The sequence below is a fragment of the Ochotona curzoniae genome, unplaced genomic scaffold (assembly GCF_017591425.1).
Source record: "Ochotona curzoniae isolate NIBS_2020 unplaced genomic scaffold, NIBS_Ocur_1.0 contig_2305, whole genome shotgun sequence".
NCBI classification, from domain to species: Eukaryota; Metazoa; Chordata; class Mammalia; order Lagomorpha; family Ochotonidae; genus Ochotona; species Ochotona curzoniae.
This window is the reverse complement of record NW_024465411.1, coordinates 81,230-369,587: the sequence shown is the minus strand read 5'-3', so window position 1 is coordinate 369,587 and position 288,358 is coordinate 81,230. Positions and strand designations below refer to the sequence as shown.

Sequence of the window (288,358 nt, the reverse complement as noted above, 5' to 3'; positions counted from 1 at the left end):
AACAGCTGTTGCTATGCTGATCTGAAGACAGGAGCCAGGAACTCTTCCAGGTCTCCCACACGGGTGCAGGGTCTTAAGGCTTTGGGCCATAATCAACTGCTTTAGCAGGCCACAAGCCAGCAGCTGGATGGAAATTGGAGCTGCCAGGATTAGAACTGGTGCCCATATGGGGTCTTGGCATGTTCAAGCTGAGGACTTTTAGCCATTAGGCCATGCCCCCATCCTGCCTTTGATCCCTTTTACCCGAATTAACTATGTAAAGATTGTCAAATCATAATTTTAAAAAGTTAGAAAGATGTGGTTCTTCCAAATCTGTCCTACAAATAATACTTACTGATATTCTCTTGACAGAGCAAAGGAATAGTGCCCACCAAAACTAAAGGCAAATGTGAAGAACATTCCAGTGAAATAACAACAGAAGAATAAATCAATTAACAGCCCATTGCTATAATGATAGGACCAAATTTTCACCATTTCATATTAACAGTGAATGTAGACAGCTTAAATTCATGAAGGAATAACATAAATTAGTAGACTGTTAAAAAATAAAGCTCATTTTTTTGTTTCCTATAGGAGAAACTTCTCACCAACAAGGAACTGTAGAATATATGTTATAGATTTTGATATTTTTAGTTTCATCTCTTCAAAATTTTCTTCTGATCAAATTTTTCAATGATTCAAGGTTCTTGATTCTCTTTTCATTTCTTCAGCAACACATTCATTCAGCATATGTCATTTAACATAATGGCATTGTAAGTTTCTATTTTTTCTTCCTGTTGATTTTATTTTGTGGCTTTTCATTTAAAGGCATATGTAGTAAGTGTGTAATGGAGACTGTCGTTCCAGTGATATGTTGTTTAACTTCATGGCATTGTAATTTCTGCTTTTCTTCCTGTTCCTGGTTTTGTTTTGTAGCTTTCACTTGGTGGGGTGGAATGTATAGTGACTGTGTAGTGGAGCCTGACATGTCCAGATGTGAGGATATGGTGCAGTGTGCATCTCTACATCTATATCAAGGGTGGACTCCCAGGAAAGCTGTTGGATGTGATTTGACATTAGGAAACTGGGACTCTGCCATTGTCCATGCCACAATAATGAACTTGTTACTTTTTATGAGGAACTATGCTGATGTAATCATTTGGGGAACTCAGTAGAAGAGGGAGGATTCAGGAGATGGTACGAAGATCCCAGTTTTATGGAACTATATCTTAAAATGATAATAATATGATAATAGTAAAAAGGTCAACTTTCAAAAATATTTATTTATTTGTTTGTTTGTTTGTTTTAAAATACTCTTACTTAGTTGATTAGGGTATAAATGGTAAAGAGATACAGGAAAATGGGTAAGAGCATTGTTTCCACACTAATATCATTTAGGGTCAGGGGAGAAACAAAGGGAAAAAATCCCACCTAGCCTCCCACCCATCCCAGGTCCCTGATGTGAGGCATGCTCTGAGGGTCCTACTCTAGCAGTTTGGATAGTTCAATACGTCTGAATTGCTGAGAATCTCATTGTTCCAATTGTGATGAAACCTATTCAGAATCCACTGGCAATTTAGTTGGAGGGATTTCCAAAGAAACTTCATCTGACATGATCCCAAACCTGATTCTTGTGTGAGTTTGCCAATACTGGGTCTGGCACAGTCCACCTCCCCAGTCAGCTTATGCACATGCTGGTCATTGCAACTGCTGTGTCAGTTCTATTTCTAGTCCTGTCTTTCATTTGAACCAATGGGTATTGTAGTCCAGCTTGATCCTACCCACTCCACACTCAGTCCTCATGCAAACCAGTGGGAGCTGCAGCCTAGTTGGGTTGATTCCCCAGAACCCCCACCAAGCCTGCTCCCTATCCTGGTTCCTATGCTTGCCAGTATGTAATGCAGACTATGTCAGTCTGTTCCACATCCCATGTAGCTCTCATACTTGTCAATGGTCATTGAAGCCTAGTTCAACACAACCAACACCACTATCCAGCCCACCCACCTATTGGCAGATGCCTTTTTGTCTAACCACCCCTGCCCCATCCTAGTTTTTGTGCTCTCCAGTGGGAGTGGTTACCCACAAGGGAGGTACCTACCATCCCTGCTAGTCCACTCCAATTTATGGATTATGCGCTCTCCATGTGGTTCTGTAGTTTGACTTCACAGAATTAGTCTGCAATGCCAGCCTCTGTCATCTGGTGATGGGGCAGCACCCAATCAATCAACCCACAACCACTCTAATTTGACATACACCAGTGGGAATAGTTAGCTCAATCTGACCCTTCACCAGTCTAGCTCACTTGAAAAAAAAATAAAGGCAAACCTTTAAAAAAAGGATCTAAAGAATTTATTTGAAAAAAATTTTAAATAATTTTAACGAATTAACCTTTTATTATGCAATTCCATAGGCTTTGGAATTTCCCTTATCCCCTCTCCAAATCCCCCTCACTGAGTTACCATATGCTATTCCTGTGGTATAGTTCTTTTTTTATTTTTTTATTTTTTATTTTATTTTTTTATTTTTTATTTTATTTTTGACAATCTTTATATAGGTAATTAGGGTAAAAAAAATTCAAGGGCTATAGGAACGTGGGTATGGCTATCATTTCCATATTGTTTCCTTCATGTTTAAAGTGGGGTATTAAGGCAGAAGGCTCACCCAGTTTCCCTCCCACCCCAGGCCACGGATGTGGAGCATACTCCGAGGTTCTTGCTCAAGTGGTTTTGATGATTCACCAGTTATGAATCATTGACAATCTGGCCACTCCAAGCATGAGAAGGTCTTTGAAGAATCCACTGATTGACATATTCCATTATAGTCTTTGTGATTGAAATATTCCATTATAGTCTTTGTTTGCCCAGTATTTCACTGCCCACGTATACCTGAGGTGGTTGATTCACATTTTGTGCCTTCTGTCTTTTCTTGGTAAGGATTCTGAGTCAGGTATTTTGATTGGGGAGATCACCAAAAAACTTTGAGGTGTTTCCAGACCAGATTCTTGCATGCACTAGCAAGCACATGGCCTGGCACAGTCCATCGCCCTGAGTATCTGGTGGTTGCAATCACTGGGTTGGTTCTGTTTTCAGCCCCAACTTCCACTGGAACAAATGGGTTTGCAGTCCAGCCTGGTTTTGCCAAGCACATACTTGGCCCTCACATAAATCATTGTGAGCTTCAGCCTAGTTGGAGCAACACACAGTAACCCCCATGAAGTCAGCCCCATCTGTGTTTGCCAGTATGTGCAGCAGACTAGCCTAGTTTGTCCCACACCGCATTCGGCTCTCATACATGTCAATGGGTACTAAAGCTTAGTTCCAACTAATCAGCTCAACTATTCAACCCTCACTAATATTGTTGGGTGCCTCTCTGTGTAGCCACCCCAGCCCCGTCCTAGGTTTTGTGCTTTCCCATGGAATGGTAACCCCAGAGGGAGGAGACCACCATTTCCCTCCCAGGCCTCTCCCATTACTGGATTGTGTACTCTCCAGGTAGTTCTGTGGTTTGACTCGACAGAATTAGGTCCCAGTGCCAGCTTCTGCCAGCTGATGCCGTGCCTAAATCCCAACAACCCTCACCCACTCTAATTTTGTTTGCACCAATAGGAATAATCAGCCCAGCCTGGCTTTTCCCTGATCTAGTCCACATGAGGTGCACTAAGCCCTGCTTAGTCTGGTCTGCCCCCATCTCAGCCCACACTCTCCAGCGGGAGTAGCTGTCCAGCAAAGGAACCACTCCTTATTCCCCTGCCCACTCTGCCCCCTCCCTTCCTGGTTCTCACACATGCTGCTTGGGCTCTGTGGTCACAACCGGGACAGGCAATCTCACCTTGCCATTCTGTATTGCGCACCAGTCTTTGTCACGAGCCAACCAGGCTCGACCCACACTGTTCTGGTGCTTGGATTTGCCAGTGGATGATGTGAACTGATTCAGCCTGGTCTTCCCCCGACCCATGCCAGATGTATGCCAGTGAGAAACTTTCCATGGCCTGTTCTGGGCTGTTTCCTATCATGTTTCTTGCGCTTACCTGCCGGGGCTGTGTCCTGCCAGAGGAGTTGCCCAGGCTCCTCCATCAGGACCTCTCCCCAGGCCAGATTTTTCACGTAGCAGGGCATTCATGGGCCAGCCCTACTCAGTTCACCTCCTGTCCTAGCAGGAACAGTGGCTTTTCCTGGCTGGCCTTCAACCCAAACTGGTTCTTTCTGTTGGATATTTCAGCCAAGCCATGACTCACCCATACGCACACAGAGCTCACACATGGTTCAGTAGGGGCTGAGACGTAGCCTAGTCCATCCCACAACTGCTCTGTTCCTCCAGAACACCAGAGGGCATTGGAGTCTGGCCTGGCTCAGTGCATCCAATCCCAGTCCACACTTGGGCCAATGGTACTACAACCATTTCCTGATCAGGATGCAGCCCCATTCCAGGTCACACGCCCCTTGGTGGGAACTTCAACCCAGCTAGGGTTGTCCCCTTAGCTCCTCATTGGGCCTGTTCCCAGCCATAGATCACGCGCATGCCAGTAGTTGCTCTGACTCAGCTTGGCACAGTCCCTCACCTGTCCTGACCTCTGCCTTAGACACTGTGGCTTATCATTCCTAAGCCACATGCAGACCAGTAGGTGCAGGAGCCTAGCTTGGCATGACCTGTGCTCCATCCTCATTTCTAGTTTCACTTGTGGGCTAAGGTTTGCTCAGTCCTGCGCAGTACACCTTGTTCCATTGCCAATTGACACATTACTCAGATGTTGGAGCTACTTTCCCCAGCTTGTCTGACCCCTAAGTCTGGACTACATGTTCTCCAGTGGGAGCTATGACTCGTCAAGGAAGTTTCTCATGTTCTTCCACTCCCAGACCCAGTTTTCATACATGCCATGGGGTTTAGGCCAGGTTACGGCAAAGTCCGGCCTTCCATTTGGCTTTGCATGAGCTCCTGGATGTTGCAGTCCCACCCACCTCACACCCTATTTAAAATGCGCATTTGGGTGCTACTTCCCTGACCAGTCCAGACTATTGTCAGTTCCTTTATCTGTGATTCATGGCAGATTCCTTGGTCACACCTAGCTTAGTCTGTTTCCACTCCTACTCTTGGGCTAACCAGGGGCTAAAATTTTCACAGGGTTTGGCAACCCCCCCCCCCCCCAGAATATTCCTGCGGATATGGTTCTTGAGTGCTAGTTATTGTCATGCTCCTGTCTAATGTGACCCTTCTCCTGATCCATCATCATGTCGGGTAAGTGGATATGATTCTGCTAGACAAGCCCTGAGCCTTAGTTTTTGCATGGACTGGTGTTCAGTGGTCAGCATTGTACAGTGATTACAAGTTCTTCAAAGGAAAGTTTACTATCATTGGGAACCTTTATGATTGCTTCATGTCCTAGAAGCACAATGGGTTCAACCTGGAGCTACCTAGGCAGCAATTCAAAGAACCAAAACCCCAGAAGTTTCAGCCAGGTGGCTAGTGTACATTTGGTGCCAGGTACTACCTGGCTGTGACATCTGGAATTTTGGGTTTTTCAATTGCTGTTTAGGTAGTACGTGTGTCTTGCATCTGGGATCCAGGCATGAGATGCCCTGACCTGAGACCCACCAGCAGCTATGAGTCTGTTGGAAGTTTCAACTTCTAGGCCCAAGGTCATGCCCCTCCCCACCCCATTCACCACCGAATGAGGGCGACAGGTGGGCCCTGGACCTGCCCAGTAACTAAGACTTCCCCCCTCAGTTGGTGTACTCATCCAGAATGCAGTTCCAGGAGCCCATGCTGGCCCAGGGACAGCTCACCATGTGCACGTGGTGGCTGGCCTTTGGGATTCAGGCATGAGACACCCTGATCTGAGACCCACTTGTAGTATAGTTCTTCATAACCAGTCATATATCCATCTTTGTAGGCATGGACACTAGCAAGAATCCAACATCCTATTGTCATAATGTATTTCACAATTTAATTGGTAGCCCATCTTTAGTGTGGCAGTATAGATGCATACTGCATTGTATCCTCACATCTGGATATGATAGTCTCCATTACACAGCAATTATTCATCTCCCTAAATGAAAAGCCACAATACAAAATCAGGAAAAAAAGAAAAATAGAAATTCACAAAGCCACGAAGTTCTCAAGATGTTTTGATAGTTCAACAGCTCTTTATTGTCAATATGCCACTCCAATTGTGATGAAATCTCTCCATAATCTATTTGCTTCTATGGTCCAATGCATAATTTCCAACTGCCCTGATATTCACTCCCAACTCTTTGCTGCACTAGTTGAATGATTTGTTTTGTTCTCTGTCTTCTATTATTGTGCTTGGTGTCCTCTGCAGGTTCCAATATTCACTTGAATATGCTGTCCACTGTTCCATCTAATCCACTGAGGGGGCCCAGCTTTGGCACATGCACTCCATGGTGAGGCCATAGAACTTACATTTCTCTTCATAATTGGAATTCTGAGTCCAGCTTCAGTTAGAGGGATATCCAAAGACTGCAAGGCTTTTGACAAAAAATAAATAAATAAAAAGAAAGAAAGAAAGAGAGAGAGGAAGAGAAAGAAAGAAAGAAAGAAAGAACGAAATAGAGAGAGAAAGAAAGAAAGAGAGAGAAAGACAGAAAGAAAGAAAGAAAGAAAGAGAAGGAGGAAGGGAAGGAGGGAGGGAGGGAGGGAGAGAGAGAGAGAGAGAAAGAAAAGAAAGAAAGAAAGAAAGAAAGAAAGAAAGAAAGAAAGAAAGAAAGAAAGAAAGAAAGAAAGAGAGACAGAGAGACAGAGAAAGATACAAGCAGGAATCATTAACCATAGATGTTCTTGTTATGTTAATCCTGGAAAAGACATACTTAACAATGTACAAGTATTGTTGAAGATATTAACTTTCAAGAATCTCATAGTGCTAAGATGTTACATGTATACAGGACAGTTTTACCAGGAACTGGAGACCCTAAGTGCCTCTCATCCCATCTTGCTCCTACATTTTCAGAGAAATGGACCCCAACTGCTTTTAGGAAAAAGGGGCATCATCACCCACTCTTAGCTATTTCCTGCTGAGAGGGGGAGATGTTGGGTAACAGCAGCAGTAGGAGTCCATCTAGTGGTTTCTGATAGAAGATAGAAGTCATCATGTGTTTGATGTACATCCTGGCACTTGAAAGACTTCTCTTTTTTGAAGTCTAGATAACAAAAGATAACACAGTTATACCTCTTCCCAGCGTAGCAGATTGTGAGTTCGGTTAGTAGTTTGAATATTTGAGCTCCAGAGCTTAGATGCAAAAGAATTGTTAGGGTTCAACCTTAAATATTAATTTAAGACTTTGAACTAGATTTGTATCAGTCTAAATTAACTCCTTTAAGTCTCAAATTTTGGCTCCGGCTCTGGGTCCCCACCCTCCCTCACAATGTCCAATAGGATCGCTCCAGTAACCCCTCAAAACAAATGAACAAACATACAAACGAACAAAAAATCTAGAATGGACAGACAACAACAAGGAAAGCGTAGAATCAGACAGGAAATGGCCAGTGTGGATTCAAACATGCCTTACTATGTGGGACACAAAGATTAGTTACGCCTCACTGGGGTATTGAGGATTTCTCTGCACACCCCTCCTAAAAATAAATAATGTTCTGTACTTAAACTGATGACACATGTCTTACTAGAGTTATAAGCCAGTTCAGACCATCCAAAAAACAACCAAGTTCAGCAAAATCATGCTTCAACACTATAAACAGCTAAATAATAAAATGAAAATAGACATAGGACAGCTGGATAGTAATCTATACCCATTTTGAGGTGTATAGAACCCAGTTGAATATAAATCAAAATTGAAATGTCTATGAAGAAGTCACAGGATGTAGTTAAGACCCGCATTTTCCTATTAACATATTGGTTAATCAATACGATGTCAATTAATGCCATAATGTTGTAAATTGTTGTTGATGTTATATTGGGGCTTTTAATTGATTGGGACAATACTTTACTGGCTTTACTTCAGACCAGAGATGGTCTCACCAAGAAATTGTTAAACCCACTAGGATAATAAGACACTGGTCTTTATGCTTGGTAAATACTTCCAATGAAAGAATCTCAACTGAATTTGAACTGTGGTAATGCAACAAGGTGGAGAAGTCCACCATGGGGAGGGGGTTTGAGGAGGGGTGGGGGAAATCCCAGGGCCTATAACACTGTATCACATAATGCAATAAAATTTTTTTTAAAAGTAAGCAGTGTGTGAAGAGGATTGGTGTGTTTTATTCCAGAGGATTCAATTCCACAAAAGAATTTGGATGAGTTGCTCCTGGGAAGAATTCTGCCCAATATGTACCTGTCTGAGATCAATATATTGTTTCGCTGCTGGGGTCCGTGTGGTAGGTGTGGATGGCACGAAAGTGAAGAGAACAGCTCCCCTGTTTGGCAGGGCCCGGGGGAGCTTCCAGCTGTTTGGCAGGGCCCGGCATATTTCTCTCTGACCACCCTGACGCTGTTTCATCCCCTGGCTGCATGGACACTCAAGCACCCCACTAAGAATTCTGTATTCTTTTGAGGCATTGTTGTTTGCCATTGTTTCCAGCAATGTGAACTTGAGAATTAACGTCATGGATAGTGTTTTGGTGAATGGGCCTTTGACAATTTACACACAGGAGCACAATTAAGCCCATGCCATTTTTGGACACCTTATTGGGTACTTAACCAATGTCTTAGAATTTGGCCCAGACATGTAGCACACCTTCTGGGAAGGGGCTTGAAAATATCCTAAATATTAATGGAAGTGATGAGAGTGAGAGCTGAAACTGCTATGGCAATAAATATAGTTATTATTATCTCAAAGGTTAGCCTGCCTTTGCAATTTTTGGGAGCCTAGAAAATGTAATTTTTTAGCCACTTTTATAATTTTTAACTAGCAGAATTAAGGATGTTTATTAACAAAAAAAGCTTTTGATTATTGCTTTATTGTTTATGGGGTTGTAGGAGTTTATAGTTGTAGGGGGATTCAACATTTGAAGTTTCTGTTTTAAATTTTAGGTTTTTCCCTCATAACCTATTTTCCCATTAAGTGATGGGAAAATTGTAGAAGCAGAAATGTGGTGGAAAAGTACCACTAATTAGCAGGTAATTGCATGTGTCTTGGCCTTGGAGTCCTGGCTGTTGCTCCATGGCTGCTGTTGTAGAATAAACAATAGCTTGCTTTGAAGAATATGAACACAGCATTTTGCAAAATTATCTTTAGGAACACCTGCCTAACCTTGAAGTGCAGACGGAGTGACCAAATATCTGTACATGCCCCCTTAATTTTGAAAAGAAAAAAAATAGAATAGTTACTTGTGCAGAAACTTGAGAAGGGTTTTGAGTAAATAAAAAGGACAGCTTCTTCCTGAGCTGTTGTGAGAATGCACCAAACATCTGTGTCTGTGTCTTTCTTTATCATTGACTCCATGCACCCTTCCTGAGCTCTGAACTCGGTTGGAGCTGAACTCAGGCATTTCACCATGCTTTTTTGTCCTCCTCTGACTGATTTTTGGTAGGTGTTGTATGAAATCATAAACATGTTTGAAGGTAGTATTTCATACATGCTAGACTCTAGAATGGAAAGAATCTGACAATGTTTAGTACATATTTAGTACATGTCTCTGTTGTGACATTTGAATTCATTACCATTCCTTAGCCTTTGTCCATCAAATCTCCCTGAGATGTTGTATATAATTGGAAACCTGGATGCTTTTTCTTGATTGGCACTTCACCTTCATGGGAGGTAAAAGGTGTGTAAATAGTTTGACACACTAATTATATACACACACTGAGTATTCTTATGTTTATAGTGCTTAATCCAATCCTCTTCGTAAAGGTGCTGTTTATTCTAGTGACACAAGACTATAAGTTGTAAGAGTCAGTCTATGATATAACACGATTAGCCTCCAGTATTTCCAGAATCTCATATGGGCAACAGCATAAGTACCTGCTGTTCCACTTTTGATCCATTTCTCTGCAAATGGAAAAGCAGTGGAAGATGGCTCAAGTATTCATAGCCCAGATTCATGTGGGAAATCGAAAGGATACCGCTTACTATCTTTAGTGTGGCCCAATTATGGATATTACAACCATTTGGGGAGTGAGCCAGTAGGTGGAAGATTCTGTGTGTCTTTCCTCCTGTCTATCCTAACTCTATTAAATGTTCTAAATCTTGATATATTTTAAGCATTGTTTTTATGCAAGGTTTGAATATTGCTTTCATGTTTTAAGTACAAATATAGTAATTTGAAAGTCATGGTTTATGATAGAAGAAGCAAGTTATTCAAAATTACTTACAGTAATTTCAGACTACTCCACAAGATACAGGAAGCAGGAAGTTAGAAGGCAAATAAAGTAGCCAGGACACAAACCAGCACCCAAATAAGATTCTAGTGCATGGAAGATGAGAACTTTAGCCATCAGGCTACTGTGCCAGAATATAATAGTTGATTTTTTTTAAGGATTTGTTTATTTTTATTTGAAAGGCAGGTATACAAAGAGGAGGAGACTTAGAGAATCTTACATCTGATAATTCACTCCTAACAGGGTACAACAGCCAGAGTTGCACCAATCCAAAGTCAGGAGCTTAGAACCTTTTCTGGGTCTCCCACGTGGGTGTAGGATCCCAAGGCTTTGGGACATCCTCCACTGTTTTCCCAGGCCCCTGTAACTAAATTCTGTGTTCATATGGGATCCTGGTACATGCAAGGCAAGGACTTTAGCTGCTGGCTACCATGCCAGGCTCTAGTTGAATTTTTTTTTTTAAAAATACATCTATTATTTGAAAAGTAGGGATCAAGTTACAGGGGAAATATCTCTCTCACACACATACACAGAGACAGAAAGAGAAAGAAAAAGAGGGAGGTAATTATTTCCATTGATTTATTTCCACAGTAGCCACACAGCCATGACTATGCCAGGCTGAAATTAACAACCCAGGCTCCATCAAATGTGCAGTATATCTTCTGTACATTTCTTCCAGAAATCCATGCATGTTGGTCATCTTAAATTATTTTCCCAGGTATATTAACAGGGGGTTTAGTCTGTTAGGAAAAATCAGTACTTGAAGAGGTGCTCATATAAGACACCAGCATTGTGGCAAGCTGGTTATTTTTATTCATTGTTTTTCCCAAAGATCCATTTTTATTTACTTGAAAGGCATCTATTTGGAATGGGAAAGACAGAGATCCCTGTTCCACAGTTCCTTCCCACTTGAGCTGGGCTGAAGCCAGAAGCCAGTGAATTTATTTGGGTCTTTCATGTGAGTGCAGACTTAAACACTTGGTACATCTGTGTAGACTTCCCTGATGTATTTACAGCTGGATCCTGAAGGAATTAGCTAGGACCCAAAGCAGTTGTCCACACAAGATACAAACACCATAGGCTGTGGGCTCTACTTACTAATTTGTAGTGCTGGCCCTCAATTTTGAATCTGTTGTAGGTAATACTTTTACCTTGTTTGCGAATTGATTAGATTTTAACCTATGTAATTTCAAATCCCTGAAGAAAAGGATTGTAACTGTGGAATTTTTCTGTCATTTGGAAATGACAGGACAATGGGGCCAGTGAATATTAACAGGAACTGCTAATCAGAATACGTGATACTCAAAGCTAAAGTTCCATTTACTGCTTTTAAGATTTTTATTCATGTATTTTGCATATTTATTCAAAAAGAAGAGTGACAGAATCTGAAAGAGTTGAGTTTTCACATAGTAGTTCACTACTCAAATGCTTTTAAAAACCAGGGCCAGACCAAGATGAAACCCAGAGCCAGAAACTCCAGCTGGGACTCCCAAGTGAGTGGCAGGAAACCAGGTACTTAAACTGGATCAGAAGTAGAAATGGAACCTTGTCCTAAATAGTACATACGGCATGTGGACATCCCAGTGACTTAGCCTGTTACACAACAATACTACCCTTGATTTTAGAGTTTTGAAAGTTATTTCATAGGATCTCTCTTTGTTGCTATTGAATCTGCCTTCCTATCTTTATCAATATATCTTCTGCACAGAATTTTAACACAATAAAAATTTAATGTAGTCACATTTATCATTACATATTGTGTTAAAGGGATATAGTATGAATTAACAACCTCTGTACTCTCAAATATATCTATTTTATTTACTTTTTATCTTTTGCCCATCCAGTTCACATCATCTGCTGGCAATTGTGGTCCTGAGTCCTGGCTGTTCAGAGGAAAAGAGTGGTATGTGGGTCGGGCTGGCTACAGATGCAACCCAGCAACACTCATGGATACTAGGGCTGGTAACAGTCTGGGCAGGCCCAGGCTTTTGCACCCAAATATGCATCCTAAAACAGGGTGTGGGGCAAGCTGGGCTACAATGTGCATTAGCTCATACAATGCCAAGATAGAAGAGTTGATTATGCCAGACAATAGTCTAACACCCATTGAAATCTATGAGCTCTGGGACTGGGGGTGGATCAGTTAGGGGAACTTGGAAAACTCCCTTAGTGGGGTACAACTCTCACTGATGATCACATGGTTCAGGCCTGGGGATTGGACAAGCTGGGCAAAGTAGTTCCAACTGTTGGCTGATGTTGGTTGGATATGGAAGGGGGCAGACAGGGCAGGGCTGAGCAAACCTTAGCTCACCACAAGAACAGAAATCAGGCTGGAATATATGTCATGCTGATGTAGGCTCTTCACTGACTGATCTGTAAGGATTCTAGGCCTCAGCATCGAAGGCAAAAGCTAAGACAGATGAGGGGCTATGCTAAGCTGGATCAGAACAACCACTGGCATGCACACGATCTATGCCTAAGAGTGGGCCTGGTTGGGGAGCTAGGGTGATGTCCTTGCAGGGTAGCAGTTCCCACTGGTGAGTATGGGGGCCAGAGTGTGGGCTGGATTCTGATCTGGATATGGCTGCAGTCTCCCTTAACACAAGTGTGAACTGGGACTGGATGCACCAAGCCAGGCTAGACTCCGGCACCATCTGTGTCCTAAAGAACAGGGTAAATGTAAGATGGACTAGGCTAGGTCTTTGCCCTAGCTGAGCCATGTGTGAGCTGTATCTGGATATGGATGGGCCTTGGGTGGGCTGAAAGATCCAATAGTAAGAACCAGAATGGGGTGGATGCCAGTCAGGAAAGGTCATTGTTCCTGTCACAACAGGAGGAGGACTGAGTAGGGCTTGCCCATGGAGCCACCAGTGTGAGTATAAGATCTGGTATTGGGAGAGGTTCTGGTGGAGGAGTCTTTGGAACTCTTCTGTCAGGACACAGTACTTGCAGGTGAGCATAACAACCATAATAGGGAGCAGCCTAGACCAGGCCAGGGAATTGTACCCACCAGCATACATTTGGCATAGGTTGGGGGCAGACCAGGCTGAACCAGTTCACATCACCCACTGGTGAATCCAAGCACCAGAACAGTGTGGATCAGACCAGGTTTTGTTGCAACAAATATCAGTACACATTATGGCTGGGATTGGGTGCCTACTGGACTGGAGTAGGCTGTAACACCCACCCGTGGTGGCAGGAATTGGGTGTGGGCTGGGCTGAGTCAGACTACAACACCCACTGCCAACAACCAAGTTGAGGGGGGCCATGCCAGACTGAGCTGCAGCACCTAACCAGCACATGTGAAAACCAGGGGGAAGGGGCAAAGCTGGAAGGGGACTGTCAGGGAATACCATGCCAAATAATCAACCTACTGAAGAGCATGAGTCAGGATTTGGGCAGACCAGACTGGAATGGCTACAACATCTGTGAGCCTCATGTGAGTTAGACCAGGAAGAAGGCAGGCTGGGCTGACTGTTCTTACTGGTGCAAACATAAATCAGAGTGGGTGAGGGTTTGTTAGGTGTTGCTGCAGCATCAGCTGGAAGATGCTGGCAAAGGGACCTAATTCTGTCAAAACTGCAAAACCACCTGGAGAATGCATTATCTTGCAGTTGGAGTGGCCCAGTAGGGAAACAGTGGGCACTTGCCTCTGGAGTTATTACTCCCACTGGAGAGCATTAAAGCCAGGACTGGGACAGGGATGGCTAGACAGCACGGCACTTGACAGCATGTGTGTGGACAGGATAGTGGTGTAGGTTGTGCTGAACTAGGCTTCAATGCCCATTGACATGTATGAGAGCTGAATGGGATGTGGGACAGGCTAAACTACTATTTTGTTGCACATACTGGCAATCATGGGAGCCAGGGTAGGAGGCAGTCCTGGTGGGGATTATTGAGAGTAGCCCTGACTAGACTACACCTCCCACTGGTTTGCCTGAAAGCCAAGTGTGAAGTAGACAGAATCAAGCTTGACTAACACCCATCAGTTCATGTGGAAGACAGGGCTGGAAACAGAACTGACCCAGCTTTTGCAACTACTAGCATGTGCATAAACCATTTGGGGTGAAGGACTGTGCTGGCCCTTGTACTGGCAAGCACACACAAGAATCAGGTCTGAGATCATCCCAGACAAAGTTTCTTTTGGGATTCCTTCAACTCAACTGCTGATCTCCAAACTCCAACCATCAAGAGACTATGTCAGCCAGTGGATTCTGAAGAGATTTCATTATGCTTGCCGTTTATCTCTCCCCTTACTCTAGATACAGAAAAAATAAAAATATTAATGTAGAAACAATGGTCTTACCCAATTTCCTGTGGCCCTGGACTTTTTGTGTCCTAATTGACTAGTAAAGATTAACAAAATAAAAGAATTAATTAAAAAAAAGTGAACTATTGTAGCCAGTGGATTCTGGAGAGATTTCATCATGCTTGGAATGACAAGATTGGCAACAATTCAGAACTGTTGAACTACCAAAACCACTTGAGTAGGACCCTGGGAGCATTCCCCCATTGGGGTCCTGGCATGGGCGGGAGGCTGGGTGGGACTTTTCCCTTTATCTTTCTCCTTACCCTAGATTCTGAAAATAATAATAACAATAATAATAATAATAATAATGTTGAAACAAGGTCTTACCCACTTTCCTGTAGTCCTTGACCCTTTGTGCCCTCATCAACTATGTGAAGACTATCAGACGAGATCGGGCGTGTTCAGGGCGGTATGGCCATAGACCATGAAGACTATCAAATGAAATAATTAAAAAGAATAAAACTTTAAAACCTAAAGATGATTATAGTATTTTATATGTGGGTGTATAAATAAATATATACTTTGAAATCTGTGATTTGATTGTGAAAATTAACCCAATGATACAGAATACAAGGAATCATATCTTTTCTGAAAAATTACAAGTAAATATGTATAGTTTTATTTACAGAAAAGGTAATAACATTTCCAATATCATGTCATTTTTGTCTTAAAGCATAAAGAAATTAAGTTAGACAAAGTTGCCAACAGCAATAGAAGAAAGGTAACTAAGCACTTGGCTAAGAAACTAGTTGAATATGCATTAATTACAATGTCTGAGAATGCATTTTCATATTTGGTTAAAATCACCTTTACTACACCTATCTGTCATGAGTTCAACATTTGACTTAAAGAGTATCTATGTATGCAGGAAGAAGTATACAACAACTGGTTTTGCATAAGTTTACATAGAGAATGTAGTAAGATTATCCACCGTACAAATCATGAATCCAAGCCTTTGGCCTCAGGTTTTCAAAAAAAATACTAGTTATTACTACATCATGATTGTCAAATATTTTGAGTATATGCAATCATGCTTATCTTTAAATCTATCTACCAAGTATGGACATGTTTATTACCTATTGTAACCACACTGTTGAATTACTGTTAGTAAAAGAATGCAGGCTTAACATCAAGATTTAAAGGATTTCTCTACCATTTTCCTTGCAGAAGTTGCAAACTAAAAACAATTCAAGTGCAAATAATTTTATTGCATTAACCAAATATTTAAAGTGTTAGTGAAGAGAGCAAACACCCATGGCCAAGAGTATAATCAATCTAAAAAACAGTCAAATCAAGAGATAAAGATCCATAAATAACTGGAGGAAAAACAACAATGAAGACTTTCTGAATCTTAGATAACGGTTATAACTGCTTGTATCATGTTATGATAATTTACTGTAAATAACCTTAACCATAGGCTAAAATAGATTTAAGTTTTGGCTCTGTAATTTGGTGTTAATTTGTACATATTTTTATTTGTACTAAAATGAGGCTTACCAGTTTTTCATTTTTATTCAGATGTATAACATATTCTTATATGTAATATTATACAATTATAAATGTTTAATTATTGGCTGTAGGTTTTAAAAAATAATGCCAGTTATATATTATTTGCATAACAATATTATTACAATATAACTAAAAACATTTCCAAGCTCTTTCACTCCCAAAACAGGTGACAGTTATTCATTGCAAGGATACCAGTCCTCAACAGACCCGGTGGTGAGGGCTAACAACAAAGCAGATCAGACTGTAAGACAACTGGCCACCTAGGCAGCTGTGGCCACACTGATGTTACTCTCCTCCTCTCTTAAACCTGCCTATTTGCTACAAGATTGACAGAACCTGCTTGCTGCAGCAGGCCAGTAGCACCCAGATGGGTGGATTTTCTTGGAGAGGACAAAATACCCTTGAGCTCTCACATAGTATTCCTACTTACATTTATTCACAATTCTTTGCATGTGGGATCTGATTCATTACTCAAGTTCTTATCACTTCTCAGCCTTTTGGCTAAGAACAAGTGCATTACTCAGGTTCCTGACACCTCTATTTTCCTGCCCATTACGCTCCCTGTCCCACCTGCTCCACTCAAAACAAAGATGCCTACTCATCAAGTTAGAGAACACCAACCAGGAGAAAACTTTAGATTTTATTCATATGCCCACTCACAAAAAAATTCTGTTATTTATTCGCCAACTCCCTACAAACTCTCCTCCCCTTGCTGACTATCTGCCTTATCTGATTCCTGTTTGCAAGCTGCTCTGGGAGCATGTGGACTGGTATCTTCCACATTCCAATCTAACCTTTTCAGTGGATTCAGACACGCTTCCTCTCTAACCAGGAGATTCGGTTCTGACTCTTCACCTGGTCTCACTTCAGCCACGGAGGACTGGACCTCAGATAGTGCTTGTCACCACACCCAGTGCAGCCAAATTTCTTGACCACACCTCAAACCTTTCCAGCCATTACCTCATCTTACTGGGAGGTTCAACAGACAGGGCCTACTATACTAACCTTTAAACACTAAGATGCCTCCCCTGCCTCTTGAACATACTAGTAATCCTACTCTACCTTCTGATAACTGAGCAGATCCCTACATATGACAGATCACATCACTGGCAGAAATAGCTTTACAAACTGCCAAGCACTGAATCTTCCAAAAACAAGTAGAGGGAAAACCTATATATTCCTAAAAAAGAAAAAACAAGTGTGTTACTACTATCAATAAATCAGGCATAGTGAACAAAACCCAGGTAACAACTCTAATCTTGATATTTAGAAATCCACACTCATGTCATTGTTCATTCTGATACTCACTCCACTGATAATTATAGGTCCCTTACTAACTATTGCCCCTTGCCTCCTGAGGTTTATCCAAGAAAAATTTTGTGTGGCCTAATGAGTTACTTTCTATTTTAAAGATTTATGTATTTTCATTGCAAAGTCAGATATACAGAGAGGTGGAGAGACAGAAAGGAAGATCTTCCATCTGATGATTTACTCCCCAAGTGAATGTAACAGCCGGTTCTACACCAATCTGAAGCCAGGAGCCAGGACCATCTTCTGGTTCTCCCACATGAGCACAGGTTCCCAAGGCTTTGGACTATCCTTGACTGCTGTCCCAGGCTACAAGCAGGGAGTTGGATGAAAAGTGGGGCTGCAGGGACCAGAACCGATGCCCATTTGGAATTTCAGAACATTCAAGACATTAGTCACTAGGCCATGGCAACAGGCCCTAACAAGTTAGTTCCAAGCAGATGTTACTGCACACCTACATTCCAGTACCTGTGGTGCTACCTCCAGACCTCAATTAGGGACAATACCGCCTTCCAGCAGGAAGTACCCAGATTTACTTTGTCCCCCATTTTTTTATTATCAAGAGGCTGGAATAATGGTTATCAAAGTTACGGGAAGTGGATGGACACCACAGTGACCTCAAGCAGAGATCTGGGATGCTGCAAAGGTAGCTAAAGCCAGGTATGGGCCAATGATGGACAAAGACCACATTCCTTGTACTAGCAGGATTCAGGCAGGACTGATGCCAGCACCAGAGGGGTTGTAAAACCTTTATTTCTGCTATCCTACTTGTCTTTCCCACTTGCAGTCCTCTCCTCTCCTGTACATTCCTCCACCTCACGGGAAAGGTTCAGTAATGGACTTCTCTTTGATTACAAAGGTCTGTTTGTACTTGGATGGCATTTTCTTTCTTGCGTGGTGGGCAGATCTATCAGTGGATAATATGTATTGATTAGTAAAAGCAAATAAGAACTTTTTCAGTGAAAGCAGTTATTCCACAAATGTTCTGGGTGGTATCTGGTTTAGTGTCCTGCAGGCAAAGAGGAATGATGATACTGATGCACAAGTAAGGGAAGGAATAAGCTTTTATAAGGCAGCTAATAAAACATTCCTCATAGTGGAAGGGGCTGTGGAAAGAGACTCTTTCCATAAGTTGAAATTCCTATTTTGGGGTTATTTATATAATTCAAATGAACCTATCTTTAAATGCCTACAGGACGATTATTGCCCCTTACTTTTAGTACGCAAAGGGTAAATTTTGTGTATCTAAGAAAAAAATCTCTTTTTCTAGTTTTGTTGAAATGACCTGGAGTGATTTGTTGCAATTAGATCTTAATACTGTTTTTGCATTGTGCTTGAGTCACCACATTTCATATACATAGTCTATGGATTGTAAGACGGAGATCTAGTCTAAGAAGGCATCTTGCTTCTTTTTGCTTTCGTATCGCTGAGATCTATTTAAAAATAAAAATACAGTACAGTCAAGAAGTGTTTAAAGAATGCATCAATAGACATGAGTTGGGGCAAGGCTATGTAAAATAATGTTCACTACATCCAATACCTTATGTAGTAATAAAAAGCCACTGAATGTTTTGAAACATACTGCTGGTTGTAATGCAATTTGGATAATTTAGGCCTGTTTCAGAGATCTTCATCCTGCTCTTTTATTAAGCTATTTTCTTTTTTTATTATTTATTTTATTTTCATTTAAAAGTCAGATATACAGAGAGGAGGAGAGACAGAGAGAAAGATCTTCCGTCCAATGATTCACTCCCCAAGTGAATACAATGGCCAGTGCTGCACCAATCTGAAGCCAGGAGACAGGAACTTCTTCCAGGTCTCCCACATGGGCACAAGTTCCCAAGGCTTTGGACTATCCTTGACTGCTTTCCCAGGGTACCAGCAGGGAGCTGGATGGGAAGTAGAGCTGCTGGGATTACAACCAGCACCCATATGGGATCCTGCCATGTTCAAGATGAGGACTTTAGCCACTAGGCCATGGTGTCGTGCACTAAGCTGTTTTCAGCAATCCACTTTCAACTTCATGCTGACTTTTCACAGCTGAGAGCCTCAGCAATTAGGAAATAGACTTTGGCATTCAATGGACTAGGAAATTCAAGCACCGCTTTCATTTGGTCTTATTAAAATCCTTTAATGTACAGTCTTCAATTTTCTTTACAATAGCAATGTTATTTCCCATTTCAAAACTTATGTTAACATAACACATGGTATGAGGTTATTATAATTATCAGTGGTATGAATCCTTGCAATCTTGATGCAGATATTATGCAGCAGCAGCTTAACTGCTTCTTAGGATACCTGCCTTTCTTATTAAAGTACCCAGTTATGAAGTTCATCTGATTCTCTGAAACAGCTTCCTGCTAATGTACATTTTGTGAGGCCACAAATGATATGATCAAATTCTTGGATTTATATAACCCATCTAGGACACTTAGGAGCTCTTGGAGCCCTTAGGATCTGAGTTTTAGTTTAACCCAATTCTATCTGTTGCAATTATTTGGAGCATGAATCAGCAAATGGAAAATCCCAGACTGTTTTTTTCCTGTCACTGTGCTTTTCAAACAAACAAATATTGTTGGTGGCCCCTATAAATGATCATGATTGGCTGCTCCCCATTCTAATAACTTAAAGCAAACTGTTGACTGTTAGGAGCAACAGACTTACGGGCCTTAGATTTGGACTGCCTCACAACCTGCTGCATTGCAAAGCCTGCCTTGGGCAAGCAGGGCCACAGCAAGCAGGATATTAGGCCAGAGCATCCTGTGTAGAGCAAGTGAGATAGACCCTCCACCCTGTTCCTGTTCAAATAATTAATTCCTCCCCTGTTTCAATATGGATGATTAGTTCCTTCCCTGCCTCAAGGAAAAAAAATTAGTTCCAGGAAACCTCTCTCCTTTTCCTCCTCTTTAGAGAAGCAGGTATATGTATGAGGAGTAAAATAAAGAGCATTGGGCATTCTTTTGTGTTGATTTACTTATTTTATTTTTATTGGAAAGGTGGATATACAGAGAGGAGAGACAGAGAGGAAGATCTTCCATTTGATGATTCACTTCCCAAGTGACCATAATGGCTGGAGCTGAGCCAATCTGAAGCCAGGAGCTCTTCTGGGTCTCCTGCTTGGGTGCAGGTTCCCAAAGCTTTGGGCCGTTCTTGACTGCTTTCCCAGGCCACAAACAGAGAGCTGAATGAGAAGTGGAGTTGCTGGGATTAGAACCAGCGCCCATATGGGATCCTGGCACGTGCAAGGCAAGGACCTTAACCACTAGGCCATTCTGTCAGGTCCTGGGCACTCTTTTCTACCAAGTACATGTGTGATGTGTTTCTTGGGACAGCAACTCAGTGGCTAGCAGCCCAGGATTCCCAGTCCACCCTCAGGGCTTGAGCATCATGTCCTGCTGGTCAGGACAGTTGACTTTTCAAAATTTCATTTTCAAGTTTCATATTGGATCAAGATTCTATCATAATCTGACATCTTTTAGCATTAATCAGACAACATGACTTGGGAGTTAAAAAGATTTGCATGCATTTGGGAAGCTAAATTTTGTTTAGTACATAAGATTCTTGCCTTCCCAATTTTCACATATTCCTTATAATATATTATGGGGAGCCGTGCAGTTGGGTCGGATGGCATGGGTGTGTGATGAACACCGCTCCTCAGTTAGCAAGGCTGCGAGGAGTTTCTGGCTGCGTGGCAAGGCCCGGCAGAATGTCTCTGGTCACCTCATTGCTGCCTCACCCATTGTATGGAATTCAGTCACCTCTCTGATGTTTCATAGAATCCTTCTGAGGGTGTTGCTGTTGCTTTTCTGCTAATGTGAAGTGATTCCTGTAACTGGTATGACACCTCAAATTGATCTATCATGTTATGATAAAAACACCTGTAGTAACGTAAGGCTATGACACACAGTTAAAAGTGTACAATAATACAATTGAACTCACTATGTTTCCAAACTTCCTGTTATGTGCCCACTTTTGTCCTAAAGTTTGCCCTAGTATAAGTAATGCTTTCCTTAAGAAATGGCTTGATAATATCTTGCATCAGATGGCAATCATGGAGGTACAAAGAGTTTGTTTACCATGCGTCTCCAACTGTTACAACACATGATATGATGCATTTTAGTTTCTTAGCACAAGAAAGCAAAATATGTGGGGCATCTTCTAAAAGGAAACAAAACAAAACCCCCTCAAAATAGCTTAAATCTCAACCTTATACTGGCACTTATATTTAGGGAAAGAAAAACAATTTATAAGAATTTCTATCTTATATTGGTATTTATATTTAGGGAAAGAAAATAGTTTATATAGATGAAAGGAAGTTTCTTGTAAGAGGCCCTCTGTTTGTAGATTAGCTGAATTGCCTTGGTCCCTTTCACTGCCCTTTAACAAAAGAATGAAAAACAATTGAATCAGCACTAGGTGATGGTGACTGTAATTAATGATTTGATTATAAAATTTAGCAAAGAATCTATGTTATATGCTTTTATAAAATCCTTCTACTTATGATCTTTTAATTATGTATTCTTAATATTTTAGCAATATTAGTTTGATTGTGTTTAGTAAAAGTTGATTTTGAGTATAAGTAAACTACTTGTCACTATGTAACTGCATGCGCTGCCAACCGTGGAGTTCCTGGTTTCAGCCAGGTGATTGCAGGTTTCAATGAGTAATGGTTTGTTAAGAATGTTTTCTTTGAAATAGAAAAATATTTTTTAGGATTGCTTCTTGCATTTTCATAACCATGATGTAATGAAAAATGAAACAACTGGATGTTGTGAAAAAAACTTGTGATGATTTATGTATAAATAAAGAAGGCAACTTTTCTGAGTTGTCCATTATGAGCATCATGCCATAGTGGTCCATGTCTTATCTCTTCCTATCATCTCGCCGATCCACGCATCCTTTGCAAGCTCTCAGTCAGCCAGAGCTGGTCCCCGGCAATATATTGTGCGCAGTCCCTTCTCTAAAATCCAGTCTCAACTAAGTCTAAATTTAATTCAAAAGTTTATAGGTTTACTTGAATTTCAAGACAAACATTAATTATGAGTTATATATTTGCAATGTTCAATGATAGGACAAGCACAGGGTGTATCTTTGCAGTCTAAAAAATAGCATGGTGATTATAAAGGATTAGTAAAGCAGACCATACTGAACATTATCAAGATGGCATTAAATACTAATGTTCCAGGACTTGCATCATTGGCAAGATGTGGCAGAGTGTTACTGTTTATTGCACATGCCTCAGTTCTCATAGACTCATACCTTGTCTCTATGGTTCCCCTAGGCAATGTACTGATAGGATAATCTTTTAGCAACCCTGATTCTATATTTCTGTTTGAGTACATCCTAGTGAAGGCTCTTTGAAATGACTCTTCCTGAAAGTGATCTTGCAACTTCCAGTTTTCCCAAATTATCTGTTAAAATATAGATGAACAAGATGGACTATGTCCACATGGCTGCCATCTGAGGCAGAATGCTTACTTTTTAGCCACATTTGCCTGAAACACAGCTTACTACTTCCTTGTCTTCCTCATATTTCTTTTTTTTTTAAGATTTATTTATTTATTGGAAAGTCGGGAATACGGAGAGGAGGAGAGAGAGAGAGGAAGATCTTCCATCCGATGACTCACTCTTCAATTGAGGGCAACATCCAATGCTATGGCAATCCGAAGCCAGGATCCAGCAACTTCTTCCATGTCTCCCACATGGGTGCAGGATCCCAAAGCTTTGGGCCATCCTTGACTGCTTTCCCAGGCCACAGGCAGGGAGCTGGATGGAAACTGGAGCTGCTGGGATTAGAACCAGAGCCCATATGGGATCACGGTGTGTTCAAGTCGAGGATCTTAGCCGCTAGGCCATGCCGCTGGACCCTCTTCCTCATATTTCTGACAACCACCTTCATTGGAATGTTTTCTGCAGTTCTGTTCTCATGATTTCACTGTGCTTCATTCCATGTAGGGGCTTCAGCACTACAATTCTGCCAAATCTTCTAAGTTACTTCTTTGAGATTGTTTTAACAGTTGCAATGACCTAATTGTTTCTAAATCTGTGGAAGGCTAACAACTTCTGGAGTGCATCAAGGAATACCATCATAAGTAGCATTAACTTGCCTTAACTTGTCAAGGGAAAACCTAAAACTAGTCCTAGCAGCAGGTCCATACTCCTGTTGCCTTTCTTAGTGGTTTTATCAGGGAGCCAGTATTTCTCCTTCACCTTGCAGTTCCTCTGCAAAGTATTTTTTTTCTGATGTTTTTCATTTGTACCAATGTCTTAGATTTTGAAAAAACTAGAGTTATTGTGTATTAAGCTATGGCATAAACTTTGAATAGATAGTTTGATTAATCCTGGAAACTAGATCTTTCTCCATATCAGCAACAAGAGTATTTTAATTTTCATCATTTTTGCGTTTATTCTGGTAGTATTTTAATGTATTTCAATCATTTTTATTCGCACCTCACTTCAGTTAGTTACACAAGATGCCTTTTAAGCCTCTTCTAGCATCTGATAAGCCTTTCTTCCATTAAGCTTAACCTTGTCTAATTATTGGCTTACAAAAAGAACTATAGCACCTGCTGCTGTGCATGAGAGATAGGGTAGCAGGGGTCTGAGTCAGGCAAGACCATGAAATTCATTGATACACAGAGAGCCAGGGCTTAGAGAACTTTAGCCTAGCCAGGCTGCTGTAAGAACTGGGTCTGGGGACGGGCCAGGATGGGCTATGCCATAGTATCTGCCTGCTCATGCAAAGGCTATAACTGGGTGTAGATTATGCCAGGTTGAACTGAAGCACCTATCAGCACACATGAGATCTAGGCTGGGAGTGGCCCTGACAGGAGAACCTTGGGGACCTTCCTGCGAGGGTACAGTTCCTTGGTGAGCACGAGACCTAGTCTGGGGGTGTGACAGGCCAGGCTCAGGTGTGACAGCACCTATTGGTATGCATATGAAATAGGTCTTGGGGTGGTGCAAGCTTGGCTAGGCCACACAGTACCTGCTGAGATGTGTGAGAACCAAAGTGGATGCAGAATGCAACAGAATGGGTAGGCTGCAGCAAGCACTGGTTTACATGAGAACTAGGTTTGGGGTTGGCTCAGGTTTGTTTACATTGTTTTACCCACTGATTGGATCCAGGAATGGGTGTGGGCAGCTGGTTAGGCTGCAACACCTAACAGCAAGTGTCCAGACTCAGGACAGGCCAAAGCAGGCTGGGTCAAAGTTCCCAATAGGCACATGCAATAACCAGGCCTGGAAGCAAGCCTTGGAGGCACACTTTGAGAATTCCCCTGCTAAGCTATAGCTCCTGCTATTGAGCATGAGAGTCAGGGCTGGGAAGCAGGCCAGGATGGGCAGGGTATTTGTTAGCCTGCATGCGTATTAGGCCTATGGTGGGCTAGGCTAGTCTAGGCTTCAGCACTCACTAACATGTGCAAGAGCCAGAATTGGTGTGGGTTGGACTGGGCTAGGTTGTGGTACCTGCCATTCACTTAAAATCTGGGTCTGGGTTTGGGTCAAGGTGAGCTAGATATAGAATATGTGAGTGACAGCCGAGAATGGGGGTAGGCCATATTCTGAGTTGGACAAAAGATCTGACAACCTAAAAAAAGACTATGTGTGACAATTTCATGGCAGCATTTTAAATGAAGAAAGTGAAAGTATTTCATCTAAAATCTAGAGCCAAGGATGTTCATTCTCACCATCCCTATTTAATTTATTTGGAAAGCTTAATCACAATTAGGCAATAGGAAACATATAACATACAACAGGAGAGAAAGAAATCAAATGCTCATTTTAGGAGTTGATAATTCTATTTATAGGAGCATCTAAAGACATTACAAAGACTATTATAACTCATGGATTCAATAATGTTTCAGAATGCAAATTAACAGAGAAAAATCAATTCTTTTTTGTACCAGTAATGTTTCTGAGAAACAACCCTAAACTAGTTGAAAGCATTGTTGTAGAATCCCATACTGGGTCTGCTCACCCAACATACAGAAAGCTTTTTACTAGGTATTGAAAGAAAGCAGGTATTTATTGTAATGTGCACAGAAAATAGCCAGGCAACTGTTGCTTAATTCCATATCTATGTAAAAAGTTTTGGGTAGAGGTTTTCGAAGATTAACATTGTGGCTAACATGTACATTAGTAGTTCACCATCCAAAGTATTGCTTGTTATTCATACTCACTGACCTTCCCTTAATGATCAGATATGCCATACCATTTAGAGAATTTATTGTTGCCATGTGAGCTCCATTTGTTGTAGGGTTTATCTGAAGGGTGGTCATTGTATTTGCCCAGATCTTGGACTGCCATTAACAAAATTTGCAGGCAATATTGGCCACTGATATTCTTAAATGTTTATGAAGCAAATGACTAGTTGAATCTGATGATGTTTTTCTTTATTAAGTGAGCTGTATCACTCCCAAAAGATAGGGAATTTGTTTTGGTAAAGGACAAAGACTACTTTGGGTACGGATTTTACATTGTAGGAGTTACAATTTAGTTTCCCCCTACTTCTTATTATCCTAAATGGTGAGAGAATAGGGTGATGGCTGCTGACAGCTTCATGCACTTTGTTGGGATGAAATGGGGGTATTTTTAGGATCAGATGTGTGGAGGTTATTAACAGACTTAACAGTCACATATTTACCTGTGATGATTCTCTGAATCAAGATAATATCTGGCCACTAATGTTCTATACAGCTTTATCTTACAAGTATATCATCATTCCACAGCATCAATAAAAGCAAAAATACATTAGTATTTCTAAACCTGTAAGGAAAGCTGAAGATGTTAGAATTTTTTCCACCAGAGAATATTTAGACTTATACCAGGGGTAGTTTCTAAGATTTGTGTGCAATATTATGTCATTTCAAGACAGATTAAATATTATTTGTAAGTTTTTAATGATCAAAATAACACTTTCAAGGATTAATTATAGAGCTAAGACAGTCATTATCTCAATGGTAGACAGACCTGCTCTACCTACAAAGCATCTTTGGGAAACTGTAAAACTAATGTATATTTTTTCTGTTGTCTTTGAACCCAGCCCAAAGTACATCTTTTATCTATATTCCAGAGAACTAAGGCCATAAACTTTTAAGTTAGAGATAGTACGGATGTTTACTGTCTTACTTTTTCTAAGGCATAAGGAGTGGGTGAGTACCTGAGTTCAGCTTTCTGGGTTAAAATACCAGTAGTAAAGCTTATTTTTTTTCCAGAGTTTCCTGGGGAAGCTACCTCTGTAATATGCAACGCTTGATGTTTTTGTGCATTAAGCTGCTTTCATTTAAGAATGTCTCCAAATTTGTAATTCCAAAATCCATTAAAGCCAGTTTGCTAGCACCTACCTAGAGTATAGAAATCTTTTTTTTTTTTACAGTAATATTTCTATTTTGGATTCCCATTCAGAAAACCTCTATGAAATTTAAACAATAGGGAAATCAAAATACAGACCACATGAAGACCATTGCGTTTTATTTTAGAGATACATGCTAGAATGATTTTGGAAATTTATTTTTTTGATATTTCAACAGAACTGAAATGTTTGGAGATTGGCAAGACAGTAGAACAATTTATTTTATGAGAAGCTCTGAGAATTCAACCCGTGGAATGATAGGAATTTTAAACATGCCTTTGTGGTTCCTCACCCAATTCCTAGATCCCAGCCTGTGAGAAAACCCAGGTGGATCTGATAGGAATAATTCGGAAGACAGAAAAGCTTTGGTGATGATCATCAGAGTCCTTGTGTTCCAATGAGGGCTGATGGGGTAAGAAGAGCAAAGACAGTGGTGAGCTTTTTGTCTGGTACGATGGGACTAGCACAGGTTTCTTCAATGTATTTTAGTTTCCATGGGCAGTATTCTTTTTTTTGTTTTATTAAGTTCCTTTCTGGAATTTAGAGTATCTTTGGTACAGAGTTACAAAATGCCATTCCTTGATTGTTTTGTTTTTTTGGAGAGTCTCTGTAGCTTTAGAGTATAGAAATCTAAGATTCCTTGAGATCTGGAAACATGGTGGCAATAATGTAATCAGTTTCAGAGTATCAGTTCAGTTACCAAATAATATGGCTTAGTATAACCCTAAAGTATAACCAGTAATCTCATCTTTGTCTTGATAGTGATAGTGTACAGTGGCATTTATACATTGTGGTGAGCTCGTAAAATGAACCACACTTTCATTTGCATAAATCAAAAGTGACTGCTACTCTCAGACAAATAGGCAGATTATTTTCAAATCAGCATAAAGGGTCTAGACTTTAAAAATTTTTCTTAATTTGTTTATTGCTCCTAATCTTAACTGTTTTCACATAAAAAAAATATGTTATGGAACTTATCCATAACCTCACCATGGCTGTTGTGTAGATTCTAAAATGAGGTATGAAAATATCAAGTATCATATCTAGTTCCCATGTCTCAGACTACATATGAATGAAATCATAACTGTCTGTCTTTTTGAGTCTGACTTTTTTATTTTGAAAGATTTTCTAGTATTTTTGGCAAGGCAGATTTGCAGGAAGAAGGAGATAGAAAGAAAGATCTCCCATCCACTGATTCACTCCCCAAGTGGCAGGAGCTGATCCAATTCAAAGTCAGGAGCCAGAAGCCTCTTCCAGGTCTCTTGTGTGGGTATAGGGTCCCAAGGCTATGAAGTCTCCTCAATCTGCTTTTCCCAGGCTAAAGGGAGGGTGTGCATAAGAAGTTGGGTGGCTAATTTCTAATCTAATGATCTCACTTGTTGTTTCACCTTTTGGCTATTGTAAGTAGTGCTGTAATAACAGAAAAATGCATATGTTTTTCAGATTGATTGCATGATTTTTAGAAATACATACGTGTATATCCCCAAAAACATATCAGAGTATCACTTTAATAAATGGTAGTCTAATCTTACCCCAGGCGTTTTGAGGCTTTTATAGTATGTGCAAGTAGAGAATTTAGCTACTGAGTCATTGCTCTGGCCCCAAAACTAAAGATACCTTGAAAGAGTGCACATATGCAATGCTGATATTGCATGGGGGGTACTTGGCCTACTAATTTTAGTGCACCGTTCATTATTTTATTTTTTTAAATTTATATTACTTACAAATTTTATTTTAAATACATGTTTATCATCACTTTATTTTGTTATTTTTTGTCTGATTAATTATACAAATGAGGTACTTCATACTTCCTGCTTTCTACTCAGATTTTGAGTGGATCAACTTGAGTTTATCTGTGCTTTGAGCTTCATTTTATGTGTCTGTCCTTTTTCTAATAAGTTTAAAAAATTGTGAAGTCTCACATTGACTGTCATGAAGGTAAATACCTCAAGGAATATTTCTATATTCTTTTTGTGGATACATAAAAGTTCTTTAAGTATGAGAATTCTCTAAACTTTAATATTAGAAAGGACATTAAATAAGCTAAAGCACACCAATAGAATTTGATAAAATTAAAATGTTTCAACAATAATTCTCATTCTTCCAAATGAATCAAATGTGAGATTTCATCAAATTGTGGGAAATTTCTAAAATATTGATTATTAAAACCCAAGAAAGTAAATGTAATTCGCAAATGAGATGAATAGTTCCCATGAAATAATAACCAGAACTAAAAGGGATTTTACTAAGATACTCTTTAATAGTAACAAAATGCTAATCTTGTTTAATCTACCACCAAAGTTTGCAAATAAACTTATTTATTTAAATATTAACCATTGCACATTTACAGTTTATTTGTACTTTAACAGGGATAATACAACAGATAATGAATCCACAAAGAGAGAAATAAGAACTACTATAACTCAGGAGTAAGGATAAAAACTGCAAGCAATAATCATCCTGTAAAATCTTAATTTTGCTCCTAGGCATTGCATTTTTCATATTTTGCTTATTAGTTCCACAGACCAGGGAAAATATATGATATTTGTTATCAGAGATCCTCCCGTCCCACGGAAGAAATCACCCGACACTTGAGAGAGTCTCCAAGGCGCTTTATTCCTATCTTCCGTTGTGACTGTTATATCCATTATAACCGTTACACTCCTGCCCCTCCCCCGCCAAGCCCCTGGCTTATATGTCAAACTTGTCCAATCAGCTTAAAGATACCAAGGCAGACCAATCAGGGCAAAAGACCAATCACAGGGCAGGAAATGATCAGTGCCCCCTACAATTTGTGCTTTGGAGATTGGCTTATGTCACTAAAGCATTACTGTTTTGACTTGCATCCATTTTGTTACAAAAGACAGGATATAATTTTATTTAATCTTAGTTATTTTTTATTAACAAGTCAGATTTACAGAGAGAAGGAGAACACATAGAGAAAGATCTTCCATCCTCTGGTTTTCTCCTCAAGTGGATGCTATGACTGCAAGCAAAGCCATTTCTGAAGCCAGGAGCTAAGAGCTTCTTCCAGGTCTGCATGTGGGTATATGGTGCCAAGGTTTGTTCATCCTTTACTGCTTTCCAAGGCCAATTTCACAAGCAGGGAGCTGGATGGTGTCAGAGTCCAGCCCCAGCTGAGTTTGGAGCTTGAGAAGGGTGTGGTGAAATAGGCATAGAAAAAAAGAAAAGAGACGGACCACTAGGATTCCATGATCATTGTGGACCATGTGAGAAAGTTGTCCACTTTATTTATACAGAAGCAGTACACAGTTTTCTTTCACAGCAATTTGACATAGTTTCAATGGGGGCACATTTTACAATAGCTTGAGAAGGAGTGAGGAAGGATTCCACATTCCTTGCAACCACCTGCTCTCCTCAAGTCTGGGCTCTATCCTTGCACACCTGTGACAGCCAAACCTCTACCTTGAATTATGTATGGGCTAGTAAGTCTGGGGCCCTGGTTTATGGGGATTAGGGACCATTGGCACTAAAGTCCATTAGGCCTACAAGCTCACACAGTTTGTTAAACTAAGCAAGTAAAGCAAGAGTTATGATGGCGGAAAGAATTGCAATTAGCAATGAGCCATGTTCACTCCATTTAAGTTTCAACTCTACAATGGGCAAGTGAATGTTTCCAAAGATAATTCTACAAATTGTTTCACCTTAAGACGGGGCATTATCCATTCTGATGTTGCAGCTAAGAATTTCTCAGTAGACCACACATCTTATTCAGTAATGCATTCCTACTACCATTCTTATTCTACAACTTATCCATCAATAATGAGAGAAATACATCAAAAGAGAAAAAATACAAAAATCTAAGACAAAAAGTTTCAAACATTAAATCCCTCTACAACTGCAGGTTCTACAACCTCATAAATGATCAAACAATAATCAAAAGTATATCTTAATGATGTTAGCAAAATCACCATATATTTCCTCGAGTTAAAAAATTATGAAGGCGGGCTCGGCGCGGTGGCGCAAGTGGTTAAGGTCCTCGCCTTGCACGCCCGGGATCCCATATAGGCGCTGGTTCTATCCCGGCAGCCCCCCTTCTCTTCCAGCTCCCTGCCTGTGGCCTGGGAAAGCAGTCGAGGACGGCCCAAAGCTTTGGGAACCTGCACCCGCGTGGGAGACCCAGATGAGGCTCCTGGCTTCGGATGGGCATAGTATCGGCCCGTTGCGCTCACTTGGGGAGTGAATCATTGGACAAGAAGATCTTCCTCTCTGTCTCTCCTCTCTGTATGTCTGCCTTTCCAATAAAAAATAATAAACATAAATTTTAAAAATTTTGAAGGCAGCTAAAGCAACTACATTTTCTATGTTCTAAAGAGTTGCAAGGACAGGCTAACCTTTAAGGTCACAGTAACTATATTTTTGCCATAGCAGGATAGCCTTTATGGTCACAGTAGCTATGTTCTTTTTCATAGCAGAATGGCCTTTAGGGTCACAGTAGCTATATTTTTTGTCATAGCAGTTTCGCCCATACTCTCATCACTTCCATTAATTTGTAAAATTCTTATCATGCCATTTCTCAAAAGGCATGCTATATGTCTGGGCCAGATTTCAGGACAAAGGGTAGACACACACAATAAGATGTCTGCAAACAACATGGGTTTAATTGTACTCCTGTGTGTAGTCAAAGGCCCACTCACCAGAACATTATCAATAACATTAACTCTCAGTATCATGTTGGTTGCAGAAGCCATCTCACAGGGGCAAACAATTCCTCAATAAATTTCAGAATTCTTATTGGGGTGGTTGAGTGTCCAAGTGAAAGGGGGTGAAACTGTGTCAAGGTGGTCAGAGAAATCCGCCAGGCCCTGCCAAACAGATGGAAGCTCCCCTGGGTCCTGCCAAGCAGGGGAGCTGTTCTCTTCACACCTTCGTATTATCCACACCTACTGCACGGACACCAGTAGGATGGGAAGTCAAACAGCCAGGACATGAACTTCCCCCCATGGGATCCTGCTGCTACGATGTAGATGATCAGTCAATTGAGCCATCATGTTAAGTCATAATTTATAAACATGTTTAAAAATTTTTAACTTCTTTTTATTATTGTCATTTTATGATTCAGTTCCATAGACCCTGGGATTTTATTTATCCCCTCCGCAATTCCCTTCCCCCTCACTGAGTTCCCCAATATCCTAGTATAGTTCTGCCTACACAGTCATATGTTCATCATTGTGGGCATGGACAATGGCAGAGAGTCCATCATCCTGTTGTCAAGACGTAGTAAACAGTTTCACTGGGAGTCCATCTTTGATCTGGAAGTACAGATGCATACTACATTGTATCCTGACATCTGGATGTGATAGTCTCCATTACACAGTAACTATATATCCCCTTAAATGAAAAGCCACAAAACAAAATCAACAATGAGCAGAAAAAAAGAAATTAACAATGTCATGAAGTTAAATAACATGCTACTATATGATTGATGTGTCATTGAAGAAATTTTTAAAAAATCAAGAACCTTCTTGAAGAAAATAATGCTTCTGTATGACATACGAGTCACTAAAAATTTGATCAGGAGAAAGTTTTGAAGAGATGAAACTAACAAGATCAAAATCAAAATCCAGGAGATATAGTTTCCACTGATCTTTCTTGATGAAAAGTGTCTCCTGTAAGGCATCAAATAGATAGGTTTTGTTTTTAAATCCAGTACTTGTCTATGATGTTTCATTGATGAGTGTATGCCATTTACAGTCAAGGTTAATATGAATGGGTGATAATTTGGTCCTAGCATTTCAGCTACAGATTATTCATTCATTCATTCATTCTGTTGTTATTTACTGGGATGCTCTTTGCCTTTGCTTTTGGTTTTGGTGGGCGCTATTCCTTTTCTCTAGCAAGAGAACATCTTTAAATCTCATTTGTAGGACAGGTTTGTAAGAGCCATATTCTGACTTTTCATTACCAGGGAAGAATTTTATTTCATTTTCATAGTCAAAAGAAAGTTTTGCTGGATATGTAATCCTGAGCTGACAATTTTTTTTCCTTTTAGAATTTGCAGTATGTTGCTCCATTCTCTTCTGGTCTGTAGAGTTTCCTGTGAAAGATCTCCTGTGAGTTTAATTGGCATTCCTTTATATTTCACTTGCACATTTAAGGATCTTTTCCTTATGTTCAATTGAAGAGAGCTTGATGGTCATGTGTCTTGGTGAAGATTGCTTTTGATCAAGCTTGTTGGGAGTTCTGTGCCCCTCCTAGATGCTGTTTCCCAATTCTTTCTCCAGATTAGGAGAAATTTCCCTTATTACTTCATTAGATACATTTTTAAACTGAGATTCTCTTTTTGCACCTTTTGGGACTCTCATAATTGTTATGTTTGGTTATGTTTGGCCTCTTAATAGTGTCTTTCAATTCTTGAATTTTTTTTTGGCCTGATCCAGCTCTGCTTCCAGCTTTTTATTTGTTTCCACATGGTGACAGAAAATAAATGCTAATTTTGGGATGCTTTCTTCTACCTCCTTCATTCTATTTTGGAGACTCTGCACTGTAGTTTTAATTTGCTCTACTGTGTTCTTAATTTCTGATATATTTGCTTTCATTTGATTCACTTCCTGTGTGACATGTTCCTTAAACTCAATGAATGTCTGCTTTATGCACTTCTCATATTGATCATAAGCTCTATAACAAGTGTTTCAAGTTCTGTATCCCTCCCTCATTTTCTCGATGTTTTCCTAAGTTAACTCTGAGACTGGCAAAGAGTTTTGGTCATTTGCAACAGAGTCTTCTGTAATATCCATTGTATCTCTACCTCCTCTTTTGTGCTTCATCATTGTACTTCTGTTATCAGATTCTTTCCCTTGTGAATGTTTTTTTTTTTTTAGCTGTATCACCCAAAGACTTATGCTGGGGTCCATGCAGTAGGTATGGATAATACGAAGGTGTGAAGAGAACAGCTCCCCTGCTTGGCAGGACCCAGGGGAGCTTCCATCTGTTTGGCAGGGCCTGGCGGATTTCTCTGACCACCTTGACACAGTTTCACCCCCTTTCACTTGGACACTCAACCACCCCAATAAGAATTCTGAAATTTATTGAGGAATTGTTTGCCCCTGTGAGATGGCTTCTGCAACCAACATGATACTGAGAGTTAATGTTATTGATAATGTTCTGGTGAGTGGGCCTTTGACTACACACAGGAGTACAATTAAACCCATGCTGTTGGGCCCGGCGCGGTGGCACAAGTGGTTAAGGTCCTCGCCTTGCATGCCCGGGATCCCATATGGACACCAGTTCTATCCCAGCAGCCCCGCTTCCCTTCCAGCTCCCTGCCTGTGGCCCGGGAGAGCAGTAGAGGATGGCTTAAAGCTTTGGGACCCTGCACCTGCGTGGGAGACCCGGAAGAGGCTCCTGGCTTTGGACCAACATAGCATTGGCCGTTGGGCTCACTTGGGGAGTGAATCATCGGACGGAAGATCTTCCTCTCTGTCTCTCCTCTCTGTATATCTGCCTTTCCAATAAAAAAATAAAAATAAATCTTAAAAAAACACCCATGCTGTTTGCAGACATCTTATTGTTTGTGTCTACCCATTGTCCTGAAATCTGGCCCAGACATATAGCATGCCTTTTGAGAAATGGCATGATAAGAATTTTACACATTAATGGACGTGATGAGAGTATGGGCTGAAACTGCTATGACAAAAAATATAGCAACCTTAAATATTAGCCTGTCCTTGCAACTCTTTAGAGCATAGATAATGCAGTTGTTTTAGCTGCTTTCATAATTATTTAACTAGAAGAAAGATAGGGCAATTTGATTAACATCATAGAGATATACTTAGGATTATTGTTTGATTATGAAGTTATAGAACCTAGTTATAGGGGGATTTAATGTTTGAAACTTTTTGTCTTGGATCTTTTTTTCTCTTTTGATGTATTTCTCCCACTAAGTGATAGATAAATTGTGAAAATAAAACGTGGTAGGAATGTTTTACTGATTAGTAGGCAACCATCTGTGCTTTGGCCTTGGAGTTCTGGCTGTCACCTAATGGTTACTTCTGAAGATTGAATCACGGCTTGCTTTAAAGAAACTGATTATAGTAACTTACAAAATTATCTTTAAAAGCACCTGGTTTGTTGGCAATGCCTGCGTCGCCACGTACCCCGAGCTCCAAGTCGAGCGGAGGGACTAGGGTTATGAGACAGACAAGACAGACAACACACAGACACAGTGGGTCATTCCTGTGAGGAGAATGCCGAATGCCGTTTATTTGAAGTCAAGCTGCATCTTTTATAGTCTGCTTGGCCCCTCCCAGGATCCTCCCAATGGTTAAGCCACACCTAAGCTCCCCCAAGGACATGCAACAAGGGGAAGCAGGAAGGAAGGAGATTGCAGTCAAGCCACAGGCTAAATGTATCAGGCCATGATTGCCTTTCCTGTTACACCCTTGAGAAACAAGCTGTGCTGTGGAATTAATCCTTGGGAGACTGGGGCCTACACTGGTTGACCATGAAATAAAAAATAAAATAATCAAACAGCTGTGCATACCACTTAGTCATGAATTAAAAAATAGAACAATCAAACTAGTGTGCAGAGGCTTGTAATGTGTTTAAGTAAATAAAAAAGAAAGCTTCTTCTTGAGCTGTAGCAACAAATGACAGTGTCTGTGTCTTTATCACCAAGTCCACACACCCTTCTCGAGCTCCAAATTCAGCTGGAACTGGACTCCAGCAGGTTACAGTTCAATTTTACATATTGTGGTTGGTAAAGAGCTCTTTGTTTGCAGTCATTTGTGTCACTTCCTCTAGCGAGTTCCAGGTCTGGGTTCTTATGTTGGATTCCCATCATGGTCTCTGTAGGCCCAGTTTTAGCTCACCAGTTTCCACCTCCTGTGATCTTTGTTGAGGCTGCACCATTGTCTGTTCAAGCTTTCTTCCACTTTCATTTGGACTACGTCCCAGGCTTAGGGAGACACCAGTTGTCCTATCTAGTAGCTAGATTGTTGTTAGTGCTGATCTTGCTGGAATCTGTTGGCTATTAGGTATGAGGGCCACACGGACCTGTTCTGACCACTACAATTCAATAGCACATATTATTTCCCTGTGGGACCAATGCACTCTGCTGAGCTAAGCACATGAGCAACTCACTGCTGTCCCTGAAGTTTTCAATTCTTTGCCATGCTGCAAGAAATGGCACCTGATATGCCAGTACTAGAGTTCTTGATCTGCTGGCCATCAGGTCTGAAAGCTACCGGGTCCTCTCTTGGTTGCTTTGATGTTGCAGTTCCTTGAGCCAGAAATGAGTTCACTTCCAGCTCAGTACATGCATAGTCCTGTCACTGTCCTACAGTGATGGACTTGGTATACACAGAGCTGATAATAACACGTGTGGACTACTGACTGATGATCAATAGCCAAAATTTGTTAGGGGCATCAGACTATACACTGAGGGTCATGTAAAATTAGGGTGGAGGTATTGAGCTCATCAACAAACCCATCAACTGTTTCTATATTTATGTTTGGAAGTCCTTTTGTCTTGTATATTCCAGCAAGTGTTCTCACACACATACTGTCCACTCAACTGTTCTTATACAAATGATACCCTATCAGGTATACAAAAGGTAACCATTTGGTTGTTCTCATGCAAAGTATATTCAATCAGTCACACAAAAGGCACCCATCCAGTTGTTTATCATACAAATATTGTCCAACCAACTGTAATCCTGTGCTCGTTGACCTTCTAGGGTCACAATGTCCTTCTACAAACCCCCCTTCTGTGTTTTGTAAAATTAGGTCTGAAAGATGTAGCCATGGGAGACCTGCTCTTGGAAGAGCAGAAACATGGGAAGAAACAATATTATATATTATACAAAGATGACTTCACCAGCGACCACACACCCTATGTGCCTATCATCCCATCTAGCTCCTCAATACTTTTTTCCCCAGGAGAATTACCCTCAGTTGCTGGCAGGGATAGGGGCCGGCAATCATTCTGGCTACTTCCTGCTGAACAAGAGGCAAGAAAGGGGGCCACAACAGCTAGGCATTCTCCAGGAATGCATCTAGGGGTCCCTGGTAGAAGGTAGAAAAATAACAACTTATAATTTCTCCTAAGGTAATGTTTTTGAATTTAACCTAAATCAGAATGGCACAGGAATAGTGAAAGGATCAACATTAACATCCATCATGTAACAGCTGAGTATAAATTTAACATCAAAGTTTTTATGCAGTTACATCTTGTTTAGCATTAACAATTGATGAAAGTTTTGAGGAGAATCTTAACTTACAATTTAAACTTTGCCACATATATCATTCAAGTATGATTTTACAGATTTCCATGCATTTTAGGATAATCAAAACAGTGTTACAATTCTAACAAATCATAGGAAAGTCTTAGGCAGGTGAGCAGGGACATCTCCAACAACCTAGTGAATGAGGAAGAATTTAATTCTACAGCCTATCTAATAAAATCCAGGGAAAACAAATAAAGAGCCTGACCAGTAAGTGCAGGCTGAGTGATTATAGGTTAATTGGCCTTTGTTCTAGCTGTTCAAAATGTTCTATATCTGCATCTCTCTGTCTATCTGAAAAGCCAAATAGGAAACCTGATCAGTAGGATACAAGCTGAGTGATTATCAGTTGCTGACCTTTATTAGCCTCTGTCTATCTGAACTCATTTTGGGGCTCACAAACAACTCTGATGATTGATGTAAGAGAGGGTTGGGAGCCAAGGCTAGAACTAGATAAGAACTAGAGAAAGCCTACAACTAAATAAGGGCTAGAGAGAGCTTCTCCTCTGAATCCAGAAGGAAATTTACAATCATTTTATCTCTAAATACCACCAGGGGCTCCTGGCTGAAGTTCCAATGTTACCAGAACCTATGAGCAGGGTACGGGGCTGCTTCAATGCTGTGGGAGAAATCCAACAGGAAATGACTGAAGTGAGCGTTTTTAGCCTTTGAGTGCACTTGCCTTCCTTGTGATCTTCTTGGCAGTCAGGATATACTTCTTGATGTTCTTGATGAGGTAGTTATCCATGGCTTCTGCAGCAAAAGCACATGGGAAAGCACTGGGATCTCCAGGACTAGGATAGAAGCTCCTCTTATTCTCCTGTTCCACCCTGAAATCCCCTCTTGCTCTGTACACACAACCTCCTTGAAGAGAGTGTCAGAGGTGTCCTTGGATCCCACTGCAAATTTCTATGTTTTTTCTAATGTTTAAGACCATTAATAATTTATCCATAAATAAAAAGTTACACTTAAAGTCTTCCTCAAACATTCTAAGAAGGTGGAGAATATCTCTGTACTCCTGACCTGCAGTGGAACAAGAGGAATATTAAACAATTTTAGCTTTTTCAGTTCTTAGTGGCAGTTCCACTGGGGGTTCCATCTTCTCCAGGGGCAGCATTGTGTTCAAGGGTGTTGCTGCATCGTCAAGGCCAGAAGAGCCGTAAGGGAACCCACAGTTTTTCAGAAGATCCATAGGAGATTCTAAAGAGACAAGAGCATAACCTTTGTGAAGGGTTATTGTTGCTCCAGAATACCAATTATTCAGTTGTTTTACCCATACAGGGTTTTGTAAAGTCTTATCAGAGAATGTAGAAAAATGTTTGTCAGCAGGAGTATTAATGTCCCCTGAGGCAACTTTAAAAATTAAATGTTAAGAGTGTTAGAGACAGAATATCTCTGGATGACATCCCCCCTTTTTGGTTTTTTAATAATTGATTTTTTAGGGTGTAGTGTGCACATTCAATAATAGCTTGATCTTGAGAATTATGGGAAATACCTGTAACATGTTGGATAGACCACTGTAAGCAAAATGCTTTGTGACTTTTACTAGTATATACAAGTCCATTGTCTGTTTTGATAGAAGAGGGAATTTTCATAATTGAGAAACATGTGAGCAAAAAGGATTTAACAGCTGAAGTGGTTTCAGAACTCACAGGTTATGCCAAAGAAACTTAGAAAAAGTGTCTGCAACTACATGTAAGAATGATTGTTTTGGAAAGAATGGTATATGAGTAACATCTATTTTCCATAACTGTTGGAACTTAGCCCTCAAGGATTTGCACCTGCAGGGTGAGGAATACAATGTAAAAAGGGCACAAGTAGGGCAAGTTGCTAAAATGTAATGAACAGTTTGGAGAGGAATATGATATTTCACATGCAAATGATTGGCATTAGTGTGTAGAACACAACGTTCATGTTGGGCACTAAGAAATACAGTCAGTCTACCAGCATGAGAATTGCCAAGAGTCATAGGTCCAGGAAGAGAAGAATGAGCCCATATATGTGTAATAAAAAACGGTGAGTTGCGCTGGTGTAGCAGTTGTTGCAATTGTAAAAGTAAATGAGAAATACAAGCATTATTAGAAGATATTAAAGCAGTTACAATAGCCAAAAATAGACCAACTACATAAGCCAAATCAGAAACAACATTAAGAGGTTAATTAAATACTTGTAATGATGTGCTAAGGTTGCCAATTCCACTTTTAGCTGAGGAAATGGAGTTAGTATTGTAGTATATAAATGAGGTCCATGAATTCCTCCCTGGCTGGAGGAAGAGCCATCAATATAATATGTATCAGTACCAGGAATTGGTAATAGAAGAGATTATGAAAGGAGTTCGCTGTAAAAACTTCCAAATCTTACTGGTTGTGTAGTGGTTTTCTATTTCTCCATAATAATCAGCCAAGGCTACTTGTAATGAAGTAGAAAAAATTAAGGCCTGTTGAAGTTGTTTGGCTGTTAAAGGCAATGCAATTCAAGGTGGATTGTGTACTATGAAAGAGAGGGCTTTCAGCCATCCCTAGATAATGAGGGAGGCAACCATATCAATATAAGAGAGAGTTTGTTTATTTATGATGCAAATAACTCCACTCTAGGGAACCAGAATGCTGTGCTAAGGCTCCAGTGGGGGAATCAGGGATAGGAAAAACCAAAACCAAAACAGATTCTTCAGGAACAAAGCAAGTGAGAAATGAACCTTGAAGTTTCTTTTCAAAGAATTGTATCTCCTGTTCTGCTTCTTTAGTTAGCATCCAAGGGCTATCAAGGGCCAGATCTCCTTCAAGTACTGAAAAAAGGTGAGACAGCTGGTGAGTTGGGACGCCTAGAGAAGGTTGTAACCAATTAATGTCACCTAGCAATTTTTGAAAGTCATCAAGGGTTAAAAGATGTTTTTTATGAACAGAGAACATTTGTGGATGTATAGTAGTATAATCTAGAATATGACCAAGATATTCATTAGGAGCTATACTCTGGACCTTTTCAGGAGCAATCACAAGCTGGGCAAAAGAACCCTTTGTGCCTCTTCATGTAAATACTGTAACTGGCCATTACTGGAAGCAGCAAGAAGAATGTCATCCATGTAACAAATAATATAAGCATCTGGAAAAGTATCACGAAGTGGCTGTAACACTTTTCCTATAAAATATTGGCACATAGTAGCAGAATTGGTCATACCTTGTGGTAAAACTTTCCATTGATAATGCTTAACAGGAGCCTGATGATTTAAGGAAGGAACCAAAAAAAGCAAATCGGGGGCTGTCATCTGGACAGATAGCAATAGAATAAAAACAATCTCTTAATTCTGACACAGTTAATGGCCAATGTGTAGGAATCATAGCAAGATTAGGAAGTCCAGGCTGAAAGGCACCCATAGAGATCATAGCAGCATTTGCATTTCAGAGATCAATTAATAATTGGCATGTGCCTGACCTCTTTTTAATCACAAAAAAACAGAGAATTTCTCAGGGAGAAAGATTCTTCTATATGGTTCCTTTGTAATTGTTCCTCAACTAAGGATTCTAATGCCTGTAATTTTTCTTGGTTAAGGGACCATTGAGGCATCCACACAGGTAAATCAGATTTCCATTGACTAGGTATCAGTTTGGGTTTAATAAACCCAGTGGCCCCTAAGAAAAACCCAGCCCATATTGGCCATAAGTTTGTGCTATAGGAACTGTCCCAACCTGCAGGACATGATGCTCAAACCCTGAGGGTGGACTGGGAATGCCAGGCTGCTAACCTCTGGACTGCTGGCCCAAGACACATGGACACATATACTTGGTGGAAAAGAGTGCCTCATACTCTTTATTTTACTCCTCATATATTTACCTTCTAAGGGAGAAGGGGGAAGGGAGGGGTTTTCTGGAACTAAATATCTTCATTGAAACAGGGAAGGAACTAATTATCTATTGAAACAGGAGGAACTACTCATCTATATTGAATCAGGGGAGGAATTAATTATTTGAACAGAAACAAGGGAGGAAGTTCTATTCTGCTTGTTTTACACAGAATTTTCTGGCCTAATATCTTGCTTGCTGTGGACCTGCTTGCCCAAGGTAGGTTTTGATATGCAACAGATTGTCAGGTAGTCCAACTCTAAGGCCCATAAGCCTGTGGCTCCTAACAGCTCCCCCTTCTATTTCTTCTGTGATACAGTATGGGTATGGCTCAGTCACTGTGCCTTTCTTAGGTCATCTGACCTCCTGTCAGGCCCTTACCCGTCATGGGCAGCTCAGGCAGATAGTGAAGCCTAATTCCTGTCTTAGGTTGGTACCTGACAGGGTCAGAGGTTCGCTGGGCTACTGTATAGGTGAGAGCCAGAATTGAGGGTCTTACCCTCCTTTTAGGGCTGCAAAGTCTTGTCTTATGACCATAACCTGAGTCTGTGCTTGCTGTTTTTGGGCTTAAGCTGAAGGCACAGCAAAAGGAGGCCTATGAATAAGAGTTATCTATCATAGGGATGACCCCTACCCAGTTCCTGAACAAACAGAAACCCTGCGCTATAATATCTACAAGATAATTCCAGGAAATGGGATCGACATGGGTAGAATCAATGGCAAAGGTATGTGAAAGCATGCTGGTCAAGCTTTCAAAGTCTGTATTCCATCAACCATTCAATGTGTAAGAGAGCTCACAAGAGTAATTAGCAAGTGTAGAGAAACATTCCCACTTTACTAAAGTGACATACATTGCATTGAACCAGAGTAATAAATCAACTCAGCATTAGTATTTCTGAAAAAGCTTCAGAAGGACTCTAGTCATAGGTCCCAATGTCAGTTATAGTGGGATTGCTCTCATTATTCCCTGGTGTATCTCCATTCTTCTGGGTGGTGGGTTCCATAGGAGTAGAAGTAATGAGACTGAGAGAATGCTGTTTAACCAGCCTTTGGGGAACCCATCTGGGACTGTCTTCATCCTGTGGGCAAACACAAACACTTCTTCTTTCCCAAATAAGAACAGGATCTGGCCCTCGCCATTGTCCAGTCAAAATATTTTTCCAAAGACACTGGTTTTTTCTCTGAATGTGGGTTCCAATGATGATATGCTGCAGAGTTACTCTCAAGGTCAATATTTTAAAAGTTAAGGGTAAAAAGGGCTAAATGTAATTGTTCCCTAGGTGAGGAGAACTCTCCCCCTTTTAGTTTGAAAAACGTGTTTTAAGGGTGTGGTTGGCATGTTCAATAATAGCTTGACCTTGAGGGTTGTAAGGAATTCCAGAAACATGGGCAATGGAAAACTGGGCACAAAGGACTTGAAAGAAGAAGTGCATGCAGGGCCATTGTCAGTTTTTAGTAGGCGAGGTTGGCCCATGGTGGCAAAAGCTGCTAGACAATGATTAATGACATGACAAATTTTTTCACCTGATTGAAGGGTAGCAAAACTAAAACCAGAACTAGTAGCTACAGAAACCTGAATAAACTTTAAAGTACCAAAGGGCAAGTGATGGGTGATGCCCATTTGCCAAATGTGATTGGGAAGTAGACCTGGTGGATTAACTCCATTGCTTGTTGTTGGCAATAAGACAGAACAATTGGAACACTGGGTGACAATAATATGGACTTGTTCACAGGTAAGCCTAAAGCAATCTTGTAATGCCTTGGTATTACAATGAAAAAAGTATGGAATTTGATGGCTTGACTGACCTTAGAAGTTAATATAGGTAAAATAGTTCAAGTAGCTGAGTCTGCATCACGATTACCTTGTGCTAGTGGCCCAGGTAAAGAAGTGTGGCCATTAATATGCATAATAAAAATGGGATCTCTACGTGACCATAATAATTGCTGTTTCTGAGTAAACAAGGAAAAGGCTGTTGTGGTGGGTACTAAAGCTGTAGCCATCTCTAATAGGGACAGAGATTGAGCAACATAGGCACTATCTGAATCCCCAAATTCTTTTGTTATTAGAAAAACTAGTCATATAATATGGCAGAAGTAAAAGCTGTGCAATTTTTTCTCCTGCCTTAAAGGTCTAGAAACATGGAGTTGTAATCATCATAAAATTTCTCCTTTAAAATCAGGATCAACCCCTAAATATACTTTAATATTTTTCAAAGTGAGACCACCACATCTGATTATTAAGCCAACCATTAATTCAGGGATGGGTCCAAAAATTCCAATGGACACTTTACAAGGACATTGAGATGGTGTAATAGTGAAATCCTAGGAGATAACAATGTCTAAGGCAGCACTTCCAGCAGTTGCAGGTTTTAAATCTGTTATGGCTCTATGGGTGCGAATTGAACAGGATACTGGTGTGCTGCAAACCCCTGATTGTTCGGGGCCTGGGGTTGGCCCCGCCGGGAGTTTCCCGGCTGTGGGAGTTGGCCATCACGATCTGTTCTAAATCTACAGTCTTTTGCCCAGTGCCGTCCTCTGTGGCACCTGGGACATATGCCGGGGGAAGTATTGTAGCCAGCATTAGCACTATCTGTTAAAGGAGGTGCTGTATCACTCCTCCATATTTTCCATTGTAGATATTGCAAAGGAGAAAGCCCTAATTTTGCTATTACTTCAAAATCATAAGGAATTCAGTTTGCTTCTCTGCTCCAACTATTTAAATATTCCAGTGCATATGTGGAAGTGGGCCTTTTTAAAAGCTGTTATGGCATTGAAATCTAGGCTTTCATATGTAGGTTGATTAATCTCTTGTCTAAGTATAATTGGGAAAAGCGATCAGAATTCATGAGGTCTGTGGGGAATATCAGACCTTTGAGAATGTCTTTGATCAGATTTAAGAGGTAGTGTAAGACAGTATAAGTCATCTTCCCCACTGGAACAATCCTGTGATTTAACACTGGAAGTTTTCTGCTTTTTCTTAGTTCCAATTTCATTTTCTTTTTTATCTGTGCTTTGAGGAGTTTCCTTTCTGGCCATGTAATGGAGGTCTCCCTGGTGAAGGGGGTCTATCATGGATTCCCCTTCATCCTCCTTATCTGTACTGTGAGTTAGTGGGGGTGAAGAAGTGAGTCAGAAAGTGCAGGTGCAGAGGGAATAGTAATAGGAAATATTTTCTTATTTTTCTTTTTAGGCTTTTTCTTCATTTCCCCTTCTAACTCACAGTCATCAAAGGACTCCGTGAGAGCCTGTTGGAGGTTCTCCTCCCTATCTTGCCCTTCTGTAATTGCAATAACTGCTTTAATTAAAGACTATGTACTCCACAAACTGGCAGGAATATCTTCTCCTGCCATTCAGGCCTCTTCTACATGTTTACGGGGATAATCCCAGACTTCGGTTTCTAGTGTCCCTTTATCCAAAAACCAAGGGTTATATTTACAAATGACCTCTAAACAAAAACGCAATTGTTGCCTAATTATATTTATTCTGGTGCTCTTTAAGAGGTTACGCATAAGAGGTATAAAAGGCTGCACTCTACATTGATTCTGGCCCATTGTTCCCACTCACCTCTTTCTGTGGGGGTCTCCATCACACTTTCATTTCTTTATGCAAGTTCTTGTTCATGGCCACCACTTGTTGCTAATCTGAGCTGAAAACACCAGATGCAATGAAGTATCTTCACTCCAGTTTACCCCAGTGCCATAGGCAAGGAGGATAGGGGAGGGGGCAGTGGTGGAGATCAGTGGGAAAAGGGGAAGGGGAAGGGAGGCTGGAAGAGAAGAGAGAGACAGAGCCACACCTGGGGGCCTTTTTGTCTGCCAGGTGTGGGAGGTGGGGTTTGGGAGGGATTGAGGGCAGGACCCAGGGGATTGCTGCCTGCAGGTGAATGCCTAAGGATGATTGGTGAGTGGGCAGGGTTGGGGAAGGGGCTGGAAGATTGGGGGTGGGATTCTCAGATGGAATGTTGGGTTACATCTGATTGATGGATGGCTAGACCAGCACAAATTTTTTGAGCTGTGAGGAAGAGGAAATGGCATGGGGGTCCAGGGTGGGATGTTCAAATAACCCCTTACAATTTGTGTTTTCTGTGTTTCCACATTGAGTTCATTTTTTTAGTGGAGAACATTCCAGGTGCTTTGAATTAATTCACATTGATTTTTCTAAAAAATTGCTTTTTGATTTTTTGGCTAAGATCAAAAGATTTTCTATAAATTGCTTTTGTTAGACTGGACATTTTGATTATATTATCTTTGCACTCTACAAACAAAAAAGCATTTTAAGGCCAATGCTTTATGAATCCTTCAGGCTTACTACATATAACCATCTAAGCATGACAGGAATTCAAGCTATCTGTACTGTAGATAGTCTAGTGTATGCTCTGGCTATCAGTACCTGCTCACAGGATTTTACAGACAGTAATTCTCCAACTAAACCATTCTTCATGAATCAAATAAAGATTATACTTATTTGGTAATAGACATGGTGGCCAAAGTTACCACATGAATACCCTTATTGGCTGAAACTTTGGTCTTCTAGAATAATAGAGCTTCTGGTAGCCATTTGCGCAATACAAAACAACAGGCACTTGTTTGTGACTATTGATATAGGTTTTAATAATGCCTTTGGGGCCCGGCGCGGTGGCGGAAGTGGTTAAAGGTCCTCGCCTTGCACGCCCGGGATCCCATATGGGCGCCAGTTCTAATCCCGGCAGCCCCGCTTCCCTTCCAGCTCCCTGCCTGTGGCCTGGGAAAGCAGTCGAGGACGGCCCAAAGCTTTGGGAGCTTGCACCCATGTGGGAGACCCGGAAGAGGCTCCTGGCTTCGGATCGGCATAGCATCGGCCCGTTGCGCTCACTTGGGGAGTGAATCATCGGATGGAAGATCTTCCTCTCTGTCTCTCCTCTCTGTATATCCGCCTTTCCAATAAAAAAATAATAAAAATAAATCTTTAAAAAAAAAATAATGCCTTTGAATGTAATAACCTAATAAGAATAAAGTAATCCAGAGATAAGCATGTGATGGAATGTTATTTAATGATTATATGATTGGGGGGGTAGCAAAGACTCATTTTGAAAATTTTCTTTGGAAATATTTGGAACACCATATTTGACCATGACTTCTCTTCAAATATCTCCAAGAGGCATAGACCTGATAAGGAAGGATGAGAAAAATTCTGGGATGCCTGTCAAACAAGAGTAGATCAAAGGGAATGTATACACAATGAGGTGTATTTATGGAAAGTCACCTATGTCTGCAAATTGAAATGTGAGTTTTGACCCCCAGACTGCACAGGCACAGAGTCCAGAGCCATAATGTGTTGCATAAGGCAGAACCAATAGCGTTATAGCACCTGGAGATGAAAGGAGAGGGCTATGGGCATCCAAATTTGGAGATTAAGTAGAAAGTCATTGGAGGTCTTATGAAATAGAACCAATAGCCTCAATTCAATCTCTGTCCTTCCTCAACACTGCCACTCCCTTCATGAAATGAGCTTTCCATCCATGTACTCTTCTGGAGTCTTCAGTCTAGCCAAAATAATTAATGAAATATCAAACTGTAGCATCCAGGCAGTTTGTCAATCCTTTAAGGGACTTAGTCACAATGTAACAATACATAGAGTAGAGAAGTAAATTAGCAGACAGAGTCATGACTTTCAGCAGTTTCACCTGGCCTACCTCAGTGAGACTGATATGTTAATATTCAGGTCAGTAACTACAATAATCACATTAGGTTACTATGAAGACACTTTGATATCTTTTTAAAAATCAACTTATTTATTTTTTATTGAAAAGGCAAATTTACAGAGAGAATGAGAGACAGAGAAAGATCCTCTATCCACCCAAAATGGCCACAATGGTTGGAGATGAGCTGATACATAGTCAGAACCCAGGAGTTCCCTCCTAGTCTCCCACATGGGTGCAGGGTTGTCTAAGATCCTACTCTATAGGAGCAATAAATATAATGCTTGAGGTAAGGCGGATTTATGCCTCTTAAGGGAAAAGCATAAACTCTCCAGTATTTGATCCTGAACTGAAGGAAAGCTATGAAATGGCATGTATAGAATTCACAATAATGACTGTAAGGAACTCAAAGAGATAAAAAAGAACACATATAGATAGATGTAAAAATTAAGAAAAGCAAGTGGTAACATGGAGCAAAATATTACCAAGGAAGTAGAACTAATTAAGAAGACTAAAGTAGAAGTTTTAGAGATGAAAACTTTAACCAATGAAATAAAAAAAGAATTCAAAACCTTAACAAAACAGAAGAAATTGAAGAAGTTGCAACCTAAAGAAAAAAAAAATGATTAAAAAAACAAACTAGGTCTCGGTGTGGTGGCCTATGGCTCAAGTCCTCACCTTAAACACACCAGGATCTCACATGGTTGCTGGTTCTAGTCCTGGCAGCTCCACTTCCCATTCAGCTTCCTGCTTGTGGCCTGGGAAAGCAGTTGAGGACTACTTTGGGACCCTGCACTCATGTGGAGAACCCAGAGGAAGTTCCTGTCTCCTGAATTTGGATCGGCACAGCACTGGCCATTTCCGTCACTTAGGGAGTGAAGCATCGGACGGAAAATCTTCCTCTTTGTCTCTTCTCCTCTGTGGATCTGACTGCAATAAAAACAAATCTTAAAAAAAAAAACTATACATGAAATATGAGATTCCATTAAATGGCAAAATGCTCATATAATAAGTATTCGAGAAAGAAATAACCTGCCAAATAAAACAATGGTTGAAAATTTCCCAGGTCTTGAAGGAGACAGATTCTCAAATAAGAAGCTCAAAGAACTTGAAACTAATTCATTTGAAAAAGATGTTACCTAAGATGTTTTTAAGAGACCCCTGAATACAGAGGGAAGAATCAATTCATCTACAAAGGAAAACTAATTACATTAACACCAGTACTCTCTGTAGAAACCCTACAAATAAGAAAAGTATCTTTAAAAAATATCTTGAGGGGATTCCAAGATGGCTGAATGGGGACAATAAATACTGATACTGAGCCAAGGAACTCAGTAGAAAAGTTTCAGTGGAATTGCACTCTCAGGAGGAACTGGACTGAAGTATGTAGGATAAACACTAAATCATGGAGGCACATGATTGAGTAGTGCAGTAGACACAATTATTAAGTCATTAGCAGGAATACCTCTGGATTAAAGACACTGCAGCTTTCAGAGAGTGAAGTGGGCTAGTGTCAAAAGCAAACTGGCTGGAAGTATTGTGGGACATAGAAGCATGCAGGCTGTACTTGGTGTTTAAAAATCTGTTACAGTGGGGATAGAATATCCCCAGACCTTTATGGTGGAGGATCACATCTCTTTCTGCCCCTCTTAAAGTTTGGGTGCCCAGATCAATGATAACGCCATTTTGACATCAATGGAGGTTGCTGAAATTTCTATCTTCAATGACTGCAAAACAGTGACACTGGCAGCATTGCCAGAAATACAATCTTGCAGACCACAATAATTTTGGAGATTGGAACCAAGGCAGGGGTTGGATAGCCTCAATTCATCATCAAGAAAGAATCCACCTCTCCTCCCTCACCTGTGCTCTCACATGCTGTCCATGCCAATGGAGGTACAACACCATGATCAATGAAGGTGGTGGTGGTAGTGGTATGTTCCTCAAGTATTTGCACAGAGTTGGGTGATTCTGAAAGAGAGCTAAATCCAGGTGACTTGGAGCCAATGAAAGACCTTAGCATGGAGCTGTGACTTCTCACTCACACTGCTACAGGCTTCAGTGTGCAGTGTCCAAACTACCAAAATATAGAGCACTCAGAGGTATTGAGAATGCCTCTGCTGTTTCCATGAAGAAGTAGACTCATGGAGCTGAGGGGATCTTGCTTATATAGGTACTGAAGGACTCTTGAGCATAGATTGAAACTTTTGTGAGTGCACAATAAGTGTAATGTATGGCAAATTTCTCTGACATCAAAGAAACAACCCAAACTGGAAAAGACATAAAATAGATTCCAAAAACATAAGACTAGTAAATGAAGAAATAATATCTCAAGAAATCAAGATTTCCCAAGAAAGTCAACAACATTGATATACCGTGGGCTGAAAAAACACATCTTTTTTAAAACAAGACCCAAATGTATAACTTAAGGGGTAAAAAGAAGATATTAAACAGATGCCAAAAATATACACAAATCATCAGTAATTGCCAAATTATGTCTACTGCAGATGACATAATTCTGCATAATAATGGCAACAAATATAGTAATATGAAACTATACCATTCAAAAGAAAACGATAAAGTTGCAAAACATGAAATCAACGCACAAAAATGAATAATCTTTGAATGCACATTCCTTGGCTGAGAACCATAAATATAAACACAACATAATTTTACTTTACCCAGCTAGAATGCATATTATGCAGAAATCAAAAGCAATCAGTACCAGCAAGGCTATGGTGGGAGAGTTTCCCTAATATATTGTTGCTGGAAATGTAAACCAATACAACTCTTATGCAAGACAAATTGGAGGCGTCCTCAGAAACCTAAAGGGAGATCTAGCATATGACTCAGGTATTGAACTCTTTTAGGCAGTTTCTCACCTAAAAATTAAAGCAGCATAGGAGAGTTATTTCTTCGCAAGTATTTATTCCTGCTCAATTAGCAATCATTTAGGCATGGAATCAACTCATATGAAAATTAACAGATGAATTGACAAAGAAAATGTGGCACAGATAATCTAACGCTATGGAATATCACTCAGGCATTAAAGAAAGGATAAAATTCTGCCTTTTGCAAAAAATGGATACAAGACAAAATTATTATCATTATGTGAAAGGCCAGAATCAAAAAGACATACATCACACTTAAACTGGGCCTGACGTGGTAGCATGGCCTAGCTGCTAAAGTCCTCACCTTGAATGCACCAGGATCCCATATAGGCACCAGTTCTAATCCCAGCAGCCCCACTTCCCATCCAGCTCCCTGCTTGTGGCCTGGGAGGGCAGTTGAGGATGGTCTAAAGCTTTGGGACCCTGCACCCATGTGGGAGACATGGAGGAATTTCCTGGCTCCTGGCATTTTGAATCAGCTCAGTTCCAGCCATTTTTGTCACTTGGGGAGTGAATCATCAGATAGAAGATCTTTCTCTCTTTCTCCTCCTCCTTCTCTCTCCTCTTATAATTTTTAAATAAATAAATAAAATAAAAATTTTTAAATAAAGCACAGAGAAAAGAACTATTTCTATGTGAATGAAATGTGCTTCATGAGAACTGACTATTAATTAGTATTTGTCAATACTCTTAAAAAGGTTTTTATTTGTTTTGTTTGCTTTTTATCCTAGTCATTAATACCTTCTTTATTTACCTGAATGAGGGTTCAGCATACAAATGTTGAGAGAATTGAAGGCATATCATTGTAAAAAAAAAAAAAAGGAGAAGAGTTGCTCAGAATGAGCTTGGAGGGAGCAGATGGTTTCACATTGCTCTTAGAGCTGTACTGTGAACTACATGAAATATGTTCACTCAACTAAGAATAAAATTTTGGGCCAGGTGCAATGGCCTAAGAGCTAAGATCCTCTTCTTGCATGTGCTGGGATCCCATGTGGAAGCGGTTTTCATGTCCCAACTGTTCCATTTCCCATCCAGTTCCCTGCCTGTGGTGTGGGAAAGCAGTTGAGGATGACTGAAAGCCTTGGAACTCTGCACCTGTTTAGGAGACCTGGAAGAGGCTCCTGGCTCCTGGCTCCTGGTTTCAAATAGACTCAGCTTTGGCCATTGTGGCCATTTGAGGATTGAACAATCAGACAAAAAGATTTATCTCTCTGTCTCTCACTCTCTCTTTGAATAAAAATAAATACATCCTTAAAAAGAGAAATGAAATCTTAGCAATGCCCAGCTGATAATATCCAGTATAACTTTCCACTAAGGATTATCTATATTTTTCAGATGAGTGAAAAAAGAGAATTTATCACTACCAGAAGAGTCTTACAATCAATTCTGAAGGGTGTCTTGCCTTAGAAGTAGTATAAAACATATGTCGCCAATAAAATTCATTGAGAGAATAGATAGAATAACAAAATGGCAGGCATGACTTCCTATATATCAATGTTAATCTTGAATGTAAATGGATTAAATTTACCAACTAACAGAATTCGTTTGGCTGAACAGGCCATGATGACCATCAGAGTAAATCCTGAAAAGACCAGGTCTGGATTGGTACCTCCAAGGTTTTAGATCATTCAGAACTGGGGAGGAAGTATCCATCCTGGTTGCATCACAGCCATGCTTCTATTTATTAGACACCCTGCAGGACATATTTGGCAAAAAAGTCTCTGATTTCCTTTTGCACATTCAGTTAACATCCTTGCTGCTCAAAGCAGGTCCATCAAATAATCATTGTTATCACTCTTGTTATAAATGCAAGTTATCAAGATATACCAAGAATATGTTTTCTTAATAGGATTATCCCTGGTGATCCACAGGTTACATGTTGATAGGATATTGTTCTTGACTGAGATCCCACACCAATTCTGCTCTTATGAGCACCAGTGGTGCTGGAGCCTAGCTCCAATTGGCTTGCCCCCAGAGTCAACTCACATACAAACCAATGGCTACTGCACCCTGCCCTGGTCTGGGCTGATCCCTATTGTTCTTACACTCACCTGCAGGGACTGTGTTCTGACAGAAGAATTCTCCTAGCTCCTCCATCAGAACCTCTCCCAGTGCCAGATCTCACATACCCACTGGTGGTCTATGGGCCTGCACTACTTAATCCACCTGCTGTCCTAGGAGGAACAGTGGCCTTTTCTGACTGACCTTCACCCATTTTGGTTTTTAGTTTTGGATACAGCCAAGCCTACTCCACTCCCAGGCACACCTCATGCATAGCTTAGTAGAAGCAGAGACCTATCCCAGCTTGGTCTCCAGCTGACTGAGAGCTTGCAAAGGATGCGTGGATCGGCGAGATGATAGGAAGAGATGAGACACGGACCACTATGACTTGATGCTCATAATGGACAACTCAGAAAAGTTGCCTTCTTTATTTATACACAAATCATCACAAGCTTTTGCACAACATCCAGTTGTTTCATTTTCACTTCATGGTTAAGAGAATACAAAAAACAATCCTAAGGAAAATATTTTCAACAAACCATTACTCATTGAAACCTGCAGTCACCTGGCTGAAGCCAGGAACTCCACGGTTGGCAGCGCATGTGGTTACATAGTGACAAGCAGTTTACTTATACTCAAAATCAATTTTTACTAAACACAATCAAACTAATATTGCTAAAATATTAAGAGTACAGAATTAAAAGATCACAAGTGAAAGGATTTTATAAAAGCATATAACATAGATTCTTTGCTAAACGTTATAATCAAATCATGCATTAATTACGGTCACCTTCACCTAGTGCTGATTCAATTGTTTTTCATTCTTTTGTTAAAGGGCAGTGAAAGGGATCAAGGCAGCTCAGCCAATCTACAAACAAAGGGTCTTTACAAGAAACTTCCTTTCATCTATATAAACTATTTTCTTTCCCTAAATATAAGTGCCAATGTAAGATTGAGATTTTAAGCCATTTTGAGGGGGTTCACATCTATTTCCTTATAAAAGATGCCTCATATACTTTTGCTTTCCGTGGTAAAAAAAAATATATGCATCATATCATGTGTTGTAACAGTTGGAGGTGCATGGTAAGCAAACTCTTTGTACCTCCACGATTGCCATCTGATGCAAGATATTATCAAGCCATTTCTTAAGGAAAGCATTACTTACACTAGGGCAAACTTTAGGACAAAAGTGGGCACATAACAGGAAGTTTGGAAACATAGTGGGTTCAATTGTATTATTGTACACTTTTAACTGCGTGTCATAGCCTTACGTTACTACAGGTGTTTTTATCATAACATGATAGATCAATTTGAGGTGTCATACCAGTTACAGGAATCACTTCACATTAGCAGAAAAGCAACAGCAACACCCTCAGAAGGATTCTATGAAACATCAGAGAGGTGATTGAGTTCCATACAATGGGTGAGGCAGCAATGAGGTGACCAGAGACATTCTGCCGGGCCTTGCCATGCAGCCAGAATGCCTCACAAACTCCTCGCAGCCTTGCTAACTGAGGAGCGGTGTTCATCACACTCCCATGCCATCTGACCCAACTGCACGTTTCCCCACACCAGCTTGTTCTACACCCAACCTGATTCTCATGAGCACCTGTGAGTGATGGAGTCTAGCCCAGTCTGGTGTATCCAGACACAGTCTACATCCCTGCCAAGGGATGTAGCAGCCATGTCCAGACTAGATCACAGCACCACTTTGACCCTCATACTCACCAGTGGGAACCAAAACCCAGGCAGGGTGTCTCATCTACTCCCCAAGCTGGCCTATTCCCCAGTCTCAGTTCTCATACATTTCAGTGGTTTCTCTGACCCAGTTTGGCATAGTCTCTCAACTGTCTTGGCCTTTGCCTTTGGATGATGTAGATTGGCCTTATCTGGCCTGTCCATAGTCCCAACTCTTGTTAGTAGTGTTGCAACCTGGCCCTGCTCAGTATATTCCCATCCCTGGCTCATGTAAACTGGTATGTGTGTTAGCCTAGCATGGCATGACCTGTGTTGCCACATGGTTTCTGCACTTGCCAGTGAGCTAAGGTTTGCTTGGTCCTGACCGATCCACCCTCTTTTAAAATCAATCCACACATTTGTCATCAGTTGGGACTACCTTGCCCAGCTTGCTGGACCACAAGGCCTGGACCATGTGCTCAGCAGTGGGTCTTATGACCCAATAAGGGATTTTCCCAGGATCCCCCACTAGGCCCAGTGCCAGACCAGATCTCACGTATGTTACTGGGTACTAGGCCCTTGCCCAGAATAGCCTGCCACTCCTTCTTGGCGTTTGAATGAGCTGATGTATCTTACATACTGGCCTGCCCCATAGCCTATTTTATGATATATGTGCAGGGGTAGCTACCTGGACCTGCCCAGCCAATTCTCAGTCTGGCCTGAGTGTTGGTCAGTTCCCTGGTCACATCTAGCTCAGCCCATCATCACTCCAACTTTTGAGCCAAGTAGGACTTGTATTTTCCTCAGGGTTGGGTCCACATACCTTCTACATAATCTACCCCCATACCTGGTTCTCTCATGTTCTCTTATGTTTAGTGACATGACCCTGCCTAATCTGACCCATCAGCATGCTGACAGAAAGACAGTTCACCAGCTATGACTTTCATTGTGGACTGGTGTATGATTGACAGCACTGTTCCATGCTAACAAGCCCTAGTCAGGATTCCCATGTGGTCTGGTGCACTGGTCTGACCTATACAGATTTTCTGGTCTCTGCCCTCTAAACCAAGCCTACTCCAAGTTCTCAGTCCCCTTGCTTACCTGCAAGTTCAGTGGACCTGCTGTTGGAAGTCCTGCAGGATTCACTCCTGAACTACATGTACGGTAGCTTTATCCATGGATATCACTAGGCTGTAATTCCATTTCCTCAAGAACCCAGAGCTCACTGCTGGGTGGCAATGTATTTATCCACCGCTTGGCAAGGGTGGCTGGGGTTAGAGGCTAGGGCTCCAAGTATTGAGTCTGATCTGGCTCAGAGTCCCCCATGCTGCCAGGAAGTCTATCCATCCAAACCCCAAGGACAAACTCATATGACCACCTCAAGATGGTGGAAGTGGGTGGGGCCAGGAATCTGGGCTGTGAAGATCCCCTTGTAGTGTATTTGCTGTGAAAGGAGAACATTCTTGGACCCAGGCAAGCCCGAGAGTCACCCACCATTTGCTACTGTGACTCAGTGCTCCCAGCAGCTGCCACAATACTGGGAAGTATGTATATTCAAGCCCCAAGGACAAACTCTATTCCACTTTTTTTTTCTAAGAGGAAAAGTCAAAAGATTGTGAAAGGTTGACAGGGGGAATGGTTTTGTGGTCTGTTGTGTAAAGCAACTGACCGCATCTGTTGTTACCATTTTATATGGACACCAATTCATGTACTGGCTGCTCCACCTCCAGTACATGAGCCAGCTTCCTACTAAGGTCTTTGAGAAAAGTAACAAAATGCTCCAGCCAGCAGGGATGAAGCACCAACAGGAAACCAGTGATGGTGGAAGTTTCTCCCTCAGCTCTCTCTGAAGCCTCCTTTTATTGCCTCCTCTCATGACTTTCACCTACTTTTTTTTTTTTTTACTTTTTTAAATTGCATTTCATTTTATAACGTTTCATAGGCTCTGATGTTCCCCCTTCTTCTCCCCTCTCCCTCCCACTATGGTGGATTGCTCCACCTTATTTCAGTGTTACAGTTCAAATCCAGTCATATTTCTTTCAATGCAAGCATGTGCCTTGCATAGTGTCCAGTATCTTATTGCCCAGCTGAATTCAACAGGTTCTTGGGGAGACCAACTCTGGTCTGGAGACACAGCTGGCAGATTATCATTCCAACTAATCAAATCCCATAACATAACATCAACAACAGTTTCCAACATAATGGGGTTAATTAACATTGTATTGACTGATATGTTAGAGAATGTGAGTTCTTAACTGCAACCTGAGACTACTTTATTAACATTTCAATTGTAGCTTGTATACAACTGGCTTCTATCTACCTTAAATTGGCTATAAGATACCATTCAGCTATCTCATGTCTATTTTCATTTTTTACCAGTTTATTGTGTTGAAGCATAATTTTACTGAACTTGGCAGATTTTAGGATAGTCTATACTGGCTTATACCTTTAGCAAGACATGTGACACCCGTTGAGGCATAGAACACTGTTGGGAGGGGTGTGCAGAGGAATCCTCCATACCCTAGTTAGGGGTTGTATATTTTCATGTCCTACCAAATAAGGTATGTGTGAATCCCTACTGATAGATTTCTGTCTAATTCTAAGCTTTCCTTGTTCTCCATTTTAATTAATGTTTTGTTGTTGGTGGTGGTGTTTGTTTTGTTTTGTGGGGCTCCAGGGCAGCCCTGATGGTCACTGCAAGAGAGGGTGGGGATCCAGCACTGGAACTAAACAAGGACCAGAGAAAGCTCTTCTCCCTGGTCTTGGAGGAAGCTTATGGTTCTTCTGTTTCTGTAGACCGCTCAGGGCTCCTGGCTGTTGTTCTGGTGACATCGGGCTCTGCGATGAGGGATTTGGACTTCATCTATCCCATGCGGGAGATTCAAGTGGGAGGGGATGACCTCAGAGTAATTAGCCTCCGAAGGCACTCCAATTGCCGGTTCACCAACTTCTTCTTTATTCTTTCCCCCACACCCTCATTAGTGCATATTGGGTACAGCTGAGTCTAATTAGACCAGGTGCTTTCAGCCACAAGCCCATTTCCTGTAGGTGCTCAGCTTAACAAGTGCTAATCAACTCCTTAGCACACAGTAACAAAAGGAAATTCAGGTACTTCAGCTTCTCCCACCCATATGGGAGATGCAGATCATACCCCTAGCTTTAGCCTTCTCTTTTAGTCATCTGAAGAATCAAACATTAGATGTATGATTTCTCTCTCTCTCTTTTTGTCTGTAACTCTAATATTCAAATAAATACATCTGAGAGTTCACAGAAAACTTATTCAGTTGAATAGTTATCCTAATAGCAGGACAGGGAACCTAATATTTTCAACAGAATAACAACAACAAAAATCCACCATATACTGACTTCATAAAAGATACATTCAAAATAAAAAGTGGAACCTGGCACAGTAGCATAGAAGCTAAGTTCCTTACCTTCCATGTGCCAGGATCCCCTATAGGTACTGGTTCTAGTACTGGCAGCTATGCTTCCCATCCAGCTCCCTGCCTGTGGTCTGGGAAAGCAGTTGAGCATGGGCCAAAGCCTTGAAACCCTGTACCCACACGGGAGACCCAGAAGAGTTTCCTGGCTCCTGGCTTCAGATCAGCTCCAGTTGTTGCTTGGAGAGTGAATCAGTAGACAGAACAGCGTCCTCTCTGTCTCTCCTCTTTCCGATAAAAATAAATAAATCTTTAAAAATAAAAATAAATTTATTCATTTTTTAAAGATTTATTTATTTTTATTACAAAGTCAGATATACAGAGAGAAGATATAGAGAGAAAGATCTTCCATCTCATGATTTACTCCCCAAGTGAGTGCAAGGGCTGGTGCTGTGCTGATCTGAAGCCAGGAGCCAGGAAATTCTTCTAGGTCTCTCACACGAGTGCAGGATCCCAAAGCATCAGGCCATCCTTAACTGCTTTCCCAGGCCACAGACAGGGAGCTGGATGGGAAGTAGGGCTGTCGGGACCAGAACCGACACCCATATGGGATCCCGTTATGTTCAGGGCGAGGACTTTAGCCGCTAGGCCATGACACCAGGCCCAAACATTAAAAAAATTTAAAATAAATAAAAAGTGACAGATTGGAAAAAGATACACCCAGCAAATGGAAGCCAAAATTAATCAGGCTTAGCTATACTAATTTCAAATAGATTAAATTAAAATGGTAATAAGATAAAGAAAGAGTCTAGATTAATAAGGTGTCCAATTAATAAGAGAACATAATAATTATAAACATATATCCACTCAATATTAGTGTATATATGCACCAAATACTATTATACACATGGAAGAATAAACTATATTATGTAAAAGGAAATTTCTTCTTGTGTCATAACCTATCTTCAAAATCTCTCTATTTTTCCCACATTAGCACAATAAGTATATACATTTGCTTCACAGTAAAAGCTTAGCTTTGCAATGCATATAAAACATTCATGCTATGGAAAGTAGAGGAAAGAGAAAAAACTAAAACAGCACAAATTGCAACAAACTAAAACAAAAATAGAAATTATACCACTACTCTTAAGTATAGACATCTACAGTTGAAAGTAGTTAATTCCGGGCCCGGCGCGGTGGCGCAAGTGGGTCCTCACCTTGCACGCCTGGGATCCCATATGGACAGCGGTTCTATCCCAGCAGCCCCGCTTCCCTTCCAGCTCCCTGCCTGTGGCCTGGGAAAGCAGTCGAGGACGGCCCAAAGCTTTGGGACCCTGCACCCGCGTGGGAGACCTGGAAGAGGCTCCTGACTTCGGATCGGCATAGCATCGGCGGGCCCGTTGCGCTCACTTAGGGAGTGAATCATCGGATGGAAGATCTTCCTCTCTGTCTCTCCTCTTTGTATATCTGCCTTTCCAATAAAAAAAAAAATAAAAATAAATCTTTTAAAAAGAAGAAAAAAAGTAGTTAGTTCCAAAGATACTAATCTCACTTATGGAGTTAATATATTTTGTGTTCTGTTGTCACAGATCGGAAAGAAACATAACATCCTTTGATATAACACCAAAATGCAGTAGGTCAGTCTCACAAAGTTTCTTTGACATATCCATCTAGCTGCTAAAATCGGAGGGGCAAGCAAATATCGTGGGTCAATAGGTTAAAGCCACAACCATTAAAGCTGACATCACTTAGTTGTCCCACTTTAAGCACTTCATGCTCCACTTCAGAATTACTTCCCTGATATTGCACTTGGAAAAACAATGAAGGCCCAAGTAAATGGACCTTTGCCACCATGGTGGAAGACAGATGATGCTAGTGCCTACTTGTTTTGGCCTGGCCTACAACAATTTAAGAGAAGATCAAAATACAGAATTTATCTTTTTTGTGTCTCCCTCGATAACTCTTTCAAATAAATAACCACATCATTTGAAAAATATTCACAGAAAAACCCTCAGTCAAATTTTTAATAAAAATCATCTTTTGTGTGAAAAAACAGAGAATTTGTCATAAAAAGTTATGAGAAAATTAGAAGATTTCAAACAGTGCATTCTTTGTTAACTAAAGATTTAGGGTTTTCTTGCTGTGGTTCTTGTATCATTACAAAAAGATAATAATTAAATCTACTCAAAGTGCTTATGAGAATGTTTTTATGTTTATATTATATTTTATTCCCAAATCTATCTCTCTCTTTTGTCTGTTATTATGTGATTAAAGAAGATCTCCAATATGACATCCAAGTTTTCATGCTTTAAATTGATGTATAATTTGCCATATGCTACATAATCATTGACTTGTTAATAGAGTGAGTGAGTGATGTTACATATGAAAGAAACTTAAGTAATGTTTTTCCAAGTCTCTACTTTTAGCTGGTTGGATTAGAACAGCACTGTTCATCAGAAGTTCTTTATCTACCTTATACCATGGAGACCGCATTAATGATAATTTTTCTTGAACAAATAATTCACAGCTAAATTTAAGGTAAAAAGATTGGTTATATTGGCCAAGTAAGAGAATCCTGGAACACTGAAGTCTTGAGTTATCTATCAGGACTTAAAATAAGAAATTATTAGTGGAAAATGAAAATAATTTTAAAAGAATTATTCATTTTAAGATTAAATTTACAATGAAAGGGGGAAGGAGAAGGAGACAGAGAAAGGGAATAGTCTTTCCACTGGTTCATTCACCAGATGGCTACAATAGCTTCCACTGAGCCAGGCGTTTTATCCAGGTACCCCTTATGCATGGTAGATATCCAAATTCTTGAGTCATTTCCGATGCTTTGCCCAGGCCATTGTCAAGGACTTGGATTTGGCATTCTAAACATGAACCACTGCTCATACAAGACAGTAGTGTGGCAGGATATGACTTACCAACTAGCATCATAACACTAATACCAAGAAACATCTTTTAAAAATCCACACATTTTCATTAGAGTACTCAATGAATTGTTAAACCGTTTTCAGATTTATTAAATAAAGTTACCTCATAGCTGGACTTGATGCAACCCAGGTGCCCAGGAAGAGGTGATAGCTTTGATATGGAAAGTAGAATAAAAATAGAGTGGAAAATATGTGGACGATAGGAAGAGACAAAAAATAAAAGGAGACATTAGCATAGGAAGAAATTAACATTGCTTGTCCTCTTTCAGAAATACTAGAGGCAGTTGTTTTAAAAATAATATGTATAGGGCAGAATATTCTCACAATATTCTTTTTTTTTTTTTTTAAAGATTTATTTTTATTGGAAAGGCAGACATACAGAGAGGAGAGACAGAGAGGAAGATCTTCCGTCCGATGATTCACTCCCCAAGTGATCTCAACGGGTCGATACTACGCCGATCCGAAGCCAGGAGCCTCCTCCAGGTCTCCCACGCAGGTGCAGGTTCCCAAAGCTTTGGGCCGTCCTCGACTGCTTTCCCAGGCCACAGGCAGGGAGCTGGAAGGGAAGCGGGGCTGCCGGGATTAGAACCGGCGCCCATATGGGATCCCGGGCGTGCAAGACGAGGACTTAACCACTTGCGCCACCGCGCCGGGCCCACAACATTCTTTTAATGAGGAATACAGTTTCACATATACATAATGCAACAGAGAACTTATCTAGGTTTAGAGAGGTTTAGTATAGCCAAATGACATTTCTGACAGTATAATTTTATGGTGTGAAACCTAGAAACAGAAACAAAAGTATATTTATTCTCCATTTATATTTTTATATCTTCACACATATAATCAATGAATAATGTTACTCTGGCCTACTCAGAAGTTTATGCATCAGTGAAATGTGCTTTATGTTAGGAACAGAAGTATGTTTCCATTATAGAAACAAGAAACACCAACAAAAAAGTATTCCTCCAAAACTCCCTTACTTAAGCAAGAAAGGGTTAAATGCTTACAGACTAAAGTCATTCCTCATGTTTGCCATTAAAACAAAGAACAAAGAAACAACTAGGTGTGAATTATTGTTATATGTGGGGACAAAATGAATTAATAAAATAAATGTGTTATAAATCCATTTTTTTTTTCTAAAAAGATGTATTCATTTTTGTTTGAAAGCCAGATCCTTAGAGAGAAGGAAAGACAGAAAGATTTTTCATCTCCTGGTTTACTCCCTGAGTCTCAACAATAGCCAGGCCTGAACTGATTCAAAGTCAGGAGTCAGAATTTCTTCTAGGTCTTTACACCAGTGCAGGGCCCCAAGGTTTTGAGCCATCTTCTACTGCTTTTCCAGGCCTCAAGCAGGGAGCTGGATGGGAAGTAAAGCATCTAAGACATGAATCAGTACCCATATGAGATCTGGCACATGCAAGGTGAGGATTTAGCCACTAGACTATTGTGCTAGATCAAAAATACCTCCTATGAAAAAATGACAATCCATTTTATTCTGTGAATATTTTATAGCAGAAAAATATGTAAACTAACAATTAAGTACACCATGAATTTATCTCCCTTTAAAAATGTTGACATAGTGACTAGTGAATGTGTTTTGAAATTTGCTTTGTCCTGGAATATAAAAGGAAAGAACATTATTTTAAAAAATTAGTCTTAAGGAAGAAAGGGAGGTGGAGAGGAGAATATATTACGTACAAAACCTGTACCATGGAAAATTACAACAACAAAAAACAAAAAAAGATAAAAATCTCTCTTAAAGATTAACGGAAGAAAGCTTTATTACGTACTTCAAAACAGAATTGTGTAACATGCTCATTAAATCATCTAAGTGTGATATCTTCCTATATATTTTTAATAGAAACAAATATTAAGTGTTAAATGAGCAATGTATGGGCCACTAAGGAAAACTGAAATCGTGATATGGTTACGAATCAGATAATGTTGGTCCCATGAACACAAGATAGGAAAAATAAAAGCTAATGCCTCCAAGTTGTACCAATTTCTTCTTAAAAAAAGGCTTACTTTTTTACTTACTTGCTTGTTTACACTGGAAAGTCAGATTACAGAGTAGCAGACACACTGAGAAAGATCTTTTGTCCACTAGCTCACTCCCCAAGCGGCCCCAAGCGGCCCCAAGTGCTGGTGCTGCACTGACCCGAAGCCAGGAGCCTCTTCTGGGTCTCCCACGCGGGTGCAGGGTCCCAAAGCCTTGGGCCGTCCTCAACTGCTTTCCCAGGCCACAGGCAGGGAGCTGGATGGAAGTGGAGCTGCCGGGATTAGAACTGGTGTCCATATGGGATCCCAGGTGTGTTCAAGACAAAGACTTAACCCACTAGGCCACGCCGCCAGACCTGTTGGCTCACTTTCAAAGTGGCCACAATGGCCAGAGCTATGTTGATGAAGCCAGGAGGCAGAAGCCTCTTCCAGGTCTCCCACATGGGTGCAGGGTCCTAAGGTTTTGGGCCATCCTCCACTGCTTTCCCAGGTCACAGGCAGGGAGCTGGATGGGAAGTGGAGCTGCCAGGATTAGAACCGGCGCCCATATGGGATCCTGGTGTGTTCAGAGTGAGGATTTTAGCTACTAGGCTCAGCAGTATTCAATCTGTACTAGAAGCATTTCTGTAATTACACAGACACCAGCATAGGCATAGGATTGCTGGAAAATTGTACTATTTGGTTGGCTCAAGCCAATGCACTTTTTCTGGGTCTTCACTCAGGCTTTTTCAAAGACTCAAGCGACTGGGCAGAACACTACGATATCCGACCTGGGGGGTTTCCGGGCTCAGGCGTAAGTAAAAACAGGATGGAAAAGGGAAGGAGAAAAAGAAGGGAGGAGGAGAATTTAAGAGCAAAAGACACAGAGGGTAGAGGCGGGGCTTGGAGGCTTTAACGGAAGATTTCCTGATTCCAGTGTCGCGGGGGCTGACGGGAGTTTAGGCCGCTAAGGTCACCGAGTAGTTGCCGTTTTTTGTTTTTCTTTTGGCAGAGTCAGCCATATTAGATTCTTAACGGCTCCTTTGTTTTCCCAAATTACACCAGTCTGGATTGTGTAATGCAGGTACATTGATAGATATATCCATACAGAACTCTGTCCTGAGGGAGTTTCTCTTCCCAGCTGCCCCTCTAACCGGTGGCAGCCATCTAACCGCCTCGTGTAGGAGTCAGTAACGGGCTAGGTCCAAGACGACGAGAGGAGCTGTGAGGTTGAGTGCCACACCACAAGAAAGAAGGGAAAAAGTGAGCGGGTCGCTGTATGCCAAGGACCGGGAGGTAAAGTGGTAAGCTCAATCTCCTGTCTAATTCTGGTTAGATTTGCCTGTTTTGTAGTCGCACTAGCGACTGGTAAAGCAACCAGTAGCAATGTGTGATCGCATTTTTTTTTTTTTTTTGCCGGTGAGTCATAGTAGTATCTGTGGACTAAACATTGCAGAGAGAAAAATGGCTCTTTTTCTGACTCCTTTCCCCAAATCCGTCTTATTTGTCTATTTCATATAATGTCAGGTGGAATACTATTGAGTAACTGCCCGTTGCCCTCTTCCTGTATTTTATCAGCCGTATTGCTGACTCTAAACGCTATTACGCAGATGGGGTGATTTAACTCAAAGCTAAGCCCGACTGTATTCCTTTTCCCTACCTTCTAAAAATTTCCCACTTTTAAACCTAGTTTTTGCCTTCCTGCATCTCCTACCGTTTATTTAATGGTGACATGAAGTAAATTCCAAACTTACCTTGACTATATCATCTTTTTCGTTTTCTTTATACAAAATAGTGGTAATAAACTCTAATTCTGGTGATGATGCAATAATTTTTTATCCTATGTGATATAACTTGGAAATAAACCATTAATATTTTCTATAATGTTCTTATTATTCTATAATTATTATTCTATAATCATTATAATAATACTATAATTATTATAATTATAGAATACTTATATTCTATAATTATAATAATTCTATAATTATTTCTATAATGTTCTTATTATTCAGACAGAACTTAGTATCAATTTGCAGGAAACTTCAGAAATTGTGATACCATTTTGTCATATATCATGGACAGTGAAATTTTTAAAAAGAGTATTGTATCAAAGGTTCTGTGTGATTAATTTTATCATGATGTTCCTTGTTTGTTTCTTTGTTTTTCCACTGTTGAGGATTCTTCTGTAGATGTTAATTGGTTCAGAGGGATGGCTTAAAGGTACAGATTCGTAAACCATAAATATTTAGAAGCATTCTTTTACTGGAAAAAAATATTCATCTTCTAAATCCATATAAGGCTTGTGTATCTTCTCTTTTAAGGAAAATGAATTATGTTGATTAGCAAACATTATGATTCTCTTTTTGGCTTGTGAATGTTGGCCTGTAGTTACCCATAAACTCATGCAAAAGTAGAGGTGCTGTATTCTTAAAAACTTTCAAAACAGACCATACTGTTCTATACCATTGAACTTTACAAAACTATAGTATTGACCTCTTACGAATGGTTGATTCAAAGAGGATTTAGTGTTCTTTTATCAAATATAATTTTAACATTCATAATTTAAACTTTCTTGCTGCAGTGTTTGGAAAGAATGAAAACATAAAGTGTTTTCAGTTTATGTTTCAAGGGTAGGATTACAATGTCTATTTTAGGCCTGAAAATTAAAATTGATGTGTTTTACACTTTTTTCCAAAACTGTGTAATATTTGCATGGAGTTGTATTTGTCATCTTGTTTCTACTTTGTTTTGTACTAAACCTTAATGAACTTTAGCTAAATTTCAAGGAAATGTTACTTGGGAATCTTACAGTACACAAAAATGTGTACTTTGAGAGTATATTTTGTCTTTGTTATTATTGGAATGTATTTTGTTGTCTTAAATGATTGCTTCTTATTAGTGGCAATGGTGAAGGAAAATTTCTGTGGATCCTTTTCATTCTAGGATCTTTAAATTCATTTTCTGTATCTTAATAAATATTTCTTGTGAATATTGGTTATTAGGCATTTTAATGAGATATTTGTAATAGGAGTTTTGATTTTTGAAAATGGCTATCAGTGAAGTTCAACTTTTAGTTTTGCTTACTTCACAAATACATTTTATAGCTTTTTAAAAATCCATTTTTATTTTGAGTTTTGAATTATGTGTTACAATTTCATAAAGGTTGAGATTCCCTCCTAAATTCCCACCCCTCAACAGATTAAATTTTATAGTTTTTTGTTATTACTGTAGAAGGTATATTGTGGTTGATTTTTAAGATTTGTTATTTGCAAGTCATAGCTGCACAGAGACAGTGAAATTTTCAATCTGCTGGTTCACTCTGCTGATGGCTCCCAATTGCTAGGGCAGACTCAGGTGGAAACTGCAAGCCAGGACTGTCATTCATTTTTTTCACATTTGTGCCAGAATCCAAATATCTGGGTTGTTTTGTGTTGCTTTTTCCCAGGCCATTAACATGGAGCTGAGAGGGAAGTTGAGCAGTCAGGGCAGGAACTAGCCTGCTCCACAGGTTGTGGCTTTACTCATTTGGCCATGATAGCAGCCATCACTATAATTATTTCAAAATATATATGTATTTCAAGATATATTTCAAATATGTATAAATATATATTTCAAGATATATATATCCTTTCAAGGCCATATACATTTTAAAAGTCTATAATATATAAAAATATATGTAAAGTTATTATACATAAAAGCAGTACATTCTATATAAAAATAAATCATATATATGATATATATGTATTTTTTATTAATTACATTGCATTATGTGACATAGTTTCATAGGCTCTAGGATTCCCCTAACCCTTCCCCGTACCTTCCTCCCTATGGTGGATTCATCCATGTTGTTGCAGTATTACAGTTGAAATTCAGTCAAAATTCTTTCTTTATAAACATATACCAAACAAAGAGTCTAGCATCATATTGTCCAGATCAGTTCAGCAGTTTCTTGGGGAGACCATCTCTGGTCTGAAGGTAGAGCTGGCAGGATATCATCCCAATCAATTGAAAGTCACAACACAACATCAACAACAGTTTACAACATTATGCAATTAACTAACATGATATTGAGTAACCAGTATGTTAAAAAAAAAAAAAAACCCACAAGTTCTTAACCCCATCCTGTGACTTCTTCATTGACATTTCAATTTTAGTTTATATGCAACTGGCTGCTATACTCCTTAAAATGGCTATAGGGTACTATTGAGCAGTCTTGTGTCTATTTTCAATTTTTTTTAAAGATTTATTTTTTTATTATTTTTTCATTGGAAAGGCATCCGCAGAGATGGATGAGGAGGAGAGACAGAGAGGAAGATCTTCCGTCCGATGATTCACTCCCCAAGTGAGCGCAATGGCCAATGCTATGTTGATCCGAAGCCAGGAGCCTCTTCCGAGTCTCCCACGCGGGTGCAGGTTCCCAAAGCTTTGGGCTGTCCTCGACTGCTTTCCCAGGCCACAAGCAGGGAGCTGGAAGGGAAGTGGGGCTGCCGGGATAGAACCGGCACCCATATGGGATCCCGGGCGTGCAAGGAGAGGACCTTAACCACTTGTGTCACCGCGCTGGGCCCTATTTTCATTTTTGTATTTAGCAGTTTATAGTGTTGAAGCATAATTTTTATTGAACAGATTTAGGATAGTCTAAACTGGCTTATAACTCTAACCAGGCATTTGTCAACAGTTGAGGTGCAGAACAGTTTTAGGAGGGGTATGCAGAGAAATTTCGATAGCCTAGTGAGAAGTAACTAATCTTTGTGTCCCACCTAGTAAGGTATATGTGGATCCACGCTGACCGTTTCCTGTCTGCTTCTAAGCTTTCCTTGTTGTTCTCTGTCTATGTATTCTAATTTTTTTTGTTTGTTTGCTTTTTTTTTGGAAGTGGGGCTCTGGAGCGACCCTGATGGTCATCTTGAAATAAATGTATATGGCCTTTAAAGGATTAATCCTCTGTTATTTCTTTGAGTATTAAACTATAAAGGAATTTCTCACTTGGATACCTTGACATCTTTACTAATGTTAATATACATATTAGATTCATTTTTATATAATATATACTGCTTTTATGTGTACAATGTAATAATTTTTTTATGAATTCAGAAATTGTAAAATGTTAAATCTTACAGTATTTTCATTCCTTTACCAGATAGATGCCTGTTATTTACTTTCAGTCAAATCTTATATTTAGCCCTAGACAGTCTCTAATCTTTCCCTCCTAACAGTGTAGAATCTTTTTGGGGTTTGCATTTTTTGGATATCTTACATAAAATTACATATATAGGTTTTTGTCTAGCTTCTTCAGTTCTTTGGTTTTATGATTCATTCATGTTGTAATATGGACCTTTTTAGGCTAGTAAGATTCATTTATGAATGTACCACATTTTGATTATTCATTCCTTAATTGGGTATTTGAATTATTTTGGGTAGGAGATTATTAGCAAAAAAAAAAAAAAAAGCTAAGAACATTAATGTGCCAGTTTTTTTTGAATATTTTGTACAAGCTAAGAGCATGCACAGTGTACTTTTCTTTGGGTGGATATCTACCTGAAAAATCCTTGTTATGGCATGCATATAACTTAAGCAGTTTACAAATGACTGTTGTAAGTAACTGTCCTTATTACATTCCTACTAGCAATTTATGAGAGCTATAACATGTCTTTAGACTGTATCCATCTTAGCAACTATAACTTTTGGTTTTAATTTATATTTCCCTAATAACTAATGATTCAGAGTCTAATGATGTAGAGATTATTCTCATGTTCTTTTCTCCTAATTCTGTATCCTTTTTGAGAATACTCATCTTTATTATGCCTATGTAAAAACTGTGTTTCCTTTATGTTCCAGCTACTGTTTTTATTTGTTGTCTCTCTGGTACATTAAAATTTTTGACAAGGTTCAATAACTTCGTTTTTTGTGTTGTGCTGTAGAAACCTAGAAGATTACTAAATAACAGAAATGAGAATTTTTAAAAAATTTATTTATTTATTGGAAAGTCAGATATACAGAGAGGAGAGACAGAGAGGAAGATCTTCGGTCCGATGATTCACTCCCCAAGTGAGCGCAACGGCCAATGCTATGCTGATCCGAAGCCAGGAGCCTCTTCCGGGTCTCCCACGCGGGTGCAGGGTCCCAAAGCCTTGGGCCGTCCTCGACTGCTTTCCTGGGCTACAAGCAGGGAGCTGGATGGGAAGTGCAGCTGCCGGGATCAGAACCAACGCCCATATGGGATCCTGGTGTGTTCAAGACGAGGACTTTAGCCACTAGGCCACGCTGCCGGGCCCAAGAAAGAAGAATGTTTGAACTGATTTTCACTACCTAGAAGTCATTGGAGATGCTTATTTGTGGTACTTTAAAATTAATTTTTTAAAATTGAGAAAACATGTTAGAAAACAAAGTTAGAGGAATTGTTTCTCTATTTTTGAGATGATAATTTGAGAGTTCATGTACTAGAAGTTATAATGACAAGAAAATATAACAGGAAGTTTCTCTTTTTCTATTCCCGCCAAATTATAACCAACAAAATGTTATGTGTATTTGTGGTGAGCCAGGTGATAGCTTTAATATTAGCATATTAAAATAAACATCCATCTGTTCAAACATTTAACAATTCTTTATGGTGCAAATAGTAACTTTGCTTTTTTTTCTTTTTAGCAAAAAGACACATTTTCATTAAAAGGATTTATTTCTATTGAAAAAGCTGAATTACACAGAGTAGAGAGAATATCTTGTATTTGCTACTTTACTCCCCAAATGGCTGCAATGGTTAGAACTGAGCTGATTCAAAATGCCAGGAGCCAGGAGCCTCCTCTCAGTCTCCCATATAGGTGCAGGGTCCCAAGTCTTTGCTTTCCCAACTTTCCCAAGCCACAGGTAGGGAGCTGGATGGGAAGGAAGTATATCAGCCAAGAGAGGTACAGGTACACATATAGGATCCTGATGGGTCATCATATTGGACCCTGTAGATTGCATTAGTTCTGTAGCCAGCTTTTTGTACAGGACCTAATGTGGCACTTGTCTTTCTGTGCTTGGCTTATGTTGTTTAATACGTTGTGTTCATCTGTGTTGTTACAGATGAAAAGATTTTCTCTCTTTTTAAATTGTTGAATAGTATTCCATTATATGTTATGCAAGCATACTTTGTCTATTCATCAGCTGATGGACACTTAAGTTTCCATTGCTAGGCATGAAATATTTCTGCAATAAATATGAAAGCACAAATTTGTCTGACAAATCAGTTAAGTTTTCTTTGGAAGAAGAGCAAATAGTAGGATTGCTGAGGATCTTTGGTCATGATGACTGTACTAGTTTTCATTTCTGTCACCCACGCGGGTGCAGGGTCCCAAGGCCTTGGGCCGTCCTCGACTGCTTTCCCGGGCCACAGGCAGGGAGCTGGAAGGGAAGCGGGGCTGCTGGGATTAGAACCGGCGCCCATATGGGATCCCGGGCGTGCAAGGCGAGGACCTTTAACCACTTGCGCCACCGCGCAGGACCCATAAATTATTTTTTATTAACAACAGAATTAAAATGAAAAAGTAATAGGAAATATCTCAAAATCAAGATTACACAGTGTACAACAAATATGAAAGATAACAATTTAGGTGAAGAACATACATTTTTTGTGCATTGTCTATCGGAATGGAAATTTAACTCATATTGCGATATTTAATTTTATTTCTTAAAGAGAATAGGTTTGCTCTGAGTTATTTGGTAATTTACTTCACTAGCATTACTAATGATATTACAAGAGTATCTATAGTTGGTAAATCATTGTCTGGAGGTGAACAATCTAAAATTTGAATTACATTTTTCCATTTACTGTTGATTTGGATAATATATCTCTTTGCTTTCTATGCCTTTATTTGCGTTTTCTGCCTCCATTTACTTGCCTGTAAAGATGGAAAATGATTTCATGTTGAAATTTGTTGGCAGAGGCCCCAGCATGGTAGTCTACTGGCTGAAGTCCTAATCTTGAGCTTCATATTCCAGCAGCCCTGCTTCCCATCCAGCTCCCTGCTTGTGGCTTGGGAAAGCAGTGGAACGTGGCCCAAAGGCTTGGGACCCTGCACCCACGTGGGAGACACAGAAGAGGCTCCTGGCTTTCGATTGACTCAGCTCCAGCTGTTGTGGCCACTTGGGGAGTGAATCATGGTTGGAAAACTTCTGTCTCTCTTTCTGCATATCTGACCTTCCAATAAAAATATAAATCTTTACAAAATTTTTTGGGCAGAAATGAAAAACAACAGTGCTTGGGCTCCTAAAAAGCACTGTTGTTACTTGGTTGTTTCATATGTATTATAATAAGATTTTTTTTTAAGATTTATTTATTGTGTTGGAAAGGCAGATGTACAGAGAGAAGAGACAGAGAAGAAGATCTTCCTTCTTGTGATTCACTCCCCAAGTTACTGCTGGTATGTGTGAGAATTGGGGCTGGGATCAGGAATTGTAGAGCCATAGCACCACAGGTGCACAGGAGACCAGGAGCTGGGGAGTGGGGTGGGTGGGGCTTATATAAAGCATGACACCTGCTGGCTTGAGAGAAGGCCCTGGTTGGGGCTAGGCCAGGTAAGGATTCTTTAGCGTTTAGTGACTAGGCTGTAGCACACACCAGTACACATGTGAACTGGGTTGGGGACAGGCTGGGTTGGGTTAGGTGGCTGTATCCACCAGTTTGCTGAGAGTCGGGGCTGACAGGTTGAATGACCAGGCAGCTGTACCCAGTGGTACATGCATTGGCTGATGTAGAGGATGTAGACTGAGCCTAACCCTGTACCAGCTAGCTCCCCGGTATGTAAAGATCTCCCAGGTTCAATTTCTTTCTTTCTTTCTTCTTCTTCTTTTTTTTAAATTACATTTCATTTTATGACATAGTATTATGGGCTTTGGGATTCCCCCAGCCCCTTCCCATACTCCCATAGTGGATTCCTCCACCTTGATGCAGTATTACAGTTCAAATCCAGTCATACTTCTTTCAATGCAAGCATGTGCTTTGCATAGTGTCCAGCATCTTATGGTCCAGATCAATTTACCAGTTTCTTGAGGAGACCATCTCTGGTCTAAAAGCAGAGATGGTAGGATATCACCCCGATCAATTAAAAGCCACAACATAACATCAACAACAGTTTACAACATTATGGAGATAATTGGCTTGGTATTTAGTGACTGATATGTTAGAAAATGCAAGTTCTTAACCACATCCTATGACTACTTCATTGACATTTCAATTTTAATTTATACACAGAATCGGCTGCTATGCACCTTAAAATGGCTATAGGATACTATTCAGCTGTCTTGTGTCTATTTTCATTTTTGTTTAGTAGTTTATAGTGTTGAAGCATAATTTTGCTGAACTTGGCAGATTTTGGCTTATAAGTGCAACCAGGCATATGTCAACAGTTGAGGTTCAGAACAGTTTTAGGAAGGGTGTGCAGAGAAATCGTCAATACCTTTGAATCTTTGTGTCCTACATAGTAAGGTATATGTGAGTCCAGGCTAACCATTTCCTGTTTGGTTCTAAGCTTTCCTTGTTGTTCTCTGTTTATCTAATTAATTCTTTGGGAGGGGTTGGCTTTGGGGTAACCCTGATGGTCATTGCTAGAGAAGGTGGGGATCCAAAGTTAGAACTAAATAAGGACCAGAGAAAGCTCCTCTCATTAGTCCTGAACGAAGTTTACTGTTCTTCTTTTTCTGAGGCCTGCTCAGTGCTTCCGGCTGTTATTCCAATGACCTTGGATCCTGCAAGGAAGGATTTGGGCTTCTTGCATCCCATGTGGTGGATCCGAAAGGGGTGGATGACCTCAGAGTTCTCGGGCTCCAAAGGCATTCCAATTCCTTGTGGTTTCCTTGGCAGTTGGGATATACACCTTGGTGCTCATATTTATAGTCCTTGGTGAGGATCAGGGAGTCTCCAGGGTTGGGATACAAGCCTCCTCCTGTCCAGGTGCTCCACTCTGCCCCGCCTCCGCACTCTGTGCACATGACCTTCTGTTAAGAGGTTGTTAGGATCACTCTTGATTCCCACTGTATGACTTTATAGTTTTGCTATGTCTAGTGCTGATTCAAATCTGTTGTCTATAAGTTACCTGTTATCTTCTTGATAGGTTATACTTCACATCTTCCTCACACATTCTAGCAAGATGGAAGATTTCTCTGCTCTCCTGCCTCATTACCAAAGAGCCTAGGGTCTTCAAAGTGCATTAAGGTTTTACAATTCTTTGATGTAGATCATAAGCCATCTGATTCACATTGATTGTTAGTTTATTGGTTACATCACAATATCTTATTGCATGTGAGATAGGCTGTTTGAGGTTGAAATAATATTACAATTTACAGGTACTATTTTTCAGATTGACATCATTTCATCTTAAATTAAGACATGCGTGGTATCTAACCTTTTAGGATTGGCTCATTTCCCTTAGCATAATGATTTTCAGTTGGGCCCATTTGGCCACAAAGAACTGCAATTCAATTTTTTTTTTTTTTTAACAGCTGAGTAGTATTCCATGGAGTAGATGAACCATAGCTTTCTTATCCAGTCCTCTGTTGATGGGCATTTCGGTTGCTTCCAGGTTTTTGCAATTATTGATTGTGCTGCTATAAACATGGGGTGCATGTTGGTTTCTCGTAAAACAGGTGTTTTGGATATATTCCTAGGAGCGCTATTGCTGGGTCGTATGGTATGCTGATTTTCAATTGATTTAGTATCCTCCATACTGATTTCCATAGAGGCTGTACAAGTTTGCAGCTCCACCAGCAGTGGAGTAGGGTTCTCTTTTCCCCGCATCTTCGCCAGCAAGTGTTGTTGGTGGTTTTTTGTATGTGAGCCATCCTTGCTGGCGTTAGGTGGTACCTCATTGATGTGTTAATTTGCATTTTCCTTATTGCCAGGGAACTTGAGCATTTTTTCATGTTTGTTTACTATTTGGGTTTGTTCCTTTTTGAATTGTTTGCTCATTTCCCGTGACAGTTTCTTGAATGGTTTGTTTTGGTGTTTTGATTTCTCTGGAGATCTTTGTATATCCTGGAGATTAGCCCTCTGCCACCTATGTAGTGTGCAAAGATCTTCTCCCATTCTGTGGGTTGCTTTTTTACTTTGTCGATTGTTTCCCTTGCTGTGCAGAAGCTTCTTAGTTTGATGAAGTCCCATTTTGTTGTTGCTTTTAGAGTTCTTTTTAGAAAGTCAGGGTCTACACTCAAATCTTGCAGAGTGTTTCCAACACTTTCTTCCAAAAGTTTAAAGGTTTCTGAATGTAGGTTTAGGTCTTTTATCCGTTTAGATTTGATCTTAGTGTGTGGTGAGAGATGTGGATCTATTTTGTTGTTTCTAGAGGTTATCGACCAGTTGTCCCAACAGCATTTATTGAACAGACCTTCCCATTTGCCTGGATTGTTGTTTGTTTTTTTGTTAAAGATTAATTGGCTGTGTCTATGTGGGTTTCCTTTCTGTTGTTGCTATTCCGCTCCATTGATCCTCCTTTCTATCTTTGTGCCAGTACCAGGCTGTTTTGATAACCACTGCCCAACAGTATGTCTAAAGGTCTGGAAGTACGATACACCCTGTTACCAGGCTCGATTTCTTAGGTGCTCCCCAATTAGACAACTTTGCTTAATTCCTAACCCTGGGGAAAAAATCATAGAGAGAGGTGTTGTCTGATACTAAAGCACATTTTGCAGGACTGTGCCACCTTAGTTGCAAGAATGAAGAGCAAACCCAAATGCACATGAAGACAAGGCAACCAGCACATTTAGGCTGGCAGAATTCAAATACTTGAAAGAATGTGAAAAAGAACAGTTTGAATAACACTCCAGGCCAGGCTCTATAACAACCACCTAGGTCTGTTGGCATACTAAGGTAATCATAGACAGCCATCAGTCGTTGGAATTTCTTACCTCTGGTACAAGGAAGTTCACTGTTGTCTAAGCAGTTGAACCCACTCAAATAACACCCTCAGAACATTCTTACTTACATTGGGCTTCAAAGTGTGAGAGCAAGGAAAAGGGGCATTTCTCTGGTCACTCTTATCCCATTGAGGATACTGGACAGAAAACTGAACTGTTCACCTCACCTACCTTCCCCAGTCTCTTGCCCAGCCCAACCCTCTCAATTGTAATCATAGGTTCACATTTTTAAATTATTTGTACCAAATATTAAAATAAAAATTAATCATAATAATAAAGAAGATTTTTTTTAAATGATTAGCCTACTGATATGACTTAAAATTTTTTTCCAGACATCTGTTCTTTTTTCTTTGTCAGAATGTCATGGAAGTTGGTCATATAATATATAGCTTTTTCATACAATATATAGTATTCACTTCTTTCAATGTTAGTTTTTTAAGGTTCTTTCATAATTTCTGTGGCTTAATAGCTATTGTGTTTTTTTGGTTAATGCTGTCTCTGTCATAGTTGTCTCTTTTTTGTTTTTTAAGATTTATTTATATATTTGAAATGCAGAGTTAAATTAAAGAGAAGGAAAAATAGGGACCAGAAATCTTTCTTCTGCTGGTTTATTTCCCAAATGCTTACCAGGGCTGGAGCTGGGCATCTGTGAAGCTAGATGTTCTGGGTTAACCGCAAGAGTATAACAGCCCAAGAATTAGTGCCATCCTCCACTGCTTTTCTATTAGCCTGGAGCTGGATCGATAGTGGAGTAGTCTTGATTTGAATGGGTGCCTCTATGGGTTGCTGCAGCTGTAGGTAGAAGCTTAGCCATGAGCCAGTCCTCATGTATAATACATTTTAGGGTTAATAGCAAAGTCAAAGAGAGAGTATGATTTTAAGCATCTTTTCATTTACATTTCTTTTTTCAAAAGATTTTTCAAATCTTTTACATTTGCTATCTATGTATCTTCTATGGTTGGGTTTTCAAATATCTTGAGAACTTTTAAACTTGGTTAATCTCATGTGTGGTTGAGTTTATGTATTTTATATTTGATTTTATGGCATCTTAATCATTCGTTTTTAGTTTTCTTATTCTCTTTAACAGTATCGTTCATGGAGCTAAGTTTTTTTTTTTAATTTAATTGTAGAAAAATATTTAATTGAAGCCAATCAGTTATTCTCTGGATCTGTGATTCTTGTAGATTCTTGTACATTGTCTACTGTTATTTTCTAAAATATTTTAATTTTTTGTGCAGTGTTGTGTTTTTATGAAGTACTTAAATGCCCCTTCTTGTAAATCCTTTTTGTGTTTTTATAATATCCAGTTGTTCCAGTAGTTTTATTGAGATGAATTTCTTTGCCTCAGTTTTATCTTGCTTCTTTAGTAGATTAGTTGTTTTTATTGCTGTTGATTTCCTTCTGGTTCTATTCTGTCCCATTGACCTTCTTCTTTTAATCCAGTACAACCATACTGTTTTAGTAAGTGTAATTATTTATTGTGGATTTGAAGTTGGAGTGTAGAACTGATTTTATTTTCTTCCAGGATTGTGTTAGCTTTTGGTGTATATGTAGGTTACATGGTTCCTACGAATGTTGCAAATACTTTTCTAATAACTAGTAATTAATCTTTTGAAGTGATCATATAAGTAATACTTAATGTTCTTTATTATTCCTAAGAGGGGGTAGTTTGATATTATGTATGAATGTGCATCTTGTAATCTTTTAGTCTTGTATTAGGTTCAGGAGTTATTTGTTAGTTTCTGTATATCACAGTCATTTCATGCACAAACATCTTTCTCAGCTTTTTCCTCTTTTCTAGTCCTTTTATGCTTCATTTTCTTTTTTGGGGTGTGGGGCTTTTGTTATTACCTTAGACTTTCAAGACAGTGCTATAAAGATTGGCCAAAGGGATCATCGTTAATTTGTCCTGGTCTCAGCAGAAGTTTTTGCTCTCTCAGTCTTAAATCTCAGTTTCCCTATGGTTCTTGTAGATGTGCTTTACCGTGTTGAAGATGGTGTTTTCCTATTGTACAGATAGTGTTTGTCATAAAGGATATGGATTTGTTTATCTTTTTCCTATATTTGTAATGTTGATGTAAATTTTCTTTAGCTGATTGAATGAGAAGTTGCATTAATTGATTTTTTTAAAAATTAAGTTCCAAATGATTCAGAAAAAAATTGGTTCTCTATTCATTTCCTGTATTCCAGCAACAGCCTTGATTAGAGCAGGTTGAAGTCATGATCCAGATATTCTGTCTGGTCTCCCTCCTGCATGACAGTATCCAAATACTTAAGTTATCAACTCTTGCCTCTCAGAAAACACATCAAAAAAACTGGAGGGCTCGGTGCAGTGGCACAGTGGTTAAGGTCCTCGCCTAGCATGCCCGGGATCCCATATGGGCGCCGGTTCTGATCCCGGCAGCCCCGCTTCCCTTCCAGCTCCCTGCCTGTGGCCTGGGAAAGCAGTCAAGGACAGCCCAAAGCTTTGGGACCCTGCACCCGCGTGAGAGACCCGGAAGAGGCTCCTGGCTTCGGATCAGCATAGCATCGGCTGTTGCGCTCACTTGGGGAGTGAATCATCGGACGGAAGATCTTCCTCTCTGTCTCTCCTCTCTGTATATCTGCCTTTCCAATAAAAAAAATAAAAATAAATCTTTAAAAAAAAAAGAAACTGGAAGGGAGAGAGACATTGTAGTATGAATCAGACATTGTAATCAGACATTGTAGTATGACATGTGGCCTAAAGGGTATACCAAAATATGGCTATATGCTTTTTGGTACTTTTGAAATTTTGCTTCTTTTCCAATCTAGTTAAAGTCAACAGAAATTATGAACTCATTTTCCCAAGTGCCTACAAAATTTAGGAAGGAACAAAACCAAGGTCTAGAGACCAGAACTCCTTTCCAGTCTCTTCACAAACGTAGTAGTCCCAAGGATGTCTCTCTGCCAGCATCTGCTATCTTCCAGAGTGCATTAGCTGAAACTCGGTTTGAAATGGGATTGCACGCGCACGTATGTGTGTGTGTGTGTGTGTGTGAAGATTTCTTTTTTTTTTTTTATGGTAAGGCAGATTTACAGAGAGAAGAAAAGATAGAAAGGTCATTTGTCTGTTGCTTCACTTCTGAAATAGCATCTAAGGCTAGAGCTGAGCTAGTCCAAAGCCAGGAGTTTCCTCCAGGTCTTCCTTGCGGGTGCAGGGTCCCTTTATGCCATCCTCGTTGCTTTCCCAGGTCACAGGCAGGGAGCTGGATGGGAAGTGGAGCAGCTAGGATTTGAACCAGCACTCACATAGTGCTTAAAGGGGTGGGTGTATTAGCCAGTTGATACAAGGTGCTGGGACCAAACTTTGTTTTTAGAACATTTTCTCTTTTTGCTAACATATAAAGCGTACATTAAAAGAAATTTAATTAGTGTTATTACAGTGTGTAATATTTATTCATAATTAATCTGAAAATGCTTTTATTTAGGTAGTTGCTTGAAAATCAGAGGGACAGGAAATAAAATAGTGCAGAATTTCTTATTGATTTCACTTCACATTCCACTAAAATTGGATCTGGGCCAGGCAGAAGCTGAGAAATTGGTACCCAAATTCAGATTTTCCACATGATTCCACAGGATTTTTTTTTTTTTTTACTAATTCTAACTGCTTAAGCCATTTCTAGCTGTCTGTTAAAGATTGTATTAACAGGTAGCTAGACTTGTGGGTGGAGCCAGGTCTCTTCATGTTCTTTGAAGTGAAATAATAGCAATTTTACCAATCAACTCGATTAAGTTCACTTTGGTAATAGTATATGGCTTTATGACAGTACATGTACTTTTTATTTGTATTTCTTTCCTTTTGTCCTTTTTATCTTTGTTACTCATTTCCCTTAAACATAATGTACTGATATTATTTTAATGGATTGTTAGATCAATTAAAAATAAAATCTGTTTTTCTTTATTCTATCTGTAATGTGCTTTTGTGTATAAATCTACATGTTTAACTTATATATCATTTTCCTTCTTACCACACAGGTCTTCTAGCAAACCTCCCCTAGATTTTTCTTTTTGTTTTGTTTTGTCTTCATTTCTTCTTCATAATGTATAGTTTTGGAGGCATTTAAATTTAGCATGTGTCTTCATGTATTCTTGATAACAGTAATGTCTGAAGAAAAAGAAAATATAATTATGTTTGCTTCTTGTAGATGTGCTTTTCTTTCTGGGGCTTCTTCAAACGTTTTTTCCTGATTTTTCATTTTTTTGCAGCTGAAATATGACGCATATTTATTTTGTATTTGCTATATTTCATCATTACCATAAGGAATATATTCCTGAACCCATAAATGATGAACTGTGATACCAAGACAGATGATCTAAAAACTGAGATTAAAACTAATAAATGATGTGGGCCCAGAGTGATAGTGTAGCAGTTAAAGTCCCTACCTTGAATGCACTGGGATCCCATATGGACACCAGTTCTAACCCCGGCAGCTCCATTCCATTCTAGCTCCCTGCATGTGGCCTGGGAATGCGGTCTAAGATGACCCATAGCCTTGGGACCTTTTACGCATGTGGGGGACCTGGAAGAGCTCCTGGTTCCTGGCTTCCACTTGGGGAGTGAATCATTGGATGGAAGATCTTCCTCTCTGTCCTCTCTGTATATCCACCTTTCCAATATAAATAAATAAGTCTTACAAAAAATGAACAAATGAACAATAGCATGCACAGTTAAATGTGTTTTGATTTTTAGGTTTCCTAAATCTCTCTTTTGTTATATGACATTATTCTGTGAAAAAGAGCTGTAACTTTTTAAATAATATTGCTTCTATTTAATTTTTTCTTTGATGCTCTGCTATAAGCATTTAATGCCTGTGATAGTTATGCTATGTTTCTTTTTTGTTGGAACTTTTCCCTGAATTTCAGTGTTGAAGTCTTCCTGTTAATAGCCTCCAGTGATATTCTGTTAAAATATTTTTAATTTCCAGCATCTCAGTTCTTTAAAATTTATATTTTTCTGCTGTTAGCATTCATTCTCTGTTTCTGTTTTATCCTAGTCTGATAAAAACTAATATCCCATTCCAAAGCTAGATCTGGTTTTAAATTCTATTCTATCTGTTTTAACCCAATTTTGCCTTTTGTTATGGCTAAAAATTTGACATAGCATACTATGTAAATTACCATGAAATAGTTACTAGGTATAGGCTTTTTAATTAGTGTAGGTGATCTGACATTTCAAAGTGACTGTTTTGTACCTTCCTCTCTGGTGATTTTTTCTGATATTAACTTAATAGCACCTTGTTAGAGTTGTTGAAAATAAAACTCAAGAACTATATGAATCTTTCCTGTTGGGACACTCTTTGCCCTGTAAAACAGTTTGTAAGTTTTATACGTTGTACACTGAAGCATTAGTAGTTTTCCAGTCACAGTTCTAGTTTTCTTACACTGGATCTTTTTTTCTTTGTTTTCTTGTCAAAGATTAGTTTAATATGCATGTGTGGCTCTCTTCTGGGAGTTTCTGTACTGTTTCATTGATTTTCTTCTGTTTCTGTACTAGTACCAAACTGTTTCCATGACCACTTCTCTGTATGTCTTATGGTCTGAAATTGTGATTCCTCTAGCTTGACTTTTATTCTTCAAGGTAGCTTTGACTGTGTGATCTCTTGTGGTTTAGATGAACATTGTACTTTTTCTATTTTTGAGGAGAATGTGGTTGGAATTTTGATTGGGATCATGTTGAAACTCTATTTTACTTTTGGTAATATGAACATTTTGATGATGTTGATCTGCTGACCTAGGAAAATGTCTATACAATCTTTTATTGTATTTTTCTATTTCTTTTTTAATCTTTACAATTTTATCATAGAGGTCTTCCATATATTTGGTTATATTTATTCCTAAATTTTTAAGGTTGCTATCCACTATTTTAAAAGGGACTGTACTTAACAATTTCTTTCTCAGCCATGAAATTATTTGTGAATAGTAGTGCCATTGATTTCTGATCATTAATTTTGTATACTGCTACTCTGCAGTCTCTTATTTGAGTCTCTGTTCTCCTATGTCTAGAATGATGTCATATGCAAATAGTGATAATTTCAATCCTCATTTTCAATTAGAATTCCTTTAGTTTGTTCTTCTCCACTAGAAGCTCTGGCAAGGACTTCCAATACTATAATAAATAGCAGCAGTGAAAGAGGTCATCCTTGCATAGTTTTAGATTTTAGTGGATAGCTTGCAGTCTTTCCCCATTTAGTGTGATGCTAACATTGTTTTTTTCATGAATTACTTTGATTGTGTTGTAGAATGTTCCTTCTGTGCCCTGCTTGCTTAAGGATTTTAGCAGGAAGTAGTTTTGGATTTTTGTCAAATGCCTTCTCTGCATCTATTGAGATTATCATATGGTTTTTATTTTCCAATGTGTTGATGTGGTGTAACACATATATTGATTTGCAAATGTTAAGCCATCACTGAATGCCAGGGATAAATCAAACCTGGTGTGGGTGAATGATCAGCCTGCCAACTCCTGTTGGCTAGTATGTTATTGAGTATCTATGCATAAATGTTCATCGAGATCAGTCTGTAGTTATGTTTTTCTGTTGTGTCTGTCTGGCCTTGGTGTTTAGGCAATATTGGCTTCACAGAAAAAGTTTGGAGGCGTTGCCTATCTTTCTGTTGCTTAGAGTAGCTTGTTTTAAATTGGGGTAAGTTATTGAAACATTTGGTAGAGTTTAGCATAATGAAATATTTGGTAGAAAAGATGTTTGGTCCAGGTCTTCTCTTGGTTGGGAGGGATTTAACTACCAATTCAATCTCAGTACTGGTTCTAGGTTCATTTAGCTTGTTAAATGTGGGTATGGCACAGTAACCTGGTAGTTTAAGTACTCACCTTGTACATGCCAGAATTCCATATGGACACTGGTTCATATCCTGGCACCACACTTCACATTTAGCTCCTTGCTTGTGGCCAGGGAAAGCAACTGAGGACCCTACACCCATGTGGGAGACCTGGAAGAAAGCTCCAGGCTCCTGGCTTTGAATCAACTCAGCTCCAGCCGTCGTGGCCACTTGGGGAGTGAATCAGCAGATGGAAGGTTTTCCTCTCTATCTCTCCCCTCTGTATCTCTGACCTTCCAATTATTAAAAAATGCATTTAAAAAAGAAAAAAAGATAGATTATGAATTGCATTATAATTCAATTTTGGTAAATTGTATGTGTTGAAAATCTATCCATCCTTCTGTGTCTTCTGATGTTTTGACTTACAGTTGCTTGTAATAGTTCCTATATGATTTTGTGTATATCTGAGGCTGAGGTACCTTTTATTTCCTTTTCATCTCCAATGTTATTGATTTGATTCTTTTCCCTTCTTTTTTTTTTTTTTTGATTGGTTGATCTAGTATGGATTCTGTTTTATTGATTTTTCTATAAGAACAGATCTCAGATTCATTCATCTTATGTTGTTCAATTCTTTGGCCTCTATTTGGTGTATTTTCTGCTTTATTTTAGTCAGTTAATTTTTTGTGTTGATCTTGGGATTGCTTTGCTATTGTTTTCCTAGCTCCTTCAGCTTTAAGATTAACTCACTGAACTTTTCTAAAATTTTAAAGGTAGGCATTAGCTGAGATTAACTTCCCTCAAGCTAGTGCTTGGTCATGTCCTGTAAGTTTTGATATGTTGTGTTGGTTTCATTTGTTTCAAGTAATTTTTTATTACCCATTTAATTTCCTCACTGCTCATTTAGTAGAATATTATCCAGTCTCCATGTATTTGCATGTTATTTTTGATATTTTGACTTACTGGTCTCTAGCTTGATGATCAGGAAAGATGCATGGTATAATTTTGATTTTTTAAATTTGCTGAGGCTTGTTTTGTGGCCTGTAATGTGGTCAGTCCTGGAGAAAGATTCATGTACTGATTTTTTTTTAAAGTATTCTGTGTCTGGGGGTTGTGGGAAAAATTTGGTAGATATCAATTAAGTCCATTTGCTCTAGTGTCTAAGTAAGCTCTTGTTTTCTGTATTGTCAAACTGTCCATTTATGTTAATGGTGTATTACTATTCCCCACTATTATTATATTGGAATCTATTTCTCCTATTAAATACATATGTATTTGTTTCAAGAAGCTAGGTGCATGGACATTTGGTGTATGCACATTTGTTAGGGTAATCTCTTCGTGATCCTTTGATTATTATGTGATATTCTTTTTTATAATTATTTTTTGATGTTTTCACATAAAAGTTTATGTTATCTGATATGCCAGCTTATTTTTTCCTTTCTACTAGCCTGGAATATCCTTTTCCATACTTTCACTTTTTCCTTTTTCCCCTGATCTTTTTGGTGAGATGTGGTTTTTGTTTTTTGATCTAGTCCACTAATCTATGCTGTTGATGAGTTTATCCATTTGTGTTGAGGGTTAATATGGATAGGTAGCAGTTTGGTCCTATCATTTTAGCAATACGTTGGTTATAGCTTTATTTAATCTTTTGTCATTTTATTGGGATGACTCTGCACATTTGCCTTTTGTTTTGGTAGATGCTATTTCTTTTGTCAGTAGGACATCTTTTAACAACATTTATAGGACAGGTCCAATAGAGGTGATGCTTTTGAGTTTTTGTTTGCCGTGGTAGTAGTTTCTCATCTTTAAGAACAAGGGAAAGCTTACTAGATACATTATGTTGGGCAAATAATGTTTTCCTTTTAGAATCTGGAGCATGTCACTCCATTCTCCTCTGGTCTATTGAGTTTCTTCTGAGGGGGTCAGTTCTAAGTCTGCTTAGGGTTCCTTTATAGGTAAATTGTTTTTCTTATGTGCTGTTGTATCTTATTGCTGAATTTTTATGAAAATGTGATTTGCTTCTCTTTTGCAAAATATGTTATTTTCTTTTTCCATTCCAGTTTTGACAGTAGTTTATCCTGCCTATCTGATTCTCAAATTGTTATAGGAAGTTTTGTTGTTTATTTGGCCTTTTCTACTTTGTTAGGATGAAGTGAACATTAATTTCCAAGTGTACTTGCATGCTTCTCTGGTAAATAGAATCTCTTTTTATTTTCCTACTAGTTTATTTTTTCTCCCATCATACTTGTTAAGAGAAATTAAGTAATTATTCTTTCTGGTTTTATTGCTTGTAATGACAAAAGATATTGATTGACTCTCAATCTCTTAGAATTTGAAGTTGAAGATAGATACATAGTTATTTTGCTATTGAATTTCCTACAAAGTTGCTGTGCCAGCTACATTATCTGAAAGGTTAACCACAATTAAAGGGGACATTCATTTCCCAGTAACTTTTTTATCAGTTACTAGAAAGTACTTCTAAACATATGTGTCTACCCAAAGGAATTTTTGTCTTTATGATTTATAGTTCCAGAACATTTCAAAGAAGGAGGATGAAAGACCTCTGAAGTAACACATTCTATAGGTCCAGTATCCTAATGTTAACAGTGGTTTGCTTATGTTCATTGTGAGAAGATTGAAATATAAAAGGGAAAAACAAAGAGGTGGAAATAATTCTGTTATCTTGGAGGCTTTTTTTTCCAATTGCAGATAAAATTAAAATATCTGAGCATAGCAAAACATAGGTGGATTCTTTATAATCTTTAACTAGTCTAGAAGTAAAAATAGAAAATAGTCATCAGCTTGACGTGTGTGTGTACATAAATATACATCTACGTGTGTACATGCAGAGACATGTACACACTGTTAATCTTTTAAGTTTTTAAGGATTGTGGTTATTTTATTTTGCTTTCGTTTCCCTTGTGATAGAATTCATTATAGGATATTTGAACTTCAGTGATTACTTATTGCTTTTTGTTCTATCGATTTTAATTCAATGTATATTATACTCAAGGCAGAGAGATAAAGATATTACATCCAGTGCTTCATTCTGTCTGTTGCTTCATGCTTCTTGTTTTCCAAGGCTGAAGCCAGGAGCCTAAGTATTTAAATGTGGTTGTTTTTATCCGCTAAATAGATCACTTACCCTTTTCCTGTTCCATTTTTGAATTTTTAACGTTTTTCCCTCTAGTAGCTGTATCAAATATAGTACATTGAATATAAAAAGTTGAATAAGCTCCAGATTCTCTTCCTCTATAAAAAACATAAAACTTCTGTTTTAAGTATGCTGTTTTAGAAGCTCCAATTTAGATTTTAATGATTTTCAACTGTCACAACTGAGCATTAAAGTATATCAAGTTGGCCAAACACTTATTCCCCAGTGATATATAATACCTGGGTGCCTACTTCAAATTCATGATACACTAAATGAGTTTTTTGGGAACTTGCGGATCTGTATAAATGAAGGGAAAAAGTCCTATATAGTACAGACTTGTGTAAACTGAAATAAAAATTCCGTATGGGTCTGGAATGATAATGTAGTGGTTAAGGTCCTTGCCTTGAATACGCCAGGATCCCATATGGCCACTGGTTTTAATCCTGGCAGCTCCACTTCCCATCCAGCTTGTGCCCTGGGAGGGCAGCTGGGGACGGCCCAAAGCCTTGGGACCCTGCCCCCGTGTGGGAGATCTGGAAAGAAGTACCTGGCTCCTGGCTTCGGATCGGCACAGTACCAGCTGTTGCGGCCACTTGGGGAGTGAACCATCAGATGGAAGATCTTCTTTGTCTCTCCTCCTCTCTGGCCTTCTAATAAGAATACATCTGCCCTTCTAATAAGAATACATCTACCCTTCTAATAAGAATAAGTCAATCTTAAAAAAAATTTCATGCCAAATGAGCCAAGTTAAGAAGAATACTTGAAATAAACTCCACTGGGTACTAACTTTTTGGACTTGAATTTACTAATATATTTGTAAACAGCTGTAAGAAAAATTATCCTTGTGATGTCATAATTTTATTTTTTAAATTTTATTGTGGGGTAATATAATTGATTATCCTTAATAATTTATAATTTAAAGCTTAAATCTATTTATGTTAGCTGAAAATGTTGTAGAAGCATATTCCTTAGTTATAACTTCATTAATTGATACTGTACTGTGGTACTACCAATATAAATGCTTTTATAGTCTGCAATATATGAAAAATATCCTTTTAGCACATAAGATTTGTTTAATACCATATTTTCCCAAATGTTTAATAATTATTATTTAAAAGATTATTCAAATTGGTATGTAAATAGAGATCATTTATTGGATTTGCTTGATATTTCTTTATTGCTTATTTATTCTTTTTCTCTTGATACAGATTTATATGCATAGAACATTATCCCTTATCTCTCTCTTGCTTTTCTCCCTTTTTTTGTTTCCCTCTTATTATTTATCCCCGAAGTTATTGTCATTGTAATCATGGAGTTTTCTTAAGATAACTCCCCTAAATAACAAAATGATAACCCTTGTAGTTCCATTTTGCTAAATTTATTATGTGTAAACTTCATGTTTACAACAATTAAAACATTTTGCTTTGTGCTGATGTCTAAAGTTCTAAATGTAGAGTGCCTTTTACACAGATTTAAATCTGGAATGTTTGTATTTTATTGGAGACCTCATCAACTGATTCCATGAATGAAAATTCAACAACACCCCCAGATGAACATGGTCAGGGTGATGCCCCACCACAGCAAGATGAGGAACCTGCCTTTCCACATACTGACCTGGTCAAGTTGGATGACATGATCAACAGGTATGTTTATTTTTAATTTTCTGTTAATGAATATAGTAAACAAGGAAAGCAAACTACTTATCATGAAACTTGCTTAAAAGATGTCTCACAAAAGTATCTTATTATCTTCATTATTTTCTTTTTTTTTTAAAGATTTTATTTTTATTAATTTTTCATTGGAAAGGCGGATATACAGAGAGGAGAGACAGAGAGGAAGATCTTCCGTCCGATGATTCACTCCCCAAGTAAGCCACAACGGCCGATGCTATGCCAATCCGAAGCCAGGAGCCTCTTCCAGGTCTCCCACGCAGGCACAGGGTCCCAAAGCCTTGGGCCGTCCTCGACTGCTTTCCCAGGCCACAGGCAGGGAGCTGGAAGGGAAGCAGGGCTGCCGGGATTAGAACCGGCGCCCATATGGGATCCCGGGCGTGCAAGGGGAGGACCTTAACCACTGCGCCACCGCGCCGGGCCCATCTTCATTATTTTCTAAAAGATTTATGGCCTGGTGTAGTAGCCTAGTGGCTAAAGTACTCATTTTGCATGCCCCAGGATCACAGATGGGTGCTGATTTGTAATCCCGGCAGTCCTGATTCCTATCCAGCTCCCTGCTTGAGGTCTGGGGAGGCAGGTGAGGACACCCAAAACTTTGGGACCTTTTGTTGGGGAGACCTGGAAGATGCTTTTCATTGCAGGGTTTGGTCAGCTCAGCTTTGGCTTTTGGAGCCACTTGGGAAGTGAATCAACAGATGGAAGATCTTCTTGTCTGTTTAAAAAGAAATCAGTTATTACTTGAAAATCAGTTGAACACAAGAGAGAGAGAGATCTTTCATCTGCTGTTTCTCTCCACAAATGGTTATAGCAGCCATGACCGAACCAGGCTGAACCCAGGAGCCAGGACTTCATCTGGATCTCTTACCATGGGTCTAGAAAATTGGACTCTTACATTGCTTTTCCTGAGGAACTAGCAGAGAACTGTATTTAAATTTGAATATAAACTGACATTTCTTTGGATTTTAGCGTTGCAGGAGGCAGCTTTATGTGATCTTACAATACTTGTCTTTGCGTTAAAAAAATTTTTTAATTTGCTTTTATTTGAAAAGATTTTACAGAGACAAAAGGAGAGACAAAGGGGATCTTTCACTCACTGGTTCACTTCCCAGTGAATGGTGTGACAGGGGTCGCTGAAACTGAGCCAGTCCAAAGGCAGGAGCTTCTTCCTGATCTCCCCTTGAATGCAGAGGCTTTAGAACTTGAGCCATCCTCTGCTGCTTTCACAAGTCATAAGCAAGGAGCTGGATCAGAGGTAGAACATGTACAACTTGAACTGGCACTACAAACAGATAATCAGCTTGCTGACTACCTGGCCTGTTGCTTTTGCCTTCAGTTTGAAGTAGCTTATTAACATTGTACTCATAGCCTTACTTTGTTACTCATTGTTTATATTTAGTTATTGTTACAGTTTCAAAAACAAATGACATATTAAAGATACTGTTTGATTCTTTGGAATTCTGCCATGAAATTTTTTTTTAGTAACAGTTTCATTTTTTAGGTTTTTTCCATGCTTGAGAAGGGTATATGTCCATGTGGACCACCAATGAGGGAGGGAAGGGTCAAGAAATGGGGAAAGGTGGTTAAGACAACTATCTTCTGTCCAATACTTCCTATATCTGGAGGAAAGGAGAAGAGTGAAAGAGAGGTCTTCTCCCAGCAGCCAAACCACACCAGAGTCCAGGGATATGAGATGAACACTGGATGTCATTCTAGGATCCCTGATGTGGAGTATGTTGCAGAGTTGCTGCGTTAAGTGGTATTAAAATTCTAAAATGCTGGTAATTGTGTTGCTGCAATGGTAAGGAAATCTTCCAAAGTCTACTGGCTGACATAGTCCACATAGGATCTGCACTCACTCAGCTACTGTCAAAGCATGGTTGTGAGAGTTATCCAGTTTGTTCTGGTCTCCATGGTTTGCAGGCTGAAGCCTAACCTGTTACGCATCAGTGCCAACCCATTTGTTTATTTTAGTATACATTTTTAGGGGTTTTACTACTAGGTAGTAAATTCTTTTTGTATAAACAAAAGAGAGAAGAAGAAGAGAGAGAAGTGAGAAGTGTGGGTATTAGTAAATTCTAAGTATCTGATGGAGTTTATTGTCTCATTACAAGGATTAAGGGAGGAATTTTTTTTCTGGGATTTATTAGGCTGATCAGTCAGTTTGGACCTACATGCCTGAGAGAGAAACAGAGATAGGAAGGAAGGAGGAGAGAGAGATGGCTCTCCATGTCGTTTTTTTCTTCCAGAATTAGTTTTTTTTGTTTTGTTTTGTTTTTTTTGAAAGGCAGTTGTAGTGGTAGAGAAAGTATAGTGATCTTATTGCCTGTCTTTCCGGGTATCTACAATGGCTATGATTAGTCCATGAAACTTTCAGAGCCAAAAGGCTTGGACCGTCATCCTGCTTTTTCCATTACTAATGCAAGGTTTGATCAGAAATTGAACCACCAAGTCTTGAATTGGTTCTCATGTTCAAGCAACAGTTCTACTACTATACCACAACTGTCCTTCATTGGTCTTTAATGTAGCTTAAAGGCTTTCTCCATTGCATCACTATTATTTAAATTATTTTTACATGAAACACAGATTTACAGAGAGAAGAGAAGGAAAGATTTTGCATCTGCTGTTTCATTTTGGTGCAACGGCTGGAGCAGAGCTCACCTAAAGCCAGGATCCAGGATCCAGGAGCTTCTTCCAAGATTCCCTCTTGGGTTCAGGCCCAAGGATTTGGGCCATTCTCTGCTACTTTTTCAGGTCATAGGCAGAAGTTGGATTAAAAGTGCAGTAGCCAGGACATGAACCAGCTCCCATACGGGACATCTGCACTTGAAGGTGGAGGGTTAGTCTGTTGAGCCATGATACAGACCCTGCTTTATTGGCTTTTATTTTAGGCTTAAACATTTTTATTAAAATATACTAAGAAAATAATTTTTGTTGGAAAGTCAGATTTACAGAGAAAAAAAGGTACAGAGAGGTCTTCCTTCCACTGATTCACTTAAAGCATTGTGTCAGGTCCCAGTAAAATAGGGTTCTTGATGTGTTCTTTTGTAAGGTTAGAATGCAGTATTTTAGTACACAATCATCCAGGCAATTAAACTATGAATTCCTTATCTTTATTTGGAGCCTATCAGCTCTTCTTTTGAAGTAATTTGTATGTATCAGTTACTGTGGACTGTAGCTATCATGCTGTACTTTGGAAGACCAGAACTTGTTGTTTTTTAAGTTTATGGTGATTTTATAAGGAACTTGCACATGTGAGACATATATGTACATTTGACTCACCTTAATTGCATACAGTTCTATTTCTCCTGCATCCTGACCAGTAGATGGATTATCTTTCCTTTCCTCTCCTTTTGAAATCTGTGTTTTGAGTAGAGCAAAATTCAGGCATTTGTCTGAAAATATTATTTACTTTATTTTTACTTGTGTGATCATATATTTTACTGTTGTTCAGAAGTGTTTTCACTCATGTTTACTGATCCAAACCAAACCTCGTTTTCCTATTAACAATAGTTAATAGTCCTTGAAAGTATAATAAATTTAATGGATAAGCCAAGATTATTTTTTAAAGTCTTTTCATACAGTTAACTGTCATTGCTTTATTTAATTTGACAGTTGCTAAAAATTGTGTATTCAGGTAACATAAATGTGTCTTCATTTCATAATGAAAATATTTACCAGTTTTTAAAATGTTTCTGAATGTAGTTGTCATGTTTATTCACTTTAATAGTACTAATTATAGTAGATGACTTTGTCAAACTCATTAGCATGAAAAAAGTAAACCATCTTTTTTTATCATAATTGTTAGGCCTCGATGGGTGGTTCCTGTTTTACCAAAAGGAGAATTAGAAGTGCTTTTAGAAGCTGCCATTGATCTTAGTAAAAAAGGTATGTTTTAGTGTGTACTGCAATATTTGTTTACTCTTATGAACACTTTTTCTTCTAAATTACTTATTTCTAACGTATATTATATCATTTATAATATTTATGGTAAGGATAGTTGTGTATGCATACACGTACATGTGTACATGAACACATGTACACTCAGTAGAGGTTCATTAAAATGTTCAGACAGCCTATAAGTGTATGTAAACCTTTCACATTGTATGCAGTTTTAAATTTACATGTGAACTTCAACAGTTCATGAAAACTGAATGAAAGAGTATTTTGTTGCAAAAGATATTTCAAATCATGGACATTTTATTGTTTTGTTTCTATTTTTTTTTATTAATTACATTGCGTTATGTGACACATTTTCATAGGCTCTGGGATTCCCCCAACCCCTCCCCATACCCTACCTTCATGGTGGATTCCTCCACCTTGTTGCAGTATTACAGTTCAAATTCAGTTGAGATTCTTTCATTGCAAGCATTTACCAAGCATAGAGTCAGCACAAATCTGCATTAGACAATGGTAAAACTGCAAAGTCATATGGGGGACTCAAGAGCAATCCTGTGATAGCCTCTTAACAGAAGGTCATATGCACAGAGCAGGGGATGGACCCCAAAGAGGAGCAGGAGGACAGGAGGAGGCTTGTATCCCAACTCTGAAGACTCTCAGATCCTCACCAAGGACTATCAGTACGGGCACCAAGGACTACATCCCACTGCCAGGAGACAATGGGGAATTGGAGTGCCTTTGGAGCCCGAGAACTCTGAGGTCACCCACCCCCATCTGGATCTACCACATGGGAAGGAAGAAGCCCAAATCCTTCCTCGCAGGATCCAAGGTCATCAGAATAACAGCCAGGAGCCCTGAGTGGTCTGCAGAAACAGAAGAACAGTAAACTTCCTTCGGGGCTAGGGAGAGGAGCTTTCTCTGATCCTTGCTTAGTTCCAACTCTGGATCTCCTCCCTCTCTTGCAATGACCATCAGGGTTGCCCCAAGCCCCCCACTAAAAACAAAACAAAACAAGAAAATTAGATCAGATAGACAGAGAACAACAAGGAAAGCTTAGAAGCAGACAGGAAACGGTCAGCGTGGATCCACATATACCTTACTAGGTGGGACACAAAGATTAGTTACTCCTCACTGTGGTACTGAAATTTCTCTGCATACCCCTCCTAAAACTGTTCTGCACCTCAACTGTTGACAAATGCCTGGTTAGAGTTATAAGCCAGTTTAGACTATCCAAAAATCTGCCAAGTTTAGCAAAATTATGCTTCAACACTATAAACTACTAAATGCTAAAAAAAGGATAGACACAAGACAGCTGAATAGTACCCTATAACCATTTTAAGGTGTATAGCAGCCAGTTTTATGTAAACTAACATTGAAATGTCAATGAAGTAGTCATAGGATGTGGTTAAGAACTTGCAAGTTTTAACATGTTGGTGACTCAATTCCGTGCCAATTAACTCCATAATGTTGTAAGTTGTTGCTTATGTTATGTTGGGGCTTTTAATTGATCAAGATGCTATTTTGCCATCTCTGCCTTCAGACCAGAGATGATCTCCTCAAGAAACCATTGAATGTATCTGGACAATTTGTTTCTATTTTTAATACTTATTTCTTTTATTTTGAGCCAGTGTGACAGATGGAGACACAGAGAGATATCCATCCTCTAGTTCATTCCTCAAATGGTCAAATGGTCAAAGTGGCCAAAGCTGCCCTAGTCTGAAGCTCCCGATATGTGTGCAGAGTCCCAAGGCCTTGAATCATCCTCTGCTGCTTTCCCAGGCCATTATTAGGAAGCTGAATTAGAAAACAGGTGTTGCAGGCAGAATATTTGTATGCTTTGTCACGTCACATGCATTTAACTGTGAAATTGCTGATGACTTTTCTCAAACTCCAGTTTCTAAGGAGAATGTTGTTCTCATCAGATTTTTTGGTTTTTGTTAATCAGAAATTAAAATATTTGTTTTTAAATTTTTAGATGACATGAATAGGAGCTAAAGATTACTTTACAAATTATGGTATAGGACATAGCTTTGAATTCCCATGTGTTTTTAAAATTTTACATTTAACTGAAAAATATGTTTGCAAATACTATGGAGAGTTCAGCTTCTCATTAGGTTTATTTGTTGATAACACTGTTCAAAGACAGTGGCTAATTAATAGAATTCTCTGACTTATTCAGTGGCAATTTGTGTTTCATTATGGTTATATATGTTTTATCTACCTGCTTTTCATGTATGCTTTTTTTAAATATGGAGAATTTTTCCTTTCTCATGATAGAACTCTTTCATATTTAAAGTCTTTAATCTTTAAAAAGCAGTCAGTGAAGAAAGTGTATCTAGTATCAAGACCTTGAAAGCTAGAAGAAAGTGTAGTAAGTATCATTTTTCATACAATTTAGTACAGATTTGAAATTTGGTCACATTTGTTCTACCTGTACATGTTTGTTTTTAATTTCTTGTAAAATCTAAATGTTTTTAGCCTAACTTTGTGGCAAGATAATAACATAATTTACTGTCCTATAATCATTTAGAATCTATTGTTTTATTTTTGATTTTACAAAAATAATCCACTCCTCTATGAAAATATTTTGACAGATTACGAATGTTTCTGGGCATTCAGATTACATTTGTTAATGGAATAAATGTTCTCTTTTATTCAGTAGTTTAGTAAATATCAACTACGTCTTACTATTACAAATGGACAAACCCAGAAAAATAGTATTTCATTGGAATTGGCATTCAGTAGTTGTATATAATTTGTAAGGACTTATGGTCAGATTTTCTGGGAATCTTTGTGAATCAGTCTGTGAGTTCTTGAAGACCTTAAGGTTTCTACTAGTATATAATTTTAAATAACCATATCTCAGGATATTAATTTAATATTGTTTGAATTTTCTCATTAAGAATTAGAGGTTTTTCTTTTCAACAAAAAATATAATTTGCTGTGTCTTAGAAAGTGAAAATGTTAGGATGCATCTATAAAATTGAATGATAAATCTAATTTATGACCACATAGAATTTTATATTTGACTTTTTTTAAGTTTTAGTATGTAAGTTAAATATCACTTTGGAACTTTTATTTAAATGGTATTAATAATACTTGATATGATTTTTTACAGATGATTATTTCTAAAATTCAGGATTTCAATTTTTTTCTGAATAATGTTTCCCAACATCTCATATCTTAATAAAAATGCTGTTACTGATTTCAGACCACTAAAGCAAATTTTCTGAGTTGAAAATTAATTTTATTAGTAGTTTGTTTTGTGTTACATAATTGGCCTGAGAATTATTTTCTTTACATAAATGACTTCTTCATTTATTTTTTCTGTATTGAAAATTTTTTTCTATAGCTCCAGTCAACTTCAAGACTGTTTTTCACTCAAGGCAAATGATTTATGGCTCTCTTTTGCATATTCACAGTGCCAAAAATCACTATTCTAGTATTTTGAAGTAATTGTTGAGCAAAGCTAGTGATTTTTAAATATTAAATTTATTTATTTTATGATTCAGTTCCAAGACTGTTGGGATTTCCTTTCCCCATCCCTAAATCTCCGCCTCTCCAGTGATTTCCCATTTATCATTATAGTAGTATATAGTCCTTCATAAACAGCCAAGTCCATCATTCTGCTATTTAAGTGTATTAAATGACACTATAGGTATGGATAGAGTCGAACATCCTATTGATTTTGGCTTTTGTAACTTTTCCTTAGGCCTTGATGTTAAAAGTGATGCATGTCAACGTTTTTTTCGAGATGGGCTAACAGTATCTTTCACTAAAATCCTTATGGATGAGGCAGTGAGTGGATGGAAGTTTGAAATTCAGGTGAGTCATGTGTATATTTTGAGGGCTGAAATTTACTTGACAGTCTTTGTGACTTTATCTTTGGAAAATACTAAGATGAAAATATATTGTGTCTGCCGATATGTATGACAGAACTGAAAGTTAGCATATTCTTTTAGAGTGAGCTTCAAATTTTGAGTTATGAAACCTTTATCACCTGCAATTCCAAATGCCTTGTAGCATTATATGGAATATGATGCATTTCATTATTTGTTATAGGAGTATTGACAAAGAAAAATATTCAAGATGGGAGAACTTTGAATCAGACTAAATATGAATTTGAGGTTCAGTGTACATGAAAATGATAAATTCACAATGTAGAAATGTCAGGCAAGGAAGTGTGGACATATGGTACTTAGTAAACAGAAAAAATACTGTCCTCTTGGATTTTAGATCAGAAAGTAGTCCTTAAACAAGTTGTGATGTATATTCAAATTTCAAACTTGATATAATTTTAAAGTATGTTCAAAGTAATAGTTGCTTCAAATGACTAACAAAGGGAAACAAAAATGTTCTCAGGTATTATGTCAAAGATAGATAATATAAGATACTTTTGATTCCAATTTAATTTTGTATTCTGGAGAATATTTTTATAAATTGGAAATATGGTTTTTTGGGTTTTTGTTTTTGTTTTTGCTGAGTTACTGCTGTTGCCAGAAACTAGTTTCTTATTTATAAAATGTAACAAATTTATAAAATATAACTAATTAAGAGAAACAAATATGTATTTCAAAAAAGTGCTTTTACCATATATTAGTGCCAGGAAATTCTGTATTGAAATTCAACTTAGTAGGTGTAGAAATAAATTATGTTATTTTCGTGGTCTATGACATTTAAGTTTTGCCTTAGAATTAAGGATAATTTAATTAACTTTAAATGTTTAGAATTAGTGCCACTAGAAAACAGATTTGAGTTACAAAAGAATGTTAATGTGTACATATCCTATAAAGACTGTACAGTATTTGATGCCAACTTTAAATGTAATCCTTCTCAAATAGCTTTTGATATAATACAAAATAATGATATAATATTTGATCACAGTATTACTGAAATTAAGCTTGTGTGTATATTGCAAAATTGGAGTATTATGATTAACAAAAATAGGTGATTGAAAGTTGAAATTTTACCATTATAAACCATCTCTCATCTTCATTTCCTTACATGCAGAGATGCATTATTAATAACACTCACCGCCTTGTGGAGCTTTGTGTAGCCAAGTTGTCCCAAGATTGCTTTCCACTTCTAGAATTGTTGGCCATGGCCTTTAATCCTCATTGCAAATTTCATATCTACAATGGTACACGTCCTTGTGAATCAGTTCCCACAAACACTCCGTTACCAGAAGATGAACTATTTGCTCTTTCTTCAGATCATCGATCACCAAAAGTGTGTTGGTTTCATATTTTTTTCAACTAAGTATATTTTCAACTAAGATATTTTTGTTTGTACATTGAGTAGTTTCGAACTTCAGTTGAACATAGAGTCATAACCTTTATGTTTCTACTTATTTACATTGAACTCATATCACTAGGCTTCTAACCAAACCTGAAATAACAGATTGATAAATACATTTACTAGAACTTAACCTGTGTTATATGTGATGCAGTTATTAATTAATTAGTTGTTTTTAGAGAATTTACCTACCACAAATAATAAGCACTAGCTGTGCTCTGCTTTTGTTTTGCTTGTTTTCCATTTTTATTTACTTGTATTGTTTGAAATATAAAGAGAGATCTCCCATTCACTTATTCATTCCCCCAGTGTCTACAGTAGCAAGCACTGAAGCCACTTCCAAATTGGCAGTTTAAAACAATATGAGCTTTTATGAAGGAGTAGAGACCAACCACTTGAGTATTAGCGGGAAGCTAGATCAGGACTGGAGTCCAGAAACAAACCAGGACATTTTTTAAATTGGAATATGATTGTCTCAAACAACTTCCTCATTCTGGCCTGGTTATATATATACTCTATGGGTATTTTTTGTTTGTTTTATCATTTTTGTTTGTAGTCGCTACTATCAGCTTCCCCTTTTCAAGAAGTTAAAGAAACAATAATAATTACAACACATGAGAAGAAATGCAAGCTAAAGATTGGTATAGTAGCTTAATATGTTAATCTTGCATCTGCAGTGCCTGCATTCTCAAAGTATGCCTATTCATATTCCAGTTGTCCTATCTGCAGTCCAGCTCACTGCTTACAAACTGGGAAAGCATTAGAGAATGGATCTGTCATCCATTGCTCCATTCCAAATAGTCCCAGCAAGTGTTCCTGAACCAAGCAGCTTCTTCTGGATCTCTAGCATGGGTGCAGGATCCCAAGACTTTAGGCCATGCTCTACTGTTTTCCCAGGCCACAGGCAGGAGCTGAATGGGAAGTGGGGCAAGTTGGAAACAACCCAGCACCCACAGGGGACCCTTGTGCATGCAAGGCGAGGACTTAACCACTAGGCCATCAGGCCAGGCCCCAACAGATTCAGAATTTAAGCACCACCAGTTTGACCACAAGGACTTTGTTAACAAAGAGCACAGGATTCTCACTTAGCTGTTAATAAATACAAAATAGAATTATAAAAACTAACAGAAGATTGTTCACAGTGTATGTTATTTATTGTATAAAATGCTTAATACTTTGCATTCTTTAGTACCATTTCTATGAAAATATGTTGTTTATGCCAAAAAGAAATTTTTATTCAGTTTTACACTAGATATGTCTCTGAAATAGAATTAAATGATCTGTGTATTCACATATTCATTGATACTTTTTAAATTGAATTGATAAAATATTTCATGTTCCGCATAAACTTGTTTTGAACATGAATACATTATAAACTGGATGCTTGGAGCAGGTTATGTATTATTATTTTTGTGATAAGAATCCTTGAAAATCTACTCTTAGGTTTTTTAAAGAACACAATGTAACTAACTCTAGTCATCATAATTGAGCATGGGCTTCTTTTCAAAAGAAAAAGACACATCTATTTCAAAGCAGAGGGAGAGTGACGGATGCGGATCAGAAGAGACAGAGGATGAGGATCAGGAGAGACTAGCAGAGGAAGAGTGAAAGAAGGGAAAACTAGGGGAGCCAAGTAAAAAAAGAGTAAGTGAAACAAGGCGGAGGAGAAGTGATAAGGGAGAAAAGAAGGGGAGAGGAGAGAGTAGGAAGGGAAAGATTGAAACCAGGAGTCCAGAACTGAATCCAGTTCTACTATCTGAATGGAACTAAGGCACTTGAACCATCCTTGCTTTCTCCTGAGATTAAGATCAGTAGGAAGCTGGAATGTAGCCACCATGCGAGATGCTTACTCTTTTCCCTATATTATCTTTTAATTTTTCTTTAAAATTTGCTCTTTCGAAGATTAGATTTCAAATTTTTCTTTGTTGCTGTTTAATAGTTGACTCATTTTATTCTTAACAAATTCTTAAGAATTTATATATTGCATGTTAAATCTAGATATGTTATTTGTACAATCTTTTTCTATTAGCAAGATACATGAAATAGATTCAGATATAATTCACAACCCTCTTAGTAGTTGTAATTCTTGCCATTGCTACTTTAGGCTTTAAGAATATTTCATATAGATAAATATAGGTAATATAGGTAATATTATCTAATTGTAAATAATAACACATGATACATTTTGCCCTTGAATTATGTCAGATACAGTTCATAGTGCTTTTATTCAATTACACTTCATGTATTTCAGGGTTGGCTTGTGGATCTCATCAATAAATTTGGCAGTTTAAATGGGTTTCAGATTTTGCTTGATCGTTTCATAAATGGATCAGCATTAAATGTTCAAATAATTGCAGCTTTTATTAAGTAAGTTATTTTAAAGTTGATTTTGTTTATAATAAATAGCTGTTCTTTTCTAAAAGTTCTTCAGTTTTTTTAATATGGTTTCTTCTCATTTGGAAATAATTTGCTTTTGAATTGATTGTTGAGATTGGTTTGCTTAATACTAATTTTTAAAAGTTGAATATTATAGTTTTCTTTCCTGTTTCAGACCATTTGGACAGTGCTATGAATTTCTTTGTCCACACACAGTAAAGAAATACTTTCTCCCAGTTATCAATATAATTCCACACTTAGTGGAAAATTTAACTGATGAAGAATTGAAAAAAGAAGCAAAGAATGAGGCCAAAAATGATGCACTTTCAATGGTTATTAAATCTCTGAAGAATTTAGTTTCAAGAATTCCAGAACAAGAAGCAACTGTAAAAGTTATAGAAAATTTTAGGTTGAAAGTGATACTTAGGTAAGATGTTTCTCACTTTGTTACTATATTTGAAGTATTACAATGGTATTAACTCCAGATTTTATTTTCAGATTATTACAGATTTCTTCTTTTAGTGGAAAAATGAATGCACTAAATGAAATAAATAAGGTAATATCTAACGTATCTTATTATACTCATCGACATGGTAATACTAAGGAAGAAGAGTGGCTAACAGCTGAGCGAATGGCAGTAAGTTTGCTTTAATTCTTGTTTTATTTTGTATATTGAAAGCTAGATTTAGTCAAAAGAAACTAAAGTCAGAATAATGTAATTGATTACTAATACTAAAACATCATCATTATACTGAAAATAAATGAGTGTTTAGTAGTTAGGGCAACATAACTGTTTAAGTAAAATTATCAATGCCAGAAGAAGGTGTTTCTGATACTCTTATTGCTGCTTGAAGTTTGATTAAATTGAAATAGATGCAGATAATCTTTAAAACAATTGAACAAGTATGGTGTCTATTTAATCAGTTATGGTGATGGTCATTTCCCAATTAAGTTTAGGGTTTAAATATAAGATTACTGCTAATAGAATGAGCTCTTGAATAGGATTTATTTTCTTTTTACATTACATATTATTGTCAGTTTTACATATGTTTTCATTGTGAGATAAAAAATAGACCATTTATGAAATTCCAATTTTCTTTGTATATTGCAGGTTGATATAGTGTAGAAATATATTTCTCTCTGCCCTGAATAAATCTTCAGTTCAGTATTGCAAATGATTAGAATGTGATTAAAAAGTTGTTTAATTAGGACCTGGCATGATAGCATAGTGGTTAAGGTCCTCGGCCTTGTAAATGTTGGGATCCCATATGGGTGCCAGTTCTAATCCCGGCAGCCCTGCTTCCCTTCCAGCTCCCTGCCTGTGGCCTGGGAAAGCATTCGAGGACGGCCCAGAGCCTTGGGACTCTGTACCAGTGTGGGAGACCCGGAAGAGGCTCCTGGCTTCAGATTGGCTCAGTTCCAGCCATGGCAGCAGCTTGGGGAATGAACCATTGGAAGGAAAATCTTTCTCTCTGTCTCTCCTCCTTTCTGTATAGTCTCCTTTCAAATAAAAATAAATAAATCTTTTAAAAAAAATATTGTTTAATTAGAATCATTATGTGGCCCAGAATTTAGAGTCAGAATTTTGTATTCAATCTGTGTGCTTTATAAGATATCAAACAGAAAACATGACTTTTCACTATTGCTTTTGCAAACAAGTGTTCAATAGCTGTACAGTGTAAGAATTATGAAAGTGTGAAGCTATTTTACATTACTGTGATATTTTTGTGGTAATTTTATTGTAGCTTGTAACACACTTGTGCGTAAATTCTATTACAAATGGAAGACTTGTTATTCTCAATATTGTGTCAGTATATAACGCAGTTTTTTGACCCATTTTCTATATGCATAGAATAGATTTTATATAATTGTATATTTCAGAGTTCACATTGGTGTGTTATCTGTAGGTTACTTCATCTGTGGATGTGTGTTGTGTATGCATAATTGAGTTATGTGTAGAATTATTTAATCTAAAGTATTTAATAACTTTCATGTAAACAATTCAAAGTTAGTATTTTAGTATATTATTATGAATATATGTAGTTTGAACCTTTAGATTTTCATATTGCTTAGAAGTACAAAATGTAAAATATTTTGTGTTATTTTTAGGAATGGATACAGCAAAACAATATTTTGTCTATAATCTTACGAGATAGTCTTCATCAACCACAGTATGTGGAAAAGCTGGAGAAGATTCTTCGTTTTGTGCTTAAAGAAAAAGCTCTTACATTACAGGATCTTAATAATATTTGGGCAGCACAGGTAAAATATTTAAAATGGCAACTCTTTATAATATTAAACTATTAACAGATTTTTTCTGGTTCCTATTTTTTTTTCCTGAGGATTTGTAAGTTTTCATTGAAAGTCAGATTTTGCAGAGAGGGAAAGATCTTTACTTTCCGAAAGGCTGCAATAGTCTGGGGTGAATTGATCAGAAGCTTGGAGCTAGTAGCTTCTTCCAGATCTTCCACATGGGTGCAAGAGCCCCAAAATTTGGGCATCCTTTAGTGCTAAAGAGAGATCCATAAAAATTAGAGCAGCTGGGACACAAACTGACAGCCAGATGGGATGCCAGTGCCACAGACACAGGATTAAACCATTGTACCAGTTAAAGTTGAGAATTCTTCCTCCTTTCTCCCATATTGTGCCTGATCTTCATGGCTTTCTTCAGCACCCTACTTAAGCTTCCTGCTAACCCAGATTGTGTAATGCAGTAGTAATATCTTAAATGTGATGTTCCTGCCAACCACAGTGGAGATCAAAGTGGTGTTTGGGTCCTCTCTTGGCTTTAGACCTACTTATTTGTAAATAATTGCTCTGATTTTTGGAAACATGAACAATTTTGCAGCATGTGAATTTTTATTAACTGCTTTTGCATGTAAGTACCTGTACAAATATACCTTCAAGAATTTTTGAAAAAACATTTGTTTTTATTGCAAAGCCAGATATACAGAGTGGAGGAGAGACAGAGAGGAAGATCTTCCATCTGCTGATTCACTCCCCTAGTGACCAGAATGGCTGGTACTGTGCTCATTTAAAGCCAAGAGTCAGGAGATTCCTCCAGGTCTTTTATGTGGGTGTAGAGTCCCAAAGCTTTGGGCCGACCTCGACTGCATTCCCAGGCCACAAATAGGGAGCTGGATGGGAAATGGGACCGTCGGGATTAGAACCAGTAATTATATGCGTAATACTTGTGCGTTCAAAGTGAGGACTTCAACCACTATGCTATCGCGCTGGGCCCAAGAATTTTTTTTTTCTTATTTGTTTATTTAGGAGGAAAAAATAGAGTAAGGGAGGAAGTGACACAAGCACTCCAGTAAAGTATGTGAACATCATAATTGTAGTCTAAAGTGCTATGCCTCATAACATCTCCTGTTATGAATATTTAATAAAAAAACATTAAATATTCCATCATTTAAAATTTTTATTTTATTTATTAGAAAGAGAGGGAGAGTATCTCTGTCGGTTGTCTCACTCCCAGAAAACCTTGCAGCAGACAGGGAAAGGTCAGAGTGAAATTAGAAGTCTGGAGCTTTGTAAGAGTCTCTCAAATGGGTACAGTAGCCCATACATTTGGGCATCTTCCACTGCTTTCTCAGGCACATAAGCAGGGAGCTGGATCAGAAGTGGAGCAGGTAGGAGTGCAGCTGATTTGTTGGCTTTGCAGGTAATAGTTTCACCCTCTGTGGCTCAGTGCCAGCTCTTCATGTCTATACACTGAAGTTTAGAAAAGTGTGAAGCAATTTAACATAAATTTCTGTGGTAGAATAATGCATCTAAAGACATTATTTTATCCTTTCTTGAATGCAGGCCTCTGCCACATGGCAGGAGCCCTTAACCCTTTTTCCCTTTGCTTTACAAACTGGAAAAAGAAAACAGTTTATTATTTTTAGCATTCTATCCATAGTTAGAAATCTTCCTATAAAATGGGGAAATGTACCACAAGAATTAATTACTGTATTGCCTTTTTTTAAAAAAGGAACTTTTATTCAGATAAAAAAAACTTACATATTTCTGATCTATTTGAAAAGTATTTTGACAAACACAAAAGGAGAAACATAGAATTGTTGCATCCACTTGTTCACTCTCCAAATGGCTGCCATCACTGAATTGTTTCACAACAAACGTAAGAGCCAGAAATTACATCCTGGTTTCCTACGTTGATGGCAAGGACCCACATTCTATGTCTTTTCCAGGTATATTAGCAGGGAGCTGAATCAGAAATGGGATAACCAGCACTTAGAGCATCCTGACAAGGAATCACGCTTGATTTTATTCAAAATTAGTAGTCTTGGAAGTATTAGTGCATGATTTTTTATAATATCTGAATGCAGATTGCTATTCCTGCATTCCTTGAGAAGTATTGTTAATAGAAATAACTAGCATGTATTTTGATTTTTTTTTTCTTGTAAAAGAAACACTAGGGCCTGGTGTGATAGCATAGGGGCTAGTCCTCACCTTAAACATACAGGATCCTATATGGGCGCTAGCCCCATGTCCCATCCAGCTCTCTGCCTGTGGCCTGGGAAAGCAGTCAAGGACCCTGCACCCACATGGGAGACCCAGAAGAGGCTCCTGGCTCCTGGCTTCAGATTGGCTCAGCTCTAGCCATTGCGGCCACTTGGGGAGTCAAACATCAGATGGAATAATCTTCCTCTCAATCTCTCCTCCTCTCTGTATATCTGCCTTTCCAATAAAAATAAATAAATCTTAAAGTATTCAATATTGTCTTCATTGACATGTTTTAATTATTTCTATTTTAATGTTATTGGCGAATATTAAATGCTTCATTTTCAAATTAATTCCCTGAAATTGTTGTACAAAAAAAAAAGTGGAATTGTCAAGTTTTATGTAATAGATCTGAAACATTAAAATATTTAAATTGTCAGGTAGTAGATTAAATATCACCTTGGCATGCTCACATCCTGTATTGTGTCAAGGTTCAAGTTTCAACTCTACTTGCAATTCAGCTTCTTGCTGATAGTTATTCCTAGAGGCAATAATAGCAATCAGCAGGTAATCATCTAACTTCATGAGTTAGAGTTGAGTTTCTGAAACCCACATACCTACCAGAGTAAGTTTCAGATTTCAGGTTTAAGCCTGTTGCAGGTGTTTGGAAAATGAACCAGCAGACAGAATGAGGGTCTCAAAATCTTTCTCATTCTTTCTCTGGTTTTCAAATAAATAAAAAAAAATTGAAATTCAAGTTCAGATGATAGAAACTTTAATTAATTCCTCTTGTTAAAACTTAAGTATGCTATTTTTTTGTTGTTATTATTAATAGGCAGGGAAACATGAAGCCATTGTGAAGAATGTGCATGATTTGCTGGCAAAATTGGCTTGGGATTTTTCTTCTGAACAAATGGATCATCTTTTTGATTGCTTTAAGGTAATAGCTGGAATTAGAGGTTGTTTGTTCATTTTAAAAGTATTAATTGACTCTCATTTAAATCAATCGTGCCTCTTATAATCTCATCAGAACATCAGGGTAACTCGCCCATTTCTTGATTGGTTGGTTGGTTGATTGACTTGGTGATGTCTTTTTCCTCTGGGCTATTCCTGTGAATTAGTTTCTTCATTTTATTTAGGTTAAAACCAACTGAAGAATGCAGGGAGGTATTAGAAAAACATGAAGAATGCCTAAAGAAAGCACTGATTTTTAGGGGTTGTAGACATAGAAGTAGGTTTCGTTACTACTTTGTATTACTGGTATTATATTGTCTTGATTTTATTGTGATACAGGCTTGGCACTCTTTGCTAAGTTATTCATATAAATCAAAAACTGGAAATAATTCAGAAGCCTGTGAATCAATGGTAAAAGTCTCTAATGTGGATAGAAAATTTGTGAATCAAGAATATGAAGACTGTATCATTGTTCATACAGTTATTTCAAAAGCTGCTGGTATTAGTGTCAAAATTCTTGTTTAGAACCATGGTTATGCATTTTGTGCAAACAAACTGTATTTAGTTGACACTAAACATGTTAATCAGCCTATTGATATTCAATCTTCAAATATAGGTTCCTAGTCCCAAGAACTTTAGGAGACCTGGATGGTTTCTTGTTCAGTATGGTGTAGTGGGTGTTTGAAAAATCACTCATCATATAGAAGATCTCTGTTTCTGTCTCTCATAGTCATTCAGATAAATTATTTCTGTTAAAAATGGGTATTTTGGAGAAGCTCACAGATATGTCTAGTAGAATAAATGTCCAACAGTATTATTATAAAGGCAAAACTGGAAATAATTCCAAAGGTTTAGGAAGAATTGCCAACCTCAGAATTGACTGAGGAAGACATTGAGAAAATGAGAGAGGGATACAGAATTCAAAACACTTATTATAAAGCTTCCTATCAACAAAAAAAGCATGTAAAACAGGCATTCAAGGAATTTAAGGAATATGTCACGCAAAAAATGAGTCAGACAAAAGCTGATATGTCAGAAATTAAGAGTACAGTGGAAGAAATTGAAAGTACAGTGGAGAGTCTCCAAAATAGAATGAAGGAGGCAGAAGAAAGAATCTCAAAATTAGGATCTATTTCCTGTCACCAGGGCAAAATAAACAAAAGGCTAGAAGGAGATCTGGGTCAAGCTAAACAAACAAAAAAAAAAGCATTCACGAATTAAGAGACACTATTAAAAGGCCAGTTGTAAGAGTTATGGGAGATCCAGAAATAGCAGCAAGAGAAGCCTGGTATAAAAAATGTGTTTGATGAAACAATAAAGAAAAATTTTCCTAATATGGAGAAAGAATTGGGAAACAACACCCCAGAGGGGCACAGAACAGTAGAGTTGACCAAAAATGATCTTCACCATGATGCATAATAATCACACTTTCTACAATCAAACATAAGAAAAAGATCCTTAAATGTGCACGTGAAAAAAAAATCAATTGACCTAAAGAGTAATACCAGTTAGACTCACAGCAGATTTCTCAGAAAATGCTATAAGGCCAGAAGAGAATGGAATGATATTTTCCAGATTCTAAAAGCTAAACATTGTCAGCCCAGGATAATGTACCCAGCAAAGCTTTCCTTTTCTTTGAAAATGAAATAAAATTCTTCCACAGTCAAGAAAAGCTAAAAGAATATGCCTCTCCTAAACCTGCCCTACCAATGACAATTCAAGATGTTCTCTTGACAGAGAAGAGGAATAGAACCCACCAAAACCAAAGGCAAATGGAAATATGAATCCCTATATGTAAAAAACTAATATCATTAATAACTTATAAAAATTCTGCTGGTAATAGTTTGTTAAGGAACAAAAGTGCATTGTCAATTTCTATTTTTCTCTTTTGATTTTATATTGTGTACTTTTGTATTCATTTAAGGGAATGTATAGTAACTGATTAAAGGAGACTATCATGTCCAGATGTGAAGATACAATGCAATATGCGTTTCTACTTCCAAATCAAAGATGGACTCCTTATGAAACTGGTTACTATATCTTGACAATAGGATGCTGGATTCTGCCATTGTCCATGCCCACAATGATGGACATATAATTGTTTATGAAGAGTTATACTATGGTAGTAATGTAAGGGAACTCTGTGAACAAAGGGAGAGGACTTGAGGAGAGAGAAAAGGGAAATCCCAGGGCCCATGGAATTGTATCACAAAATGATAGTAAGAAGAAGAAGAAAAAGAAATAAAAAAAAAACAGACACACAATTGGTAGTAATTCTTTATGAAGTTATTTTTTCCCTAAAGCCAATCTATGAATTCAGTTTCCTTTAAAATGACTCCTCTACCCAAGTTTTCTAAGTTATATTGCTTGACTTAAAAAATTTTTTTTCAAAGAATATGATTCATTTGATCATAGAATATTAAATTATGTTTATTTTTAGTATTTCCTGTTCTTATTGATATCTAAAGCATATAGTAACAACTATGTGATAACAATAACAAATAATAATAACAATAAAATAATAACTTCAGTAAACTCTATTTGTGCAAAGTTTGTTTTGCTAAGAGTTTTTCTGATTATCCTTTTATAAAAACCACATTTTTCACTTTATTAATTTTTTGTGGTATTCTTTTTCAGTTCTGTCTTTGTAGTTCTTCTGCTTGCTTCAGGATTATTTCACATTTTTTGAGTTCCTGTAGTAAAGTTTAAAGTGCTTGAACATTTCCCTTTTCTTGACTACATTTCACTTCTGTTACTCTGCTGCTTACGTGTTATGTATTTACATGTCAATATTTATTTTCATTTCTATTGAATAAGAAAAACCTTAAGTTGCTGCATTTTTCACAGATTGATTTATTTGCTTGAAATGCAGAATTGGAGGGAGAAACAGAGATCTTCTATCTACTGATTATTCCCAAATAATTTCAGTGGCCCAAAATGGTCTTGGCTGAACCCAGGAACGTTTGATTTCCAACCCTGATTATAGAACCCCAAGTACTAAGTTTTTTCTGCGGCTCTCCCACACTCATCTGCAACCATATAAAATGCCTGCACCATACAGGTGGAAGCTTAACAAGCTACACTGCACTGCTGGTTACAGTTAATTTATTTTCTTCTAAGATACTTCATCATGTAATTAAGACTTCAGTAAGTCATTCTAGAGAATTTTCTTGGTTGCTGCTTTTGAACTTGAATCCTATCAATAGGCTTTGGTATTTTACAATGAATGATATGTACATCAGTATTTTCTCATATTTTCTTACCATTTTGAGAAGAAACTTTGCTGCAGTAGTTAAATGGAGCTCTTGTGACTACCAGCAAAATTGTCTTGGTTGATGTTGTTGAATTCTATATTCTGTTTCATTTATCCTGTCGTTTTTGAAAGCGATAGATACTGCTTGATACTGTCTCATTTTATTTTTTTCACAGATGAATTGTGTTTGTGCTTTACATTTAACATGTTTACACATCAGATTCCTGTAATTTTTGGATTGTTATGTTCTTCATGCTTCTTTTTTCTTATATTTGTTAAATAATCATTATTAATTTTTGCCTTTTAACTATTATAGTTAAAACAACTACAGTTATGTAATTATTGGCTTAGACTTGCTATTTTGTGTTTGTGTTTTATTCTGTTTTTATTCTCCTCCTGAGTGAATCATGAAGTTTCATATCCTGAGAGAATGAGAAGTTTCACATTATGTTGAATTTTTTTCTGATAGTTGAAGGCTTGTATTCCTGCTTCAAAAGATTGTATGGTAACATCTTCTGGTTTGGGTGGTTAAACAATTTTTTTTTAAGATCATTTGTTTTAATGTTGCATGTCAGGTAATTATTCATTGAAACCTAAAGGTTTGAACATGTTAAGAACACTGCAGAAATTAACATAATTTTATTTTAATTTATGGTTGGCAGTTTTGAGACAAGGGATAACAATGTGCTTGACTACCACCTTTTAGAACACGATTCAGGCATCTCTGATTCCTGCTTTGTAAGAACAAAATTCCACCTCTTTGTGTAATCCATATTTCCGTAATATCTAGTAGTCTTTAACTGATGAAAACTAGGGAAAGTTCTGAGTTCTGTACTTCCTCTGGTTCTACATTAGCAGCAATGCATGTATACGTATATACAAAGACATAATTAATGCAACTAAAAATTACATTAACTAAAAAATTACATTAACTAAAAATTTTTGTAGGCAAGTTGGACAAGTGCAAGCAATAAACAGCGTGAAAAGCTACTTGAACTGATATGTCGTCTTGCAGAAGATGATAAAGATGGTGTGATGGCACATAAAGTATTAAACCTTCTTTGGAATCTGGCACACAGTGATGATGTACCTATAGACATCATGGACCTAGCTCTCAATGCCCACGTAAAAATACTAGATTATAGTTGTTCCCAGGTATGGGGTTGTTTCTTTGACCAATTTCTGTCTTTTCCCTTTCATAATCAGTGTAGTTTAAGTGACCGAAGGTTGAAGCTAATACATTGTTGTTTTTTAAGTGATTTTGAGAAATTTATTTATTTTCGTCATATGTCTTTTTAGCTGTAGTTTTAGCAAGGTTTAGTTATATTTCACTTTGCATTTTGCATTCCTTGAAATCAGTTTGCATCCTTCAAAATAAAAAGTTGTAAGTAAAGCTGCAAACTGTGTTATAGTTAAACTAGGAGTGATTTGGGGGTATTCACATTTTATTTACTCATAAGCAATCCATAAAATGAACAGTTTAATATTGCCTCTTCCAGAAACAAGTATGTTTCTGTGCATTTAAATGAATCTCATCTGTTTTTGCTGATTTTGTTTTCAACTATAAGTTTACATCAGTTAATGGATTGGTTTGTCATGATAACCATGAGATAGTTCAAATTTCATTTACTGAAACAAGCTCAAAATAATGTTTTTAGATTTTGAAAATCTTATAAATTGTGATGTTTCAAAGAATTTACTGAAGTGACTTTTATGAAAAACTGTTATTGGTTACATTTATAAAGATTAGATAAATAGAACATTAACATGGAGACAAATTTCAAAGATTAGGCATTCTATGGACTTTGATCTTAGCCAATTTATTTTTTTTAAGTTTGAAGAACATACTACTAAGTTTATTATAATTATTATCCTGACCAGATACAAAAAGGGAAAGGAGAATCCTTTAACTTCAATAATAAGTAATACTTGTGATTTTTGTGTGTAATGGGAGAAAATAAACTTCACTGGCTTCATGTGAACCATATAGCTCTATTTTTATTAATTCTGATTGTTGGGCAACTTTTTGCTTAGCATCTGAAATGATTATAAGAGTTTTAAGTTCAAATTTTTTTTATTAAATGGGGAAGTATTAGGGAAAATCAAAAGTGTGCCTGTTATAAATGCTCAGTTTTTGTTTTATAACTTGGCATATTTTTCCATATGCTACTATGCAAGAGCTGAGATTCCCTAGTATCTGTTTTGCCTTTTTGAAATGCCTTAGTGAAAACGAATAGGTCTAACACTGTTAACCTTAAAGAATTTAAGAAGCATTGCTAATTTTAAGTTTCATAAACAAACATTTCTAAACAGTCCTAAACGTAAATGTTATTCAATGTAGAGATTGTATATTTTGGAGTTTTCTCAGGAAATTGTATGAAAACAATACTATAGGTACAGAAAAATTGTTGTTTATATAGTGAAACTTTGTGTAATAATGAATAGTCTATATTATGTATAATTGTTAAAACAGCTTTTTGGCCTATAAAGAATGTCCACAATTTTAATGAAATTCACTAAAGATATCAAATTTATTTTTCTAAAACAGATTTGATTAAGTTTGTCAAAATATTCTAACAAATCTGTGTGAGACAAATATAGTTCTTGTGTATAAAAATTGAATCACTCAAAATATATACCCAAATCTGACAGAATTTTGAATTTGTCTTTCTATTTAGAAGATTGAAGGAGCTGAACCCTTGAGAGTACTTAATGTAAAGTTACTCTCTCAATGGTCTTGATTCTTTTAGTTAGTAACTAGTTTTCTGTAAATTTCTCTTTAGTTTTTGACATGCATAATTACTGTTGTTTGACTACTTATAATTTCCACTATTTTTGTGCTAATTAGAAAGCATAAAGATAAAACGTATAAATTCTAATGTTGGGATATGTTTTTATTAAATCTTATACAATATTTTATTGAGACAGATGTTTCTAAAATTTTGCTTTTTTAGAAGTGCTTATACTTAATATATTTGGGTATTGTTCTAAGTATGTCTGTATCCATGTAACAATAGTGCTTCACAAAATTTTAGAGTTTTATATTCAAGATAAACTAGTGAAGTAATATATCAAATCTGGTACAACTGCATTGTGTTTTTGTTAAACTGAAGTTAGAATCTTCTGTACTTTGAAAATCTAAATTTTAAGACAAAAAATAATGTAGAATGCTTTTCCAATTTTTCTCATCCTAAGGATCGAGATACATTAAAGATCCAGTGGATAGATCGTCTTATAGAAGAACTTTGCAGAAATAACAAGTGGGCAATTCCTGCACTGAAACAAATAAGAGAAATTTGTACTTTATTTGGTGAAGCACCACAAAATATCAGGTAAGATTTTTGGTACAAGTAATTTTGTTATTTGTATTTATGCTTACCATTGGAAAAAAAAACATTAACTTAGAACAAATTTTAGAGAAAACTAATGTGAATAAATGGCATTGTGAATGGAGAAAATTAAGTATCCTTGATACTATCCAACTTCTTTGTATTTTGTTTTTATTCTGCATTACTTTTATTATTATTCTGTATTACGTTTATCATAGTGAAGATACTACACTGGACTTCAAGCAAAAAAAATTCTCTTTGCTTTCTAACAGTTGCTCTGGATGGTCCCTGGCTTTTTTTTTTTTTTTTCTAATCCAAAGGTTTTATTTTATTTTCACTCTCCCACTTTTTAAAATTTTATTTTTTCATGTTGCAGTCCAATAGATTCAAGGATTTCCCCTCCAGTCTCCCATTGTCTTCCTCCTACAACTGTTTTCTCCTGTATCATTGCGAAATATAGTTCTTCAGAAATAGTCACAATTCCATCTTTCTGCTGTTTAAGTATATCATGATATTGTATCATGGGAGACCAGTCTCCGATGGTCAAGATTTATTTAATGGTTTTTATTGGGAGTCCATCTTTTATTCAGAAGTAGAGATGCATACTGTATTGTATATTCACAGCTGGATTTGATAGTCTCTATTATAATACAAATTATTCTAGATGAATATATGTATATAAATGTTTACCTATATGTTGATCTTGTGGTTTTCATGAAAGTGTCCTCAGAGGGAATATATGATGTTTGTCCTTTTGGGATTGATTTATTTCACTATGGAAAATGGTCTCTAATTGGAATCTTTTGTTGCAAATGATAGAATTTTGTTCTTTTTAGTGGCAGAGTAGTATTCCATAATGTAGATGTACCATATTTTCTCTATCCATTCTTCTGTTGATCGGCGTCTTGATTATTTCCATGTCTTTGATAATAGTTGATGCTATTCCTTTTCTCTGCCAGCAGGACATCTTTAGCATTTGTAGGGCAGGCCTAATAAAAGCAATGTCTAAATTTTTGTTTGCTGTAGAAGTGATTGGGGTTCCTATATAAGTTAATTGTTTTTTAATGTGCAGATTTAAGCCTCTCTTTTTTTTTTAATATTTATTTATTTATCTTTATTGCAAAATCAGATACACAGAGAGGCAGAGAGACAGAGAGGAAGATCTTCTGTCCGATCATTCACTCCCCAAGTGAGCTCAACAGCCAGTGCTCTGCCAGTTCGAAGCCAGGATCCAGGAGCCTCTTCCAGGTCTCCCGCACAGGGGTACAGGGTCCCAAGGCTTTGGGCCGTCCTCGAGTGCTTTCTCAGGCCAAAGGCAGGGAGCTGGAAGGGAAGTGGAGTGGCCGGGATTAGAACCAGTGTCCATATGGGATCCCAGCGTACCCAAGGGGAGAACCTTAGCCACCAGGCCACACTGCTGGGCCCTAAGTGTCTTTGTTTCTAAAAATGGGAACTTGATTATGATGTATTATGGTAAGGATTTGTTTTGGTCAGCCCTGTAGTTTCCCAGGTGTTTAAATATTTTAGGGAAGTTCTCAATTATTATTTCATTAAAAACATCTTTGATCCAACTTCTGTTACTGCACCTTCTGGGGCTCCCACAACTCCTGCATTTGGCCTTTTGATTGTGTCCCATAATTCCTGAATAATTTTTTTTTAGCTTGATTCAGATCCTCCTCCAGTTTTTATATTATTTTAGTGTTATTGAAGGCGGTATCTTCCAATTCTGAGAATCTTTCTTTTTGAAAAGAAAATTTTCATTTGATGATATTTACATATTTAAGAAGGATGCATGCCCATGTGGACCTCTGATTACAATGGGGAGGATAGAGGAATGGGGGAAAGTAAATGAGACAACCACTTCTGATCCCCCTCGTTTTTTTTTTCTTTCTTTCTGTATTTGGGGAGTGTGGGGACAGAAGTGGAGACAGCCATTCTCAGCAATAATTATGCTGTTGTGAATGGGCCATGGCCACCTGAAAACATCCTAGGGTTCCCTATGTGGAACATGTTCCAAGAAGACTGCCTAAGTGGTTTTGATACTTCTGACATGCTATTGAGTTCATTGCTCCGAAGATGAGGAAATTCTTCCAAGGTCCATTGGCTGACATAGCCCACCTCAGAGTCTACACTCACCTAGATACTCACTGTCAAAGCATAACCTTTAGAACTGCCTAATATGTTCTGCCCTCCATGGTACTAGATATCCTCTACAAGCATCAATGAACTGGTTGTTCTGCTCCCATGTGCATCTGGACATGCCATCTAGTGCCCCAGGTGCCTGTGGGCATGCCATCCACTGTACAGATTTCAACAATCAAGAGACCAGGTTTAAGATAAGCGCTCCATGGTCTGACCACAGATCCTTTTACTTTGCTCATGGTTGGAGTTCTTAGTCCAGTGCTCAAGATGGGGAGGTCCTCAAAGAAACCTCACCAGAGGTGACCCTATACCTGGTTTCAGTGTGTACCAGCCAGTGCAAGGTCTGGCTCAGTCCATGCCCAGTACCAACATGCAAACACACTGGTGGTTGCAGTTGCCTCATCAGTTTTATTCCTAACTCCACCTCATACACAACCCAGTGAATGCTGTGACCCAGCACAACACTGCCCACCAACACAGTTGGCACACCACTGGGAACTACACCGTAGTCAGTACTAGACTCCCAATAACCACCAATTGGCCCACCCCTAACCTCAGTTCTTGTGTTTGCCAGTGTGTGCAGCAGACAGTCCACATCCTATTTTGCTCTCATATACATCTCTAGGTATTGGAACCCAGCTCAGCCCTGACAACCCCCCTATCCAGCCCACACTCATGCAGATGGGTGCCATTGCCTCCAGCCAGGCCAACCTGCCAATAAGAGCTGCAGCTCCTCAGAGGGTTGCTCACAGTTTCCCTACTAAGCCCGCTCACAGTTTCCCTACTAAGCCCATTCTCAACCCCAGTTCTTCCACTTTTCAGGTAGTTCTGAGGTCTGGCCTGGCAATATTTGTCCCCAATCCCCAGACCCGTTAGCCAGTGCTGTGGCAAAACATGACCAATTAGCATTGACTTTGACTCATGCATGAACAAATGAATGTGGTCATTTAGCCCAACCTGGCTCTCACAACTGGGTCATCAGGTTGTATGGCCCTGCCCAGCCTGGTCTGCACCATACTAGCTCTCAGGCTCACTAGTGGGAGCAGCAGCCTATCAGGGGAACTCCTACAGGCCCCTACTGGTCTCACCCCTTGCCCAATATTACTATTATTATTTTTTTTTTAAAAAAAGATTTATTTATCTTTATTGGAAATTCAGAAAGGAGAAGGAGAGAGAAAGCTCTTCTGTCCACTGATTCACTCCCCAAATGTCTGCAGTGGCTGCAGCTAAGCTGATCCGAAGCCAGGAGCAAGGAACTTCTGGGTCTCCCACGCGGGTGCAGGGTCACAAGGCCTTGGGCCATCTCAACTGCTTTCCCAGGCCACAGGCAGGGAGCTGTATGGGAAGCAGGGACACCAGGAATTAGAACTGGCACCCATATGGAATCCTATCATGTGCAAGGTGAGGACTTTAGCCACGAGGCTACCATACCAGGCCCTCCTACCTTACATTACATGAAACTGTGGATGCTGCAGTGCAGTCTGGGTTAGTCCATCTCAACTCAGCATTCACCAGCAGTGCAGGTGCTGCACCTTGGCTCATCCCAACCGAAGCCAGTTCTAACTTATGCTGATAGATACTACAGCCTAGCCCACCTCCTGCCCCAACACTGAATGGCTGATACTATGTTCAAGCCCTACCTGGCAGGCCCCCACGTTTGGTATCCACATGAACTGGTAAACATTGGTTGATATTAGCAGACCAGCTCAGTCTTCCACATGGGCAGGTATATTATTTGTCCCTAAAAGGCCTTCCACTTTTGCTCTACTGAACAATCTGATCAAAATCCCCTCATTTACTACTGTAAGTGTGGTAACTTGTTTGGTAGAAGTCACCCAGATGTCACTCCTCGCCTATCATGTTCTCCCTCAGCAGTCCTCTTTCCCATACATCCCCAGAACCTCTTCACTAAGCAATCCACAATCTCTCATGCTCGATCCTCTGATAGTGTGCCAAGCCATCCTCCCCATGCAGAGACCACGCATACTTACACCTAAGTCTCCAGAACCAGTCTGCCAGTGGGTTGGCATCTGTCCCAAACATATCTCTTTAAAAAAGAAGGGGGGAACCTGTCCTGGCATACTGCTATAATTAGCATGAATTTGGCATTCTCCAGGCCCGAAATGCCCTAAAGCAGTGTCACTTACCCAGGTACAATACTTCTGCCTCTTTTACTCTGAGTTTTTAAATTTGTGTATTGTTTTCTTCATTTCTAATAATTCAGCTTGGTTTTTGTTTCAGTGTTGTTACTTCCTATGTAGTATTTCTTTTCTTAATTCTTATTTTCTGTTTTAAAATTTTGAGGAGTAGGGCTTCCTCCCTTTTTCTCTCATTGTCCCCTGTGTTTTATAAAAGGCAAAACATTTATATGATCTGAAGAGAAACCAGAGTATGTTTTTTTTTTTAAAGATTTATTTTTATTATTTTTTTTTATTGGAAAGGCGGGTGTACAGAGAGGAGAGACAGAGAGGAAGATCTTCTGTCCGATGATTCACTCCCCAAGTGAGCGCAACGGGTCGGTACTATGCCAATCCGAAGCCAGGAGCCTCTTCCAGGTCTCCCACGCGGGTGCAGGGTCCCAAAGCCTTGGCCCGTCCTCGACTGCTTTCCCAGGCCACAGGCAGGGAGCTGGAAGGGAAGCAGGGCTGCCGGGATTAGAACTGGCGCCCATATGGGATCCTGGGCGTGCAAGGCGAGGACCTTTAACCACTTGCGCCACCGTGCCGGGCCCCAGAGTATGTGTTTTGAAATAATCTATTAGGTAGTCTTGACTCCAACTTTCTGCTTTTTATATGGATCGTAACACTTTTGGTATAGGCAACCTGTAGATCATACTGGTTATTTTTAGTAAACTTCCTAACAATCTAGTAAATTCTTTATCCCTGATTCGTTGATGTCTTCCTCATTTATCTCTGAGGTTGATGAGGATTAATTTCCTTTGTTGGGGGGATCAGTAAGCTCATTCATTCTCTCTCTCTTTTTTTCTTCTCTCTTCTTTTTTTGGCCTTAATCACCAGAACCCTAATTAGCAGATTCTTCTCCTTGAGGCAGATTTTTAAGCTGTGTTGTCTGCAGATCTACAAGATAAGTTTACTGATCCTCTTCAGCACCCAGTTCTTTTGCCCTTGCTTATGCTTCTTCCTCTGGAGCTCGAGGTTCCGAGCTATATTTCTACCACAATCTGCACAGACCCAGCTCACCACTCTCTACCCACTGTGATCGTATGCTGTGGACATACTGTTATGTGCACAACCTTTGCCAGTTCTTAGTTCCATCAATACCATGAATTAAGGGAGACACCATCTGAAACTTTAACCTGCATAACAGGACTGTCAGAGGGGCTTATCACCCTGACTTTTTGTTGTTGTTGTTGTTTTCTTGTCAGACCTACTATTAATTAAATCTGGGTGCAACCTGGACCTATTTTGAATGTAATCCATGGGATGTTAGGTCAGTGTTGTTTTACTGTTGGGCCAGTGCGAGTGCATTTAGCTGGAAATGAGTTCTTTCCTAGCAGAGCACATGTGCAGCTCACTGTTGTCCTTCTCTTGAGCCTTTTCCTCAATACACAAAACAGCACCTGATGTGCCATTGGTGGGGATCTGGGCATGAAATTCACCCTGTTTTCATTGCTTAGACTGGCACTCTGCTCTGCTTGTGTTCATATTAAGTCAGCAGGACCTACAGTTCTACAGCTAGGTCCATCTGAGTTCCTGCTGAACTCCACTTCTCACCTGTTGAGCCTATGGAGCTTGCCAGTATTTGCCGGACCCTAGACCTATTTTGGATGCAACCCCTGGGATGCCAAATCGGTATTGTTTTCCTGGTGGGACCAGTGCAGTGCTTGAGCCAAAAGTGAATTATCTTCTGGCTGAGCACTTTCATAGCTCAGTACATAAAAAGGCACCTAATGTGGCACTGGTAGGGGTATGGCTCATGAAATCTGCCCTGTTGCTGTATCTGTCTGCTTGGGTTTTGCCAGTATGCTTCTGCTCTTGGTTCAATCAAGCAAATCTGCAGCATGGGCAATTCTATGCCTGGGTTCACCTCCTGAGCTCCAGAGAGCTTCTTTCCACCTGCCATTGTTGGAGCTCTGATGGCCAATCACTGACTGCTATTGCGCTATCTGATTACGGCAGCATTGCTCTGCTGTCTCTGCTGCTTGCCTATGTTGACAGGTGTCCGTCTGCTAGTGGCCTGACCTCTCCTGCTTCCCAGGATCATACTCTCTGTACTTCACTTTAACTAAGTCTTCCCTCTTTAAGCCTGTTCTCACCCTATTCCATCATCTTGGAATCCCTTGTATTCAGTGTTTTTGTAGCAATTACCACCTCCTTAAGTGAAACATTTTTTTTCAAAATTTTTAGCTGAGATTTTAAAAAATCAATCTACTGTCATACAGTTTATTTATTATAAAAACGTTGGACACTTTATCTAGATTTTTCTTAATTTTAACTCTAGTGCTAAATTGTCATTGCTCACATAATTATTGTTTTCTTGTGTAAAATTTTTACAATTATAACAAAAGGAAGGTGAGCAAGGAGGAAACCACTTACTGTCATTAAAATTATAATGTAGTTAAGATTCCAAGTTAATAATTAAGCCCTGCATTTATCTAAGTTTAGTTACATCTATAATAATAGATTCTCTGAGTCATAGATATTGTGAACTTGTAGAAAAGTTTCCATCTCTAAAGTCCATATAGGTCTATGGAGAATTATGTTTATAAAACAACTTTAAGATGTCATTTCCACTTTTTTAGTGACTTTTAATTGTTTATTTCTAATGACAGTAAAATTAAGCAACCTAGGAAATTTCAGGGGGACTCCACCATGCATGTTGTATGTTTTTAGGAAATTTATCCCTTTTTTGTTAACACACACATACACACCACACACACACACACACACACATATATGTATATATACACACACATACATATATATATATGTATATATTCCCTCCTAAGGTTGGTAACTTCATCATTAGTAGGTTAATATAATTCTAAGGAGTTTCTTTCATTAAAGAAAAAGAGAGGGAAAAGGATTACGTATATTTCTTATAATATCTTTGTTTAGATTTGGTTGCAAGTGGAGAATTTGTATGCTTGGATTTTGACAACAAATAAGAATATTACAGCCTGTTTTGAGACACAAATTGTTCTCTATGCTGCTAAATATTTTGTTATGTAATAGACTATTTGCCACACTGCTACACATGTGTGTTCCATCTTTAACTTAGTAGCTATTATTTCCTCTTAATAGATCTTACAATTGCAATGTTTTCCTGTTGCTTAATGATGCTGTTAAGTTCTTCTTGTTACAGTCAAATTCAGCGAAGCCACCAGATTGCTTATCGTCATGATTTAATCAACCAGCTTCAGCGGGATCATGCTTTAGTTACTTTGGTAGCAGAAAACCTTGCAGAGTATATGAATAGCATCAGATTGTATGCTAGAGGTATGTGTGATGAGTTAAAATTAACTTAAAATTACCATGCCTGTGGAAGAAATTTCAGGGCTCTGTGATATCAAAATCCTTATATTTCAAGTTCCATTTTTAATTTTTTTTCCCAAGAAAACATTTTTTTATTTAACAGACTTAATAGAGATAGAGATACTCCATTTGCTGATCCACTCACCAAATGGCTGCAATGACAAGAGCTAAGCCAATCACCCATTACTGTAACCTACTTTTTCTGGAATAACCATTGTCCTAACTAGCACATTAAGCTGCTATATGTGGCTTGGGCTATATGAGCAGTATTTCAAGTCTCAGCTGCTCCACTTTAAGTGTGGGCTCCTGCTAATGTTCTTGGGAAAGTAGAGAAGAAAGCAGAAAAGAGGTCAAATGACAGGGCCCCTGCAACCACTTGAGACACTTAAAGTAAACTTGTGATTCCTGCCTCCTGGGTTTGAACAAGCCATGCTTCAGCCATTGAGACCTTTGGAGGAATAAAACAGTGGTAGGATGGATTTTTCTCTTTTCTCTTTGTAACTGTGCCTTTGAAATAAAAAGTCTTTTGAAAATAGGGATTTCAATGGTTGTCTATAATCAGTGTATCTTATGCTGATAATAGGTGGTCAGTTTTGGATTGTTTCTTCAGTATATGAACATTTGCAACCATCATGTCCAGGATGAAGATATTTTTAATGACTTCTTAAATTCCAAATGTGTTTTTATCACCTCAGTATATGAATGAATAACAGAGACTGTTCTTTAATACTAAAATACTTACAATACATGTTAGAATTTAGTATAACCCAAAAAGCCTTAGCATTATAACCAGTACTTACAAATTGCTTCAATGTGTGAATAATGTAGAAGGCAGTTATTCTAAAAAACTGTCAATAAGATTCTCATATAATATTTGTCTTGCCTGTGTAAAAAATACATAGCTTATTTTTTGTGGTAAATACAAGGTTTATGAAGATACCTTTATTGCTGGCTGGTTATACTGAAACTTATTATTGATTTTATGATATCCATTGGCTCAAATTAACATGCTCTTACGCATGTGTATAAAACATTGACTTTTCTTCATTTCCAGATAATGAAGACTATGACCCACAAACTGTGAGGCTTGGAAATAGATACAGTCATGTTCAGGAAGTTCAAGAACGACTTTACTTCCTCAGGTTTGTTTTAAATCTGATTATATAGTTTAAAACTGTTTTTAAACAATTTGTGTCATTCTTTTTAAGGCAAAAATAAGAAATGAAGACCAGTAGTACTTGGTGGCCATTCCATTTTGATTTTGTTTTGTTCTGTTTTGTTTTTTTTGTTTCCACACAGTAATCATTGTTTTGATGTCCAAAATGGAGTATTTAGTTATTAGAGTATGTTTACTGGAAAGAACTTTTTGCATGTGACCTTCAGAATGTGAGATAATCATCTGGGGGACCACATTGATTAGTTTTGCCAGAGATAATGACTTGCACATCAAAGTTGTTGCTGTTGAAGCTATGCATAATAACATATTAGACAACATACGCACAAAATTTTTGAGTAAAAAAAATATTTAAATGAAAAATAAGGTGGTATTTTATTTCCCTGTAATGTTAGAATTAAATGTTATGTATTACAAATATGCATTGCTTTAACTCTGAGATTTCTTGAGAGTGCAATGGCCATATTGTAGGAAAACAATTGGAAAACAAATTTGAGTTACAAACTAAGGAAAAATGCTAAAACCGTGTTTCGTTTGTTTGAATGAAAACAAAAGCTTTTAGGGTTTTGGCTTTAAAAAATCTTAGTACTTGTGTTTAACAACCTAGATAAAAAAAGAGATCTGTCTCTCTACAAAGTCTTTTCCCAATATGTCTATGTCCCTTAGGCTTATTGTGTAACAGGAAAGTAAGTAGAATTTATTTATTAATAGATTTAGAAACAGAAGATCTTTCAATGTAATTAGTAAAAGGAAAAGGCACTAAGAGTGAATGCCTGATGTATCATTTGGCTGTTTCTAGTAACTTTAAGCATCCTGGCAAACTCGTGAATGAGGAGTTCCTTCCATTTACTTAGTAAGAAAACTGAGGTTCAAATTGAGGATAACTTGTTGATAATCACACAGTTCATATGTGTGTCACATTATTGTATAATACCAAGAAAGTTTCAAGCACTTAAAATATTTTGCTTTCAAACTCTTCCATTTAGTTGCATTGATAGTGGGCAACGTTGTAGCAAAGTGGAGTAAGCCACTACCTGTGACACCAGCATTCCATATGTAGTATCAGTACAAGTCCTGCTGCTCCACTTTCAATCCTACTCTGCTAAAATGTATGAGAAAGAGGGCCCGGCAGTGTGGCCTAGTGGCTAAAGTTCTCTCCTTGAACCCGCTGGGATCCCATATGGGTGCCAGTTCTAGACCTGCGGCCCTGCTTCCCACCCAGCTCCCTGCTTGTACCCTGGGAAAGCAGTCGAGGACAGCCCAAAGCTTTGGGACCCTGCACCCGCGTGGGAGACCCGGAAGAGGCTCCTGGCTTCGGATCGGCATAGCATTGGCCATTGCGCTCAATTGGGGAGTGAATCATCGGACGGAAGATCTTCCTCTCTGTCTCTCCTCTCTGTATATCTGACTTTGTAATACAAATAAATACATCTTTTTTAAAAATGAAAAAAGAAAGTATGGGAAAGCAACTAAAGATGGCCTAAGATTCAGGTCCCTACAAGCCATATAGGAGGTCCAAATGAAGCTCTTGGCTCCTATTTTCAGCTTGGCCCCTCCTTGATACCTCTGTAGCAAATGAAAACTGAAAAAGCAGTTGGAAAATTTCTCACTTTCCTCTTTCTTCTCACTTTTGCTGTCTCATACACAAACTTACTCTCTTTCTCCCTCTTTGTTTTCTTTGTAATACTGCATTTCAAACAAGTGAACAAACCTCCTGAAAATAAGTAGTAGTAGCTCTTGCTTTGCATAAATATCACTGGGCTTAGGAATTAGGAATGATAGTTAGGTTATTTCAGATACAGCACAATTACAAATGAAACAACAGAACTTTACAATTAAGACCACGAAGAAGGAAAGGTAGAACTGCTGTAAATTAAATAGGTTGAGGGATTCTGGAAGAAAGTTATAAAGTCTCAGGCTATATCAATAAATATTCAGAAGAGACTAATGATTACTGACATAGAAGTAAGTTTGAATTGTGTTAAGATGATTTAATATGAAAGAGGATAATAAAGAATTTTTTAAATATTGAAATGTCCAAGGAGTTTTAATTTGTAAAAACTGAGTTATCTTCAATTATCTCTCACTATCTAGTGAATCCGTGTTAATAAAGAGACACTTTAGTTCATGGTTTTAAAGATTTATTGTCTTGAAAAACAGAAGTTTTCATCACTATCCATTGTAAAATTAGAGAGGAAATCAGTGGGGAGTGGAGGGATATTGGGATAGTGGAAACTCAGTGCCTATTAAACTGTGTAATAAAGCAAAATAATAGTAATTATAATAATAATAATAAAAAGAAGTCTCCATTACTTAGGTCACATCACCAACAATTTGTTGACAAAATTTAGTTCTTTACGCTTTTAAAATAGCATATAATTCCAGTTAGATGGTTAAGAAATGTGCTCTTTTTGAATTAGTACTTTCAGGAATAAAATTAAAGTTATATAGTAAAGTATTTATTTCATGCATTTAAGATAATTGGCTTTTGAGGATAAATTTATATAGGCCCTAATTACTGACTTACGTGTTTCCAAGGTTCTTATTGAAGGATGGCCAACTCTGGCTATGTGCTCCGCAAGCCAAACAAATATGGAAGTGCTTAGCAGAGAATGCAGTTTATCATTGTGATCGTGAAGCCTGTTTTAAATGGTATTCCAAGTTAATGGGAAATAAACCTGACTTAGATCCTGATATTAATAAGGATTTCTTTGAAAGTAATGTGCTTCAGCTTGATCCTTGCTTGTTAACTGAAAGTGGAATGAAGTGTTTTGAAAGATTCTTCAAAGCAGTTAATCATCGAGAAGGGAAGCTAGTAGCAAAAAGGAGAGTCTATATGATGGATGATTTGGAGTTAATAGGATTAGACTACCTTTGGCGGGTGAGAACTAACTTTTTTTTTGCAAATACTGATGTTTACAAATATTTTTAAATAGTCATAGAATCATATTTTTGCCTGAATGTTCTGTTTATATGATTCTTGCTTGACCTAGAAATTATCTTTTCCTTTGTAGTTTCTTGTTTGTTGTTTCTATTTTTCTTAACATTTTTGTGTGTATGTTATCTTTTTGTTTGCCTTAGGTGAATTTTTTTGTTTTTGCTGTTTGCCACTGATGTTCCTTTGTATTAATTCCCACAATTACACTCATTTCTGATGAATAAAAGTATAATAACCATTGTTTACCCTGTTTATAAATATACATATATATATATATATATACATATATATATCTTTCTCCCTTTCCTCTGTGAAAGTTATTGTCTCTTTCATATGGTTAGTTTTTATACCTTTATGTTATAATGAATAAAATATGGAAGAAAATACTATTAGAAAATTGTGAATTAATACTCTGACCTCTATATATATTGTCACGTATTAAATGCATAGAGAACAAAGGTTATGTAATAATTTTTCCTTGATTACAACATGATTTAACAGTGGATTAAGCCATTACCTATGAAACTAGGATCCGATATGGGCATCTCTTTAAAACTCAGCAGTTCTATTTCCCTTGCTGCACACTGCTGATCCTTCGAGGAAACAGCAGATGATGGCTCAAGTGTTTGTGCCCTTGACGTCTAGAAGGGATGTCAAGGGCACAAGCACTGTTTGTATTTCAGATGTATTCATAATAGCTTAAATCTTCCTATATGGTGCCTGATAGATCAATTTCAAAAAGATAATTTTAAAATGTGGAGGATACAAATTGAATTTGAGTGCTAAATTGAAATTTACGTTCAGTGGTGTTAATCACATAATCTTTTGTAACCAGGTTGTGATTCAGAGTAGTGATGATATTGCCAGCAGAGCTATAGATCTTCTTAAAGAGATATATACAAACCTTGGTCCCAGGCTGCAGATGAATCAGGTAAGAATTGAAGTGTGTAAAATTAGGCTCAGGTAATATTGTGCTGATTATCGTAACTTTGAAATTTAGGATGAAGTAGAGTTTAATTTAACTCTTCAAAACATTTTGTCTGAATATTTCTTTCTGGTTATTTTTCCAATATCGAGGCAGTGGCACTTTGATAGTTTTTCTTAAATACTTAGGAGTTGTATTAGTATTGCATTACCCTAAATTTTTTAGGGGAGCCAATTTGGTGGGAAGCAAGTGTATTTCAGCAAATGCTTCAGAGATCTGTAGTCCAATATTGGTAATTGTGGAGGCTAGCAATGGTGCAATTTGTGCAAAGGAATAATCACATAATAAGCCAGGAAACTGGAAGCATTCTTCCTTTTATGTATTGTCTCTTCAGAAAATGTCATCAGAATTTGGTCATAGACTCCAGCAACCTAATAAAGGTCCCAATTAGAGATACCATATTTGAAGCATGTCTCATTTTTTTATGTCAATCTTTAGTGTTCCCAGTTAACCAGCTAACGTGAAACTTTGAGGTTGGGAGGTTTTCTTGAGTTTGGGGAGTCAAGTGCTGTACAGTCTATAGCATGTTGCTCCTGGATCCCTGGATCTTACATCCTCTTCTGAAACATTAATTCAGTCCATTTGCTGAAGTCCATTCTTAATTTTCTCCAACAAAAATTTAAAATTTCCAAATCCAACACACATTTGAGATTACATGCAAAAACTCTTAAATTTTAACTCCTGCACATTTAAAGTAAAATTTTATATTTCCCAGATAAAGTAACAATAGGTACAATATACATAAGATTACTTTGAATTCAGTGTTGAGATTTTTTTAAAATTTTGAATTAAATGCTATATCCATCCACTAAAATATAATCAATTTATACTTACATATCTTCTTCTTGTCAGATTTGTTTTATTTTTCTTTTTATTTCATAAAACTTTATTATTCTCATTATAGTTGAATTACTTTAAATTAAAATTTTGTTTCCTATATTGGTTTAGTGGCATATTTGACTGTTAAATTTATAATCACTTTAACTCTGTTTATTTAACCTTTTGTCTAGGTGGTTATCCATGAAGACTTTATTCAGTCTTGCTTTGATCGTCTGAAAGCATCATATGACACATTGTATATCTTGGATAGCGAAAACAACAATATTAGTTGTGTGAGACAAGAAGTCATCCGAATGGTCCGAGTGCTAACTGTTCTGAGGGAGTACATAAATGAATGTGATAGTGATTATCATGAAGAAAGAATGATTTTACCCATGTCCAGGTTTGCAAAAAATATCTAAAGTTCAGATTTTTTAAGGTTTATTTATTTATTTAATTAATTAATTTTGGAAAGCCTAATTTACAGAGTGAAGGTGTGATAGAAAGATTTTTTTGTTACTGATTCACTTCTCCAGTGGCCGCAAAGGTCAGATCTGACACAATCCAGGTGAGGACCCAGGAACTACTTTTGGGTCTTCCGTATGGATACAGGGTCCCAAGGCTTTGGGCTGTCCTTAACTGCTTTCCCGGGGACAAGCAGGGAGCTGGATGGGAAGTGGGACTGTGAGGATAGGTATTGGATTCTGGCACATGCAAGGCAAGGACTTTACTAGGTTAGTAAGACAGGCCCTAAACTTTAATTTTTTAGTTATTTGAAAACATACAGATTTAAATGAGAAAAAATTATTTTTATTTGTAGATTTTGATGTTGTGCCCTTTGAAAACATACATCTGTTAGAAACTACGCAATCAATGACACAACAGTTTATGTTCCAGTAATATTCCTACTTTTTAGTTGTAGTTTTATCTTTGATTTTTCAAAATTGTTACCACCATTGCTAAATTTTTTCACATAGGTTTTGGATTTTCCTTTGTTTTATTTTAAGATTTATGTACTGAAAGGCCCAGTGACAGAAACAGAGAGAGAGATATTTGTCCCTCAGTTGACCTCCCAAAATTGGTCAGCTGTGAAATTTGGATGAAATTTGGATGAACCTAAAGGAAGGAGACTCTATTGTTTTCTCCTAAATAGATATCAGGCTTCAAGTTATTCAGTGTTTTCCCAGGCTCATTGACAAGAACCAGATTCAGAAGCAGAGTAGTTTTTGTTGTTGTTATCCTATAATGGGATGTCAGCATTTCTTGAGGCAATTCAACCTTTTGTTATGTCTTCTTTTTCATCTTGATGTGTGATATATTTATATTGTTACTAATAGATTCTTGGGATCAGCATTGTGGCTCTGTAGGTTACACCACATACCTTCAGTGTCACCATACCTTGTTTGCTGGTTCAGGTCCCAGTTTCTCTGCTTCCAATCTGGTTACCTGCTGTTGTGCCTGAGACAGTAGCACTTAGTAATGACTCCATTGTATTTTTTTTGTAACAGATCAGTTTTTTAAGTTAACTGAAAAGGAACTGGCATTGTAGCATAATGAATAAAGCTGCCAATTTTTTTTTTCAGATTTCTTTCTTTATTTATTTGAAAGTCAGATATACAGAGAGAGGAGGAGAGACAGGGAGAAAGATTTTCCGTCTGAAAATTCAATCCCCAAGTCACTACAATGGCCGCAGCTGTGCTGAGCTGAAAGCCAGGAGCCAGGATCCAGGAGCCAGGAACCAGGAGCCAGGTCTCCCACGTGGGTGCAGGGTCCCAAAGCCTTGGGCCGTCCTTGACTGCTTTCCTGGGCCACAGGCAGGGAGCTGGATGGGAAGTGCTGTTGCCAGGACTAGAACCAGCCCATATGGGATCCCGGCGTTCAAAGCAAGATCTTTAGCCGTTAGGCCACCGCGCTGGGCCCAAGCTGCCACTTTCATTGTTGGTACACCATTCAGTGTACAATTTCGTGTCTTGTTTGCTACATTTTTCATATGTCTTCCTGAATTGGCTTGATAAAACTAGCAGAATGTTGTCTGAGTGTTTAGAACTCTGCACCCATGAATCTCCTTGCTCTGGCATGGCCTAACAACCTTTGCAGATATCTGCAAAGTGACCCAGTGAATGGAAGCACCCTCTCTTTTTGGTCCTTTGTCTTACTTTCTCTCTCTTTCAAAAAACAAACATTTAAGCAACAAAATTATTCACTCATTCATGCATTGTGAGATTTTATGTAGATAGAAGACTTTTGTTCATAAAGATACCACATCAATATGATCTATTGCATTTTGTATAAATTACAGTGCTGCTGTTTAAAAGATGCATAATGTTTCCCTCAAGAGCATAAAAGCAAACCGCATTTTTAAATTATTGAACTTTAGTTACAAAATATTTATTTCCAACATTATTTTGTTAACGTGCTTAATGTGATTTAACTTTTTTCAGTCTTTTCGTTTTCTTTTTCTTTCTTTTTCAGATCCTTCCGCGGCAAACACCTGTCTCTTAGAGTTCGATTTACAAATCAGGGCAGACAAGTTGATGACTTGAACATATTATCTCATACAAATGATACAATTGGTTCAATTCGTCATTGTATTCTTAACCGTGTTAAAGCCAATGTAGCCCATACAAAAGTTGAACTTTTTGTGGGTGGTGAATTGATAGGTTCTGAAGATGACAGAAAGCCAATTGAACAATTAAATTTGAAAGACAAATCTGTGAGTACACAGAATTTTCAAATATTTAGAATTTTCACTGAGTCAGCTATTTTGTATTATCTGTTATGATCTTCTGTGTTAGATTTGAATTATTAGAATTGCAGTAACGTGCTTTATTAGAACTTTAAATACAGCATAGGAAATACACTTTAATTTTATTCCTCAGAATCAACCAACTAGAGTCAATAGTAGAAAACTTGTGTTCCTATTGAGCCTTTTTTTCTCTCATAATTCCTTCACCACAACAGTTTAACAACTGGTTATGTAGGACAATATATTAGATATTATAGACAATCTACATATGACTTGAAGTATACATGATTTTCTGTAAAATCTACTAAACAATTTTATGTAAGCAACTATGTCATTCATGCAAATTTAACTGTCTGAAGAGTTTCCTGAAACAGTTTTCCCGCGTGTCCTTAAGAAAACACCAAATGATTATGTTAGACAGTAATTCTGGAGGTAAAGTATTTTAAACTTTTGCTATGTCTTGTTTCTGTATTTTGAACAAGTGTTTTTCCTTTTCTTTACTGCCAAAATCATCATTTTCAGCTAATAACAGCCAGGCTTACACAAAAAAATTCAAACATATCTTCAAGTCCATATAGCTCTTCTGATTCATCATCTGGATCCCCTGAAAACCATTGTAATCAGAGCACTGATGGTCACGGTTCAGGAGTAGAAAGTTGTTTGCCTGGTGTTGTAAGTAACTTCTTTGTTCTAGCTTTATAATCCTTAAGAATATGATGAAATTATTGTTTCTGGGACCTGTTGTCGTGGCCTAGTAGATAAGGTCTTCGCCTTGCACACACGCCCAGGATCCCTACGGGTGCTGGTTCACACATCTGCTTCCCATCCAGCTCCCTGCCTGTGGCTTGGGAAAGCAGTCAAGGATGGCCCAAAGCCTTGGGACCCTGTACCCGTGTGGGAGACCTGGAAGAGCTCTTGGCTCCTAGCTTCGGATTGGCTCAGCTCCAGCCATTGCAGCTACTTGGGGAGTTAACCAATGAACAGATCTTCTTCTCTGTGTTTCTGACTTTTCAATAAGAATTAATAAATCTTTAGCAACAACAACAACAAAAAGAAATGATTGCTTTTTCCTGTGACACAATTTTTGAGATAAGACAGAATGTCTGGTAACTATGCAATTATGTATTGACCTGAATTGGATTAACTGGCCACAGCACTCCAGATGGCTGCATCTGTGTCAGTACCTGGAAAACTAGCCACTGGAAAACTAGGAAACAGCAAATGGTAACTTAAGTAACTAGATTCCTGTCATCTCTGTGGAAGAGCTGGAGTTTAGTTGCTGACTCTAGCTTTGGCCTTTTCACTCCCAGACCTAACCAGTCTGTTTTATCACAGGCTCAGTCAGTTAGTAAACACAAGATGGAAGTTTAATTATAACAATGCTTTTTTGAAGGTAATTTACAGGTAAATGTTTTCTACGTTCTATATTCCAGATAATGTCACTGCATCCAAGATATATCTGTTTCCTTTGGCAACTTGCAGATTTAGGTAGCAGCCTAAATATGCCGCCTCTTAGAGATGAAGCAAGACTGCTTATGGAACTTATGCCACCAGGTAAGACAATTATTCATCTGCTCCCATAACTTACTTGAGCAAAATTCTTTTTTTTATTATTTTTATTATTTTTTTAGTTGGAAAGGTGGATATACAGAGAGGAGAGACAGAGAGGAAGATCTTCCATCCAATGATTCACTTCCCAAGTGAGCACAACAGCCGATGCTATGCCAATCCGAAGCCAGGAGCCTCTTCCGGGTCTCCCACGCGGGTGCAGGGTCCCAAAGCTTTGGGCCGTCCTCGACTGCCTTCCCGGGCCACAGGCAGGGAGCTGGAAGGGAAGCGGGGCTGCTGGGATAGAACCGGGGCCCATATGGGATCCCGGGCGTGCAATGCGAGGACCTTAACCACTGCGCCACCGCGCCGGGCCCAGCAAAATTCTTTAAACATTCTGTTTTTGAACCAAAAAACCCTTTTGGAATTCTCTGTCCTTTCAGAATATTGCTGATGAAAAATTCTCCATGGAAGAGAAAAACAAATACATATATATACATAAATATATGTGTAAGTTATTTAAATGAATAAATGTAAATAGTTATAAGGCAGTTGCTTGTCACATCTAGCTTCCTCTTGCTTTTCTATTTGAAAGAAGATCCACCTTGTATGCTTATTTTTTATTACTGGATATGCCATTTTGTGTGTGCTACATTGTTTATAGATGAAAATGTGTAAATTGCAGACTCATCCTGGTCAGTTTTAATTTTCAGTTCTATTGCTAATCACTTTTCATATTTTTAAGACTGAATGCATTCTGATCTGAATTACATCTGAATATATTAAATTTTTAAAAAGATTTATTTATTTTTATTACAAAGTCAGATATACAGAGAGGAGGAGAGGAGAGGAAGGTCTTCTGTCTGATGATTCACTTCCCAAGTGATCACAACAGCCAGAGCTGAGCTGTTCCAAAGCCAGGAGCCAGCAGCCTCTTCCAGGTCTCCCACACGGGTGCAGGGTCCCAAGGCTTTGGGCTGTCCTCGACTGCTTTCCCAGGCCACAGGCAGGGAGCTGGAAGGGAAGCCTTGGGTTTAGAACCGATGCCGACATGGGATCCTGGAGCATTCAAAGTGAAGACTTTAGCCACTAGGCCACGACATCAGGCCCTATTAAATTTTTTTAAGTTTTTAAAAAATTTAAGTTTTAAAATTTTTTTTAAGTTTCCCATTCCACATGCTTGATTTCTGCAGTACTACTAAGTCTTCTCGCATGCATCAGTAGCATCTTACTATAGTTTTTACCTGGTCAGATGCTTGTATTTTATTCTTTTTTATGTGTTCTTCTCCTACTCCAGCTTGGTTGTTTTCTTTTAACAAAGTTTATGTCTGGGACCTGTTGATTTTCTGTTGTAGATCTTCTGGTGCTAATTATTCGGGGACTTCCATAAACAACTCCTCATCTTCTGAGCCACATCTTACCAAAAAATAGATATAAAGAAAACAAGATTTTCATTATTTTTTCATTATTGTTATCTGAAAGGCAGATTATATGGATTGATGTGAAGAGAAGGATCTTTGATCAATAGTATACTCCGCAAATAGTTGTAACAGATAGGACAGTATGATCTAGGCCAAAGCTGGAAGTTTTTTCCAAGTCTCTTTTCTGGGAGCATGTACCCAAGTACTTGAGCCACTCTATTTCTTTCCTAGATACGTTAGCAGGAAGCTGGATCTGAAGTGAAGAAGATAGTCCTAGAACTGATATCCATTTAGGGTTGATTGTCTGTGTGTGTTTTTTTTTATTGTTGCTTACATTGTATTATGTGGTACAGTTTTATAGGCACTGGGGATTCCCCCCACCTCTCCCATATCCCTCCCCCCATGGTGGATTCCTCCACCTTGATGCATAACCACAGTTCAAGTTCAGTTGAGATTCATTCCTTGCAAACACATACCTAGCATAAAGTCCAGCGTCTTATTGTCCAGATAAGTTCAGTGGCCTCTTGGGGAGACCTTCTCTGGTCTGAAGATAGGGCTAACAGAGTAAAGATCCGGTCAGTTAAAAGCCCCAACAAAACCTCAGTATCAATATACAACATTATGGAATTAATTGACATAGTATTGGGTAAACAATATGTTAAAAATAATGCAAGTTCCATTCTTCGAAACATCTGGGTTGAGACAGTATCAATGACAGGTTCAAAAAAATAACCAACAACCAAACAAAAAATTACAAGTTAAATCAAGGCAAACGTGGTATCTAACCTTTTGGGATTCGCTCATTTCCCTTAGCATTATAGTTTCCAGTTGGTCCCATTTAGCCACAAAGAACTGCATTTTGTTTTTTTTAATAGCTGAGTAGTATTCCATGGAGTAGATGAACCAAAGATTTCTTATCCAATCTTCTGCTGATGGGCATTTCGGTTGCTTCCATGTTTTTGCAATTACTGATTGTGCTGCAATGAACATAGGGATGCATGTTGGTTTGTCGTAAAACAGGTGTTTTGGATGTATTCCTAGGAGTGCTATTGCTGGGTCATATGGTATGCAGATTTTGAGTTGTTTGAGTGTTCTTCAGACTGATTTCCATAAAGGCTGTACCAATTTGCAGCTCCACCAGCAGTGGAGTAGGGTTCCCTTTTCCCCGCATCCTCGCCAACAAATGCCGTTGGTGTTCTTGTTTATGTGGGCCAATCTAACTGGTGTTAGGTGGTACCTCATCGATGTTTTAATTTGGATTTCCCTTATTGCTAGGGAGCTGGAACATTTTTTCATATGTTTGTTTGCCATTTGGACTTGTTCCTTTGTGAAATGTTTGCCCATTTCCCAGGTCCCATTTCTTGAGTGGCTTGTTTGTTTTGGTTTTTTGGTTGTTTTGAAGTTCTTTGTATATCCTGGAAATTAGCCCCCTATCGGCTATATAGTGTGCAAAGATCATCTCCCATTCTGTGGGTTGCTTTTTTACTTTGCTGGTTGTTTCCCTTGCTGTGCAGAAGCTTCTTAGTTTGATGAGGTCCCATTTGTTTATTCTGTTCTCAACACCTATTGCTTTTGGTGTCCTTCTTAGAAAGTCGGGACCTACTCCTAGGTCTTGCAGGGTATTTCCTACATTTTCTTGCAAGAGTCTGAAGGTTTCTGGATGTAGGTTTAGGTCTTTTATCCATGTAGATTGGATCTTAGTGTATGGTGATAGATGTGTGTGTATCTTTTTGTTTCTACAGGCTATCAGCCAGTTGTCCCAACAACATTTACTAAAGAGGCCTTCACACTTGCTTTAGCTGTCATTGGTCTTTTTGTCAAAGATTAATTGGCTGTATCTGTGTGGGTTCCCTTTTGGTGCTTCTATTCTATTCCATTGATCTTCCTTCCTGTCTTTGTGCCAGTGTGTTTTAAAATTTTTGTTTATTTTAATGTTTGCTTGTTTTTTGTTGTTGTTTTGTTTTTTTAAAGTTTTTGGCAGTGTTATTGATCAGACTGTACTACATTTGTATTGTAACCTCTTTAGAACTTACTCTGATGTTTCTCAGAGTTCTGGATTTTTACTTTATAAATTTACAGAATTTTTCTGTTATTTGTGTCTTGTAAGCTAAATCAGAGAAGTAATCGATAATATTCTTTTTGTTAACCATGTCCAAGTTTCAACTCTATTCAAGTTGCAAGTTGTACCAGTCACTCAATGATAGGTTACTCAAATGTAGGTAAAATACTTTGTTCTCTGAAAGAAAACATTTCTATAGTATTTTATTAGTAAAGTTAAGACACTAAAAACTATAGTAGGGTGTATTTTCTTAAAAATATAACCTGCGGGCCCGGCGCGGTGACGCAAGTGGTTGGGGTCCTCGCCTTGCATGCCCCGGGATCCCATATGGGCTCCGGTTCTAATCCCGGCAGCTCCACTTCCCTTCCAGCTCCCTGCCTGTGGCCTGGGAAAGTAGTCGAGGACGGCCCAAAGCTTTGGGAACCTGCACCCGCGTGGGAGACCCGGAAGAGGCTCCTGGCTTCGGATTGGCATAGTATCTGCCCATTGCGCTCACTTGGGGAGTGAATCATTGGACGGAAGATCTTCCTCTCTGTCTCTCCTCTCTGTATATCTGCCTTTCCAATAACAAAATAATAATAATAATAATAAATCTTTAAAAAATATATATATAAGCCTGCAAATGTAAGAATTCGGTGTTTTGTGAGAATGGTATTTGCCTAGTAAGAAATTAAGAGTTGTTTTTTTTGTTTGTTTTTTTTTTTTTAGCTTCATAGCAAATATGTATTGGTAAATGTTGATCTTAAAATATCCACATTTAGTTTTTTCATTTGTTAGGCAGTGGGCCCAGCATGATGACTCAGCAGTCTGGTCCTACATGTCCAGCACCAGTATTCCATACAGGTGCCAGTTTCTGTCCCAGCTGCTTCACTGCCTTGCAACTGCCTAGAGGTACAGCAAGGGGTGGCCTAAAGCATTGGGAACCTGGGCCGGCATCATCCTCCATATAAAATTTTCAATATAAAGAACATATATATTAATATGTAATATATAGATTTTTAAAAATTGCAGTCAGATATACAGAGAGGAGGAGAGACCGAGAGGAAGATCTTCTCTCTGATGATTCACTCCTCAAGCAGCCACAACAGCCAGAGCTCAGCCGATCCAAAGCCAGGAACCTCAGGAACCTACTTCGGGTCCCCCATGTGGGTGCAGGATCCCACAGGCCAGAAAGAGGGAACTGGATGGGAAGTAAGGCCACTGCGATTAGAACTGGTGACCATATGGGATCCTGGCATGTGCAAGGAGAGGACCTTAGCCACCAGAACACTGTGCCACACAACCCCCACCAAAAAAAAAAAAAGGTGTCTTAAAAGAAACAAACCAACCAAAAAAAAAGATTTAGGCTGTAAATGTTTTAGTTGCAAAGTAAGTGAATTCTGCAAAACAGAGATGTTTGCAAATAAAAAAAATTTTGGAAAATGCTCTTGGTCCTAAGTTTGAGTTTAGAAAATGCTATATGTTGTGTAACTGTAGAAATGAATAATGGCATCTCTTGTTTTCACTTATTACAGCAATAGGAATGTTTAAATTTAATTGTAACATTTTTATTACAAAGTTGTGTGGGTTGTAGACCTGTGTGGGTAATTGATTAGCATAGAGAGGAAAGCAGAAGGGGAAAGATGAGTGAGAGAAAAGCCTCCACCTTCCTTCCTTCTGTCCACAGCAAGGGGAGATTGTACATGTCAGTTTACAACACTCTAAAGGAACAGAGATGGTCTTTGAATGTCACTTTAAGGACCCTGTTTTAGGAAAGAGTGTTCTGAGAAGTTGTTGACAGCATTGTACCAGAGACAAGAAATTGCTTGTTAGGTTTGTTGGCTGTCCAACATTTCTCAGAATATTCACAGACTTGGGGGTTGCTATGGAAGTTGGCCTCAAGTGTTGTTCATTCCACTTTTTTTCTTCCCTCCACTTTTTGATGAAGTACCTGAAGTCTTCTATTGAATTAGAGGAGCCAACTGTGTTGTCTTTCTTGTACTTCTGGTTATGTTCTTAATCCTTGCACGGAAGTCAGTAATGGAAGTGACCCATGCTGCCACATCTGGCAGTGTCCTTTCCTGTTAGCTTTAATAGTCATAACTAAAGATGAAATTTATGAAGAAATATTATAAAACTTGTTACAAAAGATAAATTCCAAGTAAAATCAGCATTTGATCACAACAGAACTGTTGTTCTTATTTCTGAAATTTTTCATTGTTGATCAGAAGCTTATTAAATTACAACAAAACTTTAGTGCTGCTGGATGCTTAATTTCTCTGTGAGGTAATAATCATGTATCTGGAGAAACCTAGATTCTGATTGAAACCAAGATTCAAAACACCAAAGATTACTTAAATGAACAGCTTCTTGCTGATACAAACTAGGCACAAGTAAATTATGTTATATACCTGTCAATAAATAATGTAAGTGGAATTAATATGATACAATGAGTTAAGCTACAGCTTAGAATTTCAGTGTCCCAATTTTTTGCCAATTCAAGTTTGGCTACAGCATTTGCAATCCATATGCCTACAAATGCAACCAGAAAAGAAGCATAATAAAATCATGTCCCTGGAACCCTGCTGCTCTTCTAAAAACCTGAATGGAGTTACTGTGCTCTCTCTTTGGCCTGGCACACCATTAGCCCTTGCAGACATTTAGAATGTAAATCAGTAGGTGAAATATCTTTTCCTTTGTTTCTCCCTTTCTTTGACATTTTTTCTGTACTGATGCCTTTTTTAATGAGTATTTTTTGTTTTGTTCTGTTTTGTTTTTTACTTATTTGAAAGTCAGAAACACAGAGTTAGAGCAGACAAAGCACCTCTCAAGTGGTACCAACAGTCAGAACGCATCATCCGGGAGCCAGGGGACCACTTATTTATACTTTCACTGACTCCAGCGTTACACATTAACAGGGATGGTAAATTGAGAACAGAGGTGGGCTTTGAACCCAGATTCTCTATTATGCAGAGTGGATATCCCAAATAGAGTCTTAGCCATTATGTCAAATTACAAACACTTGTCTTTTTTTTTTTTTTTTGGCTATTGTATTCCCTGTGTACCTATTACGTTGCAACTTTTCTAGCAAACTTTAAAAAAAAAAGTAATACTCTTAGCCTGTTTCCTCGGTATTAGAATAAAATATGATCACTCACAGAACATTAAATGGGTTTAATTATATGTCAGTGATGAACAAGTTTTCTTCCTTCCTTCCTTTCTTCATCCCTCCATCCTCCCTCCCTCCATCCCTCCTTTCATCCCTGCATCCCTCCCTCTCTCCCTCTGTCCTTTCCTTCCTTCCTCTCTCCCTCCATCCCTCCCTCCCTTCCTCCCTCCCTCCCTTTCTTCTTTCCTCCCTTCATTCCTCCCTCCTTTCCTCCCTTCCTCGCTCCCTCACTGCCTCCATCCCTCCCTCCATTCATCCCTTCTTCCCTTCTTCTCTCCCTCTATCCTTCCCTCTTTACCTCCCTCCCTTCCTCCATGCCATCTTCCTTCCCTCCCTCCTTTCATCCCTGCATCCCTCCCTCTCTCCCTCTGTCCTTTCCCTCCTTCCCTCCCTCCCTCCGTTTCTTCCTTCATCCCTCCATCGTTCCCTCCCTTCACCCCTTCATCCCTCCCTCCCTTTCTCCCTCCCTCCCTTCCTCCATCCCTCGCTCCCTCCCTTCCTCCATTCCTTTCTCCCTCCCTCCCTCCTTCCCTCCCTTCTATTCTTGCATCCTCCCTCCCTGCTTTCTTTCATCTCTCCCTCCCTCTCTCCCTTCTTTCCTTCCACCCTCCCTTCCTCCGTCCTTTCATCCCTTCATCCCTCCCTTTCTTCCTTCATCCCTCCCTCCCTCCCTCTCTCCCTCCCTGCTCCCTTCTTTCCTTTTCCCTGTTGCGGACAGAAACGTTTATGTGCACGGCGACCAGGTGAACAGGGAAGGGAGAGGAAAGGCAAAGCACCTCCAGAGAGAAAGCAAGGAGGCAGGCTGCCTCTCGAAAGCGGAGGGAGAGAGAGACACCATGAACCAATTTTCTAACCCAACTCTGAATTTGACATCTTCCCATGCTCTGTTTCTTTTACTTTAAAATAGTGTAGAAGTTCAGGATATGAGTTCCAATGAATAAGTTGTTTTAGGTGTGTTGGTTCTACTGTCTCATGATGAAAGCAGGAATTTGATCGTAGACACACGTACTAGAACTAATATTAACTTATCCATGAAAATTCATCCTTTTAAAAGTTCAAATCACATGAAAATCTCTGGTTGTAATCCACTTTTTTTAATACATATGTTTATTTTTATTGAAAAGTCAGATTTACAGAGTGAAAGAGAGACAGAGAGAAAGATCTTCTGTACACTGGTTCACTCCCCAATCGGCCGCAGTAGTCAGTGCTGACCTGAGCCAAAACCGGGAGCCTCGTCTGGGTCTTCCACACAGGTGCAGGGTCCAAAAACTTTTGGCCATCCTCAGCTGCTTTCCCAGTGCACAAGTAGGGATCTGGATGGGAAATGGGGCTGCTAGGGCACACACCACATGAAATCCTAGTGTATTCCAGGCAAGGATGTTAGCTACTAGGCTACTGTGACAGACCCTGCAATCTGCTTTTTTACAGACTTATTTTTGTTTTCATCCGTCATTTGAAATTCCCTTCTCCATTAACATGGAAGCTGTGTGTGTATTATCCTGAACTGTGTTTACATACTTGATAAACTCTATAGTTATTAGTTTCTGGATTGTGCTACCACTCACTCCTCTGCCAAGTTATCTTCCTGTTTATTTATTTGGCCTCCTCTGAAAGGCATACCCCAAGCTAGATGCTCTTTTGAAAGGTAGTAATATGCAAATGTTAGAAATGGCTGTAAAACAGGAATATTGCCTTTACTCAGAATTGTTAGTATTGTAGTGTTTATTGTGTCACTGTAATATTTCTGATGTTTGCAAAATCGTTGAGATGTGTGTCTTTTAACATTTTGTTACCTTGGGCCTGGAGCAGTGGCCTAGCAGCTGAAGTCCTCGCCTTGAATGCGCAGGGATCCCAGATGGTCATCGGTTCTAATCCCAGCTGCTCCACTTCCCATCCAGCTCCCTGCCTGTGGCCTGGAAAGCAGTCGAGGACGGCCCAAAGGCTTGGGACCCTGCACCTGTGTGGGAGACCCCGAAGAGGTTCCTGGCTCCTGGCTCGTGGCTTCAGATCGGCACAGCTCCAGCCATTATGGTCACTTAGGGAATGAGTCATCAGGCAGAGGATCTTTCTCTCTTTCTTTCCTTATCTGTGTATATCTGACTTTGCAATAAAAATTAAAAATGAACCTTTAAAAAAATTAGATGTACAGGTAAAAGTGGTAGGTACATCCAAAACTGTTTTATAGCTTATCTCCTGAGTTTTTTCCTCATTTCAAAACTGAAAGTCTAAACAACTGGTCCTGTTTCTTTTTCTAGGTGGGGTGACTATATTTGTTCTTTCTGTGTCTGAATTTGATTCCTTTACATAGCTTTATGTGAAAGAAATCATGTACTCTTCTGCGTTTTGTGAGTTGCTCATTTTCACTTGTAAAATGTTCCCCAGGATACATCCATGCTGTAGAATATGGCAGAATTTTTTTCCTTTTAAAAAGCAAAATAGGGCCCGGCGCAGTGGCGCAAGTGGTTAAAGGTCCTCCCCTTGCACGCCCCGGGATCCCATATGGGCGCCGGTTCTAATCCCGGCAGCCCCGCTTCCCTTCCAGCTCCCTGCTTGTGGCCTGGGAAAGCAGTCCAGGACGGCCCAAAGCTTTGGGACCCTGCACCTGTGTGGGAGACCTGGAAGAGGCTCCTGGCTTCTGGCTTCGGATCGGCATAGTATCGGCCCGTTGCGCTCACTTGGGGAGTGAATCATCGGATGGAAGATCTTCCTCTCTGTCTCTCCTCTCTGTATATCAGCCTTTCCAATAAAAAAATAATAAAAATAAATCTTTAAAAAAAAAAAAAAGCAAAATAGTATTTCATCATTAGTTAACACAGTTTGTTTTTTCTTTTAATCAATTGATGAACATGTAGGCTTTATTCTCCTTGCAATGTTGTTACCTTATATTGCTGTGAAAATCTCTGTAATTTTGGCATGGAGTTGTTCTCTCTTGAATATGTACAGGAAATGATAGATGGCTTATTAGTTAACATCAATTCATTTCTCAGGATTATGCTTTTTCTTCTGTCCATGAAAGATGACAATGGATGTGCATTTTAGATCTCTGAATATGAAATTATATCCTCATATTTTGCATTGGTCATTAACCAGTTCTTTTTGTCATGTACTATTTGATCTTAATAGGCCCTTGATATTTATTGATGTTATTTTACTCTTAGAATAATCCTCTTTGTAATATCATTTGAAATACTAAGAATGGTACCAGCACCGTAGCCTGATAGTCTAAGCTTCCACCAGTGACACTTATATCCCACCCATATGGGCACAGATTATTGTCCTGGCTGTTAAACTTCTTACCCAGCTTTATGCTTACTGCCTGGTAAAGTAGAGGAGGATGACTCACGTTTTTGTGCACCTGCACTTATGTACAGGAACTTTTGACTCCTGGCCTTAGGTTTACTCGGCTCACTGTTGTGTCCATTTGAAGGGTAAACCCACAGATGGAAGATCTCTTTTTTCTCCCTTTCCCTTTTACTGTGTCTCCTGTCTGTAACCTCACCTTTAAAATAGAAATAAATACTTTTAAAAGGATTTATTAAGAGCATATTAATCCTATTTTACTTTAGTCTGTGTTTTTCCTTTTCAGATAACACAACTATAGAAAAGTTAAGAATGATATGTGTGGGACAGTCAAAACTTGAAAAAAGTAATTGTGATCTATCTCTTGAATCACTTTTCTTTGGTTCTTCTGCCTCGCAAGTTCTATACCTAACAAAGGTTTGTTTGTTTTTTTATTATTTCTTTGAAAAAAATTTTTATTTTACTGTGTTTAAAACCTATGTATGTTTTTAAGGAATGTTTTGAAACATTGAAAATTTTCTTAACATTTCTGAGACATGAAATAGGAATCGCAAGAAATGATTATCTTCAATTACACTGTTTTCTCTCTTTTTTTTTAGGTAATCTATGTGTTGTTGATGCCTGCTGATACATCTCTGGCTGACAATTCCTTAGAGTTTCAATTCCATTTCCTGAAAAGTGGTGGCTTGTCCCTTGTATTGAGTATGCTAATAAAAAATAACTTTTTACCAAATATAGATACAGAAACTCAAAGGGGCATATACTTTAATGCTCTTAAAATCGCAAAATTGTTACTAACTGCTATTGGTTATGGCCATGTTCGTGCTGTGGCAGAAGCTTGTCAGTCAGTGCTCGATGGTACAGATCCTGTAACAAAGGTAATACCTATAAGTTGTTTTGAAAGATTTAATTCTATTTTTATTTATTTAATTTATAAGATTTTAGAATTGGAAAGGCAATTATAGGCAAGAAGAGACATATTATTCATCCAGTTTTTCACTCTAAATGGCTGCAGTGGCTGGAGTTTCATCTGTCTAAATCTAGGAACCAGAGGCTTCCTCTGGCTCTTTGGCCTGGTACAGGATCTATAAGGCTTTGGGCCAGTTTATGCTACTTTCCCAGGCCACACAGGCAAAGAGTTGGATGAAAGTAAAACAGCTGGAACTTAAACCAGTGCATTTAGTGCTTAGAACTTCAGCAGTTTAAGATAAGTTTAGTTTTAACTCACAACGTTACCTCCTGATTTTAGCTTCTTATTATTATTGTCCTGTAAGGCAACAATGATAACTCCCAGTAGTGTGGTTTCTGCCACTTGTAGCGGGCTTGATTTGAGCTCTGCTAGTATTTGCTAATTTGCTTCCTTGGAATTTGGAACATTTGGCCCATAGATCAGCAAATGCGAGCTCTCTGTGACTGCCTCAAATTTAAAAAGTCATTTTATGGTATAGCATATTGACCAGGAAATTTCTTTTTAAGTAAAATTTTACTGAAAGTATAAATGTTGCTGTTCATTACATTGATTTGTGAAGAAGTCTTCACCTGTTTACAATCATTATTTTCCATTTTTAAAATTATGAAATATTGTGCCCATCACAGTAGCCTAGTGAGTAAAGTGCTCACCTTGCATTTGCTGGAATCCTATAGGACTGCCAGTTTTTTGTCCTAGCTGCTCTACTTCCCATCCAGCTCCCTGCTTGTGACCTGAGAAAGCAGTCGAGGACGGTCCAAAGCCTTGGGACCCTGCACCCGTGTGGGAGACCCGGAAGAAGTTCCTGGATCGTGGCTTCTAATTGACTCAGTTCTAGCCATTGCAACCAACTGGGGAGTTGTCTGGCTGTCTCACCTTCACTCTGCCTTTCCAATAAAGATAAATAAATCGTAAAAAAAAAAAAATTGTGAAAATTTCTCCTGAATGTTTTACTAATTCTATGTAAAAGTTATGAATCATTTTGTAGGAAATTTTCAATTGGAATTTTGTTGCCATTCTCTTTCTCTGTCTCTCTGTTTAACATTGTTAGATCTGATGAATGTGAGTCTAACGTTAAATGCAGTCCTTGAGTTCATTCATTTATGTTATCAATGACGGCATAATTGCTGAAAGATGTTGTCACAAATGATATATCTACTAGTGCTTTGATATTTTAGAATTATTAGCTTTATTTAATTGTGAAAACACTATTGTTTTTGTTGAAGAGTAAGTGTGACATGTGCTCTTTGCATGACAATAGTTCTGGAATTTTAATAGGCAGAAGTGGCTAAATGGTGAAACAGATTTGTCTTTTTAAATGAAACTAGATATTAGGAAATTTCCAGTTTGTAATATTCTCATCTCTTCGTATAGTTCTGAAATTTTCTTTAAAAAATTAAGAATAGGAATCTGTAGCTCTTTCCCTGTCCTGAGTCATATTTACCTGCTATATAATAGTAAATATTACATATTTGCAGTATGTAAGTGCTGTTTAGTAGAACCTCAAAGAATTTTTTGCACACTTACAGTTTTAATACAGTTTTATGGAGACTTTAGAATAGGAGAGTATTTTGTATGGATAGATTTTGATTCTTAAGCACTATATAAAAAAGTTATTTTTGTGCTTCAGAACATTCTTAATCCATCATCTCAATTCATTGAAAGAATTGGAGATACTATTTTTAGTGTTAACCTTAACGAGAGAGTTTCAGTGTAAGAACAAGAGAGGCAAAACAGTAATCCCACAAGTAATAAAAATTCATTGTTTTAAAATATTTACACAAAATGTTTCTCATTCAGCAGATAATTGGGATTCTGCTGTAGGTCATATGTTATTACAAATGCACTATTAGTTTCAAGTTTATTTAATTATGTCTCTTGTGATTTCATTTAGTAGAGGATCATGGCCAAAATATATATTTAACTCTTGTGTGCCGCCATCATACAATCTCATCTAATTGTGCCGCCATCATACAATCTCATCTAATAACTCACTAGTCATATTTCTTCCATCTCATTTCCTAGCTTGTGAGTGAAAAGTAAGACCTAATGCTACAAAATAACTTGAACTATGAAATAACTATGAAAATATAAGTATGCTAAAATATTTACCTTAAATGGTAAGCTTCATACTGTTGCCACCATGGCCCCCTATATGAGGTGATATGTAGTTTTAGTAAATACATCCTCAAATACATATTGAAGGTGTAAAATAATTAATGTGATTGATAAATGTTTATGATAACGTAAAAGATAAAATGTTTAACCTCTTTGAGATCAGGAAAGGAGGTTGAAAAAGTAGACATGTATTGACTTTGGGTTTTCACAGTTGATGGTTGCCATAAATCCGCCCCCCTCCCATTTTGTTCACTCCTTAAATCACTATTAGAATACTTGTAAAAGGTTCACTAAAAAAGATGTAGATGGGATAATGAGTGACCTAGGTTGTAAAACACCTAAGCATATTTTGGAGCTTACAAGGCACAAAGGTAGCCTTGAATGAAACAAGGAACATTTTTAAGACTAAACAAGAAAGCAAAAATTAAGTCATGAATATAGGTTTAAGAGAAAAAATTGAAAGCCTGTTTATCTGTTATCTGCATTTTCTTTATTGTATCATGGTAGGTAAATATTTTTTAAAGGAAGGGCTGTGCACAAGACATGTAGAAAGTTTCTCCAAAGTTGTGTGAATTGTCCCCAATTGGGAACAGTAAACACAGGCTTAGAAGTAATGCAGAAATCATCTGAAAATGATAGTTTGCAGAGGTATTTTGCTTCTGAAATACAATTAAAACGCCTAGTGTTAACAGTCTGAACTGCTTTTTTATGAAGACTACCTTAGTTTTTAAAACATAAATAGCTTAAGAAAGCAATAGTTTCTGAAATATAGTTTCTATGTGCACTTTGTTGAAATTTAGTTACAAAAAATATTTTGTTTGAAATATAATTATCAATTTGTTTCAGATTAATCAAGTTACTCATGGTCAGGCAGTGGTGCTGCATAGTGCCCTTCAGATCATTCCTAATCCTTCTGCTGATAGCATGCTCAGAAATGTATCAGTACGTCTTGCTCAGCAAATATCTTATGAGGTTAGTTAAATCTTTTAAAGCACACTAGTATTCTGGATCATTTCTAATTGGCCAACAATAAATACACCTTAATTTGAGGCAAGCAAAATATTTTGTGATTCAAAGAAATCTTTGCTCGTTTATGATTATATTTAAATGTAAAAATATTATAATATACACCTAGTAACTCAGTATATAAAACATTGCTACAAATTACCATGTTTGTCATTGATAAATGTTGGTATATTTATATATGAATCTATGTTGACAACAAATTAATATATGATTTTATGTTAAATGTAATGCATGACTTGATATAATTATGTAAAATAGAATTAATAAGTTGGTATGTGATACACTTTTGTGACGTGTGGTAATTCAGGTACTTATATTAATGCTTTGGTGGTATACATTATGCTTATAGTTTGTGTTATTAATTATATGATTTTTGTCTAGTGTCTGTAATAAATTATAAATATGTATTATTTATAAATATATACCTCAATTATGTTTTATTTAGTTGCAATTACTACTTAGGCATTACTTATAAGTATACTTCAACAACTTTAATTTCATGATTTACATGTAGTTTATGTAAATACATATAAACATATATTTATGTATGATATAATTATATCTAATTGTTGCAATTACTTATTTAGACATTACTTAACAAATTATTTAACAAACTTTAAATTCTAGTTTGTATAAGTTATATTAAATTTTGGTGGATGTTAGACTGCCAAATAAAGATTTCTATCAGCCCAAAATGTTTTCATATATACATGTTCAGTTTATGCTACTGACTGTTCTTACCTTTAGCAATTTATATATGACTTAATGTTAAAATGCAAAATATTATGGGACCAAAGGCTGTTCGTACATTTTTTGTATAGTCACAGTCACAGCCATTTCTTCCATGTTTTGTTTTTGTATTTCACTTCACTCTTTTTTACCGCTCTTAACAAACTTTTTTTTTTGCAGGCCTCAGGATACATGCCTGATATTTGTGTAATTAGAGCCATAAAGAAAATTACCTGGGCTTCAGGATGTGGGGCATTAGAGCTAGTATTTAGCCCAAATGAAGAAATCACTAATAATTATCAGATGGTAAGAATTATGATAAAATATATTTCTTTTAAACAAGTATTGCCTAATTCTGGATATGACTATATTTTGATTATGTTTGCCATATGGTCAAGACCACCTTAGATAAAATTGAAACCTGCTTTTGTTGAAATACATGTTTCATGATCCTGAAGTGTGAGTCTTCTTTTTTCTTAAGTGACATATTAATTTTTCCAAATATCTGTTTTCAAGTCACTGCATTTACTGTAGAAAGAGCATTCACTATACAGATATTACACCAAGCAAGTTAATTTAAGAAATAAAATTGTTTGACTTTTAGATTCTTTATGATTTACCTGCCATTAATAGCTTCTTCATATAGGTAGAAATTTGAGATTGCTTATCTTTCGAGGGCATACTTCTTCTCTACATGAATTTTAAATGTTTATATGAAGTAAATATCTTTAACTTATTTGTCATAAATGTTTTGAAGTTCTGTGTTATATGTATTGTTTACATTTTGATATGAAGAGGGTCTTAATTGTTCTAAGTAATCTCTTTGAGCAGATCAGATTGTAAATCCTTCATAAACATTGGTGTGAGGAGGTTACCTTTTAAATGTAATGGTATAGAAAAAAATGACAATGAAAAATTTTTTAAATAAATAAATGTAATGGTGTTCTAGATAGGTTGCCTATAATCGTAATTCTTTGGAGAGAGAAACTGAAAAAATAGCCAAGTATGTTACAAAAAAAAGGCTTGTTGATGATGGAATTAGAAAAGATTTTTTGGGTAGAACAAATTTTGAAATCAGTTCACAAAATGAATCAGATGGAATATATTTCTCTCTTTCTCTTGTTTATGTCCCTATGTCTCTGTTCCCATCATTCCTCTTTCCTAACCCTGACTTGACTTAGATAAAAATCAAGTAAAAATTTATGAAACCTGCATATTATGAAAAACAATGGAATTGAGTCAGTACGGTTAATGTTACAGTTCTTAAGTCATAAATTTTAGCCATAGCCTGCACATCCTGGAAAGTAGTAGTAGCTCCCAGCTTTGTCATGAGCCATCTGCAGCTGTTGTGGGTATTTCTTTCTGACTTTTAAGTAAGTAAAATGAACTTTTTATTTAAGAAAAATTGCATGGATTTCAAAATGTCCACATGAAAAAAGTTAGCAAACTGTACATACTGTTTCACAAAACTTTTGGTTGCCATCATCTTCATTCATATCCAGAAAACTAAGAAAATGAAGGATACTGGATTTTTGTCTAGTATACTCTTTTAGTCTCAACTGTATGTAATGTAAAGGCCTTACACAGCAGTAATTTGAAATATCTGAGGCCATATGAGAGCAGCTATTTTTAAAACTTAACTGGAAAATTAACATTTTTCATGATTTATCTATGGTTAATTTACATCTTATTATAATTTTTACAGAACCTTATTGCACACCATAAGCTGAAGAGAGAGGATGAACAGATTTGCTGTGAAGCCTTGGAAGTGATGACATTGTGTTTTGCTTTAATTCCAACAGCGTTAGATGCATTTAGTAAAGAAAGGGGCTGGAAAACCTTTGTCATTGACTTGCTATTGCACTGTTCCAGCAAGTGAGTAATTTTTATATATGCAATACTTGGATATTTCAGGATATTTTTTATTTCATGTGTTCTATTTAATGTAAATTTATTTTGGTCTTTGCCAAAATGCAGATTTGATATTTTTCTTACTTTTGTTGCTGTGGTAAAACACATAACTGCATCCACAAAAAATTAGTCATTTAATGTTTTTTTTAAGTTAACAATTTAGTAGCATAAGTGCATTTCCAATATTGTGCTATCATGATTGCTTCATATTGCTCACAATTTTAGTTAACGTGTTTCTCCTCACTTTTCAAGCCCTGGTGACCATTATGTAACTGTGAAGTTTCTTATTTTAAGTACTATATATAAATGAAATAGTGCAAATTTGTTTTTTTGTGTTTGGTTTGTTGTAGATTAGTATAATGCTTAGTGGTTTAGCTATATTTACAGTGTCACAAAATGATTGATTTTTAAGAGTGACTGTCTTACAATTGTATTTATTTTCTTTTGTTACATAATCTGTTGATAACTGCTTGAATTACTTCTACATGTTTGCTATTAAGAATCTTGTTGGTGTGAACATTACTAAAACATACATTTCTGATTCCTAGTTTAATTATTTTGTGTATACACTTAGAAATAGATATTCTGGGGCCTATCATGGTAACCTAGTGGCTAACATCCTCACCTTGCATGCCCAGGATCCCATGTGGACGCTGGTTCTAATCTTGCTGCTCCACTTCCCATCCAGCTGCGTGCTTGTGTCCTGGGAAAGCAATCAAGGACTAGCCCAAAGCTTTGGGGGACCCAAAGGGGCTCTGGGCTCTTAGCTTCGGATTGGCTCAGCTCTGACCATTGCGGCTGCTTGGGGAATAAATCAATGGATGAAAGATCTTTCTCTCTGTCTCTCCTCTCTGTATAGCTGACTTAGCGAAAAAAATAAAATAAATCTTTAAAAATAAAAGAAATAGATACACTGAATCAAACAAGAGAGTTTTATTTATTTTTAGTTAGTTTGTTTGTTTGTTTTACCAATAGTGGGCATAAGCTCAACTTTTCTAAATATTCTTAACACTTTTTGTTATTTGTTTTGATAATTTATCCTAAAGAATATGAGATAATTTCTTGTGCTTTTTTTTTTTTAGTTCATTTAAAAGACAGAGAAAAACACGAGACACAAATATTCTATCGAAAGGTTCATTCTCCAAAAGATCACAACTTGAAGGATTAGGCAGGAGTATGGATACAATCCAATATACTACAAGAAAGTAAAAGACCCAGTTACTTAGAGCTTGACAAATAAGCTCCTAGTGTACACATCAGCAGGAACCTGGAACTAGTACTGGAGCCACAAATTGCAAATGTGGGATACAGGCATTTTTTTTTTTCATTTCTTGTTATATTCTTGACAATCTTTACATAGTTAATTAGGGTAAAAAGGTTCAAGGGCTATAGGAAAGTTGGTAAGATTATTATTTCCATATTGTTTCCTTCATGTATGTGAGGTAAAGGGGATATTGAGGGAGAAGCCCCACCCAGTCTCCCACCCACACCAGGTCCTGGATCAGGGCATGCTCCGAGGTTCTTGCTCACATGGTTTTGATAGTTGATCAGTTATGAATCGCTGCCAATCTTGCCACTCCAAGCACGATGAGGTCTTTGAAGAATCCACTCAATGACTTAATCCATCATAGTCTCCATTTGTCTAGTATTTTGTTGCCAACATATAGCTGAGGTAGTTGATGGACCTTTTCTGTCTTCTGTCTTTTCTTGGTTAGGGCTATGAGTCTGGCATTTCGATCCCCAAAGAAACTTTGTCTGAGGTGTCCCCAGATTGGATTCTCATATGTGTTGGCAAGTACAGGGCCTGGCACAGTCCATCGTCCTGATCAGCTGGTGGTTGCAATCACTAGGCTGGTTCTGTTAGCAGCCCCGACTTCACTGGAGCCAATGGGGGTTGCAGTCCAGCCTGGTTCTGCCCAGCACACACTCGGCCCTCACATAAGCCAGTAGGGGCTGCAGCCTAGTTGGAGCAACCCACGGTAACCCCCCAGTAGGCCCGCCCCCTACCCTGGTTAGCCATATGTGCAGCAGACGAGTCCAGTCTGTCCCACATCCATTTGGCTCCCATACATGTCAATGGGTACTTAAGCCTAGTTCCATCTAACCAGGCTCAACTATCCAGCCCTCACAGATGTTGTTGAGTGCCTCTCTGTCTAGCCACCCGAGCCCCTGTCCTACTTTTCGTGCCCTCCCGTGCAAGTGGTAATCCAGGAGGGAGGAACCCACTGTTTCCCTCCCAGGCCTCTCACTCCAGGCTTGTGCTCTCTCCAGGTAGTTCTGTGGTTTGACTTGACAGAATTAGGTCCCAGTGCCAGCTTCTGCCAGCTGATGCCGTGCCTAAATCCCAACAACCCTCACCCACTCTAATTTTGTTTGCACCAGGAGGAATAATCAGCCTAGCCTGGCTTTTCCCTGATCTAGTCCATATGAGGCACACACGTGTTGTAGCCTTGTTTTGTCTGGTCTGTCCCCATCCCAGCTCACACTCTCCAGCAAGGGGACCATCCCTTATTCCTCTGCCGGCTCCGCCCCCTCCCTTCCTGGTTCTGATGCTTGCTGGTTGGGCGCTATGGTCATATCCAGTACAGGCAACCTCACCTTGGCATTCCTTATTGTGCACTGGTTTTTGTCGCAACTGAACCTGGCTCGACCCACACTCTGTTCTGGTGCTCGGATTTGCCAGTGGATGATGTGAGCTGATTCAGCCTGGTCTGCCCCCAGCCCATGCCAAATGTATGCCAGTGGGTAACTTCCCATGGCCTGTTCTGGGCTGTTTCCTATCAGGCTTTTTGCACTCACCTGCAGGGTCTGTGTCCTGCCAGAGGAGTTGCCCAGGATCCTCCATCAGAACCTCTCCCAATGCCAGATTTCGGGCATACCAGGGGGTCCATGAGCCAGCCCTACTCAGTCCACCTCCTGTCATAGCAGGAACTGTGGCTTTTCCTGACTGGCCTTCAACCCAAACTGGTTCTTGCTGTTGGATGTTTCAGCCCAGCCACGGCTTGTCCATACCCACGTACGGCTCACGCATGGCTCAGCAGGGGTTGACACCTTGCCTGGTCCATTCCACATCTATCCCGGTCCCCCAGGACACCAGAGGGTGTTGGAGTCTGACCCGGTTCGGTGCATCCAATCCCAGTCCACACTTGTGCCATGGGAGACTACAGCCATTTCCTGTTCAGAATGCAGCCCCCATTTCAGGCCACACGCCCTTTGGTGGAACCTCAACCCAGCTAGGGTTGTCCCCTTAGCTCCTCATTGGGCCTCTTCCCAGCCATAGATCATGCGTATGCCAGTGGTTGCTCTGACTCAGCTTGTCACAGCCCCTCACCTCTCCTGGCTTCTGCCTTAGACACTGTGGCTTAGCGTCCCTGGCTCACGCAGACCAGTAGGTGCAAGAGCCTAGCTTGGCATGACCTGTGCTCCATCCTGGTTCTTTAGTTTCGCTTGTATGTCAAGGCTAGCCCCGTCCTGCCCAGTACATCGTGGTCCATTGCCAATTCACACATTAGCCAGTGTTGGAGCTACTTAGCCCAGCTTGTCTGCCCACCAGGTCTGGTGTACATACTCACCAGCGGGAGCTATGACTTGCCAGGGGAGTTTCCTAACTTTCCCCTCTTGACCAACTCCCCAACCCATTTCCCATACATGCCAGTGGGTTTTAGGCCAGTGCCTGGCATAATCTTGCCTTCCATTTGGAATTGTATGAGCTGGTGAACGTTGCAGCCCAGCCCTCCCCACACCCTAAACAGGATACACATTCAGGTGCTGGTGCCCTGACCAGTCCAGACTGTTGGGGATTCCTTTACTTGTGATTCATGGCAGGCTCGTTGGTCACACCTAGCTTAGTCCATCACCACCCCAACTCTTGAGATAACCAGTGGGGCTAGAATTTCCACAGGATGTGGCCCACACATCTCTCATAGAATCTACTCCCGGATATGGTTCCCTTGTGCTAGTTACTGTCATGGCCCTGCCTAATGTGACCCGTCAGCTTATCCATCATCATGTCAAGTAATAGATATCCTGCTGGACAAGCCCTGAGCCTTAGCTTTTGCATGGACTGGTATTCAGTGGTCAGCATTATTCAGTGATTACAAATTCTTCAAAGGAAGAGTTACTGTTATGGGAATCTTTAATATTGACTCACATACCAGAAGCACAGTGGGTTTGACCTGGAGCTACTTAAGTAGTGATTCAGAGAACCAAAACCCCAGAGCTCCTGGCTGAGGGACCCCCCAGGCAGAGCCTGGCACCAAATGGCGCACTGGCCGCTTGGGGACAACTCACCTCTTGCACATGGTGGCTGTTGTGTGGGATCCAGGCATGAGATGCCCTGTCTTGAGACCCACCCGCTCCAGAAGGCTACTGGAAGTTTAAACCCCCAGGCCCCCTCCCCAGTCCCTTTCACTGCCCAATGAGAGCAGTGGGTCATCCCGGGACCACCACCTCCCGGAGACTTCCCCCCTGGGTCAGTGTACTCACCCCAATAGGAACAGCTCCTGGAACCCATGTAGCCCTGAAACAGCTCACCATGTGCATGCGGTGGCTGGCATCAGGAAACCGGGCATGAAATGTTCCTCCTGATACCCGACAGAGGCATTTTAACCTAAGGCTAAATACCTGTTTCTCTGATTGTATGTGTGTTTAATTGTTAGTAATTATGGTGGTGATATAGAACATCTGAAATAATTATTAGCCACATACCTGGTGCGATGAGTTTAAGTTAAATCCTCGCCTGGCCAAGTGTTAGGATTGCATATGGAGAGCAGTTTGTGTTGTGGCAACTCCACTTCCCATTTAGCTCCCTGCTTGTGGCTAGGGGAAGACCCCGCATCTATGGGAAAATCCAGAGGAAACTCCTAGATCCAGATCAACTGAGTCTTATCTGTAGAGTTCCAAGGATCCAGAGGATCCAGCTGGAAGCCTCAGTTTCAAAGATTCACTTTTACAGTTTTAGATGTAAAAAAAAATTTTTTTTCTAAAGTTTAAACGTTTTTCAGAGTAAAAATTGTATCTGAGCATTTTAACTAAAGCTCCTTTAACGTAAATACTACATCTATATAGTGTAGATGTAATCAGTTAAAAAGATCCTTTAACATAAATATTTAAAGCAGTTATACTCAATTAAGGTAACAGAGCAACATGAAAACTCCCTGAAATGCATTAAGCCTTGTTACCTGCATTTACAAGATGCATAAAAACCTTAACTGAGAAGATTAGCATCTGATTCCAACATAGGCCTATCATAGTACAGGTAAATACATCACTTAACAAGGATGTAGAAAATAACGTATCTTACATAGTGTCTTTTTTTTTTTAATTGATTTCATTTATATTAGAAAGGTAGAGAGAAAGATCTTCCATCTGTGGCTCACTCTGCTAACGGCCACAACAGTTGAAGCTGAGCTGATTCAAAGCTGGGAGTCGGGAGCTTCTTCTAGTTCTCAAATGAGGGTACAGGGTCCCAAGACTTTGGGCCATCCCAGGCCACAAGCAAGGAACTGGTTGGGAAGTGGAACAGCTGGGATACAAACCAGCACTCATATGGGATCCTGGTTAATGCAAGGCAAGGATTTTGCCACTGAGCGTCATGCTGTGCCCTACTATCTGTCTTTTTCAGAGCTCACTTAAACTTTATTCTAGTCTCATCTCACATAGCTTGAATACCTTTAATTAAGAAAAAAAGTATATTTTCAAAAAATGTACTGAATTTTAACCTGTAGTTATTTAATTTTGAATTTTGAAAACATTGAAGTGATTTTTTAATCCAATAAAGAAATAGGTAAACAACTTTTATTAATTATACTCTGCCTCGTCAATTATATATATATATATATGTAAAATACATGTATCATCGCTGCTCTCATTAAAGAAAATAACTAGCTCTACACTTTTTTAATAATAAAGGATAAAGAAACATGATGATGGGATAAAAATCCTCCCTCAAAGTTTACAATGAGATACAGGATACTTGGGAAGGTACTATCAGAAGGACTCTCCCAAAAGAGAGAGCACTAAGAAGGAAGAAAGGGAATACCAGAAAACATGCTTGAGAACTTGTCTGCATGAGTTCAGGTCCTATCTGTGGTCTACCTAAGTGTAGAAACATTATGTAAGCTATGACTCAAAACTAACCAGATATTTAGAGAAATCCAGCTAATGGGACAAGGAGTTAAATTTGGTGAGGTAAGAAGGCCTTTGGAGGAGAAATTCTGTCAGGATCTGGGTAAAGAAAGGATTCATGGCATTGATAAATTAATCTCTAAACAAAACACAGAATGTACTTTTCAACCTAAAGGGCTATTAGAGTCTGGTGTCTAGCCAAGAGACCTTTGAAAAACAGCAGATCTACCTTTGTCTGTATTTACAATACCATGGTGCATATAACTAACAGTGTTAAGCTTCTGACTGTTACTGAAAGACTATACTGTGCACCTGGAACACAAGATGCTGGTTCTGGTTTGAATTCAAAAATTACTGCAAATCTCATGCTGTTGCCAAATCCCACAGACGGAAACTGACAGGACCAGCATTCACAGAGCTACCACAACATGTATAAAAGATGGGGCTTATAGTGCCAGAGCAGTGAGGTGACAGGCTAATTATCAGCCTATAGTTCTGGCAGCCAAAATGGTCAGTTTTAGTTGCAATTGCTGTACTTCCTATCCAGGAATCCGCTGGCTGCTAGTGCCATGATCTCATATGGGTATCACTTCATGTCCCAGATTCTGTACTTTCCAGCTCCTTGCCTGTGTCCTGGGAAAGCAGTGAAGGACGACCAAGGACCTTGGTACCCTGCACCCGCGTGGGAGATCTAAAAAAGTCTCCTGGTTTCTGATTTTAGACTGGCACAGCTTTTATCATTGATCATTGTGGCCATATGGGGAGTGAACCGTTAGATGGAAGATGTTTCTCTGTTTTTAACCCATGTCTACTTTGAAGTGGAATTTTTAAATTGTTTAAAAAATTATATATGCGGTGTCTGATGTTTGTGTTGACTTCCAAAAGTGAAGTAATAGATATTAGAGTGGAGTATGGGTTCCCTTGGATATTGGAGTAGAATATGGGTTCCCTTGGATATGGTTTCACTTCAAACTATGGCCATTCTCAATAGTGCTGTTTTCCTGTAGCAAGTGTGCTTCACTGCTCCAAGCACACTGACAGACTAGCTGAGGATTAGATCCAGCCTAAAAGTTTTCGAAAGGCACTGGAGTGTGTAATACTCACATTGATATGGGGGAAGTCAGTTGCAGAGGGACAAGGGGGGGTGCGAGTTAAAGGAAAATTCCTTTTTCATAAAGAACTATATTATGAAAAATAAAATAATAATACTCCAAAGGGCTACAGAGAGGATGAAATTGTATATTTTATAAGTGCATGCTAATTTGTCATCTGTATCAGTGAATGAAACATTTATTTAACTAAAATTCATATTGCCTTAAGGGGGAAAAACTGTTCCTTTAAAAACTTTAAAATACACTGTATTTACTCTTGATATGAGATTTCCTTCCTTTTATGGAATATGTTCATGATTGTTGATGATATAACTTGAATTTCACTAATGTTTTGATTGAGCAAAATAATATTTTTAAATGTTTTAATTTTTTATTTAACAAGAAGGTTAAAAGAAAATTGTTGTTTTATGGGGTATGTTCATAATTATCGACGATATAACTTGAATTCCGCTAATGTTTTGATTGGGGATGAAATTATTTTTATATATTTAAATTTAACTTTTTATTTGAAAGGAAAGAAGGAGAGAGAAAGGTGGAAATTTAAATTCTGTTGGTGCTTTGCCCATATGGTCACGACAACTGGATGTGCCTGGCTGAAGCTAACAGTCACTTAGGCCAGCCACCTTCTGCTTTCTGAGCTAGATTACTAGGGAGCTGGATCTGAAGTAGAGAATTAGATCTTGAATAGATGTGGTATGGGTTGCTGGCATCACAGACAGAAGCTTCACTCACTGTGCTACTATGCTGGCCCCAGGGATATGATTTACTAAATTCCTTACTGTTCTTGTTTGCTTTTGTATATACTGACTCTTCCTCACAGCAGGGAAGTTTTCATCTTAAAAAAAAAAAAAACTGCTTTAAACACTTTTTTTTTTTTTTGGTAAGGAAGATTTAAGATAAGAGACAGAAGATCTTCCAACCACTGGTTCACTGCCCACGTGAGCTGAGCAGATCCAAAGCCAGGAGTTTCTTCCAGATCTGCTGTGGTGGTGGTACAAGATCCCAAGGCTTTGGGCTATCCTCAGTTGCTTTTCTTGACTATCTATTGTCTTTGTCCAGTAACTTAAATTATTTCACCAAATCTCAGAAGTTTCCATCATTATTAACTGCTGTGTTAAGCAATAAAGAGATACATCTGTTTTTCAGCAGTGTTCCGATAGTACCTGGACATACTGGTATGATAATACCTGTTATTAAAGAGGTGGTTACATGATTTTCTCAGGTTCTTTGAAATTTATTTTTATTTGTAAGGCAGATTTCACAGAGAAGGAGAGACAGAAGGGACTTCTGTCTGCTGGTACACTCGCAAAATGGCCACAACAGCCGCAGCTGAGCACATCTGAGGCCAAGAATCTCTTTCAGGTCTCCCCCTTTCAGGTGCAGGGTCTCAAGGCTTTGATCCATTCTCTACCAAGCTATCTCAGTGCAGGCCCTGGTCTCCCAAGGGTTAACTCCACAGCTTAGCTTGTTTCTCAAGGTGTAACAGGATGGGCAATCTTTTAGCCCCTGGCTTGACTGCAAGTTCGCTCTTCTCTGCTTTCCCTTTTTAAGATGCCCTCAGGGGAGTTTAGGCATGCTTGAGCATTGGGAAAATAGTGGGAGGAGCCAGGCAGACTATAAAAGACGAGGCTTGACTTTGAATAAATGGCATTCTCTTTACAAGAATGACCCACTGTGTGTTGTCTGTTTTGTAACCCTAGTCCTTCCACTCAGCTCTGAGAGTTGCCAACATCCCAGGTTACAAGCAGGGAGGTAGATTGGAAGTGAAGTAGCCAGGACATGCACTGGCACTCTTCTGGGATGCAGTGTTTACACTTGAAGTGTTAGCATGCTACACCATCAGGCTGCTTTCATGAAATGTTCCGTTTCTTAATTGATAATGTTTGGGTTCATGTAAACCATTTATTTCTAGGAACACTGGCAGCTTAGGACTGGTTTTTGATATTTCTCTGATAGGACAGGAATTTGGAACTGATTGGTCTAGAGTCTTGTTCTTTGTAATTTCAGAATTCAGGTGCATGTGAAAGTTTTATATGGAGCCTATTTTCAAAAATTGGGACAGACATTTTGATAGTTAGGACACCCTTTGTTCCACAACAAATTACCTAACCTTGATATACAGCTCTTGTCTCCTGTTTCTAAGCTTCCCTTTAAGACAAATTTGAAGCGCAGTGTGATGGCTTACTTAGACTCTGGCAACAACTAGGGAAACTCAGGTTGAGTTTCAGGATCCTGGTTTTATTTGTTCTTACACTCTTTTCATTGTGGTATTGGGAATAAGCCAATTGGTGGAGCAACATTGGCTCCTCCTTTGACTCCTTGTCCCTCTATCTATCTATCTATCTATCTTTCTCCCTCCCTCCCTTCCTTCCTTCTTTCCTTGCTTCCTTCCTTCCTTCCTTCCTTCCTTCCTTCCTTCCTTCCTTCCTTTTTCTCTTTCTTTTTCTCTTTCTTTCTCTCTTTCTTTCTTTCTTTCTTCCTTTCTTCCTTTCTTTCTTTCTTTCTTTCTTTCTTTCTTTCTTTCTTTCTTTCTTTCTTTCTTTCTTTCTTTCTTTCTTTTTCTTTCTTTCCTTTACTTCCTTTCCTTATCTATTTATTTTTATTACAAAGTCAAATTTACAGAGTGAAGGAGAGACAGAGAAAAAGATCTTCCATCCACTCCCCAAATAGCTGCAATGGTGCTGCGCCAGTCCAAAACAAGGACCCAGGAGCCTCTTCTGGGTCTCCCACGCGGGTGCAGGGTCCCAAGACTTTCGGCCATCCTCGACTGCTTTCCCAGACCACAAGCAGGAAGCTGGATGGGAAGTGGAGCTGACGGGATACAAACCAGGGCCGTTAGTGGATACCGGGTGTGTGCAAGGTGAAGATTTTAGCCATAAGGCTACTACCTAACTCTGTCACTATTTTCAAGCAAGTAATTTTCTAAATCTGATTAAAGCAAATAAAGCAAACTAATGTGTTCTTTTAAGGTTTTTTTTTATTTTATTTTTATTAGAAAGGTAGATTTACAGGCTGAAGAAAGCACAGAAAGATATTCCATCTACTGTTTGACTCCCCAGATGGGTAAAGAGCTGGAACTGAGCCAATCCAAAAGCAGTAGACAGGAGCTTCTTATATTCCCACATGGAAGCAGGGTGCCAGTGGCTTGGGCCATTTTCTATTGCTTTCCCAGGCCACAAGTAGGGAGCTGAGTAGGAAGTGGAGCAGGTGGGACATGAACTGGTGACTTTAAGAGATGCTGGCACTTCCAGGGTAGGACATTAGTCTGTTAATTTTAGTCTCAATAATTATCTTTTTTTTTTTTGATGGTATATATGAAAGTTGTTGTGAGCTTGACTAATTTTCATCTGATCATTTACTCTTCAAATTGCACCCAGCAACTGGTGTGGTAGGCCAAAGCAAAATAGAAGCCAATAACTCCAGTCAAATCTCCCACATTGGTGGCAAAGGACCCTAGTACTTGGCGATTATCTCTCAAGATTCATTAGCAGATACCCAATTTGGAAGCAGAGTTTGTGTACTCAAAGCAGCACTGGGGAATAGAATGTGAACAATCTTCATAAGTGTCTTAACCACCCTGTACAATGCCAGTTGATTGAATGAATGATTCAGAGTGCCAAGAATTTGTTTTTAGGCCTTCCTGAGTGACTCAGATACAGTTGGCCCTAGCAACCACATTTCAAGAACTGTTTTTAAACATGAGTTATCAAGCTGTTATAGTTTTCATAATCCCTTTGAACCAAAGCATGGTTCATTGAAAACAGTTCAGGAGAGTGGAAAATTTCATACAGTACTTAGTAGAAATGCATTTGCAGATTTCCAAATAGAAATGTAAGCATCAATTCAGAAACAAAGAGGCATATGTTTCTTTACCATTGATGTAATCAAGCTTTCCCGATTACTTGCACTACAGTTAAAATTCAAAAAAACGATGCATTAAGAAACTTTAAGAATACTGTTAGTAATATGTTTCCAAATGTTTGCTTGACAATTTAAGGTTTTAATTCCCTGGCAACTACCATATTGTTCAGATATTCTTGGTTGTTAACTAACTGCTAATATTGTCATTACTAATTCATAGATTCTGTTAGAACATCATTGATATTTTATTTTGTTTGTGAATGTAACAAAGTAAACATATTTTTTTTCTCCAGAACCATTCGCCAGTTAGCACAAGAGCAATTTTTTTTAATGTGTACCAGATGTTGCATGGGACATCGGCCTCTTGTTTTCTTCATTACTCTACTCTTTACCATTTTGGGGGTAAGCTCTTTACCATTTTGGGGTAAAAAATTTTCAGATGAACCTATAAATGTGAGTTATTGTTAAAACGAAGCAGCCTTCAGAAAATTAAGAATTTAGCTTTTATTTAACTTTGAATTGTTGTGATTTTTCTTTTTTTTAATTTTTTTTATTTATTTGTTATTAACATTGTATTATGTGGTACAGTTTTATAGGCACTGGGGATTCCCCCCACCCCTCCCATACCCCTCCCCCCATAGTGGATTCCTCCACCTTGCTGCATAACCATAGTTCAAGTTCAGTTGAGATTCATTCCTTGCAAACACATGCCTAGCATAAAGTCCAGCATCTTATTGTCCAGATAAGTTCAGTGGCCTCTTCGGGAGACCTTCTCTGGTCTGAAGGTAGGGCTAACAGAGTAAAGTTCCGGTCAGTTAAAATCCCCAACAAAACATCAGCATCAATATACAACTTTATGGAATTAATTGACATAGTATTGAGTGAACAACCTGTTAAAAAAAAATGCAAGTTCAATTCTTCAAAACATCTGGGTTGAGACAGTATCAATGACAGGTTCAAAAAGTAACAAACAACTAAGCATAAATTACAGGTTAAATCAAAACAAACATGTGATATCTGATATGGTATTGAGTAGACAATATGTTAAAATTACATGTAAGTTCTTGACTACCTCCTGCAACTATTTCAATGACACCTCATCATTTGAGATGTGCAATGAGTTTGGGGGGTGTTGCAGAGAAATCTCTCATACCTTGCTGATGGGTACTTGTTCTTTGTGTTCCATCTAATAGGACATGTATGAGTCCTTGATGACCTATCTTTCTTTACTGTTCTTTGCTTATCTCATCCTATTAGTGTGTGTATATGAGTGTTTGTGTGTGTGTGTGTGTGTGTGTGTGTGTGTGTGTGTGTGTGTGTGTGTGTGTGTGTGTGTGTGAAGGGGGTTAGGGGGTTTAGAAGGAACATTGTTAGTCATTATAGAGGGTGGAGGCTCAGAGCTGAAACTAGGTAAGGATTGGAGAAGGTTCCTCTCCCATTTTCCCGCCGGAAGTTTATTGATCTTCTGGTTCTGATGACCGATCGTGAGGAGAGACAGAGAGGAAGATCTTTGTCCAGTGATTCACTCCCCAAGTGACCGCAATGGCCAGTGCTGAACCAATTTGAAGCCAGGAGCCAAAAGCTCTTCCAAGTCTCCCACGCGGGTGCAGGGTCCCAAGACTTTGGGCTGTCTTCGACTGCTTTCCCAGGCCACAAGCAGGGAGCTGGGTGGGAAGCTGAGCTGCAAGGATTAGAACCAGCAACCATATGGGATCCCGGCGCATTCACGGCAAGGATTTTAGCTGCTAGGCCACGGCACTGGGTCTGATTTGTTGTGATTTAATAAAATACCACAAAGTATTTGTAGACTGGCTTTTACTTGTAGGATTATTAAAGACATGACTATTGTCTCTGGAAAAATAGAAAACAGTATGAAGTTCATTGTTTATTTAAGTCATATAAAGCATTATCATAGTTTCAATTCTCTGGTACGCATTCTGAGTGTAAACATTGTTTTACTGTATTATTTCAGAGCACAGCAAGAGAGAGGGGAAAACATTCTGGTGAATATTTCACACTTCTATGTCAGCTCCTTAATTATGCTTACAACAGTAATGTAAATGTACCTGATGCTGACGTTCTTCTTAACAATGAAATTGATTGGCTCAAAAGAATTAAGGTATTTTGTATAATATTCAGTTTTGTTGTATTAATTCTGGGTGAACTTTCTCATTTTAAAGGGTGGGTTTTAAAGAACTGTGTAGGGAGGACCTTGTAACCCTAGAAGGTCAACGAGCACAGGATTACAGTTGGTTGGACAATATTTGTATGATAAACAACTGGATGGGTGCCTTTTGTGTGACTGATTGAATATACTTTGCATGAGAACAACCACATGGTTACCTTTTGTATACCTGATAGGGTATCATTTGTATAAGAACAGTTGAGTGGACAGTATGTGTGTGAGAACACTTGCTGGAATATACAAGACAAAAGGACTTCCAAACATAAATATAGAAACAGTTGATGGGTTTGTTGATGAGCTCAATACCTCCACCCTAATTTTACATGACCCTCAGTGTATAGTCTGATGCCCCTAACAAATTTTGGCTATTGATCATCAGTCAGTAGTCCACACGTGTTATTATCAGCTCTGTGTATACCAAGTCCATCACTGTAGGACAGCGACAGACCTGACTCTAATAAACAGGTGCATTCCTTTCTTGATGAATTTGTAGCTTTCAAATAATTCACCACTGATTCATAGAAGGAATGCACAACCAGTCCTGTTTGAATGCCTTGAAGTTTGATACTCATATTTTTGTTATTTTGGAACTATTTTTGGTACATTTACTCAGAATATTATAGATTAGCATTTCCAAGAGAGTGTGTTTCTAGATTTTATAGCTTTGGCCTTTGATTCTATTAGTATTTTTTGAAATCTGCCTGGGGAATAAATAGGATTAATTCATTCATTGAAATCAAAGAATTCCCTTTTGTTCTTTAACTAACCGAACATCTACAGTGGTTGGGACTGGGCATAATTAATCTTGTAGTCAGAAGCTCAATCTGGGTCTTCCCATAAATAAAAAGGTTTCATCTGCTGGAACCTTACATGCTACTTCCCAGTTGTGTACCTGAGTAGGAATCTAGAATCAAGAACAGATCCAAGACCCAAATCTAAGCACTCTAGTTACTGTATGTGTACAACCCAACCAGTCTTAACCACAATGCAAGTATTCTGAGCCCTGGCATTTGATATTTAGAAACACAGTCTCTTTTTCTGAAGAGCTACAGTGAATGAGCAACATCCATCGATGTTATAGTAATTTCCCTTAATCCACATATAAAAAGCCCAAGAAGGTTTCTATTTCTTGAAGAAAAAATTGTCAAATTGTCTGTCTTAAGAGTTCTGACCTAAATGGGAAAATTTCGCAAAATCATGGCTAAAATCACCTCTGACTGTATGATGTTGTGGTTCCATTTGTCCTTACCTATGTCATAGGCTAGTCCTGTAATATTTTTCCATTGGCAGGATGCTGTTAAAAACACAGGTGAAACAGGTATTGAAGAATCAATTTTGGAAGGCCACTTGGGTGTCACAAAAGAGTTGATGGCCTTTCAAACTCCTGAGCAAAAGTATTACATTGGTTGTAAAAAAGGAGGTGCTAATCTTATTAAAGTAAGTCCTGAATTTTAATGTTAAACTAATTATTACAATTCTACAGATGTATTTGAGTTGTTTAGTATTACCTTTTGAGACAGTATTTTGATAGTGTTTATAAAGCCTTTGTCTTGAAGGAGTTTACTAAAATTTTTAAACATCTGCCTAACTTGTTAAAATTTATTGTAGTAATTATAAAAAGACAAATGAAACTCTTTGGGATATAAGTTAGCAGCGTTTCTTGGATTTGCGTCTTAATAAATTAAATTTTTGTTTGATCATATTTCAGAATGGGGAATATATCATCTTTACAGATTGACATAGCCAAATTCTTGACAGTTTTACAATATTAAAACTGAAAGAAAAGTTCAGTTCTAATGGATTTTAATTTTCAGTTTTATCTGATTTAAGGATATTCTATGTCAGCTTTCTTTTTTACTGTTTTTAAAGTATCTACAAAAAGTTTGGTTTGTTAATTATACCTAGTAATTTTTAATTATGGCTTTATTTTGTTAGAAAAGCAAAAGTTGTTTTGGGGATATAAAGTTTGGTAATCTCAAGAAATTATGCAAGTGTTTCTTTCAAGAGACTTTTTCTAAAACATTTTATTAATAATAAGTGACTTTTCTTAACCTGTAGGAATTAATTGATGATTTCATCTTCCCTGCATCCAAAGTTTACCTGCAATATGTAAAAAATGGAGAATTGCCAGCAGAGCAGGCTGTTCCAGTCTGTGGTTCACCAGCTACTATCAGGGCCGGTTTTGAACTGCTTGTAGCATTAGCTGTTGGCTGTGTAAAAAATCTCAAAGAGGTAGTAGACTGTTTGACTGAAATGTATTACTTAGACACAGCAATAACTAGTAAGTATTTTAAAAAGTTTATATTGGTTGATGTCCTTATGTTTATTCTGGTTTTTTTTTCTGTTTATTTTAAAAGCCATCCATTTGTTTTATTTTAAGCAATTACTGATAACATTTTTAATAAGTATATAATTAAGTCCATTATATAAGCCAGATAAACTTAATATAGAAAATTTTGCAAAATAATAAATTCTTCTGCAGATGTTTTATAAAACATTAATTTATATAATTATTTCCATAATGAAATTTTTAAATTCCTTTACAGCAAAAAAAATAAGTCACAGTTATTTTTATTAAATTTGCTTATTGGGAAGATTTTCAGTCCCTAGTGTACATGTTACTTCATTTTCAAAATTAAGTTTTGAAAAAGATATAGTTGTTTAAAGATATAAGGATGTGAAAGAGGAAAAAACTTTGTGATATTTTACGTTTCCATTGCAACGTTAGTTCCACAAGGTTAGTAACTATTTTCAGTTCCTGAAGGAAGTGGGAAAATAGTAAGTAACATAACAAAAATGATACCATTGAATCTCTTCCATTATATAAGCACTAACAAAATATAGCTACGTTTATCATAAATCTTAAGAACACCTAAAATTATGCAGAGAGAAGAAAAGGAGAGACAGAGAAAGAGCCTCCGTCTACTGTTTCAGTCTCCAAATGGCCACAATGGCCATAACTGAGCCTACCAGGAGCCAGGAGCCCTTTCCAAGTCTCCCATGTGGGAACAGGGATCTTGCTTTCCCAGGCCATAAACAGGGAGCTGGATGGGAAGTGGAGCAACCAGGATATGAACTAGCATTGATATAGGACACTGGCACTTCAGGTAAAGGATTAGCCAGTTGAAGCATTGTACCATATTTATTTCCCAAATGTAAAAATAAAATTCATTTTATATTCTTGGTCCCTTTTTCTATATAGATCTTCCTCATTCATTTCTCTTCATTTTGTAGTGTCTTTTCATATTTTGGTTTTGTTGTTTTCAAATAATAATATACAGTATCTTCACTTTGTTTTATTTTACATTTATTTATGCATCTGTCAGTAATCAGAGTTTATCTATTCCTATTTATTATCTTTGAGATTTGAATTTTAGTACATTCTTTCTTAATATGATCTATACAAAGTCAGTGTGGTGCTGCTCCTGGTTCAGTGCTAGGCAGAAAGGGATATAAAATGGACTTAGTTTGTTCTCAGTGTTTGCAAATACTCAATCTTACTAACTCCTCCTGATGAGACTGCAGCTATTCTGTTACTTTTTAATAAAAAATACAAATCTATGTGATAGTATCAGTTTTAATGAATCTAAACTATTATCTGAACGTAAGTGATGTATGCAATTAAAACAGAATGCTGCGGCTTTTTAATTTGTTTACATGAAAGATCTGACTCTGGCTGCCCTGTACAGCTGCTCACAAATTTAATTCTGGACTGCTCCAGTTGTGATCCACCTCCCTGTTAATGTGCCTGGGTAGGCAACAGGTGATGGCCCATATGCTAGGCCCCAGCACCTATGTGCAAGACCTAGAAGAGGTTCATGGCTTCTGTCCAGCCCCACTCTCCATTATTAAAATCTTGGGAAATGAACAGCAGTGGAAAATCAGTCTCTCTATCTCTGTCTTACTGTCTGCAGCTCTTTCAAATTAACACAAATTATTGTTTTTAAACATTGTGATTACAGTGAGTGAATAATTTTAGTTTATGGAAGTATTTTTAGGTAGGTAAATTTGTAATAAATAAAGCTACATAAAAACAATGGCAATAAAAACTTGAATGCTATTGTTGTGACACAAGGTAGCCACCTTATCATGTCGCAGCAATGTCCCATGTAGGCACCCATTTGAGTCCTGGATGCTTTGTTTCTGGTCCCAGCTGCCTCCTAATGTGCCTGGAAAAAGCAGCAGCAGACTACCCAAGTTGTTGAATCCTGCCACCTACATTAGAGTACTTGGCGACTGGGTCTTGTTTAGCTAAGCACTAGTTATAACAGACATTTGAGGAATAAGCAAATGGATGATTGAATGGTTTCTCATTGTAACTCTCACTTTCAGGGACAGATATTTTCAATATGCTAGTTCCCTGCAAGTGGCTGCAGTAGCAGCTCCAGGCCAGGCCAAAGCTAGGAACGTGAAACTGCATCTGGGTCCATCAGTGTCACATGGAATGCTGGTGTCATAGGCAAAAGTTTGACCTGTGTTACAACATCAGCCCAAAATACTTTTAAAATAAGTAAAAAGTACATGATGCTCTATGATAAGGACCTGGGCAGTTTTTAGAAGAGCTTAATAACTTTTCATGAAACAATTGTTGATAATATTTGTTAGCATATCAGGACTACCAATAGAGAGAGTGACTATTTCCTTACTATGAGTACCATTTTATCTCTCAGCTTATGAAGCACTTACTGAGTGGGAGTATCTGCCACCAGTTGGACCACGACCACCAGAAGGATTTGTAGGACTCAAAAATGCTGGTGCTACTTGTTACATGAATTCAGTGATTCAACAACTATTCATGATTCCTTCTATCAGAAATACTATTCTTGTAGTTGAAGGCACAGGTACTGATTTAGAGGATGATATGTGTGGGGAAGAGGAGAAGCAAAACAGTGAGGTAAATTCAGTTACCAATTTTTTTTTTCCTGTATTTCAAATTGTTGTAATAGATGTTAGCCTAAGAGTTTTGAACTTTTATGCGATTGTTTTTAACTACATTTTATAATTGTCATAAGATCACTGAATTTAGTATTTACTTCATTAAGTAGGCAATGTCTAATAAAATTGAAACTTACATTTTGATGTTTTATCACTTTGTCTTAAATAAATTCTCTGGTTTTACGTGGTAAAAATATTTAAGTATTTGTACAAAAATACTCAATTTTATTTACTCCATAGTATATTTGTCAGTTTCATGATTTCTGCTCATTCTTAGGATTATTTCATTTTAACATTTTTCTCACATGGTTCTGCATGGTAAGAAAATAAAGTTGTTAAGTATAGTAAGTGGTCTATTAACATTATTAATTAAAATCAGACTGAACCAAAGCTATTTTATGCAGATTGTAGCAGAGTAAAAATTAGACTAGTATTTCATAGTATACCTAAGTATATCCGGAATGGAAAATAAAACAACTGGGGACTAGTTTATAGCCAAGCTGTTCATCTTAGTATTATGTATTCTTGAAGTATTGGAATCAAATGAAAATCAAAATATTTGAGTTGAAGTAACATGACTCTTTCTCTGTTTTTACATTTCTTTCCTGCAGTGATAAGAAATTAGGTCCTGTGTTATAAACAATTGCATATTGAGAATTTGAATTGTACCTCTTTCCACTGTCCTCACGTTTAACATCACATCAACCAGGCATTGGGTTTGGTTTTTTAAAGTCTCTCTATGAGGCACCTGTCTGTGTCTGATTAAGTTAAGAGAAAAGTTGAAATTTAAATCATATATGATTAGTGAGGTGTTGAGTTGTTGCAGAAAAGGTTAATCATACTGAGAAGACACTGTAATGAAATAGTGCCTGTTTTTCTTGACTGTAGCTCTCAATGGCAGAAATCTAGTATTATTTTCCTATATCTTAAACCTCTCGTAAAGAGCAAAACATTAGGAGAGATTTTCAAGAAATTCTGCTCTGTAGTTCCCAAGAGTTATGGCCTTTGGATTTCAGTCTGTTCTGCTACTCCAATTGCACTTACTGTTAATATCTGTATCTAATTTGAGTGAATAAATCTTTTATGTGAAAATAAACCATAAAATCGATAACAAAACTGCAAGAAGATAATTGAATGCTACAAAAGGCAAAATACTTTGTATTTTCAAAAAGAATACAAAATAATGTAAGTCATTTATTTTCTACTTGGTATTTGTTTCTGCTTCTTCGCAATACTTGTAAAGTTATCTCATAGTCTTATTTGATGGTCTCCAGGTTAATCTTGAACCTCGAGGTGATGCATTTGCATATCAATTTGAAGCCAAACCAGCATTAAATAAAAGTGAAGATAGGAAGGAGTATAACATAAGTGTTTTAAGGCACCTTCAGATCATCTTTGGTCACTTAGCTGCTTCTCAACTACAATATTATATACCCAGAGGATTTTGGAAACAGTTCAGGTAAATTATAGGGAGATAATTATATTAAGATTTATGAAAATCTCAAGGTTTTAAAGTAAAACTTGTGAAATATTTTGGAAATATTGTTATACTTCCAATTATGCATGCTGTAATATTATTACATTTAAGTTAAAATAATATTTAATTATTCAGTCACAAGTATTAAGTATCATTGCAGTATATCGTGTATAATACATTAATATTATACATGATTTTGACTACTGATTTGCTATTGAAAAATATTGATATTATGCTTTGTAAAATCTCAAGGTAAAAGTGCAAGGTACTAAAATATGCTGTGAGATATTTTTGTATTTTTATTTATGTGTACCATATGTTATTACATTTAAATAAAAACTAAAACATCTTAGTATCATTAAAATCCATTGCTTTAAATTTACTTAGTTGCTTTATTTTTCAAGTTGGATTGGATTTTAATTTTTTTGAGGGGATTTTCGAATTTGGATTTTGTTTGCATCTATGAGACATGAAGAAATTGCATAGCTTGCCCCCAAAGTTTTCCACTGTCTAGGTTTTCTAGACTGTATTTTATGTTTTGTGTATTGTTTTCTGTATTTTGTTTATTTGTAAGTCATTTGGTCCGTCATAGATACTCAGCTATACTTTATTATAAAAACTCAGTCCATATATTTGATATGTAATTGAGTAACTGTTTTCAACAATCTTTACTCATAATCTTAAATTATAATTGCATGTAATGATTTTTTTTAATTTCAGCCATTTAAAACTATAAAACTGTTAATTATTTAGAAATATTACATAGAGGGTGCGCCAAGTGTTTGCTGAATTGTATAATAAATGCAACCGCTTGATCAGATTGACACAAATAGAGTCCTTCTATTCAGATTTACAGTGATTTCAGACATGTTTCTTTTTCCTTTTGTGATATTAAAAGTTACCATTTGGTAATTTTTTTTAAAAGCCTAGTAGTTTTTATTGGAAAGGCAGATCAGATTTATGGAGAAAAAGAGAGACAGAAAGATTTTCCATCCATTGGTATTCCCCAAACAGCTTCAAAGGCTGGTGCTGGACTGATCCAAAGCCAGGAGCCAGGAGCTTCTTCACAGTCCCCCATATGGGTTCAGGGTCCCAAGACTGAGCCATCCTTGACTGCTCTCCCAGGCCACTCTCAGGGAGCTGGATGGGAAATGGACAGTTAGAACATAAACTGGCATGCATAATTGGTGCCCATACTGGTACATGCAAGGGGAGAGTTCAACCAGAGCTATATTATCAGGCCCAGTATCATTCATCAAGCATTATATAACTAAAGCAATCATTCTTTATTAATAAGCTACATAAAATCTCTAAAATAATTTGGTCTTCAGAATCATGATGGATGCCATTTTATTTTATGATTCTTTTTTCTTCCATTGATTATTATAGTTTTTTATTAATTACATTGCATTATGTGACACAGTATTATGGGCACTGGGATTCCCACAGCCCCTCCCTATACCCTCCCCCTCTCCCCCCGTTGGATTCCTCCACCTTGTTGCAGTATTACAGTTCAAATTCAGTCGAGATTCTTTCATTGCAAGCATATATCAAGCATAGAGTTCAGCATCTTATTGTCCAAGTAAATTCAGTGGTTTCTTGAGGAGATCATCTCTGGTCTGAAGGCAGAGATGGCAAAATAGCATCTCGATCAATTAAAAGCCCCAACATAACATAAGCAACAACTTACAACATTATGGAGTCAATTGGCACGGAATTGAGTCACCAACATGTTAAAACTTGCAAGTTCTTAACCACATCCTATGACTACTTCATTGACATTTCAATGTTAGTTTACATAAAACTGGCTGCTATACACCTTAAATGGTTATAGGGTACTATTCAGCTGTCCTGTGTCTATTTTCATTTTAGTATTTAGCAGTTTATAGTGTTGAAGCATAATTTTTATTGAACAGATTTTAGTATAGTCTAAACTGGCTTATAACTCTAACCAGGCATTTGTCAACAGTTGAGGTGCAGAACAGTTTTAGGAGGGGTATGCAGAGAAATTTCAGTACCACAGTGAGAAGTAACTAATCTTTGTGTCCCACCTAGTAAGGTATATGTGGATCCACGCTGACCGTTTCCTGTCTGCTTCTAAGCTTTCCTTGTTGTTCTCTGTCTATCTGATCTAATTTTCTTGTTTTGTTTTGTTTTTAGTGGGGGGCTTGGGGCAACCCTGATGGTCATTGCAAGAGAGGGAGGAGATCCAGAGTTGGAACTAAGCAAGGATCAGAGAAAGCTCCTCTCCCTAGCCCCGAAGGAAGTTTACTGTTCTTCTGTTTCTGCGGACCACTCAGGGCTCCTGGCTGTTATTCTGATGACCTTGGATCCTGCGAGGAAGGATTTGGGCTTCTTCCTTCCCATGTGGTAGATCCAGATGGGGGTGGGTGACCTCAGAGTTCTCGGGCTCCAAAGGCACTCCAATTCCCCATTGTCTCCTGGCAGTGGGATGTAGTCCTTGGTGCCCGTACTGATAGTCCTTGGGTCCTATCAGTCCTGTGGATATTTTAGGATTTAAAAATGAATTCTGGGGCCTAGCAGGATAGCGTACTGGTTAAGGTCCTTGCCTTGCACACAGTGGGATTCCATACAGTCACCAGTTTTTATCCCGGTGGCCCCGCTTCCCATCCAGCTCCCTGCTTGTGGACGGCCTAAAGCTTTGAGACCCTGCACCCGCAAGGGAGTCCCAGAAGAGCTCCTGGCTTCTGGCTTCTGATCAGCTCACCTCTAGCTATTGTGGTCATGTGGGGAGTGAACTATCGGGCAGATCTTCCTCTCTGTCTCTCTTCCTTTCTGTATATCAGCCTTTCCAATAACAGTAAATAAATCTTTTTAAAATAATGAATTGTGTAATTCCATAGAATCTTTCTAAATTGACTGAGTAAACTAAGTTGGAAGACATTAGGTTTTAACAATCAAAACAGCATTTTTTCCCAAATCAGTGTAGATCATTGGAATGATTTATATATATTTGTTTCCTTTCATGTGAAACATGTTATTTACTTTCCTATGCCCTCAATTGTTTTTATTCTGAGTTAAGCCGTCTCTTCCTCATAGTTTTTCCAGCATTCTATTTTTTATTCATTTAAAGTACTCTTAGCATTTTGCTTTTACGTTGAAGAGTTTCATTCAGATATTTGTCTACATATTTCTATTTCTGTATGTTTGAGTCATAATTACATAATTTGTAATTAATCACATTAGAAAAATCCAAATATAATATGCAATAGTTATATTTTCATAACATATTGCTATATCAATTGCTTATTTTTAATGTATATTTATATTTTTAATTTTAACCATACTAAACTATAATATATTCTAAAACCATATTTTGTCTTTTCAGTCATTTCCTCCATGTAATAGTTGAACTCAAATTTTATGTCAATAATGTTTCTATTACCTACCCTCTTCACATATGAATGTCTTAATAAAATTCATTTAAGATTTTTCTTTTGTCATATCGACAGGTATATTTCAATGTCATGCTAGTACATTCAGAATATTTGTACAGTCATTCACATTTCTGTTACCCAAAAAGAAGCTCCCCATGCACATTAAAGAATTATTCCTTTGTACCAACTTTTTAAAATTTTATTTTTAATGTTCACATAGTTAACAAGGATGCAAACTCATGAACCATTGATTTCCTTTTGTTCTATAGCAAGGGCGGGGAAAGAGAGCCAACCCTACCTTTAAGCTTTGCATCTAAAAACTACTTTTGTCATAATTTGAGTGCACTTACTTATAATGTTGTATGAAACATAAAATGTAATATGTGGCCTTTTATGTCCAGCATTTTTGACTAAACCTAATGTTTTCATATTTCACTTACATGGTGTTTAGTTGTGTGAATGAGTTAAAAGTTGTTTTCCCATTCACTTATTTGATGAAGGTGTAGGTGGTATTCATCTTTCCTGATAGGGCCCCTGTAATATATTCCTTATAGCACATATAGAGTTTAAGTGAGTAGATTTCTTTTTGTACACATGGTAGTGCAATGGCTGGAATACCAAATTCTGCTTTTTACTTTTTGAAGAACAGTAATATACTTCAGTCCCTGTAGCATTCTAATTTTCTGTTGGTAAATTAGAGAGGGTTACAATTTGCATTAACACCAAAGTTTTCTATCTTCCCATAATTTTTATTTTAACTCAAGTAAAAAATTTGAATTATGTCTCATGAATTTGATCCACATTTTCCTTCTTGTTAAACATCTTTTCATGTATTTGTTGACCATTTGTGCTTTTCAAATATCTACTAAATTGGAAGAACAAGTCTTTATTTTTGCATTTGTGTGAATCTAGAGCCCTACTAAAATAAAAAGTTAGAAATAATTTGTTTTACTTTTTGATTGTCATTTCATATATTTATATTAACCTTTAATATATAAACTTCTAAAGTTTGAAGACATATTTACCTGTGTTTTTTCCTTTGTTAAAAGTAGAGAAACTGAATGTTAAATAATCCTCAAAAAGGGAAAAAATTCAAAAACAAACAATCTTCACTATTGAAAGACTAAGGATTGGAGATCAACAGCGAAGTATAATTTTTATCATTTTTATTCAGTGTATTATTGGCGGTTATAGTCAGAGCCCATTAAGCAAATGGGAAAAATAGACATCTGATCTGGAAAGCTGAAGTGGAATATCTGTTAACACATAACATGATCTTAGATATATGAAATAGTAAAGGCATACTCCTTGACCCAGAATACACCTGGTTTTTTTGTTGTTGTTGTTTTGTTTTGTTTTTTGTTTTGTTTTGTTTTTTTTTGTATGAAGGATACATTTGTCTGGCATTCTGTTATAGAGCTTTAAGCCATCATCTACAATGCCAGCATATCACATATCACATAGGTGCTCAGGTTCAAGTCATGGGTATTCCACTTGTAATCCGGCTCCTTACTAATGTACATGGCTAAACAGCAGAGAATGGTCCAAGCGCCTGGGCCCAGAATCCATGTGGGGAAACCTGGAAGAAGCTGCTGTCTAAGCACACAGCAGACATTTGATCCACTAGATTTCTTTGTGGATGCCAGTTTATTACTTTGTTACTTACGTACCATCTAGTTTGCTGCTAAGTTATCTTGGGAAGCAATGGAAGATCTGGGTCCTTATGAGCGTGCTACCCATGTGACAGATTTTGGAAGCTTTTCACTCCTTGCTTTGGACTGGCCCAGTTCTGGCTGTGACAGCCATCTTGGGAGTGAAATCGGCGGATAGGAGCTTATTGTCTCTGTGTATAACTGCCTCTCAAATAAATATTTTTTCATAATATTTGCTAAGATGTTTTAACACAATAAATACATAGAATCACTTTCTAAACTTTACGCAGAATCACAAGAGACCTGTAATATTATTTTCCCCCACCCCACCCCAAATACTAAGAAACTAAGCTGATTGCAACAAATGTACAATGTTCCCAGTAGTATTTGATGCCAGAACCTGGTGCCATGAGAGGAAGAGTATCACCAAAACTAAAGCTGTTAGATATTTCTGCAACTGATCCACTGAACTTCTTTCAGTGCCAGCCTCACATAACCCCATAGCCTTGTCTAGACATGGGATGATTTTCTGATTCGGCAGTGTTTGAGAGCAGGAAGTAGCCTTTTATGCCAGATAAGGAAAGGGAAACCCTCACAGAAAAAATCCAAATCGCAGAAACAGGAATAGAGCTAAAGCAACTGAGGACAAAAATGTAGAAGCTGATGAAAAGAGCAGTAAAAATGAAAAAAAAAAAGTTTTAATTAAATTATTTGACCTTAAGTCAAAAGAACAAAACAAAACTCACATTGAATATTGGTATAAGCTGAAAATGTAAAAGCTCTTAAGACTCAGCTGAACCTTACTTTATGTATGACCATAAAACTTTAAAAACTGTCAAGGTAGCAGGTTTATTTGAAAACTAGAGGAGAAACACAAACATTTGGAATATTACAACAGGCAGTGGAATATCCTTCATTTACCAGACAGTCCCCAGCTAGACAAATACAAATGAGGAGGCTGCCACATCAGGTGTTAAAGCCCAGGAAGAAAGAGAGTCCGGATGAGGGCTGCAAAGAGGAAACGTTGATGATCTGAAAGCTCTATGGTTTAATTAGGAATGTAAAAACAAACAAATCTTTTGCCACCTTTACTTATATTAGTTAACTATTACCTAATAAGCTCACACATGTTGTGTGTTTAGTCACAGAATTGGGTACAATTAGTTCTACTAATTGGGTAAAATTAGTAATGCCATTCTACAGATCATGACAAACAGCTTGCAATCAAAGGAAAATTTCTACAGAAGCAAATAGAAAATAACCTGAGATGATATATTAAGACATGTTGCTTGACATGCCAATAACTAGACACAATCTTGCAGGACATCCACTGAAATATCACACTTTTTGGCATATGGATTCTTTATTTTGATAATGACCTGTTTTGATGTTTCAGTATTTAAGTAATCATCCTTATGTCAGATTTTCAAACGAGTTCATATATAGATTATATGTAATATATGTAATATACAGCCTTAAGCAATGGAAAGCAGCATCTGTGTTAGGTGTAGGCATTCAAAATAGCCAAAATGGAAACAACCCAACAGATGAATGGGTAAACCATCAAATGTTTTTCAGCCTGAAATTCTTTCTCTCGCTCCCTCCCCTCACCATTAGTCCTCATTTTATATACACACAGTTGGGACTAAACCATAAGTTCAATTAGATTGCCTAAAATTGTTGTCACACCAACAAGTTATGGTAACTTCTACCATGTAAAATCATTTCTACTATGAACTTTACTTTTTTGTTTAAGTCTGTACATGGTGCATATTTTATTTCATTTTTTGAGGTAAAATCTCAGTTTGTACTATCTTTTCTGGTAGTACATAATTTATATTTATTCTAAGGCTACATATATATCTCCATTCATTTTTCAGACTTTGGGGTGAACCTGTTAATCTCCGTGAACAACACGATGCTTTAGAGTTTTTTAATTCTTTGGTGGACAGTTTGGATGAAGCATTAAAAGCTTTAGGCCATCCTGCTATACTAAGTGAAGTCCTAGGAGGTTCCTTTGCTGATCAGAAGATTTGCCAAGGCTGCCCACATAGGTAAATATTTAATTGTTTTAAGTATATGCTTTTAAGTTCATATTTTCAGAAAATAGGATAAAGGAATATATTTAATTATATTTTTAGTGTGTGCTTTTCATCTTTTCAGAAAATAGCATAAATAAAATTAGTATGTGTTAGACTTATAAAAAGTAGAATGGGACCACTCTCCAAGTGGCTGCAGTGGCGAGCACTGAGCCAATCCAAAGCCAGTAGCCTGGAGTCTCCTCTAGGTCTTCCACAAGGATGCAGAGTCCCAAGGCTTTGGGCTGATCTTGACTGCTTTTCACAAGGTCATAAGCATGAAGCTGGGTGGGAAGTGGAGCAGCAGTAGAGAATAAAACTGGTGTCCATGTGGGATCCTGGTGCATGCAAGGCGAGGCCTTCAGGTTACTGGGCTAATGTGCTGGGCTCATTTCTCATTCATTTAAAATGCCTTGGCTAATACTTGGGGTATGTTATACAAAACAATCTATCAAGAGTAAATAAATAAGTGGACAACTTACCAGTACACAGGTTAAACCTTTACCTACAATAGTGACATCTCCTATCAGAATATTTGTTAACTACACTTTCTCTCCAGCTCTGCTAATTCACTGGGAAATCCATATAGGGAACCTTGATAGAGTGCCTGGATCCTGACGTAAACCTGGTCCAGCAACCAGTTGTCTCAGCCATTGGAGATTGAAGCAACACATGGAAGATATATTAAAAAGGAAATCTAACAAAAAGAAATTGATCTATTAAGATGATCAGTAAATTAAATAACAGTTGTATTGGTCCGGAAAAGACAGTTTCTACTTGCTTTGTTGCAGCTTTATTTTGAAGCTTAGCCTCACTTTTTATTTATGTAAAACTTAGTGTGCAAAAATGCATTAAGACAATGTTTTCTACAACCAGCCATTATATAAACACAGGACATAAATATGTAAGTGGAAATAATTTGAAATAAAAAGTAATATTGCTTAACAAGGAATGTTTATCAAGTTATACCATTGTTTTTCAATCTATTTATTTATACTTTTTGTCATATTAGAATACTGCAGTTTTTAAGCTTTGTTTGTTTAAACCACAAACTTTAAGAGTGATTGTATCTGTTGGTTCACTTCCTAAGTGGCCAAATGGCTGGAAATCTTGGTCCAAAGCCATAATTCAGCAGGGTTTCTTCCAGGATCTACCACCTATGAGGCGAGGGTGGGAACAAGGAGTAGGCCATCTTCTGCTTCTTCTCACATGCATTAATAGGGAGCTAGATTGGAGCTGTGGTATTTTTATTGGATGCCAGCATCCCATGAAGCCATTTTACTTTATGTTTTATTATTGTTTTTATGTATTTGAAATATTTTCATAAAGAAAGAGACAGAGAGATCTTTTCACCCTAAATGGCTGTAACAACCAGAGATAGGCTGGCTTGAAGTCAGGACTCTGGAAATTTTTCCAGGTCTCCCATATGGGTAAGAGGATCTCAAGGTCTTGGGTCACCCTCCTGTTTTACCAGGCCATGAGCAGGGAACTGGATAGGAAGTTAAAAACCATTGTCATCATGGGTTGTGGGCACTATTGGCAGCCTTAAGCCACAGTGCTGCTCCACACATTCATTCTTAATTAAAGATACTTATTATTTCACTTATTTTAGCCTGCTTTTGGTCTAAAAACCTTTTTTCATCAAGTAGAATGCAGTAAAAAGCATTTGGCATTTTTTTTTTTTTTTTTGATCACCAAGTTGTTCATGTTTTGGTCTCTTTTGAAAAGTAATGGTTGGGCCCAGCGCGGTGGCACAGTGGTTAAGGTCCTCGCATTGCACGCCCGGGATCCCATATGGGCGCCAGTTCTATCCCAGCAGCCCCGCTTCCCTTCCAGCTCCCTGCCTGTGGCCCGGGAGAGCAGTAGAGGATGGCTTAAAGCTTTGGGACCCTGCACCCGCGTGGGAGACCTGGAAGAGGCTCCTGGCTTCGGATCGGCATAGCATCGGCCATTGCGCTCACTTGGGGAGTGAATCATCGGACAGAAGATCTCTGTCTGTCTGTCTCTCCTCTCTGTATATCCGCCTTTCCAATAAAAAAATAATAAAAATAAATCTTTTAAGAAAATTTAAATGAAAGAAAAGTAATGGTTTATTATACTAAGTAAAATTTGCCCAGAGCTCAAAACATATCCCAGAAGGACTTGTATCATTAGGTAATAGCAAGATGACTTGAGTTCCATACCTGTTACAGTTCATTACTGTTTAGAATATCATATTTTCATATACTCTTTAACAGTGATATATTTTCTTTAAGATATCTGTTTTTTTTCTTTGTAAGTCAGTTTATGATTTCATTCCAGCTGACTCAATATATAATATATAAATGATTTAGGGTCCTTTATTTTGATTATATATAAATATGATCCTTTATCAAAATAAAGGACCCTAAATCATTCTTACATTAATGATATAATAAATGCTGAAAATATACATTTTTTTAGCACATTCACAACTAAAGGCAACATACAGAAACCTGAGGAACAAACTTTTAATTGTATCTCAAATAATTTCTTTAGATATGAGTGTGAAGAATCTTTTACAACTTTGAATGTAGACATCAGGAATCACCAAAATCTTCTGGATTCTTTGGAGCAGTATGTCAAAGGGGATTTATTAGAAGGTGCAAATGCATATTTTTGTGAAAAATGTGATAAAAAGGTATGTGTTAAACAGGGATATTTTTCTTAAACATTTATTTTCATTTGACAGGCATATTCAGAGAGAGAAGGAGAGACAAAGATGCTCTATTCCCTGGCTTACTCCCTAGGTGGCCACAGTGTCCAGAGCTGAGCCGATCCAAAGACAGGAGTCAGGAGGCTTTTCCGGGACTCCCATACGGATGCAGGGTCCCAAAGCCTCTGGGCTGCTTTCCCAGGCTACAGGCACGGAGCTGGATGGGAAGCAGAGCAGCCGGGATACAAACCAGAGACTATATGGGTGCTGGTGCTTTACTAGGGGAGGATTAGCCAATGAATCATTGTGCTTGCCTCAAGCATTATAGGTTTTAAAAAATAATCATTTAATAGAACTAGAAAGCAGCAAACTAGTTCATGCTCATCTCAAAATTACCATCTGAGTTGTTTCTACTTAATTGTGATCATAGCCAAAAGAATAACCAACCTAATAACTAGTTTAGTTTAGAGATGTGTTTAATGATTTGTCAGGAAATAAGTATACTGCTGGAGTTTGAAAAGTTTGCATCTTTGCTCTAAAATAAATTGCTACCTAACTCCTAAAATTGGAAACCCTGTTGGAAGCATTCTCCCTAATTTTTTATGTATGAGTATCACACTTAAAATCTAAGAAGTTTGCTAATTATATATTGTTGTAGGTTAATTTTTAAGCAGTCAACTAATTTTATATTGTCTCTGGGCATTTAGTTTGTGGGGTGAACAAACTGCAGGGTTTGAAGTCAGTATACAATATAAGTAAACTGTCTTCGTTCACTATTCTTCAAGTTGCTGTTACTTTTTAACCTAAACACTTGTTATATTGGCATTTGGAAGATTTGGTGATTGCCACGTAAGGCTCTGTGGATTTTTTTGACACTCTTAATTCATATCTTTTAAATTAAAATAGTAGATAGTATTTTTCAAAGGACATTGAAGATTAATATAGATTCAGCACCTACTGTAATTACCTGGTGTCTTACACAAATGTTAGCTTTTTTATTGAAAGGCTTAAAATTTTTTTCAGTTTACTTACAGCCAGTTTTATTTAGGTGTAAAGTCACTATCAAAGAGCTATTGTTGTTAAGCTGCTGCCTTATGCATGGCTCCCGCATCACATAAGGATGCCTGCTCAAGCCAGGCTGTTCCAATTCAGGTTTAGCTACTGATAAAGTGCCAGGAAAGAGTAGAAAGTTATCCCAATCATTGTGCCCCTGCACTCATGTGGGAAACCCAAGTGGAATATCCAGCTGCTGACTTTGGCTTTTCCCAGACTGCGCATTGAGTCTACCAGCGGATGAAAAATTTGTTTTCCTCTTTTTCCCTTCCCTATAACTCTGCCTTTTAAGTGAATAACTTAAAAAATAAAAGTAAACATCAAATAAAATAACATTCAGGATTTTTTGGGCCAAATGGACCCAAACATTCAATAGCACTGTCTGTGTATAAAACTGGTTGTTGTAATTTGCAAAAATAAAAGACTACTTGTGTAGTTCTAATCTTGGTAACCATTTTTTTAAAATAATGATTACATGGTTGATCGTGGTGGGAAAGGATTGGAGTTTAGGGAAAACTGTGTAAAGTCATTGCATCCCAATTTTCTATTTGTTCTTATTGTTCCTGGAGTAAGGGGAGAAACAATGGGGGAATACCACTCATGAATGCACACATCCCAGCACCCAGGGACAGGAAACGGCCACCTCATGTGAACCCAGAGTCTCAATGTGTACATATTCCTAGGGTTTTGTCCAAGTGTTTTAGATAGTTCTGAAATGCTACCAATTTCAACAGTCCCAGGATGATGTCACCCTCTCAATGTCTGTTGGTTCCTATCCACCGAAATTTTTTGCTGGCATCATTTAAGTCTTGGTAACCATTGTTTAAAAGTTAGTTACAATGAAAAAAGAAAAAGTCAGTTACAATGAAATTACGGTAGTGCTATTCTTAAGCTTTAAGTAAATCTAAATTGGTTGAAAACGTTATAGTTTTTAAATTTTATTTGGATTACAAGATAACATGCATGTGTATTTTGCCTACTACAGGTTGACACAGTAAAGCGCTTGCTAATTAAAAAATTACCTGCTGTGCTTGCTATCCAACTGAAAAGATTTGACTATGATTGGGAAAAAGAATGTGCAATCAAATTCAATGATTATTTTGAATTTCCACGTGAGCTAGACATGGAACCTTACACGGTTGCAGGTGTTGCAAAACTAGGAGATAATATAAGTACAGACAGTCAGTTAACTAAAAAGAATGAGCAGTATGAAAATGAGACAGTAAGAAGCACAAAATACAGACTTGTGGGTGTGCTGGTACACAGCGGTCAAGCAAGTGGTGGACATTATTATTCATACATCATTCAAAGAAATAAAGACAAGCAGAAAGAACACTGGTATAAATTTGATGATGGAGATGTAACGGAGTGCAAAATGGATGATGATGAAGAAATGAAAAGTCAATGTTTTGGTGGAGATTACATGGGAGAAATACCTGATTATATGATGAAACGCATGTCATATAGGAGACAGAAAAGATGGTGGAATGCATATATACTTTTTTATGAAAGAATGGACACAATAAGTGAAGATACAGAGATGATAAGATATATATCACGTCTGACTATTACAAGACCCCATCAGATAATGATGTCGCCAGTTATTGAGAAGAATGTACGGAAACAAAATGTGCAGTTCATGCATAATCAAATGCAGTATAGTTTAGAATATTTTCAGTTTGTGAAAAAACTGCTTACATGTAATAGTGTTTACTTAAATCCTGGTCCAGGTGAGTTTCTGGAATTTACTTATTGATAAAGTATTGTTTTACATGTAGGTTCTGAGTAGATATCAAAATCTGTTTTACAGCTTTTTCTACAATTTTCATCTTTTTGTTGAATTATGATTCAAAGTTTGTGTAATGAGTCACCATTTTTTTTTTCACTATTCTGGGCTAGCAGCCTGCTACTACCATAACATACCATAACACTAGCCCAGATTTTATTTGATAGGAAATTTGAAAATAAAATACGTTTGTACTTCTCTTTCAAAGGACAAGATCACCTGTTACCTGAAGCAGAAGAAATCACTATGATTAGTATTCAGCTTGCCGCTAGATTCCTGTTTACTACTGGATTTCACACCAAGAAGATTGTCCGAGGACCTGCCAGTGACTGGTACATGGCTCTGGATTTCATTTGTATTGTCTTTATAATTGGTTTTGACTGTTTATGATATAACATGATTTGTTTTTCTATCATTTTTAAATTTCAGAAATCCAATTAAATGCTCATATTTGTACTAATCACAAAACTCCTGCAACAGTCGAACTACTAAATTCAACATGACCAAATTTAGACATCTAAATTTGTGAAAGTATTAGCTTTTAGTAAATTCATATGAGATTTAAAAATTAAAAAAAATTTTAAATGATATGTCATAAGTTACTGTTAGCTGAATTCAGCTGACATATTAAATATCTTGGTTTAACAGCTAAGTCTTATTTATATTTGGAGATGTTACTTTACTTTGAAAAAGTTAGCAAAAGTTTCACAGGCACTTTACATATTCTCATTTCACTCATTTTGTTACCAGAAACAGAGGGCTTGTCATTCATTAGATATTTCTGCTAGAAACAATCATGAACCTTCATTGTTAGGACATCCATATTGTTTGTCTTGAAACTTCTCTTCCCTAAAGTAATGAAAACCAGTAGATTGATACAAAGTGATACTCAATTAGTATTTCTGTTGCAGGTGTGATGTCCTGTGCATTCTCCTCCGTCACAGCAAGAATGTACGTTTTTGGTTTGTGCATAACACACTTTTCAGTGTGTCAAATCGTTTGTCTGAATACCTTTTGGAGTGCCCTAGTGCAGAAGTCAGGAGTACATTTGCGAAGCTTATAGTATTTATTGCACATTTTTCCTTGCAAGATGTTTATTGTCTTTCAACCTTTACATCTCCAGGACCTTGTAGTCAGGTAATTATGTAATTTCCTATTAGATATCAAATATCTGGAAATAAATTTTGTATTTTCCCAATTCAGATAAATTAATATATGTTCTTGCACCATTAAAAATCCATTAAAAATTTGATACTTCACCTTATACCTGAGTAGATTTTTTCCCATGATTTTAATTTTATAATGGTTTACTTTAAACCTTTGTTGAGTAACTTTAACACAGAGAGTCTTGTAGATTTTTACAGTTGCAATAGCTGCAAGGATATGCAATGAAGTTTGTCACAATTCCTTGTTCTCTTTTAAAAAGAAAAAGCATCTGTTTGTTTCTTGCCATTTTGATAAGCACAAAAAAGATTTTTAAAATATATTTTATAAAGCATTATTTCTTTTTCTTGGAAAGTTAGATTTACAGAGGGAGAAAAGACAGAAAAACACATATTCCTTCTGAGGGTTCACTCTCCAGGTGGCCACAATGGCCGGAGCTGAGCTGATCCAAAACCAGGAGCCAGAAGCTTCTTCTTTCAGGTCTCACACAAGGTGCAGGGTCCCAAGACTGACCCATCAACCACTGCTCTTTCAGGCCACAAGCAGGGAAGCTGGATGGGAAATGGGATAGCTGGGACATGGACTGATGTCCTTGTGGGATTACAATACTGCAAGATGGAAGATTAGCTTTTGAACCATAGTACTGGTGCCCTAAGATTTTTTTTTTTTATGTAAAAAGAATTATACTGTTTCTATTTGGTATTGTTAGCAAAATAATGAATATTTCACTCCTACAGGAATGTGATAGCTTCAGTTTGAGTGATCATTTACTAAGAGCAGTACTAAATCTCCTGAGAAGGGAAGTTTCAGAAAATGGACGTCATTTACAGCAGTATTTCAATTTGTTTGTGATGTATGCCAATCTAGGTAAGGAATTACATAATTCTGTTTTTTTATAGTTATAAATTAAATGATGGAAATGGGTGTGATCAGGTGATGAGATAATTCACTTTAAAGTTGAAACATATTCCATAGTCATATTCTAAAGCATAAATGAAAAATTTTAAACCTTTTAGTGATGTTTTTCATCTTGAACTATAATTTAAATAGCTATATTTTTTTCTGACAATATTTAACGTAAAACTCTGTTTCTCATTCAGGTTTTTATTTCCTCAGTGCCATTTACTAAAAGTATCTCAAATAATTATGGTACTTACCAGTTTCAGAATTTACTTGTAAAGGTATTTTTAAAGAAACTGAACTAAAATTATTAATGCTGTTATGTATTAATGATTAGCTAATCATCATCAATAATTATGAAAGTAATAGTACTATTAATGTAAAAATCACTGTGCATCTAATCTTAATTTTAAGGTACATAGACGATATTTACAAAACTGCTCTTAAAAATGTGTAATAAACATGGCATAATTTTCAGTACTGTCAACAGATCCTCCTTAAAGTAATCCAATATTTCTCACATTACTTGTTTTTTGTTTTGTTTTTGTTTTTTTAATTTTTTTTTTTAATTTTGAAAATCCTTACATAGTTAATTAGGGTAAAAAGGTTCAAGGGCTACAGGAAAGTGGAAAGACTATTATTTTTTCCATATTGTTTCCTTCATGTTTAAAGGGGGGTATTAAGGGAGAAGGCCCACCCAATTTCCCACCCACCCCAGGTGCCGGATGTGGGGCATGCTCTGAGGGTCTTGCTCAAGTGGTTTTGATAGTTGATCAGTATGAATTGCTGCCAATCTTGCCACTCCAAGCATGATGAGGTCTTTGAAAAATCCACTAATTGACACAGTCCATCATAGCTGAGATGGTTGGTTGACCTGTTCTGTCTTCTTCACATTACTTGTTAAAATCTTTTCCATAGAGACTTCATCATGTTTTCCTAAAATATGCTAATGCCATTGTGTTTTGAAAACATTTAAAATTTTGCTTACTGCTGACTAGACTGCAGAAAATCAAAGGCTTATATAATACATGAAGTCACTTTTTTCTTAAAGGAATGGAATATCATTTGATGGGTATATAAATGATTTCAGTAGTGTTTTATTTTGCAAAGAAAATAAAAATTCATATTTTGTGAAACATGTCACATAAGATATCAAAAATACTAATTTGTTGACTTTTCATCTAAGGTCACAGTAATTAAAACAGGCTTAATTGATTCAGACATTTGGCAGTTTTGTGCAGACTTTTCAAAAAGCATAAAAGGCCCAGAGCAATAGCCGAGTTGCTAAATCTTCCTCTTGCATGCAAGGATCCCGATGGGAACCATTCATGTCCTAGCTGATGCACTTCCCATTCAGCTCCCTGCCTGTGGTCTGGGAAAGCAGTCAAGCACAGCTCAAAGTCTTGGGACCCTGCACCTGTGTGGAGGACCCGGAAGAACTCCTGGCTTCAGATTAGCTCAGCTTCAGCTGTTGCTGCCACTTGGGGAGTGAATTAATGGATGACAGCTCTTTCTCTCTGTATATGTGACTTTCAGTAACAGAAAGTAAATATTTTTGAATTAAAAATTAGTATACACATTTTTATAAAGTTTTCCCTGTAAATCTGGTAGTCAACTATTAGTACGTTCATGTTTTCTCAGAAAAAAATTCTACAGTTTTTCCTTTTTCATTTCTAGCATTTCTCTTCAACATGACTGTAACTGAGAGTAATATCAGGTTTCAGGATTTTTTTTGTATTTTAGAAAGTTAAAACAATGCATTTGCTTGTAACATATTTATGTAATGATGCTAATATGTCAGCACCCTACAATCATAGATGTTAATATTTATGTAATGAATAAGGAATGTTTACCTACAAAGAACTACAAATCAAACCTTAACAACCTAAGTTAAAAGAATGAATAAACTACATGAGAAAATGAGTTGTGTCATCAAATTAAGAAAGATTTTTTAGGGTCCTGGCACAGTAGCCTAAAGGCTAAACTTGCATGTGCCAGAATCCCATATGGATACCAGTTCTAACACCAGAGGCCCCACATGCCATCCAGCTCCCTCACTGTGGCCTGGGAATGCATTTGAAGAATAGCCCAAAGCTGTGGGACCATTCACCCCCATGCATGGAGGCTGCGGGCTCCTGGTTTCAATGGATATAAAAATGAAATGAATCTTTAAAAAGTAAAAAAGGAGAATCAAGGTGGCAGTATAGGATAAGGAAACATTTAAACAGATGGAGAAATATTAGCCAGTGTGAAGCAGAGAGGGCAAATTCCAGGAAATAGGAGAGGACAGAATGACGGCAAAAGGATACCTGGAAACTGACAGACAGGAAAGCAGGGGAAAACAATGGTGTGGTGTTGCAGTGACTGATACTCCAGTGGCATTCAGCTAATGGCGATCTGAACTCCACCAGAAACAAAGTGGGAAGGGACTTGCACTGGGAGATTGGGAGGTGAACCCAGACAAAGAACTGTCTGTCCTGCTGGTATGTTTGTTTTAACCAGGAGCAGAGACAGAGCAGCAGGTCCCAGATGTGCACTGGTCCCACAGGAAAATAATACTGGCATCATATAGGTCAAAATAGGTCCATTTGGCCCTCAGACCTAATGGCCAACAGGTTCCCGCAAGATAACCATCAACAACAACCCAGCTATATAGGACACGTGGTGTCTACCTAATCCTGGGACCTGCTCCAAAGGAAGTGGGAAAAGGTTGTAGACAGCAGTGCAGCCTCAGCACATTATCACAGGAGGTGGAGAGTGGTGAGCCAGGAGCTGAGGCTACGGAGATCACAGTGGAAATCTAACATAAGAACCCAGACCTGGAACTCACTGGAGGGAGTGGTAAAACTGGCTACAAACGAACACCATGTGCCAACCACAATAAGTAAAATCGAACAGTAGTCCTGTGAGTGACACAGCTTAGAAACCTGCACAAAGAGAGGAATATGATTACCAGAAGTACAATGATATAGAGCAAAAGAAGAGACAGAGGCACAATGAATATTACTGAAAAATCCCCTGCAAAGGAGCAAACCCCTTGCCAACCTCAGTGTTAACTGAGGAAGACACTGAGAGAATGGAGAGGATACAGAATTCAAAACACTTATTATAAAGCTTCAGATCCACAAAAAGAAGCATGTAAAGCAGGCATTGAAGAAATTTAAGGAATACGTCACACAGGACATGAATCAGACAAAAACTGATATATCAGATATTAAGAGTACAGTGGAGCAAATTGAAAGTACACTGGAGAGTCTCCAGCATAGAATGAAGGAGGCAGAAGAAAGAATCTCAAAATTAGGATATTTTTCCAGTCACCAGGGGAAAATAAACAAAAAGCTAGAAGCAGTAGTGGGTCAAGGTAAAAAAAAATTTTTTTTCAAGAATTAAGACAAACTATTAAAAGGCCAAATCTAAAAGTTACCCAGACTGGCAGGGTAAGCTGCCAGCTGTAATACCATATTGTTTATGTGTGCCATCAAGTACTGGCGGCACTATTCTCTCTCTCTCTCTCTTTTTTTTGTATTAGTTTATCTTAGTTTTTTTATTATTATATTCTTGACAATCTTTACATAGTTAATTAGGGTAAAAAGGTTCAAGGGCTATAGGAAAGTTGGTAAGATTATTATTTCCATATTGTTTCCTTCATGTATGTGAGGTAAAGGGGATATTGAGGGAGAAGCCCCACCCAGTCTCCCACCCACACCAGGTCCTGGATCAGGGCATGCTCCGAGGTTCTTGCTCACATGGTTTTGATAGTTGATCAGTTATGAATCGCTGCCAATCTTGCCACTCCAAGCACGATGAGGTCTTTGAAGAATCCACTCAATGACTTAATCCATCATAGTCTCCATTTGTCTAGTATTTTGTTGCCAACATATAGCTGAGGTAGTTGATGGACCTTTTCTGTCTTCTGTCTTTTCTTGGTTAGGGCTATGAGTCTGGCATTTCGATCCCCAAAGAAACTTTGTCTGAGGTGTCCCCAGATTGGATTCTCATATGTGTTGGCAAGTACAGGGCCTGGCACAGTCCATCGTCCTGATCAGCTGGTGGTTGCAATCACTAGGCTGGTTCTGTTAGCAGCCCCGACTTCACTGGAGCCAATGGGGGTTGCAGTCCAGCCTGGTTCTGCCCAGCACACACTCGGCCCTCACATAAGCCAGTAGGGGCTGCAGCCTAGTTGGAGCAACCCACGGTAACCCCCCAGTAGGCCCGCCCCCTACCCTGGTTAGCCATATGTGCAGCAGACGAGTCCAGTCTGTCCCACATCCATTTGGCTCCCATACATGTCAATGGGTACTTAAGCCTAGTTCCATCTAACCAGGCTCAACTATCCAGCCCTCACAGATGTTGTTGAGTGCCTCTCTGTCTAGCCACCCCAGCCCCTGTCCTACTTTTCGTGCCCTCCCGTGCAAGTGGTAATCCAGGAGGGAGGAACCCACTGTTTCCCTCCCAGGCCTCTCACTCCAGGCTTGTGCTCTCTCCAGGTAGTTCTGTGGTTTGACTTGACAGAATTAGGTCCCAGTGCCAGCTTCTGCCAGCTGATGCCGTGCCTAAATCCCAACAACCCTCACCCACTCTAATTTTGTTTGCACCAGGAGGAATAATCAGCCTAGCCTGGCTTTTCCCTGATCTAGTCCATATGAGGCACACACGTGTTGTAGCCTTGTTTTGTCTGGTCTGTCCCCCATCCCAGCTCACACTCTCCAGCAAGGGGACCATCCCTTATTCCTCTGCCGGCTCCGCCCCCTCCCTTCCTGGTTCTGATGCTTGCTGGTTGGGCGCTATGGTCATATCCAGTACAGGCAACCTCACCTTGGCATTCCTTATTGTGCACTGGTTTTTGTCGCAACTGAACCTGGCTCGACCCACACTCTGTTCTGGTGCTCGGATTTGCCAGTGGATGATGTGAGCTGATTCAGCCTGGTCTGCCCCCAGCCCATGCCAAATGTATGCCAGTGGGTAACTTCCCATGGCCTGTTCTGGGCTGTTTCCTATCAGGCTTTTTGCACTCACCTGCAGGGTCTGTGTCCTGCCAGAGGAGTTGCCCAGGATCCTCCATCAGAACCTCTCCCAGTGCCAGATTTCGGGCATACCAGGGGGTCCATGAGCCAGCCCTAGATTTGATAGCATTAAACCAAGACAGTTGAAATAGGTAGCAATAGGTGGAGAAATGAGAAAGTACATATAGGCATTTTGTGTAGGCAGAGAAAAAAGAGATTAGCAATTTTTAATTTTATTACTTGATTTACCTTGTGTCATAGTGAATTGTTTTGGGCTTTTAAAAAATATTTATTTATTTTTATTGGAAAGTCAAATATACGGAGAGACAGACAGAGAGGAAGATCTTCTGTCTAATGATTCACTCCCCAAGCAGCGGCAATGGCTGAGCAGTGCCCATCCAAAACCAGGAGCCAGGAGCTCTTCTGTGAGTGCAGGGTACCCAGGCTTTGGGCCTCTCTCATCTACTTTTCCAGGACACACCAGGGAGCTGGATGGAAAGTGGAGCTGCCAGGGTTAGAACCGGTGCCCAAATGGGATCCTGATATGTTCAAGGCGAGGACTTCACCCGTTGTTCTATCATGTCAGGGTCAGCTTGTTTCAGAGTGAATTGTAGTGAGCCTTTGCTAAAGTCACAGAAAGTATGCATTTTCCTTAGCGCTCAAGTAAGATTTTAATGACAGACACACAAATCTTTATTTCAGCATTTTAAATGCACATAATCCTATTTAAGTCAATATGTATTTCATTCTGCACTGACTTTTCTAAACAGAGAAGCTAAGTTTTGTGGGGTTTTGTTTTGTTTTAAAAACAAAGTCACAAAGAGGAGAGACAGAAATCTCCCATCCACTGGTTCACTCTCCAAATGGCCATCATAGCCATAAATCAGTGGGCTACTTCAAAGCCAGGAGCCAGGGAGCTGCTTCTAGGTCTTCCATGTGAATGCAAGGACCCAACACTTGTGTCATCTTCCCCTGCCTTACAGGGTACATTAGCAGGAAATGGATAGGAAGTGAAGCACCCAAGACTTGAAATAGTACCCATGTGGGAAGCTGGCACCAGAGGCAGAAGCTTGGTATCATATGCCATGACATTACTTGCAGGAGATAAGATTTTAATCATAAAAATGAATGCAACTTTGCTAATTATCATAGCACTATTGTTTCTTAACCTTCTTGCCCTTCTTTTCTCCATTCTTTTTATAGGCATGGCAGAAAAGACCATCTAAAGTTGAGTGTACCTGGTATTTTTATACAGTATTCCAAATTTATGCTTTCTCTCTTCTTACAGGCCTGGCGGAAAAGACACAGCTTTTGAAGTTGAGTGTACCTGCTACTTTTATGCTTGTTTCTTTAGATGAAGGGCCAGGTCCTCCAATCAAGTATCAGTATGCTGAATTAGGCAAGTTATATTCAGTGGTGTCTCAGTTAATCCGTTGCTGCAGTGTTTCATCAAGAATGCAATCTTCAATCAACGGTAAAGTAGAATGTTTCATGTTTTTAATTTTTCAGTAATGAGAGTCATATAATACCTTACCTGTAGTAATTCTTAAGATATTAAAATGAAAAAAACAAATATTTTATAAAATCTAGAATATTTCATCTTAACTTAAAATAAATAGTATATACATTTTCATATGTTGTCTCCAGTTTTAGTATTTATATTTTTGCATTTTACCATCTTAGAGTATCTAGTCATTTAGTGAATTTTTAGTGTATTAAGGAAATATAATTTCAAATATGTATTTTAGGTAATCCTCCTCTTCCTAATCCTTTTGGTGACACTAACTTATCACAACCCATAATGCCAATTCAGCAAAATGTGGCAGACATTTTATTTGTGAGGACAAGGTATGTGAAGAAAATTATTGAAGACTGCAGTAATTCTGAGGAGACCATCAAATTACTTTGTTTTTGCTGCTGGGAGAATCCTCAATTCTCATCTACTGTCCTCAGTGAACTTCTTTGGCAGGTTAAAGGAAAATAAACACTTATAAGTCTATTTTTTTTTTTTTAGTAATTCTTCCAGTAAGTAAATTAATATTTTACCTCTTTTTAGGTTACATATTCATATACATGTGAGCTTTGGCCCTATTTGGATCTACTTTTGCAAATTTTACTGATTGAAGATTCCTGGCAGATTCACAGGTAGGTACTCCTTGTTAACATTATTTCAGTTTCTCAGTTTCTTAAAAGTAACTGTCAGGGGCCAAAAATATTCTCACCTTTTTAGCTCTTTTTAATGATATATATATATATATAATACATTTTAAAATTCCTACTGCTATTTCTTATCCATTGTTAATTTTTATTGTAAATTGTTAATTTAAATTTAAATTGTTAATTTCCTTGCATTTAATGTTTTTATTTTGCACTTGAAAGAAAACTAGCATACACAGGCTTCGGATAAGTATTTAATTATACAGTTTTAATTATGTTTTAAAATTAATTATTGTAGAAATATTTAGTAATTTATAAATAATCTTTGGCCTATACATTCTGATACATGAGAAATCATTACTAATTTTTTTGTATTTAAATTGTCCTGCTTACAGTCCTGTAAATATATTCCAGCATTGGTCTACAATAAAATTCCGTTTGAAAATAATGGCATAGAATTTACTGCCAGCTCATCTGATGGCCTTAGTTTTTTACAATATGATCTCAGAATACATTTATGTTAGGAAAATATATAAATATTTTCTGCTCTCTGTTAGACATTACAATAAACAAAGGGAAAACCTGAATATGCAATTAAGGTTTCAACTCAGCAGTGTTTAGAGATTGACATTGTGGAGTTAATAAGTAATTTACCTCGTGCAATGCCATCTTCCTGTATGGGCACCAGTTCTTGGGCTAGCTTCTCTTCTTCTGATCCAGACTGTTAGCTGTCCATCAGCAATTACTTGGTGCATGGAGCCTATAGTAACACATGTGGACTGCAGACTGGTGGTCAATAGCTATCATTTTATTAGTGGCCACCAGACTTTTTATAGACCAGGGGTTACATAGCATAAGGGAGGAGATACTGAGATTGTCTAAGGAACCCATTGTTTCTATTTCCTTGTCTGGAAGTCTTCTGTTTTGTATATCCCACCAAGTGTTCTCATTCACATCCACTCAGTTTTCTCATACCATGATGTCCAATCAGTTGCACAAATGGTATTCATTCAGTTCTCATACAAATACTATCCTATCAGTAGTAATCCTGTGTGCTGGTTGACTTTCTAGGGTCACAATGTCCTTCTACACCAGGTCTCTATTAATGGCCTGGGAAAAGCAGTGAAAGATGGCCCAAGTTCTTGCAATCATATGACAGAGCAAGAGGAAGCACCTGGTTATGACTTAAACCTGGCTCAGACCTCACCATTTCACCCATCTAGGGACTGAATGAGCAAATAGAGGCACTCTCTTTTTCTTGGTCTCTCTCCCAAATCTGAAATAAATAAATCCTTTTTGCAAAGCCAACTGCAATGAGATAAAAAATATTAAGACCCAACCTATAATTATTTATGTTACATGCAATTCAATTGGTATTTTAAAATTTGTTGCTTTTCAAATAGCATGTTTTTGATTTGTTTTTAAACATTTATCTATTTTTATTAGAAAGGCAGATTTTTAGAGAGAAATAGACAGAAAGATCTTCCATCACATTCACTCCCCAGATGGCCACCAAAGTCAGAGCTAACTTAATCTGAAGCCAGGAGCTTCTTCCGGTTTCTCATATGGGTGCAGGGTCCCAAGCCTTTGGATCATCCTCTACTGCTTTCCCAATCTACAAGCAGGGAGCTGGATGGGAAGTGGAGCAGGTGGGACACTGACTGGCACCCATATGGGATGTCAGCATCATCATGCTGGACGTTAAATAGTGTGTTTTAATGGTATCTACTTTTTTGTTTTTAAAGAATTCTTATAGGCATTATAGGGCTTATTCCCTTAAAATCCCCCTTTATCTCACATACAAGAAGGAAACAATATGGAAATAATAGTCTTACCAACTTTCCTGTAGCCCTTGAACCTTTTTACCCTAATTAACTATGTAAAGATTGTCAAAAATATCATTTAAAAATGGAAAAATTAAAATTAAAAAAAGAAATCTTATAGGCATATGTAATATAATTTGTGATTTCTACTGTTTGCTTTACATCAGTTAATTGTGTCTTGTAATATTGTTTTAGACCAGGAAATGGTAATAATAGAAGAATAAGTATTGCATGAATGTAGATGAATTGGAATTACCATACAAAATTAGTAAATTACTGCATTATTAAGTTCAATTTAAAATATTTGATATAATGAGTATTTGGTAAAAATTATTTGCAGCAGTACAATGCATGATATTAACTTTTGCACAATAGAAAGAGACAAGAAAATTTATGTTAGCTAAAATTATAAGCAATTGATGCCAGAAATGATATGGAAATATGAAAATTAAGTATTGATTATAACTGAAATTAAACATTCCACTAAAGTTGCCAGAAGAAAAGAGCATATGCATATGTTTTTATCAGATATTATGAAATTTTAAATTCAGAAAATTTATGTATGAATGTTTATAGGGAAAAGTGCTTTTGCTTGGAATGTATTAAAATTCCATAGCATATTACAAAGCTGCAGTTGAGTCTAGAATAGTTACAGTTCACTGGAGCTGAAAAGAAATAATTGATAACTAGTATATCAATCAAATTTTAGCAGTGTTGCCAGGGTTAATCTATACAACAACATGGATTCCAAGTTCAAGAATTCAGCTTTTTAACTACAAAGTATGTCATTTTTATAGTCCATGGGTTCTAGCTTCACCATCTGAAATAAAATTTTGTCAAAACTAATTAGAAGTAAATTGCCCTAGGGCCTGGTACAATAGCGTAGCAGTTAAAGTCCTTGCCTTGCACATGGCAGGATCCCTTATGGGCAGCAGTTCTAATCCCGGCAGCCCCACTTCCCATCCAGCTCCCTGCTTGTGGCCTGGGAAAGCAGTCGAGGACGGCCCAAAGCCTTGGGATCCTGCACCCACGTGGGAGACCCAGAAGAGCTCCTGTTTCCTGGTTTCAGGCTGGTTCAGCTCCAGCCATTGTAGCTGCTTGGGGAGTGAATCATTGGATGGAAGAGCTTCCTCTCTGTCTCTGTTCCTCCCTGTATATCCACCTTTCCAATGAAAATAAATTAATCTTTTTTAAAAAAAGAAGTAAATTGTACTACACTTAAAAAAATCCTGTAGTTAACTCTAGTAGAAATAATATGTTATTTCCTTAACTCATTTATTATAGATCACTTGAATTTAATATAGCAAAATTATTTTGTATTAGTAATCTGGCAAATGTCTGAAACTTAAGGTGACCATGCTAGCCAACTCTAGATCTGAAATATTGACAATCACTTGAATTGTTCTGTACTTTTTTCTTTTATCTGTTAAATTAATTTGCTGATGCTACCTACTAAGAAAATTAACTCTAAGGATACTATGTATGGAAACACATAGCAAGTGACATACTGTAGCTCTCAGTGTTACCATCTATTGTATTTGAACCATTTTTTTATATCTTATTATTTGTCAGAATTCATAATGCACTTAAAGGAATACCAGATGAACGAGATGGACTGTTTGATACAATCCAACGTTCTAAGAATCACTATCAAAAAAGAGCATATCAATGTATGAAATGTATGGTGGCTCTGTTTAGCAGTTGTCCTGTTGCTTGCCAAATCTTACAGGTAAGAAAGTTTTTATCCTTACAGTTTTATGCAATTTTGACTTTAAGTTAGATTACTTTAAAGAAAAATGAAAAAAAATTAGAATTAGCATTTTAAATTGACATGAAAATGTGTCTAAATTTCTTAAATTTATAATTTTATTTTATTTTCAAGAGTAATGTAGATCTTAAAAGAAAGTGGACCTGGACAGTGGAATGGCTTGGAGATGAACTGGAAAGAAGACCATATGCTGGCAATCCTCAGTATACTTACAATAATTGGTCTCCTCCTATACAAAGCAATGAAACATCAAATGGTTATTTCATAGAAAGATCACAAAGTGCAAGTATGACACTTGCAAAAGCTTGTGAGCTCTGTCCAGAAGAGGTAAAAGAGAAAAGTAAAAATTAAAGTTTGAATTAGCAAAAAATAGAAATGAAACATTAAATTTCTTCTGCATGAATTCCAACATTTATTAGTTTGTTTCTTAAACATTTTATTATTTCCCTGATAGCTAATATGTGCTTGCTTTTAAGAGTGTGCTTTTGAAAACATTGAAATTTAAAAAGATGTTTCTGGAAGAATTGAATTATTTATTTTTCTTAGTGAAAAATGTTAAAGTCAATTTAGTAAATTTTAAAAATGTTTCTAGATTGAGATTAAAATACCAATTTGAACTTAATTTTATAGCTTAATTTTTTATCAGTAAATTTTTTAAAACTAGGAACCAGATTTCCAAGATGTTACAGATAAGGATGAAATATCCCCACCCAAACGTGCTTCATTGTATTCCCATTCATCTGGATCTATGTATCAACAAGTAAGCAGGAATTATTTATATTTTTATGTGAAAAGCAGTTTTTGTGCTTTATTTAAAGTATGCTTCATTTGTTCTTAAATGTTATTTGATGGTTGTGATTGAATGATAATGAACAGGTTTGTGCCAAAAGAAGAAATTATTAGAGTTGTATTATGTTTCATCTTACCACTATGGTATTTACCCTGTTTAACTGGACATCTGCCATGTGCTAGTAATAAAATGTATACCTGACATCTATGTAAAAGGGTCATTCTTAAGCTTAAGAGCGAAAGTAACAAATGGCAGTGAAATGGTTTTTATTTCTCATTAAGAGATGAAAGAATAAAAACAAAAAACCAAACTCTCATCCTCTTTACCTATGCATACCACAGAAAATAGAAAAATGATATAAGTCTCCAGATTAATATCAGGAATAAAAACACCTGAGTAATACCATCTGACTCTTCGAGTTGACATTGGCAACAAATTAAAATTTGGAGCCAAAGATGACTTTAGAACCTAGGATTTTAATGTAGGATATTTTTTTTATCCACTAGGTGTAACAGCCATTTTTAAAACTTTTATTAAAGTCCAGCAGAGTGATGCAATACAGTTGGTCACCAGCTAAAATGCCAGAATGCATACTCAGTCTCTGCTGTTCCCCTTCCAGTCCAAGTCCCCGTTATTACGCCTGTCACTGCCACTCATCTTAGAAGGCCCAAACAGAGTTCTGTTCTCCTGGGTTTGGCCTGGCCTAGTCCTGGTGTTGTGGCCATTTGGGAAGTAAACCAGCAAATAGAAGATCTTCCTGTATCTCTGCCTGTTAATCAGTCTACTGTGTAAATTGAAAAATTATTTTCAGCTTTACAAAATTATTTGCACCAACAGTGATACACTGACATATCCTTCTTTTTACTGTTTGGGAAGATTCTTGGAAGTTTATCTTAAGTGTAATTAGTGATCCATCCAATTTTCTTAAGGCAGTTATACTTCACAGGTCTTATAATGACTGAGAAGTTCTTGGGAAGAACAGAAGTTACCATGTCTGGAGTCTTAGAATTTGGTGTGTTACATTATAGTGGGACTGAAAAATTTCTGTTTCTAATAAATGTCCACATAATATATTGTTGCTGCTTATCCAAGGAACACATTTGAAAAACTATTTTGGGGGGCTTGTGCAATTTAGCCTAGCAGCTAAATCCTCACCTTGTATCCACAGGGATCTCATGTGGGAACTGGGGATCCTGCACCCACATGGGAGACTTAGAAGCAGCTCCTGGCTTCATATTAACTCACCTCTGGCAATTGTGGCCACCTGGGGAGTGAACCAGAGGAACGGAGATCTTTTTCTCTCCTTCTCTCTGTTAATTGCCTTTCCAATAAAAATAAAGAAATCATTAAAAAAAAAAAACAGAAAAAGGAAAAGCCATTTTTTAGCACAACTATTGGGAGTAAGACTTTTTTTCATGATTTATTTTTATTGGAATGGCAAATCACATTCTTGGAGAGAAGGAGAAAAGGAGAGAAAGATCTTCCATCCACTGATTCACTGCCCAAATCACCCTCACAGCCAGAACTGGGCTGGTCCAAAGTCAGGAACTTCTTCCAGGTCTCCCACGCGGGTGCAGGGTCCCAAGGCTTTGGGCCGTCCTCGACTGCTTTCCCAGGCCACAGGCAGGGAGCTGGAAGGGAAGTGGGGCTGCCAGAGCTGGCATTTGAAAAGGGAGAATTTAGCCACTGAACTATCGGGCCAGACCCAGAATAAGACAAACACTTTGTGAAAATAGAAATTAAATATCATCAGAAACTCCTAGTTTTGTGTATGCAAGCTTCCTCAAAAGTTTTTATGTGCTTGTTCCTTACAATTTAGCAGTGTTACAACTGCTAGAAGAGTCCTTTCTTAAACTATTGCAAATAAAATACTTCCAGAGCAGGAATAGGAAACCAATGAAATATTTATGTCCTGTGTCATGGGCCTCACATAATGATCAACTTAAAAATTAGGCTGTTTGTAAATTACTGGTTTTGAGTTCTGCCTGTTATTGCCCTTACTGTGCCAGACCAAATAATTTTATGAGCCATATACAGTGCACAAGTCAGATATTGTCCACTCGTATTTTGGACAGACTATCTCATTATTATAAATTTTAATTGTAATAGATGAAAAATTTGACATTTTGATCTCTATTTACCCTTGTAGAATAACCATGTGCATGGACTGCCATTGACAGGATCAGCAGCACTTCACTTGAGCACTCAGAAATCTGACCAACAAACACAAGAATATTGTGAAAGCAGTGAAGAAGTTAATTCACCTCAAATCAAATATCCATCAAATGCACACGATTAATTGGTTTCCTTAAGATCCTACTCTCTTGCCTTAACATTTTTCTAACTTTTTCTATGCTTGAGTGGTATTTAAAAGAGGAACTGCTCAAAATCTACATTGAGACTATTCACTGTCGTATATTCTCTATCAGTTTGTAAAAACACAGGGTAAAGTGTATAGTATTTTATAATAAAGGCTGATACTATGTTAATGGCAAAGATGTACAAATTGAATGAATGACTATTTTTTAAACAAGAACCATTTTTGAAATAGATGTATATACAGACACAAAATTAAATTCACTTTGTGCCCATTGCATTATATACAACTAGTCTTGCTTCCTTCATGACAGATGAATGCCTTTACCAAAAACAAAAAACTTTAAAATAAGCCTTTCTGTATGTCAATAATTTTAAATTTTAAAACATATAACTTAAGTTATATGTTGATGTGAAAACTTACGATGTAGCATTGTTTCTAAATATTTTTCTTTATATTTTTATTTTGATGTTAACAACTCAAATTCTATATTCCTATTGGAACATTAAGCATGGCTTCATAGCAGCTTCTTGTAGCCAAGGAAACTAAATTATTTGACTGACAACTGTTGTCCCAAAACAGCAGCTATATCACTCAGAGTTATCGTATTTAATATAAAATATAAAACAGTGAAGAATGTTACAGTTTTTATTTGAATATGTATGTGTTCATTGTGTTCAGTGTTTAATGGTTCAATATCTTGATGTGATAAATAGTGCTATATGAATTTTAAAATCCTAGAAAAATATGCACGTTTTGTTAGACCAGAATGTGTGGAATATAATGGATAAGTATTTGATATTGTTTGAACTTTTTGGTTTTGTTGTTTAGTTATAATTTATTAGTTTTAGTTTCAAAACCTTACTCTGTTGATCATAGTAAAGTAGACATTAGTAGAGTTCATTGTACTTCAAAGTGGATAAACTCTATTTGTCCATTATTTAAAAACTCATGTTGTTTACTGGTATGTTTGATAAGACTACACTTCTCCTTAATTAATGTAAATTTAAGGTACTAGTTTAAAATATTTCCTTAAAGATTCTAAGAAACTTAAGAGTTAATGCTTTAATAAGAAGAGAATTGGTAACTTGGAACCTGTAAAAACACCAAATATCTGCAAACATATAATCTGTACTACAAGCTAAAATATTTTACTGTTTTGTTTCATAAACTTTTTTTGTTTCATAAAACATTTTACTGTTTTGTTCCATAAAATATTTTTTGCTGAATTCACAAATAGAATTTGATTTCAGAATTTTGTGTTTTCTGATCTTTGCTGTACTCTTAGACTATACATTAAAATTACATGTTTACATAGCATTTCAAGGCATGGTATTAAAGTCAACATTTCCAGATACTATAAATATTTGTGCATAAAAATTACTAAGGATTTAGAAATCAAACTCAGCTACAACAGTTAGAAATTCCTAATGTTCATCTGGTACCTTTACCACGTTTTTATAGAGCCACTTCTTACACAGAATATTTAGGTCCTGTAAAGTCATGACAAATACCAAATTAGTGAATTTTCAACCATTTTAAACAGCAAAAATTGCAGGTACCCAGTTTTTTTCAAACATTAGTGTTTATAACATGTAACATAACACATTTATAATAATCTCTTTTGCCCATTGCTTGACAAAATGTATTCATTGATGAAAATTAGTACAATCTTCATGTCAGTCATTTTTTTTAAAGATTTTTATTCAAAAGTCAGATACACAAAGAGACGGAGAGACAGAGGAAGACCTTCCCTGTGATGCTTCACTCCTGAAGTGGTTGCAACGGCTGGAGCTGCATCCATCCAAAGCCAGGAGCCAGGAGTCTCTTTCGGGTCTCCCACACGGGTGTGGGCTTTGGGGCGTCCTCCACTGCTTTCCCAGGCCACAGGCAGGGAGCTGGGTGGGAAGCGGGGCTGCTGGGATTAGAACCGGTGCTCATATGGGATCCTGACATGTGTAAGGGGAGGACTTTAACTGCTACACTATTGACTTTAACTGGGCCTGTGCTGCCAATCACTTATTTAAATTGTTTTATTGATGATGTAGACATATTTGGGGAGGTTGCATGCCTATGTGCATCACTGATTAGGGTGGGAAGGGTTGAGGAATAGGGGAAATTGGATAAGAAAATTGTTTCCAATTTTTCTTTTTCTTTTTCCCATATATGGGGGAAAAGAAGAGAGAACAGGAAAAGCTGCACCCAGACTCCTAAGCACATCATAGAGATGTGGGACAGCCACTCGATGTCATTCCAGCATCCCCGATCTGGGGCATGCTCTGAGGGTACTGCTTTAGCTATTTCAAAAGTTATGAGATGCTGTTGATTTCATTGCTCCAAGGAGGAGGAAATTCTTCCAAGGTCCATTGGCTGACACAGTACACCTTAGTGTCTCCATTTGCCAGACATTTGCTGTCAAAGCTTGACTAAGACAACTTTCAATTTATTCTGTCCTCCGACCTCTACTATGGTACGATTTCCTCTACAGACCCCAATGAACTACTGTATCCTCATTGTGCTTCGGAGCATGCCATCCACTGCATTGTCTTCAACAACCAAGGAAGCCAAGTTCTGATGTATGAAACCCAGCATTCCACCTGAGAATCCCACCCCTAATCTTCCAGTCCCTTCCTCAACCCCACCCACTCACAATCATCCTCAGGCATTCACCTGCAGTTGTCAATCCCCTGGGGCCTGCCCTCAATCCCTCCCACACCTGGCAGACAAAAAGGACCCCAGGTGCAGCTCTGTCTCTTCTTTGCTCTTCTATAAACTCTCTCTCCTCCTTCCAGCCTCTCCTCCCTTCCCGCTTTCCCCATTTCCTGCCCCGCTGGAATAAACCTTCTATGATACCTCCTTACCTCATTGCGTCTGGTGTTTTCAGCTCACAGTAAAGAGCCGGTTGTGGGAATTAGCTGTGCATAAAGTATCATAACATCATAAGAACTAGAATTCTAAACTGTTTTAAATAACTAACATACTATAGTCTTGGCTTGGTCCATCATCCATATCAACCTGCACTACACACTGGTGGTTGCAGTTTTTGGATCAGTTCTGTCTCTAGCCCCATTTCATATGCAAATCAATGGATACTGCAGTGCATCCTAACCCTGCCCACCACACATTTGGCCCTTAAATGCACTAGTGGAAGCTGAAGCATAGTCAGAGCAACTCCCAATAATATTCACAAGGTCCATTCCCAGACCTGGTTCCTGCACATGCTGGTGTGTGTGCAGCAGAATACTCAAGTCTATCTTACATCTCATTTTGCTCTTGTACACATCAATGGGTGTTACAACCTAACTCAGACCAACCATTGTATAGGCCAAAGTCGTGCCTACAGGTGCTGATGCCTGTCCAGCCAGGCCAACTCACAGGTGTAATTCTTACACTCACCAGTGGGAGCTGCAACCTATAATGGAATGTCCACAGCTTCCTAACCAGGCCCACTGACATCCCCTGATCTTGCACCTTCCAGGTAGTTCTGTGGCGTAGTTTGGCAGGACTTTCACCCTCCCACAATCCCAGCAGTTGCCAGCTAATGCTGTGGCAAAACCCAACCAGCCTGCTGTTACTCTGACCTAAGCATACAGCAGTGGGCACAGTCACTTAGCGCAGCCTGGCTCTGCCCCTAATCTAGCTGAACTATAAGCTAACATATTGTAGCCCTGCTAAACCTGATCTGCTCCCAGCCCTAGTTATCATACTCAACAGTGAAGAACCTAGTTGTTTTCTGCCCTTTGTGATTCTGCCTTAATGACTTGGCTTGGGGCTGTGTGAACTCAGGCCTGATAGTCTATGTGACACCCGGCAGGACACCCCACAGGTCACATAGGCAGACCACTCCTCAGGAAGGAGGTGCCTAGTGTTTGGTAAGATTCACCACCATATAGCTCATCGATTTAACTTTTAGATAGTTGCTTGTTTCAAATCCACCCATAGAAGTCTGCTAAACCATAACTGTATAATAAATAGCCTGAAATGTATAAGAACTGGGCGGGAGGGGGAGCTTAGGCTCTTGCGCTCTCTCTGGCTCATTCTCTGCTTCTTTTTGTCCTCCCTGTGGATCCTACAGCAACCTCAGCTGTGGCTGCCCCTCACCCGCACCCAGCCTGGCTAACCTGAATAAACCACCTTTATCCCTCAGAACAGAATTCAGACTTGATGATTTTCTGGGGATGTAAAAATCCAGCACAACAGCAGGAAGAGTACATGGGATTGGGGTGGGGTGCGACTTTGGACCTGGGACTTTAAACTTCCAGGCAGCCTCCTGGATGCGGGTGGGTCTCAAGACAGGGCATCTCAGGATCCCAGACGACAGCCACCATGTGCACGAGGTGAGCTGTCCCAAGAGGCCAGTGCGCCATTTGGTGCCAGGCTCTGCCTGGGGGGTCCCTCGGCCAGGAGCTCTGGGGTTTTGGTTCTCTGAATCACTACTTAAGTAGCTCCAGGTCAAACCCTCTGTGCTTCTGGTATGTGATTCAATCTTAAAGATTCCCATAACAGTACTATTCCTTTGAAGAATTTGTAATCACTGAATAATGCTGACCACTGAACACCAGTCCATGCAAAAGCTAAGGCTCAAACTTGTCAGTACAGGCCCTGTTCCTCCAGTGACCTGTATAACTGAAAAACTCAGAATGCTGCATTTTCCAAAGACCCCAGAGCATTAGCCAACCTTGTGGAATCTATTATGAACACCCACTGCCCTATGTGGGATGATTGCCAGCAGCTACTCAAAACACTGTTCACCTCTGAAGAGTTCATCCTGAATGAAGCCTGGAGAAATGATAATGGAGAAAATGGTAGGCCCACCAACTGCCAGAATTTCATTGATGATGCCTTCCCTTTGCAATGGCTGAATTGGCACTTTATGACTCTGGAAGGTAGAGAGTGTCCCCGAGTTTACTGCCAGACTGTAGTGGCAGGTCTAAGGGCAGCAGTGCAGTGACTCACAAATTGGCCCAGGTAAAAACTATTGTGCAGAGAGAAAATGAAAACCCATCTGTGCTACTTGAATGCATGAATGAAGTTTATACTCAGTGCACTCCCTTAGATACCTTGGCTGAAGAAAACCAGTTGGCAGTAATTGTGTCCTTTATCCACCAGGCCAACCCCTGATGTCAGTAAGAAACCAATAGGGTTTATGATGGATGCAGGAGCCCAATACTCTGTGCTTAACCAAGCTCATTGCCCCCTCACTGATAAGACTAGCATAGTAGAAGAGGCAGCAGGGATGAACGTTTGTTAATGGACAAGCAATAGTAAGGTAGACCTAGGAAAGCAAAAGGTCACCCATTCATTTGTTTTGGTCCCAGAGCCTGGCACCACTACTGGGCACAGACCTGATCACCAAGATTGGGGCTCGCATTCACTTGAGCCAGACAGAATAGAAGTGACAACAGGGGGCAACCAATCCAGGTGTTGCCTGTGTCTGTGTCCGATGAGCACCAAATCTTGTCCAAACCCCCAGGAACTTGGGATGAGGACATGGACTACTGTGTTAAGGCCTGCCCCCAGGCCTGGACCAAGATTGCAAGAGCATGATTGATGGTCCATCGGTCCCTAGTGGTGGTAGAACTTAAGGCCAATGCACAACCTGTATAGGTAAAGCAGTACCCCATGCCAGAAGAGGCTCTCCAAGGCATTGTGCCCGACATTCACCAATTGATAGAGACTGATATTCTAAAGGCCTGCCTTTCTCTATGGAACATGCCATTGCTCCTGGTGAAAAAGCCAAATGGGCATAACTATAGCCCAGTCCAAGATTTAAGTAGAGTAATTGAGAGTGGAAGATATCCATCCCATAGTGCCAAACACACACCCTCTCCTAAGCTGCCTCCCTCCTTCACATGTTTGGTATACAACCCTTGACTTAAAGGATCCTTTTCCAGCATAGCCTTGGCACCAGTAAGCCAGCCAATATTAGCTTATGAGTGGTGCAAAGCAGACAAGACTAAGCAGCTGACGTGAACTATTCTCCCACAAGGGTTCAAAAGCTTGTCCACCCTGTTTAATGAGACATTTAGCCAAAACCTAGAAACATATCAGCAAGCAGGTGCACCCACAGTGATTCTGATACAATATGTGAATGATTTATTCCTCACTAGTCAGACCATGGAATATTGCCAGAGAGTTACTCGAAATTTGTTTGAAGAGCTAGGAAGATTGGGTTATCAGGCCAGTACAAAAAAGGCCCAGATCTTCAAACAGATGGTAACCTACCTGGTATATTAACTTAAAGAAGGGGCTAGAAGCCTAAGAGGCCATGAGAGAAACTATTCTCAGGATTCCCATACCCACCTCCACACAAGAGGTAAGAGAATTGTTAGGGCCAATGGGTTATTGTAGATTCTGGATACCAAGTTATTCAGAGTTTGCTAGGCTCCAGTATGAGGCCACTAAAGAGCAAAAGAGCTATGCCTGGCTAGAGAGACATGAGCAAGTCTTTGAAGAACTGAGGGCTGCCCTCCTTAAAGACCCAGCACTACACTCTGAACACATTCAATCCTTTTATCCTCTTCCTGAATGAAAGAAAGGGGATTGCAAAAGGAGGCCAAACACAACAGTTGGACCCATGGAAATGACCAGTGGATTATCTATCAAAGGAACTTGATCATGTAGCTGCTGGCTGGACACCAGGCCTCTATGTCATAGCTGCTATTGAAATCATGGTGTGGGACAGAGACAAACTGACTTTAGGCCAGATCTTGAATATTATAGCTTCTCATGCTATGGAGGGAGTCCTGAGACAATCCCCTGATAAGTGGATGAGCAATGCAAGGCTCACACAGAACCAGGCTCTCTTTGTAAATTCTCCCAGAACTGTGTTCCCTGAAACCAGTCGACTGCCACCTTGCTGCCTAACCTGGACTTGGAGATTTACTTTCATGACTGCATGAGATCTTGTCAGAAGTCACTCAAGCTTGTCATGATCTCCTGGACATGCCCTTGCTAGACAGTGAGTTAACCTGGTTTATGGATGGTAGCAGCTTTGTGAAGAATGGAATGGAAAGGGCAGGGATAGTGGTGGTCGAACACAATGGGGAAGCCATGCCCTTCTCCCACGAACCTCAGTGCAGAAGGGAGAAGGCAGAAGGCAGAATTATTTACACCACCTGAAGCCCTCGAACATTTGAGGGGAGACAAGTGACTGTTTACACAGATAGTCAGTAAGCCTTCGGTAGTATGTATGTCCATGGTGCCATGTACCAAGAGCGAGGCTTCACAACAGCAGAAGGCAGGGAGCTGCAAAACCTGACAGAAGTACAACACCAGCTCACAGCCATGAAGAAACTCATGGTAGCTGCCGTAGTGCATGCTCTCAATCACCAGCCAGTGAACACTGCCAAGGCAGTTGGGAACTGCTGTGCAGATAAAGAAACAAAAAATTTGGCTATGGCTGTTGGAAACTACAGAAGTGACTAGGAGGAAGTTGTCTGATAACAGCAATAGACTTACCAATACCAGAACTCCCCAGGCTGCCACCCCAGCCAAGCTATAGCTCTGAAGATTTAGAGTAAATCCAAGGCCAACACTTTCAGGAGACCAAGTCACAATTTGTAAAGGGACTGGGAGGGAAGACTGCTTTTGCCTGCCAAACTGAGGAAGTTTTTCTTTTTTCCCCCTTTTTTTGTATTTATTTATTTATTTATTTATTGCATTTAATTTTATACCAAATTTTCATAGGCTCTGATGTTCCCCCTTCCCCTCTTCTTGCCCTCCACCCATGGTGGATTGCTCCACCTTATTGCAGGTCAGCACCACTGAGGGAAATTTTTCATTACCAACTTACCTGAAATCACTCACCTGGAGTGGAGAAAACTACTGGATCTTTTCAACACTGCCTTCCTCCAGTTTCCACATCAGAACTCTGAGGCCAGATTGCTACTGGTGTGGTGTGCAAATGCCTAGTGATGAAACTTAGCAAGAGGGGATTCCCACATACAGGTGCTAGGTGTTTGGAGGTGAGCACTGGGACATAATTGGGAACTAGACTTTACAGAGGTAAGGCCAAGAAAGTTCAGGTACCATTGTCTTCTAAGTCTTGTAGACACATTTTCAGGGTGGGTAGAAGCATTCTCTGCTCAGAAGGAAACCAGTCAGGTGGTGGCTAAAGTATTGCTTAAGCAAATTATACCTTGACATGGAGTTCCAGTAATGCTAGAATCAGACAACAGCCTGGCTTTCATTAATAAAGTCGTACAAGGGTTGGCCCGAGCTATGGGAACAAATTGGAAGCTGCATTGTGAATATAACCCAAGGAGCTCAGGGAAGTAGAGAGGATGAACAGAAACATTAAGGAAACCTTATCTAAATTACACCTTGAGACTTGCAGACACTGGGTGATTCTCCTTCCCTCCACCATCTTCCGTGCTCAGAATTCCCCTTATGTGCATGGATTGACCCCATTCGAAATTACATAGAGTTCTCTGCACCCTATTTTCCAATGAGCTCTCTCTATGGACAGGACTAAAGTGGCTCCAAATTACTTGCAGGCATTGCTTACAGTGCAGCAAGAGATTTGGCCTCTACTACAGGCTTATTATGAAAGCAATGAATATCCAATCGTATAACACTGTCTCACATAATGCAATACAATTAATAAAAATAAATAAATAAATAGGATTTACACCTAAAAAAGAGAGAAAGTGAGAGAGAGAGAGGGAGGGAGAAATCCAAACAGAAACTATTACACAAGTACTTGTAGCAGGACTATTGAGGCCAGAAACTGTAAGTCGCCTAAACATCAATACACAGATTAATGATACACAAACAGACATGCATGTAATGGAGTATTATTCAGCTATCAAAGAATCATCATGGATACCAAAATCCATGGATTCCCAAGTCCCTTCTATAATATGTTGAGTAGTTTCATATAACCCTGGAACATTTTCATCACTAAATCATCTCTGGTTACCCATGCTGCTGATTATGATGTAAATGCTATGGAATTATTTTTTTTAGAAGATTTATGTTTATTATTATTTTTTTATTGGAAAGGCAGATATACAGAGAGGAGAGACAGAGAGGAAGATCTTCCACCCGATGATTCACTCCCCAAGTGAGCGCAATGGCCAATACTATGCTGATCCGAAGCCAGGAGCCTCTTCCGGGTCTCCCACGCGGGTGCAGGGTCCCAAGGTTTTGGGCCGTCCTCGACTGCTTTCCCGGGCCACAGGCAGGGAGCTGGAAGGGAAGCGGGGCTGCCAGGATTAGAACTGGCACCCACAAGGGATCCCGGGTGTGCAAGGCGAGGACCTTTAACCACTTGTGCCACCGCGCCGGGCCCAATTGCTGGTTTTAGTCCATATCTGTTCAGAGGATTCTTCTCATTGGGTTTGTTTTGGAAGCTCTTTCTTCTGCTGGTTTGTATATTGGAGTCATGGTTAATCACATGAAGAAGGATTATCCAACGTGCAGCAGAGCAGATAAAATCCAAGAAAATAAGAGAGGACAGGATGAAGGCAAAGGAACACCTGGAGAACCACCAACACAGGAAAGCAGCAGCAGAGATAGAGAGGATGCATATTGCTGTGGCATTCAGAGGCCCACTCATGCAGGGAGTTGAAGACTGAGTTCCTGGTTTTAGTTTTTATTTCCTTTTCTTTTTTCTTTATACTATTCCATCCAGTAAATTTCTTCCAGTCTCCAATGTGAAGCTTCGATCTTGGACCCAAAAGCACCTATCCCCAGCTTGCCACTATAAAACCATTGTGATAATAATCAGTGGCTTCACCATTGCCGTCTCAGACTTGCTTCCACTCCTGTATCCCACAATACCAAGAATTGGGAGGGAGTAGTTATTACAGATTACAAGGCACTGAATGACTCATTTTTTCTTGCCTGTTCTTGCTAGAAACTGTGAATGGTTCTTCCAAGAGGGGCAGAGCAGCTCAATGGGAAATCTTGTCCAAGACAGGAGGCATAAAAGAACAGTGGTTCCAAACATATCACATGGTGGAAAAACTGGAAGAATTGTGTATCTCCAATTACTTTCTCTTCCTCCTCTTAGTTGGAAACAAAAAATTGTGAAGACTTGAAATGATAAGCCATACAATTCATAGCTTTCTAACTACTTTATTTATTTATTTATTTTTTATTGTTGTTAACATTGTATTATGTGATACAGTTTTATAGGCACTGGGGATTCCCCCCACCCCTCCCATATCCCTCCCCCCATGGTGGATTCCTCCACCTTGATGCATAACCACAGTTCAAGTTCAGTTGAGATTCGTTCCTTGCAAACACATGCCTAGCATAAAGTCCAGCGTCTTATTGTCCAGATAAGTTCAGTGGCCTCTTGGGGAGACCTTCTCTGGTCTGAAGGTAGAGCTAACAGAGTAAAGATCCGGTCAGTTAAAAGCCCCAACAAAACCTCAGTATCAATATACAACATTATGGAATTAATTGACATAGTATTGGGTAAACAATATGTTGAAAATAATGCAAGTTCCATTCTTTGAAACATCTGGGTTGAGACAGTATCAATGACAGGTTCAAAAAATAACCAACAACCAAACAAAAATTACAAGTTAAATCAAGGCAAACATGTGGTATCTAATCTTTTGGGATTCGCTCATTTCCCTTAGCATTATAGTTTCCAGTTGTGCCCATTTAGCCACAAAGAACTGCATTTTGTCTTTTTTAATAGCTGAGTAGTATTCCATGGAGTAGATGAACCAAAGCTTTCTTATCCAATCTTCTGCTGTTGGGCATTTCGGTTGCTTCCATGTTTTTGCAATTACTGATTGTGCTGCTATGAACATAGGAATGCATGTTGGTTTGTCGTAAAACAGGTGTTTTGGATGTATTCCTAGGAGTGCTATTGCTGGGTCATATGGTATGCAGATTTTGAGTTGTTTGAGTGTTCTCCAGACTGATTTCCATAGAGGCTGTACCAATTTGCAGCTCCACCAGCAGTGGAGTAGGGTTCCCTTTTCCCCGCATCCTCGCCAGCAAGCGTCGTTGGTGTTCTTGTTTATGTGGGCCAATCTTACTGGTGTTAGGTGGTACCTCATCGATGTTTTAATTTGGATTTCCCTTATTGCTAGGGAGCTGGAACATTTTTTCATGTGTTTGTTTGCCATTTGGACTTGTTCCTTTGTGAAATGTTTGCCCATTTCCCAGGTCCCATTTCTTGAGTGGCTTGTTTGTTTTGGTTTTTTGGTTGTTTTGAAGTTCTTTGTATATCCTGGGAATTAGCCCTCTATCGCCTACATAGTGTGCGAAGATCTTCTCCCATTCTGTGGGTTGCTTTTTTACTTTGTTGGTTGTTTCCCTTGCTGTGCAGAAACTTCTTCGTTTGGTGAGGTCCCATTTGTTTATTCTGTTCTCAATTGCTATTGCTTTTGGTGTCCTTCTTAGAAAGTTGGGACCTACTCCTAGGTCTTGCAGGGTATTTCCAACATTTTCTTGCAAGAGTCTGAAGATTTCTGGATGTAGGTTTAGGTCTTTTATCCATGTAGATTGGATCTTAGTGTATGGTGATAGATGTGGGTCTATCCTTGTTGTGCAGGCTATCAGCCAGTTGTCCCAACAACATTTACTGAAGAGGCTTTCCCATTTGCTTGGACTGTCGTTGGTCTTTTTGTCAAAGATTAATTGGCTGTATCTGTGTGGGTTCCCTTTTGGTGCTTCTATTCTATTCCATTGATCTTCCTCTCTATCTTTGTGCCAGTACCAGGCTGTTTTGATAACCACTGCTCTATAGCATGTCCAGAGGTCCGGAACTGTGATTCCCCCTGCTAACTTCTTGTTCTTTAGGATGATTCTAGTATTCATGGTTTTTTGTGTTTCCAGATGAATTTTTGAATCATTGTGTCTAGTTCCGTGAAGAATGTTTGGGGCAATTTGATTGGAATTGCATTGAAAATGTATATAGCTTGTGGTAGTATAGACATTTTAATGATATTGATTTTGCCTATCCAGGAGCATGGGATGTTATTCCATCTCTTGAGGTCTTGTTCAATTTCCTTTTTGAATAGTTTGTAGTTTTCTTCGAATAGGTCTCCTACGCTTTTGGTTAGATTTATTCCCAGATACTTCATACTTCTCTCTGCTGTTTTGAATGGTATCCTGTTGGTTAGGTCTTCTTCCATCTTGGTGTTATTTGCGTACACTATGGCTGTTGATTTTCGTTCATTAATTTTGTACCCCGCCACTCTGCCAAACTCTCGTATAAGTTCTAGTAGTTTCTGTATTGAGTCTCCTGGTTTTTCTATGTATAGGATTATGTCATCTGCATATAGTGAAAGCTTGACTTCTTTGTTTCCTATACGTATGCCTTTGATTTCTTTTTGCTGTCTTATGGCCTCTGCAAGTACCTCTAGGACTATGTTGAATAGCAGTGGTGATAGCGGGCACCCTTGTCTTGTTCCAGATCGCAGTGGGAAGGGTTCTAGCTTTTCTCCATTCAGTATGATACTGGCGTTGGGTTTTTCATAAATTGCTTTGATTATGTTGTGGATTTTCCCATCTATGCCTACTTTGGCTAGAGTTTTTAGCATGAAGAGGTGTTGGATTTTGTCGAAAGCTTTTTCTGCATCTATTGAAACTATTATGTGGTTCTTGTTTTGCAGTTTTTGGATGTGGTTTAAACATTTATGGATTTCCGAATGTTGAACCATCCCTGCATTCCAGGGATGAATCCTACTTGATCCGGATGAATGATCTGCCTGATGATTTTTTGAATTCTATTGGCTAGGATTTTGTTGAGAATTTTAGCATCAATGTTCATCAGAGAAATAGGTCTGTAGTTTTCCTTCTCTGATGGTTCTCTGTCCGGTTTTGGGATTAAGGTGATGTTGGCTTCATAGAATGAGTTTGGAAGGGTTGCTTCCTTCTCTATTGTTTTGAAGAGCTTGTAGAGGATTGGGGTTAGTTCTGTTCGGAATGTTTTGTAGAATTCGGTAGTGAAGCCATCTGGGCCTGGGCTTTTTTTCGTTGGGAGATCCTTGATGACTGTTTCAATCTCTGCCTCGGTTATGGGTTTATTTAGTTCTTCAGTTGCCTCCGGACTGAGTTTTGGTAAGTGGTGAGAGTCCAAGGACTTTTCTATTTCTTGGTGATCCTCAAATTTGTGGGAGTACAGTTCTTTGTAGTAGTTTCTAATTATTTTCTTAATGATTGCAGTGTCTGTTGTTATGTTGCCTTTTTCATCTTAATGCTATTGATTCTCACTTTCTCTTGTTTTTAATTTTTTGTTTTTTGTTCAATCGGGCCAGTGGAGTGTCTATTTTGTTTATTTTCTCAAAAAACCAACTTTTTGATTTGTTGATTTTATGTATAGTTTTTTTGATTTCTATTTGGTTTATCTCCTCCCTTGTTTTGATGATTTCTTGTTTCCTATTGTGCGTGGGACTCTTCTGCTGCTGTTTTTCCAGATCCTGGAGGTGTGTGGTTAGTTCCTGTATTTGGCGTCTTTCTTGGGCCTTGACATGGGCTCCGATTGCGATGAATCTACCTCGTAGCACTGCTTTGGCGGTGTCCCACAAGTTTTGGAATGTTGTATCAGAGTTTTCATTGGTTTCCATAAATTTTTTGATCTCATCTTTAATTTCTTCTCTGACCCATTGTTCGTCTAATAGCATATTGTTCAATTTCCAAGAGTGCCTATATTTCCTGGGGAGTTTTGAGTTGTTGATTTCCAGTTTTATCCCATGGTGGTCTGAGAGGGTACATGGTATGATACTAATGTTTTGGAAGTTATTTAGATTCGCTTTATGTCCTATCATGTGGTTGATTCTGGAGAAGGTGCCATGCACCACTGAGAAGAATGTATAGTCTGTGGCCTTAGGATAAAAAGTCCTATATATGTCTACTAAGTCCAGTTGTTCTATTGTTTGTGTGAGCTCTGTTGTTTCTTTGTTGAGTTTTTGTTTCGTAGACTGGTCCATTGGTGTTAGAGGCGTGTTGAGATCGCCTACAAGAATTGTGCGGGTATCTATGTCTTCCCTTAAGTCTGTAAGTAATTGCTTTACGTAATTAGGTGCATTAATATTCGGTGCATAAACATTAATGATGGTGATTGCTTCTTGATGGATCATTCCTTTCACCAGTATAAAATGGCCTTCCCTGTCTCTTTTGATGTTAGTTAGATTGAAATCTATTTCGTCTGAAATTAGGATAGCTACCCCAGCTTTTTTTTCACGTCTATTGGCGTGAAATATCTTTTTCCATCCCTTCACTTTCAGTTTCTTTGCATCCTTTCTGGTTAGATGTGTTTCTTGTAGGCAACAGATGGTTGGGTCTTGTTTGATGATCCATTCTATTACTCTCTGTCTTTTGATTGGTGAATTTAGAACATTTGTGTTGAGAGTTAGAATTGAGAGATTGCAATTTTGCCCTGCCATGCGATTGTGTTTTGTGTGTGTTGTTTTCTGTGTAATTGCCTTGTTTGTGCGGGCTTTAGTTTGGAGACCTTCTTATTTGCCAACTTTGTTTGTGATTTGCCTCCTTTTTATCCGAGACTAGCGCATTTCTAAGGAGACTTTGCAGAGCTGGTTTTGTGTAAACATATTCTTCTAGTTTTTCTTTGCTATTGAAGTATCTGATTTCGTTCTCATATACGAATGAGATCTTTGCTGGGTAGATTATTCTTGGTTGACAGTTGTTTTGTTTCAGGACTTGGAAGATCTTTGTCCATTCTCTCCTTGCTTGTAGGGTCTCTTCAGAGAGGTCAGCAGTGATTCTGATGGGTTTTCCCCTGTATGTGATCTTTTCTCTACTTCGTACTTGTCTCAGGATTCCTTCTTTGTCTTCATTGGAGTAGAACTTGAGCACCGTGTGTCTGGGTGAAGATCTCTTTGGATCATATCTGTTGGGAGTTCTCTGTCCAACCTGTATGCGGGGTGGATTCGTGTTCCAAGTGTTTTGGAAGTTTTCCTGTATAATTTCGTCAAGCACTGCTTGCATTCCTGATTCTTTTTCTGCTCCCTCGGGGAGGCCTATGATCCGAATATTCAATTTTCTAAGGTAATCCTTCATTTCTTGCATCATTTTATTAGTTTCGCTGAGGCTTGTCTCCAGCTGTTTAATTCGCTGGACACCTTCAGTTTGTATGTCTTCTGTTTCAGAGATCCTTTCCTCTGCCGCATTTATTCTGTTGATCAGGCTTTCAATTATATGATCTTGGGCATCCAGTTTGGTTTTGATTTGTTGTATTTCAGTTATTATGCGGTTCTGGAGGTCTTCCAGCTTCGTGTCCATGTCTCTGAAAAATTTTAGCACTATTTTTTAAATTCCTTGTCTGGTAACTCTTCCATGTCTTCACCTCACATCTCCGATATTAATAATGGCTTTTGGCCCTTGTTTGGTGGGGTGCTGGCTCTTTCATCTGGAGCACAACTTTTTCTGGTGGTTTTTCCCATTGCGTTGGTGTATTTTGGTGAGGCCAATGGACCCGTGTGTTGAGGGGTCCTCAGGTGCTCTCCTGTAGAGGTTGGAGCCTGCAGGTGTGGTGTTGCAGGGCGTGGTAATTTTCAAGGCACGGTTGGTGTGTTCTCAGGGCCCGGGACTATAGGGCACCACCTTGGGGGCCCAGTGGATTCCAGCCACACCCTGGGCACCTCTTCTACAGGTGTGACACCCCAGGGCGTGGAGGGATGGAGGCGCTCTCTGGGCGTGCCCCCTGCACGGGAATCCACAGGACGTAGAAGGTTTTATGTGCTTTCTCCCTGCATTCTCCGTGTCAGGGACTGCAGGGTTTTTCAGAGCCCGCCTGGTGTGTCTTCCACACACGGGACTGTGGGTGAGGCACTTTCTGGGCGTGGCTCTTGTGCAGTGATTCCACCACTCGTGGTGTGTGGGTGTTCAGAGCCACCCTGGTGTGGCTCCTCCTCACAGGACCGTAGAGGAGGAGTGACCCAGGCGCCCTGTTAAAATGACTTCTCGGCAGGTTCGCACAGTGCCAGTATGGCGCAGGAGTTTTCAGAGCTCTCCTGGTGTGTCGCTCACACTCAGAACTGCGGGGTGGGAGGCGAGGAGTGGGCAATTCACACTATGGGAGTGGCACCTGCGTGTCAGGGACACACAGCGCTACACTTCCCAGTTCAGAGCCCTCCTAACTCCTGCGCTGCGGAGGCGGTTGCTGCAGGTGGGACCGCCCAGCCCGCCCGGCACGGCGTTCAGAGTCCTCCTGGTGCTGTCGCCCACCCACAGGGTATCAGGGTGTGGGGGATTCCAGACCCTCACAGGCAGCCTCTGCATGCCGAGATGCACTGGCCCACTCAGCGCAGGAATATCTGGGGCGCTATCCCCCCGTGTCTTCTCAGCCACCAAGACCACGGTGCGCTGCTCCCAAGGCACAGACCTGGCAGTTTCAAGGCGCTTGCCCTGTATTCTCAGAGGCTGGAGCTTCTGCAGCCCCTGCAGGGGGAAGGGCAGAAGGAGCACCCCAGGGGGTTGGAATGCAGAGGCTGTTAACCCTTCCTTGGCTCACTGAACCTCCGGCTGTTGCAGTCTGCTTCTGCTGGTGTTGAAGACCTCTGCCAGTGAGGATCCCTCCCGCTCTCCTTGTCTCTGGGTCGGCTGTGTCTCTTGTCGGGCCGTTCTCAAAGGTGACTCAGCAGGCCTGGAGCGGGATGTCGGCTTCTCTGCCCCTATTTTGTTTCGTTCTCGTTGTTCTTCCGAGTTGTGTGGATCTTTTTGGCTCCACACTGTCCAGGGAACTTCACGCACCTCTCCCTGCGGTTTTTTGCTGTTCCTCTTTGCTGCTTCTGTAGCACTCTATCCCTCTCTCACTGGACGCTCCCTCACAGCCTTCCTCCTACGTCGGCCATCTTAACTCCTCCTCTAATTACTTTATGCAGTGACATTATGCAGTGACATTGCACAGCCTTGCTCTCATGCCTGTGTAATTGTCTATATAATTACCCTATTTCCCCTCAATATGACTGGAGGTGTTATGTAAGTGTTATTTACAAAATTGTGTCATTAGGCCCTTCCATATGTTTGTAAGATCTATTTCCAAAATTGTCTCAATGCAATATATGGAAGAATTTTGTTTTCAGCTTCTCCATTCCTTACATTCAACACATATCTACCAATGCCACATAACTTTCCTTTCCTTTGTCCTTCCTATCTCCCTTTTGTATGTTTCTTTAATTCATATTTGACATCTGCATATGTCACTGAAGGCAACTTTCTGCACCACACAATCTTTTATGCCACATAATTTGCAAACCTGCCCTTGTTCTACATGGTAGCATTCACAAGCTCCAGACATTAACATACAACCGTTTTATATGGGCTGTTCACAACACTCATGAATTCATAAAACAAAATAGCACATAATTAAAGTATAATACATTCAACAACAGCATAGCTTCAAAACAGATGCAAACCAACAATTGACACAAAACTACTGTATCCATCAATGTGTTAAGACAAAGAAAATCCTGGAAGTTAATTAGGATTTCTGCAATAAGTTTTGAGTGGCCTCTGTCAAAGCCCTGGCATGCATGAAATCCCCTTTACTCCTGTGACAGCAAGATTTGTAAGTATTCCCATGAGAAAAACAACATGTGTGTTATGTGCTGTACTTTGGAAAACAGACAAGTAAGATGCCACATCTCAAGGTTAAATTGTTGTCATTTCCAATCAGTATCCCTGAAGCCTGAAGAAGATGCTCCTGACAGACATGTTTGATAAGATGGAGGTTCTTTAGGCAAGGAAAATACAATAAGTAGGTTACAGTTAAAAAGTAGATCTCAGGCAGTAAGCAGGTGGTACCTAGAACTCCTTTGGACACAGGGAAGCTGTGGAAATGGGACAGCACTGTTGTAGTGGACAGAGAATCCCACATGTAGTCAGTTATCAGGAACTCAGATCCCATCGATCCAGGCTCTGGTAATACAGACTCCAGCAAGCCATTTCCAGCATCAGCCAGACATCCAGTATTGGACTCCTCACAGATGTTTTGACTGTTAGGTGACACCCTGGGTCCACATGGAGAGCTATGAAGGTGAGGACGTTCTGGAATCGAATAATTGAGCTGAGTGACTGGGACCAGCAACAGGTGGAGACAGTGGGGTACTCAGGGCACCATTTTGTGTGGACAGGCAGAACACAGAGTTGACAGAGAAGCACAGAGGCTCCTTTCTGGCTGTTCACATGGAATTGATCCAAGGGGTTGAGGAGAGCACCAGCTGCACTCCTTGCAGCATTGATGTGATCCCTTGAGCTGAAAGCTAGTAGCCACTGATCTCCATCTGGCACCATCTTGGCTAGCTGGACAGCAAGTGTGGACCCCAAGCGAAAGTCCAGACTGGGTTTGTTACTAGCTATTTGCACTGAGCTGAGCCCAAAGCACCAGCCTTGCAGCCTGTAGGAGATGTGTGGTCACTGGAGCTGATGGCCAACAGCCCCCCTGATCTTTGTTGGTGCCCCTAAGGGCGCCATTTGGGACATTGAGGCAATTGCTCCAAACATTGATATATCGCAAGAGGAGGAGTGGTGAACTGCACATGCGCTAATTCAGCAGCTCTCAGATATCACTGTCACAGGACCAGGCACTTACACTGAAGGGAGGACAGCTGAGTTGCCCAAGAACTGACCTGGAAACAAAAATACCACCATCTTAGAGCACTGCACAGGCTCCACAGAGAACAACAGTTCCAACAAAGCATGTCACCAAGTCCACCCAAAATAACCCCAGGAGCTACTCAGACTTATCGGCCAGCAGGGGGCAACAAGCTCAGTGCTGCCTACAAAATCAGTGCCCCAGACAAAGCAATTATTCAGGATAGTTTTTTCACAAATCTAGGGCATTGATTCAACATAAAAATCAACTTATAAACCTGTAAGTAATACACCATAGAGATTATTTTGTCAGCCAATTTGGCAACTCCAAAAGACAAAAGACAAGCACTATGAATGTTACTGAAGACTCTCCAACGAAGAAGCAAAAACTTTGCCCACTCTCAGAGTTAACTGAGGAAGACATTGAGAAAATGGGTGGCAAAAAACTCAGAAAACTTGTTGCAAAGCTGCTGATCAACATTGAGAAGTACAAGCAATAGTTCAAAGAAGAAATAGCAGTAATACATCAAATAAGGCTGACTTACCAGAAATTAAGAACACAGCAGAGCAAATTAAAAATGCAGTCTCAACAAACAGAATGAGGCAGAAGAAAGAATTTCAGAATTAGAAGATATTTCCTGTCACCATGAAGAAACAAGCAAAAAGCTGGAAGGAGAGCTAGAACAAGCTAAAACAAAGTATCCAAGAATTAAAAGATACAATTAAAAGTTCCAAGATAAGAGTTATGGGAGTTCCAGAAGGTGCAGAAAGGGAAGTTGGGATTAGAGGTGTATTCAGTGAAATACTAAAGGAAAATTCCCCTAATCTGAGCAAAGAATTGGAAAATAATACACAGGAGGGCTACAAAACTCCCAACAGATTTGACCAAAAATGAACTTCACCACAGCACATGATAGTCAAGTCTCTTCAGTTGAACAAAAAGAAAAAAGATTTAAATATGCACGTGAAAAAAAAAATCAAGTGTCATATAGGGGAACCCCAATCAAACTCACAGCTGACCTTTCAGAGGAAACACTATAGACCAGAAGAGACTGCAGTGACATATTCCAGATTCTAAAAGATAACAATTTTCAGCCCAGAATAACTTACCCTGAAAAGCTCTCCTTTGTATTTGAAAATGAAATAAAATTCTTCCACAATAAAGAAAAACTCAAGATTCTGGCTCATCTAAACCTGACCTGCCAATGATACTGAAGGATGTTCTTATGAAAGAAAAAAGAAATAGCAACCACCAAGAACAAAGGTAAATGTAGAGAACATCCCCCTAAAAGGCTAACAGAAGTCTCAATCATAGAACAACACATCGCCAAAATGATAGGAACAAACTGCCCCTTATCCATAATAACTCTGAATGTAAACGGCTTAAACTCATCAGTCAAATGCCATAGATTGGAGGACTGGATCAAAAAACAAAACCCAACTATCTGCTGCTTACAGGAGACACATCTCACCAACAAGGATCAGAAAAAATTGAAAATAAAAGGATGGAAAACGATATTCCAATAAATTGGTAAAGAAAGACGAGCAAGTGTAGCCAATCTTATATCAGATGATGTAGACTTTGATGTAAAGGGCATCAAAAGAGATGAAAAATGATACCACACAATGATCAAAGGATGCAGCAAGAAAAAGTCAGCATAATAAATCTTTAAGCTCTAAACGCCAAAGCATCTAGCTATGTGAAACAAATATTGACAGGCTTAAAGGGAGAAATAGACTCCAATACGATCATAGTGGAAGACCTTAATACCCCATTAACACAAATGGACAGATGAAAAAGCCAGAAACTCAGCAAAGAAACAGTAGAACTCACCCAAACACTAGAACAAAAGGACTTAGTTGACATCTATTGAGCTTTTTATCCTACAGACAGAGAATACACTTTTTTCATCAGTACATGGAACTTTCTCCAGAATTGATCATGTTATAGGCCATAAAACAAACCTCAGCAAATTTTAAAAAGTGGAAAGCATACCATGCATCTTCTCACACCACCAAGGAGTGAAGCTTGAGACCGAGCAGTCAGAACACCAAGGAAAACACACAAACATATGGAGACTGAATAATATGTTATTAAATGAGCAATAGGTTAGAGAGGAAATCAAAGGGGAAATTTAAAAATTGCTTGAAACAAATGAGGACATCAACACAACTTATCAAAACTTATGGAACACAATCAAGGCAGTGCTGAAAGGAAAGTTCATTTTAATCCATGCTTATGTCAAGAAACTAGAAAAGCTAGAAAAGTAAATCAGCTAATCTCATAGCTGAAAGAACTAGAAACACAATAACAAAGCAATCCCAAGATTAGTAGGAAAAAAGAAATTATGAAAACAAGGGAGCAAATAAACCAAATAGAGACCAAGAGAGCTATACATAAGATCAATCAAAGAGTTGGTTCTTTGAGAAAATCAACAAAATAGACTCCACACTAGCTCAACTGATCAAAAAAAGGAGGGAGAAAATACACATCGATACTATCAGAGATGAGAAAGGAGATGTAACAACAAATGCCTCAGAAATACAAAGAATCATCAGGAACTATAACAAGCAACTCTATGCAAACAAATCAGAAAACCTAGAGGGGATGGATAGATTTTTTAATACATTCAATCCACCACAACTGAATCAAGAAGCAATTAAAAATCCAAATAGCCCAATAATATGCACTGAGATTGAATCAGTAATTAAGGCTCTCCCAACCAAGAAAAGTCCTGGACCAAATTGCTTCACTGCTGAATTCTACCAAAAGTTTGAAGAGAAACTTTCTCAAATACTACATGAGCTTTTCCAAACAAGAGTGCTTGAGGCAATCCTTCCCAGCTCTTTCTATGAAGCTAATATCACCTTAATACCAAAGCCAGAAAGAGAAACAACAGAAAAAGAGAACTACAGACAGATATCCTTGATGAACATTGATTCAAAGATCTTCAGCAAAATACTAGCCAACAGGATCCAACAACACATCAGGCAGATCATTCACCCAGACCAGGTGGGAATCATCCCAGGAATGCAGGGATGGTTCAACATTCGCAAACACTAAATGTAGCACAAAACATCAAAAAGTTGAAAAAAAAAAAACATGTGATCCTCTCAATAGATGCAGAGAAGGGATTTGATAAAAATCCAACACCACTTCATGTTAAAAACCCTACACAAGATACACATATAAGCAACATTCTATAACACAATCAAAGCGATTTATGAAAAATCCAATGCCAGCATCATACTAAATGGGGAAACATTGGAAGCCTTGCCACAAATATTAGAAACTAGACAGGAATGTCCATTCTCACTGCTACTCTTCAATATAATTTTGGAAGTCCTTGCCAGGGCTATTAGGCAAGACAAAGCAATTCAAGAAATATAAACTGGAAATGAGAAATTAAAATTATCGCTATTCGCAGAAGACATGACTCTAAAGAGGAGACCCAAAAGACTCAGTCAAGAGACTATTGGAACTCATAAGAGAGTTTGGAAGGATAGCAGTATACAAAATTAATTAACACAAATCAATGGCACTAGCATACACAAATAATTACATGGCTGAGAAAGAAATTGTAAGTACAGTCCCCTTTAAACTGGGGGAGAGTTAGCTTAAATAACTAGGAATTAAGCTACGTAAATATGTGAAAAACCTCTATGATGAAAAGTATAAATCAGAGGAGTTAAGATGGCTGACGTAGGAGGAATGCTGTGAGGGAGCGTCCAGTGAGAGAGGGATAGAGCACTACAGAAGCAGCAAAGAGGAACAGCAAAAAACCGCAGGGAGAGGTGCGTGAAGTTCCCTGGACAGTGTGGAGCCAAAAAGATCCACACAACTCGGAAGAACAACGAGAACGAAACAAAATAGGGGCAGAGAAGCCGACATCCCGCTCCAGGCCTGCTGAGTCACCTTTGAGATTGACCCGATGAGAGACGCAGCCGACCCAGAGACAAGGAGAGCGGGAGGGATCCTCACTGGCAGAGGTCTTCAACACCAGCAGAAGCAGACTGCAACAGCCGGAGGTTCAGTGAGCCAAGGAAGGGTTAACAGCCTCTGCATTCCAACCCCCTGGGGTGCTCCTTCTGCCCTTCCCCCTGCAGGGGCTGCAGAAGCTCCAGCCTCTGAGAATACAGGGCAAGCGCCTTGAAACTGCCAGGTCTGTGCCTTGGGAGCAGCACACCGTGGTCTTGGTGGCTGAGAAGACACGGGGGGATAGCGCCCCAGATATTCCTGCGCTGAGTGGGCCAGTGCATCTCGGCATGCAGAGGCTGCCTGTGAGGGTCTGGAATCCCCCACACCCTGATACCCTGTGGGTGGGCGACAGCACCAGGAGGACTCTGAACGCCGTGCCGGGCGGGCTGGGCGGTCCCACCTGCAGCAACCACCTCCGCAGCGCAGGAGTCAGGAGGGCTCTGAACTGGGAAGTGTAGCGCTGTGTGTCCCTGACACGCAGGTGCCACTCCCATAGTGTGAATTGCCCACTCCTCGCCTCCCACACCGCAGTTCTGAGTGTGGGCGACACACCAGGAGAGCTCTGAAAACTCCTGCGACACACTGGCACTGTGCGAACCTGCCGAGAAGTCATTTTAACAGGGCGCCTGGGTCACTCCTCCTCTACGGTCCTGTGAGGAGGAGCCACACCAGGGTGGCTCTGAACACCCACACACCACGAGTGGTGGAATCACTGCACAAGAGCCACACCCAGAAAGTGCCTCACCCACAGTCCCATGTGTGGAAGACACACCAGACGGGCTCTGAAAAACCCTGCAGTCCCTGACACGGAGAATGCAGGGAGAAAGCACATAAAACCTTCTACGTCCTGTGGATTCCCGTGCAGGGGGCACGCCCAGAGAGCGCCTCCATCCCTCCACGCCCTGGGGTGTCACACCTGTAGAAGAGGTGCCCAGGGTGTGGCTGGAATCCACTGGGCCCCCAAGGTGGTGCCCTATAGTCCCGGGCCCTGAGAACACACCAACCGTGCCTTGAAAATTACCACGCCCTGCAACACCACACCTGCAGGCTCCAACCTCTACAGGAAAGCGCCTGACGACCCCTCAACACACGGGTCCATTGGCCTCACCAAAATACACCAACGCAATGGGAAAAACCACCAGAAAAAGTTGTGCTCCAGATGAAAGAGCCAGCACCCCACCGAACAAGGGCCAAAAGCCATTATTAATATCGGAGATGTGAGGTGAAGACATGGAAGAGTTACCAGACAAGGAATTTAAAAAATAGTGCTAAAATTTTTCAGAGACGTGGACACGAAGCTGGAAGACCTCCAGAACCGCATAATAACTGAAATACAACAAATCAAAACCAAACTGGATGCCCAAGATCATATAATTGAAAGCCTGATCAACAGAATAAATGCGGCAGAGGAAAGGATCTCTGAAACAGAAGACATACAAACTGAAGGTGTCCAGCGAATTAAACAGCTGGAGACAAGCCTCAGCGAAACTAATAAAATGATGCAAGAAATGAAGGATTACCTTAGAAAATTGAATATTCGGATCATAGGCCTCCCCGAGGGAGCAGAAAAAGAATCAGGAATGCAAGCAGTGCTTGACGAAATTATACAGGAAAACTTCCAAAACACTTGGAACACGAATCCACCCCGCATACAGGTTGGACAGAGAACTCCCAACAGATATGATCCAAAGAGATCTTCACCCAGACACACGGTGCTCAAGTTCTACTCCAATGAAGACAAAGAAGGAATCCTGAGACAAGTACGAAGTAGAGAAAAGATCACATACAGGGGAAAACCCATCAGAATCACTGCTGACCTCTCTGAAGAGACCCTACAAGCAAGGAGAGAATGGACAAAGATCTTCCAAGTCCTGAAACAAAACAACTGTCAACCAAGAATAATCTACCCAGCAAAGATCTCATTCGTATATGAGAACGAAATCAGATACTTCAATAGCAAAGAAAAACTAGAAGAATATGTTTACACAAAACCAGCTCTGCAAAGTCTCCTTAGAAATGCGCTAGTCTCGGATAAAAAGGAGGCAAATCACAAACAAAGTTGGCAAATAAGAAGGTCTCCAAACTAAAGCCCGCACAAACAAGGCAATTACACAGAAAACAACACACACAAAACACAATCGCATGGCAGGGCAAAATTGCAATCTCTCAATTCTAACTCTCAACACAAATGTTCTAAATTCACCAATCAAAAGACAGAGAGTAATAGAATGGATCATCAAACAAGACCCAACCATCTGTTGCCTACAAGAAACACATCTAACCAGAAAGGATGCAAAGAAACTGAAAGTGAAGGGATGGAAAAAGATATTTCACGCCAATAGACGTGAAAAAAAAGCTGGGGTAGCTATCCTAATTTCAGACGAAATAGATTTCAATCTAACTAACATCAAAAGAGACAGGGAAGGCCATTTTATACTGGTGAAAGGAATGATCCATCAAGAAGCAATCACCATCATTAATGTTTATGCACCGAATATTAATGCACCTAATTACGTAAAGCAATTACTTACAGACTTAAGGGAAGACATAGATACCCGCACAATTCTTGTAGGCGATCTCAACACGCCTCTAACACCAATGGACCAGTCTACGAAACAAAAACTCAACAAAGAAACAACAGAGCTCACACAAACAATAGAACAACTGGACTTAGTAGACATATATAGGACTTTTTATCCTAAGGCCACAGACTATACATTCTTCTCAGTGGTGCATGGCACCTTCTCCAGAATCAACCACATGATAGGACATAAAGCGAATCTAAATAACTTCCAAAACATTAGTATCATACCATGTACCCTCTCAGACCACCATGGGATAAAACTGGAAATCAACAACTCAAAACTCCCCAGGAAATATAGGCACTCTTGGAAATTGAACAATATGCTATTAGACGAACAATGGGTCAGAGAAGAAATTAAAGATGAGATCAAAAAATTTATGGAAACCAATGAAAACTCTGATACAACATTCCAAAACTTGTGGGACACCGCCAAAGCAGTGCTACGAGGTAGATTCATCGCAATCGGAGCCCATGTCAAGGCCCAAGAAAGACGCCAAATACAGGAACTAACCACACACCTCCAGGATCTGGAAAAACAGCAGCAGAAGAGTCCCACGCACAATAGGAAACAAGAAATCATCAAAACAAGGGAGGAGATAAACCAAATAGAAATCAAAAAAACTATACATAAAATCAACAAATCAAAAAGTTGGTTTTTTGAGAAAATAAACAAAATAGACACTCCACTGGCCCGATTGAACAAAAAACAAAAAATTAAAAACAAGAGAAAGTGAGAATCAATAGCATTAAGATGAAAAAGGCAACATAACAACAGACACTGCAATCATTAAGAAAATAATTAGAAACTACTACAAAGAACTGTACTCCCACAAATTTGAGGATCACCAAGAAATAGAAAAGTCCTTGGACTCTCACCACTTACCAAAACTCAGTCCGGAGGCAACTGAAGAACTAAATAAACCCATAACCGAGGCAGAGATTGAAACAGTCATCAAGGATCTCCCAACGAAAAAAAGCCCAGGCCCAGATGGCTTCACTACCGAATTCTACAAAACATTCCGAACAGAACTAACCCCAATCCTCTACAAGCTCTTCAAAACAATAGAGAAGGAAGCAACCCTTCCAAACTCATTCTATGAAGCCAACATCACCTTAATCCCAAAACCGGACAGAGAACCATCAGAGAAGGAAAACTACAGACCTATTTCTCTGATGAACATTGATGCTAAAATTCTCAACAAAATCCTAGCCAATAGAATTCAAAAAATCATCAGGCAGATCATTCATCCGGATCAAGTAGGATTCATCCCTGGAATGCAGGGATGGTTCAACATTCGGAAATCCATAAATGTTTAAACCACATCCAAAAACTGCAAAACAAGAACCACATAATAGTTTCAATAGATGCAGAAAAAGCTTTCGACAAAATCCAACACCTCTTCATGCTAAAAACTCTAGCCAAAGTAGGCATAGATGGGAAAATCCACAACATAATCAAAGCAATTTATGAAAAACCCAACGCCAGTATCATACTGAATGGAGAAAAGCTAGAACCCTTCCCACTGCGATCTGGAACAAGACAAGGGTGCCCGCTATCACCACTGCTATTCAACATAGTCCTAGAGGTACTTGCAGAGGCCATAAGACAGCAAAAAGAAATCAAAGGCATACGTATAGGAAACAAAGAAGTCAAGCTTTCACTATATGCAGATGACATAATCCTATACATAGAAAAACCAGGAGACTCAATACAGAAACTACTAGAACTTATACGAGAGTTTGGCAGAGTGGCGGGGTACAAAATTAATGAACGAAAATCAACAGCCATAGTGTACGCAAATAACACCAAGATGGAAGAAGACCTAACCAACAGGATACCATTCAAAACAGCAGAGAGAAGTATGAAGTATCTGGGAATAAATCTAACCAAAAGCGTAGGAGACCTATTCGAAGAAAACTACAAACTATTCAAAAAGGAAATTGAACAAGACCTCAAGAGATGGAATAACATCCCATGCTCCTGGATAGGCAAAATCAATATCATTAAAATGTCTATACTACCACAAGCTATATACATTTTCAATGCAATTCCAATCAAATTGCCCCAAACATTCTTCACGGAACTAGACACAATGATTCAAAAATTCATCTGGAAACACAAAAAACCATGAATACTAGAATCATCCTAAAGAACAAGAAGTTAGCAGGGGGAATCACAGTTCCGGACCTCTGGACATGCTATAGAGCAGTGGTTATCAAAACAGCCTGGTACTGGCACAAAGATAGAGAGGAAGATCAATGGAATAGAATAGAAGCACCAAAAGGGAACCCACACAGATACAGCCAATTAATCTTTGACAAAAAGACCAACGACAGTCCAAGCAAATGGGAAAGCCTCTTCAGTAAATGTTGTTGGGACAACTGGCTGATAGCCTGCACAACAAGGATAGACCCACATCTATCACCATACACTAAGATCCAATCTACATGGATAAAAGACCTAAACCTACATCCAGAAATCTTCAGACTCTTGCAAGAAAATGTTGGAAATACCCTGCAAGACCTAGGAGTAGGTCCCAACTTTCTAAGAAGGACACCAAAAGCAATAGCAATTGAGAACAGAATAAACAAATGGGACCTCACCAAACGAAGAAGTTTCTGCACAGCAAGGGAAACAACCAACAAAGTAAAAAAGCAACCCACAGAATGGGAGAAGATCTTCGCACACTATGTAGGCGATAGAGGGCTAATTCCCAGGATATACAAAGAACTTCAAAACAACCAAAAAACCAAAACAAACAAGCCACTCAAGAAATGGGACCTGGGAAATGGGCAAACATTTCACAAAGGAACAAGTCCAAATGGCAAACAAACACATGAAAAAATGTTCCAGCTCCCTAGCAATAAGGGAAATCCAAATTAAAACATCGATGAGGTACCACCTAACACCAGTAAGATTGGCCCACATAAACAAGAACACCAACGACGCTTGCTGGCGAGGATGCGGGGAAAAGGGAACCCTACTCCACTGCTGGTGGAGCTGCAAATTGGTACAGCCTCTATGGAAATCAGTCTGGAGAACACTCAAACAACTCAAAATCTGCATACCATATGACCCAGCAATAGCACTCCTAGGAATACATCCAAAACACCTGTTTTACGACAAACCAACATGCATTCCTATGTTCATAGCAGCACAATCAGTAATTGCAAAAACATGGAAGCAACCGAAATGCCCAACAGCAGAAGATTGGATAAGAAAGCTTTGGTTCATCTACTCCATGGAATACTACTCAGCTATTAAAAAAGACAAAATGCAGTTCTTTGTGGCTAAATGGGCACAACTGGAAACTATAATGCTAAGGGAAATGAGCGAATCCCAAAAGATTAGATACCACATGTTTGCCTTGATTTAACTTGTAATTTTTGTTTGGTTGTTGGTTATTTTTTGAACCTGTCATTGATACTGTCTCAACCCAGATGTTTCAAAGAATGGAACTTGCATTATTTTCAACATATTGTTTACCCAATACTATGTCAATTAATTCCATAATGTTGTATATTGATACTGAGGTTTGTTGGGGCTTTTAACTGACCGGATCTTTACTCTGTTAGCTCTACTTCAGACCAGAGAAGGTCTCCCCAAGAGGCCACTGAACTTATCTGGACAATAAGACGCTGGACTTTATGCTAGGCATGTGTTTGCAAGGAACGAATCTCAACTGAACTTGAACTGTGGTTATGCATCAAGGTGGAGGAATCCACCATGGGGGGAGGGATATGGGAGGGGTGGGGGGAATCCCCAGTGCCTATAAAACTGTATCACATAATACAATGTTAACAACAATAAAAAATAAATAAATAAATAAAGTAGTTAGAAAGCTATGAATTGTATGGCTTATCATTTCAAGTCTTCACAATTTTTTGTTTCCAACTAAGAGGAGGAAGAGAAAGTAATTGGAGATACACAATTCTTCCAGTTTTTCCACCATGTGATATGTTTGGAACCACTGTTCTTTTATGCCTCCTGTCTTGGACAAGATTTCCCATTGAGCTGCTCTGCCCCTCTTGGAAGAACCATTCACAGTTTCTAGCAAGAACAGGCAAGAAAAAATGAGTCATTCAGTGCCTTGTAATCTGTAATAACTACTCCCTCCCAATTCTTGGTATTGTGGGATACAGGAGTGGAAGCAAGTCTGAGACGGCAATGGTGAAGCCACTGATTATTATCACAATGGTTTTATAGTGGCAAGCTGGGGATAGGTGCTTTTGGGTCCAAGATCGAAGCTTCACATTGGAGACTGGAAGAAATTTACTGGATGGAATAGTATAAAGAAAAAAGAAAAGGAAATAAAAACTAAAACCAGGAACTCAGTCTTCAACTCCCTGCATGAGTGGGCCTCTGAATGCCACAGCAATATGCATCCTCTCTATCTCTGCTGCTGCTTTCCTGTGTTGGTGGTTCTCCAGGTGTTCCTTTGCCTTCATCCTGTCCTCTCTTATTTTCTTGGATTTTATCTGCTCTGCTGCACGTTGGATAATCCTTCTTCATGTGATTAACCATGACTCCAATATACAAACCAGCAGAAGAAAGAGCTTCCAAAACAAACCCAATGAGAAGAATCCTCTGAACAGATATGGACTAAAACCAGCAATTGGGCCCGGCGCGGTGGCACAAGTGGTTAAAGGTCCTCGCCTTGCACACCCGGGATCCCTTGTGGGTGCCAGTTCTAATCCTGGCAGCCCCGCTTCCCTTCCAGCTCCCTGCCTGTGGCCCGGGAAAGCAGTCGAGGACGGCCCAAAACCTTGGGACCCTGCACCCGCGTGGGAGACCCGGAAGAGGCTCCTGGCTTCGGATCAGCATAGTATTGGCCATTGCGCTCACTTGGGGAGTGAATCATCGGGTGGAAGATCTTCCTCTCTGTCTCTCCTCTCTGTATATCTGCCTTTCCAATAAAAAAATAATAATAAACATAAATCTTCTAAAAAAAATAATTCCATAGCATTTACATCATAATCAGCAGCATGGGTAACCAGAGATGATTTAGTGATGAAAATGTTCCAGGGTTATATGAAACTACTCAACATATTATAGAAGGGACTTGGGAATCCATGGATTTTGGTATCCATGATGATTCTTTGATAGCTGAATAATACTCCATTACATGCATGTCTGTTTGTGTATCATTAATCTGTGTATTGATGTTTAGGCGACTTACAGTTTCTGGCCTCAATAGTCCTGCTACAAGTACTTGTGTAATAGTTTCTGTTTGGATTTCTCCCTCCCTCTCTCTCTCTCACTTTCTCTCTTTTTTAGGTGTAAATCCTATTTATTTATTTATTTTTATTAATTGTATTGCATTATGTGAGACAGTGTTATACGATTGGATATTCATTGCTTTCATAATAAGCCTGTAGTAGAGGCCAAATCTCTTGCTGCACTGTAAGCAATGCCTGCAAGTAATTTGGAGCCACTTTAGTCCTGTCCATAGAGAGAGCTCATTGGAAAATAGGGTGCAGAGAACTCTATGTAATTTCGAATGGGGTCAATCCATGCACATAAGGGGAATTCTGAGCACGGAAGATGGTGGAGGGAAGGAGAATCACCCAGTGTCTGCAAGTCTCAAGGTGTAATTTAGATAAGGTTTCCTTAATGTTTCTGTTCATCCTCTCTACTTCCCTGAGCTCCTTGGGTTATATTCACAATGCAGCTTCCAATTTGTTCCCATAGCTCGGGCCAACCCTTGTACGACTTTATTAATGAAAGCCAGGCTGTTGTCTGATTCTAGCATTACTGGAACTCCATGTCAAGGTATAATTTGCTTAAGCAATACTTTAGCCACCACCTGACTGGTTTCCTTCTGAGCAGAGAATGCTTCTACCCACCCTGAAAATGTGTCTACAAGACTTAGAAGACAATGGTACCTGAACTTTCTTGGCCTTACCTCTGTAAAGTCTAGTTCCCAATTATGTCCCAGTGCTCACCTCCAAACACCTAGCACCTGTATGTGGGAATCCCCTCTTGCTAAGTTTCATCACTAGGCATTTGCACACCACACCAGTAGCAATCTGGCCTCAGAGTTCTGATGTGGAAACTGGAGGAAGGCAGTGTTGAAAAGATCCAGTAGTTTTCTCCACTCCAGGTGAGTGATTTCAGGTAAGTTGGTAATGAAAAATTTCCCTCAGTGGTGCTGACCTGCAATAAGGTGGAGCAATCCACCATGGGTGGAGGGCAAGAAGAGGGGAAGGGGGAACATCAGAGCCTATGAAAATTTGGTATAAAATTAAATGCAATAAATAAATAAATAAATAAATACAAAAAAAGGGGGAAAAAAGAAAAACTTCCTCAGTTTGGCAGGCAAAAGCAGTCTTCCCTCCCAGTCCCTTTACAAATTGTGACTTGGTCTCCTGAAAGTGTTGGCCTTGGATTTACTCTAAATCTTCAGAGCTATAGCTTGGCTGGGGTGGCAGCCTGGGGAGTTCTGGTATTGGTAAGTCTATTGCTGTTATCAGACAACTTCCTCCTAGTCACTTCTGTAGTTTCCAACAGCCATAGCCAAATTTTTTGTTTCTTTATCTGCACAGCAGTTCCCAACTGCCTTGGCAGTGTTCACTGGCTGGTGATTGAGAGCATGCACTACGGCAGCTACCATGAGTTTCTTCATGGCTGTGAGCTGGTGTTGTACTTCTGTCAGGTTTTGCAGCTCCCTGCCTTCTGCTGTTGTGAAGCCTCGCTCTTGGTACATGGCACCATGGACATACATACTACCGAAGGCTTACTGACTATCTGTGTAAACAGTCACTTGTCTCCCCTCAAATGTTCGAGGGCTTCAGGTGGTGTAAATAATTCTGCCTTCTGCCTTCTCCCTTCTGCACTGAGGTTCGTGGGAGAAGGGCATGGCTTCCCCATTGTGTTCGACCACCACTATCCCTGCCCTTTCCATTCCATTCTTCACAAAGCTGCTACCATCCATAAACCAGGTTAACTCACTGTCTAGCAAGGGCATGTCCAGGAGATCATGACAAGCTTGAGTGACTTCTGACAAGATCTCATGCAGTCATGAAAGTAAATCTCCAAGTCCAGGTTAGGCAGCAAGGTGGCAGTCGACTGGTTTCAGGGAACACAGTTCTGGGAGAATTTACAAAGAGAGCCTGGTTCTGTGTGAGCCTTGCATTGCTCATCCACTTATCAGGGGATTGTCTCAGGACTCCCTCCATAGCATGAGAAGCTATAATATTCAAGATCTGGCCTAAAGTCAGTTTGTCTCTGTCCCACACCATGATTTCAATAGCAGCTATGACATAGAGGCCTGGTGTCTAGCCAGCAGCTACATGATCAAGTTCCTTTGATAGATAATCCACTGGTCATTTCCATGGGTCCAACTGTTGTGTTTGGCCTCCTTTTGCAATCCCCTTTCTTTCATTCAGGAAGAGGATAAAAGGATTGAATGTGTTCAGAGTGTAGTGCTGGGTCTTTAAGGAGGGCAGCCCTCAGTTCTTCAAAGACTTGCTCATGTCTCTCTAGCCAGGCATAGCTCTTTTGCTCTTTAGTGGCCTCATACTGGAGCCTAGCAAACTCTGAATAACTTGGTATCCAGAATCTACAATAACCCATTGGCCCTAACAATTCTCTTACCTCTTGTGTGGAGGTGGGTATGGGAATCCTGAGAATAGTTTCTCTCATGGCCTCTTAGGCTTCTAGCCCCTTCTTTAAGTTAATATACCAGGTAGGTTACCATCTGTTTGAAGATCTGGGCCTTTTTTGTACTGGCCTGATAACCCAATCTTCCTAGCTCTTCAAACAAATTTCGAGTAACTCTCTGGCAATATTCCATGGTCTGACTAGTGAGGAATAAATCATTCACATATTGTATCAGAATCACTGTGGGTGCACCTGCTTGCTGATATGTTTCTAGGTTTTGGCTAAATGTCTCATTAAACAGGGTGGACAAGCTTTTGAACCCTTGTGGGAGAATAGTTCACGTCAGCTGCTTAGTCTTGTCTGCTTTGCACCACTCATAAGCTAATATTGGCTGGCTTACTGGTGCCAAGGCTATGCTGGAAAAGGATCCTTTAAGTCAAGGGTTGTATACCAAACATGTGAAGGAGGGAGGCAGCTTAGGAGAGGGTGTGTGTTTGGCACTATGGGATGGATATCTTCCACTCTCAATTACTCTACTTAAATCTTGGACTGGGCTATAGTTATGCCCATTTGGCTTTTTCACCAGGAGCAATGGCATGTTCCATAGAGAAAGGCAGGCCTTTAGAATATCAGTCTCTATCAATTGGTGAATGTCGGGCACAATGCCTTGGAGAGCCTCTTCTGGCATGGGGTACTGCTTTACCTATACAGGTTGTGCATTGGCCTTAAGTTCTACCACCACTAGGGACCGATGGACCATCAATCATGCTCTTGCAATCTTGGTCCAGGCCTGGGGGCAGGCCTTAACACAGTAGTCCATGTCCTCATCCCAAGTTCCTGGGGGTTTGGACAAGATTTGGTGCTCATCGGACACAGACACAGGCAACACCTGGATTGGTTGCCCCCTGTTGTCACTTCTATTCTGTCTGGCTCAAGTGAATGCGAGCCCCAATCTTGGTGATCAGGTCTGTGCCCAGTAGTGGTGCCAGGCTCTGGGACCAAAACAAATGAATGGGTGACCTTTTGCTTTCCTAGGTCTACCTTACTATTGCTTGTCCATTAACAAACGTTCATCCCTGCTGCCTCTTCTACTATGCTAGTCTTATCAGTGAGGGGGCAATGAGCTTGGTTAAGCACAGAGTATTGGGCTCCTGCATCCATCATAAACCCTATTGGTTTCTTACTGACATCAGGGGTTGGCCTGGTGGATAAAGGACACAATTACTGCCAACTGGTTTTCTTCAGCCAAGGTATCTAAGGGAGTGCACTGAGTATAAACTTCATTCATGCATTCAAGTAGCACAGATGGGTTTTCATTTTCTCTCTGCACAATAGTTTTTACCTGGGCCAATTTGTGAGTCACTGCACTGCTGCCCTTAGACCTGCCACTACAGTCTGGCAGTAAACTCGGGGACACTCTCTACCTTCCAGAGTCATAAAGTGCCAATTCAGCCATTGCAAAGGGAAGGCATCATCAATGAAATTCTGGCAGTTGGTGGGCCTACCATTTTCTCCATTATCATTTCTCCAGGCTTCATTCAGGATGAACTCTTCAGAGGTGAACAGTGTTTTGAGTAGCTGCTGGCAATCATCCCACATAGGGCAGTGGGTGTTCATAATAGATTCCACAAGGTTGGCTAATGCTCTGGGGTCTTTGGAAAATGCAGCATTCTGAGTTTTTCAGTTATACAGGTCACTGGAGGAACAGGGCCTGTACTGACAAGTTTGAGCCTTAGCTTTTGCATGGACTGGTGTTCAGTGGTCAGCATTATTCAGTGATTACAAATTCTTCAAAGGAATAGTACTGTTATGGGAATCTTTAAGATTGAATCACATACCAGAAGCACAGAGGGTTTGACCTGGAGCTACTTAAGTAGTGATTCAGAGAACCAAAACCCCAGAGCTCCTGGCCGAGGGACCCCCCAGGCAGAGCCTGGCACCAAATGGCGCACTGGCCTCTTGGGACAGCTCACCTCGTGCACATGGTGGCTGTCGTCTGGGATCCTGAGATGCCCTGTCTTGAGACCCACCCGCATCCAGGAGGCTGCCTGGAAGTTTAAAGTCCCAGGTCCAAAGTCGCACCCCACCCCAATCCCATGTACTCTTCCTGCTGTTGTGCTGGATTTTTACATCCCCAGAAAATCATCAAGTCTGAATTCTGTTCTGAGGGATAAAGGTGGTTTATTCAGGTTAGCCAGGCTGGGTGCGGGTGAGGGGCAGCCACAGCTGAGGTTGCTGTAGGATCCACAGGGAGGACAAAAAGAAGCAGAGAATGAGCCAGAGAGAGCGCAAGAGCCTAAGCTCCCCCTCCCGCCCAGTTCTTATACATTTCAGGCTATTTATTATACAGTTATGGTTTAGCAGACTTCTATGGGTGGATTTGAAACAAGCAACTATCTAAAAGTTAAATCGATGAGCTATATGGTGGTGAATCTTACCAAACACTAGGCACCTCCTTCCTGAGGAGTGGTCTGCCTATGTGACCTGTGGGGTGTCCTGCCGGGTGTCACATAGACTATCAGGCCTGAGTTCACACAGCCCCAAGCCAAGTCATTAAGGCAGAATCACAAAGGGCAGAAAACAACTAGGTTCTTCACTGTTGAGTATGATAACTAGGGCTGGGAGCAGATCAGGTTTAGCAGGGCTACAATATGTTAGCTTATAGTTCAGCTAGATTAGGGGCAGAGCCAGGCTGCGCTAAGTGACTGTGCCCACTGCTGTATGCTTAGGTCAGAGTAACAGCAGGCTGGTTGGGTTTTGCCACAGCATTAGCTGGCAACTGCTGGGATTGTGGGAGGGTGAAAGTCCTGCCAAACTACGCCACAGAACTACCTGGAAGGTGCAAGATCAGGGGATGTCAGTGGGCCTGGTTAGGAAGCTGTGGACATTCCATTATAGGTTGCAGCTCCCACTGGTGAGTGTAAGAATTACACCTGTGAGTTGGCCTGGCTGGACAGGCATCAGCACCTGTAGGCACGACTTTGGCCTATACAATGGTTGGTCTGAGTTAGGTTGTAACACCCATTGATGTGTACAAGAGCAAAATGAGATGTAAGATAGACTTGAGTATTCTGCTGCACACACACCAGCATGTGCAGGAACCAGGTCTGGGAATGGACCTTGTGAATATTATTGGGAGTTGCTCTGACTATGCTTCAGCTTCCACTAGTGCATTTAAGGGCCAAATGTGTGGTGGGCAGGGTTAGGATGCACTGCAGTATCCATTGATTTGCATATGAAATGGGGCTAGAGACAGAACTGATCCAAAAACTGCAACCACCAGTGTGTAGTGCAGGTTGATATGGATGATGGACCAAGCCAAGACTATAGTATGTTAGTTATTTAAAACAGTTTAGAATTCTAGTTCTTATGATGTTATGATACTTTATGCACAGCTAATTCCCACAACCGGCTCTTTACTGTGAGCTGAAAACACCAGACGCAATGAGGTAAGGAGGTATCATAGAAGGTTTATTCCAGCGGGGCAGGAAATGGGGAAAGCGGGAAGGGAGGAGAGGCTGGAAGGAGGAGAGAGAGTTTATAGAAGAGCAAAGAAGAGACAGAGCTGCACCTGGGGTCCTTTTTGTCTGCCAGGTGTGGGAGGGATTGAGGGCAGGCCCCAGGGGATTGACAACTGCAGGTGAATGCCTGAGGATGATTGTGAGTGGGTGGGGTTGAGGAAGGGACTGGAAGATTAGGGGTGGGATTCTCAGGTGGAATGCTGGGTTTCATACATCAGAACTTGGCTTCCTTGGTTGTTGAAGACAATGCAGTGGATGGCATGCTCCGAAGCACAATGAGGATACAGTAGTTCATTGGGGTCTGTAGAGGAAATCGTACCATAGTAGAGGTCGGAGGACAGAATAAATTGAAAGTTGTCTTAGTCAAGCTTTGACAGCAAATGTCTGGCAAATGGAGACACTAAGGTGTACTGTGTCAGCCAATGGACCTTGGAAGAATTTCCTCCTCCTTGGAGCAATGAAATCAACAGCATCTCATAACTTTTGAAATAGCTAAAGCAGTACCCTCAGAGCATGCCCCAGATCGGGGATGCTGGAATGACATCGAGTGGCTGTCCCACATCTCTATGATGTGCTTAGGAGTCTGGGTGCAGCTTTTCCTGTTCTCTCTTCTTTTCCCCCATATATGGGAAAAAGAAAAAGAAAAATTGGAAACAATTTTCTTATCCAATTTCCCCTATTCCTCAACCCTTCCCACCCTAATCAGTGATGCACATAGGCATGCAACCTCCCCAAATATGTCTACATCATCAATAAAACAATTTAAATAAGTGATTGGCAGCACAGGCCCAGTTAAAGTCAATAGTGTAGCAGTTAAAGTCCTCCCCTTACACATGTCAGGATCCCATATGAGCACCGGTTCTAATCCCAGCAGCCCCGCTTCCCACCCAGCTCCCTGCCTGTGGCCTGGGAAAGCAGTGGAGGACGCCCCAAAGCCCACACCCGTGTGGGAGACCCGAAAGAGACTCCTGGCTCCTGGCTTTGGATGGATGCAGCTCCAGCCGTTGCAACCACTTCAGGAGTGAAGCATCACAGGGAAGGTCTTCCTCTGTCTCTCCGTCTCTTTGTGTATCTGACTTTTGAATAAAAATCTTTAAAAAAAATGACTGACATGAAGATTGTACTAATTTTCATCAATGAATACATTTTGTCAAGCAATGGGCAAAAGAGATTATTATAAATGTGTTATGTTACATGTTATAAACACTAATGTTTGAAAAAAACTGGGTACCTGCAATTTTTGCTGTTTAAAATGGTTGAAAATTCACTAATTTGGTATTTGTCATGACTTTACAGGACCTAAATATTCTGTGTAAGAAGTGGCTCTATAAAAACGTGGTAAAGGTACCAGATGAACATTAGGAATTTCTAACTGTTGTAGCTGAGTTTGATTTCTAAATCCTTAGTAATTTTTATGCACAAATATTTATAGTATCTGGAAATGTTGACTTTAATACCATGCCTTGAAATGCTATGTAAACATGTAATTTTAATGTATAGTCTAAGAGTACAGCAAAGATCAGAAAACACAAAATTCTGAAATCAAATTCTATTTGTGAATTCAGCAAAAAATATTTTATGGAACAAAACAGTAAAATGTTTTATGAAACAAAAAAAGTTTATGAAACAAAACAGTAAAATATTTTAGCTTGTAGTACAGATTATATGTTTGCAGATATTTGGTGTTTTTACAGGTTCCAAGTTACCAATTCTCTTCTTATTAAAGCATTAACTCTTAAGTTTCTTAGAATCTTTAAGGAAATATTTTAAACTAGTACCTTAAATTTACATTAATTAAGGAGAAGTGTAGTCTTATCAAACATACCAGTAAACAACATGAGTTTTTAAATAATGGACAAATAGAGTTTATCCACTTTGAAGTACAATGAACTCTACTAATGTCTACTTTACTATGATCAACAGAGTAAGGTTTTGAAACTAAAACTAATAAATTATAACTAAACAACAAAACCAAAAAGTTCAAACAATATCAAATACTTATCCATTATATTCCACACATTCTGGTCTAACAAAACGTGCATATTTTTCTAGGATTTTAAAATTCATATAGCACTATTTATCACATCAAGATATTGAACCATTAAACACTGAACACAATGAACACATACATATTCAAATAAAAACTGTAACATTCTTCACTGTTTTATATTTTATATTAAATACGATAACTCTGAGTGATATAGCTGCTGTTTTGGGACAACAGTTGTCAGTCAAATAATTTAGTTTCCTTGGCTACAAGAAGCTGCTATGAAGCCATGCTTAATGTTCCAATAGGAATATAGAATTTGAGTTGTTAACATCAAAATAAAAATATAAAGAAAAATATTTAGAAACAATGCTACATCGTAAGTTTTCACATCAACATATAACTTAAGTTATATGTTTTAAAATTTAAAATTATTGACATACAGAAAGGCTTATTTTAAAGTTTTTTGTTTTTGGTAAAGGCATTCATCTGTCATGAAGGAAGCAAGACTAGTTGTATATAATGCAATGGGCACAAAGTGAATTTAATTTTGTGTCTGTATATACATCTATTTCAAAAATGGTTCTTGTTTAAAAAATAGTCATTCATTCAATTTGTACATCTTTGCCATTAACATAGTATCAGCCTTTATTATAAAATACTATACACTTTACCCTGTGTTTTTACAAACTGATAGAGAATATACGACAGTGAATAGTCTCAATGTAGATTTTGAGCAGTTCCTCTTTTAAATACCACTCAAGCATAGAAAAAGTTAGAAAAATGTTAAGGCAAGAGAGTAGGATCTTAAGGAAACCAATTAATCGTGTGCATTTGATGGATATTTGATTTGAGGTGAATTAACTTCTTCACTGCTTTCACAATATTCTTGTGTTTGTTGGTCAGATTTCTGAGTGCTCAAGTGAAGTGCTGCTGATCCTGTCAATGGCAGTCCATGCACATGGTTATTCTACAAGGGTAAATAGAGATCAAAATGTCAAATTTTTCATCTATTACAATTAAAATTTATAATAATGAGATAGTCTGTCCAAAATACGAGTGGACAATATCTGACTTGTGCACTGTATATGGCTCATAAAATTATTTGGTCTGGCACAGTAAGGGCAATAACAGGCAGAACTCAAAACCAGTAATTTACAAACAGCCTAATTTTTAAGTTGATCATTATGTGAGGCCCATGACACAGGACATAAATATTTCATTGGTTTCCTATTCCTGCTCTGGAAGTATTTTATTTGCAATAGTTTAAGAAAGGACTCTTCTAGCAGTTGTAACACTGCTAAATTGTAAGGAACAAGCACATAAAAACTTTTGAGGAAGCTTGCATACACAAAACTAGGAGTTTCTGATGATATTTAATTTCTATTTTCACAAAGTGTTTGTCTTATTCTGGGTCTGGCCCGATAGTTCAGTGGCTAAATTCTCCCTTTTCAAATGCCAGCTCTGGCAGCCCCACTTCCCTTCCAGCTCCCTGCCTGTGGCCTGGGAAAGCAGTCGAGGACGGCCCAAAGCCTTGGGACCCTGCACCCGCGTGGGAGACCTGGAAGAAGTTCCTGACTTTGGACCAGCCCAGTTCTGGCTGTGAGGGTGATTTGGGCAGTGAATCAGTGGATGGAAGATCTTTCTCTCCTTTTCTCCTTCTCTCCAAGAATGTGATTTGCCATTCCAATAAAAATAAATCATGAAAAAAAGTCTTACTCCCAATAGTTGTGCTAAAAAATGGCTTTTCCTTTTTCTGTTTTTTTTTTTTTTTTAATGATTTCTTTATTTTTATTGGAAAGGCAATTAACAGAGAGAAGGAGAGAAAAAGATCTCCGTTCCTCTGGTTCACTCCCCAGGTGGCCACAATTGCCAGAGGTGAGTTAATATGAAGCCAGGAGCTGCTTCTAAGTCTCCCATGTGGGTGCAGGATCCCCAGTTCCCACATGAGATCCCTGTGGATACAAGGTGAGGATTTAGCTGCTAGGCTAAATTGCACAAGCCCCCCAAAATAGTTTTTCAAATGTGTTCCTTGGATAAGCAGCAACAATATATTATGTGGACATTTATTAGAAACAGAAATTTTTCAGTCCCACTATAATGTAACACACCAAATTCTAAGACTCCAGACATGGTAACTTCTGTTCTTCCCAAGAACTTCTCAGTCATTATAAGACCTGTGAAGTATAACTGCCTTAAGAAAATTGGATGGATCACTAATTACACTTAAGATAAACTTCCAAGAATCTTCCCAAACAGTAAAAAGAAGGATATGTCAGTGTATCACTGTTGGTGCAAATAATTTTGTAAAGCTGAAAATAATTTTTCAATTTACACAGTAGACTGATTAACAGGCAGAGATACAGGAAGATCTTCTATTTGCTGGTTTACTTCCCAAATGGCCACAACACCAGGACTAGGCCAGGCCAAACCCAGGAGAACAGAACTCTGTTTGGGCCTTCTAAGATGAGTGGCAGTGACAGGCGTAATAACGGGGACTTGGACTGGAAGGGGAACAGCAGAGACTGAGTATGCATTCTGGCATTTTAGCTGGTGACCAACTGTATTGCATCACTCTGCTGGACTTTAATAAAAGTTTTAAAAATGGCTGTTACACCTAGTGGATAAAAAAAATATCCTACATTAAAATCCTAGGTTCTAAAGTCATCTTTGGCTCCAAATTTTAATTTGTTGCCAATGTCAACTCGAAGAGTCAGATGGTATTACTCAGGTGTTTTTATTCCTGATATTAATCTGGAGACTTATATCATTTTTCTATTTTCTGTGGTATGCATAGGTAAAGAGGATGAGAGTTTGGTTTTTTGTTTTTATTCTTTCATCTCTTAATGAGAAATAAAAACCATTTCACTGCCATTTGTTACTTTCGCTCTTAAGCTTAAGAATGACCCTTTTACATAGATGTCAGGTATACATTTTATTACTAGCACATGGCAGATGTCCAGTTAAACAGGGTAAATACCATAGTGGTAAGATGAAACATAATACAACTCTAATAATTTCTTCTTTTGGCACAAACCTGTTCATTATCATTCAATCACAACCATCAAATAACATTTAAGAACAAATGAAGCATACTTTAAATAAAGCACAAAAACTGCTTTTCACATAAAAATATAAATAATTCCTGCTTACTTGTTGATACATAGATCCAGATGAATGGGAATACAATGAAGCACGTTTGGGTGGGGATATTTCATCCTTATCTGTAACATCTTGGAAATCTGGTTCCTAGTTTTAAAAAATTTACTGATAAAAAATTAAGCTATAAAATTAAGTTCAAATTGGTATTTTAATCTCAATCTAGAAACATTTTTAAAATTTACTAAATTGACTTTAACATTTTTCACTAAGAAAAATAAATAATTCAATTCTTCCAGAAACATCTTTTTAAATTTCAATGTTTTCAAAAGCACACTCTTAAAAGCAAGCACATATTAGCTATCAGGGAAATAATAAAATGTTTAAGAAACAAACTAATAAATGTTGGAATTCATGCAGAAGAAATTTAATGTTTCATTTCTATTTTTTGCTAATTCAAACTTTAATTTTTACTTTTCTCTTTTACCTCTTCTGGACAGAGCTCACAAGCTTTTGCAAGTGTCATACTTGCACTTTGTGATCTTTCTATGAAATAACCATTTGATGTTTCATTGCTTTGTATAGGAGGAGACCAATTATTGTAAGTATACTGAGGATTGCCAGCATATGGTCTTCTTTCCAGTTCATCTCCAAGCCATTCCACTGTCCAGGTCCACTTTCTTTTAAGATCTACATTACTCTTGAAAATAAAATAAAATTATAAATTTAAGAAATTTAGACACATTTTCATGTCAATTTAAAATGCTAATTCTAATTTTTTTTCATTTTTCTTTAAAGTAATCTAACTTAAAGTCAAAATTGCATAAAACTGTAAGGATAAAAACTTTCTTACCTGTAAGATTTGGCAAGCAACAGGACAACTGCTAAACAGAGCCACCATACATTTCATACATTGATATGCTCTTTTTTGATAGTGATTCTTAGAACGTTGGATTGTATCAAACAGTCCATCTCGTTCATCTGGTATTCCTTTAAGTGCATTATGAATTCTGACAAATAATAAGATATAAAAAAATGGTTCAAATACAATAGATGGTAACACTGAGAGCTACAGTATGTCACTTGCTATGTGTTTCCATACATAGTATCCTTAGAGTTAATTTTCTTAGTAGGTAGCATCAGCAAATTAATTTAACAGATAAAAGAAAAAAGTACAGAACAATTCAAGTGATTGTCAATATTTCAGATCTAGAGTTGGCTAGCATGGTCACCTTAAGTTTCAGACATTTGCCAGATTACTAATACAAAATAATTTTGCTATATTAAATTCAAGTGATCTATAATAAATGAGTTAAGGAAATAACATATTATTTCTACTAGAGTTAACTACAGGATTTTTTTAAGTGTAGTACAATTTACTTCTTTTTTTAAAAAAGATTAATTTATTTTCATTGGAAAGGTGGATATACAGGGAGGAACAGAGACAGAGAGGAAGCTCTTCCATCCAATGATTCACTCCCCAAGCAGCTACAATGGCTGGAGCTGAACCAGCCTGAAACCAGGAAACAGGAGCTCTTCTGGGTCTCCCACGTGGGTGCAGGATCCCAAGGCTTTGGGCCGTCCTCGACTGCTTTCCCAGGCCACAAGCAGGGAGCTGGATGGGAAGTGGGGCTGCCGGGATTAGAACTGCTGCCCATAAGGGATCCTGCCATGTGCAAGGCAAGGACTTTAACTGCTACGCTATTGTACCAGGCCCTAGGGCAATTTACTTCTAATTAGTTTTGACAAAATTTTATTTCAGATGGTGAAGCTAGAACCCATGGACTATAAAAATGACATACTTTGTAGTTAAAAAGCTGAATTCTTGAACTTGGAATCCATGTTGTTGTATAGATTAACCCTGGCAACACTGCTAAAATTTGATTGATATACTAGTTATCAATTATTTCTTTTCAGCTCCAGTGAACTGTAACTATTCTAGACTCAACTGCAGCTTTGTAATATGCTATGGAATTTTAATACATTCCAAGCAAAAGCACTTTTCCCTATAAACATTCATACATAAATTTTCTGAATTTAAAATTTCATAATATCTGATAAAAACATATGCATATGCTCTTTTCTTCTGGCAACTTTAGTGGAATGTTTAATTTCAGTTATAATCAATACTTAATTTTCATATTTCCATATCATTTCTGGCATCAATTGCTTATAATTTTAGCTAACATAAATTTTCTTGTCTCTTTCTATTGTGCAAAAGTTAATATCATGCATTGTACTGCTGCAAATAATTTTTACCAAATACTCATTATATCAAATATTTTAAATTGAACTTAATAATGCAGTAATTTACTAATTTTGTATGGTAATTCCAATTCATCTACATTCATGCAATACTTATTCTTCTATTATTACCATTTCCTGGTCTAAAACAATATTACAAGACACAATTAACTGATGTAAAGCAAACAGTAGAAATCACAAATTATATTACATATGCCTATAAGATTTCTTTTTTTAATTTTAATTTTTCCATTTTTAAATGATATTTTTGACAATCTTTACATAGTTAATTAGGGTAAAAAGGTTCAAGGGCTACAGGAAAGTTGGTAAGACTATTATTTCCATATTGTTTCCTTCTTGTATGTGAGATAAAGGGGGATTTTAAGGGAATAAGCCCTATAATGCCTATAAGAATTCTTTAAAAACAAAAAAGTAGATACCATTAAAACACACTATTTAACGTCCAGCATGATGATGCTGACATCCCATATGGGTGCCAGTCAGTGTCCCACCTGCTCCACTTCCCATCCAGCTCCCTGCTTGTAGATTGGGAAAGCAGTAGAGGATGATCCAAAGGCTTGGGACCCTGCACCCATATGAGAAACCGGAAGAAGCTCCTGGCTTCAGATTAAGTTAGCTCTGACTTTGGTGGCCATCTGGGGAGTGAATGTGATGGAAGATCTTTCTGTCTATTTCTCTCTAAAAATCTGCCTTTCTAATAAAAATAGATAAATGTTTAAAAACAAATCAAAAACATGCTATTTGAAAAGCAACAAATTTTAAAATACCAATTGAATTGCATGTAACATAAATAATTATAGGTTGGGTCTTAATATTTTTTATCTCATTGCAGTTGGCTTTGCAAAAAGGATTTATTTATTTCAGATTTGGGAGAGAGACCAAGAAAAAGAGAGTGCCTCTATTTGCTCATTCAGTCCCTAGATGGGTGAAATGGTGAGGTCTGAGCCAGGTTTAAGTCATAACCAGGTGCTTCCTCTTGCTCTGTCATATGATTGCAAGAACTTGGGCCATCTTTCACTGCTTTTCCCAGGCCATTAATAGAGACCTGGTGTAGAAGGACATTGTGACCCTAGAAAGTCAACCAGCACACAGGATTACTACTGATAGGATAGTATTTGTATGAGAACTGAATGAATACCATTTGTGCAACTGATTGGACATCATGGTATGAGAAAACTGAGTGGATGTGAATGAGAACACTTGGTGGGATATACAAAACAGAAGACTTCCAGACAAGGAAATAGAAACAATGGGTTCCTTAGACAATCTCAGTATCTCCTCCCTTATGCTATGTAACCCCTGGTCTATAAAAAGTCTGGTGGCCACTAATAAAATGATAGCTATTGACCACCAGTCTGCAGTCCACATGTGTTACTATAGGCTCCATGCACCAAGTAATTGCTGATGGACAGCTAACAGTCTGGATCAGAAGAAGAGAAGCTAGCCCAAGAACTGGTGCCCATACAGGAAGATGGCATTGCACGAGGTAAATTACTTATTAACTCCACAATGTCAATCTCTAAACACTGCTGAGTTGAAACCTTAATTGCATATTCAGGTTTTCCCTTTGTTTATTGTAATGTCTAACAGAGAGCAGAAAATATTTATATATTTTCCTAACATAAATGTATTCTGAGATCATATTGTAAAAAACTAAGGCCATCAGATGAGCTGGCAGTAAATTCTATGCCATTATTTTCAAACGGAATTTTATTGTAGACCAATGCTGGAATATATTTACAGGACTGTAAGCAGGACAATTTAAATACAAAAAAATTAGTAATGATTTCTCATGTATCAGAATGTATAGGCCAAAGATTATTTATAAATTACTAAATATTTCTACAATAATTAATTTTAAAACATAATTAAAACTGTATAATTAAATACTTATCCGAAGCCTGTGTATGCTAGTTTTCTTTCAAGTGCAAAATAAAAACATTAAATGCAAGGAAATTAACAATTTAAATTTAAATTAACAATTTACAATAAAAATTAACAATGGATAAGAAATAGCAGTAGGAATTTTAAAATGTATTATATATATATATATATCATTAAAAAGAGCTAAAAAGGTGAGAATATTTTTGGCCCCTGACAGTTACTTTTAAGAAACTGAGAAACTGAAATAATGTTAACAAGGAGTACCTACCTGTGAATCTGCCAGGAATCTTCAATCAGTAAAATTTGCAAAAGTAGATCCAAATAGGGCCAAAGCTCACATGTATATGAATATGTAACCTAAAAAGAGGTAAAATATTAATTTACTTACTGGAAGAATTACTAAAAAAAAAAAAATAGACTTATAAGTGTTTATTTTCCTTTAACCTGCCAAAGAAGTTCACTGAGGACAGTAGATGAGAATTGAGGATTCTCCCAGCAGCAAAAACAAAGTAATTTGATGGTCTCCTCAGAATTACTGCAGTCTTCAATAATTTTCTTCACATACCTTGTCCTCACAAATAAAATGTCTGCCACATTTTGCTGAATTGGCATTATGGGTTGTGATAAGTTAGTGTCACCAAAAGGATTAGGAAGAGGAGGATTACCTAAAATACATATTTGAAATTATATTTCCTTAATACACTAAAAATTCACTAAATGACTAGATACTCTAAGATGGTAAAATGCAAAAATATAAATACTAAAACTGGAGACAACATATGAAAATGTATATACTATTTATTTTAAGTTAAGATGAAATATTCTAGATTTTATAAAATATTTGTTTTTTTCATTTTAATATCTTAAGAATTACTACAGGTAAGGTATTATATGACTCTCATTACTGAAAAATTAAAAACATGAAACATTCTACTTTACCGTTGATTGAAGATTGCATTCTTGATGAAACACTGCAGCAACGGATTAACTGAGACACCACTGAATATAACTTGCCTAATTCAGCATACTGATACTTGATTGGAGGACCTGGCCCTTCATCTAAAGAAACAAGCATAAAAGTAGCAGGTACACTCAACTTCAAAAGCTGTGTCTTTTCCGCCAGGCCTGTAAGAAGAGAGAAAGCATAAATTTGGAATACTGTATAAAAATACCAGGTACACTCAACTTTAGATGGTCTTTTCTGCCATGCCTATAAAAAGAATGGAGAAAAGAAGGGCAAGAAGGTTAAGAAACAATAGTGCTATGATAATTAGCAAAGTTGCATTCATTTTTATGATTAAAATCTTATCTCCTGCAAGTAATGTCATGGCATATGATACCAAGCTTCTGCCTCTGGTGCCAGCTTCCCACATGGGTACTATTTCAAGTCTTGGGTGCTTCACTTCCTATCCATTTCCTGCTAATGTACCCTGTAAGGCAGGGGAAGATGACACAAGTGTTGGGTCCTTGCATTCACATGGAAGACCTAGAAGCAGCTCCCTGGCTCCTGGCTTTGAAGTAGCCCACTGATTTATGGCTATGATGGCCATTTGGAGAGTGAACCAGTGGATGGGAGATTTCTGTCTCTCCTCTTTGTGACTTTGTTTTTAAAACAAAACAAAACCCCACAAAACTTAGCTTCTCTGTTTAGAAAAGTCAGTGCAGAATGAAATACATATTGACTTAAATAGGATTATGTGCATTTAAAATGCTGAAATAAAGATTTGTGTGTCTGTCATTAAAATCTTACTTGAGCGCTAAGGAAAATGCATACTTTCTGTGACTTTAGCAAAGGCTCACTACAATTCACTCTGAAACAAGCTGACCCTGACATGATAGAACAACGGGTGAAGTCCTCGCCTTGAACATATCAGGATCCCATTTGGGCACCGGTTCTAACCCTGGCAGCTCCACTTTCCATCCAGCTCCCTGGTGTGTCCTGGAAAAGTAGATGAGAGAGGCCCAAAGCCTGGGTACCCTGCACTCACAGAAGAGCTCCTGGCTCCTGGTTTTGGATGGGCACTGCTCAGCCATTGCCGCTGCTTGGGGAGTGAATCATTAGACAGAAGATCTTCCTCTCTGTCTGTCTCTCCGTATATTTGACTTTCCAATAAAAATAAATAAATATTTTTTAAAAGCCCAAAACAATTCACTATGACACAAGGTAAATCAAGTAATAAAATTAAAAATTGCTAATCTCTTTTTTCTCTGCCTACACAAAATGCCTATATGTACTTTCTCATTTCTCCACCTATTGCTACCTATTTCAACTGTCTTGGTTTAATGCTATCAAATCTAGGGCTGGCTCATGGACCCCCTGGTATGCCCGAAATCTGGCACTGGGAGAGGTTCTGATGGAGGATCCTGGGCAACTCCTCTGGCAGGACACAGACCCTGCAGGTGAGTGCAAAAAGCCTGATAGGAAACAGCCCAGAACAGGCCATGGGAAGTTACCCACTGGCATACATTTGGCATGGGCTGGGGGCAGACCAGGCTGAATCAGCTCACATCATCCACTGGCAAATCCGAGCACCAGAACAGAGTGTGGGTCGAGCCAGGTTCAGTTGCGACAAAAACCAGTGCACAATAAGGAATGCCAAGGTGAGGTTGCCTGTACTGGATATGACCATAGCGCCCAACCAGCAAGCATCAGAACCAGGAAGGGAGGGGGCGGAGCCGGCAGAGGAATAAGGGATGGTCCCCTTGCTGGAGAGTGTGAGCTGGGATGGGGGACAGACCAGACAAAACAAGGCTACAACACGTGTGTGCCTCATATGGACTAGATCAGGGAAAAGCCAGGCTAGGCTGATTATTCCTCCTGGTGCAAACAAAATTAGAGTGGGTGAGGGTTGTTGGGATTTAGGCACGGCATCAGCTGGCAGAAGCTGGCACTGGGACCTAATTCTGTCAAGTCAAACCACAGAACTACCTGGAGAGAGCACAAGCCTGGAGTGAGAGGCCTGGGAGGGAAACAGTGGGTTCCTCCCTCCTGGATTACCACTTGCACGGGAGGGCACGAAAAGTAGGACAGGGGCTGGGGTGGCTAGACAGAGAGGCACTCAACAACATCTGTGAGGGCTGGATAGTTGAGCCTGGTTAGATGGAACTAGGCTTAAGTACCCATTGACATGTATGGGAGCCAAATGGATGTGGGACAGACTGGACTCGTCTGCTGCACATATGGCTAACCAGGGTAGGGGGCGGGCCTACTGGGGGGTTACCGTGGGTTGCTCCAACTAGGCTGCAGCCCCTACTGGCTTATGTGAGGGCCGAGTGTGTGCTGGGCAGAACCAGGCTGGACTGCAACCCCCATTGGCTCCAGTGAAGTCGGGGCTGCTAACAGAACCAGCCTAGTGATTGCAACCACCAGCTGATCAGGACGATGGACTGTGCCAGGCCCTGTACTTGCCAACACATATGAGAATCCAATCTGGGGACACCTCAGACAAAGTTTCTTTGGGGATCGAAATGCCAGACTCATAGCCCTAACCAAGAAAAGACAGAAGACAGAAAAGGTCCATCAACTACCTCAGCTATATGTTGGCAACAAAATACTAGACAAATGGAGACTATGATGGATTAAGTCATTGAGTGGATTCTTCAAAGACCTCATCGTGCTTGGAGTGGCAAGATTGGCAGCGATTCATAACTGATCAACTATCAAAACCATGTGAGCAAGAACCTCGGAGCATGCCCTGATCCAGGACCTGGTGTGGGTGGGAGACTGGGTGGGGCTTCTCCCTCAATATCCCCTTTACCTCACATACATGAAGGAAACAATATGGAAATAATAATCTTACCAACTTTCCTATAGCCCTTGAACCTTTTTACCCTAATTAACTATGTAAAGATTGTCAAGAATATAATAATAAAAAAACTAAGATAAACTAATACAAAAAAAAGAGAGAGAGAGAGAGAATAGTGCCGCCAGTACTTGATGGCACACATAAACAATATGGTATTACAGCTGGCAGCTTACCCTGCCAGTCTGGGTAACTTTTAGATTTGGCCTTTTAATAGTTTGTCTTAATTCTTGAAAAAAAATTTTTTTTTACCTTGACCCACTACTGCTTCTAGCTTTTTGTTTATTTTCCCCTGGTGACTGGAAAAATATCCTAATTTTGAGATTCTTTCTTCTGCCTCCTTCATTCTATGCTGGAGACTCTCCAGTGTACTTTCAATTTGCTCCACTGTACTCTTAATATCTGATATATCAGTTTTTGTCTGATTCATGTCCTGTGTGACGTATTCCTTAAATTTCTTCAATGCCTGCTTTACATGCTTCTTTTTGTGGATCTGAAGCTTTATAATAAGTGTTTTGAATTCTGTATCCTCTCCATTCTCTCAGTGTCTTCCTCAGTTAACACTGAGGTTGGCAAGGGGTTTGCTCCTTTGCAGGGGATTTTTCAGTAATATTCATTGTGCCTCTGTCTCTTCTTTTGCTCTATATCATTGTACTTCTGGTAATCATATTCCTCTCTTTGTGCAGGTTTCTAAGCTGTGTCACTCACAGGACTACTGTTCGATTTTACTTATTGTGGTTGGCACATGGTGTTCGTTTGTAGCCAGTTTTACCACTCCCTCCAGTGAGTTCCAGGTCTGGGTTCTTATGTTAGATTTCCACTGTGATCTCCGTAGCCTCAGCTCCTGGCTCACCACTCTCCACCTCCTGTGATAATGTGCTGAGGCTGCACTGCTGTCTACAACCTTTTCCCACTTCCTTTGGAGCAGGTCCCAGGATTAGGTAGACACCACGTGTCCTATATAGCTGGGTTGTTGTTGATGGTTATCTTGCGGGAACCTGTTGGCCATTAGGTCTGAGGGCCAAATGGACCTATTTTGACCTATATGATGCCAGTATTATTTTCCTGTGGGACCAGTGCACATCTGGGACCTGCTGCTCTGTCTCTGCTCCTGGTTAAAACAAACATACCAGCAGGACAGACAGTTCTTTGTCTGGGTTCACCTCCCAATCTCCCAGTGCAAGTCCCTTCCCACTTTGTTTCTGGTGGAGTTCAGATCGCCATTAGCTGAATGCCACTGGAGTATCAGTCACTGCAACACCACACCATTGTTTTCCCCTGCTTTCCTGTCTGTCAGTTTCCAGGTATCCTTTTGCCGTCATTCTGTCCTCTCCTATTTCCTGGAATTTGCCCTCTCTGCTTCACACTGGCTAATATTTCTCCATCTGTTTAAATGTTTCCTTATCCTATACTGCCACCTTGATTCTCCTTTTTTACTTTTTAAAGATTCATTTCATTTTTATATCCATTGAAACCAGGAGCCCGCAGCCTCCATGCATGGGGGTGAATGGTCCCACAGCTTTGGGCTATTCTTCAAATGCATTCCCAGGCCACAGTGAGGGAGCTGGATGGCATGTGGGGCCTCTGGTGTTAGAACTGGTATCCATATGGGATTCTGGCACATGCAAGTTTAGCCTTTAGGCTACTGTGCCAGGACCCTAAAAAATCTTTCTTAATTTGATGACACAACTCATTTTCTCATGTAGTTTATTCATTCTTTTAACTTAGGTTGTTAAGGTTTGATTTGTAGTTCTTTGTAGGTAAACATTCCTTATTCATTACATAAATATTAACATCTATGATTGTAGGGTGCTGACATATTAGCATCATTACATAAATATGTTACAAGCAAATGCATTGTTTTAACTTTCTAAAATACAAAAAAAATCCTGAAACCTGATATTACTCTCAGTTACAGTCATGTTGAAGAGAAATGCTAGAAATGAAAAAGGAAAAACTGTAGAATTTTTTTCTGAGAAAACATGAACGTACTAATAGTTGACTACCAGATTTACAGGGAAAACTTTATAAAAATGTGTATACTAATTTTTAATTCAAAAATATTTACTTTCTGTTACTGAAAGTCACATATACAGAGAGAAAGAGCTGTCATCCATTAATTCACTCCCCAAGTGGCAGCAACAGCTGAAGCTGAGCTAATCTGAAGCCAGGAGTTCTTCCGGGTCCTCCACACAGGTGCAGGGTCCCAAGACTTTGAGCTGTGCTTGACTGCTTTCCCAGACCACAGGCAGGGAGCTGAATGGGAAGTGCATCAGCTAGGACATGAATGGTTCCCATCGGGATCCTTGCATGCAAGAGGAAGATTTAGCAACTCGGCTATTGCTCTGGGCCTTTTATGCTTTTTGAAAAGTCTGCACAAAACTGCCAAATGTCTGAATCAATTAAGCCTGTTTTAATTACTGTGACCTTAGATGAAAAGTCAACAAATTAGTATTTTTGATATCTTATGTGACATGTTTCACAAAATATGAATTTTTATTTTCTTTGCAAAATAAAACACTACTGAAATCATTTATATACCCATCAAATGATATTCCATTCCTTTAAGAAAAAAGTGACTTCATGTATTATATAAGCCTTTGATTTTCTGCAGTCTAGTCAGCAGTAAGCAAAATTTTAAATGTTTTCAAAACACAATGGCATTAGCATATTTTAGGAAAACATGATGAAGTCTCTATGGAAAAGATTTTAACAAGTAATGTGAAGAAGACAGAACAGGTCAACCAACCATCTCAGCTATGATGGACTGTGTCAATTAGTGGATTTTTCAAAGACCTCATCATGCTTGGAGTGGCAAGATTGGCAGCAATTCATACTGATCAACTATCAAAACCACTTGAGCAAGACCCTCAGAGCATGCCCCACATCCGGCACCTGGGGTGGGTGGGAAATTGGGTGGGCCTTCTCCCTTAATACCCCCCTTTAAACATGAAGGAAACAATATGGAAAAAATAATAGTCTTTCCACTTTCCTGTAGCCCTTGAACCTTTTTACCCTAATTAACTATGTAAGGATTTTCAAAATTAAAAAAAAAAATTAAAAAAACAAAAACAAAACAAAAAACAAGTAATGTGAGAAATATTGGATTACTTTAAGGAGGATCTGTTGACAGTACTGAAAATTATGCCATGTTTATTACACATTTTTAAGAGCAGTTTTGTAAATATCGTCTATGTACCTTAAAATTAAGATTAGATGCACAGTGATTTTTACATTAATAGTACTATTACTTTCATAATTATTGATGATGATTAGCTAATCATTAATACATAACAGCATTAATAATTTTAGTTCAGTTTCTTTAAAAATACCTTTACAAGTAAATTCTGAAACTGGTAAGTACCATAATTATTTGAGATACTTTTAGTAAATGGCACTGAGGAAATAAAAACCTGAATGAGAAACAGAGTTTTACGTTAAATATTGTCAGAAAAAAATATAGCTATTTAAATTATAGTTCAAGATGAAAAACATCACTAAAAGGTTTAAAATTTTTCATTTATGCTTTAGAATATGACTATGGAATATGTTTCAACTTTAAAGTGAATTATCTCATCACCTGATCACACCCATTTCCATCATTTAATTTATAACTATAAAAAAACAGAATTATGTAATTCCTTACCTAGATTGGCATACATCACAAACAAATTGAAATACTGCTGTAAATGACGTCCATTTTCTGAAACTTCCCTTCTCAGGAGATTTAGTACTGCTCTTAGTAAATGATCACTCAAACTGAAGCTATCACATTCCTGTAGGAGTGAAATATTCATTATTTTGCTAACAATACCAAATAGAAACAGTATAATTCTTTTTACATAAAAAAAAAAAATCTTAGGGCACCAGTACTATGGTTCAAAAGCTAATCTTCCATCTTGCAGTATTGTAATCCCACAAGGACATCAGTCCATGTCCCAGCTATCCCATTTCCCATCCAGCTTCCCTGCTTGTGGCCTGAAAGAGCAGTGGTTGATGGGTCAGTCTTGGGACCCTGCACCTTGTGTGAGACCTGAAAGAAGAAGCTTCTGGCTCCTGGTTTTGGATCAGCTCAGCTCCGGCCATTGTGGCCACCTGGAGAGTGAACCCTCAGAAGGAATATGTGTTTTTCTGTCTTTTCTCCCTCTGTAAATCTAACTTTCCAAGAAAAAGAAATAATGCTTTATAAAATATATTTTAAAAATCTTTTTTGTGCTTATCAAAATGGCAAGAAACAAACAGATGCTTTTTCTTTTTAAAAGAGAACAAGGAATTGTGACAAACTTCATTGCATATCCTTGCAGCTATTGCAACTGTAAAAATCTACAAGACTCTCTGTGTTAAAGTTACTCAACAAAGGTTTAAAGTAAACCATTATAAAATTAAAATCATGGGAAAAAATCTACTCAGGTATAAGGTGAAGTATCAAATTTTTAATGGATTTTTAATGGTGCAAGAACATATATTAATTTATCTGAATTGGGAAAATACAAAATTTATTTCCAGATATTTGATATCTAATAGGAAATTACATAATTACCTGACTACAAGGTCCTGGAGATGTAAAGGTTGAAAGACAATAAACATCTTGCAAGGAAAAATGTGCAATAAATACTATAAGCTTCGCAAATGTACTCCTGACTTCTGCACTAGGGCACTCCAAAAGGTATTCAGACAAACGATTTGACACACTGAAAAGTGTGTTATGCACAAACCAAAAACGTACATTCTTGCTGTGACGGAGGAGAATGCACAGGACATCACACCTGCAACAGAAATACTAATTGAGTATCACTTTGTATCAATCTACTGGTTTTCATTACTTTAGGGAAGAGAAGTTTCAAGACAAACAATATGGATGTCCTAACAATGAAGGTTCATGATTGTTTCTAGCAGAAATATCTAATGAATGACAAGCCCTCTGTTTCTGGTAACAAAATGAGTGAAATGAGAATATGTAAAGTGCCTGTGAAACTTTTGCTAACTTTTTCAAAGTAAAGTAACATCTCCAAATATAAATAAGACTTAGCTGTTAAACCAAGATATTTAATATGTCAGCTGAATTCAGCTAACAGTAACTTATGACATATCATTTAAAATTTTTTTTAATTTTTAAATCTCATATGAATTTACTAAAAGCTAATACTTTCACAAATTTAGATGTCTAAATTTGGTCATGTTGAATTTAGTAGTTCGACTGTTGCAGGAGTTTTGTGATTAGTACAAATATGAGCATTTAATTGGATTTCTGAAATTTAAAAATGATAGAAAAACAAATCATGTTATATCATAAACAGTCAAAACCAATTATAAAGACAATACAAATGAAATCCAGAGCCATGTACCAGTCACTGGCAGGTCCTCGGACAATCTTCTTGGTGTGAAATCCAGTAGTAAACAGGAATCTAGCGGCAAGCTGAATACTAATCATAGTGATTTCTTCTGCTTCAGGTAACAGGTGATCTTGTCCTTTGAAAGAGAAGTACAAACGTATTTTATTTTCAAATTTCCTATCAAATAAAATCTGGGCTAGTGTTATGGTATGTTATGGTAGTAGCAGGCTGCTAGCCCAGAATAGTGAAAAAAAAAATGGTGACTCATTACACAAACTTTGAATCATAATTCAACAAAAAGATGAAAATTGTAGAAAAAGCTGTAAAACAGATTTTGATATCTACTCAGAACCTACATGTAAAACAATACTTTATCAATAAGTAAATTCCAGAAACTCACCTGGACCAGGATTTAAGTAAACACTATTACATGTAAGCAGTTTTTTCACAAACTGAAAATATTCTAAACTATACTGCATTTGATTATGCATGAACTGCACATTTTGTTTCCGTACATTCTTCTCAATAACTGGCGACATCATTATCTGATGGGGTCTTGTAATAGTCAGACGTGATATATATCTTATCATCTCTGTATCTTCACTTATTGTGTCCATTCTTTCATAAAAAAGTATATATGCATTCCACCATCTTTTCTGTCTCCTATATGACATGCGTTTCATCATATAATCAGGTATTTCTCCCATGTAATCTCCACCAAAACATTGACTTTTCATTTCTTCATCATCATCCATTTTGCACTCCGTTACATCTCCATCATCAAATTTATACCAGTGTTCTTTCTGCTTGTCTTTATTTCTTTGAATGATGTATGAATAATAATGTCCACCACTTGCTTGACCGCTGTGTACCAGCACACCCACAAGTCTGTATTTTGTGCTTCTTACTGTCTCATTTTCATACTGCTCATTCTTTTTAGTTAACTGACTGTCTGTACTTATATTATCTCCTAGTTTTGCAACACCTGCAACCGTGTAAGGTTCCATGTCTAGCTCACGTGGAAATTCAAAATAATCATTGAATTTGATTGCACATTCTTTTTCCCAATCATAGTCAAATCTTTTCAGTTGGATAGCAAGCACAGCAGGTAATTTTTTAATTAGCAAGCGCTTTACTGTGTCAACCTGTAGTAGGCAAAATACACATGCATGTTATCTTGTAATCCAAATAAAATTTAAAAACTATAACGTTTTCAACCAATTTAGATTTACTTAAAGCTTAAGAATAGCACTACCGTAATTTCATTGTAACTGACTTTTTCTTTTTTCATTGTAACTAACTTTTAAACAATGGTTACCAAGACTTAAATGATGCCAGCAAAAAATTTCGGTGGATAGGAACCAACAGACATTGAGAGGGTGACATCATCCTGGGACTGTTGAAATTGGTAGCATTTCAGAACTATCTAAAACACTTGGACAAAACCCTAGGAATATGTACACATTGAGACTCTGGGTTCACATGAGGTGGCCGTTTCCTGTCCCTGGGTGCTGGGATGTGTGCATTCATGAGTGGTATTCCCCCATTGTTTCTCCCCTTACTCCAGGAACAATAAGAACAAATAGAAAATTGGGATGCAATGACTTTACACAGTTTTCCCTAAACTCCAATCCTTTCCCACCACGATCAACCATGTAATCATTATTTTAAAAAAATGGTTACCAAGATTAGAACTACACAAGTAGTCTTTTATTTTTGCAAATTACAACAACCAGTTTTATACACAGACAGTGCTATTGAATGTTTGGGTCCATTTGGCCCAAAAAATCCTGAATGTTATTTTATTTGATGTTTACTTTTATTTTTTAAGTTATTCACTTAAAAGGCAGAGTTATAGGGAAGGGAAAAAGAGGAAAACAAATTTTTCATCCGCTGGTAGACTCAATGCGCAGTCTGGGAAAAGCCAAAGTCAGCAGCTGGATATTCCACTTGGGTTTCCCACATGAGTGCAGGGGCACAATGATTGGGATAACTTTCTACTCTTTCCTGGCACTTTATCAGTAGCTAAACCTGAATTGGAACAGCCTGGCTTGAGCAGGCATCCTTATGTGATGCGGGAGCCATGCATAAGGCAGCAGCTTAACAACAATAGCTCTTTGATAGTGACTTTACACCTAAATAAAACTGGCTGTAAGTAAACTGAAAAAAATTTTAAGCCTTTCAATAAAAAAGCTAACATTTGTGTAAGACACCAGGTAATTACAGTAGGTGCTGAATCTATATTAATCTTCAATGTCCTTTGAAAAATACTATCTACTATTTTAATTTAAAAGATATGAATTAAGAGTGTCAAAAAAATCCACAGAGCCTTACGTGGCAATCACCAAATCTTCCAAATGCCAATATAACAAGTGTTTAGGTTAAAAAGTAACAGCAACTTGAAGAATAGTGAACGAAGACAGTTTACTTATATTGTATACTGACTTCAAACCCTGCAGTTTGTTCACCCCACAAACTAAATGCCCAGAGACAATATAAAATTAGTTGACTGCTTAAAAATTAACCTACAACAATATATAATTAGCAAACTTCTTAGATTTTAAGTGTGATACTCATACATAAAAAATTAGGGAGAATGCTTCCAACAGGGTTTCCAATTTTAGGAGTTAGGTAGCAATTTATTTTAGAGCAAAGATGCAAACTTTTCAAACTCCAGCAGTATACTTATTTCCTGACAAATCATTAAACACATCTCTAAACTAAACTAGTTATTAGGTTGGTTATTCTTTTGGCTATGATCACAATTAAGTAGAAACAACTCAGATGGTAATTTTGAGATGAGCATGAACTAGTTTGCTGCTTTCTAGTTCTATTAAATGATTATTTTTTAAAACCTATAATGCTTGAGGCAAGCACAATGATTCATTGGCTAATCCTCCCCTAGTAAAGCACCAGCACCCATATAGTCTCTGGTTTGTATCCCGGCTGCTCTGCTTCCCATCCAGCTCCGTGCCTGTAGCCTGGGAAAGCAGCCCAGAGGCTTTGGGACCCTGCATCCGTATGGGAGTCCCGGAAAAGCCTCCTGACTCCTGTCTTTGGATCGGCTCAGCTCTGGACACTGTGGCCACCTAGGGAGTAAGCCAGGGAATAGAGCATCTTTGTCTCTCCTTCTCTCTCTGAATATGCCTGTCAAATGAAAATAAATGTTTAAGAAAAATATCCCTGTTTAACACATACCTTTTTATCACATTTTTCACAAAAATATGCATTTGCACCTTCTAATAAATCCCCTTTGACATACTGCTCCAAAGAATCCAGAAGATTTTGGTGATTCCTGATGTCTACATTCAAAGTTGTAAAAGATTCTTCACACTCATATCTAAAGAAATTATTTGAGATACAATTAAAAGTTTGTTCCTCAGGTTTCTGTATGTTGCCTTTAGTTGTGAATGTGCTAAAAAAATGTATATTTTCAGCATTTATTATATCATTAATGTAAGAATGATTTAGGGTCCTTTATTTTGATAAAGGATCATATTTATATATAATCAAAATAAAGGACCCTAAATCATTTATATATTATATATTGAGTCAGCTGGAATGAAATCATAAACTGACTTACAAAGAAAAAAAACAGATATCTTAAAGAAAATATATCACTGTTAAAGAGTATATGAAAATATGATATTCTAAACAGTAATGAACTGTAACAGGTATGGAACTCAAGTCATCTTGCTATTACCTAATGATACAAGTCCTTCTGGGATATGTTTTGAGCTCTGGGCAAATTTTACTTAGTATAATAAACCATTACTTTTCTTTCATTTAAATTTTCTTAAAAGATTTATTTTTATTATTTTTTTATTGGAAAGGCGGATATACAGAGAGGAGAGACAGACAGACAGAGATCTTCTGTCCGATGATTCACTCCCCAAGTGAGCGCAATGGCCGATGCTATGCCGATCCGAAGCCAGGAGCCTCTTCCAGGTCTCCCACGCGGGTGCAGGGTCCCAAAGCTTTAAGCCATCCTCTACTGCTCTCCCGGGCCACAGGCAGGGAGCTGGAAGGGAAGCGGGGCTGCTGGGATAGAACTGGCGCCCATATGGGATCCCGGGCGTGCAATGCGAGGACCTTAACCACTGTGCCACCGCGCTGGGCCCAACCATTACTTTTCAAAAGAGACCAAAACATGAACAACTTGGTGATCAAAAAAAAAAAAAAAAATGCCAAATGCTTTTTACTGCATTCTACTTGATGAAAAAAGGTTTTTAGACCAAAAGCAGGCTAAAATAAGTGAAATAATAAGTATCTTTAATTAAGAATGAATGTGTGGAGCAGCACTGTGGCTTAAGGCTGCCAATAGTGCCCACAACCCATGATGACAATGGTTTTTAACTTCCTATCCAGTTCCCTGCTCATGGCCTGGTAAAACAGGAGGGTGACCCAAGACCTTGAGATCCTCTTACCCATATGGGAGACCTGGAAAAATTTCCAGAGTCCTGACTTCAAGCCAGCCTATCTCTGGTTGTTACAGCCATTTAGGGTGAAAAGATCTCTCTGTCTCTTTCTTTATGAAAATATTTCAAATACATAAAAACAATAATAAAACATAAAGTAAAATGGCTTCATGGGATGCTGGCATCCAATAAAAATACCACAGCTCCAATCTAGCTCCCTATTAATGCATGTGAGAAGAAGCAGAAGATGGCCTACTCCTTGTTCCCACCCTCGCCTCATAGGTGGTAGATCCTGGAAGAAACCCTGCTGAATTATGGCTTTGGACCAAGATTTCCAGCCATTTGGCCACTTAGGAAGTGAACCAACAGATACAATCACTCTTAAAGTTTGTGGTTTAAACAAACAAAGCTTAAAAACTGCAGTATTCTAATATGACAAAAAGTATAAATAAATAGATTGAAAAACAATGGTATAACTTGATAAACATTCCTTGTTAAGCAATATTACTTTTTATTTCAAATTATTTCCACTTACATATTTATGTCCTGTGTTTATATAATGGCTGGTTGTAGAAAACATTGTCTTAATGCATTTTTGCACACTAAGTTTTACATAAATAAAAAGTGAGGCTAAGCTTCAAAATAAAGCTGCAACAAAGCAAGTAGAAACTGTCTTTTCCGGACCAATACAACTGTTATTTAATTTACTGATCATCTTAATAGATCAATTTCTTTTTGTTAGATTTCCTTTTTAATATATCTTCCATGTGTTGCTTCAATCTCCAATGGCTGAGACAACTGGTTGCTGGACCAGGTTTACGTCAGGATCCAGGCACTCTATCAAGGTTCCCTATATGGATTTCCCAGTGAATTAGCAGAGCTGGAGAGAAAGTGTAGTTAACAAATATTCTGATAGGAGATGTCACTATTGTAGGTAAAGGTTTAACCTGTGTACTGGTAAGTTGTCCACTTATTTATTTACTCTTGATAGATTGTTTTGTATAACATACCCCAAGTATTAGCCAAGGCATTTTAAATGAATGAGAAATGAGCCCAGCACATTAGCCCAGTAACCTGAAGGCCTCGCCTTGCATGCACCAGGATCCCACATGGACACCAGTTTTATTCTCTACTGCTGCTCCACTTCCCACCCAGCTTCATGCTTATGACCTTGTGAAAAGCAGTCAAGATCAGCCCAAAGCCTTGGGACTCTGCATCCTTGTGGAAGACCTAGAGGAGACTCCAGGCTACTGGCTTTGGATTGGCTCAGTGCTCGCCACTGCAGCCACTTGGAGAGTGGTCCCATTCTACTTTTTATAAGTCTAACACATACTAATTTTATTTATGCTATTTTCTGAAAAGATGAAAAGCACACACTAAAAATATAATTAAATATATTCCTTTATCCTATTTTCTGAAAATATGAACTTAAAAGCATATACTTAAAACAATTAAATATTTACCTATGTGGGCAGCCTTGGCAAATCTTCTGATCAGCAAAGGAACCTCCTAGGACTTCACTTAGTATAGCAGGATGGCCTAAAGCTTTTAATGCTTCATCCAAACTGTCCACCAAAGAATTAAAAAACTCTAAAGCATCGTGTTGTTCACGGAGATTAACAGGTTCACCCCAAAGTCTGAAAAATGAATGGAGATATATATGTAGCCTTAGAATAAATATAAATTATGTACTACCAGAAAAGATAGTACAAACTGAGATTTTACCTCAAAAAATGAAATAAAATATGCACCATGTACAGACTTAAACAAAAAAGTAAAGTTCATAGTAGAAATGATTTTACATGGTAGAAGTTACCATAACTTGTTGGTGTGACAACAATTTTAGGCAATCTAATTGAACTTATGGTTTAGTCCCAACTGTGTGTATATAAAATGAGGACTAATGGTGAGGGGAGGGAGCGAGAGAAAGAATTTCAGGCTGAAAAACATTTGATGGTTTACCCATTCATCTGTTGGGTTGTTTCCATTTTGGCTATTTTGAATGCCTACACCTAACACAGATGCTGCTTTCCATTGCTTAAGGCTGTATATTACATATATTACATATAATCTATATATGAACTCGTTTGAAAATCTGACATAAGGATGATTACTTAAATACTGAAACATCAAAACAGGTCATTATCAAAATAAAGAATCCATATGCCAAAAAGTGTGATATTTCAGTGGATGTCCTGCAAGATTGTGTCTAGTTATTGGCATGTCAAGCAACATGTCTTAATATATCATCTCAGGTTATTTTCTATTTGCTTCTGTAGAAATTTTCCTTTGATTGCAAGCTGTTTGTCATGATCTGTAGAATGGCATTACTAATTTTACCCAATTAGTAGAACTAATTGTACCCAATTCTGTGACTAAACACACAACATGTGTGAGCTTATTAGGTAATAGTTAACTAATATAAGTAAAGGTGGCAAAAGATTTGTTTGTTTTTACATTCCTAATTAAACCATAGAGCTTTCAGATCATCAACGTTTCCTCTTTGCAGCCCTCATCCGGACTCTCTTTCTTCCTGGGCTTTAACACCTGATGTGGCAGCCTCCTCATTTGTATTTGTCTAGCTGGGGACTGTCTGGTAAATGAAGGATATTCCACTGCCTGTTGTAATATTCCAAATGTTTGTGTTTCTCCTCTAGTTTTCAAATAAACCTGCTACCTTGACAGTTTTTAAAGTTTTATGGTCATACATAAAGTAAGGTTCAGCTGAGTCTTAAGAGCTTTTACATTTTCAGCTTATACCAATATTCAATGTGAGTTTTGTTTTGTTCTTTTGACTTAAGGTCAAATAATTTAATTAAAACTTTTTTTTTTTCATTTTTACTGCTCTTTTCATCAGCTTCTACATTTTTGTCCTCAGTTGCTTTAGCTCTATTCCTGTTTCTGCGATTTGGATTTTTTCTGTGAGGGTTTCCCTTTCCTTATCTGGCATAAAAGGCTACTTCCTGCTCTCAAACACTGCCGAATCAGAAAATCATCCCATGTCTAGACAAGGCTATGGGGTTATGTGAGGCTGGCACTGAAAGAAGTTCAGTGGATCAGTTGCAGAAATATCTAACAGCTTTAGTTTTGGTGATACTCTTCCTCTCATGGCACCAGGTTCTGGCATCAAATACTACTGGGAACATTGTACATTTGTTGCAATCAGCTTAGTTTCTTAGTATTTGGGGTGGGGTGGGGGAAAATAATATTACAGGTCTCTTGTGATTCTGCGTAAAGTTTAGAAAGTGATTCTATGTATTTATTGTGTTAAAACATCTTAGCAAATATTATGAAAAAATATTTATTTGAGAGGCAGTTATACACAGAGACAATAAGCTCCTATCCGCCGATTTCACTCCCAAGATGGCTGTCACAGCCAGAACTGGGCCAGTCCAAAGCAAGGAGTGAAAAGCTTCCAAAATCTGTCACATGGGTAGCACGCTCATAAGGACCCAGATCTTCCATTGCTTCCCAAGATAACTTAGCAGCAAACTAGATGGTACGTAAGTAACAAAGTAATAAACTGGCATCCACAAAGAAATCTAGTGGATCAAATGTCTGCTGTGTGCTTAGACAGCAGCTTCTTCCAGGTTTCCCCACATGGATTCTGGGCCCAGGCGCTTGGACCATTCTCTGCTGTTTAGCCATGTACATTAGTAAGGAGCCGGATTACAAGTGGAATACCCATGACTTGAACCTGAGCACCTATGTGATATGTGATATGCTGGCATTGTAGATGATGGCTTAAAGCTCTATAACAGAATGCCAGACAAATGTATCCTTCATACAAAAAAAAACAAAACAAAACAAAAAACAAAACAAAACAACAACAACAAAAAAACCAGGTGTATTCTGGGTCAAGGAGTATGCCTTTACTATTTCATATATCTAAGATCATGTTATGTGTTAACAGATATTCCACTTCAGCTTTCCAGATCAGATGTCTATTTTTCCCATTTGCTTAATGGGCTCTGACTATAACCGCCAATAATACACTGAATAAAAATGATAAAAATTATACTTCGCTGTTGATCTCCAATCCTTAGTCTTTCAATAGTGAAGATTGTTTGTTTTGAATTTTTTCCCTTTTTGAGGATTATTTAACATTCAGTTTCTCTACTTTTAACAAAGGAAAAAACACAGGTAAATATGTCTTCAAACTTTAGAAGTTTATATATTAAAGGTTAATATAAATATATGAAATGACAATCAAAAAGTAAAACAAATTATTTCTAACTTTTTATTTTAGTAGGGCTCTAGATTCACACAAATGCAAAAATAAAGACTTGTTCTTCCAATTTAGTAGATATTTGAAAAGCACAAATGGTCAACAAATACATGAAAAGATGTTTAACAAGAAGGAAAATGTGGATCAAATTCATGAGACATAATTCAAATTTTTTACTTGAGTTAAAATAAAAATTATGGGAAGATAGAAAACTTTGGTGTTAATGCAAATTGTAACCCTCTCTAATTTACCAACAGAAAATTAGAATGCTACAGGGACTGAAGTATATTACTGTTCTTCAAAAAGTAAAAAGCAGAATTTGGTATTCCAGCCATTGCACTACCATGTGTACAAAAAGAAATCTACTCACTTAAACTCTATATGTGCTATAAGGAATATATTACAGGGGCCCTATCAGGAAAGATGAATACCACCTACACCTTCATCAAATAAGTGAATGGGAAAACAACTTTTAACTCATTCACACAACTAAACACCATGTAAGTGAAATATGAAAACATTAGGTTTAGTCAAAAATGCTGGACATAAAAGGCCACATATTACATTTTATGTTTCATACAACATTATAAGTAAGTGCACTCAAATTATGACAAAAGTAGTTTTTAGATGCAAAGCTTAAAGGTAGGGTTGGCTCTCTTTCCCCGCCCTTGCTATAGAACAAAAGGAAATCAATGGTTCATGAGTTTGCATCCTTGTTAACTATGTGAACATTAAAAATAAAATTTTAAAAAGTTGGTACAAAGGAATAATTCTTTAATGTGCATGGGGAGCTTCTTTTTGGGTAACAGAAATGTGAATGACTGTACAAATATTCTGAATGTACTAGCATGACATTGAAATATACCTGTCGATATGACAAAAGAAAAATCTTAAATGAATTTTATTAAGACATTCATATGTGAAGAGGGTAGGTAATAGAAACATTATTGACATAAAATTTGAGTTCAACTATTACATGGAGGAAATGACTGAAAAGACAAAATATGGTTTTAGAATATATTATAGTTTAGTATGGTTAAAATTAAAAATATAAATATACATTAAAAATAAGCAATTGATATAGCAATATGTTATGAAAATATAACTATTGCATATTATATTTGGATTTTTCTAATGTGATTAATTACAAATTATGTAATTATGACTCAAACATACAGAAATAGAAATATGTAGACAAATATCTGAATGAAACTCTTCAACGTAAAAGCAAAATGCTAAGAGTACTTTAAATGAATAAAAAATAGAATGCTGGAAAAACTATGAGGAAGAGACGGCTTAACTCAGAATAAAAACAATTGAGGGCATAGGAAAGTAAATAACATGTTTCACATGAAAGGAAACAAATATATATAAATCATTCCAATGATCTACACTGATTTGGGAAAAAATGCTGTTTTGATTGTTAAAACCTAATGTCTTCCAACTTAGTTTACTCAGTCAATTTAGAAAGATTCTATGGAATTACACAATTCATTATTTTAAAAAGATTTATTTACTGTTATTGGAAAGGCTGATATACAGAAAGGAAGAGAGACAGAGAGGAAGATCTGCCCGATAGTTCACTCCCCACATGACCACAATAGCTAGAGGTGAGCTGATCAGAAGCCAGAAGCCAGGAGCTCTTCTGGGACTCCCTTGCGGGTGCAGGGTCTCAAAGCTTTAGGCCGTCCACAAGCAGGGAGCTGGATGGGAAGCGGGGCCACCGGGATAAAAACTGGTGACTGTATGGAATCCCACTGTGTGCAAGGCAAGGACCTTAACCAGTACGCTATCCTGCTAGGCCCCAGAATTCATTTTTAAATCCTAAAATATCCACAGGACTGATAGGACCCAAGGACTATCAGTACGGGCACCAAGGACTACATCCCACTGCCAGGAGACAATGGGGAATTGGAGTGCCTTTGGAGCCCGAGAACTCTGAGGTCACCCACCCCCATCTGGATCTACCACATGGGAAGGAAGAAGCCCAAATCCTTCCTCGCAGGATCCAAGGTCATCAGAATAACAGCCAGGAGCCCTGAGTGGTCCGCAGAAACAGAAGAACAGTAAACTTCCTTCGGGGCTAGGGAGAGGAGCTTTCTCTGATCCTTGCTTAGTTCCAACTCTGGATCTCCTCCCTCTCTTGCAATGACCATCAGGGTTGCCCCAAGCCCCCCACTAAAAACAAAACAAAACAAGAAAATTAGATCAGATAGACAGAGAACAACAAGGAAAGCTTAGAAGCAGACAGGAAACGGTCAGCGTGGATCCACATATACCTTACTAGGTGGGACACAAAGATTAGTTACTTCTCACTGTGGTACTGAAATTTCTCTGCATACCCCTCCTAAAACTGTTCTGCACCTCAACTGTTGACAAATGCCTGGTTAGAGTTATAAGCCAGTTTAGACTATACTAAAATCTGTTCAATAAAAATTATGCTTCAACACTATAAACTGCTAAATACTAAAATGAAAATAGACACAGGACAGCTGAATAGTACCCTATAACCATTTAAGGTGTATAGCAGCCAGTTTTATGTAAACTAACATTGAAATGTCAATGAAGTAGTCATAGGATGTGGTTAAGAACTTGCAAGTTTTAACATGTTGGTGACTCAATTCCGTGCCAATTGACTCCATAATGTTGTAAGTTGTTGCTTATGTTATGTTGGGGCTTTTAATTGATCGAGATGCTATTTTGCCATCTCTGCCTTCAGACCAGAGATGATCTCCTCAAGAAACCACTGAATTTACTTGGACAATAAGATGCTGAACTCTATGCTTGATATATGCTTGCAATGAAAGAATCTCGACTGAATTTGAACTGTAATACTGCAACAAGGTGGAGGAATCCAACGGGGGGAGAGGGGGAGGGTATAGGGAGGGGCTGTGGGAATCCCAGTGCCCATAATACTGTGTCACATAATGCAATGTAATTAATAAAAAACTATAATAATCAATGGAAGAAAAAAGAATCATAAAATAAAATGGCATCCATCATGATTCTGAAGACCAAATTATTTTAGAGATTTTATGTAGCTTATTAATAAAGAATGATTGCTTTAGTTATATAATGCTTGATGAATGATACTGGGCCTGATAATATAGCTCTGGTTGAACTCTCCCCTTGCATGTACCAGTATGGGCACCAATTATGCATGCCAGTTTATGTTCTAACTGTCCATTTCCCATCCAGCTCCCTGAGAGTGGCCTGGGAGAGCAGTCAAGGATGGCTCAGTCTTGGGACCCTGAACCCATATGGGGGACTGTGAAGAAGCTCCTGGCTCCTGGCTTTGGATCAGTCCAGCACCAGCCTTTGAAGCTGTTTGGGGAATACCAATGGATGGAAAATCTTTCTGTCTCTCTTTTTCTCCATAAATCTGATCTGCCTTTCCAATAAAAACTACTAGGCTTTTAAAAAAAATTACCAAATGGTAACTTTTAATATCACAAAAGGAAAAAGAAACATGTCTGAAATCACTGTAAATCTGAATAGAAGGACTCTATTTGTGTCAATCTGATCAAGCGGTTGCATTTATTATACAATTCAGCAAACACTTGGCGCACCCTCTATGTAATATTTCTAAATAATTAACAGTTTTATAGTTTTAAATGGCTGAAATTAAAAAAAATCATTACATGCAATTATAATTTAAGATTATGAGTAAAGATTGTTGAAAACAGTTACTCAATTACATATCAAATATATGGACTGAGTTTTTATAATAAAGTATAGCTGAGTATCTATGACGGACCAAATGACTTACAAATAAACAAAATACAGAAAACAATACACAAAACATAAAATACAGTCTAGAAAACCTAGACAGTGGAAAACTTTGGGGGCAAGCTATGCAATTTCTTCATGTCTCATAGATGCAAACAAAATCCAAATTCGAAAATCCCCTCAAAAAAATTAAAATCCAATCCAACTTGAAAAATAAAGCAACTAAGTAAATTTAAAGCAATGGATTTTAATGATACTAAGATGTTTTAGTTTTTATTTAAATGTAATAACATATGGTACACATAAATAAAAATACAAAAATATCTCACAGCATATTTTAGTACCTTGCACTTTTACCTTGAGATTTTACAAAGCATAATATCAATATTTTTCAATAGCAAATCAGTAGTCAAAATCATGTATAATATTAATGTATTATACACGATATACTGCAATGATACTTAATACTTGTGACTGAATAATTAAATATTATTTTAACTTAAATGTAATAATATTACAGCATGCATAATTGGAAGTATAACAATATTTCCAAAATATTTCACAAGTTTTACTTTAAAACCTTGAGATTTTCATAAATCTTAATATAATTATCTCCCTATAATTTACCTGAACTGTTTCCAAAATCCTCTGGGTATATAATATTGTAGTTGAGAAGCAGCTAAGTGACCAAAGATGATCTGAAGGTGCCTTAAAACACTTATGTTATACTCCTTCCTATCTTCACTTTTATTTAATGCTGGTTTGGCTTCAAATTGATATGCAAATGCATCACCTCGAGGTTCAAGATTAACCTGGAGACCATCAAATAAGACTATGAGATAACTTTACAAGTATTGCGAAGAAGCAGAAACAAATACCAAGTAGAAAATAAATGACTTACATTATTTTGTATTCTTTTTGAAAATACAAAGTATTTTGCCTTTTGTAGCATTCAATTATCTTCTTGCAGTTTTGTTATCGATTTTATGGTTTATTTTCACATAAAAGATTTATTCACTCAAATTAGATACAGATATTAACAGTAAGTGCAATTGGAGTAGCAGAACAGACTGAAATCCAAAGGCCATAACTCTTGGGAACTACAGAGCAGAATTTCTTGAAAATCTCTCCTAATGTTTTGCTCTTTACGAGAGGTTTAAGATATAGGAAAATAATACTAGATTTCTGCCATTGAGAGCTACAGTCAAGAAAAACAGGCACTATTTCATTACAGTGTCTTCTCAGTATGATTAACCTTTTCTGCAACAACTCAACACCTCACTAATCATATATGATTTAAATTTCAACTTTTCTCTTAACTTAATCAGACACAGACAGGTGCCTCATAGAGAGACTTTAAAAAACCAAACCCAATGCCTGGTTGATGTGATGTTAAACGTGAGGACAGTGGAAAGAGGTACAATTCAAATTCTCAATATGCAATTGTTTATAACACAGGACCTAATTTCTTATCACTGCAGGAAAGAAATGTAAAAACAGAGAAAGAGTCATGTTACTTCAACTCAAATATTTTGATTTTCATTTGATTCCAATACTTCAAGAATACATAATACTAAGATGAACAGCTTGGCTATAAACTAGTCCCCAGTTGTTTTATTTTCCATTCCGGATATACTTAGGTATACTATGAAATACTAGTCTAATTTTTACTCTGCTACAATCTGCATAAAATAGCTTTGGTTCAGTCTGATTTTAATTAATAATGTTAATAGACCACTTACTATACTTAACAACTTTATTTTCTTACCATGCAGAACCATGTGAGAAAAATGTTAAAATGAAATAATCCTAAGAATGAGCAGAAATCATGAAACTGACAAATATACTATGGAGTAAATAAAATTGAGTATTTTTGTACAAATACTTAAATATTTTTACCACGTAAAACCAGAGAATTTATTTAAGACAAAGTGATAAAACATCAAAATGTAAGTTTCAATTTTATTAGACATTGCCTACTTAATGAAGTAAATACTAAATTCAGTGATCTTATGACAATTATAAAATGTAGTTAAAAACAATCGCATAAAAGTTCAAAACTCTTAGGCTAACATCTATTACAACAATTTGAAATACAGGAAAAAAAAAAATTGGTAACTGAATTTACCTCACTGTTTTGCTTCTCCTCTTCCCCACACATATCATCCTCTAAATCAGTACCTGTGCCTTCAACTACAAGAATAGTATTTCTGATAGAAGGAATCATGAATAGTTGTTGAATCACTGAATTCATGTAACAAGTAGCACCAGCATTTTTGAGTCCTACAAATCCTTCTGGTGGTCGTGGTCCAACTGGTGGCAGATACTCCCACTCAGTAAGTGCTTCATAAGCTGAGAGATAAAATGGTACTCATAGTAAGGAAATAGTCACTCTCTCTATTGGTAGTCCTGATATGCTAACAAATATTATCAACAATTGTTTCATGAAAAGTTATTAAGCTCTTCTAAAAACTGCCCAGGTCCTTATCATAGAGCATCATGTACTTTTTACTTATTTTAAAAGTATTTTGGGCTGATGTTGTAACACAGGTCAAACTTTTGCCTATGACACCAGCATTCCATGTGACACTGATGGACCCAGATGCAGTTTCACGTTCCTAGCTTTGGCCTGGCCTGGAGCTGCTACTGCAGCCACTTGCAGGGAACTAGCATATTGAAAATATCTGTCCCTGAAAGTGAGAGTTACAATGAGAAACCATTCAATCATCCATTTGCTTATTCCTCAAATGTCTGTTATAACTAGTGCTTAGCTAAACAAGACCCAGTCGCCAAGTACTCTAATGTAGGTGGCAGGATTCAACAACTTGGGTAGTCTGCTGCTGCTTTTTCCAGGCACATTAGGAGGCAGCTGGGACCAGAAACAAAGCATCCAGGACTCAAATGGGTGCCTACATGGGACATTGCTGCGACATGATAAGGTGGCTACCTTGTGTCACAACAATAGCATTCAAGTTTTTATTGCCATTGTTTTTATGTAGCTTTATTTATTACAAATTTACCTACCTAAAAATACTTCCATAAACTAAAATTATTCACTCACTGTAATCACAATGTTTAAAAACAATAATTTGTGTTAATTTGAAAGAGCTGCAGACAGTAAGACAGAGATAGAGAGACTGATTTTCCACTGCTGTTCATTTCCCAAGATTTTAATAATGGAGAGTGGGGCTGGACAGAAGCCATGAACCTCTTCTAGGTCTTGCACATAGGTGCTGGGGCCTAGCATATGGGCCATCACCTGTTGCCTACCCAGGCACATTAACAGGGAGGTGGATCACAACTGGAGCAGTCCAGAATTAAATTTGTGAGCAGCTGTACAGGGCAGCCAGAGTCAGATCTTTCATGTAAACAAATTAAAAAGCCGCAGCATTCTGTTTTAATTGCATACATCACTTACGTTCAGATAATAGTTTAGATTCATTAAAACTGATACTATCACATAGATTTGTATTTTTTATTAAAAAGTAACAGAATAGCTGCAGTCTCATCAGGAGGAGTTAGTAAGATTGAGTATTTGCAAACACTGAGAACAAACTAAGTCCATTTTATATCCCTTTCTGCCTAGCACTGAACCAGGAGCAGCACCACACTGACTTTGTATAGATCATATTAAGAAAGAATGTACTAAAATTCAAATCTCAAAGATAATAAATAGGAATAGATAAACTCTGATTACTGACAGATGCATAAATAAATGTAAAATAAAACAAAGTGAAGATACTGTATATTATTATTTGAAAACAACAAAACCAAAATATGAAAAGACACTACAAAATGAAGAGAAATGAATGAGGAAGATCTATATAGAAAAAGGGACCAAGAATATAAAATGAATTTTATTTTTACATTTGGGAAATAAATATGGTACAATGCTTCAACTGGCTAATCCTTTACCTGAAGTGCCAGTGTCCTATATCAATGCTAGTTCATATCCTGGTTGCTCCACTTCCCATCCAGCTCCCTGTTTATGGCCTGGGAAAGCAAGATCCCTGTTCCCACATGGGAGACTTGGAAAGGGCTCCTGGCTCCTGGTAGGCTCAGTTATGGCCATTGTGGCCATTTGGAGACTGAAACAGTAGACGGAGGCTCTTTCTCTGTCTCTCCTTTTCTTCTCTCTGCATAATTTTAGGTGTTCTTAAGATTTATGATAAACGTAGCTATATTTTGTTAGTGCTTATATAATGGAAGAGATTCAATGGTATCATTTTTGTTATGTTACTTACTATTTTCCCACTTCCTTCAGGAACTGAAAATAGTTACTAACCTTGTGGAACTAACGTTGCAATGGAAACGTAAAATATCACAAAGTTTTTTCCTCTTTCACATCCTTATATCTTTAAACAACTATATCTTTTTCAAAACTTAATTTTGAAAATGAAGTAACATGTACACTAGGGACTGAAAATCTTCCCAATAAGCAAATTTAATAAAAATAACTGTGACTTATTTTTTTGCTGTAAAGGAATTTAAAAATTTCATTATGGAAATAATTATATAAATTAATGTTTTATAAAACATCTGCAGAAGAATTTATTATTTTGCAAAATTTTCTATATTAAGTTTATCTGGCTTATATAATGGACTTAATTATATACTTATTAAAAATGTTATCAGTAATTGCTTAAAATAAAACAAATGGATGGCTTTTAAAATAAACAGAAAAAAAAACCAGAATAAACATAAGGACATCAACCAATATAAACTTTTTAAAATACTTACTAGTTATTGCTGTGTCTAAGTAATACATTTCAGTCAAACAGTCTACTACCTCTTTGAGATTTTTTACACAGCCAACAGCTAATGCTACAAGCAGTTCAAAACCGGCCCTGATAGTAGCTGGTGAACCACAGACTGGAACAGCCTGCTCTGCTGGCAATTCTCCATTTTTTACATATTGCAGGTAAACTTTGGATGCAGGGAAGATGAAATCATCAATTAATTCCTACAGGTTAAGAAAAGTCACTTATTATTAATAAAATGTTTTAGAAAAAGTCTCTTGAAAGAAACACTTGCATAATTTCTTGAGATTACCAAACTTTATATCCCCAAAACAACTTTTGCTTTTCTAACAAAATAAAGCCATAATTAAAAATTACTAGGTATAATTAACAAACCAAACTTTTTGTAGATACTTTAAAAACAGTAAAAAAGAAAGCTGACATAGAATATCCTTAAATCAGATAAAACTGAAAATTAAAATCCATTAGAACTGAACTTTTCTTTCAGTTTTAATATTGTAAAACTGTCAAGAATTTGGCTATGTCAATCTGTAAAGATGATATATTCCCCATTCTGAAATATGATCAAACAAAAATTTAATTTATTAAGACGCAAATCCAAGAAACGCTGCTAACTTATATCCCAAAGAGTTTCATTTGTCTTTTTATAATTACTACAATAAATTTTAACAAGTTAGGCAGATGTTTAAAAATTTTAGTAAACTCCTTCAAGACAAAGGCTTTATAAACACTATCAAAATACTGTCTCAAAAGGTAATACTAAACAACTCAAATACATCTGTAGAATTGTAATAATTAGTTTAACATTAAAATTCAGGACTTACTTTAATAAGATTAGCACCTCCTTTTTTACAACCAATGTAATACTTTTGCTCAGGAGTTTGAAAGGCCATCAACTCTTTTGTGACACCCAAGTGGCCTTCCAAAATTGATTCTTCAATACCTGTTTCACCTGTGTTTTTAACAGCATCCTGCCAATGGAAAAATATTACAGGACTAGCCTATGACATAGGTAAGGACAAATGGAACCACAACATCATACAGTCAGAGGTGATTTTAGCCATGATTTTGCGAAATTTTCCCATTTAGGTCAGAACTCTTAAGACAGACAATTTGACAATTTTTTCTTCAAGAAATAGAAACCTTCTTGGGCTTTTTATATGTGGATTAAGGGAAATTACTATAACATCGATGGATGTTGCTCATTCACTGTAGCTCTTCAGAAAAAGAGACTGTGTTTCTAAATATCAAATGCCAGGGCTCAGAATACTTGCATTGTGGTTAAGACTGGTTGGGTTGTACACATACAGTAACTAGAGTGCTTAGATTTGGGTCTTGGATCTGTTCTTGATTCTAGATTCCTACTCAGGTACACAACTGGGAAGTAGCATGTAAGGTTCCAGCAGATGAAACCTTTTTATTTATGGGAAGACCCAGATTGAGCTTCTGACTACAAGATTAATTATGCCCAGTCCCAACCACTGTAGATGTTCGGTTAGTTAAAGAACAAAAGGGAATTCTTTGATTTCAATGAATGAATTAATCCTATTTATTCCCCAGGCAGATTTCAAAAAATACTAATAGAATCAAAGGCCAAAGCTATAAAATCTAGAAACACACTCTCTTGGAAATGCTAATCTATAATATTCTGAGTAAATGTACCAAAAATAGTTCCAAAATAACAAAAATATGAGTATCAAACTTCAAGGCATTCAAACAGGACTGGTTGTGCATTCCTTCTATGAATCAGTGGTGAATTATTTGAAAGCTACAAATTCATCAAGAAAGGAATGCACCTGTTTATTAGAGTCAGGTCTGTCGCTGTCCTACAGTGATGGACTTGGTATACACAGAGCTGATAATAACACGTGTGGACTACTGACTGATGATCAATAGCCAAAATTTGTTAGGGGCATCAGACTATACACTGAGGGTCATGTAAAATTAGGGTGGAGGTATTGAGCTCATCAACAAACCCATCAACTGTTTCTATATTTATGTTTGGAAGTCCTTTTGTCTTGTATATTCCAGCAAGTGTTCTCACACACATACTGTCCACTCAACTGTTCTTATACAAATGATACCCTATCAGGTATACAAAAGGTAACCATGTGGTTGTTCTCATGCAAAGTATATTCAATCAGTCACACAAAAGGCACCCATCCAGTTGTTTATCATACAAATATTGTCCAACCAACTGTAATCCTGTGCTCGTTGACCTTCTAGGGTCACAATGTCCTTCTACAAACCCCCCTTCTGTGTTTTGTAAAATTAGGTCTGAAAGATGTAGCCATGGGAGACCTGCTCTTGGAAGAGCAGAAACATGGGAAGAAACAATATTATATATTATACAAAGATGACTTCACCAGCGACCACACACCCTATGTGCCTATCATCCCATCTAGCTCCTCAATACTTTTTTCCCAGGAGAATTACCCTCAGTTGCTGGCAGGGATAGGGGCCGGCAATCATTCTGGCTACTTCCTGCTGAACAAGAGGCAAGAAAGGGGGCCACAACAGCTAGGCATTCTCCAGGAATGCATCTAGGGGTCCCTGGTAGAAGGTAGAAAAATAACAACTTATAATTTCTCCTAAGGTAATGTTTTTGAATTTAACCTAAATCAGAATGGCACAGGAATAGTGAAAGGATCAACATTAACATCCATCATGTAACAGCTGAGTATAAATTTAACATCAAAGTTTTTATGCAGTTACATCTTGTTTAGCATTAACAATTGATGAAAGTTTTGAGGAGAATCTTAACTTACAATTTAAACTTTGCCACATATATCATTCAAGTATGATTTTACAGATTTCCATGCATTTTAGGATAATCAAAACAGTGTTACAATTCTAACAAATCATAGGAAAGTCTTAGGCAGGTGAGCAGGGACATCTCCAACAACCTAGTGAATGAGGAAGAATTTAATTCTACAGCCTATCTAATAAAATCCAGGGAAAACAAATAAAGAGCCTGACCAGTAAGTGCAGGCTGAGTGATTATAGGTTAATTGGCCTTTGTTCTAGCTGTTCAAAATGTTCTATATCTGCATCTCTCTGTCTATCTGAAAAGCCAAATAGGAAACCTGATCAGTAGGATACAAGCTGAGTGATTATCAGTTGCTGACCTTTATTAGCCTCTGTCTATCTGAACTCATTTTGGGGCTCACAAACAACTCTGATGATTGATGTAAGAGAGGGTTGGGAGCCAAGGCTAGAACTAGATAAGAACTAGAGAAAGCCTACAACTAAATAAGGGCTAGAGAGAGCTTCTCCTCTGAATCCAGAAGGAAATTTACAATCATTTTATCTCTAAATACCACCAGGGGCTCCTGGCTGAAGTTCCAATGTTACCAGAACCTATGAGCAGGGTACGGGGCTGCTTCAATGCTGTGGGAGAAATCCAACAGGAAATGACTGAAGTGAGCGTTTTTAGCCTTTGAGTGCACTTGCCTTCCTTGTGATCTTCTTGGCAGTCAGGATATACTTCTTGATGTTCTTGATGAGGTAGTTATCCATGGCTTCTGCAGCAAAAGCACATGGGAAAGCACTGGGATCTCCAGGACTAGGATAGAAGCTCCTCTTATTCTCCTGTTCCACCCTGAAATCCCCTCTTGCTCTGTACACACAACCTCCTTGAAGAGAGTGTCAGAGGTGTCCTTGGATCCCACTGCAAATTTCTATGTTTTTTCTAATGTTTAAGACCATTAATAATTTATCCATAAATAAAAAGTTACACTTAAAGTCTTCCTCAAACATTCTAAGAAGGTGGAGAATATCTCTGTACTCCTGACCTGCAGTGGAACAAGAGGAATATTAAACAATTTTAGCTTTTTCAGTTCTTAGTGGCAGTTCCACTGGGGGTTCCATCTTCTCCAGGGGCAGCATTGTGTTCAAGGGTGTTGCTGCATCGTCAAGGCCAGAAGAGCCGTAAGGGAACCCACAGTTTTTCAGAAGATCCATAGGAGATTCTAAAGAGACAAGAGCATAACCTTTGTGAAGGGTTATTGTTGCTCCAGAATACCAATTATTCAGTTGTTTTACCCATACAGGGTTTTGTAAAGTCTTATCAGAGAATGTAGAAAAATGTTTGTCAGCAGGAGTATTAATGTCCCCTGAGGCAACTTTAAAAATTAAATGTTAAGAGTGTTAGAGACAGAATATCTCTGGATGACATCCCCCCTTTTTGGTTTTTTAATAATTGATTTTTTAGGGTGTAGTGTGCACATTCAATAATAGCTTGATCTTGAGAATTATGGGAAATACCTGTAACATGTTGGATAGACCACTGTAAGCAAAATGCTTTGTGACTTTTACTAGTATATACAAGTCCATTGTCTGTTTTGATAGAAGAGGGAATTTTCATAATTGAGAAACATGTGAGCAAAAAGGATTTAACAGCTGAAGTGGTTTCAGAACTCACAGGTTATGCCAAAGAAACTTAGAAAAAGTGTCTGCAACTACATGTAAGAATGATTGTTTTGGAAAGAATGGTATATGAGTAACATCTATTTTCCATAACTGTTGGAACTTAGCCCTCAAGGATTTGCACCTGCAGGGTGAGGAATACAATGTAAAAAGGGGCACAAGTAGGGCAAGTTGCTAAAATGTAATGAACAGTTTGGAGAGGAATATGATATTTCACATGCAAATGATTGGCATTAGTGTGTAGAACACAACGTTCATGTTGGGCACTAAGAAATACAGTCAGTCTACCAGCATGAGAATTGCCAAGAGTCATAGGTCCAGGAAGAGAAGAATGAGCCCATATATGTGTAATAAAAAACGGTGAGTTGCGCTGGTGTAGCAGTTGTTGCAATTGTAAAAGTAAATGAGAAATACAAGCATTATTAGAAGATATTAAAGCAGTTACAATAGCCAAAAATAGACCAACTACATAGAAACAACATTAAGAGGTTAATTAACTTGTAATTTTTGTTTGGTTGTTGGTTATTTTTTGAACCTGTCATTGATACTGTCTCAACCCAGATGTTTCAAAGAATGGAACTTGCATTTATTTTTAACATATTGTTTACCCAATACTATGTCAATTAATTCCATAATGTTGTATATTGATACTGAGGTTTTGTTGGGGCTTTTAACTGACCGGATCTTTACTCTGTTAGCCCTTTCTTCAGACCAGAGAAGGTCTCCCCAAGAGGCCACTGAACTTATCTGGACAATAAGACGCTGGACTTTATGCTAGGCATGTGTTTGCAAGCAATGAATCTCAACTGAACTTGAACTGTGGTTATGCAACAAGGTGGAGGAATCCACCATGGGGGGAGGGGTATGGGAAGGGTGGGGGAATCCCCAGCACCTATAAAACTGTATCACATAATACAATGTAAGCAACAATAAAAAAAGAAGAAGAAGAAGAAAAAAAAGAAATGATCATGAATCCTCAACTAAAAAAAAAAAAAAGAAAAGTATAAATCATTTAAAAGGAAAATACAAGACCTTGAACAATGGAGAACCTTACCATGTTCTTGGATTGGCAGGATCAACATTATTAAAATGACCATATTTCCAAAAGCAATATACAGATTCAATGCAATCCCAATCAAAGTCCCAATAGCATTCTTCTCAGAAATAAAAATGATACAAAAGTTCATCTGAAATCACAAAAGACCATGAATAGCTAAAACTATCGTGGAAATTAGAAACCAAACTGAAGAATCACAATTCCAAGCCTCAACACATGCTACAGAGTAGTGGTTATCAAAACAGTCTGGTACTGGTACAGAAAGAGAGAAGATCAGTGGAACAGAACAGAAACACCAGAAGTGAATCCACACATGCATAGTCAACTAGTCTTTGAAAACTGAAAACAATCCAGGTAAAAAACATGGTCTATTCAACAAATGCTGTTGGGACAACTGCATAGCAGCTTGGAGAATAAAGAAGCAAGACCCACACCTGTTGCATTATACAAAAATCAGCTCTAAATGGCTCAAGGACCTAAATCTACACACAGAAACCATCAAACGATTAAAGCAAAACATAGAAAACACAGTCTAAGATATAGGAACAGGGAAAGACTTCTTAGAAAAGACGTCTAAAGCAAAGGCAATCAAATCCAAAATGAGCAAATGAGACCACATCAAACTAATAAGTTTCTGTACAGCAAAGGAAACAATTAAGGGACAACCAAGAGAATGGGGGAACATTTTTGCATACTACACAAGTGATAGGTAACTAATATCCAGGATCTACAATGAGCTTCAGAAGCACAGGGACAGCAAAAACAAACAAACAAGCAAACAGACAGACAAAAACAACCTTGTAACAAAATGGGCAAAAAAATGAACAGACATTTTTCAAAAGAACAGGTTCAAATCGCTAGCAGACATAAAAGATGCTGACTCCCTAGTCATCAGAGAGATACAAATGAAAACTACATGGAGGTACCACCTAAATCCAATGCGACTGGCCTACATTCAGAGCTCAAACAACAACACCTGCTGGTGTGGATGTAGGGAGAAAGGCATCCTCCTTCATGCTGGTGGGAGTGTAGGCTAGTACTACCACTGTGGAGATCAGTATGGAGAGTGCTTGGAAAATTGCAAATAAACCTGCCATATTACCCAGCTCTCCTGCTCCTAATAATATACCCAAAAAGAGTTAAATCTGCATGTGAGAAGGGGATCTGTAATCCTATATTTACACCAGCACAATCTACAATAGCAAAGACATGGAAACAAACCAGATGTGCATCCAAGGAAGAGTGGTTAAAGAAACCGGTGGTACATCTACTGCATGGAATATTATTCAGTTATTTTTTTACATATTTTTTATTGCATTTCATTTTATAACAACATTTCATAGGCACTGATGTTCCCTCTCTTCTCCCCTTGCCCTCCGCCCATGGTAAATTGCTTCACCTTATTGCATTATTACAGTTCAAACCTAGTCTTATTTCTTTCAGTGCAAGCATATGCCTTGCATAATGTCCAGTATTACAGCTGCACAATCTAAAATAACAAAGACATGGAAACAAACCAGATGTGTGTCCAAGGAAGAGTTGTTAAAGAAACGGTGGTACATCTACTCCATGGAGTATTATTTAGATATTAAGAAAAATGAAATTATTCTGTTTACAACCAGGTGATCCCAACTAGAAACCATTATGCTCAGTGAAATGAGTCAATCACAAAAGAACAAATACCATATATTCTCTCTCATATAAGGAAGCTATCATGGAAAGTCTAACTCCAACAGTCCAATCTATACTGTTTTTTGATTGTCTATTTGCTTTTTTTTTGGCTGTATCCCATGTGTTTTGATGTTTTTATTTCAGTTTGGCTCCTTCCCAATAATCTCTTTTCTGTAGTAGAATTCATCACATGCTCATGAAGTATATGATGGCCAGATCCAAGCAGATTTGATTTGAGACCAGGTGCCAGGAACTTCTGGGTCTCTCCCATGTTAATGCACAGTCCCGAGGCTTTGGGCCATCCTCTACTGATTTTCCCGGACACAAGTAGGGAACTAGAGGGGAAGTTGAGTAGCCAGGATATGAACCAGTGCCCACATAGCATTCAGACAGCCCCAGGGCAAGGTTTTAGTGACTGTCGCAGTCTTACAAAACAAAGAGAAAGGTTTTACAATTCTTTGATGTAGATCTGAGTCACATTGATTGTTGGTTCATTGGTTTCTTCACAATGTTTTATTGCATGAGGTACAGGCTGTTTGGGATTGAAATAATATTACTGTTTTTTGGATTGACATCATTTCATAATGCGCCACTGAGTAACCAACACAACATGAAAAAAAGGAAACCATGTGAAAGGAAAAGCCTGACTGTCTATCTTGGTGTTGAAATTTGCAATGTCGTATATAATATAATAATAACATAAAAATAATATAATATAATATATAAATAAAAAATATATGACAGAGAAATATAGAAATATATGCTATATAATATAAAATTCATGTATATGAAATGTACATGTATGAGGTTTACATATATATATTTATGTGATGTACAAATGATAAATAATTGCGGATTGTGCTTGTATGTCTACTGCAATTAGTAGATATTAATCAATGTTAATTTATATAGTTTTTAGTTTTGTGCATGCTTTTATTTCATGTGTGTTTGTTTGTGTGTGTGTTTTGATATGAGACGTTTCTGCCAGTGTGTTCTTGCTGAGAGTTTCCTGAGAGTGTCACTTACTGAGAGAGCACAGTATGGTGGAATGGACTTTAAGACTTGTAATGGTTTAAGGACTTTAAAGGGTCGATGGTGTTGTAGAAACAGTTAACTGTTGTGTCCATGACTTGTTTCAAATTCCATTCTCAAAAAGATCATATGCAATGAATTTGGAAATTGGCAAGGTTGTCTTAGGAACACATAGTAAAAATATATACTCATATATATATACATATATATATATAAATAATATATACATGATATGTATATGAATATAGAGCCTCTCATTGTAAAATGTGCTTGGTATGTTGTGTAGTTTGCATTTATGTATGTGTTATTCTTAGATTTTGTGTATATATATATGATATGATTTTGATGCTTGTGGCTATTGCATCAGTAGAAAAGGTTTGAGAAGTCTCCTGTATGTGTCAGTCATACAGACATGAGACATAGCATGTGGCAAAAGCAAGTGACATTACATCACACACAGTGCATAGAAGCCCTGAAGAGTTCGCAGTTGTTCTGACTTGTAGTGTCAATGTCTTTCTACGAGTGTGCATGCTCAAAGACTTTTTGAATAGACAAAGACTTGGTGAATGGAAATGCACTGTAATCTGGCCTACCTTTGTGGGAAGAATATTTTCAATGCAAGTTGATACAAAGCAGAATGTAAGTGAGATGCAGAAAGGCTCTCTTTCTTTCCTAAGACACAATCACGGCATCACTCACATCTCAGGAGCCTCCTCTGGAAACTTTTTGAATGCTGGGTGCAAAATGGCTACCAAGCAGTCTACAAATGTGGCATCGCCTGAGTTGTCTCTGTTTTCAGAACAAGAGCACATCAAGTGAATATGCTGTTGATCACAAGAACACTCATGGGACTTGCTGTTTTCTGGAGTGTATTTGCCATTGTTTCCCCCTAGATTATTTCCTTCATGGAAATTTCACACAAACTGAGGCATGTACCCTGTCCAAAGCATTAAATCATGCATTTCTAGGAACAATCACTTGGCCAATGATCAATAGTAACAAGAATATATATGGAATTGTGCAGATGCATAGGTCTACCCATCCACAGATAATGTATTCATTCTGCATGTATTCATTGTTGCATGTGTGTGTATATATGTGTGTTTGAGTGTGTGTGGACTGTGTGAGGACTGATGCATGTGTTCAGTGTATGGTCTATCTCTCTGATTGTGCTATGCTCACAAATTTATTCATTTTGTCAGTCCTCAGGAAACAAGAAATTGCATGAGCTGATGAGCATACTTGAGGTCATATAACACACAGTTCTTTGAAGTACTGAAAGTGTTGCCAGAACCATGATTCTGAAGCTGTTTGTGAATGTCAATTGTCACAAGGCAAAATCTGCAAATCCTTTGGAGCATAAACCTAACATGAATGAAACTACATGCCATAGACTTAGAATCTAAAAGAGATTTCTTCCACAGTGAGGTGGATTGAAGCAGCTGATTTTCTGAGCAGGAGCATGCTCCCATTAGGAGGTGAATCACTGTACAGGGGTCCATGCACCTCATGGCTCCTCTCCCTGTATGCTCAAGTGGAGATCTCCCACTCACCACTCACATGTGGCTTAGCCCTGTGTAGATATGACCTGCCTTAAGGGCCATATTCTCAATGAGTCTCTGTGCAATAACTACATCGCAGTGCCTGTGTCCTGAATAACTGCATTGGGAGGAGAAAGTGAAGTGATAGTGATAGGGCTGAATGGCTTTATTAAAACTCTTGACATTTCAGCTTTCACATACACCCTTCCTTACCATTGTCTTCAATATTGTCGCATTCAACCCATTCAGAAACAAAGGTGACTTCATCTGAGCTGCAGGAATGCTCTCCTTCTTTCATTAGACACCCTTTGAATGCTACATGCATCTCAGGAGTGCCGTTTTGAGTCTTGTGGATGGCTGTGTGAGAAATGACAGCATGTCAACCTTTACCTGTGGCATCAGCTGCGTTTTCTCTACTTCTGAAAATAAATGATCAAACCATTGTTCATCAGGCTCTGACTCTTCTGGACTTCTCTCAAAATATCTAAATAATTGTAATATTGCAAGATTATTTTTAGTCACATAGAAATCCTATCCAATGCTGGCACTTTTGCTGGCACTTTAAGCATAGTGTATAAAACTTTTTCGTTTTATGTCCTGAATGCTAGCACACAGGATATTTTTACATATTTAGTTTTTACTCATTTTTTACTCTATGATATCTTACCATTGTGTGTGAGAGTGTGCATGTGTGTGTGTTTGTGAGTGTGTGCAGACCTGTGTGTGTGACTCTGAGTGTTAATTCACAACACACACGCATTTCTGTCATTAGACAGCAGAATATCCAAGAGCTCAATAGCTGGCAGGTCAGAGGTTGCTTCTATGTTACCATGCATTTACTGTGGTGGGGGTGGGATGAGATGATAGCAGAAGGTGCATGCATTTAAGTGGCTTAGTGAAAAGGAAAATCATTTTCCACCCTGAGAAGAGAGGTTCAAGATATTTTGTATACAGGAGCTTGTCCCCATTGATTGGATGGGGCTCTGGACAGTTTCCATAAATTTCATCCCTGACCATGACATCACATGAAGATGTCCAATCACTCATATCTGATATACAGCTGAGGAGCTGTGATTTATTCTTGGGACCATATTCCCATTGTTTCTCAGCAAACAGACCTCATTTTAATTCCTATGCCCTGAAGTACTCCATTGTTAAAGAAGCGTGTTAAGTAGAGACTGATGACAGTGACAAAGTTACAATTCTTTTCTACAAAAGGGCATGCCATAACATCTCCCTTACCATCCTCTTTGATGATAATGGGTTCAACCTATGCTGGCAAAAAGTAGGCATCTTCGGATGTGACAGAACTCTCATATTCTTTTGTAAGATGAGTTGGGACCTCCACACAGATCTCGCAAGCATCTTCTTGAGGCTTCTGGAATGCTGTTTGGAATAAAACAACAACAACACAATCTTGAAATGCGGCTTCATCTGAGTGGTCCATGTTTTCAAAGACTAACACGTGCTGGGCCCAGCGTGAAAATGTAGTGGTTAAGGCCCTCGCCTTGCACAGGCCAGGATCCTATATGGGCACCGGTTCTAACCCCAGCAGCCCTGCTTCTCATCCAGTCCCTGCTTGTTTTCTGGGAAAGCAGATGAGGATGGCCAAAGCCTTGGGTCCCTGCAATCGCATGGGAGACCCAGAAGAGCTCCTGGCTGCTGGCTTCAGATAGGCTCATTTCTAGTATCTTGAAGTCAGTTGGGGAGTGAAACATTGGATGGGAAAATCTCCCTCTCTGTCTCTCCTCCTCTCTGTATATCTGCTTTTCCAATAAAAATGAACAAGTCTTAAAAAGAATAAAAAAGACTAGCACGTGCTGTCAGTATGTCTTTCTGCATGTGACCATACTTGTGTTGGTATGTTTCAGGAGCAATGGTGTCTTTGCCCTTCCATGAATCTTGATTGTTTCCTATTGTTCCACTGCCATGTAGACTAAGGCAGATGTTCAATCCAAATGATAAAAATTCAAGTGTCTCACAATTCTCACTTTTGTATGTGGTTATGTTTAGACATACATATATACATATGATATATATTCATTTTATATGCCTGTGTTATGCGGTGCCAGCCTATGTGTTTATGTTTGTATGTTACTGTGGATTTAGTAGTATGGCTTCTATATTTGCATGTTCGCTGCTTGAGCACTTCCTAAAACCTGTTGGCAATACATAGACATATTTCCTTCTCATGCTGTTCTTTTTAGGGCTTGAAACATAGCAAATTGAAAACTATCAGGCCCATGTGTGTCTATGAAAGTCAATTTTCAAAAGATCAATATGCAATTCCTCATAAGGTTTGTAGGGACATTGTGAATGAAGTTGTATTCACAAGGATTTGTTAGAAGCAAAATGATAATCACAGTGTGGTGGGATGAATCAGACAATTTTGTTTGCAGGATCTTGCTCCATGTGTGCAAATGTGGCTCTGGAGAGGTTTCCATATGTCTCATTCCTGCCCTTGTAATTTGTTTGGGAGGTTTACCTCTGTGCATCTGACTTGCTTTTCATGAACCATGCCCTCCATTCTGCCACATTCCCAATGAATCCTTACCCAGAGTCCTGATCCTAGAGCCTGTATCCTGAAGCAGTACCTTGTGAGGGGAAACTGAACTGGATAGTGTATGGGCTGGTTGAATTCAATCATCTGTCTCTGTTTTAGGCTTTACCTACAAGGTGTCTTACCATCTTCTTCAATAATGATGGGTTCAATGCAGTCGGAAACACAGGATGCTTCATTTAAGTTGGGAAAATTATCCCCTTTTTTGATAAGACGTCTTTGGAGTGCCGCAGACATCTCAGGAGCATTGTCTTGAGCCATTTGAAATTGTGAGAGAGAAAATGAAAACAGGTAATTTTAAATGCTACATCATCTAATTGTCAAGGTTTTCAAAAGAAAAGCACATCTAGTTAATATGCTGTTACTCATGCATGAGACTTACTTTTAAGCGTTGATATAACATCATCATTCATTGACGCTAGTTGTTCATCATTCAATGAAGCCAACATTGTCCACCCCAGTGCAGACCATGGCATATGTCCTGGCCATTTCACTCATGGCATATGTCCTGGCCAACTCTGTCAGGAGTGATGGTGTCTTTATATATTATATTACATATGGTATATATACATTGTGATGTATTATGAACAGTGTATATGTGCTATTGCATTAATCTAAATAAATCTGCATATTAGATTTCTATTCGTTCTATGCTAGATGCTTTTTGTGTGTGTGGTGCATGGGGGTTTGTGTCCGGAGGTGTGGTTTGTGCATATTCTCAGCTGAAAAGGTTTCTGATTGTGTCACTCTATTAGAAAACAGACATTGCAATGTGGAAAATCCTAGAGAATTTCCCTTTCCACTTGCATATATCTAAAAAGCTAACTTGATTATTAATGTTGTGCCCTGTGATGTCAATGGCTGTCTATGAAAGGCAATTGTAAAAAAAAAAAAGCTTAATTTACAATGCATCTTGAGGCTGGTCAGGCAATGGTAAATGAAAATAAATTTTAGAAAATGTGTTAGAGGGTTAAAAGATTTCTTCTACATTAAGTGGGGTGAAACAGGTAATTTTCTGAGCAGGAGCTCATTCTCAATGTATGGGGGAGCCTCTGAAGAAGTTTCTATTCTTCTCTAAAATGCCCACGTTACCATTTAGAGATGTCCAAGTTTCTCACTGACATGTTTCCTGTAACTGGGGCTACATTCCCAAGGAATTTCTCTCCAGATCTCCTTCCTAGTGCTTGGACCCTGATTAATTACATTGTGTTCAGAATCTGCAGAGAATAGTGTTTGAGCTTTGTGGCTGAGTTTAATCTCTCATCACCAATTAGGCCTGCACATGAACTCTTCCCTACCATCTTCTTCAATATTACTGGGTTCAGTCCAAGCTGAAACAAAGGAGACTTCTTCTGAAATGGAGCAACTCTCTCCTTGTTTTGTTAGATGACCTTGAGTGTCCTCTTGAGGTGTTTGGATTGCTGTGTGAGAAATGACATCCTGTCAGCCTTGAGCTGTGGCATCATTGGATTTGCTTGTCATTTCAAAGTATAGTAGAGCAAATATTTATGTTAGTGTTGTGACTGGCATTGAAAATTGCAGAAAAAAATAGGAAAGAAGTTTAACTGTGCCAAACCGTAAATCTACATTGTTACCTCTTGGTGTTTGTCATGCTGATTGAGATATATGCCCCAGCCAAAGCACAGAAGAGTGTTAATTTCTTTCTTACTAGTTTGTTGGTTGAGGTTATTTTCACAATCTTTCCATGCATAGATATCAACATATAAATGTGTACAAATATGCCACATATATATCTGTGTATAAACATTTACATGAGATACATACATTCCTTTTCTTTTATGTGTAGGATTTGTTGGCTATTATTCATTTTTCCTTGGCTGAAAAAGAATCTGTTAGTGCCAATCAGTAAGCCACCAGAACCAAAGCATTTGGAAAATTGCATTGTGGCATTCTCACCACATGTATTTCTTTGAAGAGCTAAAGAATCTGTGGTTACAGAGACCAGTGAGGCCAGTGGTATCTATGAAATCTTCTCACAGAACCATTCTGTGTAATGTTTCTCAAGCATGATAAGGAGATGCAAAATGAAGGCAGATTTGAGAAATTGGTTGAAAGATTATTGATTCCTTTTATGATTAGCAGTAATATTAGGAGTAGACAATTTGCACATAACTTATCACTGCCCATGTTCTCACTTGGGGACCTCCCATTGCTCACATTATGCTTGGTTTCTGTTTAGCTGTGTGCCCTGTAATTGAGTCCCTCCAAGTGACCATGTCCTGAAATACTGCAGCTTAAGGGGAAAAAGGAGTGAGGAGAACTTGGGCTGCGGCTTATTTACAAATATTCTCTAATTTTAGACTTGTTATTTTAAACTTTCTTACCATCTTCTATAAGAAACATTTCATTCCAAGCTGAAATAAACGTGACATCATCATCATCTGAGGAGGAACTATCTCCTTTCATTTGGTGAGATGGGTGTTTCATACATATCTCAGGAATGTCTTCTTGTGGCTATTGAAATGCTGTGTAAAAAGAAGGGTCCCTCTGTTCAGAATAGTATATGAGGTGTATATTTTGTTAGTCAAGATGGGATGTGCTATCATTGGAAGGAACTTAGCTTCAACATACCTAAAATTAGATATGCTACCCCATGAGCACTCTTATATATTCCCTGGCCAAGGAGTCAAACGAAACGTCATCAACAAACTTCATTTTATCTGAGTTTATTGTTATTTGGGCACTGTGTGTGTGTTTGCAAGAGAGAGAGAGAGTGTGTGTGTGTGTGTGAGAGAGAGAGAGAGAGAGTGAGTGTGTCAGCATGTGTGTATGTGAGTCTATATACTCATCTTAGTCATGGGAATTTTCTATTTCAGAACTTTTCATCGTATACAATGTATCCATGTGTGATGTTTAAGTATTCCTTTACTATTCCACATATCTGCTTTGGTGTTTAACAGTTATAGTACCATTATGAGTTGTTTTGAAATGCTCTCTGATCAATATACTTCATTGTAGCTTTCTCAAGCTAATTTGGCACCAACTTGTAAAATGGAAATTGTTAAAGCCAGCCAAGTATTGTCCCAAACAATTAAAAGCCCCAACATAATATCAATAATAATTTACAACATCATGGCATTAATTGACATGGTATTGATTAAGCAATATGTCAATAGGAAACTGCAGGTTCTTAGCTGCATCCTGTGACTTCTTCATAGACATTTCAATTTTGGTTTATATTCAACTGTTTCTATACACCTCAAAATGGCTATAGATTACTATTCTGCTGTCTTGTGTCTATTTTCATCTTAGCATTTAGCTGTTTATAGTGTTGAAGCATGATTTGCTTGCTTTACCTTCAAACCAGAGATGGTCTCACCAAGAAATCCTTGAACTCACTAGGATAATAAGATGCTGCACTTTATGCTGGGTAAATACTTCCAATGCAAGAACCTCAACTGAATTTGAACTGTGGTAATGCAACAAGGTGGAGAAATCCACCATGGGGAGAGGGTTTGGGGAGGGGTGGGGAGAAGCCCAGTGCCTATAACACTGTGTCACATAATGCAATGCAATTAATCATAATACCAAAGAATAGTTGAAATACATGAAATTTGATACTTACAAAAAATGGGAATTGTTGAAAGTGAGAAAATTAAACATTTTACAATTCAAAGATGATTCTGTATTATAATTCCAGTTTGACTCAATACACAGAGGCATCAAAAATCAAATTTAAAGGAGAAGCAGCAGAGTGACAGGGGTTAGATCTAAGCAATTAAGGTTGCATATACAAAGAATGTGCATAAAAATATGAAGCCATCACTTCTTAACCCACAGAAAAATTAGCCCTTGTGTAATTAATTCATAGCCCATAACATAGGCTGAGTTCATTTTCACCTATACAGGCTGAGATATGTTAGAATAGTTTGCTGTATTTTGTTTTAGTTTCTGCTATTGTGTGACACTTGTTTAATACACAGTAGATAAATTCACTAAGCTTGCATTGAGGTTATATCTAAACCATGGGTAGGCCATTCTTTGCAATTGCTTTCATTTTTGAGTTCAAAGCAGTTTGAACTTTTCTAAGACAAATAGCTAATTCTTAGAACACTTCTAGTCATGATCTGATGTGTCATTGTGATTCCACAAGTTAATTTGAGGGAATAAATGTAAAGTCTATCCTGCTAAAAAACAAAGCATAATGTGTGCACCTTTGTTAGAGTCGGGATTAGACATAAGGAACTGAAACAGATTTAGCATGTGCAGGAGTCTTGTGTCTCTCAGTGTTTTGTACCATGAACCTCAGACACAACTTTGTTGGATAATGTTTTTGACTCTTTACCTCCACTACATTTTTAACTCTCACTCCTTTCACTTCACCTCAATATGAACACAGGCTCAAATGAAGCAATATACATATGTTTACTTTTTCAAATATAGTTTCTAAAGAATATACATCTTTATGAATGTTCAGATCATTGTTGCTGTTGATTGTTAACACAGCTCAATACATGGTTCTCAATTCTTGAGATTATCTGTTGTCATGAATGTGTTTTATTTGTCTGTAATTAACCCACAGGATTCACACAAGGCAGAAAAACATGTCAGTGATTTCAGTGTTCTGGTTATATATGCTCTCATAACATTAGCACACATTGTGTTGAAGCTAATGTGTAATTGATTTAGTGCTTACTAAAGTGAATATTGCAGTGAGTATTGAGTTTAGAAGGAAATTTCATTTATTTGTATGCCAGCTTTATGCACTCCTATATATATCAGTGTCACACCATTCCATTTTGAATTTCTGTATATTGTCCTATACAGTGTATTTTGTGGTGAGTTTGTGTGTGTGTGTGTGTGTGTGTGTGTGTGTGTGTGTGTGTGTGCATGTGTGTGTTGTAGTGCATGTACCTAAGTGTTTTGCATTTTCACGGGTTGAATTTTCTGTGGCTTCAATGCCCTGTGAGATGAATGGATGTTTGTGACTATATTGTCACTAATATAAAGGTGTGTGTCAGCTGGAGAGTTGCTGGGGAAAAAGAAGGAGAGATGGAGGAGGAATCTGTATTCCTTTAAAAATAATTAATGGAAAATAATAGCATGTTAGGAAAGGAAAATGAATTCCCATCATAAACTCAGTTGTTGTCCATGTGGTCTAAAATTAGGCATTTTGATTGGAATGGGTGGCAGTGTATCCATTACCCATGGTTATAGATAATCTAAGACTTGCAGGTATAAATATCTCACTGTGCAGTCAATACAGGGTAGCGAAGGGCAGGATGGATGCAGACAGACTTTAGTTGATGAGTTAGGGAAAATGCTTTTAGTTTTTGTTTGTTTATATGTTTCATAATAGGATGATAGAACAGGTGATTTGGGGAGAAGTGTGTGTGGAAGCTCCAAACAGGCTTCCATAAGCATCATCTATGCACCTGGCCTCACTTGCAGATCTTCCGATCATGAAAAGCTTACTTGGTTCTAAAGAGCTTTGAGCTGTTCTTGGCACCACACTAGCTATGTGTCCTTTCTCAAAGCCTTTAATCTATTCGCTGTGCTGTAAAGCAGTCATTGTGATGAGAAAGTGCAGTGAGTAGAGGTTGGGTTGGCTGCCTAAACTGTAACTTCTTCATTCAGAGCTTCCATTTGCACCTTACCATCTTCTTTGATAAGAATGGGTTCATTTGGGCCCGGTGCAGCGGCGCAAGTGGTTAAGGTCCTCACCTTGCACGCCCAGGATCCCATATGGGCACCGGTTCTAATCCCGGCAGCCCCGCTTCCCTTCCAGCTCCCTGCCTGTGGCCCGGGAAAGCAGTCGAGGACGGCCCAAAGCTTTGGGACCCTGCACCCACGTGGGAGACCCGGAAGAGGCTCCTGGCTTCGGATCGGCCTAGTATCAGCCCGTTGTGCTCACTTGGGGAGTGAATCATGGACGGAAGATCTTCCTGTCTCTCCTCTCTGTATATCTGCCTTTCCAATAAAAAAATAATAAAAATAAATTTTTAAGAAAAACGAATGGGTTCATCCAAGTGGAAAGAAAATATACACCATCACAGGTGGAGCCACTTTCTCCTTCATATGTGAGATGGGGTGGGACCTCAACACACATCTCAGCATCCTCTTGTGGCTTCATGGATGCTGATCAGAAAATGACAACAAGTTAACCTTGGGATGTGGCATCTTACTTGTCTGTTTTCCAAAGCACAGCACATAACACACATGTTGTTTTTCTCATGGGAATACTCACAAATCTTGCTGTCACAGGAGTGAGGGTGATTCCATGCATGGCAGGTGCTATGACAGAGGCCACTCAAAACTTATTGCAGAAATCCTAATTTTCTTCCAGGATTTTCTTTGTCTTAACACATTGATGGACACAGTAGTTTTGTGGCACTTGTTGGTTTGCATCTGGTTTGAAGCTGAATGTATTGTTGAATGTATTATAGTTTTGTTTAATTATGTTTTTTTTTTTAATGAATTCATGAGTGCTGTGAACAGCTTGAATACAATGGTCGTATGTTAATGTCTGGAGCTTGTGAATGTTACCATGTAAGCCAAGGGCAAGTTGGCAAATTGTGTGGCATAAAAGATTGTGTGGTGCAGAAAGTTGCCTTCAGTGACATATGCAGATGTCAAATATGAATTAAAGAAACATACAAAAGGGAGATAGGAAGGACAAAGGGAAGGAAAGGTATGTGGCATTGGTAGCTATGTGTTGAAGGTAAGGATTGGAGAACCTGAAAACAAGCAGTATCTGAGAGAAAGGCAGGAAAATTCTACTTTAAGAAACTGTTCATGTGAAGACTTAGTTCAAGAAAATGAGTGAATCCCAAAAGGTTAGATACAACAAGTTTGCCTTAATCTAACCTGTATAATTTTTCTTTCTTTTTTTTTCTTTTTCTGTTTGTTTGTCTGTTTGTTTTTGAACCTGTCATTGATATTGTCTCAACCCATGTGTTTTGAAAATTTGAACTTGCATTATTTCTAACATATTGTCTACTCAATACTATGTCAATTAATTCCATGACAGTGCATATTGTTGCTGCTGTTTTGTTGGGTCTTTTAACTGACCAGGACTTTACTCTGTTAGCTCTGCCATCAGACCACGGAGGGTTGCCCCAAGTGGCCACTGGGCTTGTCTGGACAATAAGATGCTGGACTTTATGCTAGGTATATGCTTGCAACGAAGGAATCTCAACTGAACTTGAACAGTGGTTATGCAGCAAGGTGGAGGAATCCACCATGGGGGGAGGGTTGTGGGAGGGGTGGGGGGAATCACAGTACCTATAAAACTGTATCACATAACACAATGTTACTAACAATAAAAAAAAAAGAAAATGTGTTTTGAATGAAATAACACAACGATTCATTCACTCATTGCCCCTCTCTTTTCATCTTTGTTCTCCCTCCACCACAATTAGTGGCATCCCTTCTTCTCTTTTACATGGCAGTACCAGACTATTCTCTGCCAAAGACTATTCCCAGACATACCTGTCACAGTCTTTGCAGCTGGTGGGCAGTTTGTTCCTTCCAGATGTTTTGTCTTTTGCTTGTGCTTCATGGCCCAGCACTAGGGAATTACTCAAAGCTGGTCCTTTCCCCCTAAACTCTTTGTGTTATAGTCAGTGAATTGTAAAACATAATAAAATTAGAATATTCAAAAACAACAAATTTCATTGATATCCCCTCCTCTAGTTTCCTAATGTCCTGCCCGCTACTCAACACAGAGTCAGGAATGTTATAAGTCCTCTCCAAGGTACCAGAAACATTCTATCAGTGATTGATGATGTCACTCCATTCCAATGTCCCAGCCAACAGTTGCAGGATGACAGCTCTGCCAGAGCCAAATTTATATGTGATTTATTTCATCTAATGGAAACCTAGTGTTGATTTTAATTTTTCTATCTTTTCTTGAAACCAAGAAGAGAAGATGGAGAAATTATGTGATGTGAAATCATGATATGATCCATATAATTTGATTTAGAACCACACTTATTCTTCTGTCACAGAAGATATTCAATAATATTATTTGTATTATCTAAATTTTGCATAAATATAAATATGCTAATAAAACAAATCCATGCTGCTGGAAAAAAACCACAAAACACACACTGATTGAAAAATGCACAAAGTACATGTGTGAAACTATCTCACATATTTTGAATAGTGTGGAATTTATGAATGTCTGCTAAGCATGTGCTGGTATCATTGTGATTTAAGAACATCTCATGTGTGCTTCTACGCAGATCAGTGCTCGTATCATCAGAATTCAACTGTCTGTTACATCACTCCTCATCATTTCCCAATGGTTTGAGAGAAACACTAATTCCAAATTTTATTGTCAATTGTATAATAAAAAAAATATACTATTTTTGGCAAGAATCCAGAATTGTGCTCCCAGAATGCATGTATCTTCAGAGATTGTGTTAGTACTCTTATAGAAATTCAAATCTGAGCAGCTCCATCTTCTTGTCACCAGGTGTTGTACACATGTCAACTTATGAGGTCAATGTGTCTACTTTCATCCCTCGCTGATGACATCAATCCCTCCTTCAGTCTTCTTGAGCTGGGTCTTCCCTTCATTTACCATAACCACTGTATTGAAGACATGAGATCCACTGAAAAATTCTTACCCTTGTCAATTGTCAGGGAACGTAAACTAAATAGACACACAAAGTTCTTCCATATACTGCATTGATACAATTTTGGAAATAGATCTTACAAACACATGGAAGGGCCTAATGACACAATTTTATAAATAACATTCACATTACAACTCCAGTCGTATTGCAGAGCAATAGGGTAATTATATAGACAATTACACAGGCATGAGAGCAAGGCTGTGCAATGTCACTGCATAATGTCAATGCATAAAATAGTTAGAAAGCTATGAATTGTATGGCTTATCATTTCAAGTCTTCACAATTTTTTGTTTCCAACTAAGAGGAGGAAGAGAAAGTAATTGGAGATACACAATTCTTCCAGTTTTTCCACCATGTGATATGTTTGGAACCACTGTTCTTTTATGCCTCCAGTCTTGGACAAGATTTCCCATTGAGCTGCTCTGCCCCTCTTGGAAGAACATTCACAGTTTCCAGCAAGAACAGGCAAGAAAAAATGAGTCATTCAGTGCCTTGTAATCTGTAATAACTACTCCCTCCCAATTCTTGGTATTGTGGGATACAGGAGTGGAAGCAAGTCTGAGACGGCAATGGTGAAGCCACTGATTATTATCACAATAGTTTTATAGTGGCAAGCTGGGGATAGGTGCTTTTGGGTCCAAGATCGAAGCTTCACATTGGAGACTGGAAGAAATTTACTGGATGGAATAGTATAAAGAAAAAAGAAAAGGAAATAAAAACTAAAACCAGGAACTCAGTCTTCAACTCCCTGCATGAGTGGGCCTCTGAATGCCACAGCAATATGCATCCTCTCTATCTCTGCTGCTGCTTTCCTGTGTTGGTGGTTCTCCAGGTGTTCCTTTGCCTTCATCCTGTCCTCTCTTATTTTCTTGGATTTTATCTGCTCTGCTGCACGTTGGATAATCCTTCTTCATGTGATTAACCATGACTCCAATATACAAACCAGCAGAAGAAAGAGCTTCCAAAACAAACCCAATGAGAAGAATCCTCTGAACAGATATGGACTAAAACCAGGCATTAAAGAAGAAACATGGGCACAAAATATAAGATCACCAGCAAACATCCAACAAGGGAGAAAAACATTTAGATCAAATTCATATTTCACTGAAGATGACATCAAGATACGTGGGGGATAGAACACTTTTTAAAAAGTTATATGCAATTTCTTTAAATATACCATGATACAGAAGTTCAGAGAAATAAAGGAATATATTATACCACAAATAGCAACACTGAAACAAAAACAAAGCCAACTATAATAATGAAGAAACAGTTCAGCAATTTCAAATTGAGTGAAAACCTGAATAGAATACATGAAGCAGAAAATAATCTCACAATTGAAAGACAATTACTGCAATACTGATGAAACAGTCAAAAACAAGCAAGTGGAAATGAGTCAAGCTAAGAACAATTTCAGGGATTTAGGGACACATCAAAAGACAAAATATAAACTTTATGGCAGTTTCAGAAGATACAGAAAAAGAACCTGGGACTAAATATATACTAGTTCTGTTGACCGTTATAGATCCTTCACAAACTCTCTTCAGTTAAATTTATGGAATATATGCTTAAATATTCACATACACAAAAATGCTCACATACAAGCAACTAAGACTCACATATACCTTTCACAAAACTCCAAACAAAACTTGAATGACATCCTGAAGATCTTAAAAGGAAAATATTGTCAACCAGTGATCATTTCATCAAAAATGTTTTCCTTTGTCTTTGAAAGTAAAAGAAACATACTTCTGCACCCCAAAAAGCTCAGTGACTTTACATTCACTAGACCTGCAGTACAAATATAAATTTTAAAAGCTGTTCTACTGAATGAGAAAAGAAACAGTACCACCAGAGTCAAAGACAAATGCAGTATGAAACACAAAATTCACAATGTCTAAAACAGTGAACCTGATGTGGGACCACTTGCCATAGTATTTAAAAATGGATTTGTATCACTCTTCTCCCTTATAGTGATTCACTTGTCTCTTGGAGTGATGGTAAAACTCATCTCCAAGGAGTATGGAATGACACATTTACTAGTCTTAGCATCCAAGAATTACCTGCCCGGATTTCTTCCATTTCTCACTCTCATCATCAGGCTTCCTCTGCAGAAGGCATTACTAATCCATTCTTCCAATCTCTTTCATATATTTATTTCTCAAAAGACCTTCTACTGATTTTGTATAGTATACATTTACGAATTACACCAATTGTTCTCCTTTTTGTGTTGTCTGAGGGATGTGAGGCTTATGATGGTCACTTACATGTACCTGAGTGACGTATGTACCACGTGGGCACTGCCATGAATCTGAGGGGTGTGTGGCTTATGCAAGGCTCTGTCATGGATCTGAGTAAGTTGGATCAGCCAGGGCTCTGCCATGGATCTGTGGGGGGTTGTGGCTCTTGCAAGGTTCTCATGGACCTGAGGGTCGTGAGGCTCATCCAGGACATTGCCATGGATCTGTCATCCATGAGGACCATATAGGGCTCTGCCATGGATATGACATTTGTGCAGACCAAAATGGTGCTCAGGCATGAATTTGAGACTCATGAGGATGACAAGGGGCTCTGCCATGCATCTCAGGGCTGTTCGGACCACATGGGGTGCTGCCATAGATAAGAGCTATCAGGACCACCTGTGGCTCTGCCATAGATCTGAGAGCAGGTCATCCTTGGCTCTGCCATGTATCTGAGGCCCATGTGGACCACGTGGGGATCTGCTATGTATCTCAGGACCATGTTTACCATGAGGGGTTCTGCCATGGATCTCAGAGCCATGTGTCCTATGTGGGGCGTACCATGGTTCTAAGAGTAATTCATCATACTTAAATTTGTTCATGTATCTGAGGAGACTGTGGATGACATGGGGGGTTCTGCCATGAATGTGTCATGGAAAGCACTGCAACTCACTTTTTATTCACTGTGCATTTCACATGGGTCTCTGCCATGGATCTGAGAGGCGTGTGGATCATGCAGTGCTCTGCCATGGTTCTGATGGCCATGTGGACCATATGTGTTGAGTAATGGATTTGAGGGACATAAGGCTTTTGCAGGGCTCTGCCATGATATTGAAGGTCTTGTGCTCATTCAAGGCTCTGCCATGATATGTGGTGTTTTCAGATCACATGACACTCTGCCATGGATGTGAGGACTGTGCATTTCACTTGGGCTCTCCCACGGTTATGAAGGTCTTGATGTTCATTCAGGGCTCTGACATGTCCTGTGGGCCAAGCAGACCACATGTGGCTCTACCATGGATCTCAGGGCTGTGCGGACTGCGTGGTAGTCTATATCAATCTAGGATTGTGTGGATGACATGGAGATTTGCCATGGATCTGATGGGCATGCAGGTCACACATGGCTCTGCCATGGTTTTGAAAAACAGCAGACCATTTTGGTGCTCCCCATGGACCTGAGGGGCATGTGGCTCAAAAGGGCTCTGCCATTGTTCTGTGGGCCATGCGGACCTTACAGGACTGAACCATGACTTAGAAGGGAGTGTAGCTCACATGGTGCTCTGTCACTGATCAGAAGGGCATTTGGACCACATGGGCATTTGCCATGGATCTGAATACCTTTAAGAGCATAGGGGCTCTGTCAATGTTCCAAAGGTGACATGGTTCACGTAGGGCTCTGCCATGATTCTGAGGGTGACATGGTTCACATGGGGCTCTGCCATGTATCTAAGGCCTGCAAAGACCACCTGGGGCTCAGTCATGGTTCTGAGAGCTGTGCAGGTCATGCGTGGCTCTGTCATGGATCTGAGGGCCATGCAAACCATGTGGGGATCTGCCATGGAGCTGAGGGCAATGAGAATTATATTGCTCTGCCATGGATCTGAGTGCCATGCAGCTCACAGGGATCTGCTAAGGATCTAGAGGTGTACGGCTGATTCAGGACTCTGCCATGGCATTGAAGGTCACTGCTCATTCAGGGCTGTGCCAATATTGTGTGTCTTATGGATCATGTGGGGCTCTGCCATGGATGTGAAGACTGTAGACCTCAGCCAGCCTTACCATTGGGTATAAGGGTGATGCATGATACTCAGGGCCATGCAAACTGGATGTAGGGGTGTGTGGACCTAGTGATGCTCTACCATTTATCTGACTGGTGTGACAATCACACAGGTGTCTGCCATCGATTTGAGGGATGTGTGGGTCGCATGAGGCTCTACCAAGGAGTTCTTAGCTGTGTGGATCTCTTGAGGCTCTGCCAGTGATTAAAAGATCATGCAGTGCTGCAGTCTGTGTAGTTGATATCACGCACATTAAGAGGTGAAGTGTATTGTTCCATTGCAGGCAGGGCATCACGGAACTTCTGCTGTATGGCAAGGCCCAGCAGATGTCTCTAAAACCACTTGAATGCAACTCCACCTTCCCTTGCTTGGACATTGGACCACCCTTCAAAAGAACACTAATCCATTCAGACTTTCTTTGCTACTGTGGAGTTGGCCTTTCTTTCAATGTGAGCTTGGAGGTTAATGTCAATAATAACATCGTGCAAAAGTGCCTTTTATTACTCATACTGTT

At 38.5% G+C, this 288,358-nt stretch overlaps 2 protein-coding genes and 1 long non-coding RNA gene across 3 annotated transcripts; 1 reads left to right on the top strand and 2 right to left on the bottom strand.

Moving 5' to 3' along the window:
- Positions 1-3,260: 3,260 nt before the first annotated feature.
- On the bottom strand, positions 3,261-17,603 carry LOC121151240. The gene is made up of 4 exons (XR_005883140.1): positions 17,593-17,603; positions 5,378-5,383; positions 5,059-5,063; positions 3,261-3,372 (listed from the first exon to the last, which is right to left on the bottom strand). It is a non-coding gene; the product is annotated as an uncharacterized LOC121151240 (long non-coding RNA).
- Positions 17,604-55,914: 38,311 nt separating this feature from the next.
- Positions 55,915-191,427, top strand: LOC121151242 (probable ubiquitin carboxyl-terminal hydrolase FAF-X). Its single transcript, XM_040972517.1, is given in 45 exon segments — positions 55,915-55,977; positions 84,709-84,848; positions 88,684-88,763; positions 92,488-92,600; positions 93,786-94,004; positions 96,322-96,437; positions 96,622-96,873; positions 96,945-97,083; positions 98,556-98,708; positions 101,731-101,835; positions 106,051-106,257; positions 108,298-108,434; positions 115,899-116,032; positions 117,123-117,210; positions 119,781-120,123; positions 121,016-121,111; positions 122,176-122,387; positions 124,457-124,697; positions 125,253-125,402; positions 126,164-126,284; positions 136,493-136,623; positions 136,806-137,084; positions 140,138-140,263; positions 141,227-141,352; positions 142,752-142,921; positions 154,350-154,458; positions 156,029-156,175; positions 157,532-157,678; positions 158,300-158,522; positions 160,912-161,135; positions 162,451-162,635; positions 169,584-169,757; positions 172,299-172,440; positions 174,494-175,238; positions 175,503-175,626; positions 176,206-176,431; positions 177,196-177,325; positions 183,650-183,835; positions 184,110-184,330; positions 184,418-184,506; positions 187,914-188,070; positions 188,224-188,436; positions 188,774-188,869; positions 191,049-191,172; positions 191,175-191,427. Coding segments are annotated over 45 exon segments (7,764 nt in total). The 3' UTR covers positions 191,336-191,427.
- A 38,579-nt stretch (positions 191,428-230,006) lies between these two features.
- Positions 230,007-266,453, bottom strand: LOC121151241 (probable ubiquitin carboxyl-terminal hydrolase FAF-Y). The gene is made up of 18 exons (XM_040972515.1): positions 266,388-266,453; positions 263,759-263,905; positions 262,915-263,137; positions 260,303-260,526; positions 258,802-258,986; positions 251,681-251,854; positions 248,998-249,139; positions 246,200-246,944; positions 245,812-245,935; positions 245,007-245,232; positions 244,113-244,242; positions 237,603-237,788; positions 237,108-237,328; positions 236,932-237,020; positions 233,368-233,524; positions 233,002-233,214; positions 232,569-232,664; positions 230,007-230,385 (listed from the first exon to the last, which is right to left on the bottom strand). Exons 1-18 carry the CDS (start codon positions 266,451-266,453, stop codon positions 230,236-230,238), a joined length of 3,498 nt encoding a protein of 1,165 aa, XP_040828449.1. The 3' UTR covers positions 230,007-230,235.
- Between the last annotated feature and the right edge of the window lie 21,905 nt (positions 266,454-288,358).

Coding starts and splice junctions, on each gene's coding strand:
- LOC121151241 (XM_040972515.1), bottom strand. CDS start 266,453: ATGGATAACTACCTCATCAAGAACATCAAGAAGTATATCCTGACTGCC. Junction 246,945..248,997: donor GTGAAAAATGTGATAAAAAG/GTATGTGTTAAA, acceptor TGCCTACTACAG/GTTGACACAGTAAAGCGCTT. Junction 237,329..237,602: donor AATGCAATCTTCAATCAACG/GTAAAGTAGAAT, acceptor TATGTATTTTAG/GTAATCCTCCTCTTCCTAAT.